This window comes from Mirounga leonina, unplaced genomic scaffold, assembly GCF_011800145.1.
Source record: "Mirounga leonina isolate KUSES-001 unplaced genomic scaffold, KU_Mleo_1.0 Mir_154, whole genome shotgun sequence".
Lineage (NCBI taxonomy): Eukaryota > Metazoa > Chordata > Mammalia > Carnivora > Phocidae > Mirounga > Mirounga leonina.
Window position 1 is genome coordinate 54,398,334 of NW_023270389.1, and position 240,000 is coordinate 54,638,333.

Consider the following 240,000-nt stretch of genomic DNA (forward strand, 5'->3'; position numbering starts at 1 on the left):
AGCTCCACCAGCTAGCTCCACCAGCTAGCTCCACCAGCTAGCTCCACTCGACTCTCTCGACCATCTCCGCGGCCTGGGCCCGCCCCCTCCGCCTGGCGCCAGGCCGCGGAGCACCGATCGGCTCGATGAGCGGGGGCGCTGCTGCGGCGGAGCGGCCGACGCCGGGTCTGCGCCCACTGTCTCCCCCTCCCCGCTTTTTCCTGCGCTTCCCACTCCATCCCCCGCCCTCCCAGCGCTGCCCGCCCCGGAGAGCGGCCCGGAGCTTCCCCGGAGACTCAGGTACTGGCGCCGGCCGTCCCGACGGGAGGGGCTGATGTGAGGAGGAAGGAAACGGAGACGACGCCCCTGTTCCGCCGCCTCCCAACGTCCGCCTTGGGCTGCGGGACCGGCCTGGGGGTGGAGGGGGCCGGGGAGGGACCCCAGACTGGGGAGCCTGGATGCGGGCCGGGAGTCGTGGAGGACGACCAGGACTGGGGTGTGCGGATGTGGGGGGCGGTTGAGGGGGAGAAGAAAGGCAATTGAAGGGTGCTCGCGGGAGACGGAAAGAGAACAGTGGAGGGCGTGGGGCGGGTTTGGGAAGAGTGGGAGGTGGCCTGGGATGTGAGTGGGTATCTTGGGGTAGAAAGGACCAGAGTTAGGAGCATCAGATGTCGGGGGACGTGGCCTGGTGCGACAGATGGGGGGGGGGCGAGTTTAAAGTCACGGGAGAAAGAACGCCAACCCTGCTGCGTTTATAATGACCGGAAGGTGAGGTGAATCATTATAGTTTGACAGTTTTTATGAATAACATCTTCAGGCTGTGCCCATCCAAGTCACGTATTTCCGTGAAACTGCACCTACCAAGACTGGTGATGGAAATGAGGAAGAAAAATCAGAAAGGGAATGGAGGCCGGGAAAAGGGAAACCTCTGCCCAGATTCAAGCTTCTTGTGAAACGAAATACATGGGGGGGTTAGTCTTCTGTGTAAAGCAGAAAAGAAGCCAACACTATTAAACAACAGGTTAGAAGTGTATTACATGTATAGACTTTGAATAGAGAACTTAAACTGCCTCTTCAAAAAATATACACGAGATTGTAAACATATGATGATGAGATAAGCATATGGCGTTGTGACTTTTTTAAATGAATTATATATTGCTGTTCAACTCTCAGTGTTGAAATACATCATGAAAGCTCTCTTATTTACGTATGTACCCACACACAAATCCCCGAATTCATGTGTATTTTTTGCAGGAGAAATTTTAGGTAGAAATATATGTCTCATTTCTGAGTATTCTTTTTTTTTTACTAGTTGTTTGGCACAAATCATCAGTTGCTCTGTGGTTCATCAAGCACAGTTAATCTTGCTTGATGCTTTGCTGATGTCTTTTCTGTTTGTCAGACACTGGTTTCTTGCCTTCAAGAGGCTGATCCTTGGATTATAGGACCTGATGATGGGGTTTGCTCATCATTAAACTTGTAGCTTGACTGTGTATTTCATAAAGATGTAAGTCTGCCTGTTTTTTGCTGTAGGGTATTAAGCAAACACCTTTGTTGGGTTTAAAATATAAATAATAATGTGCGGGTATAATTGAAAAGCCCAGATTTTTCAGTTGCTTCCTTTGTGATCTGTTTTTTTTTCCTGCATGCTATAACATTTCTGCGTGAATGAATTATTCTGAAATCAAAGTACGAGGAATAAAATGGGCCAAATGTACGTGACAGAAATATCGTGGAATAAAGAACTCTAGAGCTGTTACTTAGGTAGCAAGTATTTGGTTTTTGTTACAAGTGGTTAAGTTTCTGGTTTGGAAGCATTTCTTATCAAAGAAAACTATCAATTTGTTTTGATAGGAGGCCCTAAAATATTACTTTTATTTGGTTTATGGAACTGGACTGTGGGCTTGTATATAATATTAGCCAGCAAACTGATGTCTAATTATACTTAAAGATCTTAGAGTTGTTTCTTTTTGTGAAAAGGGGAAGAGGGCTGTTGGGTTGTTACAGAGAAGTGGTCTTTCTAGAACAGAATAGGTTCTGTTAATTTAATATTAAAACTGATCATGGAAAGGGGCGCCTGGGTGGCTCAGTTGGTTAAGCGACTGCCTTCGGCTCAGGTCATGATCCCAGGGTCCTGGGATCGAGTCCCACATCGGGCTGCCGGCTCAGCGGGGAGCCTGCTTCTCCCTCTGACCCTCTCCTCTCTCATGCGGTTTCTCTCTCACTCGCTCTCTAATAAATAAATAAATAAAATCTTTAAAAAAAAAACTGATCGTGGATAGCCATTGATTAACTTGAGCCTGTGTTTCTGCTATTTTAATCAGTAGAATGACTATTAGTTACTTATCTTTACTAAGCCTTAGTTCTTAGCTTCTTAGAGACTACTTTAAAGGAGTGTCATAAAGACTAAAAGAAAATGCATGTAAATCACTGAGCACAGTGCCTACCGCATAGTAAAAGATTCAGTACCTTAGCTATTCTCATTTTTCATCTATCTTCTAATCTAAGATACTGAAAACTCAAATTTGCATGTCAGCTTTTTCTCAAGAAAATTTGAATAAACTGCATACTCAAGCATTTTCCTGGAAAATCACAATGCGTATTAGCATATAAAAAGCTATGAGACGTTCCTGTAGCAATAAAATAAAAACAAAACCAAAAACGTGGCTCTGTTTAACCTACTACTTACTAAACTTGTCCCTTTTCTTGGAGCCTAGTGCTGTGCTTTGGAATAGGATGTTATAACTTCTAGAATATTTTTGCATGTATTACCTGATTTGACCATCTCAACTCCATGCAGAAGCTTAGAAATCACTATTTTATAGATGAAGAAACTGAATCATTGTTTAATCAACTAACTAAAAATGCGAAAACTAGGAGTGTTCTGCTGTCTTCTGATTCCAGGTTAAAATCTTAAAGCATTTAATGTCTCATTTTCTCCTAATTTCCCCCTCCTAAGCAATCTGCTCTTGAATTTTATAAAAACTTCCACTAATTTCCCCCACATGTTCTCTTTTAAAAGTTACATCCATTTTCTTTTTTTTTCTTTTTTTTCTTTTTTAAAGATTTTATTTATTTATTTGACAGAGAGAGACACAGCGAGAGAGGGAACACAAGCAGGGGGAGTGGGAGAGGGAGAAGCAGGCTTCCCGCAGAGCAGGGAGCCCGATGGAGGGCTCGATCCCAGGACTCTGGGATCATGACCTGAGCTGAAGGCAGGCGCTTAATGACAGAGCCACCCAGGCGCCCCAAGTTACATCCATTTTCTCATAGTTTTAACTATTTTTTATGTATTGAGGCCTGGCATGGAGGACAGGATCACCCGGAATGAAGCAAGAGGGAAGGCAGTAAAGTCCGAGAAATGAAGGAAGCTCCTTCATACAAGGCGTTGAACACTATTGAAGTAATTTAGCTTCCACCCCAAAGTCTCAAATCCGATGAAATTTATTTTCTCTTCAAGGTGGTGAATACTTAGTCTGCTGGGAAAGAGAAGAGTACTTCTTGAGTAAAAAGTATGCCTCCCAAGTTCAAGCGCCACCTAAATGATGATGATGTCACTGGTTCTGTGAAAAGTGAAAGGGTGAGTTTAGAATCTTAATTTTTCAAACAGAGTCAAAATATGTGTTCATTCCTTTTGTAAATAATTTGTTTTAGAAAAATCTAAAGTTTATGGCTATATTCTAATTCTGTTTTTTCTTCATAGTAAATATTTTAAAGTATATATTACTCAGATGGGTGACTCAGTTGAATTCTACTTCCACTATTGATCAAATTATACTCACAGTTTTTTCTAGTCGTTCAAAGTGAATTTTATACAAATACACAGCATCTTATTCAGAATTCTGGAACCAAATATGGTTGGAATTCAGAGTTTTTCAGATTTTAAAAAGGTAGTTAAGTGCATATTATATAATAGGCTTTTTGGCCTCTGGATCAGCACCTCTAAGTATATTAGTATTTCTCAGAAATGTCTGATTATGAGGGGCCTGGGTGGCTCAGTCGGTTAAGCGTCCGGCTCTTAATTTCGGCTGAGGTCATGATCTCAGGGTTGTGAGATAGAGCCCCAAGTTGGGCTCTGCTGCTGGCTGTGGAACCTGCTTAAGAGTCTCTCTTTCCCTCTCCCTCGCTAAAATAAAAAGAAAAGAAATACCTGATTACTCTAAGTATATAAGTAAAGTGTATAAATAAATTAGCTAACATCAATTCAGGTCAGGTTTTCCTCCAAATAAGTTTTGGCTCCAAACTTACAAAACTTCTTGGTTTTCAGAATTTCTTAGATTTTTGGAATTGCAGATAAAGGATGTTAGTTCTATAATTGTCTCGGAGTCCAGAGTAGTTTTTATATAACATTCAATTTCTAATTTATCCCAGAACATTCTTTTTTTTTTTTTTTTAAGATTTTATTTATTTATTTTAGAGAGAGAGAGCACAAGTTGGGGGAGAGGCCGATGGAGAAGCAGGCTCCACACTGAACAGGGAGCCCGAAGTGGGGCTTGATCCCAGGACCCTGGGATCATGACCTGAGCTGAAGGCAGACACTTAACTGACTGAGACACCCAGGTGTCCCTATTCCAGAACATTCTATGCAGATATGTATAAATCTAGAAGTTATGCAGAATTTTGGAAGACAACATTTGATAGGAATGTTGTAAATAGATAACTTTTAGAGTAAGTACTCAAGAAATATTTATTGAGGAAAGGAATTAGTGTTTTTCTTTTTTATCCAGCAACCTGAAACCCTCTCTCACTTCCTATCTCATTATTATTCCTTTATTTACTGATGCATTTATTCACCACCTGCTATTGTGCTAAAAACAATCTCTGCCTGTATAGAGCTTATAATCTACTTGACTTCATCTTACACATTCCTTTTTTGTACAGGTTCTGAACTCATATTATTCATTCTTTCCAACAGCTTATGATTTAAAAGTATCTTTTAGTACAATACAGGAAACATTTGTCTTTTCCTTATTCTAACTGTCTCTAGTTTGTTTTTTACTTGAAGGGGGTAGAATCCACCAATAGACTAATTGCTAGGAAGCTTTTTAAAATAAGCTTTATGTATATACTTAAAATTATAAAATATAGTCTTAATCAGTTCCGCTGCTGAGAGGGTAACTGTGGCTCTTTCTCTTTACATTGTTGGTTGATTACTACCACAATTTATTGTAAAAATAGGATATTGAACCAAAATTGAACAAAATTGGCTGCTTAGAGACCTCCTTTTGAATGTTTATCAGATGGTGAAATTTGATAACTGATTCTAATATCTATAAATTACTTTAAAAATTTTTTTTAAGTTTTATTCTACTTTCCTATTCCATTTTTCTTAGTAACAGCTTTATTGAGATATTCACATGCCATACAATTCACTCTTTTAAAGTGTACAATTCAAATGGTTTTTAGTTTATTCACAGAATTGTGCAACTATTACCACAGTCAGTTTTCGGACATTATCATCATTCCAAAAAGAAACCCTGTACCTTTTAGCATTCATCCCCCATTCTTCTCATCCCCTCAACCCTAGACAACCACCAATCTATAGATTTGTCTACTCTGGACATTTTATATAAATGGAATCATACAATATGTTGTCTCTGTAATTGGCTTTTTGGATTTAGATCCTAATGTTTTTGAAGTTCATGCATGTTGTGACATGTATCAGTACTTCATTCCTTTTTATTGCTGAATAATATCCCAGTATATGGATATATCACATTTACCCATTCATCACTTGATGGACATTTGGGGTTTTTTGGAATATTAATGACTTTTTGCATACCACTTCTGGCTGTTGGCTTTTTGGCTATTTGACTATTAAGAATAGTAGTGTTGTTGGGGCTCCTGGGTGGTGGAGTCAGTTAAGTGACTAACTCTTAGTTATGGCTCAGGACATGATTTCAGGGTCATGAGATCAAGCCCTCCTTTTGAGCTCCACACTCACCATGCATGGAGTCCGCTTAAGACTCTTTCCCCCTCTCACTCTGCCCCTCCCCCCTCCCCACGTTTATGCACACACACTCTCTCTCTCTCTCTAAAATAAATAAAATCCTTAAAAAAAAAAAAAAATTAGCCATGCTGGGGTGCCTGGGTGGCTCAGTCAGTTGAACATCCGACTCTTGATTTCAGCTCAGGTCATGATATCAGGGTCGTGAGATCGAGCCCCACATTGGGCTCCACTCTGAGCATGGAGCCTGCCTGAGATTCTCTCTCTTCCTCTCCCTCTACGTGCCCCCCCCCCCCCCCCCCCCCCCCCCCCCCTTCAAATCTTTAAAAAAAAAAAAGAAGAATAGCAGTGCTATGAATATTCACATACAGATTTTTACGTGAACATGTTTTCATTTCTCTTGTGTGAATACTTAGGACTGGAATTGCCAGCTTAGTTATTATGTTCAACCCTTGGAAGAATTGCCAAATTGTTTTCCAAAGTGGTTGCACAATTTTTACATTCCCACCAGCAGGGTATGTGGATTCCACTTTCTCCACATTTCTCCTGCCAGCCAGTTTCTCCTCATCACCAATTTCTCCTCATTAATTTGGTGGTTTAATGCTTTTGTCCTAAAATTCATCTTTGTATTAATATTGCTAACCCTAACATTCTTTTCATTAGAATTTGCTGATGTGTTTTTTTCCATCTCTTTTTTTCATCCTTTGTTTGACATTCATTTTAGGTGAATTTTTTGTAAACAGATTTGGCTGGAATTGTTGGATTCTAATCATGTGTAATTTTTACTTTTAATAGGAGCATTCAAACCATTCACATTTGTTATGATAACTAATATATTTGGGCTTTTTCTGTCTTAGCCAGTCCCTCTGCTGGCCGTGAATGCCCTTCCCCCTGATCTTTGGTTGGCCCTTTGTTATCATTTGGATCGCAGCTTAAATTTCACTTCTTGAGAGTGATTTTCCGTGACAACCTAATCTCATTTAGTCACCCTGTCACTTCCTATCCTGTCAGTGTTTCAGTTCTTGGCATAGCATTTGTCACCATCAGATATTTTTCTATGAGAGTTCAGACCTTGTCTGTCTTGTTCAAAGCTGGTGCTTGCCTAGAACGGTGCCTAGCACATAGAAGATGCGCAAACATGTTTATTAAATGAATATTAAATATATCCTGTTTTCATTTTCTCACTCTGTGATAATGTTATATATTACACATAGATATAGTTTATTAGATTTCATATGTTTTCCCTCTTGCCCTGACTGCTTTGGCAGATTGATTGTTTTTCCTCATCTTCTCCCCAACCCCAGTATCACTAGTTAAAAAATGTCCTTCCTTTCTCCCTCTCCCCTTTTTTTATTAACTTCATATTTTAACAGTTATGTTTAGGGATGCCTGGGTGGCTCAGTCGGTTAAACCTCTGCCTTCAGCTCAAGTCAGATTCCAGGGTCCTGGATCCAGCCACATATTGGGCTCCCTGCTCATCGGGGAGCCTTCTTCTCCCTCTGCCCCTCCGCCGGCTCATTCTCACTCTCTCTCTAAAATAAATAAATTCTTAAAAAACAAACAAACAAAAGTTATGTTTAAATCTTTAAATCTGCATTCTCTGTCAACATACCCAAAACAATGCCCCCTCTGTTGTTTTACTTTCTCATTCTAGCCAGCTTCCCACCTCCGCCACTCCTGTCCCTGGTGAGGTGTGCCTCTCACTCTTCTGCACTTCACCCTTCCACTCCCGCTTCTAGGTTGTATTAGAACAATTTGGGGCCCTTTTAAAGTTTTTCCTTATACCTTTAAAAAAAAAAACAAAAAACAAAAACCCTAACACTGGATATTTTTTTATTTTTTTGGTTTTTTTAAAGATTTTATTTATTTGTTTCACAGAGAGAGACAGCGAAAGAGGGAACACAGCAGGGGGAGTGGGAGAGGGAGAAGCAGGCTTCCCACTGAGCAGGGAGCCCGATGTGGGGCTCGATCGCAGGACCCTGGGTTCCTGACCTGCGCTGAAGGCAGGCGCTTAACGACTGAGCCACCCAGGTGCCCCAACACTGGATATTTATTGTTGCTTTTATACAAAATATAAATGAATAACAACATTAAATAAAAGTAAATGTGTAACATTAAAGGGAATGATAACCAACACTTTCCGGGTAGTGATTGCCTCTTGGGTAGAAGAGGAGGTGAAGATTAGGGAAAGGTCCATCGGAGTCTTCAACGTTAGTATTACGTTTAATTTCTTAAGCCAGACGTTGGCCTTGTACCTTTTCTTTTTCAATAGCTATAAGATATAGTTCACAATCACATTATCATTTATTATTATTGACCACACATTTTATTAGAGTCAATGATTGTATCAATCTCTGTCTTAGAATGTTTCTTCTGATAATAATTGGGTTTTTTTGGCTGGTGAAATTCCTTGAGTAATTTTCTCAGAAAAGGCACATAGGTGGTGTATTTGTTTCCTATTGCTATTGTAACAAATTACCGCAAACTCAAAACAACATAGATTTACCATCTTCTAGTTCTGGTGACCAGAAGTCCAAAGTGGGTCTTCCTGGGCTAAAATCAAGGCTCTGGCAGGATGTGTTCCTTCTGGAGGCTCTAGGGGAGAATAGAGTTTCCTTGCCTTTCCCGGCTTCTAGAGGCTGCCTGTGGTCTTTGGCTCCCGCTCCTTCCATTGTCTTTAAAGCCAGCAGTGTAAGATCTTCTAGCTCCTCCCTTCCCTACTCTTTCCCTCCTTGCCTTCTCTCTCTCCTTTCTCTCTCTTTCCCGCGCTCTCACTCTGGCACTTCTGCCTTCCTCTTTTGAGAACTCTTCTGATGATGTTGGGCCCACATGAATAATCCCTATTGATCTTACCATCTCACAATTTTTAACTTAAACACATCTGCAGAGTCCCTTTAAGCATGCAAGGAGACATTTTCACAGGTTTCAAGAATTAGGATGGGGATATTTTGGGGAGTTATTATTATGCCTACAAGTTATATACTAAAGTTCTTGTATGCTGAAAAGGTCTGGTTGTTGCAAGAGGGTGTGATCATCTTCATATTAAGGAAAATAGTTACATCTTATAAAATAGAAGTATAAAGTTGTTTTTGTTTGGAAGTTCTAATATGTGTAGAGGGTTATTTATGAACTGTGGAGGTGGTAGGTGGACTGTGCCAATCACTAAACCCTTGTGTCCCAGCTCCGAACCTGTCTTCTGTGCTCCTCTCTGATGCTGGAGTTGGCTCTGCAACTACATTTTTCCTTTGCTACCTGGCTCCCTATTAGGTTCTGCCTGTAGAGAGAGATTGGAAAGCAAGAGGAAGAAGGGACTTAACTTCTTCCTGATTGCCTACAGTTCCTTATTCCCACCCTGGCTTCAGCGACCTTTCTACCTTGTAGTCAGTCATAGCATCCTGCTATTATAAGCATTTTCTTTGGAGGGTTGGCATATGTGGCTCTTTTAGCTTACGTGAGGTACAGGTAATCACTCTTCCCTCTGTCTGGAACCTTGGAGTAAAGAAATTTCACCAGGATAGAACTTCCTTCATTACTCCTCCCTGACAGTTTGTAAGCCTTCTGAATCTGAAAACTCAATTCTTTTTTTTTTTTTTTTGACAGAGAAATCTTTTGGAAGATGATTCAGACGAAGAAGAAGACTTTTTTCTGTAAGTTTTTTTTGTTTAACAGCTTTATTGGTGTTGTAGATGTAATTAACATCTAATAAAATGCATATAAAGCATATGAGTTTTGATACATGTACTATACACCTGTGAAATCATCACCAAAATCAAGTAATGAGCCTAACCCTCACTTCAAAAGTTTCCTCATACCCCTTGGGAATCTGTCACTCCCCCAGTCCCCAGGCAACCACTGATCTGCTTTCTATCACTATAGTTTGATTTTTCTCGAATTTTTTAAATAAATGGTATCATACAGTATGCCTTTTTTTTTCTGGCTTCATTCACTTTGCATAATAATTTTGAGATTCACCTACACTATCACATGTACCAGTAGTTCCTTTTTATTTCTGAGAAGTATTCCATTATATGAATGAACTACAATTCATTCATCCATTCACTTATTGATAGATATTTGGGGTGTTTATAGTTTTTGCTATCATGAATAAAGCTACTATAAGCATTTATGTACAAATTTTTGTGTAGACTTAATGCTTTCAGTTCTCTTGGGAAAATACTTAAGAGTTAGTTGAGTGGCTAGTATATTTTTACGGCTGTTTTCCAAAGTGGTGTACCATTTTATATTCCCACCAGCATTGTATAAGAGTTCTAGTTGCTCTAAATCCTCATCAATACTATATATGGTCAGTGTTTTAATTTTAGCCATTCTTACAGATATGTTGTGGTATCTCACTATAGTTTTAATTTGCATTTCCCTAATGACAAATCACGTTAGACATCATTTTTTGTGTGTATTTGCCGTCCTCGTAGCTTCTGATAAAGTACATGTTAAAATCTTTTGCCCAATTCTAAATGTGTCTTCTTACTCAGTTGTTTATGTATTCAAGATACAAGGTCTTTGTCAGATATGTTTTACAGATATTTATTTTCAGTCTGTATCTTAATCTTTTCATTTTCATAGCAGTATCTTTTGAAGATCAAACTGTTGATTTCGATGAAATCAATTTATTACAAATTTTCTTTGTTTTTGCTTGTTTAAGAAATATATGCCAACCCCAAGTTCAATAAGATCTTCTCCTATATTTTCTTCTAGGAGTTTTATAGTTTTGGCTTTTACATTTAGGTCTATAATCTACTTCAAGTAAATTTTTATATATGGTTGAGGTAAGGGTGAAGAATGGATTTTTTTTTTCTTTTTGGCATATGGCTATCTAGTTGTTCCCCCACCATCTAATGAAAAGATTATCCTTTTCCCATTGAATTGCCATGATACTTTGTCAGTTAATTGATCTGATCAATGCTTCACAGTTATGATTAGAAAAGGCTGTGTTCGTACAGGCCTAGATTTGTATTTGCAAAGTCAGGAAGGCAGGCGTATATTATTGCAGGAGTTTCCTCTGGAGATTCATGTAGAGGGGTGTGCCTGAGGAGAAACATTTGCCTCCCTCTTTGTTATAATGTTGCAGAGTTTTTGTAGAGGCTTTTGCTCCCCCAAATAAAAACATGTTATTAAAAGTAATTGACAGCTGTGAAGAAGTGAACAAAAAAGAGCCTGCCAGATAGGAAGCAGATCCATTAACAGAAAATAGTATCACTTTGGCCAAGGTCAGATGAAGTGGAAAGATAATTTCCTACATGTGACAAGATTTCCGAAGAGTCACAAAGCTCATTGCCACGGTGCCAATTATGGTGAAAAGCCTTAGAACTGGAGCAATAGCTGCCTGTCAGAAAGGAACTTAGGGTTGAGCAGGAGACCAGAAGCTTAAATAAGTGATTCCCTCATTGAAAGCTGGATACCCTTGTGAGAAATATTCAGTCTTCAGACCAGCAGTGTACCACTGGAAGTCTGCTTGCAAATAACGTACATCTTTCTGAAGGCCTGACAGCCAGCGTGCACACTTGCTCAAAATGCAGCTTCCACACACTGCGGTTCTGTCTGGGTGTTGAAAGGGAGACAAAACAAATACATTTTTAAAAAAATTAATCAACACCCAAGTTTATAGCAGCATTATTCACAATAATCAAAAGGTGGAGCAACCTAAATGTCCATCAGCAGGTGAATGGATAAACAAAGGGTATATGGATACAGTTGAATATTACTTGGCCTTTATTACTCAGTCTCAAAAAAGAAGGAAATTCTCACACATGTTACAATGTGGATGAACCTCAAAGACGTTATGCTAGATGGAAGAAGCTGATCACAAAAGGATAAATTTTACATGATTCCACTTATATGAAGTACCTAGAGTAGATGAATTCATGGAGACACAAAAGTAGAATGGAGGTTGCCAGAGGCTAGGATGAGGAGGAATGGGGGAGTTAGTGTTTAATTGGTACAGATCCTATTTTTTTCTTTTCTAATTTTTAAAATTTTTTTGTTTTTTATTTTTTAAAGATTTTTATTTATTTGACAGAGAGAGACACAGTGAGAGAGGGAACACAAGCAGGGGGAGTGGGAGACGGAGAAGCAGGCTTCCCGCGGAGCAGGGAGCCCGATGCGGGGCTTGATCCCAGGACCTTGGGATCATGACCTGAGCCGAAGGCAGACACTTAACTACTGAGCCACCCAGGTGCCCCTATTTTTTTTTTTTTTTAAAGTAAGCTCTACACCCAACATGGGGCTCAAACTCACCACCCTGATGAGATCAGGAGTGGCATGCCCTACTGACTGAGCCAGGCACCCAATCCTACTTTTTAAAATTTTTGTGGCTTATGCCTTATTCTCTATCTCAGAGGAATGATAATTACTCAAAACATCCAAAAGTTTTTATTTCCAGAATATTAAAATGATTGAAATGATATAACACTTAACTAATAAATAATTTGAGAAATGTTGGTATTTTCGTAGACTCTTGGATTTCCCTTTAGCTTTGTTGATAAGTTTAAGATGAGTAAGAAAAAAATACTAGTGTTTTGAATGGATTTTTCTCTATATCCATTCCTGATAATCAGCATTTTGTGATAACCTAATTCGAAGGTGAATTTACTTTTAGTGTTCTATAATTTCTCATAAAGCTCTTCCTAGTCACTGGCACTTGAGTTGTTATGGTGTTTCAGAGGTTAGTGATTAGAACAACCTGTGTATAAACAAAGGGTTATATAAACCCTATTTTCTCTGAAAATTTTAACATTCAGAAGAATTAGGTTAGTTGTGGCCAGCACCAAGTACCAGTAAAGTACAGATGTGATTAAATATCATTCGGTTCCAGCAATACCAGTAAAATGTGTTTTTTATAATAAATGACTAATCCATGTTTAGAGTTGCGCTTGATAGTGTGTCTTTTCTATTTTTTTTCTTAATGCTCTCATTATGAATATGTACTTGGTATTTTGTTTTCAGAAGGGGACCATCTGGACCAAGATTTGGACCTAGAAATGATAAAATTAAGCAGTAAGTTCCTGAGATACTCATTTGCTTAAGTGATTATCATATTTCTGTGTGGACCCAGGGTTGGCAATCTGCAGCCTATGAGCCAAATCTGGTTGCTGCCTATTTTTCTGAATAAAGTTTTATTGGAACACAGCCATGCCTATTTGTTTTCTTATCTATGGCTGCTTTCAGACTACAATGGCAGATTTGAGTAGTTGTGACAGAGACCTTATGGCCCAAAAATCTGAAATATCTATATCTATCTGGCCCTTTACAGAAAAAATTTGCTGAGCCTTGATGTAGACTAACTATAACTACTGGATTGTAAAAAACCAAATAATTCTTTTTATTTTCACAAAGCTACCTCTGAATAATGGCTAAGGAAATCCAATTCCTCTGTTGGTTTCTTTTAACTTGATTACTTTATGTCAAATCCATTTATTTAGCATAATCTCAAAGTCCATTGTGGTTTTAAATCTATTGCTTGATTCCCATTTTCAGAATTAATAGGAGTAATATAATAGATTTAGTTTTTTGAAGTACGATTTTTTTATATTCCTCCAGAATTTTTTCATATCTGTAACTTATCCTAATACCTATATTGATCTAAGATTTATAGCTAAGTAATTATCAGTTTAAAGCTTTTTCTGTATATGTTGGTGGTGGTAGGTTGATGGGTAATGCTGTAGTAAATGTATGCAATGTTAGAAGGATCTGAGTCCCCACAATAAGGGGGAAGGAATGGGAGGAGCAGTGAAATAGCCCTGGAAACTGACCGAGTTTTGAAGACTAACTGTGGACTATAACTAAATGACCTGGATTCAGGATCTAAGGAGGGATAGTCATTATCATCTCATATACATTATCATCTCACATTTTCCATGGGTCCAGGAGTTTGGTCACTGCTTAGGTGGGCCCTCTGCATGGGGTCTCACAAGCCAGAAATCAAGGTGTTGTCTGGGTTGGGATCTCACTTGAAGCTCCTGACAAAGCTCAGGTAGTTGTTGCCAGAATTATTTTCCTTGCACATGTAGAACTTATGGTACCTGCTCCTTCAAGGCCAGCAAAAGAGAGTCCCTGCTGCTCCAAGGCTCTGATATGGCCAGTAAAGATACGAGGAGCTACTTAGATTCAGGCAGTTCATTATGTACATAGACCGTAAAAGGAAGAGTAGCCAGTCTCTCTGGGTTCTTGTTCTACACACCAAAAATGATGACTCCAAAACAAAAGGGGCTGCACGGCTACAATAGGAGTTGTAGGATACCCTGTTAAAAAGGAGCCAATTCTGCACTGTAGCTCGGTGGTTTTATAGTCTTCAGATACGGCCTGCAGAAAGCCTCCAAACATCATCAGAACCTGGGAAGTTGTAAGAAATTGTCTTGTGACAGTCTTCAGGGAAATGAGTGGGAGATGGCCTCACAAGCCATTCATCTTTTGTTCTGGGAGGATTAAAAAGCATGCAGGGTCATCAGGATACCATGGCAGAGCTATTTCTCTACACTGAGTCAGAGTGACTTCTGTGTCCACCCACATAGTTCTTGTACCTAAACCATCTGGTAAAGAGGACTCCACTGATGACACGCTTGTTTTTTGTCCTGTCAGTATGCTTTGTTTCCTGCCTGATATCCTTCTGCAGAGTGAGCCTAGTACTGAGTATGGCTTATTGAGTCTTCTGAATATGATTTTCCAGATGAACCCAAGCCATTGCTGGTTGTACAGAATGGGCATTGCAAACAAAGTATCTATGTTAGCAAGTGCCAAGCACATGCACACATGAATATGTTTATGTACATATTTAATTAGTACAATATCTTTGGTAATCACAGAATTTTAGAACAGTAAGGGATTATTGAGTAAGTATAATGGTTCTTACTCTAGAGCTAAAGGCTTGCCAGACTTAGAAGGTGATCAGTCATCAAAACATACATATTCAACCTTGTGGGCACAAACTCATAAATGCGTATTTAACCAGAGCATGACTCCGTGTGTGTGCCCAAAATGGCCCAAGATGGTGGAGCACAACCTACCACACAACTTGCCCATGGACAAATACCTCGCATTAGTTGAGTAACCAAAATTGCTGGCACTGGTGAGTTTCTTTAAGTTGTGCTATCACTACTTAGTTTGTAACATTTTAATACAGGGTATTTCTTAACCTCATGGATCAGCAACATTGTTGCTTTGTTTGAATTTGACTGGCATGTTGACAGCAGATTATTCCCACAAAAAATACTCAACATCACTTTTTATGGAAGATTTTTTTTGGTGAAAGATTTAAAATATCCACATGCCTATGTAAAATGTAGGATTCTCTTTGGAATGTTTTCTTTGCTTTTAAGTTAAATAACAGCTTTATAAATGCAACTCTAGTGAATTACAGGCATTCTCTGTTAGGGGTAGGTAATTTCCTAACTATAGTCTTGGTCCAATCAGTTTAACTTTATAAAAAGGACCCCAAAGAATGTTCCATGATGCAAGAGAGAGAGAGAGAGAGAGAGAGATATGTGGTTGCAAAAATACAGCATAACTTTAAACCTTCTTTTGTCAACACTACCTTAAAAAGCCACAAGATGGGGGTGTTAACTATGAAAATAAATATTTTCTTTGGAGTATTTGTTGCAGAGCAGGATTTTTTTTCTTAAAAGAAGGGCACTGACATTAAGCACATGCTAAGTGTTAAGCATTGTGCTCAGTGTTTAAAAAACACTGTTACATCTAATTCTCACAAGTGAGAGATGAATATTTCCATTTTAAAGGTGAGAAAATAGGAGGCTCAAGGAGGCTTGCAACAGACACTACTATACCATGCGGTTTCCCTGTTGATAATTGGAATAGAGACATTTCAGGAATACAGGTGCTGTCAGGCCCTAAGGATGATTTAAATCAACATTGAAATACAGCTTTTCCTTTCTGTATATCTTTATCTTTTCCTGGATATGTGCTCTCTTGTGTCCTTTCTTCTACCATATGACTCTCCTTCAACCGGAAATGATACAAATCTCCACACCCTCCTTTACAAACTTGTTTTTCCTTTGAGTTCTTAATTTTCTATTTTAGTTAATAGCATTATCTCCTGACACTCAGTTGCTCAAATTACAAATCTCTCTACCCTTTTCCTGCTTCTACCCTTTTCTTGCCTCTACTTAGAGGCAAAAAAATGTATTCTTTAAAGAATAAAGAATTACTTGCTAGTAATCCAGTGCATTTTAAACATTTTTTGAGTTGTAAGAACCATGAGTTCACTTTATTTCTCCTTTTAAATATTTCATTGGAATGGCCATTTTATGAAGTAATTTAACGTAATTTTTGTCTAACAGAACAGAGGAAAACTAAACACTTTAAATTATTAAACATTTCTGTGTTTGTGTACTCAGGGTAACTCCTGAATGAGAGTAGGCAGCTAAGAACTAATTAGATGAATGAACCAATGAAGATTAAGTCTTTATTAAACAGTCTGAAATTTGATTAAAAAAGGCCCTCATCACCTAACATAAAGGAGGAAATTATATTTTCATTTTGAAAAACAGCAACAAATGTTTCCTTTCTGCTCCCTCTTGGGTGCTTCAGAACCTTCCCAGCTGTGCCCATGTCTTAAACCTGTTTGTTTAAGAGAAAACTGATGAGCAGTGAACAGTTAACACCCACGGAGCATCAGCGTACATTTCCATTTTGGAAACTCAGTATTTTCATAAGCTAATCACACACCCAGGCAAACTCCTTTGTTAGCCTTAGTGTATAAACTACAACAAAAGTAGGTTATAGCTGTGTCTATGATGACATGCCTCAGTAGCCTGTGGAAAAGAAAATGAAACTGATTATTTAGAGTCAAGCTATTTGACTAAAATCTGCAGTTACTGAACATTCTGACAGAGATTTGCAGGAACAGGGCTAAATAAACTATCTTTAAGTTAAATATGACTTTTACTTATAGTATCTTTAATTTTCTGAGTGCTCAAGCCCACAAATGGAAGGACTGTGCTACACAGCCTTAACTTAAACATTTTATAGTTGAATACTTGTCTGAAAACTTGCTATTTTCTATCATGGAAGTTTTCTAATGAAAGTTTCAAAAATTATAAAATGTTCAAAGGAAAAAATAATTTTTAAATCTTTCTTTTAAACTAGTGTTCAGAATCAGGTGGATGAAGTTATTGATGTCATGCAAGAAAATATTACAAAGGTAATTGAAAGAGGGGAGAGACTAGATGAACTACAGGACAAATCAGGTACAGATACTTCATATATTTCTCGATACTATTTGTGGGGGTTTTTTTGGTTTTTTTTTTTATTATTTGTGTTTTGATAGTTTATTTCTCCTCCCAATTCTCTAGCCAGAGTTTAGGAATCTTAGCTTAGGAAAATATTTGGTCCTTAAGTTTGTGATTTTAGTATTTTAACCTTAGCTCCCTTTATTTGAATCATCTAATTGCATTAATTATCGGGTTGAAAATGGAAAAATTTTAAATTTATTGTTTAACAGTAAAATTGTTTTTGCCTTATTATGTTCATGTGCACTGTATTTCTTTTCTCATGATCTCAAGAAGGAAAAGTCTAATCACTTTTCAACACTTATGTCAAACTTCATCTGATATTTTTATCTTAGGCTTTCTCTGATAACAGTAACATTTCTTTATTGACAGATGTTAGTCTCTGTACTTGTACAGTTGCTGGCACATGTTAGCTTCTCAAATACTGTTTCAGTGATGAATGGCTAAATACCTCACTCATCCTTGAAAGACTTATCGAACCACAGAACTTACTTAACCACTTTTAAAATTCATTGTTTTATTTCAGACTGTTTCATGGTTTATTTATCCATTGGCCTGTTAATGTTTGAGTTGTTTCAGATTTTTTTCACTATTAAACAGGTTTATAGTGGGCATGCTTGTACATGTCTCGTGTGCGTGTGTGAAAGTTTTTTCTAGGGTATGTAACTAGGAATAAATTGCTATTTAGTAGGGGACAGATATTTTCCGCTTTACTAGATACTGTCAAATTATTCTTCAAAGTGATTAAATCTGCTGATTTATATCCTTACTAGCTATGTATGAGAGTTCCTGCTGTTCCACATCCTCAATAAAACATATTGTCCCAGCAAAAATAAATAAATAAATAAAATTCATTGTTTTACTTCAAAATCAGTCACTTTTTGTATCTTCTAAGAATCTACATTTTCCACGTGTAAATTTTTTTTCCATAGGTGTGTCAAGTATTTGAATTTTTAAAGAGTATTTTCTTACCAGGATTCATAAGTTTACATGAAAGCATTGAGGCCCTGGGAATAATGACCTACAGCCATTTTTTTGCCCCCCTCCCCCAATACAGATTGCCAGAGTTTGTGGGTGGAGGAAAGGGAGGATGTTGTTTTCATGCTTAAAAGGGAATACATTTGCAGAAGTAGAAATTAATATTTTCTTGTCTTTGTGTGACTAGATAAAAGAATCCTGTTATGTCGTTTAATCCTTCTCTCCATCCTCTATGTGATATAGAAAGCTTATCGGATAATGCAACTGCTTTTAGCAACAGATCCAAACAACTTCGAAGGCAAATGTGGTGGCGTGGATGCAAAGTAAGTCAGTCAGAAGACACTGGATAAGTTGCCCAGCATCTCAGGTGGTCTTCAAAGAATAAAGGGCTTCTAGATCTGAAGCCGTGTGAGGACAGGGACTACCACTGCCTTGTTTATTATAGCTTCTGAACCTGGGACATGCTGGGACTCAGCAAATATTTGTTGAATTAATTAATAGCTTTGGGGACAGGAATAACTAAAGGAATCAAGCAATTCCTAAAAGGATGTTTTCATGGATTTCTTCATAGAAAGTATCCCACATTTTATTAGTAATTTAGCTACTTGTACACTTACTACCTTGTAAGAAATATAAATTTTTCATGTAATTTATTATTAGTACCTTTTTGGAGCATCTTATAACATTACATAGAGATATTAAAAAGATGGAGTGGAAGCTAGAGAAAAATATAATTTTCTGTTGGAAGGGAAAAAATAAAAGCAGTTTGTATGTCAGAATCCATTATGAAAAATGAGGCTTAAAAAAAAATCTCACTATCCTTTATTATTCCAGAGAAATGTTTAACAAGGAAAAACATGAGAATCAAAATATACACTAATATATTTTTGCAAAACATTTTATAAAAATGAATTTGCCTCTTGGGCGCCTGGGTGGCTCAGTTGGTTGGGCAACTGCCTTCGGCTCAGGTCATGATCCTGGAGTCCCGGGATCGAGTCCCGCATCGGGCTCCCTGCTCGGCAGGGAGTCTGCTTCTCCCTCTGACCCTCCTCCCTCTCATGCTCTCTGTTTCTCATTCTCTCTCTTGCAAATAAATAAAATCTTTAAAAAAAAAAAAATGAATTTGCCTCTTAAATATGGCTACTAAGCATTAAACAGAAAATGTTTAAGATTTTATAGTGAATTTCATGTCGCACAAGCAATTTCTTTTTCTTCCCAATTCCATGTATCATTTTTGACTTTGTTGAAAATCTTAGACATAAATTCATTGTTTTTAATCTCATTTTCAGGTTTAGTGATAACTTTCTAAACTTGACATTGCCTTATCCTAAGGATTTCTTCCAAGAGTTGCCGTGGTTTTACTTGTTTTTATCTGTTGACCTTTTGAATCATCTTACTTTCAGATACAGAACTGAGGAAAGAAACATGTTTCATTGTTCCCCTTGTCTAGAATTTTAATTTTTGCTTAAATTTTCATTCTTTAAAGAATAAATTTCCCATTTTCTTTAAGTTTTCCATTTTTATAGAAATTCTCTATAGCCTGGTTTGGAAGAACAAAGGGTTATGAGCCACTCACTTCCTTTCCCCATACATACACATGACCCATTCATGTAGCCACAAAAAGATGACCATAATGTGCATTTTGCCTAGCTTTTTTTAGCCATTTCTAAAGATTGTTGTTTTGCATATTCTGGATTTCAGATCAGAGGAACAGTATGCTTTATTTTTTTTAACTGAGTTTTTAAGGAGAAAAATTGAATTATATTTTTAAATTATATTTGAATTATATTTCTAAATAGTCCCTATATCACTGCCACTTTCTGGTTTGACTGTGATGAGTTAGGAAAGGCTAAGGAAAGAGATATAGGGACAGAAAACAGAGGTTGCCAGTGGCTAAGGGTAGGGAGGTGGATACTGACTATAATAGGGCACGAGGGAACTTTTTGGAGTGATGGACATGCCTTATGTTTGACTGATGGTGGTGGTTGACAGCTATACATTTGTCAAAACCCACCAAGATGAACTTTAAAAGGGTGAATTTTATTCTAGTTAAAGTATATTTCAATAAACCTGACTTTAAGTAAATGAACAAAATTATCCAGTAGGTGAGGAGGGAGAATTTCAACATTGTTTTGTTATCATAATTAAAAATTTTAATAGGCACCTGGTGTCCAAATTGTAAAGCTTCCTTGTATTCTCTTGGTCACTTTGTTCTTGTCATAAATGCCACTAAAAATGTTACCAGTAGCTTTAGTTTAGAAACATTAAAGCTACTTCTGGTTGCTATTTCTAATACTCAAGTGTTTATAGTAGATAGGTATTTTTTTTATTAATGAACCATCTTTAATCAATTATCTGTGAAAATGTTTGATGAAAACAGACTTGCATTTGAATTCATCAGGAAAATCAAACCAATTTATAGTTTATGTCTTTTAGGATTAAATGAGGAATGTGACAATTTTATAGAGAGAGATGTGAGCTGAAAATACTAAGCAGCTAAGGACTAATCTTAAGGTTTCTCTTCTCAACTGTGAAGTTGGCAAAGAGTGCTCTTAGGCAAGTTATTTATTAAATGAGGTTATTCACGAAGAATCTAAATTATATTCCTCAAAATGGAGACAGAAATGCCACGAAGAGAGTAAGGAAAAAACTAACTGAATTCTCATATACTTTGAGAGTAAGTGCTATAAAAAACGCTGCCTTATGTGGAGAGAATGAATTGTGTTAGATACCTGTGTTATTCATCATATCCTAACACTTGTGAACAAAGTTGCTAAAATGTCATACTTTTCTTGGTCTCCTATTAGAAATCAGCATGAGAAATCATAGACACAATGTTCAGGCCAATGAGGGCTTTGATTCTTACTGTTTGCTGTGCAGTGCAGCCTTGAACAATAAAATCCAGGCAAAAACCCCTAACTTTGGGAACTCTGATTATTTATAAAAAGATGCAAATAGCCAGCAAGTTCACATGATAAAAAATTGGACAGGCTTTCAAGGGATGAGCCTATTCATTGATGAGTTAGTATCATGTAATAAGTAGCACAACAGATAATCTTGGCTTTATTAACAAGTCAAACATTAATACCTATCTTATGCCTTTTGTGTGTTGTAGATAAAAGCCATCATGGCTTTGATTGCTGTTATCCTTTTGCTAGTGATTATCAGTAAGTATTTACTGGATTAGTAATTTTGGGGGCTATCATTTGTTTTAGAGTTGATTCTGATTTCTCTTTTAACTTATTTTCAGTCGACCTAGTATGAGTAATGTCAGGTTTGAGTAATGACTTCTGACCCAGGTCAGGACCTTTTAACCCACTAGCGTTGTGGATCTCTGAAAATGTTCTTAAATTGTATGAAAAATTATATGTGAATATGCATATGCACATTTTTATTGGGAGAGAGTCTGTATCTTTTATCAGATTCTCAGAGAGTCCTGCCTACTCCCCACCCCCACCGGCAAATACAGGGCTAAGCTATTTGTTCCAGGCCCATCTTCTGTTAACTTCAGGTATGGAAGCTTGTATTTCATAATACTGTGTTTGGAGGACAAGCCCAGATAAATTTTCTCCAGATGATGGTTTTTTGTTTTGTTGTTTTGGTTTGGGATTTGAACTTTATTTCAATCATTAAAGCTTAACTCTTGTCCTTTCTTTTTTTCCATAATGTTCTAATTAAAGTCAGATCATTTTTACTACTTCCTCCTTTCCAAGGCCTCTTTACCTGTGTTTGTAGGGATTTTATGAAGATTTGTAAAGTGTCTCAAAATAACCATTTGAAAAACTCCATGGTGATACCCTCAGAAAAAGGTTGTTACAAAGAAATAGTGTTAATCCTCATTGTTCGTGGATTCTGTGTTTATGACTTCACCTAAAACACTGATGTGTAAACCAGAAATCAGTCCTGGAGGTGCTTCACCGCTCATTGGCAGCTGTGTCCGGAGTGGTGAAAAATCTTGAGTCTCCCAATGTGCATGTTCCCAGCTGATGTCTAACGAGGCCATGCTCTGCCTTTCTAGCTTCAGCTCTCATAAAGTAAACAAGTGTCTTTCTAAGTCTATTTAGTGCCACGTTTCTCACATTTTTGTGCATTTTGTTCATGATTTTACTGTTTAAAGTGGCCCCCAAGCATCATGCTGACATGCTGGCTAGCGTTGCTAAGCTCAAGAAGGCAGTGACAGGCCTTCTGGAAAACACCTGTGTTAGATAAGCTTCATTTAGGCATAAATTACAGTGCTGTTGGCCAGGAGTTCAGTGTTCGTGAATCAACAGCATATATGGAAAGGTTATCTTTGACCAGAAACACAAGGTTATATATTGATTCGTTGACAAAAATGTAGCCAGAGGCTTGCAGGAATTTAGTCCTGTATTTTCCCTGGAACAAGGGTTTATTATTCACTAATTCAGTGTTTGTAGTGACTTTATAGAACATAACTACTGTAGATACCAAGATTCAACCATATATTTATGGTGGATAATTTGGAAAATGTGGAATAAAGCATAAAGAAGAAAATAAAATTCAGCTGTAATCCTACTATACAGAGATAGCCACTGTTAATATAACTATCATATATACTTCAAGTTTTTTCCTATTAAGATATTAAGCATATTTTTCAAAAACTAACATATATACTTTCTAATAAATATGTTTAATAACCTGGGAAAATATGTGTAACATTTAAAAAAATATTGTAGCAGCTGTATGCTATGGTAATATCATAATCTATTTGATCAAAATGCTAATTTAGTGGCACCTGGCTGGCTCAGTCAGTAGAGCATACGACTCTTGGTCTCAGGGTTGCAAGTTCGAGCCCCATGTTGGGTGTGGAAATCACTTAAAAATAAAATCTCTAAAGAAAAAATGCCAATATTAGACATTTAGTTTGTTTTATGATGTTTTTGCTTATCCACTCCCATCTGTTATCTTTCATCTCAGATAAAAGTTCCTTCCTGGAACTCCTGGGTGGCTCAGTTGGTTAAGCATCTGACTCTTGATTGCAGCTCAGGTCATGATCTCAGAGTTGTGAGATTGAGCCCTGCACTGGGCTCTGTGCTCAGTGCTCAGCGGGGAGTCTGCATGAGGTTCTCTCTCCCTCTTCCCCTCCCCGCCCGCCCCGCGTGCACACGTTCTCTCTCTTAAAATAAATAAATAAATAAACCTTAAAAAAATAAAGTAAAAAGTTCGTTCCTCATTACCTATTTCCAAAAGTAGACAGCTACATTTAGGAATATTGTTTTTAACATACCATCTGAATCTGATTTTGATACGTTCCATTTTTCATTTTTCTCTTACAGTTCTTACAGTCTTGAAATACCGTGCTTGATTTGGTGACAGAGATCTTCATTACACAAAATCTGGGACAACAATAATAAAAGATTGCTGCATAATTTAAATGAAACTTATGTATATAACTTTCAAAACTTCTTTTTCAAGAAACTAAGAGGCAAATATCACTTCAAATTGGAGCATTGAGAATGTCCAGTTATCTTCTTCCCTTCTAACAAAAATGTGTTTTTAAAAATTATGTTTAAGGCAAAGATAACCAGCCTCTATTTTGCCATATTCCAAGGATCTAATTTGAAACTAGATACTTGCCAGTTCATTGTTTGTACATGTAATTAAACAGTGATCACAATATTTCATACTGTTATTATAAGGACTTGCATTATTGCATCGACATGGGGGTCAAACTGGGAGTCCAGAAGTCTATGTAGAGTACCAAAACATTATGCTAAAAACATGCATAGTCATTCCATCAATATTTGCAAGATTCTTCTCACATTACAATTGCTTTGCAAGCAATATCCACATGTTTATGGGTGATACAAAAGCTAAATGTTGTAAATTTTGCTGCCTTCAGCTATAACTAAAACATTCCAGTAAACCTATTTTTGACTGTAAAAGGGAATGTGTAGTAATTTTTTGGCATATGGATTATGTCAATGGAAAATTTAAACAATACAAAAGGCATAGTATGGCACCATAAAACTGGAGATAATAAAATTATTGGAGAACATCATTGGAGTGTTTGAAAATGAACAGCATGGTCCATTCTGTTTCCAGTTAGCCTCCAATAAGGAGGGGCCAGACCTAATGTGAGTAAATGAAATCCACAGGTAACTTATTCTCTGATTTCATTGATAGCTTCCCTCTTTAACTTCCAACTAGTCCCTCTGCCAGAAGTGCTCAAAGTAGCAAAATCATCTGCTTAGCATTTGCTACTTTTGCATTCCCTGATTATCCCCTGAGAGATGCATGTTGTACAATCAAGTGTCAAATTAGCCAACAGTGATGAGTATAGAAAGTCAGGAGATAGTCCTGCATCAGTCAGTAACCAAATAGCTAGAGTCACCATTAATCTAAGTCTGTTTTTACAGTAATAAAATGTATTGTTAACGTTAAAATGTGCCAACCTCCTTGTGTTGTCTAAACAAGTCAAAGTGAAAAGACATAGTCCTCAAATGTGTTCGAGGAGGAAGCTTTATAATAAAATGGGAGGTTCTGCAGAAACTTGTGCACATGGATATGTTGACTGTATATACATATAAAACTAAATTTGAAATATGGTTAATAGAAGAACCAGTATTTAGATAGGAAAGAAAAATGATCCTGTATAGGTTTTATTTCTTTGGTCATTTTAATTCAGAATGTATGAAACACAGAATCTGTTTTGTTTTGTTTTGTTTTTAATTCTACAGGATTGGTACTAAGAGGCAAAAATGTTCTGTTTAAATGGAAAGAAATATGAAGGGAGAAAGCACATTAGGAGATAACTCAAGATACCTGCAAGTTACGCTAAATTTTATAGTCTGGTCTTACATACTGTGGGGTATTGTCACTGGTCTCTCTACTCTTCGTAAATGTCAATTAATGTGAATAACATAATAAATGCTAAATTCTTTGACAAAATAGGATGCCCAGGAAAATGAGCATTTTTAGAATCTGAGTAGCTAATACAGTTCAGGAATGGAAATGTTTTAACGGGATGGGCAGAATCAGTCCTAACATACATATATGTATGTCTTTTATTTGGGATTGGCACTAGATTCATCAGTGGTTAATTTTCTATTGGTTGGGGGAGAAATCTGATTTCTCCATAATTGCAGTGAAGATGAAGATTATTTCTCAAAAAGAATCCACGTTTCCAGTGTTTCTTTTAATAAAGTATTCCACTCTTAAATATAAAAAATTATAAAATTATTTTTTTAATTTTAACCATAAAAAATGAAGTATTTATATGACAATGTCATATATATGTCATTCTCTTTGTATTTAAATATATGTGGCTGTCAGAAATACTGGTGGCGGGCATGTCTGTGTTCTGGTGGTGGCTTGATTCACAGTTTATCCTTTTGTCTTTCTTGGTCTTCATTAATCCTGAGACCCTTAAAATGGCTGGCATGTTAATGACTTTACTATGGTAATCTTAGAGACACGAGCCTTCTTACAATCAAAAACAAAAGAAAAATACGTTGTTCAAATTGATGTCAGGCCTACCTTCCTTCCTTCCTTCCCTTAATCATTCTTTTTCTCATTCAGCTCAGATCATCCTACACTTGAAAAATGAAGTTTTACCACTATCAGAACTATCATTATTTAACAGCAATGAAGATCAACAGAAAAATTCAAGTAGCTTTGTAAATACTAGTTGGTACCTAGTGAAATGAGGTCACTATTTTTATAATGCCTGAAACATACCCTTACGATTTATGTTTAATTACTGAAGCCTGTTGCCCTGTAGCAATTTTGTGATTATATCACTGACTGACTCCTTCTGACGATAACCCAGCGTCACCAGTTGAGTGCTCTTTTGACTTCTCCATCCTGACAAAGCTCACTGAAAATTGCACTCCGATTTTATGAACTTGGGGGTTTTTTTGATTCAAAGAAAGCTCAATACTGAAAATGGAACATTATCTAAATGGAGGAGGGATAATTAGTACACGTCAGATAGAGAAATACATGGTGTTTGTGCTCCTGCGGATCACTTACCATACAATCGCTTTGCGCTAGAAGATGAGCATTTCTACAGCAAAATTTGACATCGTTCAATTCTGTGTAGCAAGAATAAAAAGAAATTGAAATTTCTCGTCAGTACAGTCTTCAACATGCTTATTTCCATCAGCTTTGTCACCCACACTTACTCTATCTACACCTGTATGTCTATACACTGATTTCTAGAAAACGTGCAAGAAGTTGTTTTTTCATGTTGAGAAGGGATGCCATTTGAAGAGGTCCTTAATTGTATTGAGTCAGAGTATTACCAAGTCAAGGATAGCTAACTGTTCTTTCATTAGTCTAATTTTGTGTTTTCACAATGGAAATGCGATTGAAGTCAATTTTATTTTTCTGTGAGTGTGGAGTAAGGGCATGAATCGGTCCAAGAGCATTTATACATTTGTTTTAGAATGCATTGTAGTGCTTATATTTGTGCAGGCACTGAGTCCTAAGGAGCTGAAAGATGCCCTGCTTCTCAATCTATCCACTGCTTTTTCCATGTTGTAGACAAACAGAACCATACGTCAGACGGATGTGGGGCTCGGGCTGTCTTTGTAAGTTTGATTTGGTCTTCCTCTGACTTTTTCTGAAAATCGAATAGAGTAAGGGATGGGGACACAAACTCTGAATCTGGCTCGTGTTTTATTATAAGAAACTGCTTGGGGGGCAGGGGGAACGAAAGAAACTGCTTGGAACAGGTCAGTAGGAATTGAAAGCATGACCGACGCAATTAGAGTGGGTAAGTGTAAGCTTGTGAAAGCATAGGTAATACCATATTTGTGTGTCCACAGCGCCCAGCACAATGCTGTGGACCTGGCAGTTTCTAGATCAGTGTGCCCAGGAAACCACAAAGACAAGAGTCCACTTCCATAGTCCTCACCACAGAGAGGACATGATCACATAATATGGCCTTTGGACTTTACCAGGAGATAGTAGTGCTCTTTTAACAATAATTGGGTATAGAAAAATTCTGATTTTATAGTATTCCATCAGGTTCTTCTCACTTGAGGAAGTCTTAAATAATGATTTGATTTGCAAGGCTACAAAGTCAATTGCATATCAGAGATTTTAATAAAATGTTAAAAGTCAAAGTATAAGAAAATTCAATCACTTGACTTATGCTTTGGGTATGTGTTGGTTGAAATTCCACGCTCTTCTATTTAACCATTTTGAAAAGTGCCTTTGCTGTTTTAAGATATATGGTGGAGATAAGCAAATGTAAATGTCGTGTGCCCTGTTCTTTAGCTCCTCTGTTCTTCATAACCATTCTTACCGGTGTTGCAAAGTTTAGAACCTTGTGTTCCTATCAGCTATGTACTTGTAGCCCCTCCATAATAAACAGTAAAATAAATTATTTCATAGAAAACAAAATTAAGCACTTTGGCTTATTCAGTATCTGTTACTTGTTGCCTTCCCTTCAAAGCGTAGCTCACTTAAAGTAACACCTGGCTAATACCCTGATTTAACCTGTCCCAGCTTCCCAACAGAGTACACGGTGGTGGCGGGGGGGGGGGGGGGGGCGGCGAATAAGAGAAAGATAAAGTACTCTATCACCAAAAGCTATGCCCAATGCACAACCCATTGATGGAATCAAGGAGGAAATTCTCTGTAAAATCACTGAGTCTCACCTGTGGAAAAAACAGTGATGGAATACTCGGGCTTTACTTCTCATGTCTGCTTGAAAGAGAGGAAGAAGGACACATTCTCTTAAACTTAGACATTCCAGTGAGAAAACCTGATGTAGCCCTCAGCTGCTTGGTGCTACTTTTAGAAACAACCAGAGTGGTGGTCATAGTCTTCAACCTGCCTCCACCTGCCTACACACTAAATTTCATCTTTCTAATCCTCCAAAAAGGTGTGGCAGGGGGAGGATTTGGGGGGCAGACTGTACCCTGAGATGTAAAGTGCTGTAGTTAGGAATGGAGGTGGGAAGCACCGTGGCAACTGCATTCTGAAAACGATAGTGTTTAATCCAGTCATTGAATGTGTGAGAGAACCAGTCAGGAAGGTCAGATCCGTTCCCGAATCCCACAGACTCGTCACACTTGGCGAATGCCTATTAAATGCTAGAAACTACTGTAGGGCGGGTGAGCAGCAGTCTGCTTTTCAGCTGCAGGTATAGGAAGGGTGCTCACTAGTCGCCACATGTACAACTGAGCAGGGCCAAGCAAGGGCCGTGCACTTACTTACCCTATGTATTGAGTAATGGGTCAGGCCCTCGTCTGAGGACTCTCGACGACGCACTTGGGATCTGTGTAGTAAGGGAAAGAGGATGTCCTCTTGGATTCTCCCCAGCCACACACAAATAGGCTATTGTTTCTACCTTCTTAATAACCCCAACCAGCTCGTCCTCCAACTCACCCCGTGAGCTTCCACCTCATCTCTCTGCAACGGTCTTTGGAAGACTTTGCCAATGTTTGCGGTCTGTAGTTCTTTTTCCCTCATTCCCTTCAACGGGTCAGCTGAGCCTTTGCTCCCACCCTCCACCAAATTTACTCTTGTCAGAGTCGCCATGACCTCTGCATTGCGAGATCCAGGAGTCCACTCAGGCCTCCTCGTCCCACTGTGGCAGCCTTTGATGTGATTGATTGCTCTCTTCTCCTAATCCTCACTTCCTGGGCTTGATGTCTTCCTATCTCCCTAGTTGCTCTTCTTCTCCCCAACTCTTAACCTTGCACTGCTCCAGGAATCTGCTCTGGGTCTGCTCTCCACACACATCCCCCCTGGAAATCTTACCTCATCTTAGACTTTGAAATGGCATTTATGGGCTGACGCCCCAAACTTATGTCTCCCATTTGACTTCTGAATTTAGACTCCTCTAATACTCTACTTGACATCTTCATGATTACTCATTTCGGATTTAGCAGGTCCGAATCAAAATTCCAATCTGCTCCCCCAGACCTACTCCACAAGCATTCCTTCCCATCTCAGTTGATGACAGCTGAATCCTTCCACTTGTTTATGCCAAAAGCCATAGAGTCATACTCCATTTCTCTCACAACCCACATCTAATTGGTCAGGAAATCCTTCTGGTTCGACCTTAAAATACAGCACAAGGGGCACCTGGGTCAGGCTCTGCGCTCAGCAGGGAGCCTGCTAGGGATTTTGTCTTTCCCTCTGCCCCTCCTCTTGCTCTCTCTCTCTCTCCCTAAAATAAATATAAATAAGTCTTTTAAAAAAATACAGCAAGACTCTGGCCAGTTCTCATGTGTCTGCTGTGACCACCTGGTCCTTGGCTTATCATCCTCTCTCACCTGCAATACTGCAACCGCTTTCCAAGTGGTCTCCATGCTTCTACCATTCCCCCTCCCCATAGCTTGTTCTCAACAGATCATGGACAGGATTCTTTCAAAGTGTAATCAGACCACGTCTTTGCTCAAAATTCTCCAATGGCTTTCCATCTTCTTTAGAGTAAAAGCCAAAACCCTTTTGGTGGCATGTAAGTTCTCTCACGATTTATCCCAAGTTCCTTTCTGACCTCTTTGCCTGTCCTTCCCTTGTTCACTGCGCTGCGGGCCTCACCAGCCTCCTCACAGTTCCTCAAACACACTAGGCATGGTCCTGCCTCAGGGTCTTGTGCCTGCTGTGTCCCTGCCTGAAACATCCCTCCTCAGAGAGCTGTGTGAATGATTCCCAGGTTCCAAGTCCTTGCTCGTTCCAACTTTGCAAAGAAGTCTCCTTGAGTCACCATCCAACCCCCCTCTATTCTTCCAGAACAATTAACCCTTCTAACGCTTTGTAGTTTATGGTCTTTCTCCATCCATCCAAATGTAAGCTTCATGAGGAGAGAGGTTTTTGGTCTCATCTGTTCTCCAATGTATCTCATACTACTCACTAGGACGGCAAGCGTCACACTGAGTGCTCAAATAGTTGTTGAATGGATGAGTCAATTATCCTGAAGAAGCAGAGGAAGACCATGATTTTGAAAATGATGTACTACAGGAACTAAATATTTAGAGTACCTCGGCACCCATGAGAAGATGTAAGATATGATCTTCGTAATTCAGAAAGTGAGAAAGAGGGAAAAGGTGAGATGAAAGAAGAATTAAAGGAGTTGTGAAGGCAGGTCAGCCAGAAGGGGAGCAAGTTACAATAAGCAAGGATTGACAAGAAACAAATTGCAACTCAAATACTAAGCGCTTTACTGAAGCAGTAAGTAGAATTAACTAAAGAAAATCAGAGCTATGGAGAAGAGACTCAAGAAGCCCTCACAGAACACAGATGAAAAAGACCAAAAATGTAAATGGAGACAATGGTGGCAGCTCTAGGAGACGGAAACAGCAACCGCTAAGAATGGGACAGTGTTCCTATTCCAATCAATCAATCCAGCAAACTTAAACTTTGAAAAAGTCCAATGGGACAAAGGTTTTGTCTTCTATCTAAGAAAGGACCTATTAAGATACATTGCAGCAGAGTATATAAATCATAAGATTAAAGAGGAAAATCCTGTAAGTATCGAGGCAGAAACATGGGCCACTTACAAGGAACAAAAAAAGTAGGCTTGCCTCAGTATTCTCTAACACTAAATTCTAGAAATTCTAGAACACTAGAAAAACATCTATGGAGTCGAGAGGATTGAACTATGACTCAAGGATTTTATAGCAGTTATCACTGATGCATGAAAACCAAACACACACACACACACACACACACACACCATTAGAAACATGAGGGCCCAGGAAATAAAATATTCTTGTCTCTTTCTTGAAAAAAAAAAAAAATACTGGAAAACCTACATGGTGCAGATAGCTAAGACAAATCAAAATTGAGAGTTAAAAAAAAAATCCGATTATTCCACTCTTCTACTTAAAACCCTTTGATGGACTCTTCATGTCCTTGCGGTAAAAACTAGACTCTTGGTCCCATCAGTTGCTGCCAGGATGGCATACCTCATTTGAGTCTCCACAGGTCACAGCCCACTCAATCCCTTTATTAAAGACTCCTTGATTTATTTTAACAAAGGTGTGGACTGGGCTTAGAGAAGCTATAAGGGGCAGTGCAACACCTGGGTTTGAAGGGATGAGGGAAGGGAGAGGTTACCAAAACTTGGAAGGAGAAAGTCACATGAACAAGGCTATATTGGCTTTTGGTCAAGGGAGGCTCAGCCAGCCTAGCGTGATCTTACAGTGAGGAAGCCTGTTGCATAAATACCCTGACCTTGTTCTTTTTCCATGTGATCTGGTGCTAGGGCTCCCATTTTTTTTAAACCCAATTAGAAAGCAGAGGGCAAGGAATCCCAGTGATATAGTCCATAAGAGTCACCATCTAGACGCAGGGTGGGAAATGCATCTGATGCCCAGATCCCATTCTTCAGCTACCATGAATGTTGGCTATTAATGGCTCAGAGTTGCCCCCTTCTCTGGAGAACTGCACTCAGCCACTGGAAGCCACCTTCCTGGAGGTTATGTTCCACCCCTAACGGTATCCTAGAGCCAGTGACTGACTGATACTGGGGTTCAAAAGGCTGATCCCAATGTCAAGGTGGAACAATTCTATATTGTAATACATGGTTCAGAGGCCACACAGACACACACACAGAGACACACACACACACACACACCCTTAGATCAGCCAAGACCAGACTTTCCCTGAGACCACATCCTTGCTTGGCCATCTCTCCCTTCCTTATCCTGCATCCCTTAGACCCTTAGAGGCTTTCTCCTAAAAAGCACTCCCTCAACAAAACAAGTGGACCCCAATCCCTGGGTCCAGATGTTGCTAAACAACCCAACTAAGATGGTTGGTACTAGGAGTGCTCCTAGAAAACAGATTCTAAGGATAGGATTGTGGAATTAGATCACCATTGATAGGAGGACAACACAGATCTCGTCGCTGGAGGTACCAATATTGACAGTTCCTGGCATGCGGTAGCAGGTACAGTTGCTAAAATGTTCACCTCTCATGAAGGCGGAGGGACATATGTGAAAGAGAATCCGTATGTTTATGCAATATCTCTGGCATTTGAGAGCAACAGAGGACAGAGTAATTATGAGGACTTTGGAATGGAAAGCCGACTGCTGAACAGCATCCATAGCCCTGAACAAGGAAAATGACAGGTGCAGGGCAACCGAGCCTGAATTTAAAGCAAAATGTGAGAATTAGAGGGTCTCTTTGGATGTAGAGACTTTCATTTCCTGAAGCTTGGAAGCAGGAAGAGTTGAAGACCAGGCCCAGGATTTACCCAGAAGAGTGAGATCACTTCACAGAAGGATGAATTAGCCAAAACAAGTCTCCTACACCAGAGTCAGGGTCCTGGTAGGTGAGGAATAGGACCTAGAGATTTGGGATGGGGATATCTGCATAGACGCGCCGGAGAATGTGGGGTCCTCAGATGCCCCAGAACTTTCTGGGCCTGCAGAAGTGGCCTGATGACCTGTGTTGAAAGATAAAGTTCCCTTTCTCCCTTCACTCCTGCTGGCTTGAAAGCTATACAGTAGCCTCAAATGAGGCAAGTGCCTTACAAGACAACGCTGGCCCATCCTGCGATCTGCCCCCACCTCCCTAACCGGGCAATCAATACTCAGAGGGAGATTCACTGGCACTGGTGATGTGAGACAGAGCAGAAGCTGAAGTCCCAAGGGAAACCAATCACCAGATCTTTACCTCAAGCTACAGCACCTCGCACCAGGTGGTTATCCTTTATAAATAAGTCTCTAAAATGTCTACTAAGTCTATTTTCTCCATTTCCTCAGTCAAGAGAGATGGGCAACAGGTGATCAATATCTCTTTGTAAAGAAATACCACAGGCCCAGATTATTTAAAGTCACTGTCCAGCTTCTTTCCCCATCAACGGAGCTGGTTACATGACTTCCAGAACCCAGTACAAGATGAAAATGTGGGGCAACTTGTTCAAGAACAGGAAGAAAGTGACATTAAAGTATTGATACAGGGTGCCTGGGTGGCTCAGTCATTAAGCATCTGCCTTCAGCTCAGGTCATGGTCCCAGGGTCCTGGGATTGAGCCCCACATCAGGCTCCCTGCTTAGTGGGGAGCCTGCTTCTCTCTCTCCCTCTGCCCCCACCCTCCCACTCATTCTCTCTCTCCCTCTCCCTCTCTCTCAAATAATTAAATAAAATATTTAAAAAATAAAGTATTGATATCTAAAGCCTTCTCCTTTAAAAATATTTTTTTAGTTATAAAGCATAATTGGGTCAACATCAATAATCATGGGGAGATGCAAGTCAAAGCCACAATGAGATCCCACCTTACACCCAGTAGGAAGGTGACCCGAAAACACAGAAAACAAGTGTTGGCGAGGATGTGGAGAAACCGCAGCCCTCGCGCACTGTTGGTGAGGCTGCAAAATGCCGCACCTGCTGCACCAAGCAGTGTGGAGATTCCTCAGAAAATCAAAACTAGAACTGTAATTTGATCCAGCAATTCCGCTCGGGATATATACCCAAAAGGATTGAACACAGGGACTCGAACCGATATTTGCGCCCCTATGTCCACGGCAGCAGCATTATTCACAGCATTGTTGCCAGTGAATTGCTGCTCATGAATACACAGAATGCGGTATATACATACAAAACGATGGCATATTCTTCAGCCTGAAAAAGGAAAGCAATCTGGTCATATGTTACAGCATGGCTGAACCTTGGGGACATTATGTTAAGTGAAATGAGCCGGTCACAGCAGCACAGCAATTGTGTGATTCTGTATCTGTGAAGTACCTAGAGTAGTAACATTCACAGAGACAGGAAGTAGAATGGGGGTTGCCAGGGACTGGAAGGAGGAGAGAATGGGAGTGCTGTTTGATGGGTACAGAATTTCAGTTTTGCAAGACAAAAAGAGTTCTGCAGATGGAACGTGGTGATGGTTGCATAACACGGTGAATGCACTTAAAGCCCCTGAACTGTACTCTTAAAAATGGTTGATGGTAAATTTTATGTGTATTTTATCACAATTAATAATAACTTTTATTTATTTTAATTTTTTTTAATTTTTTTTTGGTTTTTTTTTTTTAAAGATTTTATTTATTTATTTGAGAGAGAGAATGAGAGAGAGAGCATGAGAGGGGTGAGGGTCAGAGGGAGAAGCAGACTCCCCGCTGAGCAGGCAGCCCGATGCGGGACTCGATCCCGGGACTCCAGGATCATGACCTGAGCTGAAGGCAGTCGCTTAACCAACTGAGCCACCCAGGCGCCCAAGAATAACTTTTAAAAGCATAGTGTGGGTAATTACTCTAGGTAAAGAAAAATTTAAATTTCTTTTTTTTTTTTCAAAGATTTTATTTATTTATTTGAGAGAGAGAGAATGAGAGAGAGCACATGAGAGGGGGGAGGGTCAGAGGGGAAGCAGACTCCCCGCCGAGCAGGGAGCCCGATGCGGGACTCGATCCAGGGACTCCAGGATCATGACCTGAGCCGAAGGCAGTCGCTTAACCAACTGAGCCACCCAGGCGCCCGAAAAATTTAAATTTCTAATCGTTAGAATAAATCTTACCTTTCATCTTATATTACACAATGCCAGTTTTAAATGCAAATTATAAGAATTTTTTCTTGTGGGTAGAATCACCAGCACTGCACAATTTGTCTTTTTTAACTCATATATGCATATCTGTTTCATTCTTATCAGGACAATGAAAATGCTGCGCAAAACTTTTTAGTTCATTTCTTGAAATGTGTGCCTTCTCCAAACACTGTCTACCTGCTGATGAATAAGGAAGGACTGGAAGGAAAAGGAACTATGAATTGCTGTATCTTCTCATCCCTTCTAGATCATCAGTTTCAGCACAAGTGTATGGCTTATACAGAGAAATAGGAGGAGAGAAGGATGGGCTCTGGTTTCAAGGTCGTTCTTATTTCTTTGAATGCCCTTACCTTCTTCCTGCGTTAGAAGCAAAGTCTGGTTCTAATGGAAAGGGTGGCCTGTTGGGGCTTCCCACCCATGTATCTGTTGGGCCCAGGATACATGGGAGTTTGGGGAAACTCAACGCAAGTGCAAGTTAAGTGTGTCATAGAAGCTGGGTAACAATCATGAATGCTGTATGCAGATGTGTGGCAAGGCACGGGGATAAGAGCATGCTCATGGTCCCATTGGACTTCACTTACAAAACACAAGTTCAAAGATAATTCTTAAAGATTTCAAGAGAGCAGCCGAGCTTTTAACTAAGTGCAGTGCCCTTCTGAGAGCACCCTGTGTGATTGCATGTGTCATAGGCCCATGAAGCTGTCCCTGCTCATCAGCTACTCTCTTCTGGAGCATCTAACATGTTCTCAACATCTATCTTAAAAGATGGGGGCCCGTGAAGTTTAGTAAGATGGAGGGGAATGGGAGGATTATTTTCTAGAGCCCAGCTGCACTACTTCTGCTAATACTGGAACCATGTTACTTTTTTTTTTTTTTTAATTTAAATTCTAGTTAGTTGACATACAGTTCAATATTGGTTTCAGGAGTAGAGTTCAGTGGTTCATCATTTACATATAACACCCGGTGCTCATCATAACAAGTGCCCTCCTTAATGCCCATCCCTCATCTAGCCCATCCACCACCCACCTCCCTCCATCAGCCCTTAGTCTGTTCTCTATAGTTAAGAGTCTCATATTTGTTTCCCTCTCTTTTTACTTTTCCACCTCCTGTACGTTCCCCCGTTTTGTTTCCTAAATTCTACATATGAGTAAAATCATATAGCATGTCTTTGACTTACTTCGCTTATCATGATATATTTTAGCTCCAACCACATCGTGCAGATGGCAAGATTTCATTCTTTTTGATGGCTGAGTAGTATTCTATTATGTACATATACCACATCTTCTTTATCCATTCATCACTCGGGCATTTGGGCTCTCTCGATAGTTTGGCTATTCTTGATAATGCGGCTACCTTTTTTTTTTTTTTTTTTTTTTTAATGTCTGTGCCTATTACTGACTTCAGTCTCTGCTCATTATCTTTTATATCCTTAAAAAAAAACCCAAAACCTTTTTAAAAGACCTTTCTCTGGCCCATGAGTTCCTTGCTGCTGACAGTTTCTCATTTCTCAACCTTCTGTTTCCCTTCTAAATTGATTAATAGTCTTTTTTTAAAAAAGATTTTATTTATTCATTTGACAGAGAGAGAGACACAGCGAGAGAGGGGACACAAGCAGGGGGAGTGGGAAGGGAGAAGCAGGCTTCCCGCTGAGCAGGGAGCCCGATGCGGGGCTCGATCCCAGCACCCTGGGATCATGACCTGAGCCGAAGGCAGACGCTTAACGACTGAGCCACCCAGGCGCCCCTGATTAATAAATAGTCTTTGATTGGATTCAACCCTGTATCCTAGCCCAGACCTGACAGAGCAAGTGTTTCACATTTGTTGCATTGATGAAGGATCTTATTTAATTCCTGTGTAAAGGAATTAAGCCTTAGAGATCACTGTAACAAGGAAAACCACTATTTTGATGAAAAACCCATCAAATCTTTTGGGTCCCACCTGGCTGCGCCTCTCTCCAGCTACCTGCTTTCCTGTTCACAGGCTCTGACCCCATGCGCGGTGAGAGCTGAGGGCAACCGATTCCACCCATTTCCAAGCCTGGAAAGCATAGCATGTGCTCTGCCTTCACCATCTCCTCTGTAAAGTGCTCTCTAAAGTTGGCCTGGAAGTTACTTTAAAAATAAATAAAATAAACCAGTGCCTCACAACTGGGAGTGATTTGGGGTAACCCCCTTCCAGACATTTGTCAATATCTGGACACATTTTGATTTGTCATAGGTTGGGGGTTGCAACAGGTGTCTAGCTGGGAAAGGTCAGGGATGCTGCTAACTGTTCTAAAATACACAAAAGAGCCCCCCACTTCAAAGAATTATCTGGGTCAAAATGTCAAGAGTGCTGAGGTTGATAAGCCCTGAGATAAGTTAATTTTTTATAGGGTTTGGAAACCATGCACCAGTAAGATAAACTTAGGTTGCCACTGACTCTTTTATATCAAAATTATACAATTTTTAAAAATCATTAATTTCCACACCTTGCTGCAACACCAGAACTGTTTCAAAGCATTTTAAAAAATAAGTCAAAGTATATTTCCATAAAATGAAGAGCAAAATGTACATCTTTTAGCATTATATAAAATACAATTTTCTTTTTTTGGGATTTTATTTATTTGACAGAGAGAGACACAGTGAGAGAGGGAACACAAGCAGGGGGGGTGGGAGAGGGAGAAGCAGGCTTCTCACGGAGCAGGGAGCCAGATGCTGCTCCATCCCAGGACCCTGGGATCATGACCTGAGCCGAAGGCAGACGCTCAACGACTGAGCTACCCAGGTGCCCCTACAATACAATTTTCTTAACAAGAAAATGTTACTAGCTCAGCAGACAATGGTTTCTTTCTTTTTTTTTTTTTTTTTTTTGAGTAATCTCTACACCCAACACGGGGCTTGAACTCAAGACCCTGAGATCAAGAGTCGAATGCTCTTCTGACTGAGCCAGCCCGGTGCCCTGAACAATGGCTTCTTTTATAAGAAAACTGGAGAACTCATAGTTTTGCAACTTTTTGCCTTTAACCGTCAATCTTGCTGGCAAGCACTAAACGGAACCTGTTTACTATCCGTTAAGGTAAAACTCATTTCTCATCTGAACTTTTCTTCAGCGGAGGGGCTCCTTCTGCATTGCAACCACGGATTTGAGAAAACAGTTTTTAAACCCTCTTCTTCAAACCAGTGTCCACCAACAATAGCAGGAAAGCCAGCCATGCTCTGCATTTTCTTTTATTTCTGGTGTTTAACTTCATATTCTTCTATCTAATTTAGTCAGTGGAACATTTTTCTTATTCTGTATCTTATGTAGTGTCAGTTTTTCCTGGCTTTCCTAAAAAGCTTATGTTTTCCCCCAAAGTTTATATTATCCTGCTTTTCCCAAAAGCTTGTGTTGTCTTCTACAACATGTTTCTATATGCACAGCTTAAGTCCCACGTGTCGATGGCTTTCACACTTGAACTTTCTCCAGGTCCCCAGGCGGCTCCGGGCTTCGCCAAATTGGCTTCGTACGTATTATACGTGCCTAACGTGGCCGGGAGAAGTACGAGCGCCTGGAACAAAATCCAGGCATTTCGAACCTCATCATTTCTTTGTAACGTCCCTATTCCTTTTATTTAACAACTCCTCCTCCTCTTCCTGCACCCTGACTTCCACACTAAATCAGCTTTCAAGACAGGGTTCCTTCTAGAGCCACAAAGTCTTGTTTATCCTAAAAACTTGGCCATCGGGTTTTTAAATTCTGAACAGTATGCCCTACTTAAGGGGGAAGGTGAGGGGGGAGAGAAAATAGCTTTCCCAGAAGTATGCAGCTAAAATATTTACCAATCTACTCTTACAATCTGGAGTGATTTCTCCCTTCCTTATTTTATTATGAGTAAGACTGGCCCCAGGCCATTGTTCCTGATGACTTCCAAAAGCAGCCCGCTCCTGTTTTTGAAAACAGGTTGTCTCTTGCTAAAGGCTCTCATCCTCTACCTCATCCTCATCTCCCTCCTATGTCCATTCACTGGCAGTTCATATTATTTCTGAGAGGGGATTATGATCAGATACTTGTACTGTGTTAATTGGAAAGTACAAGTCAGCTCTAAAGAGACTGGTGATTTCCTTTTTGGCATTCTGCTTGCGATTGTAGTCGATATTCCCAAGTAAATATTGGATCCTTGTATTTGGCAGTGGCCCCCCCAATTGTAAACTTGCTCCAGATGTGACTGAAATAATCAGGATGATTTAAGAACAAAAAGAATAAATATGAACATAATTTTCCCACTTTCCCCGGAACCGTTTGGCTAAATAAAAAGTAAATATTTGGAGTAAGACTAGAAATATATCTGCCAAGGTAGGAGTTAGGCTCTTTTCTTTCATGAAACTCAAGCATTAAATATCACCATTTAACTATTGTTTTTCCCATTCTTCCATAAAGATTTTTTAAAACTTCTTCCACTTAGAGTTTGGATATCAAACCCCTAATCAGAGCTTCTGTTGGTCCTAATTCCATCTGCCTTCACAGCAGCTATATTCTTCATTTAATCATCTTGCTATTAATTCTAATTCTCTAATAAAAGACCCTTTTGGGGGGGGGGGTTCCATCCTGACATTCCTTAAGGCCAGCTCCCTTCTCAAGACTTTTCCAAAATGAAGATATGAGAACAGAGAACACTCAAGAACTTACTGCCGTGTAACAGTCTCTTTTCTATCAAGAAAAAACTGCTAAAGAGTCACATTTTTGGCCACAACCGACTGAGCCACCCAGGTGCCCCTAAGAGGGATTAATTTCTAAATCGCTTCTCACGTTGGGGGTTTCTGGACCACTTAGGTAATATCAGTTCAACCCTCAAATCTGTAAGGTGCAAGACAGTTTCAATTTCTCAGGAGACTTCTCAGGAGACAAACTTAAGCTTCCTTTCCATTTCCTTGCACTGGTGAATGTTTCGGGTTTTTTCCCTCTTATTCTTTTGCTGTTAGGTGATACATTTCTGTTGTTTCAGCTATCCAGGTTGTGGTGCTTTGTTATAGCAGCCCTAGTAAACTCACACATTACTGTTCATCCAAAATTTAAAACAACCCAAGTGTCTGCCAACTGGTAAAAGGATAAACATATTATGGTACATCCATACTATAGAATACTACTCAGTAATAAAGAGAAGTGAAGCACTGATTTATGCAACAACATGGATGGTTTCAAAAGCATTTATGCTAATTGATAGAAGCCAGAAACAAAAGGCTGCATGTTATATATTTTCATTTATATGACATTCCAGGATAGGCAAAACTATAGAGACAGAATCGAATCAGTGGATGCCAAGTGAGAGGGGGGATGGACTAACCACAAAAAGGCATAAGGGAACTTTTTGGGGCAAAGGAAATATTCTGTATTTTTTTTTTAAAGTTTTATTTATTTATTTGACAGAGAGAGATAGCAAGAGCAGGAACACAGGCAGGGGGAGTGGGAGAGGGAGAAGCAAGGCTCCCCGCCGAGCAGGGAGCCCGTTGTAGGGCTCAACGCGGGGCCCCGATGCGGGGCTCAATCCCAGGACTCTGGGATCATGACCTGAGTGGAAGGCTGATGCTTAACGACTGAGCCACCCAGGTGCCCCAGAAATATTCTGTATTTTGATTAAAGTGGTGGATACATGACTGTATCACACATATAAAAAGGGTGAATTTAACTGTATGTAAATGATACTTGAATAAACCTGACTTTTTTTTTTTAAGATTTTATTTATTTATTTGACAGAGAGACACAGCGAGAAAGGGAACACAAGCAGGGGGAGTGGGAGAGGGAGAAGCAGGCTTCCCTCCAAGCAGGGAGCCTGATGCGGGGCTGGATCCCAGCACCCTGGGATCATGACCTGAGCTGAAGGCAGATGCTTAACGACTGAGCCACCCAGGCGCCCCAAAATTACTAGTTTAAAAGCAATCCTCATCACTACACATTTTTGAGAGTTGTCCTCTTCATGACATGTACTTTGCTGTAGTAGATTTCAGGCAACCTCCACATGTCTCATTAAATGAGAAAAACAGCCTCCATCTATTTAAGCTGGTTTCCTGCAATTAGTAGATGAAAGCATTCCTAACTGAAGGGCCAGCTGTGGTGAAGGGCAAATGAGCATATATGGGACTGTGTTTTGGAAAATGGGAACCAACATAAACATTTCAGGTGACATTTGCTGGTCAGTTAAAGACAAAATTAATAACATGCTGTCTTTCCTACTTGTGATCTTTTTCTCTCTCTCCAAACTTCTCATTCATCAAGACTTTAACATTTCCTAGTCTCTTTCAACATTTTTTTAATTGCTTACTACTGATTATCTTCAGAAAATGTTTATGATCAAAGCAAAACATTGTGCACATTGCAATTTTTTTGAAAAGAAATACAAAAGATCGGTTGCTTTATTCGGTCAGATGAACGTTGTCAACAGTACCATGCCTGCGTCATTAAAAGTGGGACTAAGAGGGGACGCTTGGGTGGCTCAGTCGTTAAGCGTCTGCCTTCGGCTCAGGTCATGATCCCGGGGTCCTGGGATCAAGCCCCGCATCGGGCTCCCTGCTCGGCGGGAAGCCTGCTTCTCCCTCTCCTACTCCCCCTGCTTGTGTTCCCTCTCTCGCTGTCTCTCTCAGTTGAAATAAATAAAATCTTAAAAAAAAAAAAAAAGTGGGACTAAGAGTTCCACTGTCAAAAGTAAAGGTAGAATTGCCAGGATGGTCTCAATCACCGTCGCTGAGTCAAGCCTCTTTAGAAGGGCGGGGCCCCCGGCAGTTCTCAAGAACATCATTTTCTGAGCTAGGAATTCTCATTTCAGTTCACTAGATGAGAAGAGTTGGAAACAAGTCTTGAGAATGATTTGAGGCTGCAGAGCCCCACATTCATCATAATTCATGACAGCGTGTTTAAAGAGAAAAGACGAAGACTTTGAGCAAGTCAGTAGCCACGGAGGCTCTGGTTTCTCACTTTTCTAAAGGGGAGATCTATCTCCCTCCTCGAGGGATACATAAGCATCGGAGTTAATGTAAATAAAGGACCTGGCATTTACTAGGTGCTTGTTAAACAGAAGCTTGGCTTCCACACCAGCAAAGACATCTACTTTTGCATTCCAGAGCTCAGCAGTGCAGAACTCCTTTATTTATATCATCCGCACTGGGTGAAATTGGACAAAGCCTTGCTTTTCTCATCTGTAAAATATCATGCTAATAACAGTACCTACTTTAAAAGTGTGTTATGAAAGATTAGTAATATAATCCTCGTAAAGTGCTTAGCGTGGCTCCTGGCACATGGATATGCTTAATAAATGTCAGCTCCTATCATTGTTAATACTTACACTTCTGCTCTGTTGGCTCTTTCCCTCTAGAATATAAACACATTAGGTTTTTCCATCTTAAAAAAAGTAATAGACTTTAGATATTACCTTTTATTTATTTTGCCCGTTTCTTTCTTTCTTTCTTTTTTTTTTCTCTGTTCATATCCTCCACTTTGCCTTTAACTGCATACACATAGGCTGGGTCAATGCCTAAGGAGTCAATAATGCCCACCTGACCACGGCTCAGGGTGATCCTTGATGGGGGGGAGGGGAGGTGTTGGCGAAGGATCCACTTCTAAGCTTGCTCATGTTCCTATCAGCAAGAGGCCCATTTCCTCACCAGGTAGACCTCTCCACGGAGCTGCTCACAACATGGCTTTCCCCCAGGTCAGCAATCCAAGTGAGGGAGAAAAGCCTGAGAATCCCATGAAGAAAGCCACAGTCTTTTTTTTTTTTCTAAAGATTTTATTTATTTATTTGAGAGAGAGAGTGAGAGAGAGAGAGAGCACAAGATGGGGGAGCGGGAGAGGGAGAAGCAGGCTCCCTGCCGAGCAGGGAGCCCGATGCGGGACTCGATCCAGGGACTCGATCCAGGGACTCCAGGATCATGACCTGAGCCGAAGGCAGTCGCTTAACCAACTGAGCCACCCAGGCGCCCAAAAGCCACAGTCTTTTAACACCTAATCTCAGACATCACATGTCATCGCTTCTGCCAATGTTATTGGTCATACAGACCAGCTCTGATACAATGTGGGAGGAGACATAAGGGTGTGAAGACTGGGAAGCAGGATCTTTAACAGCCATTTCTTTGAAAGTTTGTATTTATTTATTTGAGAGAGAGAGACAGAGAGTGTGAGAGAGACAGAGCACAAGCAGGGGAGAAGGGCAGAGGGAGAGGGAGAAGCAGGCTCCCCGCTGAGCAGAGAGTCTGACTTGGGGCTCAATCCAGGATTCCAGGATCATGACCCCTGAACTGAAGGCAGATGCTTAACTGACTGGGCCACCCAGGCGTCCCTGAACAGCCATTTTGAAGGCCAGCTACCACAGATAAGCTCTCCAAGTGACTGTGTATATTGTGAGAAAGGTAGGGATCAGTGGAAGGAGCAGTGGGACACCCACAGGTATGGGGCAGAAGGAAGAAAAGAACCCAGCTAAGGTGGAGGAACAATCAGAGGGGCACAGGAGACCCCCAAATGTCAGTATTGCTGCAACAAGAGTGAAGCAAGATTCCAGAAAGAGTACAGAATCAACACAAAACGCTGCAATGATATAAACTGTAAAAAAAGGCGGGGGGGGGGGGCACCTGGGTGGCTCAGTTGGTTAAGAATCTGCTTTCGACTCAGGTCATGATCCCGGGGTCCTGGGATCGAGCCCACCTTGGGCTCCCTGCTCAGCGGGGAGTCTGCTTCTCCCTCTCCCTCTGCCTGTCACTCCCCCTGCTCATGCTCTCTCTCTCATGCTCTCGCTCTCAAATAAATAAATAAAATCTTAAAAAAATAAACCATAGAGCAGTTATATTTAACTTGGGCTGCATTATATTCTTGGCTTTCATTTATTTGTTTTTGTTTTTAGGATATTCACCTTTTTATTCAGTCTTGCTGGTGCAAATAGTAAAATCGTTCTGACTTCCCTGACCACAGGCTAGCTAGATTTTGTGGAAAAGTTGCTGGGAGATTGAGAGTCTCTTAGGGGGCTCGCTGGACCTGAACTATATCCACAGATAATCTTCCAGGCACACAATTTCCCAGCAGGATGCTCAGGGGCCCCTGACATAAGGTCATCTCCTGATTTTCCATAGTTGATGTTTTCCTGCTTTCACATAGGGCAAAAAGCCACAGAGAAGATAGTTCTTTCTTTTGAGACAGTTTTCCGCCCTGAGCTTTGGTTATAACGTACCAGAGCTGGGATTTTGGACAGGACACACTGTTCTCACTTAAAGCCAGATTGGTTCAGTGAGGTTCAGTGAATGCTGTGCCTCCTCCCTGGTGCTCTCTCACCACTTGATTTTGCTGGTGGGAGAGCGCAGTTCCATCTTTTAAAATAAAATATATTGTAATGCTTTCTTAATTAAAAACCTTTTGAGTCATGCTTACTGCAATCTGTTACATGGATTTAACTGATCATCAGGAAAGAGATTTTCTGTTCTCTGTGGAATAAAAGAATTCAGAAAGGAAATGAATGGATGAAAATGTTCCAGTAATGAAATCCCTCTCTTTAACAATACATGTCACACTGACGTATTACCCACAGGTACGTTTACTTAACTTCAGTAAAATAAAGAACTAACCAGCCCCTCAGGAAGCCCAGGCTCTGAGGAAGAGGTGGGTTCACATCCCAGCTCCCACACTCACTGACTGGTCTTTCTTTGAGACTCAGAAACTGAATTTCCTCCTGAGTAATGTGGGGAAATACTAAGCACCTAGTAGGGCAGGGGAAAGGACTCTACATGTGAAACAGCTACCGTACCATCGGGGCACCATAAATAGTGGCTCTTTTTTTTTTTTTTAAGATTTTATTTATTTATTAGAGAGAGAGAGACACAGCGAGAGAGGGAACACAAGCAGGGGGGGTGGGAGAGAGAGAAGCAGGCTTCCCCCCCCCCCGAGCAGGGAGCCTGATGCGGGAATTGATCCCAGGACCCTGGGATCATGACCTGAGCCGAAGGCAGACGCTTAACAACTGAGCCACCCAGGCGCCCCTCAGGAACATTTTAAATCTGAAGAGACTGGGGCATGGCTAGTGACCCACAGAGTGAACAGACCGTGTGGAGGTATCAGGTCCCATCCTCTTTTTGCTAAAATACACTGACCCCTAAGAGAGCAGAAATATAAGGAATAAGCAAAAGGTACAATGGGAAGAAGCGGAGTAAAATTTTAAGATAAGTTATTTAATAATCACTCAAAACAAGTTCAGGCTGATTATTAATCTTCCACTCTTAGACCAAACACAATAAAATGGGAATATTTTAACAACCTTTCATCGTTTTCTATGGAAAATCTGCTTTTCTGTGAATTCTTCATTGATATAATTCTGAAAGTAAAGTCTATACTAAGTATCTGCCAGGAAATATCATTATGAACTTAATAGAGGGCTAAATTTTTACAAATCTGATGTCATCTCGATGAGGTGGGGGTGGGATGCCGGGTGGGGATACCGCAGACAGCTCCGCAAGCACTTCATTTCCTCCTCTGTAAAATGGGGTTAATGGTACCAGTCTCTGAGGATGGTCATAAGTTTCAAAATAAAAATAAGTTGGTAAATGTAAAAACAGGTTTAGGTATGAGGGACTATCCAAAAAGATGAAACAACATTGATCTATTTGGGAATTTCCTCAAAAGCCAAAAGTTTGGGTTTGTATGTTTTTACACACAAAGCTCAGCCCACAATGGGCTCTGGTTTAGGCTTATTGTCCAATGCGTCGCTCTGGTGGCAGGAAACTTTCCGAGACCCTCACTGCCCCTCCACTGCATACTGACCTTTTTAAAATTAGCAATTGATCAGAATAACCTTGACTTCACACCAAAGATCACAAGTGGATTATGCTCCATCAGTAATTATAACTTTTTAGCTTCTGAGAAGCTATTATGAACATCGAAACATTTCACAGATTCCCCATGTGAATAGCTGCTGGGTGTGTAATATGAATTGATGGACAAAATACCCACTGACGCTTAGATCTCTGGGCAATTCGGTCCCAGGCGCTAACTCCTAGCCACCCAGACTCCACGTCTCTATTCTTCCCATTGTCCTCCAGTATAGTCTTTGAGTGCGTTTTATTTATTTTTTTATTTTTTAAAGATTTTATTTATTTATTTGACAGAGAGACATAGTGAGAGAGGGAACACAAGCTGGGGGAGTGGGAGAGGGAGAAGCAGGTTTCCCGCTGAGCAGGGAGCCTGATGTGGGGCTCGATCCCAGGACCCTGGGATCATGACCTGAGTGGAAGGCAGACGTTTAATGACTGAGCCACCCAACTTTGAGTGCGTTTTAAAAAGAAGTATGTTTTTCTTCTTTGATGCAAGCCATGAGAAGCATTGTCCCATAGAAAAATGTAAATAACACATAGGGTCCCCCCCAAAAAACCCATAAATGTCCATTTTGCCTATGCTGTTGCTGTATGGCTACTGTGTCTATGATTTTTTTCCTATGTGAGCATAAGAAGGGAAGCCCAAGTCATGTGGAAGTTGTCTCCATCTTCCCCTTAGCCTTCTGAACCCTACAACCTTTACCAACAATCTTCGCAATATCTTCTCGTGCCCAGCACCGTGCCAGGCACACAGAACACCCTCAAATACTTATTGAATGAATTTCCCACAATTTTTACCACCATGGTAAGAAACACTGCCTAAACATGGTGAGGAAGAGATCACTTTGGGCGCTGAGCTAGAGTTGCTCATTATTTCTTGCCAGCCCACATCTTCTAAGAGAATCTTGGTCTGTAGGTTTTTCTAAATAGCGCCCTCACCCCCGCCCCCAAAACACATAACTGAATGGATTAAGGTTGAGTTTCTTTTTTTTTCTTTTCTTTTCTTTTTTTTCTTTTGAGCCGAAGGCAGTCGCTTAACCAACTGAGCCACCCAGGCGCCCTAAGGTTGAGTTTCTATCCCAAGAAGAGAACTGCAATTGGCTACTGACTGGTGTGGTTGGCTTGAAAGAAGGAGCTCAGCCACCAAATCTCTCTCGAGAATGTGGTCTGGGAAAGAGACAGAGTCCAGAAGCAGGGCTGTCATGCTGGGGGGTAGGCGCGGGCCTGGGGTGACCATAAGGGGCCAGATGAAAGCTGAAGTTGGCGGGAAGACACTGGTAAAGTGGAGAACGGAGTTGACACATCAAGAAGGAGAGCTGCCATGAGTGAGATTTTGCAGCTTCTGAGAAGCAGGGAGAGCAACGGCCTTGATCATTTTTTAAAAGGCCTGTTTCAGTCTCAGTTTAGGAGAATACTTAACCATATTCAGCTTCCTCTCCCCAGTGCCCACCCTTTTATTTAAGATTTTTTTTTTAAGATTTATTTATTTATTTGAGAGAGAGAGAGAGCATGTGAGCGAGGCAGGAGAGACAGAGGGAGAGAATCCCAAGCAAACTCCTTGCTGAGCATGGAACCCAATGAGAGGCTCCATCCCACGACCCCGAGATCATGACCTGAGCTGAAATCAGGAGTTGGATGTTTAACTGACTGAGCCACCCAGGCGTCCTTTTAAGATCTTATTTTTAAATAATCTCTACACCCAACGTGGGGCTCGAACCTACAACCCCAGGATCGAGAGTCTCATGTTCCACAGACTGAGCCAGCCAGGTGCCCTCCCACCATTTTTCCTTTTTCTTTTTTCCTTGAGGAAACACGAAAGAGAATCTGTACCTTGAAACTAAGGAGAATTTCTTTGCTCAACCTAAGGAATATTTGTGTCAGCAGCCCTCACACCAGCCTCTGAATGAGTCTCGGATTGCCTTCAGGGTTAGTCCGGGACTCTCCGCAATATCCCAGTTACACTGTTCATCCTGTCTGCTCTGGTCCCACCCAGGAGAGGACACATAATCCCACTCCACTCGACATCCCCACATACGCTGAGACGAATCTAGCCTTCAAGCTGCTAGTCAATGGATTGTGTGGAAGAGAAACATCTGAGGAGCCTTTGTAAAATTCGTTCTTGAGGCTTCCCTGAAACAGTAGTAAATGTAGAAATGGGATGAAATGGGGAGGCAGAGAGCATTCGGGTCCTGGTCTGTGTACCAGCCACATGACCTGGCACAAGTCAGTTAATCCCTCTGATCCCCAGTCTCTCCATTTGTAAAGGAGGGATTACCAACTTTGCCTGGTTTACCTCAGGGTTATTTCGAGAGAGTTAAATGAACTGAGGTTTATGAAAGTGCCCTGTGAGCTCTTTGGCCCTCATTCAGATGTATGTCTTTGGCAGTGTGATTAAGAATCGGAAAGAAGGTGTGTCAGCTCTAGGAAAGTTTCCAGGCTGTGTCTGCTCTTATTATAGTAACTAACATTGTTCCTGACAGAAGTACGAGATACCATAAGGTAAGTCCATCAGGGAGGAGTTAAAAAAACAAAAAAACCCACAACTGCCTCATGGCACTTGTCGAAGTGAAAATTCTAGGAGAGCAAATAATGATGGAAAATAAACTTTCCCTTGCCCTTTTTTTTTTTTTTAAGTAGGCTGTATGCCCAGTGTGGGAGTCCAAAGCAGGGCTTAAACTCATGACCCTGAGATCAAGACTTGAGCTGAGATCAAGAGTTGGACACTTAACCAACCGAGCCACCCACGCACCCCACTTGCTTTTAATTACAGGAAAAAATTATGAATCAGGAAAACAGCTCAAAAGACATTTTCAGATTAATAATTAAATATCTGGTCCTTAGGGAGGGATTTTTATGTGAACTTGAAAGATAAATGAGAAAAAGTGTGATCTGTTCAGGTCCCAAAGTGGATCATTATTTTCAAAAACACCAACAACAAGCAGCATCACTGTGTGGGGGCGAGTTCAGGAAGGACAGGCTAGCAGAAGACATAGAAATAACAGCAAAACCCAAATTCTTAAGAAACTCTCAAGAGACAGTTAATTTTGATCATTTTAAGAATAAAATAAATATGGAATACATCAATTTAAAGATGGGTAACAATTTTGTAAAGTCAGGCATACAAGGATACAGTGTCCCAGCTCCTGATAGGTTAGAAATCACTGTCCCCCCAACCCTAGCTCTTCCAGCACGATCCGTGACAAGTCCCCATGACCCAGGCCCGATGCTCTTTCTCAAACGGAGCTTTTCTTTGGTCTTTTGAATGAATCTCACTTTTTCTCTCTGTGCTTCCTTTTATTTTATTTATTTATTTACTTATTGGAGACATCATCACTTTTATTCAGATTTTTGAGAGCACTAGAAAAGTAGGTTAACACCTATCTTCTCGAGATAAGAGACCTAAGATTTCCAAGAGCCTTCAAATACGATACTCCTCCTCCAAGTATAGGGATCTGTGCTTCCTTTTATAGCTCCAGCCCCCTGCCCCATGATCACTAATACCCTGTGGAAATCCTACCTATCAATAGCTGGAAGAAAATCAGCTCAGTACGCAGTATAATAAGGCTTCATGGAATGTCCATGGACTAGCGGTAGAATATGTATGACAAAAATTGCCAACAATATCCTTGTGATGATTTAAGTGTAGTTTCACTTTAATTGGATGCTAGCATGACGTTTGCAGCTCTCAGGACTCCGTGGAGAGGGCTGTCACTACATCCATTCCTCCCCTCTAAAAGCCTTCCTCTTGGGGTACAACATGCTTCTGGGCACGGGTCCTGCCCTTGGAAGTCTCTCTCCTCACAGGAAGAAGATGCCCCGGTGCTCAGGACCAGCTTCCACCCGGACAACCCCGGACAACCCCAGGGGCCAGCTCTAGATGAAGAGAGCGTGCAGGGCTCTCTGGCTTAAGACCCGCCCCCCACCCCTTCCCTTCGGTTTGGGCGGAGTGGGGGCTTGGGGGGAGGAGCAACAAAGGAAATAGGCGTGGTTAATCTGATGCATGCCTTGTCATTGGACAGAGCCTGAACATCAGAACCCAAGGCAGACCCAGAGACATGTCTACAGCCCCAGTGCCTCAGCCATTGTCAACATGTTATCTCATTAGGTCCCATTACAAATGCCATCTCCCCTGCGAAGCCTTTCCTGTTCACGAGGAAATCTCCCCCGCCCTGGGCTTCTCCAGCACTGAGGTTCCCGGAATAGCCTTACCTGTAGCTACAGCTTGACCACTTCTTCAGGATGGGGTCTGTTTCTGACACACTTGGGTAGGCTTCACAGCCCTTAACACATAGTAGGTGCTTAATAATGAATCTTCTGAATGATGGGCCAGCAAGGACACGGATGAAAGGGTCAGCGTGGAGAACGGTGCCATGAGCTCCCAGTTCAGACTGCTTCTTCTCCGCGCCCCTTTCCTCATCCTCATCTCCATGCTCTTAAGTTACCATCTTAATTCACCATGCTTTGCAGTAAGCCTCCTGATCTGTAGTGAAATAAAGATATACATGGGACGATCCCATCTGAGACTATGTGTGTGCATTTGGGGGAAGGGAGTGTGCCCCCAGCAAAGTTTCCTCTCCAGCTGGGAGAGCCCTGCTCCCCCACCCCCAGACCCCAGACACCAGGGAGGTGCCCAGAGTGTCCTGAGCAGTCTCCACTATGGTGCCACTGGCTGTTTTCCTTCCTTAGGGCCCTTTTGCTTTCTCCTTCTGCTTGAATTATGTATCTATCCAGGCATCTACTGAAAATTTATTGAGCACTTATATCTGCCAGTCACCGGGGACAAAATGGTGAGCAAAGCGATCACAGCCCTACCTTCATGGGGGTTACATTTTGTCATGGAAGAACTGCAGGAGAAAATCAGTAGCCAGCCAGCTTACGCCCAATACTGAATGAACAGAAACACAACCTTGAATGGACTTGAACAAGGGACGCTCCTTACTAATGCCGCTCCCTAGCGCCCCCTGCTGCCTCCATCTTGCACAGGAGGCCCTGGGCCCGCACCTTCCACGCCGGCTCCCGCAACAGGCACAAGTCTGCACTTGGCTGACACACCCCATGAGCGTCTTCTTGGCTGCCAGCGGCATCTGGCTGGAGACTCCCCGGCTCCAGGCTCCGGGCTCCAGAAAGGAAATGGCCATGGCACACAGTCTAAGAGCGAATCTGGAGTGGACAGTGTTTCCTCAGAGGGAAAGGGGGCTCCTTGTCCAGGCAAATCCCCGGAGGTGGGGACCGCGGGGAGTAGGGCGCCGGCCTGAGAGGGCGGTGCCAGGCAGGGAGGTGAAGAGTGTGAGGAAGCACACCAGATGTTTATTGCTGTTCATGGGGCTGCGAGTTCGCTGTGTCTTCAGTGAGCCCTTTGCTTTTAGGAGAGTAGTTCTATTCGATGAAAGGATGCAGTTTCATAACATCAGCTGTAAAAAGCAAAGGGTGTGCATGAGTTTTCCCTCACCGAAGGCCTTCATTTAATGGGAAAATAGGAAGCGAGCTCATTTCCTAGAATGTCAGTTCCTGGAGGAAGTGACTGGAGTCTTTCATGTATTCTGGGCACTCGGCGGGACTTGGTTTATGCAAGAAGGTGGAAAACCTCAGCATCAGAAGACCTCAGTTTTCTTTCTGGTTCTGTGACCCTGGGAGCGTCCTCTCCTTCTCTGGGCCTGCAAGTGTCCTTGTGGCTTTAGCCCCCCCTCCATCCCCCCCTGGAAGGCTTTGAGAGGGAGCCGGGAGGCAGCAGGCAGAGCTCAAGCCTCTGGGGCGCAGTGGGTGGTGATGCGGAGTGGGGGGGTCAGCGAAGGAAGGCAAGGTGTGGGAGCTCCCTCAGTCCTCATCCCGTCAGGCTCCCGGGGGAGAAGGGATGGCGAGCCACAAGGATTGAAGGGAGCTCCATGAACCCAACAGCCACGTTTTCTCCACCCCGCCCCCCCCCCCCCCCCCCCCCCAGCCTTTGCCGGCAGCCACAACGTTGGGAATGACTGGTGGGTAGCTTTCGCCCGGCGTACAAACCCTGGGTTGGACCAAGTGAAAACGCCAGGGATTGTTCAGCCCTTCACCCCCCACTGGCACCCACGGGGCGGGGGGTGGGGGGCTCAACAGCAGGGGCTCTGCCACAGAAGGCCTGCAGCTCAGGGGAGATGGACCGAGAGGGATGGAGCGTGGGCGAGGAAGACGAAGGTGCGCACAGCCCGAGGAACTGAGCGGAATTTCAGATGGGAGCTCCTGGGTTATCCGAGGCAGTGCGGGCCCCCCACCCCGCCAAAGGAACTCAGTCCAGGGGAAGTCAGAACGCCGGACCTGAGTCCTGTATTCTTCCCTGACAAGCAGGGTAACCCTGAGCAAACTGAAGGCAGGAAAATTACTTCCGTTTCTCTTTATCCAGAACTCCTTTCCTTTGTGGAGCCCGCAGCACAGGAACAATCTGAGCTAGTCCCTTTAACAGAAAAAAAACGTTCCTGAGAGTGAAGCCAAACAGATTTGAACCAGTTCTTGCTGACTAGAAGATATTTAACAAAATCATCTTGATAATGTTTATCTGATTTAGGAACTGAGAATAGGACCCTTCAGTCAGCAGGAAACAAACACCCGTTTGTAAATGTCTCAAGTTCAAGTCTAACTTTAGAACCAAATAAGAATAGAATCTTTTAAGCAAAATGTATTTTCCCAAACAGGAGATGAGTCCGCCGGGGCACATCTGAAAATATTTACTTCGCAGATATTGAAGTTGTTTTTGGTATCAGACAATATAAATCGCTCAAATGCAAACAGTATTTTAAAAGTTACTGGTGAGGCTATTACATACATTCCGATTTGCACAGACCTTCTCTTGGCATATTTGGTGTTTTTCTTCATTTGTTATTTGTTTGTTTGCTCTCTTTTTACATTTATTCATGTAAAGCAGGGATTGTTAAACGAGGCTCCAGAAAGCCCGTCAATTTGGATAGGGAAAAAAAAAAGCATCTTTATTTTCAGCATCTTCTAACTAAATTTTAGGTTTAACATTTCATTCTATATGAAAATAGCCATAAATCCAAAGCTGTATTAGCAGGCCCTGTGACTTTGTCGCTACCAATAGAAATCACAGACATTTTATGTTACATTATGGTTGGTGCAGATACCATGCAATAAATAGCATTTCCGCTCAGACTACTTGGAAATTAGGCATCCCTCCCCATTTTTAAAGTATTTGAAGATCTTGTTTTTAAAGTGTTAATGAAAATGGGGCACCTGGCTGGCTCAGTGGTAGAGCACGTGACTCTTGACCTCAGGGTCATGAGTTCAAGCCCCATGTTGTGTGGAGCCTACTTTAATAAATAAGTTGATTTAAAGTGTTAATGAAGAAGGACATGTATAGTTCAAATTTTAAAAGTATTTTGATAATAGTATTTCAATATCATGTGCTTCCTTTGCAGTCCTATATATTTTCTACATTTAAAAACACCTTCCTGAGAAGGGTTCCACAGATTTCATCCATGATGATGAAGGCGCTTTTGCTCACACGCGCACACACACACACACACACTCACACACATGGTAAGAACTAGCCTCGAGGCTGTCACTGACAAGGGTGCCTGATATGCTGGGACTGGAATTACAAAGTCCTCCCAAATACAAACCCACACTTGTTTTAAAGCTGGGGGCAAGGGAAGAATTCTGCTTCCAACTGCTTCTACAGGATTGCTGTTCCCTGAAACCTGGTGGCATGCTGCCACTGTATTCTGGCTGGCTGCTATTTGTCTGTCACTGCCACAGGGACAGAGGGACTATGTCTTAAGAATGTCTGCATCCCCGGTTTCTAGCACAGTCCACGATACAGAAGCAGGTCTCGATAGAGTTTGCAGAGTAAATGGAAATATAAACTAGAAATGAATCCTTGTTGAAATAGACATGCATGTGATCATGTTGGGTGAAGTGGGCCCTGTGTGAACGTGTGTGCACAAAATAGGGTGGGGATATAGGGAATATTGTAGGGATATGGGATGCATAAAGTGAGACATTCTTTTTGAAAAGAAATTCCAAACAGACTTCTGGAATGTCATATTCTAAGATGTTTTCTGGCCGTGTAAAAACAATTCCCCTGTGCGTGGCCCCGCCCAGCCTCACGTGACCACCTCTTGCTCCCCCCACTCAGGGGTGGCTCCCCAGTGTATATAAAGCTCTGTGCAGCCAAGGCATGAGCCAGCAGGGCCACCCATCTGGACGCCTCACAGGGTGGGAGAGCTTTCCCAGGGAAGGCTTGCCCAGTCCCTGCACTGAGGGCCTCTGTACCCATCACTGCAGTAGCAGGCCCAAGATGCCAGTTGCCCAGCTGCTACTTCTGGCCTGTCTTGTATGGGGTTTGGAGGCCAGGAGGGCCCAGCTCCAGAAGGCCAATGACCCGAGCGGCAGATGCCAGTATACCTTCAGTGTGGCCAGCCCCAGTGAGTCCAGCTGCCCCGAGCAGAGCCAGGCCACGTCAGCCATCCAGGCCCTGCAGAGAGACAGCAGTGCCCAGCGGGCAGACCTGGAGTCCACCAAAGCCCGGCTCAGCTCCCTGGAGGGCATCCTCCACCAGCTGGCCTTGGGCCAGGCTGCCGGGCCCTCACAGACGCACGAGGGGCTGCAGAGGGAGCTGGGCACCCTGAGAAGGGAGCGGGAACAGCTGGAGACCAAAGCCAGGGAGCTGGAGGTGGCCTACAACAACCTCCTCCGCGACAAGTCAGCTCTGGAAGAAGAGAAGAGGCGACTGGAGGAAGAGAATGCGGATCTGGCCCAGAGGCTGGAAAGCAGAAGCCAGGAGGCAGCGAGGCTGAGAAAGGGCCAGTGTCCCCAGGCCCACAGCTCCTCTCAGGACGTGCCACCAGGCTCCAGGGAAGGTAAGAACGTGGGGTGAAGGGGCCCCCGAGTCCAGAAGGTGACATGACTCATAGTGACCTGTTATGGGCGGCCCGGGCTTGCCTTTCCTCTCTCCCCGAGACTGTCCATCTAGCACGAGACAGACGACTGAAGGAGGGCAAAGCAACCACTCTCACATATTACTAGTCATTTAGCTCCTGAGAGTTCCATTTGGGCTGGTGGTTCCGAGTTCTTGTGCCTCCCATGATGGCTCCCCCAGTCATAGCAAAGTGCGAAATATAAGGACCAGGTGAGATGTATGTGTATATGATTAGTAGAAAGTTGCCAACTATCCTGCCTAGAAAACTCCTCTTTTGTGAATCTTTGGAAATTGTGATTCCTACCTTTTGTTGTTAAAATGACCTCTATTTATGAGATAACAATAGATTTATGAAACCATGATAGATGGTAGGTTGGTTTTTTTTTTAATGTGCTGTCTTGGCAAAGTAAAGAGGTGGCAACCCCTTTGTCGGGTTCCTCACTATGTTGTTTGGGAAGTTTTCTTACTCTTTGCCCAATCGGAGAACCTCTGCTTTCAAGTCCCCAGGCCACTCCTTGAGGTGGCTCTTTCTAACTGAGACTCTCTTCCATTCATCCTGGTCTCTGCTCGAAGGTGAGTCCGTGCATGCACACTGTGACAGGGGCCACTCTCTCTCCATTATTCGGGAGGATGGTATTTGTGTCACTTTTTGTGAAATTGTGCTCCCAAATATTCCCTGTTTCATAATTAGTTTTCTGATCAGGAAGAAACAAGTGAGCAAATCTGAACGCAGGACAGTTAGCCCAGACTCTTCAGAGACGTCAACATCATGAAAGAAAGACAAGGGGGTAGGGCTTGTTCTAGATTGTAGAAGGCTAAGGAGAAGTGGCGGCCAAATGCAGTGCCTGGCTTTGGATTGGGTCTTACATCCAGGGGAGAAGAGCCACAGGGACAGGTTTGGAATCATTGAGGAAATTTGAAGATAGACCACCTCTTAGGTCCTATTATTGATTAATGCTTAGTTTCTTGGCTGAGAGATGATATCGTGGTTATGAAGCATATCCTTCTTCTAAGGAGACACAGACTCAAGTACTAGGGGGTAAGTTGTCAGAATGGCTGCAATTTACTTTCAAATGGTTCAACAAAGACTATAAATGTATCAAGAGTGACAGAAACAAAGGAAAAACAAACGTGGCAAAATATTAACAAATGGTGAACTCAGTGATGAGCACATGGTGGGGGGGTGCTTTATTATATGATTCTTTCAGCTTTTCAAATGGTTTGGAAATCTTCAAAATAAAATGATTATTTTTTTAAAAGGGCTTTCTAGGGACACCTGGGTGGCTCAAATGGTTAAGCAACCGGCTCTTGACCTCAGCTCAAGTCTTGATCTTAGGGTCATGAGTTCAAGCTCCACGTAGGGCTCTGTGCTGGGTGTGGAGCCTACTTTAAAAAAAAAAAAGGCTTTCTACCTGAGAGGCAAAGTCTGCATGTAAATGAGACTGAAAAAACCCAAGAGTCCATGCCAGGGTATGACCTTGGACAAGTCACTTAACCTCTGCACCTTGGTTTCTTATCTGTTACGTGGTAATGAAAATTCCTCCTCTGAGTGATTTTTGTGGGGTTCAAATGAAATAACTCTTAAGTGTAAAGGATTTTTAAAAATCCTGTATTTCTATAGTTGGAAGAGACTCGATTCTAAATTTTACAACAAAGAAAAATAAGGTCTGAAGACACCAAGGGCCCCGGGAGGCACAATGATCGGTGGTGGCACGAAGATTTGTTGAACCTGAGTCTCTGAGCACAGATAAAAGAATCAGTATTAATAGAAACACAAGCATTACTTATTTCAGACTGTTAAGTGATGGAGTCATATTCTCAACAAAAACCTGTGTGTGTGTGTGTATGTGTGTGTGTGTGAAAACAGAGGCAACGTTTTGGTTTTTTTATTGTCCTGTGGTCATTTAACAAGACTTAGGGAATTTATTAGATGTGTTTTCTAATTTTACATTTCTTTTTCTTCTTTCTAGCTGCTCTACTTTTGAAATAAGGACAACAGCCCCTTAGAGTGAACTCCAAGCTTGGAAAGTCTTTTTAGCAATTTTTTTTTTCCATGAGGAGGAATTACATTAGCCCAGGAATGTAGAGCTGCAGAGCCTCTGAGCCACTGGCTCGTTTTGTGCAGATGTGGAAACTGAGGCCCAGAGCTGGTCTGTGGCCACCTAGTCAGCTAGTGGCAGAGCCAGAACCGAATTCTAATTCAGTCCCTCCCACCTGAGGTCCAGTGGCCCTTCAGGACCTTGAAGTGACCTCTAGTTTATAGAACCTAAAGATAAAAGAAAGTCTACCTTTAGTTTACTATTATTATTATTATTATTAAAGATTTTATTTTAAATAATCTCTACACCCAACGTGGGGCTCGAACTCACAACCCTGAGATCAAGAGTCATGTGCTCCACCAGCTGAGCCAGCCAGGTGCTCCAGGAAGGTTACATTTAAACATCAGGGAAAGAAACATTTGGAACAAAAGATGGGCTTCAAGGTCCTAGATCTGAGGGTAAAGGGCTTTCTGGGCGACTGGAATTTAAGTGTGGGTGTGCTTCATGTAGGGGCAGCAAGAGCTGGGGGGCTGGGAGTGGAGGGAAGGGCTTAGTGAAGCTGCCTCCAGCCGAGGGAGGCCAAAGAAGGTGGACTTTTTCTCACTCTGCCTGTCATTCAAACTGTCACCACCGCTGTCTTTATCATGTAATTGTTACCTAGAAAAAGGTCTCCTTAGAAACACAGAAATTACTTGTTGATGTGTGTGTGTGTGTACACGTGAGAGAATTAAGATAGTATATATATAATTTTGTAGTAATCGCTTTGTAGCAAAATGTCTGGAAACCTATTAAGCCCATGGGGCACCTGGGTGGCTCAGTCGTTAAGCGTCTGCCTTCAGCTCAGGTCATGATCCCAGGGTCCTGGGATCGAGCCCCACATCGGGCTCCCTGCTCAGCGGGAAGCCTGCTTCTCCATCTCCCACTCCCCCTGCTTGTGTTCCCTCTCTTGCTGTCTCTCTCTGTCAAATAAATAAATAAAATCTTAAAAAAAAAAAAAAAAGCCTATTAAGCCCAAAGTAGAAAAATACAGATTACCAGATGATCTATCAGAGTTGGTTATCAGTGTCACAAGAGAAGCCCCTCTTTCCCTTTATCTGACCTTTACTTCAGATTAGTCCTCCTAGAGAACAGAGCCTGGGATGGGGGCTTGTGTGCAGTGGTATATGTGGGCAGGGAGTAGAAGCCAGGTTAGGGGAGAGTGAGTCAGGGAAGGAAGGGGAGCCAATAAGGAGTGGGGGGGCATTCTCCAGTGGAGCCCCACAGTGGGTGGTGGAGGCTTGAGCCCACCACGCCCTTCTGGGGAGCTGTGTAAAATGCAGCGGAGGAAGGAAGCATTCATCCGTGCATCCGATACTCTGCTGGCCCAGGATCATCACGCCAGAGGGTTTATCCCACTTCCAGTTTGCACAGATGTGGGCACCAGCTGGCTCTTGCAGAGAGCGAGAGAAGCCGGAGCAGGGCAGCTGAGGCAGGGTCCTCGCAGGGGACATTGGCACAAGGCAGGTGGCCACACAATGACTGGGGAAAGGTGGGCAGGATATGAAGGAAGAGCTCCAGAGGTGTTCAGTGCAAGTGCTGCAGATAATAATCTCTTGTGAGGGTTGCTATGCAGATTAGAAGTGCCGGCACAGGGTGGGCATGCAGTAAGTGGATCATAACTCTGAAGGGTTTCTTTTGCTTGAGCTGCGCTACTGTTTTAAAACATCATTTAATGATTAAAACATCAACACGTACATAACATTTTTGTAACACACATATTGATCTGAGAGACAGTACCTGGAGCAACACCCAGGACGTTAGTCTGCTAGCTAATCTTCACTTTCCTGGGGAGCTCTCTAGAATGTGTCTGCAAAGCAGAGGTAAGGGAGATAGGGCAGAGCATGCAGAAAATTTCCAAAATTTTGTAAGAGACATGAACTTTTCAACCACAGAAGGACTGAGTTTTAATAGAAACAAATAAAAGCTCTAAAAATATTTAGCTATTGGGTACAATACAGTCCGTAATATTTTCATAACCTCTTTTTGTTTTCACACCACAGAGTGAAATATGAGTGATTTTTAAACATTCCAGAGAAATTTTAATTTTGACACATTTTTATTGAGGACGTTTCATGTATAGTTTGAGCTAAGAATACTGAGGCGAGTAACTTGGCCGAAGTCACACACCTGGTACAGGGCTGGCCCGACCTGGAAAGCTATGACTTGGGGCCCGATCCAGGCTCGTTCACACAACTGCTTCCCAGCCTTGGGGCTGTGTGCATCCTCTCCCACAGGCTTCTGTCCTCATGCCTCTGACCATTGCCAGGTGCTCCTGGCCCGCACAACCAAGAAGCAGCCAGCGGACTTGTCATCCACCCATCCCATCTGCCAACTGAGAAAGGGCCGTGCAGTGATTCCGAAAGCCATTCCCTGACAGTATGTTTCACCGTGGTTCTTGTTTACTCCAAAGACGGCACATGAGGTGTGCTTCCAGTAACCGCGAAGAAAGGCGGTGGGGGTGAGGCAGGGAGAGGGAGAGGAAGAGGGAGAGGCAGAGGCAGAGAGGAAGAGACCGGGAGAGGGAGGAAGAAAAGGAGCCCTGTGCAGAGCCGCGAGGGCCTCGGTGGCCCCAGGCAAGGAACTCTGCACCAGCCAGGCACCTGGTCCCTCTCCTTTGGCGGCCGGTCCCCGGGGGGGGGGGGGGGGGGGGGGTGCACGACCTGGGAGCTGTGTGCGCACGCGCAGCAGTGCGCCGGAATCCGAGCTCCGCTCCAGGAGTGGGTCACCCCCCAAAGTTCTGAGGCGCAAGTTGGAGGCTGTTAGGAAGCCTCAGGTAGCCGTCTGCACCCAGTCAGGAGACAGAATCCACACGGCAAGTTAAGTCTTGTAAGTTATATATTAAAAATATAAAGAATGGAGTACGATGAAAGAGCAACTATGAGATATAACTCCACACGGCACCCCAGGGCCGAGGGAAGGTCCCAGAGGAAGGACAAACTTGGAAGGGCGTCAGGCCTCACTGAGGAAGGGGAGGTGCAGCCCAGCGGAGAGCGGAGAAGCTGGAGAGCTTCTCCAGGCTGGAGCTGGAACGGCCACCTCCCGAGGGCGACCGGTAGCCTGCGGCGTGGACACAGTGGAGGCAGGGACAGGCTGCGCGAGGGGGGCCTGCAGGGGAGGCCGGCTGAGCACGGGGTCCCTGTGCAGGGACTCTGGGGTCCGTGTTGACAGGGCTGTGGAAAGGTTATGGCCAGGCTGTGGCTGCAAGGTCACAGAGGAACCACGTCTTGGACCCGTGGCTGGGGCAGGGCTCCACCCGATGTCCTCGCGCTCACACTGCCAACCCAGTCCCCGGGGGCTACTGCCGCGAACCGTCCTCCCACAGTGTCCCTCCAGCGCCCTCTACCGAGAAAGCTTGACATCGTGCCCACTTTACAGGAGAAATCCTTGTTTTTCGGAAAGCATCTAGAGAAGGTTGCATTTGGCACCAAGGGGCAATTAATTTATAACTGACAAACTTCCCCCACCACAGGTTGGAAAGTTTTGCAACTGCCGTGGCCTTGGCAGACTTGGCTCAGGTCCTAGTCCCACCACTAACTAACTGTGTGACCTTAGGCAAGTTACTTAACTTCTCTGAGCCTGTTTCCTCTTTGGCAAAATGAAGATAATATCGTCCACGTCAGGACTGTTATGTGGAATAGAGGTGATACGCACGGGACCTGAATCATAGGAGGCACTAATAATTAAATTAGTGGCAGACTGCAATCCTAAAGCCTTTTTCTATTTCTTTAAAAGTTGTGAAGATATCAGATCACATAAATAGTTTCTATGAAACTGCTTTGAAATGTGGAAAGAGCCATAAGTACCTGCTAATCGTGTCTTTTAACAAAGGATCTGTTTTCAGTACTTCAATATTTTAGTGATCTTCAGGGAAGTCACCCCGGAAAATGCTGGTCTGGGTTTGTTTTCCCCACTTTCTTTATCCCCTCTGTGGCTAAAGTGGGCATTTTTCTTAATTTTCTTCTCATTGATTTGCAGGTGTGTACCCTGACTTTTCTCAGTATATATCTATTTCTCAGTAAGTCACTAAGCTCCATAATCATCCTAGCCACAGTCACAGAATAAAATAATGTGCATCAGGTGCACAGAAGAAGGAGCTGGTACAGGGGAGGCCCTTGTATGGCAACTGTGGGTCCTGGAGCTGAAGGGCAGGGAACTGGGCTGGGGCAAGGGAATCCTCTAGAAGTTTTGTAGAAATGCCACTGCAGTATTTCTCACCTCACATTGCCTAAAACTTGCTCCAATATCCTGAGAATTAATTGAAACAATTAAAGCAGTTTGAATTATTCGGAGGAAAGGTACCAAGGAAAAGAAACAGCTCACCTCCGGGAGTTTGCTCAATGACCTGCTTTTGAGAACTTGCCCTGCCAGGTGTTGCCGCGCATTTGAGCCTCTGCTCAGTGTGGGAGCCTGGGCAGGCAAGGCAGGGGTGGGTTGCTCCTGATAGCCAGGGGTCGAGGCTCTGTCGTTATGTTTTAGGCCTAAGACAAGGCGTGGAGACGGGAGAGGCAGACGGAGAAGGTGAAGGCCTGCACTCCAGGAAGCAGGGATGGTTACAAACAGCTCTGCTCGCCCCTTGTAGGGGAAGGGGGTCCCTCACTCTTACCTTTTTCTGGCAGCACGGAAGAGCAGGGAACCTCGGGCACCCCGCCTCTGCCATGCCGAACACCAGTCAGCACCAATTCCTGGGAGAGGAGGACGGTGGTCGTGAGTGTCCTCAGTTGGTCTAGGGAACCTCCATCTGACCTAGTGAATCAGCCTCTGCCCTGGGTACCTACCCTCTTAGGTCGAGGCAATCTTCTGAGTGAAGAGCGGAGGAGTCTTCTCGCCTCCACAGATTTTCAGGCAGACAGAAGGAGATTCAGGGAACCAAATGAATTTCCTAGGACCCTCCAGGAGCCATTTGAATTGTCCAAGGGGTCCTTATTCCCAAAGCAGCCTAGAATGAACCCACGTTACTCCTCAGTGAGAGGACTTTGCCAGAACATGAACTCCTCAAGGGGACCATGGACCGACTGTAATTATTCACCGTGTATGTCCACACCTTGCACAACTTTGCACTGGTAGGTGTTCCAGAGGGGCTGGCTATTTAGATGGGTGGACAGCTCCCCAAGGCTGGGGAGACTGAAGATGTGCCATGTCCCTGGAGGTATTCCTGATCGCCCCTGGAGTTTGGGGCTCACATCTAGAACGTCCTCAGTTGGTTACATATTTTGGCTTAAGGGTCTTAACTGCTCATGCAGCCCACTCGGGACTGAGGGACATCCCAGGGTGGGAGGACGCACCCCCTCCAGGCCTGTCACTCCTGGGGAGACCAGTTAACACCGGGCAGAGAGCTCTGCAGCGGGCAGCCCCACACAAGCCTGAGAGCTTCTTAGCTGGATAGGAAATGTTCTCTACCTCCTTCTAGTACTGTGCATTGAAGCTAAATACCAGCAACTATAAGAGGTACCTGAGTCCAGACATGTGAAAATGTGAAAAAATGTGTGTGGCTTAAAATTGATGACATGTGTGTAGCCGGAGGGGTTCAGTGTTCCATTGTCAGCTTCTGTGCCTGCGAGGTTAAATTTAGCAAAGTGAAGCAAACACGTGATAGGAGACAGAACGTCTTCCTCACCTTCTCGGCTGTGCAGGAGCCCAGCCCCAGGCACTGACTGCCCTCGGGGACCGTGACACAGGAATCCTGAGTGGGGAGCCAGGTCACTCAAGGGGCAGAGAGCTGACTGAGATGGCCAGCAAGAGAAAAGGCCAATGTTTCAAGCATATCTTTTTGTTCTGAGACTTTGACGTCTGGGCCTCGCAGGGTTAGCTGATTCCTGGAGATCCTGTATGACTCACCTGCCAGCACGCCTTTCGCATGCACACCCACCGACCCATAGCGCACGCCCCGCCCGGCCTCCACGCCCACGCCCCGCCTCCACGCCCCGCCCCACTTCCACGTCCCGCCTCCGTGGGCTCTGGCTCTCACACTCAAGGCCACTGTCCACCTGCCCGCATCACCTCAGAGCCGGGGACCAACTAGGGACAGCCCCATGCCCCAGAGCCTGCTGAAATTATTCACATTAGCCAATCCTAAGCCTGCTTACCCGGCCTCACCCATTCCTTCCCACAGGAAAAACAATAAAGGTTCTTGCCCATGTTTCCCCTCCTGCCTGAGTGACCCTGGTGCTGCCCCATGTGGCCCCTATGGCGTGGGTGTCCTTGGGAGTAGTGAGTATAACAGACTATCTTCTCATTAGCTGTCAACTCCTGATCTGTTGGCCTCATCATACCTGAATCATAAACCTACATTTTAAAACAGCTAAGCCTGTTCCTCGTGGCTTTTGCTTTTTCCTTGTATTCAAGGACTCTTGTATAAGCCTAATCCTAAACCCAAGTAGCGAAGTGTGACAAAGTGTGGTAACTTCATGTCTAACCGGTGTCCTCCACACCCCTTCCCTCAACGTGCGCAACCCCCACCCTAGCCCGCGAATTCTTGTAGGAATTCCGCACACTCTGTCCTTGTCCAAAACTGGTCTCAGAAAGGAATCGGACAGAGTATTTCAGTTGAGCATGTAAAGCTGAATACGTTGCCTCTCACAGGAACATTTGCGTCATGACAGGGGAAAGAACCTTATGTCATGCAGGGAATCGTTAATTGTTGAATTTCGGGCATCCCGAAGATGGTGAAGACCTTCTCAATATCCCTGAATCACACCTCACCTGCTCATAAATTAGGGAATTATTTTAATTTTGTACAAGTTTATTTTATTTTGAATACCCTATTCTGTGCAAGGCACATCGCTATGCAATTTATTACTTGTGAGCTTTTTGTTATGGGAATTTTTCAAACATTCACAAAAGCAGAGAGAACAAGAACCCCAGTGTATCCATCACCAAGTTCCAACAGTTGTCCGCCAAATCCGATCTTGTTTTATCTCTACCTTAATGCTACATATTTATTATCTTTTTAAAAAATCTTCTTTTAAAGTTTTATTTGTTTAGGTTATCTCTACACCCATCTACACCCAACATGGGGCTTGAACTCACGACCCCAAGATCAAGAGTCACATGCTCTTCTGACTGAGCCAGCCAGACCCCTACATATTTATTGTCTTAAAACAAATCCCAAACCATCATATCTTTGGAAGTCTATTTAAATACCATCCTCAGCATAGTCCTTGGGCCATTTTTCTTCATACTACAAGTTTGTCTCTTTCTTTTAATATAGTTTCTAAATGGAATGTGGAGACCATGAACTTCCAGGAACTGAAGTCAGAGTTAACTGAGGTTCCTGCTTCCCGAATCCTGAAGGAGAGTCCATCTGGCCATCCCGAGAATGAGGAGGGAGACCCTGGTATGAAGTTAAATTTCTTCCCTTTTGTACACACATGGTCTTTATCTGTGACTGTTCTGTGTTCAGAGTTGGTCAGCCCGCTTTGCAGGGAGGGCGGACCACTGATCAGCCTTGGCAGCGAGGCAGGGAAGGGGGAGAAGAAGAGCCCCTCTCTGCTCCCTTTCCAGAGCACGCGGGCAGGATGTCGGCCTTTCCTAGCAAAGCCCTGTATCTCACTCACCACCCACTTGGGGATGGTGGGCTCAGCTGGGCTGCACTGGGGGAAGAGGAGAGATGGGTTTATTTCACCCACTTGATTGCCACATAGAAATTCATTACATTTTTTAGTAGATCCTTCATATCTTTCTTTATCTTAGGGCCGGATGGATGCACCATCTCAGCAGATAGCACATACTCAGAAAAGGTATCTTTTCTGAACTTGGGTACTGAGGAGAAGTACAGGTGCCCCTCTCCAAAGTGTTCCCTGAAAGCCAGACTTAAGGCAGGCTGTGGTTTTCAGAAACTGTGACTATCCATGTTATTAACAATTATTCCCAGCTGAAGATCATGCATGCAATGGGGACGTTTTGAAGTCTTCAAAAAACAATTCCCTGAGACATGAGCAGCAAAGACTCCTCACCTTCTACAAGGAAAGTGAAGAAAAAAAAAAAAAAGCACAGAAATCTGTTGTGTTTATTTCAGCTAAATCTAAATTTTCAACCATCTCTTCATTACATTTTAAAAATTATGTTCGGGTTTTATTGTATTAAAATGGTGCCTTTATGTGGCCCGTCAGTTTGGGCTTGAAGAACTTTGTTTTGCAGAGTTTCTTATAATGACTAGATTTTTGTTTCATTTTTATTTTTTAAAAGATTTTATTTATTTATTTGAGAGAGAGAGGGAGAGCACGCACAAGAAGGGGAGGGGAGGAAGGGGCAGAAGGAGAAGGAGAAGCAGACTCCCTGCTGAGGAAGGAGCCCAACTCGGGGCTCGATCCCAGAGTCCTGAGATCATGACCTGAGCGGAAGGCAGACACCCAACCGACTGAGCCACCCAGGTGCCCCTGTTTCATTTAAAAAAATGAAGTACATCAGACATGAAAGTCATAAAAAGTAGCATAATGGACCCCTGTGAGTTCCTGCCTGGCTTCAGTCAAATATTAGAAATACAGTTCGAAGCCCTCTGTGCAGCCTTCCTCTTTACAACTGATACTGAAAAGGGGAAGTTCAATTCATAGGACATTTTGATCACATACTACTTCCTGGGCATTTACTCTCTACCAAGTACATAACATGTATAATTCCATTTAACATTTACAACATCCCTACTACCCCAAAACACCATCCCCTCTGCCAATGACCAAGCCGAGGTCGAGGGGCTGAGGGACCTGAACGTCACCGAGTCAGCGGAGGGCAGAGCCTGACCTTAACCCCGGACGCTCCGGCTCTGCCACGCGGCCACGGGGCGGAAAGACGGTGGAAAGCGTTCTGGGTTATGCGTGTCTTTACTTCCCCCAGGATGCGGAGAACTGGTTTGGGTAGGAGAGCCGCTCGCCCTGAGGAGAGCTGAAACGATCGCGGGCAAGTACGGCGTGTGGATGAGGGACCCGGAGCCCGCCTACCCGCACACCCCGGAGACCACCTGGAGAATCGACACGGTGGGCACGGACATCCGGCGGGTGTTCGAGTACGACCGCGTCCCGCAGTTCCTGCAGGGCTACCCGTCCAAGGTGCACGTGCTGCCGCGGCCGCTGGAGAGCACGGGCGCCGTGGTCTACCGGGGCAGCCTCTACTTCCAGGGCGCCGAGTCCAGAACGCTGGTGCGCTACGAGCTGACCACCGAGGCCGTGAAGGCTGAGAAGGAGCTGCCGGCGGCCGGCTACCACGGGCAGTTCCCCTATGCGTGGGGCGGCTACACGGACATCGACCTGGCTGTGGACGAGACGGGCCTCTGGGTCATCTACAGCACGCAGGGCGCCAAAGGCGCCATCGTCCTCTCCAGACTGAACCCAGAGAGTCTGGCCCTGGAACAGACCTGGGAGACGAACATCCGGAAGCAGTCGGTGGCCAACGCCTTCCTCATCTGCGGCCGCCTGTACACCGTCAGCAGCTACTCGTCGCCGGATGCCACGGTCAACTTCGCCTACGACACGGCCACGGGGCGCAGCAAGGCCCTGAGCGTCCCCTTCAAGAACCGCTACAAATACAGCAGCATGGTGGACTACAACCCCCTGGAGAAGAAGCTCTTCGCCTGGGACAACTTCAACATGGTCACCTACGACGTCAGGCTCTCCAAGATGTGAAAAGCCTCCGGCATCAGGGAAGGCGGCCGGACCCGATGGTTAGGGCTCCTGGGGGCAGAGCCCGCCCGCCCAAGCCCCTGCAGCTCTTCTCTGCATTCTCAGCTTTCATTATTCACCCAGAAGAATGTGCGTGGGCCCCAGGTCTGCGGGTGTGGGACTAGCAGTCGGGGGGACGGGGGGGTTAGACGGTGTCCCAGTCGATGGGCTCGTCCTCCGTCAGCTCTTAAAGGGCTGTGTAAACGAAAGAGTGCAAGTTCTGTGGTGAGTTGGGGCCAAAGTTATAAGGCATAGTAGTCTCTTCATGGAAACCACAAGGCTTTTTATAAAAGGCCCTCACTGGCTAAAAATGTGTGGAGAAGAGCTCGGGCGAAACAGCTTGCCCCACATGGCACCCAGGGTCGTCCCCGCATGCTGGGGACATGGTTACCCCACACCACAGTTAGAAGAAGAGGAGCAGCTCCTGTGGCCACCGTCTGTATGGTGGGCTTCTAATGCTTTACGTAGCGTCCAGTGGGGCATGGCCTTTGCCCTGTGAAATAAAGCCATCTGACATACTGTCCTCCTTGAACTTTGTGGGCTACTTTGCTTACGAGAAGAGTATTGATTCCGGCCATCAGATAATTCCTTTTGGTTGGGAGCTGTGATTGCAGGACGCTAACAGTGTGGGGTGTGTGTGTGTGTGTGTGTGTGTGTGTGTGTGTGTGTGTGACTGAGAGGCCTGTGCCCAGTTTTGCGGTGCTGCCCAGGACGACCCCAGGCCAAGAGTGGAACCCACCCCTCCGCATCCCCAACTCCTGGTGCTCTTGGTTCTTCCCAAACCATCTTATCTTTCCCCAACTCACCCTCTCTTCACCCTGGCTGCGTGTTGGTTCTTTCTGGTTGTCCTGGGCTTGAGTTCCATAAACAACAACCCCAGGTGAGCAGACCTGACCCCATTGGTTTTTAGTAACTGGACTTGCTATCTTGAGGTGCCACCGTTCCTAGCAGGAGAACACTTTGTCTTGCCAATTCAGCTTGGACTCTGTCCCATTAGCATGTTTTCAGTCCGTTCAGGTTTCTCCTCTTCCCCGGGCTCCTCCAGGTGACATCTGTGCTCGAGAGAAGCCAGGGCCCTCGGGCGAGGAGAGACAGATGTCCAGGCCTGAGATTCTTCCCACACCTGGTTTCAGTTACCAGTGCAGCCTCCAGCATTTGCTGCTGACACGCTCGTCTCCGCGTCCGGTTCCGGCTCGGGTGACTTCTGCGTCCTGGAGGCCAGCTCCAGCAGGCTGCTGCTTTTCCCTAGCCTGGTCTGTGTGCCCTCAGGAGCTCGCGTACACCACAGGAAACTCGGGGTGCTCAGGCCCTCTCTGCTAGATCGGTCTCGGGCCCCTTCCACTCCTCTGCTGGTGCGGGGGCCACTTCCCTTAGAACCTCACCACCTACACAGGGTTCACCTGGAAGCAAGAACAAGTAGCTTCTGCCTTCTCATGCCCCAAACCTTTTGCGACACAAAGGCCTGACAAGAATTCTCTAGAATCTAAGCTCTCTTTTTCTCTTCTTTTTCCTGGCTTCCCCCAGACTTCATGCAGACCGGAGGGAGGCCACAGTCGAGCCCTTTTCCTGTTTTCTTCTCAAACCTTGTTCACAGGACCAGGGCTCAGTCTTTTGATTTCCAAGAGAACCAGCACTTCAACCTCAAACCCTTGACTTTAAAGACAAATCTCTGTATCATGAGTTCTAAAAAGTGTACTTTGGAAAGCAAAACCCAGAACATAACGTTTCTTCCCCCCTGAGAGTCAATCCTCATAGAAGCTATGTGCGCCAAGCGTGAGCCTGAAGAGGCTGAGATGTCTCTCCACAGGCGTATTCGTCTGCTCAGGCCACCGTAACAAAGGGCATGGATGGGGTGGCTAAAACAACAGAAATTCATTCTCTCGCAGTTCTGAAGGTTACAAGTCTGAGATCGAGGTGTCAGCAGGGTTGTGTCTTCTGAGGCCTCCCTTCTTGGCTTGTAGAGGGCTGCCTTCTCCCTGAGTCTCCACACGGTCCTCCTTCTGTGTGCGTCTGTGCCCTAATTTCCTCTTTTTTAAGAACAGCAGTCAAATTGGAATAGGGCCTACCCCCAGTGACACAATTTTACTGCGATTACCTCTTTAAAGGTCTTATCTCCAAAGACGGTCACCTTCTGAGGTACTAGAGGTTAAAACTTCGACATACGAATCTGGGTTGGTGGGGGGGGACACCATTCAGTCCGTACCAGCTGGATATCACCGTTGCACCCCACTGATAGCAGGCTTTTAAAGACTAGAAGCCCCAGAAGTAGGAATGCATGCGCTCATTCACCCTTCTGAGCACCTGTAGCTGTCAGGTGTTCGAATGAGAAGTGGAAGATGAGGAGATAGCTTTGGGTGAGGAGGCAGGCCGTCACAGCTCATAAGAGGGTGAGGTGAATCCTCACACAGACCAGCCCATGGCTCCTTTTCTTTCCCTCTGTCAGCTTCTGCCTCTGGCTTTGGGATGGAAGAAGAGAGTGAACGAAGGAGGGAAGAAGGAAATCTTTCTGTACTTAGCTTCTAGGATATTAGACTCCCCCTACATCACTGATTGCTCCTTTTGGTTTCTCTAGCTGGTTCCTCTTTTCAGCCCGTATTAGTCAGGGTTCTCCAGAGAAACAGAACCAGTAAGAGATGTAGATATAGATATAAAAAGAGTTTTAGTAAGAGGAACTGGCTCATGCCAATTGTAGAAGCTGAGAAGTCCCACGATCTGCCTTCTGGAAGCTGGAGACCCAGTAGTCTGATGGTGTAATTCAGTCCGAGTCCAAGGGCTTGAGAACTGGGGGGAGCTGTTGGCATAAACCCCAGTGTAGGGGCAGGGAAGACAGATGTCCCTGCTCAAGCAGGCAAGCAGGAGGCAGAGGGGGTGAACTCCTCCTTCCTCCAGCTTTTGGCTCTATTTAGGCCCTACGTGGGTTGAACGATGCCCACCCACACTGGGAAAGGCAGTCTACTTTACTGAGTCCACAGATTCAAAGGCTAATTTCATCTAGAGACACCCTCACATCACACCCACAAACAGTGTCTCATCCAGGCACCCCTGGGGCCAGTCAATTTGACACACAAAACTCACGATCACATCACTTCAACCTCTTTTTTTTTAAAGATTTTATTTATTTATTTGAGAGAGAGAAAAAAAGAGAGGATGAGCAGGAGGAAGGGCAGAGGGAGGAGCAGACAACCTGCTGAGCAGGGAGCCCAATGTGGGGCTCGATCCCAGGACCCTGGGATCATGACCTGAGCTGAAGGCAGATGCTTAACCGACTGAGCCACCCAGGCGTCCCTAGCCTCAACCTCTTAAGGTTAAAGTGCTTCGGGGCTCAACAGTCTCCTCCTTACCTGCTCATTCTTCTGGTCTCACCTAGCATCATGGCTCTGAATGCCGCATCTATGTTGATAACCCCCAAATTTATACCTCCAGCCCACACCTTACTCCTAAACTCCAGATTCATATATTTATTTGCACACTTGACCTTTCCGCTTAAATGTCTCTTAGGCGGGGGCACCTGACTGGCTCTGTTAGTGGAATGTGCAACTCTTGATCTCATGGTTGTGAGTTTGAGCTCCACATTGGGTGTAGAGATTACTTAAAAATAAAATCTTAAGGGCGCCTGGGTGGCTCAGTTGGTTGGGCGACTGCCTTCGGCTCAGGTCATGATCCTGGAGTCCCGGGATCGAGTCCCACATCGGGCTCCCTGCTCAGCGGGGGTCTGCTTCTCCCTCTGACCCTCTTCCCTCTCGTGCTCTCTGTCTCTCATTCTCTCTCTCTCAAATAAATAAAATCTTAAAAAAATAAAAAAATAAAAATAAAAATAAAATCTTAAAAAAATGTCTATGAGGCATATCCAATCAGCAAAACTAGAATTTCTGAGTTTCTCTACCTCACCCTGGTCATACCTGCCAAATCTGCTCTTCTTGGAGCTGGTAGAAACTCCATTCCCCTAGTTGCTTAGGCCAAAATTGGAGTCATCCTTCACTCCTTGCTCTCAAACCCCACATCCAATCCATCAGAGACTCTTGTTGGTTCCATCTTCGAGTACATCTGTGCAGAATCTAACCACATTTCTCACCTCGCCAACGGCTCTTTGCTCAGATTCCCGTTGTCTTTTTCTGGATTGCTACACGGCCTCTCAAGTGCTTCTGCTCCTTGCCCCCAGACAGCCTATTCACCATCGCGGCCAGAATGGCCCTCTTTAAAATACAAGCCAGAATGTGCCTCTCTGCTCCAGAAAACCCCGCATGGCCTCCCATCTCAAAGTCAGAGTCCTTACAAAGTCCCCCATGATGTTTCCCCCATCCCTGTGACTTCAACTTTTACTCATGTCCCCGACTCCCTCCACTCCAGCCGGGCCACACGGGCCTGCTCACCCTCCTCTGAATGCTCCAGGCACACTCTGGTCTCGCGCCCTTTGCACTGGCTCTTCCCTCTGCCCAGATGTCCACACACCTAACTTCCTCTTCAGTCTTTACTCAACTGTCACCTTCCTAGGAGGCTGACCCATACCACCCTATTTAAAATTGCAGCTGACGTGCTGTTTTGTTGGCGACTTCCAACCTTCCTGACCCTGTCTGATTATTTCAGAATTTCCTTTCCATTACATTTATCGTCTCCTGACATATGGTATAATCCACTGATTTTAAATTGTCTATACTTTTCATCACACTTCCCTCTCTGGAATGTTGTGGAAAGTCATTGAGAAGACATGACTGCCAGTTGACGTGTGAGCTGGATGCTGGCAACTGGAGGCTCCTTACCCCTTCCCCGTCCTTGGATGTGGGTTCCCCTTGCCTTTCCTGCCCCTAGAGGCTGAGAGAGTCTTCTCTATTACAAGAGCTATGTTTTTTAACAACTATGTAACTTTTGTATACATAAAATTTCATGGGAAAAACTGTCAAATAAGAAGTGATGCTAAACTCTCTCTAAGCTATAGTTGTATGAAATTTCTAAAATCCGATATGTCCTGGTATAATGATACCAGTATTATTTTAAAATGTACCTCACCTGCACCGTTCACGTGACTGAACCCAGTTAAGGGCTCCTTATCAACTTTTAGGATGTGGTGGGTGGGTGCGGAGATTCACTCATCTTGCTGCCGCCCAAGACAAGGCTTGTATGGAAGTTCCCTTGCTTATTAAACCTGGGACCTACCAACGGGGAGTGGCTGTTTCCTCCTTCAGTCTCTCCCTGCCTTCTGAGTGCAGGGGCCCATTTCAGATCACACCCAGGAAGCTCCCGAGGGATTCATGAGCCAACACGTGGCGAGCCAGCCCGGAGACAGAGGACACGGGGCCCTGGGAATGAGGCATCTGCAGGGGAGATCCCCGGTTGCCACTGGCCTCTGTATGTGTGTGTGTGGGGGGGGGGGTTGCGGGGCCTGGTTTGTCTATGCTTGTGGACTGCGATGTGAGTACGGGGACACCCCCCAAAACGCGGCTGCTATAAGGGGCTTATTTGAGAAAGCACGCATCGCTCACTGCAGCAAAGCCCAGAAACAAACGGTGGCTCGGTGGGCTGGCCTCTCCTGTGGGTAGTTCGGAGGGTGACTGATGCCCAACTAGAGGCTGAGCTTGAGTTAGGAAGTTGGAAGAGCTGAGGTTAGAGAAGAGCGTGGGAGTGTCCCCTGCTCTGCTGGCTTTGGGGCTCACAGACAGATCGGGGAGCAGGAGAATAAGTTAGAGGCCTTAGCAGATCGCTCTGCAAAGCTAACAGCTGGGCACTTGAGACAAAGCCTGGTTAGGACATGAGGAGGTGGGATCTCTGGGAAAGTGATGAGAATGAAGAGGAAACGGACAAAATGCCCCATGCTTTCTGACCCCTAAAACAAAGGAAAATTTTAAACAGCCATTCCCCCCAAGGTCCTAGGAGAAAACTTGCATTCTTTCTCTGCCCCTTGTGGTTGTAAATCTTGTCATGTCTTTGAAATGCACAGCCCCCAGGAAATAACCAAAACATGGCCCAGAGACTGGAGGAAAAAAAAAGGAGGGAGTAGAGGCTTAATAGAATGCAGACTCCCTTGCCCCAAATCTAGCCCGCGAGCTCCATAGATCACAAGTGTCAGTGAAGAGCCGTGTGAGTGGGTACCTGACTCCTGGTTGGAGTTTTGGAACAAAAGCTGAATGGATACAGAAAGTTATGGAAGGTTTGTGGGAAAGGAATATTCAGAAAGGAATTTTATGTGTCATCAAGCTAAGACTGCAATGGATTTATGCACTTTTTCTTTTAAACGGAAAGTTTTAATATCCAACAAACACTGGTGAAAAAATAGAATTTGTTTTTCTATTAAGAGGAAGAAGTTTTCTTAGATTATTGGGTTTTTTTGTAATAAGAAATTGTAAGGTTTTTCTTTACCTTTAATGTCATCTGCCTAGAAAACAGAGATTCTGTCTTGTCTTTATCAGGTCTTTGATTACTTAAGAAACAGAGTCTTCTCTATTACAAGAGCTATGTTTTTTTAAAACTATGTAACTTTTTGTATACATAAAATTTCATGGGAAAAACTGTCAAATAAGAAGTGATGCTAAACTCTCTCTAAGCTATAGTTGTATGAAATTTCTGGTAGAATGATATCAGTATTATTTGAAAATGTGCGTCACACAAATGACCAAATTTCCTTATCAACTACATGATACTGATTTTTTTCCTTGTCGACTACATGATACTGAACTCTCATCAGATCTTTAACCATGGCCATTTTAAAAGTCTTTTGGCATTTGCAGACAGTTACTATTTTACTCTGATGCTTTGGGCGGGTGGGTACTATTCCTGTTAAAGTGCTTCATCCTCAAGGAAATTCAATAAAAAGTACTTTGACGGGTTTCTGATAACTAAGATCGATTTGCCTCACGTGGGAGGGAGAAAATAAGCCTTTCACAGGCTCTCCCAAGCCCACCTGCACAGCCTGAGACTGTCCCTGTTGTCCTTCCCCAAAGTAAAGTAGACCCATTACATTGATGATGTAATGCTGACCTGTGAAGTTTGGCCTCTGCTGGGGGGACACTCTGCAGGCTTTGCTGGGACATCTGTTTTGTGTTGTTGTTGTTATTTTGGTATTCTCTACACCTAACATGGGGCTCAAACTCATGACCCCAAGATCAAGAGTCACATGCTCTAACAACTGAGTCTGCTGGAGCATCTGTGGGGAAGGGGATGGGCAGTGAACCCACAGAAAATCCAAGGCCCAGCCATAAGGTTTCGGGAGTCGTCTGGTCAGATAAGACTCGGGTTGTCCCACACGCTGTGATCCATGAGGTACACGCTTATCCGATAGCTAAGAATGTGAAAGAGGTGCACATCTTTGTAGGGATTTTGGAGTCTGGAGGGCTTTTATTCCCGACCTGGCACAGAGCCTCTGACCCTTACACTGTCTGGTCAAGAAAGGGCACATGTGGGCAGGGGTCAGAGCAACAAGCCGCCTTTGAGAAAGCAAAACTATGAGTGAAGCAGATCAAAGCTCTGGGCGTCTCCCAAGCAGGGCTGCCACTGAGTTAGATGTGTCTGGGACTCCAGAAGGTATGGGCTGGGCACTGTGGCAGAAAGAACACCCAAGGAGAGAGCACCCCTGGGATATGGGTCTCAGCTACGAAAGGGGCCAGAAGCCAGCATACCCGAGTAGAGAACCAGCTTCTAGCAGGTGCACACAGCGCTCCTCCGGGTAGAGCCTCTCACACAGCAGCCCGAGGGCTGAGCTCAGAGCCCACAGCCTGGCTAGTGATCCCTCATGAGCCCTGGCCGCTAACCCTTTGCACTGATGACCCTGACAATAGGAAGCCAAGGGATGGATGATCATGAGTAAGGCTTTATGGGGTCAGGATATGCAGCAACACATCTGGCATCTGGGGGCATCTGCAAGAGCTTGAGGCAGTCCTCACTGTCTTCCATGTCCAGGCTCATGAGGCGCTGACCCCCCAGGCAGCTCGGAAGCTGATGCCCTAGCTTGGTAAGAGCCCTAACTACTGGCTCTTCAGTAGATATGGCGGGTTGGGCGCACAGAACAAGTGGCACTGCAGTGCCCAAGGTAGAGGGTGGATTGGCAAGAATGCTGGCTTGCCCTTGAAGTACAGTGACATAGTCAATGCAGTGACCGCATGTCCGTGTGTTCTTGACGATGCCCAAGGTAACCACCAAAGGAGTCTGGGGCCATCCACCAGAGTTCCCAGCCCACGAGAGATTGGCAAGTTGGTCCTGTTGGGCCATCCTTCTGAGCAAGGGCTCTTAATATGTCTGGGTTTGTGGACCCTGCGTGTGGCCTTGCACCAGCTTGCCCCTGTCGCCATGCAAACCAAACTGCAAGCATTAGGGGGGAAGAAAAACGACTGTGGATAGACGCCCTCATCAGCGAGACAGCCATCAGGGGCCACGTTTCAAAAATCACGACATGCTAGACTGGGCAATAGAACGTGACGTTGAACAGAGGTTCCGTCTCCCCTATAACGCACAAGCAGCAGGGCTGGTAGAAAGAAAGCACGGAATATTAAAGGGGCAGATCAAGTTAGTAACAATGGTGGGGAGGACTAAAGTTCTGTCCCAGTCTTGCACACACTTGAATGATCAACCATAGGGCCTGTAGCCCAGATGCTAGCCCGGGGAGGCACCCGCCGCTGTAAAGGTACGGAAGTCATGGGAGGTGGCCAGTACCCCGACTCTCACCAGGTGTGACTGCACTGTGTGCTGAGAACACCAAGCCCCATCACGTCCGGGAAAGGAGTTACCTGCTGAAATGGGATATCCCGCTGGGATGGATGAGTTACTTGGTACTGCTGGGTGATGGGGAAGTACCTGATCTCCACTGGGATCTGTGGTCAAGACCTGTTGAAATGCACCACTGAGGGCGCTGGGTGGCCCAGTCATTAAGCATCTGCCTTCGGCTCAGGTCATGATTCTGGAGTCCTGGGACCGAGTCCCGCATGGGGCTCCTTGCTTAGTGGGGAGACTGCTTCTCCGTCTGTCTGCCACTCCCCCTGCTTATGCTCTCTCTCTCTCTCTCTGACAGATAAATAAATAAAATCTTAAAAAGAATAAATTGCTAGAAAAAAAATATGGACTAAAAAAAAAAATATTGACTGTCTACTGTGTGAGCCAAGCACTGCTCTAGGGTCTTAACACTGAACAAAACCATCAATTCCTGACCCCACGGAATGTATTTGTTGGTTCGAAACCACCTAGGGAGCTTCCCAGGCGAAATCTGAAGCCAGCCCACTCATGCAGAAGGCAGGGAAAAGAGGAGGAAGGCTGCGCACTCCAGGCTGGTAGGTGGCAGATTTGCAAGCACAGGGGACTCACACGCAGGCTTGTCTTGGGTGGCAGCAGGATGAGTGAATCCTTGTACTACTTGCCACATCACAAAAGTTTATAGAGAGGCCTTCACCAGGCTCAGGCGCGTCTGCCGTGCAGGTGTTTTTTTTTTTTTAATTTTATTTTATTATGTTAATCACCATACATCATTAGTTTTTGATGTAGTGTTCCATGATTCATTGTTTGCGTATAACACCCAGTGCTCCATGCAGAACGTGCCCTCTCTAATACCCATCACCAGGCTAACCCATCCCCGCACTTTCCTCCCCTCTAGAACCCTCAGTTTGTTTTTCAGAGTCCATCGTCTCTCGTGGTTCATCTCCCCCTCCGATTTCTTCCCCTTCATTCTTCCCCTCCTGCTATCTTCTTCTTCTTTTTTTTTTTTTTTAACATATAATGTATTATTTGTTTCAGAGGTACAGGTCTGTGATTCATCAGTCTTACACAATTCACACGCTCCCATAGCACATACCCTCCCCAGTGTCCATCACCCAGCGTGCAGGTGTTTTCAATACCACCTCCCGGTGTCAAGGCTACGCCCGGGAGCAGCCTCTGGGAGCGGGAAAGGCAAGCACGAGCCACGTTCCAAGCACAAGGAAGGGAAGGGAGGAGCCTCTGACTGCACCAGGTCGGGCTCCCAGGCAACCCGCGGTCACCTCTTGTGGATGAGCTTCCCCAGCCCCCACCCCTCTTACCGTCTCACCAGCCCCCCTCTTCCGTGACGGGCCCTGAGCGGTCAGCAGAGGTTTCACGGGCGCGCTGCCGCCGGACACTGGAGCAGATTCCCCAGCCACGGCTCGGGCGCACGCAAGAGAAATCACTGATTCGGAAGATGATTCCCAAAAGCAGTGACACGTTTTTCTACAAGAGCCACTGATCTGAATTGCTGATTTACAAGCTGGAGGTCGGATCGTTCAGGGTGGTCCTTGGTGTCACGTGATTTAATAAAGCTGGCACATTAGCAGACTCATCGGATACACACACACAACGTTGTATTTGGATAACGTAGAGTCCTTTCAGTATTCAGTAAGGACAGGCTTGGTCGGCTAGTATTTAAGACTTGCTGGGTGAACTTATTTTTTTTCTTAAAGATTTTATTTATTGGAGAGAGAAAGAGCACAAGCAGGGGGAGTGGCAGAGGGAGAAGCAGACTCCCTGCTGAGCAAGGAGCCTGATGCGGGACTTGATCCCAGGACCCCAGGATCATGTGAGTTCAAGCCCCGTATTGGGAGGTGTAGAGATTACTTAAAAATAAAATCTTAAAAAAAAAAAAAAGAACTGGAAATAAAATACCACAAGGGTTAGTCTTTCTCACTTTTGCCCTCCTGGATTCTATTCTTAACTGGCTGTTTGACCTCAGACAAGTCACTTAACCTCTCTGTTCCAGCATTGTCTCATAGAACTTTCTATAATGTTAGTCATGTTCTCTATCTGCAACATCCATTACGGTGGCCACTAGCCCAATAAGCTATTTGAAATGTGGCCACTGCAACTGAGGAACTGAATTTTATTTAATTTTAATGAATTTAAATGTAAGTAGCCACATGTGGCTAGTGGCTATCTTACTGAGCAGTGTAGGTTTGTTTCATCATCGGATGGAGGAGGTGGTCATGAGTATATGGAGCACCCAGCTGGCGAAGACAGGCACTCCACGCATGCTCCCCTCACCCCTGCTCTGCACGAAGCTGACCTGATCAAAGGCACAGTCAGGTAGGGGGACCAGAGTGCATTTTTAAGGGCAGGTTTGGAGAGAGGACACCCATAAGGACCTTATGAAGTGGATGAAATAAAAGCTAGCATTCAGGATATTTCCCATATGTGGATTTGAATGATCACATTTTTTTTTTTAAGATTTTATTTATTTGAGAGAGAGAATGAGAGACAGAGAGCATGAGAGGGAGGAGGGTCAGAGGGAGAAGCAGGCTCCCCGCCGAGCAGGGAGCCTGATGCGGGACTCGATCCCGGGACTCCAGGATCATGACCTGAGCCGAAGGCAGTCGCTTAACCAACTGAGCCACCCAGGCGCCCCTGATCACATTTTTTTTAAAAGAATTTTATTTTTAAAGATTTTATTTTATTTGACAGAGAGAGCGCACAAGCAGGGAGAGCAGGAGAAGCAGACTCCCTGCTGAGCAGTGAGCCTGATGCAGGGCTTGATCCCAGGACCCTGAGATCATGACCTGAGCCTAATGATCACATTTTTGATGCTTTCCAACTGCTCAGAAGAGCCTCGGAAATCCTTAGAGGTGCTTTGGGATGGGTGCAGAGTCTTGCACATGGGATCTGAGCAATAGACTTCTCTCTCACTCTGCACTTGGCTGCCTTTCAGGTTGGGTTTCTTCTGCTACAGAGTTTGAAATTCATTTAAATCTCCTAGAAGCACACCTTGGAAATACTGTCCATGCATGTGAACCACAATCAGCCTGGCACCAGCAGATAGGATGCAGCTCAGTTAAACTAGTGCACAAACCCGTAAAACTGTAGTGTCCCAGGCTGAGTTCTGAAAACCCAAATATCTCATGGTTCTCTGGAGCTCAAATCTTTAAAGTCACAGATTTCTGCACTTTTGACTCATCCAGATTTAATAACAAACATTGAAGCCTCATCTTTTTTTTTGAATTCAAATACAATTGCCTATGTTCTATTGAATGACACAAATTAAAGATCAAATGTGGACGTATTTCAGAGACTTGACTTGAAAAACCAAAGACTGCTCTAAGTGCATTAGTGAGGCATAAACACCACTCAGCAGTGATCATGAGAGAAGAAAAATAGGAAAGAAAGAACAAAGATGTTCCAAGACTGTCTTCAAAGACACCCCCAACTTCGCCGGAGTGCTGTAAAAGCCCCCTTAGACTCTGTAGTCCTCCACGGGTGAAGGAGGAGGGGCAGGGGGTTCTGCAGGGCCGGCCACGCTAGCAGGGACTTGCTCCAAATCCAGAGTGGAGGGCATCTCCCTGGCTTCATCAGTTTTCTTGGTAAATCTCTCTTCTCTGGGAGGAAAGGCACAGTGAATGTTTTTTAAATACACATAGAATTCTTTAAAAAAAAAAAAGAAAAAAGAAACCCTCAGATCCCAGCACCTAAAGAGAACCACTCAACACGTTGAAGGACATCCTTCCTGACTCCTCCACCCAGGCTTACAGAGCTATCAGCTGGCAAAATGGAGACGGACTCTGTTCATGCTTCAATTGTCAGCTCTTCTCAGAGCTCAGCTGTCTCCTCCCCTGGCCCCGTGGGTCCAGCCCTACCAGTCTGCACCCTGTAATTTCAGCTGAGCGCAGGCTCTCTCTCTCTCAAGGTTTCGTTTGCATTTCAGCTATTCTGGTCAGCCTTTTTTTTTTTTTTTTTTTTTAATATTTTATTTACTTATTTGGGGTTTGGAAGGGCAGAGGATGAAGAGAGGGAGAATCTGAAGCAGACTCCCCACTGAGCACAGAGCCCAATGCGGGGCTTGACCTCATGACCCGGAGATCATGACCTGAGCCGAAACTAGGAGTCAGTCGTTCAACCGACAGAGCCATGCAGACACCCCTGGCCAGTTCAGCCTTAAGTTCACTTTGCCTCTCCTTTCTGCCTAACTTACCCCTGCGCCCCCCCCCCCCAAGGCTGCAGGCTATCCTACCCTTCTCTGGGGTCTGCCAGGGTGTTCCCATCCTCCTCAGGACTGGCCTGTCAAGCGCTTAAAGAGTCAGGAACGTGGAGCTAGAAACTTCAGACCTGCAGATTCACAGCCACACCTGATGATAAGCTTCTCAGCTGAGGAGGAGATAGAAGGGGATTTCCCCGGGTCACGTGGCTAGTAAAAGGAATCCAGGCTCCGCTCTCCTGACCATGAGTTCACCACTGCATCTCCCAGTCAGAGCTGACCCCTAATTTTGCTGAAAGGATAGGAGGTGCTGGGGAGGGGGGTTAGGGGAGGCTTCAGAGTTGTGGAATCTCTTCCTTCTTCAGCAGATGCTGCTGCAGAGTGACCATGACCCCCAGAGACAAGGCCCACTCTCACGAGATCAACCAGGGGTGTCAAATCTGCCATGTACTCCTGTCCGTGAAAGTTTGCAACATCCCGTATCTAGATAAGACATTGTGCCTAAGGTGTGTTATCAATTCGCCGATGTCGTACATCCCCCCAAACTCTAAGGTCAAGAAGCATTGTGAGTAATACTGGATGGAGGTCCATATTTCAAGTCCATTTTTATTTTTTGGCCAACTACGTATCAGTTTTAATAAAGTCATTATTCTTATGTTCATACTGTACCTGACAAAGAACTCAAACGAAAAGTGTCAGCTCTGCCAATTTTTGTTGCTTACTCACTCTTGGCATTATTAGAATGATTTCAAGCCAGGTTTCTTGGCAGAAATTTTGTTAGGCTTCCTGTCTCTTTTGAGGGTTCCATTCATTGAGACTAGATAACATAACTTGTAAATCCACTTAACCAACACAAGAAGTAAATTGCAACATATTGGCATTTGCTGCGAGTGGAGTGAAGAAGCACCCCCCCTCGCTTCCTCCAGCTTGTAGCTCCCATCCCCCCACAGGAAAGCCTCGGACTTGACCCCTGACCACCTGACACACAGCAAGTGAGCTGCCACTAACTGGACATCAATTTCAGTAGAGCTCGGTTTTCATAGAAATTGGGAGTCCTAATCTTTTCTTTCTGCACCTTTATATAGCAGAGGTCTTGGGCACCCGACTAGATCTGGGGATCTAGACCAGAGAGAGGACGGGGCACTCCACAGGGGCCATCATGGGCTCGTCAGAGTTAGCAAATCAAAACACAAGGTGCCCGGTGAAATTTGAATTTCAGATAAACAACAACTGATTTTTTACTCTAAGCATATCGCAAATATTGCGCAGACATCCTTAGGCCAAAAAACGTTTCTGTTGTTATTTAAAATTCAAATTGCACCAGGCCCCCTATATTTTATCCACTAACCCTACCATCAAGAGAGGGTGTCAGGCAGGGGGCGGTTCAGAGCGGCTGCAAAGCTTCTCCTCAGGACCAGACCGGCTGCGGGCATCTCTTCCAAAGAGCCCCTGTACTGGGCTCCAGGGCTGCAGGGTTGAGGGGGAGGGAAATGCCTGCCTGCAGGGAGCTTACGGCCTAGTTGGGAATGAGAGTCCAGGCTGTCCCCAAACTTTGCAAAGTCATGCATTTTTATACCGGGAGGGTGCATCACCACTTCTGTCCAATGACCAAAGCGATCCCCAACCCCCGATGAAGAGCCACTGATCTGAAATTCATCCCAGCACCCTTCTCATTGTCTGTTGGAAGACCACATGAATCTATTTCCCAAGGTGGGTGACAAAGAGGTTTTTCACCCATAAAATCTGCCTTGAAGCAACAGACGAACACGTGTGAGCACGTTTATGCAGACCAGTGTTTCCTGCAGTTTCAGGCATCTGGTGGGGATCGGCCGCTCCATCCCCCCACCCTGCGCCCTAAGTGCGCCAGAGAGCTCTCAAGTACCTGGTGGCCATGGTGACTCTGCGCCTGGTCACCTCGGAGGCCAGGTCTCCGTAGGGCAGGTTATTGCCATTGACCGTGGGGCTCTTCTGAGCCATAGGCTTGCACTCAGAGGACTCAAGGAATTTGGGTTCACGGCAACTATGAATCTAAAATACAAGCGCCAGTAAACGGACTTCAGGGGGCAGACGTGGGTCCGGCACAGCACGTCCGCTGTCCCGTTCTCAGTGGGGCCTCCCTACAGCCCCAGTCCCAGCCCACACTCCCCCGGCCCACCGGTCAAAAGACAGATAGTTCTTCAAAATCAAGGGCAGTTACCCTGACCCCCCCAGGGTAAAAGCTCAGGACATGGAGGCCCAGAGAGGTGCCGGCTCTCTCCCCATGTCGCACAGCTGGGCCCTGTCCGGTACTGCTTCCCCCCTAACAGGTGCTCCTCCCATGGAGCCCTCCCCGCCCCAGGGCCATTTGGCATCTCTGACACGTGTGGGGCTTTCTTCCCAGAGCGCTTACCTTCTAAAGAGCAGGAAACTATATGCTGGCTAATTGAACGTAATAATAATAAAAATAAATTAATTAAAAAAAAACGAACAGGAAAGGGCCATGCGCCAAGCTGGGGCTGACAGATGTGCACGTGGGAGACACTGGGGGCTTGATGCTGACAACAAAGGTTATAGCAGCCACCCAGTCAGGGCCGGCTACCCTGGGGTGCCCTTTTCCGTTACCTTCTTGGAGAACCACAGTAACTGCAAAGGAGGCTCTGGGACCCCCACTGAAGGAACGGGGAAACTGAGCCATGGAGGAATGGGGTAGCTTCCCCAGGGGCCCAGAGCTGGAATCTGAACCTTGGCCTGCCTGGCTTCAAAGACTCCACTGCGGAGCCAAGCGACCCTCCAGTTCGGCCCCGGTGACCGGACGTCGCTAAGGAAGAGGTGAGGCGTCTCCGACCCTGGACCCCCAGCACACTCTCAAGGTGACCCTGTGGCACGAATGACGAGCGCCTGAGCTCCCCAGCCTGATCTTCTGGCTGGAAAAGTTTGTTCTTAGGAGGATGCCCGACGGATTTACCTTTCGATCCCCGCTCAGCTCAGTTTGGGGCCCCTTCCACACTTGAGCTCATGGTCTCGGAAAGAAATGCCCCCGTTATAGACTCTGGATCCACATGTCAGCTATGCCACCTCCTCAGAGGAGGAAAAGACCAAAAATGCCACCACCGTCAGCTCCCGCTTCTTCTTTTATCCCCGTGGCGTCAGGCTCTCTCGGGAGCTGGCGTTAATGGGATTGATTTGCCCCTTGGAAGCTCGCAGCTGACACAAATTTTCCCTGCAGACGTGACCTCGATGAGGAATCCCCTCAGATGTGGGGAGAAGATGGGTCTTGAGTGCAGAGCCGGGAAGGGCAACGAGGAAGCCCCCGCCTTAGACGCTGGTAAGTGTGCCATCTAATGGCCACGGTTCCAAAAGCGAAGAATTCCCGGGCACCCCTCCTCCCAGCACCGTCCTTGCTCCTGACTTCCTGATGATTCACAGCACGTCTGCGGAGAGGGCAGGTGCTTCGGCTTTGGAACGGAAGGCACTGATTTCAAGACTCTCGCTTTTGAGCTGAGTGATCCTGGGTAAGTGATTTAATGTCTGTGAGCCTCGGTTTTCTTACCTGTAAAAGGGAAGTAACTTACACTCTTTCTCCTAGGGCAGTAGTGACGGGTGAGAAAATATTTGCAAAAATCCCTCATTTTTACCTTTTTTTTTTTCCATTTTAAAATGTTTAAATATCTGCCCCAGGATATATATAAATGAATAAATATATTTAGCTCCAGGATGAATATGAATCTGTGCGTATACATAGATTGCCCCTCATATAATGCCAGGAATGTAAGCCTTTTCCTCACAAACATACTTTTTGAAAGCGGGAGCTCCACTTTTCCCCTTCCCTCCTATCCCAGGGCCTGGCAGAGCATTGAGATCCTAGTGGGAGCCCAGCAATGATTTACCCTGAGTCAGAATCTGCGACAGCACTGTGTTCCCATCTGTTTCCTTCGGCCATATGACTACCCACGTCTCTAAACTGTGTAGGGTTTTCAAAGTGTAAACAAATGTGTGCATGGTGTTTGAATATGGCAGAAGCAATTATTGCACACCGACTCCAGAACGGACACAGTGACCATACCGATTTCTTTTTTTTTTTTTTTTTAAGATTTTATTGATTTATTCATGAGAGAGAGAGAGAGAGGCAGAGGGAGAAGCAGGCTCCCAAGGAGCAGGGAGCCCGATGCGGGACTCGATCCCAGGACCCTGGGATCATGACCTGAGCCGAAGGCAGACGCTTAACGACTGAGCCACCCAGGTGCCCACCATACCGATTTCTTAACACGGTCTGTTTTGTGTGTGTTTGTTGCTGTTTTGACACAGCGGCTTTGGGGAACAACATTTCAGCTTTACATAGGAACGCGCGGGAAGTCTGAGGTGGTTCAGATACATCTAAAGCAATTTACACAATACAAATCCCGTCTCTGCCTCCTACGCTCAGTATCCTTTATGATGGTCCACACTTACCTAAGACACGTTTCTGAATCCCGACACCCAAACTCGAAGTTTCCAGTCCAGATGGGTAAGAAGCAGTTTGGCAGGAAGAGGGTCTTTCTTCACACTGACCACGACAGAACCCTACTGGAAGGGGTTTGCTGCTTGCAAAGCCTGGCGTCAAAGTTTATAAACTTAATAACCAGGTTGGTCCACTCACAAAACACATGGGTGGGTAAGATAAAATGAGAACATATATTCTCTAGAAACAACAAATATACAACTACCAACATGATTATTAATTCGAAATTGGGGCAGCGAACCTTCTGCTAGGCTCTCTTGGTAGCTCTCCACGTGGCAGAAGATGGACGCGAATCGACTCGGAAGAACAGGATGGGGGACTGTTCTGGGCCTCACGGGAAGATGTGACCTGGAAAGTCTAGGGACTCCATTCCTTCGCCATCCCTACGACAACAGAAGCATATTGCTCCAGCCCTCTACCGTGACTATGACTCAGTCATGATTGCCGCGAACCTTACAAACCCGGGGTAGGATGTTTGTAGATCGTAGGAGAAGCAGCACTGACTAACGTGACATCTGAGTCCCCACTGGGTGCTCAGCTCCCTGGCCCACTCCTAAATCTTTGCACTTGCTTGGCTGAGTGCCGACCCGAGGCCCACTTACCCCCTGCAGCTGTGGGTGGCTAGAGAGAAACAGCCTGGTGACTAATCTCACTTTAGAGTCGTGACTGCAAACTTCAAGTGGGAGCTCATCCAGGCCTAGGAACCTCTCATCTCAAACCTCAAACACTTCTTCCCAATCCTCATTCAGCGTGGAAAACTGAAGCAGTGGTAAGAACCCGCGAAGCACATCTCCCCATATTCTTTGCCTCCTCTCCCGCACCTACAGGTGAGCTGTTGGCCCTCTGAACCTTTTTCCGAAGCTACCCTTGCACTTGGGCACCAGACCCGATCCTCTCTCACCCACTCAAGGTCTCTCCTCCCCTCCTGAACATCAACTTTCCCTCTCCGTTCCCACCAGTATACAGACATGTTATTTCTCCCATCTTAAAATCCCCTCTTGAACCCACTGTTTCCCACGACAAAACAAATAAGCAAAAATCTCTTGGAAAAGAGTTGTCTATATCCGCTGTCTCCAATTCCTTTCCTTCATGCTCCATCAAACCCACTCCAGTGGCATTGGAAACCATAGATCCCTTCCTCCTTCTTGAGACATTTTCTATCCTTGACTTTCCAGGACACCATGCTTCCCCTGCTCCAAGCTCACTGGTTACACCCTCAGTTCCTTTTGCTTGTTTCTTCTCCTAGACTCTTACCATTAGAGCATCCTAGGCTCAGTCCTTCAATCTCTTCTGTTCTCTATGCCCATTTCCCTGTTAATCTCATTTAGTTGCATCATTTAAGTACCATCCATAGGATGAGGACATCTGTCTGCTTTTTTTTTTTTAAGATTTTATTTATTTTTTTGACAGAGACAGCGAGAGCAGGAACTCAAGCAGGGGGAGTGGGAGAGGGAGAAGCAGGCTCCCTGCAGAGCAGAGAGCCCGATGTGGGACTCGATCCCAGGACCCTGGGATCATGACCTGAGCCGAAGGCAGCCACTTAACGACTGAGCCACCCAGGTGCCCAACATTCGTCTGTTTCTATGATCCAGATCTGTCCCCTGGACTCCAGACTAATACATTAACTGCCTACTTGGCACCTCCATTTAACTAATAGCCATTTACGTGTGACATGTCCAAGATTGAACTCTAATCAACTCCTTCAAACGTGTTCCACCATTTGTCTTCCCCATTTCTTTTAATGGCAGCCCCATCCTTTCGGCTGCTTGAGCCTCAAACCTAGAAGTCATCTTTGCCTGCTCCCATGATGGCTCTGGGAAGTTGGGAGTAAGGGATGGCCCATATTAAATAAAGTAGAAATTCTAAAACAGATGGAAGAAGGGAACAAAAGGATTAGAGACATGGGCATTCTAGACTGGATATACTGTATAAGGGCAGAAAACTCACCAGTGGAGTATGCTCTGTGGGTGAGCCTGAAGGATACTCACTTTACCAAAGGCACAAAGTAAGTACTGTACAAAAGGGTTCCAGCATCATTGGGAAGCTCAGAGGTGGCTGTCCTCTGGAGGCCAGGGCTGACAGTGTGAGATGCGATGATTGGAATTGGCCTCACAGAGCAGCGAGCAGAATAGGTAATCAAATAAGAGGTCAGCTAGTTATGCGCCATGCTCAGAAACAGGTGGATAAAATTACCATAGTGAGCAGCAAAATCTGAGCGGCAGCTGGGTGGTTTGATCCCCACAGAACTATAGAGGTGGTTAATAGAACACAGCCTTCCCAGGAATGGTGAACAGTCAACAAGTATCGCTCGGTTTCTACAAGCAAATCAATGGTGGATACTTCTACAAGCAATGATCAATGGCAGCCACCTCAATAAAAAGTCACCATCTCTTTGTTCAGTTTCTGGACCTGGAACCCCACCGACTAAAAGAAATCAAGGGGGGGAGAGACCCTGTAAAACCATGGTAATGACTGCCAAGAGGGACCCAGGGTCATTTACTCAAAGAGCCATACACTGGGGACACACACTTTGAAGAACTCTGGACACAGGATTCAGCTTGATGCTGATATTGGAAGTGTCAGCATGGTCCCTCTGTTAGATCTGGGGGCAAGAGAGGGTCCTGGTCCAGGTCTGACTCAGGGAGTCCACGGGGCCCACGACTTGCCCAGGCGTTCCATCCATATGTTTTGAGTATGCGACTGGAATGGACACACTTGCAGGCTGGCAGTGTTCTAACATGGGGCCTGAGGCAAGAGCCGTCACCGTGGGAAATGCTAAGTCGCCTCCTCCCAGCCACCAGAGTAAATACCTTGTGGCAAGGTGGGAACAGCCCTGACTGATGCTTTCCTTAGAAACCTGAAGGGTTTGGGGGTAGGGGTTCCTTGAACGTCCCCATTTCATTTGCCCCTCTGGCCTCTACAAAAACCCCACTGAAGACCACGGCAGACTCAGCAGAGTTGTAGCCCCACATAATGGCGGCCGCCATGTCCAAAGGAATGTTTGTTAGAGCAGATTGATGTGGACCGACCCCATCAGGGAAGTTTTTAGGGATCCAGAGGTCTGGGGCATGCTGCTGCATTCCCTCCAAATTAAAGGACAGGATACTGTGCCTCCCACCTCTTGCCACTCTTCTTAGTGGAGCACAATGACCAGGAGGCCTCTTTGGATTCTGAAGCAGCATATTCCGGACTTAGGAATATTCTCAACCTACCGACTGAGCGACACGTTAGTGTGCCAGCTCTGAGCAGGTTCTGGAGCAGGTGCAACCAGTGGGGCAAGTGGGCTCACAGCCACGTGGGCAACCCTAACTAGAAGGCCTGATGGTATTAAAGGTATCGGTGGGGAAACGAGCTGCTTGCTGTGCGCCGAGCTCCAGCAGCAGAATTACAAAGCAAGACCGTCTACAGTGGAGTTTTTTACAAGGTTCCTGGGAGAAGCCGAGCCCCTGGCCTTGGGATATGAAGTGACAACACGGCCAGAGCTGCCTGGCTTGAGCGGTTCTGTCAGCCCTTCAAAGTCCTGAGCTGTGACACACCCAGAACTGTGCCGACGTAGGGCCTGAGGGACAAGCAGGTGGCCCAGGGCCCCACAGCTTCCACGAACATCACACCGGAACCTCTCCCTAAGCTGCCCCTCCGTGTGTGTGAAGGGTCCCTGACGGTCAGTTTAGAGAGAAGGAGAAAAACTCGGGTTGGTTCTGTCGTTTCGGTAGGTGGGTCCGAGCCCCGATTGCATAGCTGTTTCTCTGCAGCCAGGGTGGCCCCAGACGACAGCGATGAGGGGAAACGGTCCCAACAGGCGCTTTTGGGCAACACATCTGGTCGGGGGGGGGGGGGGAGAAGTGGCCCCAAACGAGAATATAAACGGTAAGAGGCGTGGCTGGTTGGTCAGGAGCTTGGAAATAACATGACTGGAAAACCATCCCACACGTGGGTGACTGGAATATACACATTCTGAATATGGCTTTGCCTTTTCTGCCTGGACCTCAGCTGGTATTGGCGGAAAGCTTAGGGAGTGTGTTTCCACCCTGGTGGTATCCTGCGTGTCTTGGGACCAAAGAAGCTACATGACATCAGAAGAGACGTGCAGTGGGCATGTAACCAGGGAGCGCGCTGTGTCTTCTCTTAGAAGCTGCCAGCCTGCGGAGGAGCCAGGTTGGAGAGAATACTCTGTGAAGAGGGTGTGGCAGGAAGCTTCTAGGACTCCCTGATGATCCGGCCTCCTGCCATTCACGACCTTGTGTCATCTCCGCCCCTGAGCGTGCACTTATTGACTGGCTCCTAAGAAAGAGAATAGGGCAGAAGTGATAGCTGTTTCTTCCACGACAAAGTTACAGAAGAATGTGATTTCTGTCTTGGGTGCTTCCTCACTGCCGGTTGGACTGATCGAAGCCAGTGGCCGTAACGTGAGGCCGCCCCGTGGGGAGGCCCAGTGATGAGGGGACAGACGCCTACCAACAACCAAGAGTGATCTTGGAAGGGGATGGTCTCACCATGAACCCTAAAATGAGGCTGCAGCCTGTCAAGAGCTTTACGGCACTCACAAAAGACCTCGAGCCAGAGGTACCTAGCTGACCTGCACCTGCATTCCTGACCCACAGAAACAGACAGTATTTGTCATTTGAGCTACTAAGTTTTGGGATAATTTGTTACACAGCATTGGGTAACAGCATGGATGGATTGCCCTTTTAGAGACCAAGGGTGGAGTTGAGTTTACCATCACTCCCAAGGACCCACTTGGAGAATTTGGGTTTTTCATCCCTGCAACTCTGGGCCCTGTGGGTTTAGAAATTCTTGCTCTGAGAAGAGGAATACATCCACTAGCGACACAGGAACATACCCATTAAAGTTTTTTTTTTTTTTTTTTTTTTAGATTTATTTATTTATTTAGAGAGCAGGAGCAAGGGGGAGAGGGAGAGAGAGAGCATCTCAGGCAGACTTTGTGCTGAGTGAGGAGCCTGACACAGGGCTTGATCTCACGACCCTGAGACCATGACCTGAGCAGAAATCAAGAGTCGGACAACCGACTCAGTCCCCCAGGTGCCCCAGGAACATACCCATTATATAGCTTACAGTTCCTTTGGGGTCACTTGGCAAGGAACAAGTAAGGAGGGAAACTACTGTTTGGCAGAGATACTGGACTCTAGTCATGAGGACATTGGACCACGGAAGAATATGCCTGACTCTCAGACACACGTAGCTGGCCTGTTGTAGAAAGACCTGGTGGACACGGGCTCAGCCTCCCTCAGTGATTAGGACCTGGTTAAGCCATCCTGACTAGCAGAGGTGCGAGGTGACAGAGTAATCTAGAATGAGAAGAGAAGATGTCTCTTGGCCTAGAGACCAGCTGCAACGGCTGGGTCTATGTTTTGCACACTAACCTTCTTCCAGGAAGAAACCAGCCAGAGTCTGAAGCTCTTCCCAGCGCTGCTTGTCTGGGACCCGTATGTGTGAACGGTGAGAGGCTGGCCCACACTGATGCTGTGACCCTCTCTCTCCTGGACGGAGGCGCTCCAATCCCCAGCTACTGACAGTGTGGGCTCAAGCTAAGTCCCTTGCCCAGAATTGCCCTCAGCTGAAGAGAATGCCCCCCCCCCCCCCCCCCCTGCAAATGACGCGCTCCCTCCTCCCCAGCTCAGGGCAATAATCAGACAACGTGAAGGTATTAGCCTGGCCCTCTTGTCTCAAGGACACAGAAAGAATGTCCTGTTTCCGGAGCATCTCACAGATCTCCACAGCCTTTGTTGCGACAGCATCTCCGTTCAATTCCTCCTGCTGCCCAATCCTCCTTTTCACTCCCTCGCAAATGGTGACCCCAGGGGCAGGCCCCAATAAACACCTACGGCACCTAAAACATGGTAGCAGCTGAACAAGCCAACAGTTACCCGTTTGGGTGCTGTGCTGCCCCTAACCCATGGGCACAACCCGTAGGTATCAAGAACTATGAGAAACGTGGCTTTGGAACGGCAGAGACCATCCAGGGCTGAGCTCGGGCCTGTGCAGGCCGCCTTCGAACGGGAAGAGAGTTCAAGCCATCGAATTGGAAAAGATGTCAATGGCCTTCAACGGTTTCTTTTTGGTAGAGAACCACTTTTTGGGGGGTGCAATCCTATGTGGGACCAGGGTACGTCAGATGCAAGTGGAGAGGGAGTTTAAAGTCCTCTCCACCAGTGTGGCTTCTCTCCCCGTGGATACGTCTGAGGAACCAAGGATTCCCTCCGTATAATCCGAAGTGGGAAAGAGAAACCCTGACCTTACCCCATGTTTACAGAAGCTATTTGGCTCTAGGAAATTCTAGCTTTCCGAAGAACACAGGCACTAGATTAAGCTGCATAGGTTTAACAAGGCAATAAAGTTCTCACTTTTTTTCTTGCAACCAATCAAACACCCGGCATTCTATTTAAACCTATCTTATTTCACTTACTTCACTTCCTATGAGGAAGACAGAATCATTTCCATTTTAGAGCTGGGCAAACCGAGACAGAGAGTTGTGACTTTTCTTAGTAACTTCGAGTCCAGTGCTGCTCACAGCCTCTGCCACAAGCTTTGACAATCAGACTGCCTGGACCAGATCATGGCTCCCTTACTGTGTGTCGTTGTACAAGTTATCTATGTCTCATTCTTCTTCTTCTAAGATTTTTATTCGAGTGAAAGAGAAAGAAAGCGAGTGAGGGGAGGGTCAGAGGGAGAAGCAGACTCCCCGATGAGCAGGGAGCCCGAGGCGGGGCTCGATCCCGGGACCCCAGGATCATGACCTGAGCCGAAGGCAGACCCTTAACTGACTGAGTCACCCAGGTGCCCCTATGCCTCATTCTTCTAATGCCCAAGTGAGACTGAAAATACCTCCTACAAGGATGTTGGGAGGACTCAGTTGCTCCATGTCGATTCAAACAGTGCTGGGCACACTGGCACCTTCTGAATGTTTGCTATTTTTACGCAGATGTGGCAGGAGGACTAAGAAGCTAGTTTGGGACATGTGGGACCAGAGATATTACCCTTTGTTACCACTGCTTTTTTCCTGTGACCTCTGGCCAAAGCATACTTGCGAAAAGCCTTTGTATTCGAGGAATGGATGGGAACCCAAGGAGTAGGGGCATAGTCTGGTGCTAATGGCCAGGCTGTCCCGTCGACACCTAAACGACCAGGGAAGGAGGTACCACTCCCATCTTTTTCACTCTCTCTGGCTCTCTAAACAGAGTTCCTCAGGATGGTGGAATCATGCTTTTTGGGGACCTAGTGAGGATGATGCCTACCACCTGTCAGGTGCTGCACCAATGCTTCTGGAATAAAAAGTACCATGTACTTTCCCCATGGGTAAGAATGGGGCTGCCTCACGTGGGAGGCCTACCTGGCCACTCTGTGCTTCCTGATTACATCCCGAAGTACCTTTGGGACCAAGGTTAAAAAATTCAAGTACCTGAACGGCCCTGATTCAGCTACGGTGGTGGGGGTGGTGCGTGAGCGACAAGGTGGGTAAAGTTGACGAGTTACTCCATTTTTCCCTGTGAGCCTTTAAGCTGGATATAAAGTCTGGTAACTTAGCTATTTAAGAGGAAAATTTGTAACATCCTTTTCTATCCCAGATTATAGAAATCCGATACCCAGTCAACCCGCCCCCCCATCGTGGGTAGCCCTAGCAGCTTCTGTGGGGAGCATACCTTTACTCTTGGTGTGAGACTCTTTTCAGCTTCTCATACTGAACAGTTTGATGACAGCTCCCCCTTGGCACTGATTAACATTCTTTATGTTAATACTTATATTTTGTACAAGCCATTGAATCCCTTAGTCAAACAAATATTGAAAACTGCCTCAGTTGAAGTGTGTATACTTCCAGCTTGAAAACCACGGCCCTAAGTCAGTACCCCAGGTATCCTTCCACACAGAACGGCGTGAACTTAACGGACATCGAACACTTTCCCTCTTGGCAAATCTAAATCCGGAAGGCCAGAATCCATCTGTCCCTCCTTTCTGCTCCTCTACATGATCCCTGGACCTGAGACTGACTCATCTGGAAGCATAGGCCTGCTTAATGAAATTTCCCTGCTCTAATTCTCCACTGAACACTAATGCATTTGGGGGCTCCCTTTACATTAACGATGTTGACTTTTTTTTTTGCTCAGAAACCTAGAAGATGAAACTTTACAATCCCACTACTTATTAGCTGGTGTGTCAAGAAATGGTGAGAAACAAGCCAGATAAGCACTGTCTAAAGGCCTTTAGATCTTAATCAGGGGCGCCTGGATGGCTCAGTCGTTAAGCGTCTGCCTTCAGCTCAGGTCATGATCCCAGGGTCCTGGGATCAAGCCCCCGCATCCGGCTCCCTGCTCCGTGGGAAGCCTGCTTCTCCCTCTCCCATTCTCCCTGCTTGTGTTCCGTCTCTGTCAAATAAATAAAATCTTAAAAAAAAAAAAGGACCTTAATCATATTTAGAAACGTCGGCAGCGTAGACAGATGGAGGGGAAAGGGAAGATGGCTCAAGGCATCCAGAAAACAGGTCAGGATATTAGTGATGGAAGTCTGACCGACCTCAGGCCACCGCCTGCATCTCTGCCTCCTCCACCAGACTATGTTGAGCTAAGGAACGGACTTCTGTATTCCTAGCAACTGATACGTAACTGATGCTTGACCCCCTGCCTAATGTTACCAGAATCTCATCTCTTGCTTAAACTCTCCAGTTCAGGTAAAATTTTCTTCTTCTATGGTATCTTATTCCTCTGTTGAGGGAAATGTGTTTTTAAAAATAATTCTTACATTGGAATATGGAGTACGTTAGCAAGTCTTAAGCAAACTTTAACCACTTGCTAGATTTCATACTGATGCCCACAGCTAGTAGGCTGTTAAGTCCGTTATTATTGATTTCTACCAATTTCACTCTAAAGAATTATTGTCAAATTAGGTGTGGGGGAAAATTGGAAAACTGAGGGAAAGTATCTGTAAAAATTCAAAGGAACTCTGTATTTACCCTACGTAGAAGACTCTAGCAGGCATCTCAAGGAAAATGGCATATACTTCATCAAAAGATTGAATGGAAAATCAACGTACACCTAAAATCAAGGAATTAAGGCATTCATAATTTTCTATTTCCCAGTCCAGAAAGATCTGAGTCAGGGCTTCTTTTATTTTTCAGGGTTTTATTTTTAAGTAATTTCTACACCCAATGTGGGGCTTGAACTCACAACTCTGAGATCAAGACTCACATGCTCTATCGACTGAGCCAGCCAGGCGCCCCAGATCTGAGGGCTTCCACTTAAGAATCCACGTGACACCAGGTCACAGAAGCTTCATTTCTGTGGTGGGGTGAACATGACCTGCCAACCCATCATACCCCAAGAAAGGCTGAAAATCAATAGCACTCTTGGCTTGAAATATGTTGCCACTGTCTTCTGGATTATTTCAGGAAAACCATATAGAGCACCATAACTTTGGGCACCAACAGCAGGCTCAGGCCTACACCTGAGGGTGTGAATGAAGACCAGTACACAGGAGGAGGAAAAGGGCTGAGCAAATGATTCCCTTCAGCAACGTGCAAATGCCAAGATGGCCAGTGTGACGTTAAGACATCACTGTCCAGTTCTTTTCTAGCTCATTTCATACAAAGGTCTTATGGCTGAAATTTATTAATCACCTAAAAATACAATCAAATTGAGATGTTTTCCACAAACAGGTCAACTGTGGCTAACTGTAGATTACAGGTAGAAAAGAGATTGGAAAGGGCACGTGGAAATACTGAAGATGCCAATGAGCTATGAGATCAGCTGGGCACCTGTGGGCAGGTGCACCGGACACACTGAAGTCCTGATGGGCCTCTCAGGTTTTTTCCGCTAGGGCATATTCTGATTCTATCTTCTTCTACATCTTGCCTCCAGCCAAGAGTATGTTGGAACTTTACTTCTGTAATTTGTATTGTGAAAATAAGCAAATTAAATGCCTTTTCAAATTATCCTCATTCCCCAGCCTGCTTCCCCCAATTATTCTTCCATCATAAAGTACAATTTATTAACTAAGGACAGAAGCACCATCTTCTCTCTTACCAGAACAGTTCAAGGGGCAGAGAAATGTTCAAAGAGTTAGTTGACTAAAGCTACTGCCGCCAACTAACTGCAACATCTTTTGGGTTATCTAGTTGCATGCCAGAAAAGCCAGAGGTAAGAACTGTAGGACCAAACTGTGGAGAAGCATTGACATAAATACCTTACTTTCACTGGATACTTCTTTTTTAAGGGGTGGTGGTGGTGGGAGACCCACTGTATGATCCTACCTAGCAAAGGGCCTAAGGTGTTCATGGTTTCGAGTTAACACAACCCACTGAACAGCACATACATGGTGGCTTGCAAATGCAGAGTGCGAACTATGTAGTTGGTTGCTCTGAAGTCCTAACGTTTAGAAGGACTGAACTTAAGGATTAGAATATGAAAAACAGAGGCAACAGAAGTGACTTAGCAAGAAGGCAAATATGTGAAGTGGTGACTGCAGCTCTTCTGGTACAGGTCTGTGATCCTAGCCTTATCCACCACACCAATGTAGAGCCTATTTTGAGAAAAAAGCCTTAAACCTGAAAAGCTTGGCCATCTAGGTATGGCTTACAGTACCTGAGTGCTCTAAATGTTTAAGACTCCTAGCATCCGTGGGTAAGGAAGGGACACAGGTCATCAGCGACTGAATTACTAGTTTTCCTAAAGCTGGGTCTGGAAGCCTTGGGTTCTGGATATGGGATTTTAGGCAACTAAAATCCCTCAGCACTTCACGTTACAAAATGAGTAAATAATACAGCAAATCCCTTACAGGCTGCTTGTGTAGGTGATAATCTATGAATGTGCTAGGAAAAATACAAAAAATACAAAATTTAAGTACTGAGATCTCTTTTGGGCCCTTCAATTTCTGCCCTGAAGAACGATGAAACTATTTTCTACTTTCAGCACTTGGCATTATCCAGAAAGACTTCTCTCCTCCTCCTCAACAGACTTGCTCTCAAAAAGAGTACAGCTACCCTGAGAACAGAGGCCCTATTATCCTCCATGACAACATTTACTTTGACTGAATGAACTATATTATAGTTCTTAAAAGTCAGAATCGAGTCTTTGGATGATAATCTTTTCCTTAGAGCCTAATGTACTCTTGATCACTATTTTTGGTACATGACAGACCTTCTTGCTTCAGATTTTAGGAATGGATTAGAAGTTCCAAGATTCATTATTTAGAGAATACTTTATTAGTTTCTGTAATCAAACCCATGTAGATAAGACCTTACATATTTAATACAGTGCGTTACCCCTGTACAAATGGAAAAAATTATGTTTAACATTTCTAGACCAATATGGCTGTTAATTTCTGTACAATGCCAACCCAACACGGTACAACTGGGATACTTTTTCCAAAGTTGACAGCACAGCTAAAGTTTCCAAAAATTCAAATTATTTATATATATATGTATATGTATGTATATATATATATATATTTATTTATATAAAAAGACCAATAGCAGTATGTTATGCATCAATAGCAGCAACAGCTTTTCCAGGTTCTGCAGTCATCTGAACAAAATTATAGAGACATCCAGCACACTCCATTAATAAAAAAGGGGGGGGGAGGTAAAAAAACAAAACCCCAGAAAACAGCAAAGTTCTGTTACTGTTGTGGTACCTGGCACCATTTTTTTATTAGCTTCTCAATCATCATCTGGAAAGAAAACATTCTAGAATAACGTCATTAAAAACAGCTCTGATAAAGCACGGTCACTATTACGTATCATAAAGCAGGTACAAGATATTTTACATTCACAGAGGTATGATACAGTACTGTCCTACATCTATAATACTAGAGGATACAATTAAAAAGGCATTATTTGAGACTTGATTCTACTTTTCCAGCAGAGGGCCCAAAGGATGGTATGACACAGCTCTGGTAAAGAAATGCACCTTCTTCGATAGAATTTCCTCCATTAAGGGCATAGTTTTAGGTATTCACTGCTCTTGATGAACGTCAGTTAAAAACCGTTGAAAACAAACAAAACCCCATTGGATTCATACAAAGATGACGAGTGGAGGCAAGCCAGACTCAACCTAACTAGTATTTTACCCAATCTGTCATGTTTGAAGACATGACAACTCCGTGGAAGAAAGGAGATGCCAAGTAGCACTTCAAAGCTTCGGGCCACAACCAAAACACAGCATCATTTCAAACAGAAGTAGTAGCCAAACCCTGCCCGTTTGGACATGTCCAAGGATGTGGACAGCATGTTTCATCACCTGCTCACTTATCCAGGAAAAAGGGGAGGTCAGTGACTGTACTTTGATTGTGTTCAACTCAATCACAATGTTACAAAAATAGCAAGCTGCCATAATAAAAAATAAGGCTCCTCTATCCAGCACCAGTTATCTTCAGTTCTTGACCACCAAGCCCACAAATGCTACAATCACATCCAAAGAACGTAAGGGAGCAAAGAAACCACACCTGATGTATTAGCTGGAATCACCACTGTTCAGGCTCAGCTATTCCTCGGCGGGGTTATTTTCCTCGTATTTCTGGTGTTTCATCTAACCATAAGGATTTCAGTTCTAAATGATATGCACTCAAGGAATGTGTGCACATATTTGTATACAAATTCTGACTGAAGATGCACGGCCATCAACAGAGTGCGCATTGTACAGTAGGTGCCAGCTGGCGAAGCCTCATTTTACTGGTGCAGCGGCTGTGTGTCAGTGTAAACTGCTCCTGTGTCCCCTGCGCACCTCCCAGCTCTGGACAAGATAACGTCACAGACCATTTTACCCCTTTGGCTGCTGGCATTATCTGACCTCATTCTCCCTCGTGCCCCTCTCCCCTCCCCCAACCCCCTGCAATAAACCACAGCCCTTTAAGATTTTGTTTCTTCCGTTTTGATCGCCTGAGGTTTGATTGGTCCAGTTCTAACAGGTTTGGAGACTATGGTGGGTGCGGGGGGTGGCTTTTCTTCTACTTTTTCCTGACAGACACCAGGAGGGTCGGTCAGTGTTTCAGGAGGTTTACTTGAATCACTGTCCACTTTCGGGGCTTTGCCTCCTATCTGTTTGCTCTGTTGTTGTTCAGAGAAGAACCGCTGCGTGGACTGAAGAACCTCTGCTCTCTGCTTTGCCTTAAAAAATGAGAAACAACGACTGAGAACGTTGCAGCATTAGCAAAGCCTGTCCGTCCATCTCCGTTTACTCTTCACCAACCACAAATCCGTTTGCCCCACGTGTTTGGCCCAAACCAAAAGTACCTCAATGATCTTTCAGCTTTTAATGGACAGATTTCTTCCTATCTTGGCAAATATTCCATGTGATTTTTTTTAAACATCTGAAAACAACAGGACCACCTCCCACCACATTTTCAAAGTTTGCCCTCTTATAAAATAATAAGACAGAAATTGCTGTTGGTCTGTAACTTTTCCGGAACAAAACTTACTGATATCAAATTCTATTTAGGGAGACTGCTTGCAAATTTGAAGACATATATGTAACACTTAAAACTTCTAGTTATCAATATGTGGTCTACAATAAAACGAAAAGGAAGCACTTATATTGTGGCATTACCAACACCTAGGACCAAATGTCTTGTGGCTGAGTCCTCTTCCCACAGCTCTCTTCTGCAGGGGAAGAGCATCAGAAATTAGTAACTACAACTTCACTTGATCACTAAGTTCTGATAGCTCCTACCACATTCTGAGCTGGTAAAATAATTTCCTACTTTTATTGACTATGTGCCCCAAAGAATATACTTACGTCAATCTGTAAATTATACCACTGTAACGTACACAATTAAAACTTAAGTTTCTGTACCTCTCGCATATAACAAGGAGCCCTTCATGTTCTACAGGAAACCTATACTATATAAAGATCTAAAGCAATTTCAAGAAATTTTTACCCTCCCCAACCCCATTATAAGCTCTAATGTCATTTCCAACATGGGAAGGTATGCAAATCAAGTTCCAAGGAGACAGAACAACTGGAAACCATGGCCAAATAGTTTCCAAAGATTCCTACACATTTTTTAATAGTTATGAACAGATGGAAATCCTAGGCACACAGCCTTAATAAAAGTAGATCACACTTAAGAGTTTCACTGCAGAGTAGTCTTTAAATTTGATTACTCAGAATGAGAAATGAGGGATAGCAATGTAGAAAGAAACTAGCTAGTCAACCAAATTTTCTAGTATAATGATCATAAACATTGTTTCCAGAGTAAAGCATTACTATGCATACTGCCTTGTTTAAAGGCAGCAAGCTTTTCTTTGTTCTAGCGTGAATGTGTGCGTATATACACATATACATAGTGACAAAATAGGCAAAATTACTAAGACCTCTAAAGGCAAGTTGAAGTAAATACAGAATCAATGGATTCAGCTGGCCGTACAGGCAGACAGGTCAGGTTTATGCTATAAAAACTGTCCCCACACAGACTCCTAAAGGCACTCTTCTGCATCAGCAAACCTCATGTTTATCAGTGCCTTTTATTATGAAGGATCCCAAAGTGCTTTTTTCAGTTCTTCATCTACAACTGCACGATCTGTTGTGGAATACAGCCAACTCAGTGGCAGGCAAAAAAAAAAAAAAAAAAAAGTATGGAAACAGTTTGAGAAAAAAACTGTACTTGCAGGACTCACGAAGGAAGGAAAATCAAGATAGGTAAAATCTCTTCTTACCCACTCTGAATTTTCACATAACCATGATTGATATCTTAAGTCTAGGGAGGGGGGAGAGATAAAAAAGAAAACAAAGGAAAAAACAAGGAAGAAAATGGGGAAGGCTATAATAATCCAAATTACTTTTTTGCTCTTCCAAGAAATGTAGCAGCTAAACTCAGATCTCCCTCAAATATTCATTTTATAAGCAATTCATTTTGCCAGAGTTTAAAATGTTAACTTGTTTGCTAACTATAGTTGCAAAAAAAAGAAAACTAAAAAAACTAAAAAAAAAAAAAAAAAAAAAATTAAAAAATTTTAAAAAAAGTGGGGGGAATAGGGGAAACAAAAAAGAAATAATAATAATAAAAAAAGGAATGAATAAAAGTAGTTAGCTTGGTTAAATCAGCTAAGACAATGAATGCCTGGGTTTGTGGTTATGGGTCCAGAGGCATCTTAAGACATGGTTCAGAGACAGATTCTTGCTCTGTTGGCTGTTAACACTGTACTAACCTTCATGTCTTGTTCAGCCTTCAACGCAGCCTGGGCCTGATTACCTCTGACTCCAGATAGTGATCCACAAGGACCCCTGGCTACATGTGGCAAACGAGCATGGCTCATGAGGCCTGTGGTCAGCGGAGGAGGCATCTGACTGGCCAGTGCCATTGGCGGCCTCTGAACAGGCGCTGGGAAGGTGTTAGTATGTGGGGCTCTTACCAATGGAGGGACCAGGTTAGGCTGAGAGAGAATCTGAGTGAAAAAAACAAAACATACAACATTGAACTGTTAAAAAAAAAATTCTGCCAACTAGACCAGGTTGGCTTATCTTAGAGTAAATCTGTGCCCATTCTGCCAAGTGAAAGGAAGTGTAGGGATCTGTGCCATTCTATTACAGGGACCAAGAACAAATAGGCCATGCTTGGAGAATCTAACAGAAAAATTAGGCAAAGCATGCTATGGCACTGTAGTTGGTTCTAACATTTCAGCTACAAATTCTGAAGGGGAGGTAGAAAAGCTATTAATTAGGATAATCTTTTTAAAAAGATATAATTGCAGAAAAGGCACACACTTATACCAAACATAATCTGAAGATAAATAAAAATAACATCAATTCAACAAACACGTGTTTTCTCAGGAACCAATTCTCATTTGTGAGAGTTATGATCAATTTTAGTTAGTCTTTCCATTCGATCAGCGAAGGGAAGAGAAGCCAATATTTTTACACATATATTAGAACATCTTTTGGAAATTTTAACTCAACTACACATAGTTCTCTTAAAAAACAAAAAACAAAAAAACCAACAACGACGACGACGACGACGACGACGACACAACAAAAAAACCTTTAAACCTAGAAAACTTTAAGCACTGGGACCCTTCTCTGAAAAGTCCACTTCTTCAAAAAAGATAAAAGAAACAGGACTGAAATGACCAGAGCTGTGTGGGGATTCTTGATTATTTCTCTTGTCTGCTTTAGAACTCTATGGTTACTACCTTAATCTCACTAAAAATTGCGGAGAATATATAGGAATGTCATAAATGTACTGTTAAATAAGAAACTGTTTCTCATTAAAAACTATGTTTCTAAACTAGTTAGATGGCAAGATTATGAAATCAGATAATTAGCCAGATTAGCAATCATTTCCAAGTAAATAATACTCATTTCTCACTCGCATCTGCCCACCTGGGGTGCAAACTGTGTAGGAAATGGTTGTGTCATTCTCACAGTGGCAGGGGCTGACTGGAACTGCTTCTGATAGACAATGCTGTTCATTTTGCTGGACTGGCTGTTCGGACTTGTGGAAGTAGCCCTTGGAAAAAAGCCATCACTGGTCAGTACAGTAGTGCCAAATAAATAATGCGGTTAGACTTTTAGAGACATTGCTCTTGGTAGATTCTTCGTATGTGGTAGCTGATGAAAAGTTACCAAGGTGAATTACCAAACATGATGGTAGTGGAGAGACACTGGAGGGGCAGAGGTGAGAAAGAATACTAGCTAGATTTGCCCTGTATTTAAAAAAAAATTCTTAAAAATATGGTATAACATACACATTCTTAATTTAATAGCTTCACATTTTAGATAAAACTATCAGAAGGTCTTGTGCTTACCACAGGCCTGGTGACATAGTAAGTATCTAACAAACAAATTATGTTTAGTTATTTGGAAATTCAAATGCCCATTTTACCGGAAGGGACTAGATGTTGGTGTGGTGCTTCTACCACTGATTGGAGGTGTGCCTGGTTTTATATCAATGCCACTTCCAAAGGCTTTCAGTTCCATTTCAGACATCTGAGAAAAAACAGAATAGACTTAGCATTTCTGGAATTCCATAAGCTAAAGAGGCAAAGAATCTTATTTATTTATTTATTTATTTGACAGAGACATACAGCAAGAGAGGGAACACAAGCAGGGGGAGTGGGAGAGGGAGAAGCAGGCTTCCCACAGAGCAGGGAGCCCGATGCGGGGCTCGATCCCAGCACGCTGGGATCATGACCTGAGCCGAAAGCAGACGCTTAACGACTGAGCCACCCAGGCGCCCCAAGGCAAAGAATCTTAGTACAAAAATCCTGTAATTAAGTTTCAAATAACATGGAATTATCAAGGCCATATTTGTGGGTGAAAAGTCTTAAGATTGTGTAAACCCAATTCTTCCAAAAATTTTGTGAATTCGTCATTATCAGGTAAAAACCAGAGGAAGTCAAACACATTAGTAGATTTAAAAAGTAAAAAAAAAAAAAGTACACTGGGGCTTGCGGTGCCTGGCTGGCTCAGTTGGTGGAGTGTGCAACTCTTGATCTTGGGGTTTTAAGTTCAAGCCCCACACTGGGTGTAGAGATTACTTTAAAAATAATAATAAAAAAAAAAATCTTAAAAAAAAAAAAGCGTATCAGGGTTTCAGATTTACTAGAGGGTGGTAAAAACTGATGCATTTTTTTTTTAATAGATACACAGATGCATATATCTAAACATATAGCCTTAAATTCTCAAAGAAACTGTGCAAATTTCTCCTCACTTACTTTTCCTGTGGTTGCAATCATGCTATGCTGTGTTCCAGCAGGGATTAATCCTCTGAAAGGCTGGCTTACTTGTGCAGGACGACTTAGGCTCTGGGCCTGGGCTTGTGGAGTGGTATGCTGTAATGGGGGCTGAAGAGTCTGAGGCAGAGCAATTAAAGGCTGCCCTGTAGATCCAAAATTAGGTAATGAAAGCTGGGATGCTGGTAAAGGTACTGTAACCTAGAAAATAAGCAAAAAGAAATTACGGCAATTTATTTATACCTGTCATCTGTATATCCCTATAACTATCTATACAACTCTTCAAAACCTTTTGAGTAACAGTTTAAACAGAATACTTCGATCTATTAATATATTTCACATATTATCTTTTGCTTAGTAACTACCTCCATTCTTTTATTACAGGTGCAACAATAAAACAGATTAGTAGTACAGACACTATATATCATTATGAAGATCTTTGAATGAATCCATGGTATGTGTCTAATAAACACATAATACAATGAAGTCATGGGATACAATTTAAGAAATAGTGTTGTTGCAATTTCCCAAACAGACATTTCTATACTGTTTTCGGGTCTGACTAAAATGAGCTTTGACAAGAAGAAAAATAACCTTTCAGTTTTCATACAAACAGTATTTAATTTGAATGTCAATACGGTAATAAATACATTTATGAATTTTCACCCCTAAAGTAGCCACCAAAATTACTTATAAGAAAATGACTAATGGTTTGCCTCTCTCCTTCAGTCCTCCACAAACTTTTAAACAGTAGATTGATGACATTGCTAGATCGTGCATGTCTGTCATTTACACTCTGTCATACTCTGCCACAGTGTTCTAAGTATTATATTAACCAGTGTGATGGTCTTTAGAGTCCTCCTTCCCCCCAGCATAGATGGGTAAAGCACTTCTCACGCTTACACGTAACTGTATATCCTGGACAATGGTTTTTGAACTTTTATATTCATGGAATCCTTTATTAAAATAAATGATTACATGGAAACCAATTTAAAACAAAGAGCCAAAAAGCAGAAATGACTGGAGTGGGGCTGAGGAGAGGGGTGTTGTGGGACTGAGCAGGTTCCACCACCAGTGGACCCCATGGAATTCCTAGGACACCTCAGAGAAAAGTCTGAAAACCACTGTCCCATCTCCCCATCTTGGTTCTATTTAAACTGCCAAGCAACAACAAACGCAGTAAATGTAATAATAATAATAATAATAATAATAATAATAATAATAATAATAATAATGAAGAAAATTGAGGAAATTTACCATGCCATAGTTTACCTGCTGGAGAGCACTTGGTGACTGGGCAGTGTTATAAAAATTTGTCTGACCAGGCTGTTGTACTTGTCCAGAATAAAGATTTGAAGCCTGGGTAAGATTTGCTCTAGCCTAGAAAAAATTGTGTAAGAAAACAGCATTAAGATGGAAAATTTTCCAATTCAGACATCAAGGGTGTGGCTTCAAAACAATCTCTAAGAATTTTAGTATTAGATAAAAAGACCTTCATTTTTTCACTACGTCTTTTAACATTTTTTCTTTAAAAACTGTTTTCTTAAATAATCTGCTGCACAGGAAGACGATGATAGTGAATGATTCTAGCCTCTGTGCTCCTGTCTTACCTGGAGGAGATGTGTATCAATTAGTTGGGAACCTCCTAGTCCTGATGCCTGACCCAGCTGATGTTCATACAATATAGGAATAGGCTGCGTATTTGAAGTTTGTTGAAAGGCAAGACCTGACTGTGCCTTTGCAAGTTCCTGGTGTTGGACAGCTGGAAAGTTGTGGATGGCGGTACCAGAAAGAACCACAGATGGCTGGGACAGACTGCTTTGCATAAAGGCTGGCTGAGATCTACACAGGCATTAAAGAGAAAAGACTTGTGTTAGTAGTCAATTCTATTTTGGAATCTGGAAATCCCAGGAATGAGTATCCCAAATGACTAAGTACTCTAATAAGCACAATTAAGAAAAGAGAAAGAATGCAGACTGTGTCTAAGGTACTTGTTTCATGATTTAGAGCTCCATACACAACAAAGTTCTAGGGAAAGGCTTGCTCTTCCTGAGGAACTAACAAGATTTTCTCCTCTTGAACAACAAGAAGAATTCTCTTTTTCATGTGTTCACTAGCAAGCTCAGAACCAAATCTGTTTTTCTCTTTGTTTATTTATTTATTAAAGATTTTATTTATTTATTTGAGAGAGAGAGAATGAGAGAGAGCACATGAGAGGGGGGAGGGTCAGAGGGAGAAGCAGACTCCCTGCCGAGCAGGGAGCCCGATGCGGGACTCGATCCAGGGACTCCAGGATTATGACCTGAGCCGAAGGCAGTCGCTTAACCAACTGAGCCACCCAGGCGCCCCTGTTTTTCTCTTTGGTATTAACATTTTATTCATATTTACAGCACCAATAGCTGACTTTTATTATTTGTATTTCATTACTCCATTTATACATATACGTGTGTGTGTGTGTGTGTGTGTGTGTGTTTAAAAAAAGATTTTATTTGAGAGAGAAAGAGCTCAAGTGAGTGGGGAGAAGGGGAAAGGGAGAGGGAAAGAATCGCAAGCAGACTCTGCTGAGGGCGGAGTCTAATGCAGGGCTCGATCTCACCACCCTGAAATCATGACCTGAGCCGAAACCAAGGGTCAGACTCTTAACCAACTGAGCCACCCAGGCACCCATATATTTCTTATAAGAAATCTCAAGACCTCTACAGAATGAAGCAGAGTAGTAGTTCACCATCAGGGTTACCCACAAAGTTTCTGTTTGTTTTTACTGAGGTATAATGGAGATTTAACACTGTATTAGTTTCAGGTTCAATATTTGTATGTATTATGAAATGATCATCAAGTAAGTCTAGTTAACATCTGTCACTATATATAGTTACAAAAAAAATTTTTTTTTTTGGTGAGGAGAACTTTTCTCAAGATCTACTTTCTCAGCAAATTTCCGTTTTTGTTTTTTTTGAGAGAGGGAGAGAGAGAATCCCAAGCAGGCTCCACGCCTAGCATGGAGCCCGAACGCAGGGCTTGATCTCACCACCCTGTGTTCATGACCAGAGCTGAGATTAAGAGTCAGATGCTTAACTGACTAAACCACCCAGGTACCCCTCAGCAACTTTCAAATCACAACACAGTATTATGGTCAAAGGGTATAAACTACTAGTTATAAAATAAGTCATGGGGATGTAATGTACAGCATGGTGACTATAGTTAATACTGTGGCATATTTAAATGGTTTTTTAAAAAACCACAATGCTGGAATCTAACTTCAGACTACCCTCTTACTTCTGGAATGGGGTCCTTCAAGCTATACTTTTAAAAATGCTAAGATAAAGAGTAAGTAACTATATCAAAGTACTGGATTAAAGATAATATTATCAATAAATAACATCATTATGCTTTGTTAAAATTGACTTTTGTGGCAGAAACAAAAGCCATTAAGCAGGAGTGCTAGAATAGGGTCACAAGCAGTCTTTATGCCTATGTGTCAAATATAAATTGGGAAAACATAAGCATAACTGTTATAAACTACCCAGTCCTGGGGTGCCTGGGTGGCACAGTCGATTAAGCATCCACAACTCTTGGATTCAGCTCAGGTTGTGATCTTGGTGTTCTGAGATACAGAGCCCTGCATCAATCAGGCTCTGCGCTCAGTGTGGACTCTTTCTCCTCTGCCCCTCCCCCGGCATGCTCTCTCTCTAAAATAATCTAAAAAAGAAAAGAAAAGAAAAGAAAAGACAAACCCCACAACTACCCCGTCCTGGCAGAAATTAATTCAGGGATTCTGTATTAATAAACACTATGCTGATGAGGCTGAGAGCAAGAACAGCAGAATGACATGGCAGGGATACAAACAATTGCTTTTAAAGTCTAAACCTGTGCCTTCCAATACACTTGTCATTAGTCACAACTACATATACAGCTTACATTATTTTTCTATGGAACAGGCCCGGTCTTAAGAAGTAGATCTTCCAAGGCAATCATTAAAATGGGGATTACAAATACAAAATGTCAGTGCACTGCTACTCCACCTCCCATGGCTATGGAAGACATTACTAATTAATCACCGAGCTCTTTTTTTTTGCACAGCTGGAAAGTAGGCCCAAACTTTCCAACAATGTTGCAAGTAGCTAATACCAATTAAAAGATTTCCTTAATCACAAAGCTAACTTACAATGACTCTTTCAAAAACCAGTTTCTTCTCTACTTGTCATCACTATCCCCACTGCCTTTGTTCCCTGCCTAGCGCTCTCCACCCCCGCTCCTGCCTCCTATATGCTATTCTCTGCCAAGGCCCCACACACACCCCAAGTCAGGCGCGGATTTACAGCTGCTGTGGCAAGGTGGCATGCGGCCTTTTAGGTCCCTTAACAACTATTTCCTCTGATTTCCCATTGTTCTGGGATTGTTGTTATCCTTGTCTTCAAGAATATTTAAGGTCTCACTTTGTTCAATAAAGTCTTGACTGAAACCACCAGAAGCTAAGTTTCAGGACCTACAATCAACATGCTTAATCATTTAAAGGCATTTTGTAAAAGGGTCATCCTAGCTTCTGGGGGAAAAGGAGGAGCAGTAGGGATATGGCAAGATGGCTCGGCAGTTACAAAAGCACGTACCTATATGGCTGAAGTGAAGAAGTGAATAACTCTTGAGCCTGGGACGCAGCAGGCCCAGCACCCAGACTCAGCTGGGCTTGGTGCTGTCCTTGTAGCGGCGCATAAATGGGGATTGGGATCTGCTGAACCGAAGTTGGCTGCAATGCAATAAAAAACACATGAACACCACATACACAAATCACGATATTTGGGAAAATAAAAATCTGAGATATGAAAAGAATAAAAGATATATATCTATATATAGATACAGATATGTATCAGCTCCCTTTTGAAACAAAACCAAATGGAAGCATCTAAATTTTCCTTTCAATACATTATTTACTCTACATTGTTAGCCATTAAGCTTTGGAAAATTTGGGAAAGTTTGAAAATTTTGCCAGTACACATCAAGGTAATCATGGACTGTCCCATGTTGTCGATAGAAGATTTTAACTTCTAAGAGCCTTTATTTGTAGCCTAAGATATCTATTACACCATTAGCATGCCAAGAAACAAATACATAATGGAAGAAGTCTGTGGTATTTACCTGAGAGAGACCTGGTTGGAAGCCTTGTTGTTGAGCCAAGGATGGTGGAGCCAAGCGTGCATGTTGGGTATTGAATAAATGACTTGTGTCCATATAGAAAGCAGGGATTTGAGCTATATAGACCAGACCATCAGGGAAAACAAGCAGTTTTAAGTGTCTAAGCTTCAGAATTTTCCAAATAGTAACTAAAAACCAAGTTTTGTAGCAGATTTCAAATTAAGTGAGCCCACTGAAAACTAATACAGCCAAGGAAAAACTAGAAATATGAAGACAGAAAACTTCTAGCAGACAGTATATACAAATTAAAACAAAATTCTAGTACAGTTGACCCCTGAACATGGGTCTGAACTGCGTATTTTTTTTTCAAAAAATTCAGTGCAGTATTGTAAACGTAATTTTCTCATGATTTTCTTAGCAACATTTTCTTTTCTCTAGCTTACTTTATTGTAAGAATGCAGGGTATAATACAGATAACATACAAAATATGTGTTAATGAACTGTTTATGTTATCACTAAGGCTTCTGGTCAAAGGTAAGATATTTGTAGTTAAATCTGGAGGAGTGAAAAGTTTTATGTGGATTTCTGACTGTGTAGGGTGTCGGCACCCCTAACCCTTGCATTGTTCAAGGGTCAATTGTACTTGTGAGGGTATGGAAAAACAGACACTCATACACTGCCAGTGGGGTATTAACTAGTGAAATTGGACAGGATCTACTCAAAGTGAAAATGAACCTACCGGTTTACCAGCAAATCTATTCTAATTTTATATCTAGTTACTAGAATTTAATAAAATATTTCAAAGGAACTGGTATTTAATAACTGAAAGAATCTGGTTTATATTCTTAACAGATTTCTATGTATTATATAAATTATTTTGTGATCTGCTCTTTTTATATAATAGTATGTTTTGGAGAACTTCCCATATTATTTTTGTCACCATTATAAAAAATACTGCAATGAATGAACACTCTCATATATATGTCTCTCATTAATAGCTAAGTTTATCTATATAAGATTCCTATGAAAATTGTTACTACAGTTAAGTATGTACATGTAAAATATTCCAATCCTTTTCTAAAAGAATTATGTCAATTTATATACTAACCAGTAATGCACTTTAAGAAATTATTAATAATACCTTTGACCCTTATAGAAACTGGGTATTATCAATCTTTCTAATATTTCCCACAGAAAGGCAAGAAATAGCCTCATTGTTCTTTTATTTTGAATTTAAATCATTAGTGAATTAGAATATTTTTCAAATATTTACTACTTAAGATTAACATTGTGATATTTAGTAGGGTAAGTTACCCCAATATCCAACATATAATTTTTTTCTTCTTTGCCAATCTTAGGTTTATTCTTCCCTATGAATTTTATTATTGATTTGTCAAGTTTCGGGTAATAAAGTTTTATAACTTGACTGGAATAACATGAAATGTGTAAGTTATTCTGCAAATTATTAGACACGAATCTAATATATATATAACATACGTGTAAGAAAGAACTGCCAAGAGCCCCCCCAGAATACTTATCAAAGAGACAGAACATTAAATTCTATGATGAATTGAGCGAACCAAATGGAAGCCTTGAGCGAACAAAAGTACACCTGTAAACAATTCTTCTGACTCCCTTACGTGCCCATCCCCCCCTCCCCAAAAGCTCTTACCTGCTGCCGACTGGGACACATAGACCTGTGGGCTCTGCTGCTGCTGCTGGGCAATAAGGGAAGGCACGCAGCTTAACTGTGAGAAATGACCCGCCGAGGGCAGGCTGCTCGTCTGTAACTGCTGGGGTTTCACTTTACAAATGTTAGGAGGATCTGATGTGCTTGTAGATTTTGTACTCAAAGAAGAGGTAGTGTATGTACCAGCTCCTATATGTGGGAGAGGGGAAAAGGCAGCATTTCGTAAAGTGCCACAGTGGTTCACTGTAAAAACAACTCAAGTGCCAGCTGGACACTGGAAAATTCATGTTTATGCCCTGCACATGCTCAAGTAACAATCACCAAATATAAACAAGACTATAAAATCTGGAGAAATATAGTACAATAGATAAATGCAAAGAGAATAAAGTTAAAAGATAAAACAAAATAAGGTGGCCAAGAGCCTATAAGATTGTTAGTTTAGCCTCAAGCTAATAGTTTTTTAATCATCACAAAGAAAAGGATGGTCAAGAGCTTCATTCATTTATGAACAGGCATAAATATAACAACACAGAAGGATAAAATGCTGCACCTTAGGAATAACTAAGAATGTAGGGGTGCCTGGCTGGCTCCGTTGGAACAGCACCCACTCTTGATCTCAGGGTCAAAAGTTCAAGACCCACATTGGATGTAGATTAATAAATAAACTTAAAAAGAAAATGTAAATGCACCTGGAGAGATCACAACTGCTCCTAAAAAGTCATGTGAACAAAAGGTCAGATTTTTCTTCTTTCCAGCAAAATACCTTACAGGCAAATACCTTACAGGTAATCTTAAGACCTTCATTCATTTATGAATAAATAAATAAATGAATACATATTTATTTAAAGATTTTATTTATTTATTTGACAGAGAGAGACAGCAAGAGAGAGAACACAAGCAGCGGGAGTAGGAGAGAAAGAAGCAAACTTCCCACAGAGCAGAGAGTGATGCGGGGCTCGATCCCAGGACTCTGGGATCATGACCCGAGCCGAAGGCAGATGCTCAACAGCTGAGCCACCCAGGCGCCCCTCATTTATGAATAAATATTTAAACATTTACTAAGGTCAGGCATAAACATAAGAACACCTAAGTGCTATACCTTAATAATCATTAAGGTGAAAGGGGCCTTTACAGATCACAATTGCTCCTTAACAGCCATATAAACTTAAGGTTATACTTAGTCCTGACTCTCCTTGTATATATACCAGCAAAAAAACAGGTATATAATAATACCTTAAAAAGAAAATAAATTAATAATAAGTAGAATTATAAAACTTAAGATCTTGAAGGGTCAATTAGTTCTGCTGATCAGTGAGTGTTGATGACTGTAATACTGGAGTGAATGACAATATTGGTATCTGATTAAAAAGTGAGTGCAGTCATCATTATTTTCAGACTTCAAATGACGTTTGATCTAAGAGAGGACCCAAGATCAAGGTACCTTTGTTCTTCCACTTGAGTCTCTACCAGTAGAATGACTGGGCAAGAAATATAAAAATTTATCCTAATTGAGGAGAGTGTGGGGAAACCAGACCTGGAAGAAAGGAGTACACTTGACCCTGGAACAATGCAGGTTTAAACTGTGTGTGGGTCCACTTATACGCAGACTTTTTTTCAATTAAATACAGTACAGTACTGTAAATGTATCTTCTAATTTTAATAACATTCTTTCTCTAGCTTACTTTATTGTAAGAATACAGTTGTATGTTAATTGGCTATTTATGTTATCAGTAAGGCTTCCAGTCAATAGTAGGCTCTTAGTAGTTAATTTGGGGGGAGTGATATTTGGGTTTCTGACTGCATGTGTTGGTCGGCAAGTGTCAGGGCCTCTACCCCCTGCGTTAAGGGTCAACTGTGACGGGAAGGGAACCCTCCCAGTCCCTTTATTTCCTAATCTCTCCACCATACTGTATTCCTGGTTGCTTTATAGCCCCAACCCCTACCCACCCAAATGACTGGGGTTCCAGCTAGTAAGCATAATGAAGATGTCTTACAAATGGATGGTAGGGAATGCACTAAATGGTCTTAAAGACTTTAGGGAAGAGAAATAGAACATGCTCTTTGATTTGAATCTGTTTGTCTTAATACATACTTTTGATTCCATATAACATCAAAATAACTGTAGTACATCCCAAAGACCAATTCTTTCAGTACAGAATGCCAGAATAGTGAATAAAAACAAAACGAAACAAAACAACCCCCCCCCCCCCCCAAAAAAAAAAAAACCCAGGAGAGCATCACTAAATGAGAACCAGTCAAAGAAAGTAAATTCCGTGCTGGATATATCTTGTATCTTTTGGAAAGCAGCTTTTGCTTCTTTGGAAACATTAGATAATACCAGGAAAGCCTGGAAGGAAATTTCTGTTTTCAACAGAAGAAATATGGTTATACATATGGTAAAAGGGTGTACTTTCCTGGAGTCAAGCATTTCAGAAATTATTCAACTGTAAAGCCCCCAAATGAAATACAGTTTAATGAAAGGATTACGTGCTAGTGAAAAATTTAAGGAAGAAAAGCACTTTCTAACTTGGGATGTTGATGGACTCTCCTTATAAAACAAGCAAAACAACCCCCTCTCCCCGCTGGGCCAAAAAAACCAATATATATCACCTACTCAAATAGCAAACTGGAAATTCTCTACCCCTAACTCTTCACCAGAAAATACATGTCATCCCAAAAGATTCAGGCCAACAGCTCCTTCAAATTAGATACAGACCACAAAAATTTACCACCTGTGTGATTCTGTATTATTTCTGAGTTGGACTAATTAGCTGTATATGAGTTAAAAAATAAAAATCAAAAGATGAATTTTATAGAAAAATGTAGGGGAACAAGATAAACACCTTTTCACCAATTACTTATTAATGCCTATAATGGGGGCAGGGGAGCATGACACAGAGGGCATGGGGGTGGGCAGAGGTCCAGCAAGCAAAGTGTTTTAGTAAACCATCAATGACTGTCAAACTAAAATTGGAAGAGGGGGGAGGGTGTAAGAATGGCAAGAAGAGTTTACAAAATAGCTGATAATTAGATCTTGTACAGTCTTACAGATTTTATAAATAATAAATTTGGGGGGATAGTAAACAGGAAAAGATCATAAGAAATTTTAAATAATTAAGACATTTAAAGGAAAGGTACAAAAACCTTCTACCTGATAGTGATGTTGTGGGAGTGACTGAAGCAACAGGAATCTGAGGCATGGATGCACTTGAGAATGAACTGTAATTGGCAGTGCTTGGCCCACCGGCACTACTGCTGACTCCACTTGCAATTGGAGGTGCTGTGGAAGTTACTGGAGATCCCTTCTCCCTTACAGTTGGAGAATTCTCCCAGGCCTTGCGTGCAGACTCCATCTACAATACAATGGACATTTTTTAAAAGCAAAAAACCCAAAAAACAAAAAACACTATGCTAACACAGAATATATATATACGCAAACATATGTGTGTGTATATTTTTAAATCCCAAATATAATCTTTCAAAAAACTGCAAAAATGAGAGATTTAAGACCCCTAAGGCTTTCAAACCTTTCCCTTTCCCTTTATCTTTCTTTACTCTAATTGGGAGACAGTGGGCTGTAATTATGTCTCTAAAGAGAGCTTGTTGACAGCTTTGGCAAAGAAGTCAGCAAAATATGAAGTCACGCTTCTGTACCATGTAAATGAGTCCCTATCCCACTGGTGAATAAGGAAACAGAAATACCATGATCCTTAAGGACTGACCTAAGGCTCTGATTCCAGTCAGAAAGGCACTAAAGGCCCTCCATAAATACCCATTCCTTCCATTCTTTCTCTGTAAGGCAGCGGGTTCTCAATGGCAGATGACAGGTACCTTTTGTTTGACTGTTTTATGTTCAGTGTCTTAAAAGGCAAAGTAACCAACCAGATAGGTTTTAGGCTTGGGTGCAGTGAAAATATGTCTTGTTTTACATCTAGACCTCATCAAGCATTTCAGATACTGACTGCTGCCATTTGTATTTGTGGCTATAGGTTTTAGCTGTAGTCTCCTAGTTTCTTAAAATGTAGAAACAGATTGGGGTGCCTGGGTAACTCAGTCAGTTAAGCATCCAACTCTAGTTTTTGGCTCAAGTCATGATCTCAGGGCTGGGGGACTGAGCCCTCAGTCGGGCTCTGCGTTGGAAATTCTCCCTCTCCCTCTGCTCCTCACCCTGCCTGTGTGCCCCTCCTTCTAAAATTAATAGAATCTTTTTCAAAAATGTAGAAACACATCTTATTTTATCTGTCTAGACCAGTGCTATTCAACATATAAATGCAAGTCATATGTATAATTTTAAATTTTCTAATAGCCACATTTAAAAAAATAAATAATACTAATTTTGATGACATATTTTATTCAACCCAGTGTATCTACAATATAATTAAAACCTATAATCAACACAAAAATTGACATGTTTTAACTTTTTATTTTATTTTTTTTTAAAGATTTTATTTATTTATTTGACAGAGAGAGAGAGCACAGGTAGGCAGAACAGCGGGCAGAGGGAGAGGGAGAAGCAAACTCCCCGCCGAGCAAGGAGCCCGATATGGGGCTCGATCCCAGGACCCTGGGATCATGACCTGAGCTGAAGGCAGACGCTTAATGACTGAGCCACCCAGGCGCCCCGTTTAACTTTTTAAATATTAACATTTCAGATCCAGTGTATTTTATTTTACACTTACAGCACATACTACAAGTTGGATTAGCCGCATTCAAGTGCTTAATAACGACACGTGGCTAGTGGATCCTAAACTGAGGGCACAGATGTAGGTCCTCAACAGGAAGGAAACAGATACATAGATTGTGAAGTTTTTACTACTAGTCAAATACTGGGCTGAGGAAAAATCAAACAAACAAAAAACTCCACAAGGTAATCTATAAAATTGAGCTACCAAAAAATCAAGTAACAATTATTAATACCATAGTTAGGAAGCTGTCGGCCCTTGAAGTACCAACTTTAAAATTTTTAACCTTATTTTAATTGTAAGAATGATAAATCGTTACATATCTTCCCTGTTTTCTTGTTAAAACACATGTTACTTATAATTAACTTTTTCTTAGATGACTAATATCATCACTGTAATACCAAAACATGGGACACTTTGCTTGAGTCTTCTCACAATCACCTTGATAGTTTCAAATGTGTTTTATTTTAAAACAAAAGTCTTGAGAAGTAAAAATAAATAAATAAATAATTTAAAAAATTAGGAAGTTAGACAAAATGTAATCTGTACTGAGATTTTATGGTTTAGAGCAATTTTATAGAGCACATAATGCCTTTTATACTAGTTTTGTCTTGCTGGAACACATAAATTATAGCTAATCAAACTTGTAAAATATACGGGCCACACACATGTGGCTTCATTTCATTTCTTCAGCAACAAGGAGATTTAGATTTTATTTTTGGAAATTCAAGGAAACAAATACAATTATTTAATTATACTAATTTTCCCCTTGACAAATATGCTGTCAATAAAATCCATGTAATAAAACTCTTCTATACTTTATACATTACCCAAATAGAAATGTCAGAAGTAGTAGAAGTAAAAGAAACCAAAGAAAGTGTTAAGCTAATGAAATTTAATTTACATTATTTCTTCTTGGAATATTAAAAACTTTAAGTGAAAGGCAAGGTTGAATGAGTTCTCTGAAGAATTAACAACTGGCCTGAAGAATAATTTATGATCTTATATTTGCTTATGTGAAACTAGACTAGCCTTGACTAGCATGTAGTCAAACCACACAAAAGACACAGAAACAGACTGAGATAGTCATTCCAGTGGGAAAATTATAAAGGCTGAGCAGGAACTGGCAGTAAAGAGTAAGGACTGGGCAACGATGGGGGCTGACATAAAGCAGAAGTGGTTGTCTCATAAAATTTTACTCTTAAACTTCTAGAAATGAACACTGGCCAACATGGTTCCCCCTCTCATGAAGACCATCAAAGATTCCCTGTCAACCAATACAGCAGCATTAGGAAGTCCTGCTATAGAGGTTAAATACTTGCCCAGATTATAAAACTGAACACCAAAAATGGGATAAATATATGCACTTTAAAAACATCTTCACTTAATTTCATGTCCCTTTTTTAACCACTGACTAATCTGGAGATGAACAACTGACTTAAAATTCTCTCAAATAACTGTACAAAAAGCATTAGTAACATAGCTCAGTATTATAAACACAATAGGAGATAAAAAAAAATAAAGGCTTATTTTTTGATATTAAAGAAAGTCTATAATCTCTTTTGCCCTCTTATTAAAAAATTATCCAACAAAAATCAAATCAAAATCACATGTATTAATCAATTACCTCTTCATAAAATATTCTAATTGTTACAGTGCATTCATTCACTTCACACAGTTTATAGGAAAGACAGAAAATTAGCAGTCTTACCATTACGGGAACGTAGGATATAAAAAAACAAAACAAAACCAAAAAAACATGCAACACACCAAGCCAGTTGGTTTTATACACAACTAATATACTCAAAAATCAAGGTCTCTAAGAGGAATTCAGTATAAACATGAAATATAAATGCTTTCCTGTGTTTTAAAGACAAAATTCACAAGCATAATAGGCCTCCTTTAAAGTGGTATTAGAAGTTAATAAAATTTTAAGGTATAATTTGACATAACTCTATTTCCTCAGCTTAGTATTGTTGCTTACCATACAAAATGAATAAAAATATCAAAAGAGTATTTTTAACTTATGTACCCTAGCATGCATCATCAAGGATCTTTAGAGAAGGATGTTGTACATACCTTGAAGGTGAGGCTGAAAGTAGTGGGAGGAGCTGAAGTTAGGCTGGAGCTCTGTTGTATAGTCTCCCTCTTAGGGAGGGGGAGGGTGTTGGGCAAGGGCACCTGAAAAGGTAGGCAACACATATCATAATCTAAGTCTGCTACAAAAGTCCCATTACAGATAATGCTAATGTACTCTTCTTAGGGTATTTATTTTTCATCAGAGACAAAAGGAATATTTGATTATTTAGAGATACATTGTGTCTGCATTAATTGATAATTCTGGACATCTTAGAGAAATACTACCTGCTTTTTTAATGCACATAATTACAGAAAAAGAATCTGTCCCAAATATAAGGTATATACTTGAAGGCAGTGCCTCATGTATTTTAATGTGTACAACAGTCACCTGGGGATGTTATTAAAGTGCAGATTCTAGTCAGTTGGTTTGGGGTAAGGCCTGAAATTCTGCACTTCAAATGCAGTGATGCTGCTGGTCAGTGGACCATACATTGTGTAGCAAAGCTCTTAATTTCCACCTTTAAGGGATCCACAGATTCTATGAAAAGCATTTAAAATGATACTGTAAATATTAAGAAATTAACCTCTTTCCTGCAATATAGTCAACATTCTTTTTTTTTAAGATTATTTATTTGACAGAGAGAGACACTGTGAGAGAGGGAACACAAGCAGGGGGAGTGGGAGAAGGAGGAGGAGGCTTCCCGCAGAGCAGGGAGCCTGACTCGGGGCTCGATCCCAGCACCCTGGGATCATGACCCGAACCTAAGGCAGACGCTTAATGACTGAGCCACCCAGGCGCCCCTATAGTCAACATTCTTACAACTAGACTCAAGAATAAAAGTAAAATCGGGAGGAAAGTACGGAATATCACCACCACCCTCTTACATTAAACAAATTGCTTCGCTATAGTTATAACATGACTATGGCAAATATTTTTAGAAATGTGAAGATATTAGAAACTCACTAACCATATCTCTTTTTTCCTTTAAGTCTGTGAATCTTGAAATTTTATTAGGTACTACTGTATGACTGATTTTAATGGTTCATTTATTCAGATAAAATGACTGAGATACTTGGAGGTTTTAAGATAATCACTTTGTGGTACTATGGAGTATCTAACAGAGATTGATAATACTATGCACTACTTAATGGAGATGACTTTAAATATAAATCTTTAAAATAGCTGTGCTAGGAATAATCAAAAATACCACCTGCATTTAAATCTTTAAGACACTCAAGATTCAAAATGACTGTCATGTTAGGTAACACTAAGCAATAAATAACCAGCTAAAAAATCCTTAAAAAGTAGATTAAGCTTTGATAAAGGGAGTAAGTCTTATCAAGAATAATTTTTTCAAAAGATAAAAGTTCTATGCATAAAATGGAACCCTCAACCACACTAAGGAGAAAGGAACATTTTAAAAGGTCCTAAAATTTTTCCCATGCAGGACAGTTGTTTTTATGACACATTAGACAAGTTCGGAATCACCACCACACTCGGCAGAAAACGCAATACTGTGAAATCATTCCAAACTGATGACCATTTGTAATGCTCCCTGACCCAAAATGGATGTTTCTGTTTTCAAACATGCTCTGGATAACACAGCTAAAAATCAAATGTAGACTATTTGCTTAGATACAAGACTGGGTCTCTCCCCTTCAGTTGTCCTGCATGCACGAGTCATATTACATTTTAATTAGATCACACAGAAACCATTAAAACACTCAATATGGATATTTCCAGTGACATTTAAGTGTTCTGAGAATAATCTTTCCTTCCTTACTCGTATTTCAGAAATCGCATTTTTAGAGGGTGATTTGGCAGAAAGCATTATATACTTTCTTGAAAAAGTGACATCTAAGAAATTCTCTCTATTTTTTAAATGAGAAAAGACACAATTTAAGTAAAATTAAATTTTATTGAGACATTATTATTTGGTAATCGACATAGTGCCACTGACAGGGAGTCTTTCTGTCCTTCCCAAATTTCCCATTACTTCCTACAGGAAGTTAAATAAATGTAAGACTTCCTCCAAAAGGCCAGGGGAAAAGGATCTGGCACATCAAGTGAAGTTCTACTACATCGGAAAGCTGGAGAAATCATATTAATTGGCTCCTACAAAGCTCTCCTGCCACAAAGAGAAAATGTGTGACACAGTCGCTTCTTTCTCTTTTCCTCAAGGTCTACAGCCCGACTATCGAAGTTGGATTAAATGATCCCTAATGCATCTTACCTCTCTACAATTCTGTATTTGATGCTAGAGAGAAGAATAGACAGCATAGGAAAAATACTGTAAGGCATACAATTTTTATTCTTAAAATGCCAGAGTTAAAGCCCTTTGTGAGAAACCTTAATCTGTGAAGGAGATTTGAAAAGAATGAGCTTTGCTCATTATAGAGAGCTATATTTAAAAAAGAGAGCAGCTGACCAAATTTCTACCACACCTGCCCTCCAAAACAAGGGTCATACATGTGACTTCTAAAATGCTTTTCTACAGGGGGTTAGCTAACTTGTCTGGGTTTACAATTTTTTTGCCTGTCAGTCAATGAACTAGGCAAAATGATGAACTGTACTGCCTTAACGTAATTCTGAATTATAACATAGCTGTTCTGGAAAACTACAGCCTAAAAATTTACATGACTTACTATCACTTTTTAACACGGCATTTAAGAGTTTCTGAAGTACTTACATATACATTATAGCTCAAACTTCACTACAGGATTGTTGCTAAGGTACAGCAAAAAAAAAAAAAAAAAAAAAAAATTTTTTTAAAGTTTAAAAAGAAACCCCTGAATTCTTGGTAACACCCTGATAGTCTTTTTGTTTTGAGTGAGCTTTCACTGCACTGTAAAAAGGTTTCATTTAAGAACAAAATTACCAACCAAATAAATTACTGAACTTGCAGAATGTAGAAGGGAAGAACAAAAATTCTTACCGAAACCAGGTTAACAGGATTAATACTTATGAAACTGAGCCTAAGTTTTGACTATTTTTGCTAATTATTAGTGCTCCAAAATGCAAATTCACTACAATCCTTTCCCAGACAAGAATTAAACACTGGTCACACACTATGTATTAGATAACAATAGTCAGGTTCCTAACCACACTTTCCACATTTGAGGTTGATTACTTACATTATTAACCAAAGTATCCTCCATCTTTGCATTATTAGTAGCCACAGTGTTAGGCAGAGAAGAAGAAGGTGTAGTATAGTCTGTTACAGACTCCTGTGGAGGAGTAATAGAAAAAAATACATTGTAAACTAAATTAATAACTCACTTTCTAATGGCAACCTAACAGTTGTAAAGTTGTTTTGGAGGAAAGCAGGAGAGGAGAGCAGATCTTAAGACTCAAGTCACTCAAATCTTAAAGACCAATACTGTGATAAAACAAACGTGGACTCACCACGGAAGTGGTAACATTTCAACTATTGCCAGGTCCTGTACATTTTCAAAAAATGTATTGCTACATTATATGTCAACTATAATTCAATTAAAAAATTGTTAATAATTTAAATGCATGCACAATACTAGGAAGTTGCCGACAGTACTATTTATTTCTGTGGGTTACTAAAAGAACTCTGTGTGGTTCTCATAATCTATAGCTTACTTTCAATTACTGATTATGTCAAGATCTTAGTTGTTGCAATTAGTTTTTAGGATAAACTTGTTTATCATCATGAATCTCTTCTTTAAATATGGTAGAGGTGGATCATGAGTTTTTTATTTACATATATTGATTGTATAGCAATTAAAAGAGAAAAATATACAAATAACATGAAAGTTCCCACTTACCTTTCTTCCCAATATGTACCAGAGTGAACACACAAAGTGGCAGATATAAATTCTGCTATTCCCACAAATGTGAGTCCATATAAGTCACTCAGTGTTTCTTTGTATCTTGCCTTAATGATTACTTTTAAAGATATGCACCTTTCATTCAACGTGGTCCCTAAATTCAAGTTAGTTATTTCCTCTAGTGCTCAACCAATGAAACAATGATCTATTCCAACCCTGGAAGAAAACTGCCTATACTGGAGTTACTAAAAATTTAATTTGACTTAGTTCCTTACTTCAAAATCTTACTAGTGGGCAAGATAAGGCACCACTCTAACTCCATTAACAAAATAAAAATCTAGAGCAATCCTTTCAAAGCCTGTAAAACCAGCAAAAAGCATTCTAATCTTATGTACTCATTTTTCACTTCAAACTACTCAACAGTCTAGAATTAAGAGATTTCCACATAAAGAAATAACTTACTGTAAGGAATTTCTTTAGATCACAAATGCATACGATGAAATAAAATATTCCCTGTAGAAATAGTAACCCAGATGGTTTACAGAATTATATGCCTCAAGCCAAAATAAAAGAAGAAAAAGAACAGAAAAAAACAAATATCGTTGCTGTTTTCCCCACTCATTTTCGACATGGTTTGCATCACCACCGCATGTTGCCTACCTTCACGTTAGCGCCGTATTCTGTGGACGACACTGAAATCATCGCTCCTATTTCAGTAGATATTTCCGCAACTGCTTTGGTTTCCTTTGTTGTTACAGGATCTGTACTTCTGACTGTAGAGGGGCTTGGTTTCTCTTGTCCTTCTGGCTCCACCTGTTGGGCATCTTTTACTTTTCTATTTTTTAATGAACGTTCTTTTCCAATAGGACCTGGTTTATGTTCTTTATTTTCTACTGGACTCAAATCTGGAAGCTAAAAATTCAATGTTTATGACAAAAAGGTATCATGATCAAAGACATTCACTGAAAACTAATTCAATTTCACAACCATTACTAGTTTCTCCCATTAAAGTGTTAGTGGCTTTCATACAGGTCTATCTGGAATATGAATTATAATTTACCTTCTGGGCTTTGATAGGGCCTGCCCGTGGCTGCTTCTGCCGTTGTTCTTTAGGTTCAGGTATCTTGTCAGTTTTTTCCGAAAGTACAGGCACAATTTCATTTTCATTCCCATTTGAAGCTGGAGCACCAAACTGGATTGTGTCAATTCCAATTTCAACTCCACTTTCTTGACCATTCTTTGTTCCCTAGGAAGAGAATATTTTAAAACTTGCTTATCCAAGCAAACAGAGGTCAAATATGACTGAATGATGTATGTAGTAGCACATATTTCAAAAGTACAACAGAAGGAAGTCTGAAGAGATCTATGTATTAACTGACATTGATCATGTTTTGAGAAACTTTCCTTTAGCCACTACCGATCTGTATTAAAAAGGAATAAAATGAAAACTAAGACTTAAGTTTTTATTTGTTTATTTTTAAAGATTTATTTATTTGAGAGAGACAGACCACGCGTGCATGAAAATAAGAGTGCGAGGAGCAGCCAAGGGAGAGGGAGAAGGAGAGACACTGACTGAGCTGAGCATGGAGCCCAGAGAGGAGCTTGATCCCAGGACCCTGAGATCACGACCTGAGCCGAAATCAATAATCAGACGCTCAACTGACTGAGCCACCAAGGCCCCCAAGACAAAAGTTTTTAAAGTCCTGGCTTTAAGTGTCACGAGTTTTACTGTGAGCAAATCATAGCCTCAAGTTATGTGCTCCTTTAAAACAAATGTAAAAGCAACAAACACACAAAGATAGCACCAGCAACAAATAAACAGATGAATGAATGAGGGAAAGAAAGATAGCAACACCAGTGTCACCCACTTTTAAAAAGTATGCTTGAAAATAAAATGAAACAATGTCCATGAAAATACTCTGTGATTGGTAATAAAGTGCACACACCTTAGAATCCAATTAAACTGTTAATTCATGTGGAATCTTCTTTGTGCTAGGCACTGATCCAGAGAGACTCTAAGAATCTAACTTGCAGAAGTTGCATTAGAGTGAATGGAGAAAATGAACAACTAGAAAATCAGATGGGGGACATGCAAAAATCAAAATATGGTTAAGCCACTTTAGACTGGCAGACAGAAAAAGGTCCTGAGGAGGTCACACTGAAACTCAATGTAAAAGACAAAATCACCGGGAAGTGTTTCTGGCAGAGCAAACACCTAGTGTAAAGGTTAAGAATTAAAAAAAAAAAAAAAAAAAAAAGGCTAGTGAGGCTGGAACATGGCAGGTATTAGGAGCAGTAGTAGAAGACGAACAAGTAGAAAGCTAGACAACACAAGGTTTTATAAGCCAGAGATGTTTATAACAATTACTTAACATTTCCAGAAATAAATAGACAAAACTTGGGACAAAGTTCAACTTCAGGCTTTGGTCTTATAATTAAATCATTACTTCATATCAGTTTCAGCATCCCTGAACTCTGTATCAATTACTGTGTAAGGTTACTGTTACATTTATCAGTGTAACAATGTCAACATTATGAACAGGGCATGTCATTCAGATTTATTTATTTTTATTTTTTTAAGATTTTATTTATTCATTTGACAGAGAGGGACACAGTGAGAGAGGGAACACATGCAGGAGGAATGGGAGAAGGAGACGCAGGCCTCCCGTGGAGCAGGGAGCCTGATGCGGGGCTCGATCCTAGGACCCTGGGATCATGACCTGAGCCGAAGGCAGACACTTAACGACTGAGCCACCCAGGCGCCCCCAGATTTATTTTTAATATCTGAACATTCTCTTTCAAATACAGGCAAACATTTTTTTTTTAATTTTTTTTTTTTTTTAAGATTTTATTTATTTATTTGACAGAGAGAGACACAGCGAGAGAGGGAACACAAGCAGGGGGAGTGGGAGAGGGAGAGCAGGCTTCCCGCAGAGCAGGGGGCCCGATGTGGGCCTCGATCCCAGGACCCTGGGATCATGACCTGAGCTGAAGGCAGTCGCTTAACCAACTGAGCCACCCAGGCGCCCTACAGGCAAACATTATTGATGTAACTTAGAATAAAAATCTCTATTTGCTTTAGTCAATGCTGAAATTCTATGGTTAGTTCAGTATAAATGTAGTTAGTATTAGAAAAGTGAAACAGTACAGTAATTAATCAGTGAAATCTATTGACTGTGTACAGAAACAATAAGTTATAAATAGTTCAATGAAATTAAAAAATAAATGGACAGTTAAGAGAACTATTAGAGAATGTTAGTTTTAGGAAGAATATCATATCCTTTGAAACAAAAAATATGTACAAAATATATATAATACAAGGAAGGATAATAAAGCTTAGATCATATTATCAATCTTTGTGAGACTACTCAGTGTATCTAACATTCATAGCATTGAACAAAATAATCATTAAGAACTGTACTTCACTAGAGTAATTCAGGAAGTCCCATTAAGGAATACTTTCCATCCTTTGAAATAAATTAAAAGTGAAATGTAACTTTGCTAGCTCAAAAGTTCACTATGAGGCAGTATTCCAAAATCATGTGCAATGAACATCCACCAAAAAAATCACGTTTTATCCAGAAAACATAAAGAACACAAAGAGGATGAAGAAAGATGTGTGTGAAAAAAATGAGATACTACCAAAGTATCTTCCTCTTCCAACTGGCTGAAGGCAGATGTAAGCATTCTTTCAGTATTGCAAACCTGTAGTAGAACGTGCGCAAGAGAAATCTTGCAGCTCAGAGTGCTGAGAAATCATTATTCCTGTACTGAATGTCAATTTAAAAACTGGGACCAGACATTCTAATAAACTCATTAAATCCAGTGCACCCACCCAAAACAAAAGAAACAAACTTTCCACTTTGTCCTTCATATTAGCATGAAATACCTATGTAAGAAATGCTATGATTAATCCTAATGTCAACACCAACACACAGAAGAAAAATGATTAAATCGAGGATCCTAACTACTGAATGCAGTGATTCCATATTTCACTTGAGATCTCTGTAGAACTTTTATTTTTATTTTTTTAAAGATTTTATTTATTTATTTGACAGAGTGAGACAGCGAGAGAGGGAACACAAGCAGGGGGAGTGGGAGAGGGAGAAGCAGGCTTCCTGCCAAGCAGGGAGCCCGATGCAGGGCTCGATTCCAGGACCCTGGGATCATGACCTGAGCCGAAGACAGACGCTTAACGACTGAGCCACCCAGGCACCCTCTGTAGAACTTTTAAAACAGATGAGAAATCTTCTCCAGACCTAAGTCAAAAAGCTGCAGTGAGTGTTGGGGCAGCAGAAAGACTTCTATAAAGAAGTCTTTAAATTTTTAAAAAATTGTACCTTTATTATCTATTGTCACGTCTCTGCTCCCCCTTTAGAGCAAAACTTACTCTAAGTTCTCTAAATGCACCTTTCCTCCCACCTTCTCTTAAATTCACTCTAACCAAGCTTTTGTACCTACTGCCCCACTGACACTGTTCTTGTCAAAATCACCAGTGACCACCATGTCATTCGCTCCAATTCTCAGGCCTAACTTATTTGACCACCCAGCAGCATCGGACACACTTAATTTATCCCTCCTCCTTTCAACTCACCTTTCACTGAGATTTGAGGACACTTTTCCATCCCCCACATCCCCTGAGAGGGAAAGCCTTAGGACTTAGCTTCTGATTCTCTTCTCTTTTCTAACCACTCTCAGAACTCATTCTCCCTTGGTGGTCTCATTCAACTCATTCATTTTAAGCACCATCTAATTAATGGCTGTGAAATTCAAGTCTCCAAACTAGATTATCTCCTGTGAACTACAGACTCTTCCATCTCACAACCTACCCAACAGCTCCACTTAGATGTGTAACGGACACCCTAAATCTAACATGCCCCAAACCAAACTCTATATTTTCCCCCAATGCGGATCCCATGTTATAGCTTCCAATCACAATTGAGGCAACTCTATTCCTCTTGTTGCTCAAGTCAAAAACTTTGGAGGTAAATCTCATTCTTTCTCACATACTATGTTTAATCCTTCAGTATTTGTCAGCGATATCTTCAAATCTTCAAGTAGAAACCAACCATTCTTTATCATCATTAATGCCATTTCTTCTTTTTTTTTTTTAAAGATTTTATTTATTTATTTGACAGAGAGATAGACAGAAGAGCACAAGCAGAGGGAGTGGCAGAGGGAGAGGGAGAAGCAGGCTCTGCACGAGCAGGGAACCCGATGTTCAATGAGTAAGTGAAAAACTGCTGACTTAAGTTGAAGCAGGCTCTGCACGAGCAGGGAACCCGATGTGGGACTTGATCCCAGGACCCTGAGATCATGACCTGAGCCGAAGGCAGACGCTTAACCATCTGAGCCACCCAGGCGCCCATTAATGCCATTTCTCTGGTCTAAGTTACCATCATTTGATTATTATGACAGCATCCTAACTTCTACTCTCTGCCCTCCACAGACTAGTCTTAACTACTCAAAATAATCTTCTGAGAAAAAGTCAGGTCCTGTTAATTCTTTTGCTCAACACTATCTATTGTCTCCCTACATCTCCCCAAGGCCCAGTAGGGTCTGTCCTCTGTTATCTTTCTAGCTTCATCTGTTCTCTCTCCATCCCTTAACTTCACTACAGCCATGCAGACCTCCCTGATCTTCCTCAAACACACCAGCCATGCCCCTCTCTTGGGGCTTTTGTATTTGCTATTTTCTGAACCAAGAATTCACTTTTCCTCAGAAATTTCAATAGCATGCTCTCTTATCACCTCTAAGTCTTTAACTCAAACGTCACCTAAGGGGCACATCTTGGCCAACCTCTTTTAAATTGTCTCCAGATCCCTTGAGAAATTTCTTACGCACCTTCCCTACTTTGCTTTTCTCCTTAGCACTGATCACCATTTAACATACATCTGGTATATATTACTGGTCCACTATCTATCCACCACATACTATCTGGTATGTATTAGTGCTCCCCCCCCCCCCACCATTTACAATGGAAGCCCCCTGACTGCAGGGCTTTTTGTCCATTTGTATCACACTCTCTCCCTGTTTTGTAAGCCCATGGGTTAGAAAACTGCCTGGTATATCACACTCAAGAAATTTTTGTTCAATGAGTAAGTGAAAAACTGCTGACTTAAGTTGTCATTTACCAATACTGCACATTGAGAAATTATGTTGAACTTCCTGTAAACTCTGCTTCTAAGTAATTATATTGCCTAATTATTTAGGCTAAAAACATGGTATAAAGTCGAAAAACTAGTAACTGCACTTATATTCTCTGTATCATAAGCACTTTTATTGAGACTTGATTTAAAAAATGTTAACCTTATTATGTCTAAAGGTGAGAAGCAGCCTATAAATGTAGAGATCCAACAGCAGTATCACTTGGGAACTTGTTAAAAATGTACTCTGCCCTCAATCAGACCTAATGAGACAGAAACTCTGGGCACGAGTCTCAGCAATCTATTTTAATAAGCCGCCCAAAGTGATTGTGATGCACACTCAAGTTTGGGAAACTATGTTAAGGAAACTGCTACACTAACCCTGCTAAGGCCATTATTAAGTCTATTCCTACCTCTGATGAAGTAGCTGATCCAAACGATGTTAGGGGCTTATTCCACGCACTGACTGAAGGTGGCTGTGGTGGACTAATGGGACCTACTGAAAAGAAGAAGTCATGGGAAATGCAACCATTAAAATTCAGAGGATAATGATCCCTAATTATCTTTTCTTTTAATGGCAGCTAGACAATAAAACAAAGATTTTCACAATACAGGGAGAGATTTCAGCATACCAAAATAAATATAAGCTCCCCCCCAAACATTGTGTATTTTTTTAATCAACACAAAATCATGCCCGTAAAATATGCCATTAAAATCATAACACAAGAAACAGAGGTTTTAAGGAAGCTAAGAAAAAAATTACTATTACTGCTTCTTACTAAGAAAAAGGAAGTGGTTAGGAAAAAACATACAGAGTATACAAATAAAATTCAAAACAAACCCCAACATTCTCATGCCAGACCCCATCCTTCACATCTCTGTTGAACTTACATTTCTTTGAAATGTCATTCAGCACAGGCGGTGGGGCCACCTTGTTATCCCATAATTCAGCTGTAAGTGTGCCATGTGACTGTGAGGTCTGGATGGACTTTCCTGTGGCTACATAATCTGTGCCATTAGGTGTCTGAGCTGAAGGTAGTCTAATTGAAGGTGGTGGCTGCTTTGAAGACTGTGTTGTAGTTTGTAGCGGACTCTGGACTGGTTTATGAGCCTGTCCCTGAGTCTGGGATGGTGCACTGGGGGCTGGAGCGGGGACTGGGACTAGTGCTGGGGCTGAAGCCGGAGCAGGGACTAGGGTAGTGGCTGGGGCTGGGGCAGCTGGGGCTGAGGCGGGGGCTACTGGGGCTGAGGTGGCTGGGGCTGGAGTTGAAGCTGAAGCTGGGGCTAGGGCTGAAGCAAGGATGGGAATTGAGGCTGAGGCAAGGATGGGGACAGAGCCTGGGGATGAAGCTGAGGCAAGGATGGGGGTTGGAGCTGGAGCTGAAGACGAAGAGACTGAGGCTGCAGCTGAGGTGGAGGGTAGAACTGGAGCTGAGGCTGAGGCTGGGAGTGGAGCTGAGGCTGAGGTTAGGACTGGAGCTGGGGCTGAGGCTGGAACTGGGGCTGGGGTTGAGGCTGGACCTGGAACCGAGGCTGGAGCTGGAGCTGGAGCTGGAGCCTGTGCTTGCTGGGTCCCTGTAGCCTGTTTTTTGGCAAACCGTGGAGGAAGCTTAGAAGTCTGACTTCTTCCTTTCTCATTTGCATTCTTTTTGTTCCAGACCTAAAAAATTGGTAGGAACCATTTTTGTCAATAATGTAACTGAAAGTACAGTTCATGAACACAGTCTCTGACAAGATCTACTAATTTAGCTCCTTTACTTTTCAAAATAGGCACTCAATAGAGCAAAAACATCAAGGCTGCTAAGGAGATTTTAAATTATGAAAAGCAAAGATGCTAAGGGGGAAAAAAGACTGTATGTATTATACGTTCTTGATAAATGGTTCCACAGTCACTCTTCCATAATTCTAAAATTCAAAAAATTAAGGAATTTTTCAATGAATTCATTTGGCAGCAAAATCTGACCCAAAAAGCTATTTACCAACTTCACTCATGTTTACCACAGAAACATTAATCTGTGGGTGTTGCTGGGGTGTTATGCTATACAGGATTTAAGCACTATTTTTACCTTCCAAAATAAATGAATAGACAAATGAATCAATGAATGACTTCTAAAAATATCTAGTCCCAAGGTCTATATTCGATTGAACTTAATATTACCCCTCACGTAAGATTTTTACAGTGTTTCTTTGTTTTGAGGCTTCTCCATTCAAGCTTGTTATCACTATGATCAATGTGTCTTACTTATTTTTATCCTGTGTCCGCATTTAGCAAAATGGGTGTTTGGGTTGATTTAAATGGAATAACTAATCTTGATTCATTTTGTGTGTTTAAATGAACTAATTTAGATTATAATCAAAACCTTTATAGGTGAAGAATCTGCAATTTATTAGATCATGGAGGTTGTATTCATTAGATTTCCAAGATAACTTAAAATTAACTCTACCTCTGCCATGAAGTAAGATGGGATAAATAAGATGACCAGTACTGAAACATGAAATCTTCTTGATTTAAAGTAAAGATGGTCTACTCTCAGGCACACAGTGAGCTACTACAGTGACTATGTTCTATTTAAAATTTACCTCAATTCTGGGTAAAAAGTTTAAAATTGTGAAAATCAAGTCATTCTGAACACTTGAATGCAGCCTTGACATTATAGATAGATAGAAATCTTAACCACTTGTTAATACATTTGGGCAACAAATAACTAGCAACAAACTAAAACCTGTATGATTTGTTCTTCCTTCTTTCGACGTTCTTCATCCTGTAAACGTTTTTGTTGTTTTTTGGAAACCACCTCAGTAAAACCGTCATCATTCAAATTTGACTGGGGGTCTTCAACTACTGTTACTTCAGGATGGTCGTCAATTATAACAACACCTATGGGTATGGGAAAAGATTTAAAACGATATATATTTTTTCAATTGAAAAGGTAAATAGAAATGTTTAGTCCAGTAATGATTAAAAAAAGGAAAAAAAAGACAAGACAAAAATCTAGTTCTTCTAACTCGCAGTATAACCCAATTCCCATACCACACAATGGCCATTTATTAGTAAGATTTGAAAAGAACGCACAGACATATAAAAAGATTTCATAAACAAGCTTAAAGTCTTTTGACTTTTTTTTTTTTTAAAGATTTTATTTATTTATTTGACAGAGAGAGAGACAGCGAGAGAGGGAACACAAGCAGGGGGAGTGGGAGAGGGAGAAGCAGGCTCCCCACAGAGTGGGGAGCCCGATGCGGGACTCGATCCCAGGACCCTGGGATCATGACTTGAGCTGAAGGCAGTCGCTTAACCAACTGAGCCACCCAGGCGCCCGTCTTTTGACTTTTTGAAGTGCTCTGAATGATATACATCTTTTTTTTCTTCATTAATATAGCAGTGATGTCTTGTAAAACAGTATCAAAAAACAAAACAAAACACCACTCAGTATCACCCTACTATCTTAGTCAAATTCCTTAACCTCTACTTTCCCAGCCTCAGATCTGTATTGTGCTATAAAGATCTACACAGCACTTTACTTCATTTGCATCTAACCATTCTAAGAGGTGGATATTACTATTGTTTTCCCTTTTTAAGGATGAAATAAACTCTGAGAAGCCGATATGCTAAAGGTGAGCTGGTGAATGGCCAAGCCGGTCTTCTGACTCTAAATGACTATTCTATGTAGATCATTTGTCTATAATATGTAGTTGTTAAAAAAAAAAAAGAAAGAAATATATGTGAAAGTTCTATGTGAACATAAAGTGGCATAGATGTACATACGTCATAATAACCTAGCTGATGAATAACTCAAGATGTATCTTCAACTCACTGTCCAACTAACAATTACTCAGGCTATCTTCTTAAAATCATACATCCCAATGTGAGTGTAAGAAATCTAGATCCCTTAAATTTAATATTTAAAAGCAGAACTAAAATAGTTCAGGCAATGCAACTTGTGGTTGCAGGTATAATGTTTCCAAAATAAATATAAGAAAAGGGTGAGGCAATTCAGATAAATTATTTTAATTTTGCAAATAATGTATGTTTTAATGGGGGGACACACAATAAAAATAGTTATTTGCTTGGGAATGATACATATACATATAACTCAGGATGGTGATAACTTGCGAGGGATGGCAAGAGAGTATTATTAGGGAGTGGTTCATAGGGAATCCACCCGAAAACAATTCTCTTTGAATAGCTAAAAATGTGCATTTATGTAAACAATGACAGGAAAACAAATCATAAATACTACAATTGGCTTCCACTCCTTTTTAAAAAAGATTTTATTTATTTATGAGAGAGAGAGAGAGCACGTGTGTGTGCGAGCAGGGGGAGGGAGAGGGAGAGAGACATTGTGCTGTACGGAGCCCCATGAGAGGTTTAATCTCAGGACCCTGAGATCATGATCTGAGCCAAAATCAAGAGTCAGATGCTTAACTGACTGAGCCACCCAGGCACTCCCGGCTTCCACTCTTTAAAAACCTATTACTGTTATTCTGTTTTTTTTCTTTTTAAAAAATACTTATTTAATTGACCTCTACACCCAATGTGAAGCTCAAACTAAGAACTCCAAGAGTTGCACGCTCCACCAACTGAGCTAGCCAGGTGCTCCGTGTTATTGTTTTTCTAACAAAAGCCTGATCGGTTCTGATTTATCTATGATAGTTCTGCATATGTCTTAAGGAGCAATGCTCATTTCAGTGAAAGGTCAAACATTTCAATGGATGCCATGTACTCCATTACTTCACAGTGGTAAAGAAACCTCTTCATATTTCTAAGTTCATCTCAGTCTTCCACTTTGACTAAAAAGTGTGTGTGTATAAAGCTTTTCTTCATAGCCATGCCATCACCCATTATTCCAATCTGTTTGCCAAAGAGCTTCTTTAGAATGTTTTGAAGTTAGTTTACCCAACTACATGCAACATTTATAGAAATTTGAATGATACTTTCTGTTCGTTTTTAATACTCTGTTCTTAACCTGGTGCTTTGTAACATTTTGGGCTAAAGAGAAATTACTTAACGAGTATTAGGAAAACAACTTAAAGATGAGTAACTCTTAATGAGTTTTTAAAATGTATAGCTCGGTTTCCACTGTCAACTCAGAATTGTAATGGAGTTCTTACCTTTTTATGTCTTAATCCAATAATGTAGTACTTTGGGAATTTTCTATCCCAAAAGTTCTTTTGAAGAAAGAAAACTGGTAAACTGTTATTTGGAAAGACAAATCTGCCATGTTTTGTGGACTTTTTGTAATCTTCATTTGCTATTTTAGGAATGCGGGGTTTAGACTCTCCTTTCTTTATGGACCACCATTAAGGCTGGCATCCAAGCTTCCTATGGGTCTACTCTGTTCTCTAAATCAGGGCTTTCCAATTTCAGCACTATCAGCATTTTGAGGTGCCCATCCTGTGCACTCTAGGATGTTCAGCAGCATCCCTGGCCTATACCTACATACGTCAGTAGCACCCAGCCCCACGTTGTGACAATCAAAACTGTCTCCAGAGATTGCCCAATGTTCCCTGGGGTACAAAATCACTCTTGTTGAGAACCACTGCTCTACATAATCTAATTAAAAATTCTTAAACATGCAATTAAGCTAAGATTATTTCTTTCCCATGTGAATCCTAAAATGGTATTCCAGAACAATAGTTCTCAACTATTTGTGTGCATCAGAATCACCTGGACAATTTTGTTAAAACACAGACTGCTCCAAGGGTTTCTGATTCAGTAGGTCTGAGGTAGGGGCCAAGATTCTGAATTTCTTACAAATTTCTAGGTGATACTGATGGTCTGGGGACAACATGCTGAGAATGACTGGTCTAGAAATAATAATGGCAAGGTCCTGGGCCCAAATCAAGTTTTGTATATTTAAATAACCCTTAACAAGATGAGAATTCTCATCTTTATTTTTTAATACTGGAATAGTAGTACCTAACCTAACTTTCCCATTAATATGATCTGGCCTTAGTAAATCTCAATTTTACACAGTATTTCCAGCTTAAGTCTATCTGAATGAATGGCAAACAGTGCATTTTTACATGTGTAAGTGCCTTCTCATAGATATTCCTTATTAACTTCTTCAACAAATATTTTCTTATCGCATGTGTTATCCTTAACATTTCATATCCTATTACTTCATGGCTTACTGAAAGTATTTATCCAGAGCAACACTGTCTCCCACTCTATTATGCTCTACTTACCATATCTTAGATACCAATTTTATCAAAGGTGTAAGTCTAAGGTTAACATTTCTTTCATAGAAGATAACGCATACATACAGATATACCTAAGCATCCTCATTTAGTCTTCTATGCTTTCCTACACCTGTTTGGCAAGGTGGAGTAGTTAATTTTCTCCCATTTTATGAAGAATAGTGAAACCCTGTAGATTATCTTTAACAAGAACTTTATCAAGCATTCAGGGCTGGGCTAAAAGTTGGTGTTATTTTAGTTCACTGTATCAGTTAGTGATTCATAATCAGCCTCTATCTAGACCTTGCAGGTCCAATTCCTTCCCTCTTTAATGACTTATTAAAATATCGACTCAAATGTAACATAATATATACATAAAAGGAATATAAGACATACTTGCATAATTGTTGAGATCGAACTGTGATAGTGCATCTACTTTTTCTTTGGGTTTTTTAGGGCCTGATTTGGGGTCTTCTCTTTTTTTCCCTGTGGAATCTTTGGTGTTCTTTTGTCCCGTACCATTAGGTGTTCCTTCCTGGTGGTGTGCAGAGCCGCCATTGACAGGATCAACAACAGCTGTGCCTGCAGACTGGTCATCAAATGGCCTACAAAACAGTAATTCAAGTTACTACTACCTCCACATAACGGAACCAAAGAAAAATTACTGGCAATTTCTGAAGTTTAATCTAAGAAGAAATAGCAGTGGGATAGAAGACTCTAAAACCAATAAGCTTTAGGGACTTCTGTTGAGTATAACTTCACTAAAACTGAGTTTCCCAATAAAGGAGGTGGACTCTCTTTCCAGGAATTAAATTCCAAAATTCCAATTGTGCCCTGGAGGTTCTTACTGTGTCTGTCTATCATGGTATAAATAAGCTAATCAACATGGTTTAGGGCAGAAAATTCCTGTGATCCAAGCTAGTCCAAAGTATTTGTTACTGGATCTTTTCCATAACAGAGCAGCATATGTAAAATTTAAAAAGCATTCTGTTTACACTATGTGTATCAATCAGATACATAAATGTAAACATACAAAAAACCACTTTTAATATGGAAATAATTCACTTCACAAACCAATGTATTTCCAGAGTTTTTGTTTCCTATCAAATTTTATTCTTGGATTTTTTTAATTTATGAAAATATACCATGGAAAATGCGTTTACAAATTCATGTTCATCTTAGCCAATAGTATCACTTGAGATAAAGGCTTACCAAGTGCTTGACACAAAGCATGAGCTCAAACATTTAAAGAATAAAATCATTTCTTCTAAATGGGACTCTTTCAAAAGACTCATTTTAATTACAACCAATAATTGCTATTTCTGCAGGTTCAAAGTTGTCATCTACATGGCACAAGTCTTGCTAAGTTGTTGAGATCTACATTACATAAAAACCAGATCAAGATTTCCCTTGAGTGTTACTACTCAAAACTCTAATAGTTCAGTTACAGTCAATAACTACATTGTAACTACACATGCTATCCTAATTCTTTTGGCCTTTGGAAGAGAGGTTCAAATTCTGTGTTAACAAGGTACTAAGGAAACACAACTGGTCACATTATTTCCCTAAATTTTTTTCTAAGTTATCAGAAAGCAAAAATATTTTTGTTGATGGGTGTGGTAACCTGAAATGCTAAGTACACTGTAACTAACCAATGCAGATTAATATATTATCCGAATAAATTATCAGCTCAGGCTGCAAACCCGGGAATTTGATCAAAAACCAGGGCACATCATAATAATAGCTGTTTACTATATACCAGATATGTTATGTAGTTCACAGATATATCCATAATCTTCACCAGTTTTTAGAAGTACGATTATTTTCTCCCCATTTTACTGGTGAGGAAGCGGCAGTAAGTACCAGAACCTATTAAAAACTAGGCAAATAAATGAATGAAAGAATGAATGAACAAAACTAGGCATACTGCTACTTTAATTTTTCCTAATATAAAGGAATTAATAATTTACCATAAACAACATTTTAATATTTAAAAGAACAGACCAAACTTAGTACAGTTTCGAAAAATTGTTTTAAAATAAATCCAACGGTATTTATGTTACTGGTGGCCTTGGTGGCAGTTCTGGGCCTCTACCCAGCTGGATCATTTCCTGTAGTTTGCAACTCACGAGGAAGATATAATTTATTCTTAAGGTTCAACATTCACTTCCTAGCAACCAGTACAGAGTGATAAAGCATATGGTTAAAAAGTATTCATTTAAGTCCCAGAGGACACCTATGAGCACCAGAGTTTTGCAAAGAGAAACCAAAAAAGAAAGGAGGGCTGCTCATCATTAATAAGATGACTTTCAAAAAAAAAAAAAAAAAGACTTACCAAAAGGAAGACACTGTGACACTGTACAGGTCCCTCCCTAGATGTACAGATACACATTTCTAGAAAAATGTAATTTAGGAGGCAAAGACTCCTGAGACCCATTAACCTCTCTTGTTCAAGCACCCTTAACTTTGAGAACAGACAAAAAAATTTAGGGGAAAACAATGTCTGGGTCCCCTATCTAGACTGGCTCCTTTGCTCAGTTCAACTTCCAGGTACGAATGCAATTGTATTGAAAATAAAGTACTCACCCTCGCTTCCCACTTTTTGATGGTAGACCACTTCTCCTTTCATTTCTAGGACCTGAGAAATTCCTTCCGGATTTGGGTGGACCACTGTTGCCACGCCGATTCTGGCGATCTACGCCAGGCCTCTGGCTAGAAAAACTTCTCTTTGCTATTTCCCTTTTTGGAGGTAAAACATTCTCTCCGGCCTTTGTAACCGCTTGTGCATTCAAATCAGCATTTTTCTTTTCATCTCTCTCACGTCTCTCGTTGAAATCACTGCTTTCAGAAGCTGTTTCCCATTCTTCATTTGCCTGATCTGAAGAGTTCTGATTAGATAAGTCTGGCGTCTTATTCCCAGAAATATCCCCAGAAGGGTTAACTGGTTCTTGAACCACATTATTAACGGTGCCATTTGTGGGCACTGCCACCTCGTTGGTTTTGGAAGCAGCCTCCCTCTCTCTGAGACGTCTAAATCGAGGAGGCTTATCTTGCCTCGGTGGTCGGGTAGGACGTTGTCGTCGGGGCCTCTCTCTAGCTGGGTCAAATTTTCGCTCAAATTTTGGAGGTCGTTTATCTGCTGGTATAGGAATAAACTGCTCATGTCTTCTTGGTGGCTCTCCATCGTCTGGCTTAGGAGCTTCTGCTTGCCTTGGGTTCCACTGATTGTCCCTATAGGCAGGTCTTCGTAAGGTGGAAGGGCGCGACGGTCGGCCTCCAGGATCCCTTCCACCACGTCTGAATGTTCCCCCTCTGCCTCGCCGTGTAGGCTCTCCTTTAGGAAGGAAGCCTGGTTTAGATTTATCATCATCCCTCACATAAGGTTTTTCTAGAGGTCTATTATCTATTCGGATGTGATTTTCAGGCTTGAAAGAAGACTGAGGCTTTATAGGTTTTTTGTTTTCAGACCGTTCCTCTCTTTTGGGAAGTTTACCTTTGCTTAAACTATCCTTATCACTTGCACTTTCATGAATTTCACTGTCTGTGTCAGTCTCTGAACCTCGCTGTCGTCTTCTTTTGGGAACAACTTCAAAATCAGAGCTCTCACTTCGTGTTTCACTTTCTTCTCGCTGTCGAAGAGGTCCTGAGGACACATGCTCTGTCCGTGGCTTATTGTCTCTATATTGAGGATAGTCTCGAGTATGCCCTCTCCCACCCCGGCCACGCCCTCCATAAGAACCTCTATAGCTTCGGCCTCTGGAATAGTATTCACCCCGGCCTCGACCTCTGTATCCTTGATCTGGAAACCAATCTCTATCTCTAGCTTCTTTCCAATAGGTCCGAGGGGGTAAAGTGGACTCTTTTTTAACTCCTGGTCTTGAATCTGGTCGAGGCCTCTCTAAAACAAGATCTTTGCTACTGAGTTTCTCAGGTTGTTTTTCTTCTTTCACTGCTGGTACTGTGACAGTTTGCTGGTTTACAGTTTTAGCCATAGGCTCTACCTCAACACTACTTACAGGTTCCAAGGGCTTCTCAGCATCTTGAGGTGGCTTTTGAACCACAGTTGAAGTTTCCGTTGAAGGTAATTTCTCCAGTTCTGGTTGAGGTGGTGGTGGGACTGACTGTGGCTGAACTGGTGCTGCAGGTGGTGGGACTGGAGCAAGAGGATCTTTCTTTTCTGTCTTTTCAGGTTTTACAACTTTTTCGGTGACCTTTTCTCCCTTTTCCCCTTCCTTCTCCTTCCGCTGCTCTCGCTCCTCTTTCATATCCCTAAGTATAGGTTTTTTAATGGGACCTGATCTTCTCACAGGCCTATCATTACCTTCTTCTCTTCTGTTGGAGCTTGGCCTTGGGCCCCAACGAGTTTCCGATTTAGATTTATACAGTTTTTCAGGTTTTGGTCCCTCAGAAGATCGTATAAAGCCATCCTTCTTTGGTTTTTCCTCTGTCCTTTCTACTGGTTCCTTTGAATCAATGCATCTGCTGGTTACTTTAGGAATGCCTGCAGATGGGTCATTTCTTTGCTCCTCTGATTTTTGAGTATGGTTAGATCCATGGGAAACACTTCTTTTCCGAGCAGGCTGACTTTCTCCAGCTGACATCCGCTCTTCTTGAGGAGTGGATACAGTTTTTTGATCAGGTACATCAAAACAAGCAGACTGATTGTTTGTGTCAGTATGGTGAGGTCTAATGTCTTCCACAGATCTGCTTAAAAACTTCTGTACTTCTGTCTCACTTGATTCTCTGACAAAGTCTGCTTTTGGATGAACCTCTAATTGACTGTGTTCTACAGGATAAGCAGCAGTAATCTGTTCCTGATCCACTGGGGCTTCAGGCCTAAAAAAAATGAGAATTCAGAAGCATAACTACCAAGACAAACTCTTTCTCACAAGTGTACAGCAAAATAATCCCTTTAATTATAAACCACAAATGGATCCTAATCATAAAAACCATTTAAAAAGGATCCTAATCTTTATGTCTCCTTAAAAAGTTTAGTGCAGCAATATTCATAATAGCTGAGAGGTGGAAACAACCCTCAGTGTCCACTGACAGATGGATGAAGAAAATGTGGTATATACATAAATAGAATGTCCTTTTAGACATTAAAAAGAAGAAAATACTGTTATATGCTACCAGATGGATGAGAACATTATACTACGTGAAATGAATAATCACAGGACAAATACTGTAGGAATCCACTTATATGTATAATGTAATCGAACTCATCCAAGCATAAAGTAGAATGGTGATTGCCAGAGACTAGCAGCAATGGGGAAATTATTTGCTACTCAGTGGGTATAAACTTTCAGTTATACAAGATGAAAAATTTCTAGAAATGTATTGTAAAACACCATGCTTGTAGTTAACAATACTGTACCGAACACTCAAAATTTCGTTGACAGTAGATGCCACGTTATGTTTTTTTCCCTACAATTACAAACAAATGAAATTCATTCCTTAAGATAAAAGGAAGTTTAGGCCATGCTGATGTGAATTTTTAATCCATCAAGACTAATAATTCCCACCCATAATCAAAGAGTACACTAGAGTAGATCTATCTTCCCCGATGAATCAGGATTACAAAATACACTCCTTAAAAAGGGCAGAAGTTCTAAGTTTATGGTTATAAATTACTACAGATCACCAATTTTCTACGACTTCGAATTATCTCTGTAAATTAGTATTTGCCTTTATCTTGGCATTAGAAGACTTCCACGAGGTACTGATAATCAAATGTCTACCATTTTTCATTAGTGGAAAAATTATATCAATGCTTTAAGCTAGACTACATGTCAAATAGTAGAAGCCTGCTAATTTTACATATAACACTGAATTTCAGTATTTAATTCAGTGTACAGAACTAGGTGACAAAATGCTCTATCAATACAGGAATGAGATAAAAAGAAAGCATGTCCAAAAATGAAATGACATAAACTAAATGGAAGGAAATCAGATTTGTCACTCAGTCCTAAATCAGAATGATCTTCAGGGACACTATAGTTTTCATTTTACCACAATATTCAATTTGTATTCATAATTTTTATAATTACCTTGCATCCTCAGGTTCTTCTGTTGCCTTGGGAGTAGTGGCCTGCTGAGGCTCTGTATGGGGATAGGGATCTGACCCCCACATTACACGAGGTTCAGAGAGGGAAATTGCATGATCTCTTGTAGATCGTGCTATATGCTCAAATGACTCAGAACTGTTTGGCGATCCTTCCATCTGTTCTCTTCTCATTAATGGCTTAGGAGGAATCATTCCTATACAAAAGGTCAGAAAAAGATGGGAAAAACAATCACGATACACATAAAGAATCTGGGTTATTAATTAGTATTTGGAATTCTACACTTGAGCTAAAGAAATACTTTTTGCCAAGTGAGGAACTCAAGAAATGATTAATGAAATTTATACAAGTTTTTCTGTGAATACAATTTTTACTGTTGCTATTAAATAGATTTAAGAGGGGGCGCCTGGGTGGCTCAGTCAGTTAAGCGTCTGCCTTTGGCTCTAGTCATGATCCCAGATCAAGCCCCACACCAAGCTCCATGCTCAGCAGGGAGCCTGCTTCTCCCTCTTCCCCTCTCCCTGCTTGTGCTCTCTCTCTCAAATAAATAAAATCTTAAAAAAAAAAATAGATTTAAGAATTAAGGAAGCAAACAAAGCACACCACAACAGCAGCCTATTTTTGTTTTTTTAATTTTTATTTTTTTAAGATTTTATTCATTTATTTGAGAGACACAGCGAGAGAGGGAACACAAGCAGGGGGAGTGGGAGAGGGAAAAGCAAGCTCCCTGCTCCACAGGGAGCCCGATGCGGGGCTCGATCAAAGGACCCTGGGATCATGACCTGAGCCGAAGGCAGATGCTTAACGACTGAGCCACCCAGGCACCCCAGCAGCCTATTTTTAAAGGAAAAAAAATACAATGCCTATAAAAATCAGTAACATGTATGATGCCTCTATGCATGTTAAGAACATAATGAGGATTACACCAATAGTGATAGATTTCCAGAGAAAATATTTCCTACAGATAATTCCATTAATGTAGTTTAGTTGATCCATGCTATTAATTATGCCTCTTAAATTTTTTTTTTTAAAAGATTTTATTTATTTATTTGAGAGAGAGAATGAGATAGAGAGAGAGAGAGCATGAGAGGGGGGAGGGTCAGAGGGAGAAGCAGACTCCCCGCCGAGCAGGGAGCCTGATGCGGGACCTGATCCCGGGACTCCAGGATCATGACCTGAGCCGCTTAACCAACTGAGCCACCCAGGCGCCCCATGCCTCTTAAATTTTAAAACTGCAGTATAAATTTTAAAATTAAGACATGATTCTTGGTATTTTTAACACCCCTAAATTTTCCTCTATACCACTTTGTTAATGAATTATCTGGATTTATTGTGATTCCATACAACACTGCTAATTCAATTGTTTTCAGCTAACCTATGTGAAAACGCCAAGTATTGGCAGAGAAAATTGAAAAGCTGGAATATAGAATACATGGACAAAATTTAAATGCTTAAACACTTAAAAAAATGAAAACTATTTAGCAGATAACAGAAAATATTTTCAGACTAAAAATTTTAAATATTTACAAAACAGAAAAAAACTAGTTTTGGTATTGTTACATGTATGATACAGTGTTTGGCATTTAACTACTCTGTGTTGAAAGTTACAGAATTTTTTGGATTAAAAATCTACGCACTCTGGGGGCACCTAGGTGGCTCAGTCAGTTAAGCGTCTGACCCTTAATTTCGGCTCAGGTCATGATTTCAGGATTGTGAGACTGAGCCCCGAATTGGGCCCCCTGCTCAGTGGGGCGTCTGCTTGAGATTCTCTCTCCCTCACCCTCTGTCCCTCCACAAGCCTGCGTGTGCACTCTCTCTCTCGAATAGATAAATCTTTTAAATAAAAATCATCTAGGCACCCTGGGGTACCTGGGTGGCACAGTCGGTTAAGCGTCTGACTCTTGGTCTTGATCTCAGGGTCGTGAGACTGAGCCCCATGTCAGACTCTGTGCTGAGAAACCTGCTTGAGATGCTCTCTACCTCTCCCTCTGCCCCTCCCATTCATGTGTGCTCACTCGCTGTCTAAAATAAATAAAATCTTTAAAAATAAAAAATCCAGGGGCACCTGGGTGGCTCAGTCAGTTAAGCATCCAACTTCAGCTCAGGTCATGATCTCAGGGTCCTAGGATGGAGCCCTGCGTTGGGCTGCCCACTGAGTGGGGAGTCTGCTTGTCTTTCTCCCTCTCCCTCTAACCCTGCTCCCCACTTGTGCACACACACTCTCTCTCTCTCTCAAATAAATAAATAAAATCTTAAAAAAAATTATCTAGGCACCCTACGTAAGTTCTTACTAGATGATACATCTTAAAGGAATTCAGAGTGAAAATGGGAGGCAGGTGGTTGTACAACGGCAGTGAGCCATGACACAACATCAGTTCCAACTCACCAGGATGAATGGGTGGAATATCCATAGCAGGTCTACCGGACATCATTCGGGGATCCATGTACGACTGCATCATGAGCCACCTTGGATCAAAACCCATAGAAGCCAAGTGCTGAGGGTGAGGCTGCATGGGCTGGTAGAGAGGTCTGTGCGGTGGAGGAGGGACGGCACTGCCGGACGGCTGCGACGGCACCGTCTGTGGAAGCACGCCTTGCTGCTGCTGCTGCTGCCACTGCTGCTGCTTCATCTGCTCCTGGAAAAGCAGGACCCCACACCCTGAGCTTTTTGTTCCACGTGATAAATTAGTATCACTCATATAAGAACAGGCTTTTCTGAATCCTTCAGGGAAAAGAATTCCAAAGATATTGAACAGTGAGAGATGGTAAGTGAAAAGAACAAAAAATAAGTCATGACATTTCGCCTTAAGAAATTACTCACTCATTAATTATACTGCAGAAATAATACCCTAGAAAGGAAGACGGTGTCTACAAACGAGGCAGAGGGGAAAAAATGACAGAGAAGTTTATGGTAAAACCCATTATCAACACCCTTTAATTAAAAAGGAAAAGAATTTCAGGGAAAATTTTTGTGCTTTGTGTATTTTAGGTTTCATGTCAAACTACCTCTCAGAAGACTGAACAAGAAACCTTGTCGATCACACATACATGATAAAATGTTTTACTGTTACCTGCTGTCGCTGAAATCGAGGTGGTAAAGACTTCTGAAACTGTTTAAAATAACCAGATAATACAGCAGGCCGAGGCTGAGCCCCCGATTCTGGCTCTGTTTCATGTGCCACTTGAGTGGTCTCTTTTTCACTGCGACTGCTGTCTTGTCTGGTGAAAACTGCATCATCCTCTGTCAAAGAAAGGGTGAAAAATAGTGATATTCATTGATGACACTTACCAAATACATGATGTGTGCACTGGCAGGAAATTATTAGATTGATATATAAATAAGGTTAATGAGGAAGAAAGTATCCATAACACTCCAAAAAACTGTTCTGTACTCTAATACTGGTAGCCATCAATGAGGTTAATATTAAAGTAACAAAACCTTAGATTTCCTCAAAGCCAGGTTCTTAAGCTAGAGATCACAGGTCCAAATACTTTACCAAGCAAAAATTTGTATTTGATACCTTATGATAATAAAACACTTCAAATACTACCCTATTTCCCATTGTTTCAATAACTATTAATCCTGTCAGTATTTACCTGTGGTTCACTAGGATTTATGTGAAAACACAAATGGCCTAAACGTAAAATATAACATTAATAGTTTGCTTTTTGATCAACAGATTACTATCTATAAAGAAAACTAATGAATCAAAGTCTGACAACAGTGATCATCAGCTATCATCAAACATATAAATTATTCTATGTAAAGAGTATCAAGAATGATACCAAAAAGAACTATATACTTATTTACTAACAATTTTTCATCCTGAAGAAAACCACAGCCATATTTGTTCTAGAAAATGTCATTTGTCACAATTACCAAGCCAAACTTCTTATAAATTCTTTTCATCTTAAAGATTTTATTTATTTATTTGACAGAGAGACACAGCTAGAGAGGGGACACAAGCAGAGGGAGTGGGAGAGGGAGAAGCAGGCCTCCCGTGGATGATGAACTGTGGTTAATATCAGTCAATTGATCTCTTAGCACAGTACCAGCTATGCACCCCCCCTCACATTTTTTTTTAAAGATTTATTTATCTAGATAGACAGCATGCATACACGCACAAGACTGGCAGGTGGGGCAGAGGGAGAGAATCCTCACGGAGATTCCCTGCTGAGCACAGAGCCATGAGATCATGACCTGAGCTGAAACCAAGAGTTGGACACCTAACCAACTGAGCCACCCAGGCACACACCCCGTCCCTCTCACATTTAAACCCACACTGGAGCAAGCAGAAGAAAGAATTCGCAAACCTGAAGATAGGACAATGGAAATTATTATGTCTGAGGAACAGAACAAAAAATAAACAGAGCTTAAGGCACCTATAGGACAAGATCAACAGACCAAACATACACACTGAGAAGGAGTCTAGAAGCAGGAGAGAGACAAAGGGGCAGAGAGAATATGTGAAGAAATAATGGCCAAAAACGTCTCAAATTTGATGAAAGCATGAATATAACTTCTAAGAAGCTCTCCCAATTCTAAGAGTCCCAAATTGAGATACATTATAATCAAACTTTAAAAAGACAAAGAGTGAATCTTGAAAGCAGCAGGATAGCACTAAGGAGTTTCAAGAAGTCAGTCACATAAATGGGATTCTTAATAAAACTATCAGATTTCTCATCAGAAACATTGGAGGCTAGAAGGCATCTCAAAGTATTAAAAGAAAAAAAAACCTATCAACCAAGAATCCTATATCTTGCGAAACTGTTCTTCAAAAATGAGGGAGAAATTAAAATATTCCCAGATAAAAGCTATGGAAGAGTTCATTACCACTAGACCTGCCCTCCAACAAATGCTCAAGGGAGTCCTGTAGGGTAAAATGAAAGGTGAGCACACAGTAAATCAAAACTGCATGACAAAATAACGATCTCAATAAAGGCAAATACATGGGCAATTATAAAAGGCAGTAGTATGTGTAACTGTTTGTCCATGTGATTTATGAAATGAATACTTTTTTTTTTACATAAAGCAATTAGTCTAAAAGCTAACAACATTATATTTTGGCTTGTAACTCCACACTGTTTTCCACATAATTTAAGAAACTACTGCACTGGGCACCTAGGTGGCTCAGTTGGTTAGGTGATTGCCTTCGGCTCAGGTCATGATCCTGGAGTCCCGGGATCAAATCCGGTGTCGGGCTCCCTGCTCAGCGGGCAGTCTGCTTCTCCCTCTGACCCTCCCCCTCTCGTGCTCTCTCTCTCTCTCTCTCATTCTCTCTCAAATAGATAAAATCTAAAATAATAAAGAATTTTAAAAAAAGAAACTAATGCATTTAAAATAATTATTAGTTTGTTTCTGGGGATACAAAGTTAAAGATGTAATTCTGTGACAACAACCAAAAGGAATACAAATGGAAGTGATAAAGGAAAAGGAAAAGGAATGAATCTTTGTATATTATTAAAGTTAAACTGGTATAAATTTAGTGTTAAAACTTTTGTATGTTTATATAATCCCCATGGTAAAAACAAAGAAGGTAGCTACAGAATATAGCAAAAGGAAATGAGAAAGGAATTTAAATGTTCCAATACCAAAAAAATCAACTAAACACAAAAGACAGTAATGCAGGAAATGAGGGGCAAAAACGGATATAAAGCATATAAAACCCAAATACCAAAATGTGAGAAATAAGTCCCTTCTAATCAATACTTACTTTAAATGGATTTAACTGGAAACACATGATCCAACTATATGTTACCTCTAAGAAACTTACTTAAGATCCAGAGACACAAACAGACTGAAAATGAAAAGATGAACACAGATATTCCATAGCAATAGTAACCGAGAGAGCAAGGTGGCTATGCTAATACCAGACAAGACTGGCTTTGAATTGAAAGTTTTACAAGACAAAGGACATTATATACTAATAAAAGGTTCAATGCAGCAAGATATAGCTATTATAAATACTTACACATATTTAATATATGTGTCTAATAACAGACCATCAAAATATATAAAGCAAAATACTGAGAGAGTTGAAGGGACAGACTGTTGTACATTTATAGTTGGACACTTACTCTGAATAATGGATAGAATAGCCAGACAGAAGGTAAGTGAGGAAACAAAGGACTAAATACAATAAACCAACTAGATCTAACAGACCTACAGAACACTCCATCCAACAATAGCCATCACATTCATCTCATATGCACGTAGGACATTTTCTAAGACAGACTGTATGTTAGGTCACAATATCAACAGTCAATTGATTTAAAATGATAAATCTCATATGAAGTATTTTCTCTGACCACAGTGGGATGAAGTTAAAAATCAAAAAGAGAAGTGAAACAGAAAAATTCACAAATCCATGGAAATTAAATACTCTTAATCAACTAGGGTATCAAAGAATAAATGGCAAGGGAAATTAGAAAATACTTGAGAACAATGAAAACAAAAACATAATAACATACCAAAATTTATAGGATGCAGCAAAAGTGGTGCAAAGGGGGCAAATTTATAACTAAATTTTTGTGTGTGTGTGTTACAATGTAAGGGAAAAGAATAAGAACAAAGTAAACCCAAGGTTACCAGAAGAAAGGTAATAAAGATCAACACAGATATCCACAAAATAGAGAATAGAAAAATAGAAAAAAATTAATGCAGCTAAAAGGGGATTCTTTGAGGGCGCCTGGGTGGTTCAGTTGTTAGGAGTCTGCCTTCGGCTTGGGTCATGATCCCAGAGTCCTGGGATCAAGCCCTGCATCGGGATCCGTGCTCGGCGGGAAGCCTGCTTCTCCCTCTCCCTCTGCCCTTGCTTGTGTTCCCTCTCTCACTGTGTCTCTCTGTCAAATAAATAAATAAATAAAGGGGATTCTTTGAAAAGATCAACAAAATTGACAAACCTTTAACTAGGCAGGTCAACTAAGAAAAAAGAGAGAAGACTCACAGTACTAAAATCAGAATAGAAATTGGGACATTACTACCAATTCTACAGAAATAAAAAGGATTATGAGAGTATTATGAATAACTATATACCAACAAATAGGATAAGCAAGATGAAATGAAGAAATTCCTACAAACATAAACTTTCTAGTAAGTTTTTAAATCCAGATGTGTGAGTCCTCCAGCTTTGTTACTTTATTTCAAGATGGTTTTAGCTATTCTGGGTCCCTTGAGATTTAGGGTTTTCTACACATAAGATCATATCATCGGCTCACATTACCTGCATCTCTAGTACACTAATAATGAATGATCTGAAAAGGAAATTATGAAAACAATTCCATTTACAACAGCATCAAAAAGAACAAAATGCTTAAGAATTTTTTTTAGGTTTTTATTTAAGTAATCTCTACACCCAACATGTCACTTGAACTCATAAAATCAAGAGCTGCACACTCCCCCGACTGAACCAACCAGGTACCCCTAAAATGCTTAAGAATTAACCAAGGAGGTGAAAGCTTTCTACAATGAAAACTACAAAATATTGCTGAAATAAATTAAAGAAGACATAAATAAATGGAAACACATCCCATGCTCACTGACTGCAAGACTTAATACTGATAACATTAATACTACTAAAAGCAACCTATAGTTATGCAATCCCTAGCAAAATCTCAATGGTGTTATTTACAGAAATAGAAATACACATCCTAAAATTCACATGTACTCGCAGGGGGACCCAGAATAGCCAAAACCATCATGAAAAAAAGTAACAAAGATGGAGGACTCACATATCCGGATTTAAAAGCATACAACAAAGCTGCAGTAATAAAAACAGTAAGACACTAACATAAAGTCAGACAGGGCAATGGAATAGAATCAAGACCCCAAAATAAACCATCACATACATGGCTGAATGATTTCAGAAGAGGCTGCTAAGATCATTCAATGGGGGAAAGAACAGTCTTTCCAACAATGATATTGGGAAAACTGAATATCCACATGCAAAAGAATGAAGCTGGACCCTTACCTAACACAATGTACAAAACTTAACTCAAAATAGGTCAAAGATGTAAATGTAAGACATAAACCTATAAAACTCTTAAAAGAAAACAGAACAAAAGCTTCATTATATTAGATTTGGCCATGACACCAAAGGCAGAAGCAACAAAAAATAGATGGATTTCATGAAAATTTTAAAGTTTTGTGCATGAAAAGAATATCCTGAGTGAAAAGGCAACCTATCTAAAGAGAGGCAGATCATATATCTGGTAAGGGATTAACATCTAGAATGTACAGCCAACTCCTAAAACTCAACAACAATCTGATTAAAAAACGGACAAAGGTCTTGGGCGTTTCTCCAAAGATTCACAAATGGCCAATAAACACATGAAAAGATAATACTCAACATCATTAATCACTGGCAAAGTGCACATCAAAACTACAGTGAGCTACCACCTCACACTTATTAGGAAGCCTACTATCAAAAAAACCCTCAGAAAATAACAGATGTTGGTGAGGATGTGGAGAAATTAGAACCCTTGTGCATTGTTCATGGGAATGTAAAATGGTACAGCTGCTGTGAAAAACAGTATGGTGGTTCCTCAAAAAAATCAAAAATAGAATTACCATATGATGCAGCAATTCCATTTCTGAGTATGCAATCAAAAGAAATGAATATTTGTACACTCACATTCACAGCAGCATTATTCAAAATAGGTAAAATATGGAATCAATCCAAGTGCCCATGAACAGATAAAGATAAGCAAAATGTGGTTTTAGATATAGATTATTAGCCTTAAAAAGGAAGAAAATTCTGCAATATGCTACAATATGGAAGAATCTTGGAAGATAATATACTAAGTGAAATAAGCCAGTCACAAAAAGACAAATACTGTATGAGGCACTGAGAACAGTCAAAATCAGAGACAGAATTAGAACAGTGGTTGCCAGGGGCTGAGGAGAGGGGAGAATAGGGAACTATTGTTTAATAGGTCGAGTTTCAGTTTTACAAGATGGAAAGAGTTCTGGAGATGGATGGTGGTGGTAATTGCACAACATTATAAATGTATTTAATACCATTAAACTGTATACTAAAAATGGTTAAGATGCTAAATTTTATGTTACCTATATTTCACCGTAATAAAAAAATTACAGAAAAAAGCGTATTAAAGTATCCAATAAAATTCAGCTTCTATTTAAAAAAAAAACTCAATTGGAATGCCTGGGTAGCTCAGCTGGTTAAGCATCTGACTCCTGAGTTTGGCTCAGGTCACGATCTCAGGGTCCTGGGATCCAGCACCGAGTTGGGCTCTGCTTGAGATTCTCTCGCCCTCTGCCCCTCCCCCTGCTAACAAATGTGCGCACCCACGCGCTCTCTCTCTAAATAAATAAAATCAATCTTTAAAAACAAACAAACAAACCACCTCAATCATTTTTATCTGGATTACATACATACATATATTAAAAATACACAAACATCCACACCAGAAGTACTATGAAGCCTCTTAAATAAGAACAAACAAGACTCTCATACCTTTATTACAGTTGGTTTCACTTTCTGGTTTTTCTACCATAGGCTCTAAAGTAGGTTCTTTGTGTTCAATTTTTTCCTCCACTTTTTCCCTTTCTTTCTTCTCCAACTCACATTCCTTTTCCTGTTCCTTTATCTTTTGCAGTTCTTTTTCCTTTTCCTGCTGTCGTTCTAGTTCTTTCTCTTTTTCTTGCTTTCTTTCCTTTTCCAGTTCTCTCTGTTTTTCCTGCTCTCTCTCCAGTTCTTTCTCCTTCTCCTGTTGCCTCTCCCTTTCTTTTTCCCTCTCCTTCTCTCGCTCCCGTTCTTGTTCTCTTTCAAGTTCTTTCTCACGCTCCCGTTCTTTTTCTCGCTCCCTTTCTCTAACCTCCTCTGGAGAGGGTTGTTTGTCCACAATGCCAAGCTTTTCATCCAATCGTTTCAGTTTCTCTGCACATGCTGCCTTCCTTTGTTCTTCCATTCTTCGCTCTTCCTCTTCACGCCGTTTCCGAGCGCGTTCCACTGCTGCAGAAAGTTCTGACTGCTGTCTTCTTCTTTGCTTCCATATTTCATCTTCATCTGGTACTTGCTGCTTCGGGGGGAAAGGGCCTGGTCTTCCAGGTACTGCCTGCCGGTCTGGAGGAGGATGCTGAAACATTATGATAAATTATCAGGTGAATATGACAAATCTATTTCCACACTTGTTCTTAGCCAAATCATAGACATGAAGAGGGAAGGAAAAACTCCACAAAATGTCACAAATGTTTCTGATAAAATGTCATAAATGTTTCTGATACATATTAAAATACAAACAAGTACCAACATGGGGAAAATACTAAATTTAGATAATTCCCCAAACTAAGACCAGAACAATTAATCTAGGCCATGTACCTATTTATTGTGGCAGACATTACCACACATACAGAAATTTGTTGAATGAAATTAGAAGCTGTCACAACATGAATTTCAAAATCTAAATTTAGACATGAAGGAAATTTAGAATGTGAGTGCTTTTTGGAGCTGCAACTCTCAGAGATGGAATGCCTAAAGAAGGAGAAAAGTCCATAAAGATGCAGAACAGTGTCATGTGAGCCCTGAGAAGACAAAGGTGCAGTTACAGGGAAAAAACAGCCAGCCAGAGCTGCTAAGTGAAGAAGTTGGAGACACTACTACTGCCGACACTTCCAAGGAGGAGAAATTCCTAGAAATCAGCCTGTATAGACAGAGTTCTCGAGCTGTGAACTGGAAGATCCAGAAATGCATGCTTAGAACCCACAGTGGAATGTGGGATATCACTTGAGAGACTGAGTTTTAATGACCTACTTTTTAATTGATATGTTCTAAAACAACTACAATCACTGCCAGCAACTATGCAAAACAAGCAGAATAAAGAGAGCACCTGAAGGGCTGAAATGTTAAGGAACTAAAAAGAACTTTTAAAAAATACTGATTTTAATAGCTAGTAGGGTGAAGAAATCTCAAAAGCCATATAACCAGGGCGCCTGGGTGGCTCAGTCGTTAAGCGTCTGCCTTCGGCTCAGGTCATGATCCCAGGGTCCTGGGATCGAGTCCCACATCGGGCTCTCTGCTCGGCGGGAAGCCTGCTTCTCCCTCTCCCACTCCCCCTGCTTGTATTCCCTCTCGCTGTCTCTCTCTCTCTCTCTGTCAAATAAATAAATAAAATCTTAAAAAAAAAAAAAAGCCATAAAACCAGTCAGAATCCTTACAAATGAGAAAATAATGGTATGATGAAAACACCGGACTAAATATAAAAAGTACATATATATGATCCAGACTCTACCATTTACTAATGGTGCTGTCTTGGCAAACCACTTTAACTGCCAGCACCCCTAACCACCACTGGTCTGCTTCTGGCAATAGAGAGTAGTTTTACCTTTCCTAGTTTCATATATATGGATACATCAAGTTATATTTTCTTTTGTATCTGGCTTCTTGTGCTCAGGATAATAGTTTGGAGGTGGCCATCCGTCATTTGTTCCATTCTATTGCTGCACAGTAGTATTCCATCATAGGCACATCGTTTCACTTGTGGATGGACATGTGGACTGCTGCTAGTTTTTTAACCATGAATAAACAGTTACGGACATTCATGCCTAAGTCTTTGTGTAAATGCATGTGTTTTCATTTCTCTTGGATAAATACTTAGGAGTGGAACTGCCGAGTCATGTGGTAAGTGTATTTTTCACTTTATTAAGACACTGCCAAACTGTTTTCCAAAGTGGTTACAAGGTTTTACAGCCCCACCAGTAATTTATGAGGGTGCTAGCTGCTTTATACCCCCACCATATTTGGTGTCACCAGCCCTTTAAATTTTGGATGTGTAACAAAATCTCACTGTGGTTTGAACTTGCATTTCCCTGGTGTTTAAGATACTGAACATCTTTTCTTGTGCTTACTGGCCATTTATATATCTCATTCTGTGAAGTGAATGTTCAAATCATTTTGTTGGACTATTTGTCTTATTATTAGTTATAAGGGTCTTTTGTTTGTTCCTTTTTTTTTCTCTAAGATTTTATTTATTCATTCATGAGAACAAAGAGAAAGGCAGAGCAGGCCCAAGGCGAGACTCAATCCCAGGACTTTGGGGATCACAACCTGAGCCGAAGGCAGACGCTTAACCGACTAAGCCACCCAAGCACCCCTGTTTGTACTTCTTTTAAAAAATGTATTCCAGGGACGCCTGGGTGGGTCAGTTAAGTGTCTGCCTTCGGCCCAGGTGATGATACCAGGGTCCTGGGATCGAGCCCCGCATGGGGCTCCTTGCTCAGCAGGGAGTCTTGCTTCTCCCTCAGCCTGCTGCTCCCCCTGCTTGTGCTCTCTCTCTCTCTGACAAATAAATAAATAAAATCTTTAAAAATAAATAAATTCTTTCTTAAAAAAAATATATATATATATATTCTGGTACATGTTCTGGTCAGATTAGTAGTATTTTTTGTGTACATATTTTTTCATTGCCTCAGAGATGTTTTTAAAACTCCAACTGACAGATTTTTTTTTCTAATTCATGCCTTTTGTGAATTATCCAAGACCATCTTTGTTGACCCAAGTTTAAAGATTTTTTCCTCCACTTTCTTCCACATGTTTAGTTTTAGCCTGTATGTATATAAAAATACCATAAAGACCATTCAGTAGTTAAAAGGAAAACGACTGGTGGAGATGGTGGTGATGGTTGTGGTGTGTATGCCCGTCACAGTAGGGCGATTAGGGAAGGCCTCTAAAGTGGTAACACCTGAGCAAAGAATTCGATTAGAAGAAGGATCTCTGGAAAATATTCCTCTAGTTAGAGGAAACAGCAAATAAAATGTTTTATTTGTGGCAATAAAGCTTGTGTGGCAAGAACAAAGAGAAAACTAGATAAAATGAGGAGAGTAGACAGAGACCTTAAAGACCACTGGAAGGACCTGAATAGGACAAGACTGATCTACTATAGGAGAATTTAGGATGGAGGTGGCAGGTAAGCGGAGGAAGAGTGGGAAATAAGACCTATTAGGAACCTACTGTGATAGTTGAAGTGAAATATAACGGGTGGTAGGCAATTACTCGGTATAGGAATATATTCCGAAGGTAGGGGTGACATAATTTGCCGAGAGATTAGGGTGGATGTATGATAAAAAAGAGGGAAGAGTTATGAGTGACTTCTAGGTTTTACCCTGAGCAAATGGGTAAATGATAATGCCATTACATAAGACGGGAAGACAAGGGAAGCAGCAGGGCCACGTGTGTCACATGTATATGGGGGGGGATATTGTTATGGTTTGGACATATCTATCAGAAATCCAAGTGGAGATGCTTATGATCACTAAATACATGACTTTTGAAGCTAGGGTAGAACTTTAAGGGCTAAAGATAATATATATTTAAGTACCATAAGCACATTTATGAGATCTTCCAGGAACAGGATACAGTCAGAAAAAGGAATAAGAACACAACCCTTAACCCTCCAACACCCAGGGGCACCTGGGTGGCTTAGTCAGTTAAGTGTCTGACTCTTGATTTCGGCTCAGGTCATGATCTCAGGGTTGTGGGATCAAGTCCCGTGTTGGGCTCCACATTCAGTGGGGAGTCTGCTCGGGATTCTCTTGTTCCCTCTCTCTCTGCCCCTCCCCCTTCCTGTGTGTGTGTGTGTGCGCGCGCGCTCCCCCCCCCCCATAAAGGCCCACAAAAAACACAAATTGAAGAAAGAGAACACAATAAGTGTGATGTCTTAAAAGTAAAAAAAATAAGTCTTTTAGGAAGGATGGAAAGATTAGCTATGTCAACTGCTACTGAAATTAAGTAAAATGAAGACAATAGAACTGAATTTGGCAAGATGGAAACCATTACTGATCTTCATAATAATAGTTTCAAAGGCATAGTGGTGATGTTTGTGTAACATAAAGGGTTAATGAGAGAGAAAGTGAAGACAGTAAGTGCAAATAGCTCACTAAAACAATTTTGCCATGAAGGAGAACAGAGAAATAGGGTGGAAACTATAGGGGGATGGAGGGTAGTGAGAGTTAAAGAAGGGTTGATTTTTAAAAAAGTTTAAGATGGGAGATAATATTACCGATAAGTGATAGAAGATGGGAGCAAGGGAACAGTAAGAAGGGTTGCCCTTAGCAGCAAGGATAGGAAGAAGTCAGAATAAGGGCACTGAAATGGGAAAAACAGTTGCTTCTCATTTTCTTAGTGAAATTAGGAGCATGCCTATCAACTGAGAATGAAGAGGAGCAGAAAAAAGAGAAAGATATGCAAAGAACTAACAAGGTAATATCCCTAGTTGTTTCATAAAAGTTATAAGAAACATATAGAAATCTTTCCATTAAAGAAATAAAATCAAGTAATACATACAGACCACAAAGAAGCATTTAAGATTTACCTGCTGTGCAAGCAATTTTGGAGGTGGTGGCAGGTGTGAAGATGGTCCACGTTCCTATAATAAAGATAAGGACTATTACAAAATAACCAGATAAAAGATATCTACTGGAAATATTTCTGAACATAAATTTTTTTCAGTGGCACTACAAGATTGCAAACAGTAAACCATCTTCATCCTTTTCTCTTTTTTAATAAAGTGGCACTACAAGATTGCAAACAGTAAACCATCTTCATCCTTTCCTCTTTTTTAATAAAAGCTCACTACATAACATTATATTCTATAAAATCACTCTGCCATTTTAATAAGATTAGAATCTCAAATGGACTTTGCAAAAAGTAGAATTTTAGTGTATAAATTCTGAAATTCTACCACAGGTAATTTGGCAGTGGAGAAGTACGCCTTTAATTTTGAAATTTTATTTGCATAAGCCCTATTCTTTTTCTGCATTTTTTCCTAATGGCAAACTAAATGTATGACATTTACCTAAAGAAATGAAACATCTAAAACTTATTGGAATCAAATACAATACATACTTGCTACACTTAACAACACTATTCACTTGCTAATACAATGTCACACACACACACACACACAAAAATCAAGACATTAAGATATGGTATATGATATTCCTCTATTCTTTCATGGGAAAGGATTATCACTCCCCATGTTAAGCCAGTAAATTTAAGTCACATGAAACATGAATTTTATTAAAAAAAACAAACAAACAAACTTGGGCACCTGGGTGGCTCAGTCGTTAAGCATCTGCCTTCAGCTCAGGTCATGAACCCAGGGTCCTGGGATCGAGTCCCACACTGGGCTCCCTGCTCGGCAGGAAGCCTGCTTCTCCCTCTCCCACTCCCCCTGCTTGTGTTCCTGCTCTCGCTATCTCTGTCAAATAAAAATCTTTAAAAAATAAATAAATAAAATAAAAATAAAAAAACTTGAAAAATCCTTTTTCAGAGTTCACAAATTTATTCTCCAATGACTAACCAATGCCGTAAGAGTAAAATTCAAACTTCCTTGTATATCATACATTTAACAACTGGTTGTTATGCAGCTCTCTTAACTCCTCTCCTATATCAAACTACTGGAGACCTCTAGAATGTGCCATGCTTTCTTGTGCTTCTCTACTCTGAACATGTTCCCACTGCTTGAAATTTCTCTCTTCCCTTGTTTACTGGCTAATTCCCACTTCAAGTACCAAGTCTTTTGCAAAACCTTTTCCAGAGAATGCTCTAAGAACTCATTATGTGCGCACTGTCACACCATTTATCACACTGTCTCACAAATGATATTTGATGTCTTTTCATTTTACAGAGACTGTTAGCTACCTACCTTTTATCTCCTTGAAGGAACCAGTTCCTCCATCTGTTTTGTATGAATTCAACAAATACATGCTGAGTACACTATGAGTCAAGTGGACTCTCTGGATGACAGCCCTTTTTAATTCCCAGCTTGCAATGCAGTTTCTTGGAAGTAGGATCAAGTGTATCTGTTTACCTACATTATTTCCTTTAACAATGTTCTTCAAAATGACTCACACTTAATAGATTTCTCTACTCCTTATGTATGATTTCCCTACTCAGCGTACTAATTCACATATGAATACTGACTAGAATTTACAAAGAACTCAGTAAACCATAAAGCACTTAGCAATGTTTGGAAAAAGTTTAAACCTCCACTTTAATAGGACCAAACAGTTACAAGCAGAAAAAAGGTGAATGCTCAGCGGGGGGTCTGCTTCTCCCTCTGACCCTCTTCCCTCTCGTGCTCTCTGTCTCTCATTCTCTCTCAAAAAAAAAAAAAAAAAAAAAAAAAAGGTGAAACTTTAGTTTCTACTTATTAATTTTAGCTACTGTATCGACAGCTCCTGTTAATAATGCAATAAAATTATGGTTTAGATGTACAACTATTCAAGACAAAAGATACAGTTTCCTTTTCCTAATTCTTCTTTCAATTTTATGATTACAAGATTAATTCAACCAAAGTACAGGTAATGACAGTGATCTCCTTAAGTCCAACAAACCTGATTAAATGGAGGTCCCTTCCCATAGGGACCTTTTGATACTGATGGCTGGGCAGGTATCTGAGAAGTTGACTTCGTGTTGCAAGCTTCATCTGCTTCTTTTCGGTTTTCAGTGTTTTCAGAAGCTTTTGAACCTTGATCCTCACTAAGCAATCAAAATCCAGGTGAAATAAGAAAGTAAAGTGGACAGACTACACCATAAGTAAAAGCATTTTGTCTATAAAGATTATTTCTATATGGTTTTAGTGGGCGGAGTGGGAATATATCAAGGAATGAGATGGTCTTGTGACCTAGTGGTGCTTTCATTCATTCATTCATTCATTCATTCATTCATTCAGTAAATATATGCCATATGTCTATAATGTGTTAGGACCTAGGTTTGGCTAAGTTACCATCACAAGGTATAAAGTGCAGTAGAGTAGTTGTCAAATATGGACACTCACACTTGACATACAACTTCACAAAGGAATATATCCCAACCATTTTGATTGACCCCCACCCAAAAAGTCTCATCTAAATGCAACCAGTAATATTATAATTAATACCTGTATTCTAATTTATTCTGACTTAATGAAAAAACAGAAGTCAAACTATAGTATTTTTTAAAATCACAAGTGCCAGGCATCTCATAACTGATCACGAAACAGCAGTAAACTACAATGCCATGGCTAGAAAACTCTACCAATTCTACCAAAACTTCTAGCAACTAATTGCATGTGCATGTAAGCTCCTTGTATTTTAAGAGCCCAATTTTTATGGTATATAACCCATATATTCCTGACTCTGATGTCCCTGTATTAGAGATGAAAAGCTCCCATTTTTCAAACTTTAATGCTGCTTGCTGAAGTTTAAAAAAGCAGCTATAGTAATTCAAGTAATTTTTCTCCAATTTTGTAAATATTAATCAGTTCAAGCAAGTAACAAGTCCCTGATACTGTCTTTCAAAATATCACCAATTAGGGGCACCTGGGTGGCTCAGTCATTAAGTGTCTGCCTTCAGCACAGGTCATGATCCCAGGGTCCTGGAATTGAGCCCTGCATCGGGCTCCCTGCTCAGCGGGAAGCCTGCTTCTCCCTCTCCCGCTCCCCCTGCTTGTGTTCCCTCTCTCGCTGTGTCTCTCTCCGATAAAGAAGATCTTTAAAAAAAAAATATCACCAATTAGATGGCCAGGATCTAAACATCTTTTTTAAAATATGTATTTTCTTTAGAAGCATCAAACTTTAATTCCTTGACTAGCTGTACTTTAAAATTTGCCTTATTAATCAACTTCCCACTCAGTAAGTTCTTGGGAGTAGAATGTAGAAATTCTATAAAAAAAGGAACAAATGACTATTAATGAAATCTCTCTGCATAAATGGATAATGTTATATCAATGAATTCATAGTATTACTCGTGGAAGTTGTTCCAATAGCTTACCTGCTGTTTTCTTTAGGACTACTACTTCCTTGCTCATCATCATCACTGAAATTCAGCTGTTCTGTATAATCTACTTCCATCTGAGCACCTAGTAAATTAAGGAAAATTCAGACTGACTGTTTAAAAACATCTAAAAACTAAAAACAATTAATTTTGCCTCTTACCTGCCCAACCTTCATCAGCTTCAGCATCTAGGTTATCAAATTTATCAAGCTCCTTTAGTTCTGAAGCACTAAGGATGGAGGGGCGTTCAGGCTCAGAGGCCCATGAAGGAGGTGGACCCCTTCCTCGAAGGCTTCTAATGAACAAGAGGTTATGAGGGGAAAAGATACAAAGTTTTAATGATTCGAAATTACATAAATATTAAAAGATTGGAATTTAGTTCATTTCAATGATGTACAAAATATTTTGCACCTGACATGTATGAAGAAATTCTAATGTTAATACATAAGTTCAGGACAATATATAATTCTGTTACAAGTATTTAGTATCAGAAAATGGGTTTAATTGCCAAAAATTTAAAATAAAATAAGTATGTTAAAGAATAATATGGCTAAGACTAATACTAATATCAAAATGAAGAATGTTAAGAAAAATCATTGAGGAGAATGCTCGAGTCTCACATTAAGCAAAAAAAAAGAAAAGAAAATGGGGAGTCATTAATCATTAACATCATGGAAGGAAGAAGGGATAAACAACTGTAATGCCATGATTTTCAATTTTCAGAATCTTACATCAATTTAAAGTTTTAGAAGAATAAAGTATTGTTCTATCTTATCAAAGTCAATTATTTGTTCATGGCAACTGTACTTTGAGGTCAAAATAATGAATCAATCATTACAATCCATTCAACCTCCAGAAAATCTTAATGAGCATATGTGCCTTCGTGCCTTGGCAACTTTTATCATTTAATAGTCTTACTTGTTTGTTTCAGATAAAGAAGGTGGAAACCTCATGGGACCATGAAGAGGAGGATAAGCCATCCTCGGATACTGCTGAAACATCTGAATGAAGAAAACAAAATTGATAAATTTTGCAACCAAGTTATATATATATATATAAAAGATCACCCTAACTAAACCTGAGGTAATTTATAGAAAGAAAGATTATAATAAACCATTCTATGAATAATTAGTTGTATCAGCTGGTATAAATCATCATTCACCCTCAATAACAAGCCATCTGTTAAGACTAATGCGTCTAGCAAGACTTTACAAATACGGATAACAACTAGGACACATCCTAGGAAGAACTTCTGCTATCCCCTTAACAAAACCACATGATTATGTACCAACATGAAAAACCTAAAAAGACAACATGCATGCACCCCAGAGACCTGCAAAGCCCTAAGTTCAAATACCTGAAAGGAAATAATGTGACACTTCATCATAATGCAGATTAATTGAAGGCAGATTTGTTGGTAAAAAGAAATTCAGTTTATTTTAAAGATTTTAGTTTATTTATTTGACAGAGAGTGAGAAAGCAAGACAGGGAACACAAACGGGGAGTGGGAGAAGCAGGCTTCCCGCTGAGCAGGGAGCCAGATGCAGGGCTCAATCCCAGGACCCTGGGATCATGACCTGAGCCGAAGGCAGACGCCTAACGACTGAACCACCCAGGTGCCCCAAGAAATTCAGTTTAGATAAAAGTATGGTCCATAATCCAGGGGAGTGAGGAAGATAGTGGGCATGGGAGATTTCCCAGGGGTTGGAAATAGGTGGATTCTGATTCAAGCTAATATACAGATCATTATCATAAACTGAGGTACAAGGATGTTGCTCTCTATGGGAACTCGGATTTGAGAAGTGAAGTTTAGGAGAAGTTAAAGATAGGGTATGAAGACAACGCCGCCGAGAGAAGGGAACAGATGTCAAAAGATGTGCTTATAGCTATTTGCTTATAACCAGGTCAAAATACAAGAAGGAAAAAAGAAAAGAAAAGAAAGAAAAAGAAGGAAAGAGGGAGAAAAAAGAAAGGAGAGAGGGTGGGAGTGAGTGAGAAAGGAAGGAAGGCAGGCCAAGAAAGAAAGACTGTATTACCTTAAACACTTAATTTATATCCTGAAATAGATCAACTTTTCTTTAAAAACAACAACAACAACAACAAACCTGTTAGGTAAAGAAATTACTCTGTACTTGAAGAAAGGCTATGTTTATATGATCATTCCATCTAAAGATGCATTTCTAAGTAGGGTCAGAGCAAGTTAATTTTAAGTTAAGCAGTAGCTGAAGTTCAGATGGAGAAGGTTTTAGCCTGGCGAATGCTGAGAATTTTTGGTTTCATCATCCTGTACTGAAAGTTAGCAAAAACACAGTTGGAGGCAAATGTTCATGGGTAAAGTTTCATTAGATCCCTCTTCTGCTGATTAGTCAGGCATAGAGATTAATTTGATATATTAAATGCTTAAAATTTAGGAATTTGCCACAAAAATAATTGTAGAAACAATCTTTAAATTCTCAATATATACTGATGGTTTTAAAAACATTTCTGTTTTTGTTAGTTAGTGGAACTATAAAATGATTGATGAAACTGGGAAAAAGCCTGCTTGGTCTCCCCTTTTAAAACTTTCCCTTCTACCATCCCAACCTCCAGGCCTGAAAATTCAGGGGTCTTTGGAAGAACAATTTGGAAACTATTAGGAGACAAGTAGTTTGGTGTAAATAATTTACAGGTTAGCATATAAGACTGATTTTTATCATGCTCCCAAATTAAAAAAATATATATATATATATTTTTAAAAGATTTTATTTATTTATTTGAGAGAGAGAGAATGAGAGACAGAGAGCATGAGAGGGAGGAGGGTCAGAGGGAGAAGCAGACTCCCCGCTGAGCAGGGAGCCCGATGCGGGACTCAATCCCGGAACTCCAGGATCATGACCTGAGCCGAAGGCAGTCGCTTAACCAACTGAGCCACCCAGGCGCCCCCCAAAATATATATATTTTTTAATCATTTATTTCCCTCCTCTCCCCTAGAATAATTAAATGATACAAAGAAATAGAAAATATGAAAAAATATGGATATTTAGAGCCTGAATACTTAGGAATTAAGTCATAATAAAAACAAATATAAGAGGGGCGCCTGGGTGGCTCAGTCGGTAAGCGTCTACCTTCGGCTCAGGTCATGATCCCAGGGTTCTGGGATCAAGCCCCACATCGGGCTCCCTGCTTGGCGGGAAGCCTGCTTCTCCCTCTCCTACTCCCCCTGCTTGTGTTCCCTCTCTCGCTGTGTCTGTCAAATAAATAAATAAAATCTTAAAAAAAAAAAAAAAAAAAAAATATATATATATATATATATATAAGAACCAGACCCTTACTCTGAGATTAATGGTCTCCTGAAAAATGTTAATTTATTTACTTGGGCACATGTAGTTTACCATATCATTTCACAGGAGGCTGAGAGCAAACAAACGTTTGAGGGCACCAAATTTACCTATTAATTTATATAAATATATGGGTCACAAATATATATTAAATAAAACTACAAAAATAGAATCAGCAAACTCCAGACTATGAAATACTCCACAGGATAACAAATAAATAACAAGCTCCCCCCCCCCCCAAAAAAGAGAGAGCGAGAGAGATGGAGGGAAAGAAGTAACCAAAGGCAACAGGATTCCTAAAAAAATATCAATCTCAAAGAATAGATGTTATCTGGATCCTAATCATGAGATAACCAGAGAAATCAGGATACTGACTTGATGTTTTTAAAAACTCTTTTTAGGGGCGCCTGGGTGGCACAGTCCGTTGCACGTCTGACTCTTGGTTTCGCTCAGGTTGTGATCTCAGGGTCATGAGATCGAGCCCATGTCAGGCTCTGCACTCAGGGCAGAGTCTGCTTAAGACCCCCTCCTCCTCTCTCTGTCCAACCCATAAATAAATAAATCTTTAAAAAAAAAGTGTTTTTTTAGATAAAAAACCAAAACTTTCCTTTTAGGTATGATAATGCCATGGTGGATTTTTCTCCTAGTTTTATGTTTTAAAATACAACCTAAAATATATATGGATGAAATGATGTATCTAGGATGTTGCTTCAGTAATTGGAGGTGGTGGGAAATAGCTGAACCAAGACTGACCCCAAGTTGATAACTACTGAAGATGGGTGGTAGATATGGAAGAAGGGGGGGGGTGGTTCACTGTACTATTTTTCTGCTTTTGCATATGTTCAAAATATTCCATAATGAGAAATTGAAAAGAATGTAAAAGGTATGTTTACCAATAAAAACTTTAGAGCTAAAGCACATATTAACTTTTTTTGTGCCATGAACAACCCCCCTTGGCAGTCTGGTCAATCCTATGAAATCTCTTCTCATAGAAATGTTTTAAATCCATAATCTAGGGGCGCCTGGGTGGCTCAGTTGTTAAGCGTCTGCCTTCGGCTCAGGTCATGATCACAGGGTCCTGGGATCGAGCCCCGCATCGGGCTCCCTGCTCTGCGGGAAGCCTGCTTCTCCCTCTCCCACTCCCCCTGCTTGTGTTCCCTCTCTCACTGTGTCTCTCTCTGTCAAATAAATAAATAAAATCTTTAAAAAAAAAAAAAATCACTTAAAATCCATAATCTAAAACAGAGTACTACAAAAGAAAACAATTATGCTAAAATTTTGTTAACACAATATTTAAAAAACAAATTTATGATATGGTGATGTATGTGCTTTCATTAAATAACAAGTGGGGCTACCCATGGGTCTAATAACTACTTTGAAGTATTACTGAGTATATTTTGCCATATCCACAATATGATAGGAAATGAAAATAAATATGATCCCTATTAATGATAAAAACTAGGGTACTCCTGATACTTCTGTGATTTCCTGCATCCATAATCAAGGAAAATGCTAATTTTTAGTTAGATGTTAATGCAAATAAAGACCTAAACTTTTCCCCATTCTAATTCTCTCCATGGAACCCAGAGCAAAAACCTCTTATTTAACAACTTGCCTCTTTAACAATACTTACATAAGGAGGCATCATAGCTCTGTACTGGGAAGCAAGAGCTGGCTGCTGTCCATTCAGTTTAGCCTGTGGAGGACCACAAGCTATCCTCTTTTCCACCACTTTGAGGATATCATTTTGTTCTGATGTTCCAGCTGTGCTTTCATCCTGGCCAGAGAGCTTTTCATCTTGGTCAGATGTCAAAGGTGATCCAGCAGACTTACCACCATCTCTCCAACAAGCAACATCTGGTATGGAGAGAGATAAGAAATTCAATTAAAACAAAGAAACAGGGCGCCTGGGTGGCTCAGTTGGTTAAGCAACTGCCTTCGGCTCAGGTCATGGTCCCGGAGTCCTGGGATCGAGTCCCACATCGGGCTCCCGGCTCAGCGGGGAGCCTGCTTCTCCCTCTGACCCTCTCCCCTCTCATGCTGTTTCTCTCTCTCTCTCTCAAATAAATAAATAAATAAATAAAATCTTTAAAAAAAAAACAAAAAAACCCCAAAGAAACAGCACCACAGAATTCAGAATTGAAATTAAAAAGGGGGAGGGGCATAAGAAAAAAGCTGAAAATGGAATACAGTGAAATCAAACTAGGCACATTTCAAAAATCAATAGAGTAACAAAACACAGTGAAGGAGTAGTGAAAATCTAATCTATGTCCTACTGCTTTCAAAGTGTTTAGGCTATCAAGAACAGTGGCTTCCAAAGCAGAGATGTACCACAGAGGGTACCACCAAAAGCAAAGACTGGGGTTGGGGAAGAAAGTATTAGAACTCTATCGAGGGGTGGCTCAATCATTAAGCGTCTGCTTTTGGCTCAGGTCGTGATCCCAGGGTCCTGGGACTGAGCCCTGTGTCGGGCTCCCTGCTCCGCGGGAAGCCTGCTTCTCCCTCTCCCACTCCCCCTGCTTGTGTTCCCTCTTTTGTTGTCTCTCTGTGTCAAATAAACAAAAAATAAAATCTTAAAAAAAAGAAAGAACTTTTCTATTGAGCTTTACCATTATTTGATATAGAGATTACAGTCACTGTTATACCTGGAGATGTCCTGAGGGAAGAGGGTTGGGAGTCCTGTGGTGACAGTAATGCCCTCATCTGTTTTCAGGCTATTATGGCTAGTTACATGTGCCCAAGGGGGCAAATTTAGTGACTATATTATCTGGTAAAACTACACTCAGTAAAATAGGTAAATGATTTTACAAGGATATCTCTTTGGAAGGTAGCCTCTAAGATGACCCAAAATGGGTATCTATCTCCTGGTATTCACACCCTGTACCAGGATTGGTTTGTGTCACCTACAGAATAAAGCAGCAGTGATGCTGTGTCTCCTATGGGGTTAAGTTATAAAAGACTGAGCTTCCATCCTGAGTGGGAGTAGTCCTGTCACTCTTTATCTGGGGAAGCAATCTTGTGAGCAGCCCACACATAAAAGAGCTACCACGAGTGAGCTTGGAACAGTAGCCCCGTCAAGTCAGCATTAGATGACATACTGCAAGGTTGCTGAGAGAGTTCCTGTGCCACAACTCCTAGCTAAGCAGCTCAAAGATTCCTGACCCTTGGATACTGTGTGAAATCATTAAGTCTAGTTCAGCTGTTGTTTTAAGCTGCCAAATTTGTTATGCAGGAACAGATAACTGGTGAAAATCAACTGAACAAGAAAATAATAGAGGGGTGCCTGGCTGGTTCAGTGGGTACAGCATGGAACTCCTGATCTCAGGGTTTTAAGTTCAAGCCCCATGTTGAGTGTAGAAATTACTTAAAATTAAAAATAAAAAAAACTTAAAAAAATAAAGAAAATACAGCTGACAATCTATTTCTAATATAAATACATCAACTACGTAACAATTAAAAATAAAAATAACAAAAGATGATTTGCCCAGACCAGACAAGAAATGAGCCATAAGAAGTATGAAATGTATTAGGTTATCAGAAATACAGATTTGTAACCATCACCGAAAAGAGAAATCTCCCATGTATACAGGATCCTTTCAGATATTTGGTAATGACAATAGGAAACTAATATAATTAATAAATAAGACACTTAATCTCAAGGATTTTATATTTCTATTTTTAGCTTTTCCTTTATGTCCATAATACAAGTATTTCTTACTATCCAAATTTATTTGGTTCTTTGGTGTGAGTTCAGAAAGCACAGGATCACTGAATGTTAATAGAGTAGCAGATAAATGGATATGATTTACAAATAAATATTTGCATATTAGAGGGGTTGGTTCAAAATTTTTACTACTGTAAAAATGACCAATATTAATGTGCAAAGAACTCACCCAGGCATCTTGTTAAAATGCAGATTTCTAATTTAGTGGGTTGGGTGTGAGGCCCAAGATGTACATTTCCAACATGTTCTTAAGTTATACCAATGCTGTGCATGTGAAAACCACACCGGAATGACAGCAGTTACTCTGTCTTTTCAAAGGAGGTAAGTCACACATACAATAATATTGGGCAGGTTATATTACAAAATAAAATACAAATATAATTTCATTCACTATTTCTATGAAATAAAAAGTATTCTTACTTGGTGGGCGTAAACTGGGTCCAGGTCCATAATTGTCATCACTCGTTTCTTTTTCTTTTTTTTCCTGATCCCCAGCTGCCTGCAGGCTGGGAAATTCTTGCTGAAAATGACTATTCACCTGGATTCCTACAGATTTTTTTTAAAACATTAAATGTAATTTTTATACTGAAGATAATGAAAAAACCCTCCCACGATAGAGGACTCTGCTTTTCTCTGATAAATTATTCCATATATATATATATATAATTATATATACTATATAGTTTATATATATATATTTATTCCACTGTTCATATCCATAAAACTTTAACATTTATTTAGAATTAGAATCCCTTGGAAAGTTAATGAACAGCCATGCGGAGATAAAAATCTAAGAAAGGAATCTGCCAGACACTGTTCAGGACTCATTAAAGATGATAAGGAAAATGAGGAGAATTTTACTCCTGTTTTTCTTTTACAATAACTCCTTACATTTTTCAAAAAGTCAAACTTCTTTGCTAATAACTCTAAGAATCAAATAATATTATTGAAACAATACATGAATCAACACTGCAAGTATCACAATGATGCTAAAATGCCTTCACTAAATTTATCACTGAGATACTGATTGCACCTCACTAGTCACCCATTCACCCATCTACCTACCTACTTGCCTATTTATTTATATACCTCTATAAATTAAAAGATCTGATTTTATTAACTTGAGGGTGTAGATAGGGCCTAGATTTTCTATACAATGTTTTATAGATCTTTCCTGTTTTGCAAGTGGAAAATTTAAATTTTGCTGGGGAGTCCATCATTCCTGGGGGGGGGGGGGAGAGTATTACAGCTACCATGCTTTACGGCTACTGTCCAGCTCTTCTCTACCATGGAAATCCTGAGTAGCACATGTTTGAAATAGAAGAGGTTAGGGAACACAGATGGTGATGAATATATAGCTTCTAGCTATTTACACAGTATCTGGGTACTTTTATGCCCCAAAAAGCAGAACGTACAAAGTTTTTTCTGGTCATGTAGGGTGAAGATAAAAACAATGTGGGAGAGTATCTTAAAGACTCCTTTTTAAATCTCTATCATTGGCTCATACATGGGTCTTGGCACTGAAACTTAACTACCCCAACAGTTGAAAGAAAGACCCTTTTTTAGAACCTGAGTATATCCTTGACAACGTTCTCTGCCCCTGTCAAAATCCACCCCTTATCTCCTGCATGGCTGTTCAGTAACTATCAAACCTAGCCAGTTTCCCCAGCCTATGTCCACTTACCATCTCCTTGCCCACCTTGCTTGTTACTGGCCCAAGATTTGGGAGCAGGTGCTACTTCTGGGGGAGCTGCAACCCCAGGTTTTGGCTGTGCTGGTGGAACTTCTGGTGTTCTTAAAAAAAATATGAATCCATTATTTCAGATATTGTATGTTCAAAAAAATAAAAATGAATATTGTAGTTAAGGTAAATTTGTGTATAACTGTTTTGGCTCCATATTTACTCATAGATGCATCTCCCACAAATGCTTTTCCTCTGCAACATTCCTTTAAATAAAGTATAGCTATTTTCATCCCCTTTCATTTCTTCCTTTTAATAACCCAAGGAGAAGATAGCTTTACTCGTTTTTCATTTTGTAAAAAAGAAAAAAAGAAAAACTCATTATTGAGTATAGCTACCAAAATCTATTTTAAAGAAGTAAACATTTATATATAATTAGAAATAACATTATAGGCATACATACTGTCTGGACTGGTGGACTTAGCCAGGGCTAAGGCTAAGCAAACTCTCCATCTGGCAGTCAACAGGTTCACCACTGTACTTATTACTGTTACTCAAAGAGGTAACAGCAACTTGCCTGATACCTCCCCATGAGTAAAAGGTGTTTTGTTTTTTTGGAGGGGTGGGGTTGGGGGGGAGGGGCAGAGAGAGAATCCTAAGCAGGCTCCACGCCCAGTGCAGAGCCCAATGCAGGGCTTGATCTCACAACCCTGAGATCATGATTTGAGCCAAAGTCAAGAGTTGGACACTTAAATGACTGAGCCACCCAGGTGCCCGAGTAAAAGGTGTTTTAAAAGAATCTACAGTTTTAGTCAATCTTTGTAATGAGTTAATGCTTGAAAATGAAAAAGTAGTAGTTAAGAGACTTAAGAGAGGCAATATATTTCTGATACACTCAGACCTTGTAACTGGCTTGCTACTTTTGTAGTAATTCTACAACAACTGAGAAACAGAGAACAATGTCTTTAACAAGTTTTATCCAAGTAAAGTCAAATTTACTATATAAAGCTCCCCAAATAGGAGTACAGAAATCTGTTAACAGATACAGGCAAAAAGCATCAAGTACCCAATTACTTGTATTATTTTTCTAAATTACCACTACTTCACTTGGTCATTCAAGAAATTAAGAGCTTAGCATAATCCCTGAAATACTGAATGCTAAATATATGCTGAATGATTAAAACGGACATTATTAATTCTATTGTAGCCTGCTTGCTAATTCTTTATTCATTTAAATAGTATTACTTGAGCACTTAAAATGTGCATCAGGTATAGTTTCAGTGAACCAGGCAGACAGAAATTCTTAGCATCATGGAAATTATTTAATAGAATCAACTCTTAATTATATTAGAAAGTGAATGCCTGATATGGTGGGGGTTTGAGGGAGTCTGACACAGTACATACGAAAAGTTGTGATTAGCAATTCTGTCATCTGTTCTACCTTGACACATGGAAATACTGCCACTAAACCTACTCACACACACACAAAAAATTCATCAAAAGGTGACTATGTAAATGACTTCAAATGGCTTGAGATACCTAACATACAGAGTTCAACGTCTAGCACACAGAACAAACTCAAACAGAAGTTCCCTACAGGGTGCCTGGCTGGCTCAGTCACGGCAGCATGCAACTCTTGATCTCGAGGTTGTGGGTTTGAGCCCCACGCTGGGTGTGGAGATTACTTAAAAATAAAATCTTAAGGGCGTCTGGGTGGCTCAGTTGGTTAAGCGACTGCCTTCGGCTCAGGTCATGATCCTGGAGTCCCGGGATCGAGTCCCGCATCGGGCTCCCTGCTCGGCAGGGAGCCTGCTTCTCCCTCTGACCCTCCCCCCTCTCATGTACTCTCTCTCATTCTCGCTCTCTCAAATGAATAAATAAATCTTAAAAAAAAAAAAAATTTTTAAAAATAAAATCTTAAAAAAAAAGAATTTCCCTACAAAGAAATAGTTTCATTTTTTAGTTGACTTTGACTCACTTTTCTTCTTCATGCTGCTCTTGTTTGGATGCCCATCCTGTGCCATCTTTAGGTACAATGTTCACATTAGGGTCATTGCCTTTGTTTTCTGCTTTGAGACTCGGGAGGTTAGCAGGTGGAGGCATACGCCGTGAAATACCAACTTTTCCAAGACTCTGTAATCCATGTCGAGCTGCAACTAAAGATCAATAACATCAACTTTCTTTGAATATCTATTTTATTGCTCAATTTATTCTTAAAACAATATAGAAAGACAACAGGTGTTAATGGAATCTTGAACTATTATTTCTTTTATCTTAAAATAAGAATTTTTAAACTAAGCCACACACCTGCAACAATAATCCAATACAGAAATTATATTAAACTATCATGCCATTGAAAAGATGATTTAAACATTCTAACAACCCTATATACTATATACCCTATATACTATGAAAGGAAACCCAGGCGATAAGTGGTTTTGTAATCTTTTCAAGAAATCTATTTTAAACTCAAAATTTAGTATATTAGAGAATAAATGTGCTAACTTTACATTCATAATGAACACTGCTAATATACCATACATGGTCCAGGTTTCACCTCTCACTATAAATACTGGGCCCAAGGTATCAAAAAACAAAACAAAACATCCCAGGACTCTCTTCCATAACTAGAAGCAGTAGTAAGTACCCACCACTGTATATTCCTATGCCTACCAATCTCATTGACCAAATCTCCCTTTGGAGCCACACAGTTCTACTTTCTGCTGACAACAAACAGGAAAAAAGAGACCTATTTCAAAACATTTATAAATTTTTAGGGCTCCTGGGTGGCTCAGTTGGTTAAGCATCTGCCTCCATGCCTTCATCTCGGGTCACGATCCTGGAGTCCCCAGATGGAGCCCCACGGGCTCTGTGCTCAGCAGGGAGCCTGCTCCTCCCTCTCCTCTGCCCCTCCCTGCTCATGCTCCTGCTAGCTCTCTCTCTCTCAAATAAATAAAATCCTTTTAAAAAAATTATAAGCTTTCTACTGTAAGACATTTAATTCATCCCCCGAAAAATGAGTACACACATAAAAAGCCCAATGTACATAGGGTTGCATAAATAATGGGTTTATCCTAGCTCCTAACAGCAATAGCTCCAGAGTACCAATCATAGCAAAACAAAACCATGAAAATCATAAAAATATGCCACTTGATTTTACTCACCTGTGGTTTTCTGAGTTTCTAAAGATTTACCCTTGTAAGTATTAAATAAACTGAGTGTTGCATACTTTTTCCCATCCTTTGCTTTTGTGCTCTGGCCTGACTTCTCCGACATTTCGGTGGAAACTCATCGAGTCCAAAACCTCCTGTCACACCCCTTCAAACCTTTAAGACACACATAAGAAAGAAAAATGAGGAAAATTTTAGCTTACTTTAAAGAAACTCTCAGTAGGGGTGCCTGCATGACTCTTTTGGTTAAGTGTCTGCCTTTGGCTCAGGTCATGATCCCAGGGTCCTGGGACTGAGTTCCACGTCAGGATCCCTGCTCAGTAGAGAGTCTGCCTCTCCCTCTCCCTTTACCCGTCCCCCCTGCTCGTGCTCTCTCTCTCAAATAAATAAAATCTTAAAAAAAAAAAAAAACAAAAAACCTCTCAGTAAATTCAAATGTCCCCAAAAATTCTGAAAAATAAAAACAGTGAGGAATGAAATCCATCTTCAATAACTTGTATAGATAATAATGTCATACTTGTTTAATACTGTCAAATTTGAAGAACCAACACACAACAAAATGAATCAAACTAAACTGCCCTGCATTCAGTGAACATATTAGTTACTTACGGTTTGTAACTGCTTAACTGTATCGTAGAGAATAAGAATTTTAATCCAGAGGCGCCTGGCTGGCTCAGTCAGTACAGCATGCTACTCCTGATCTGCTCAAAATTGTGTGTTCAAGCCCCACATTGCCTGTGGAGTCTACTTAAAAAAAAAAAAAGGAATTTTAACCCATACTGAAATGAATGGGTCAAATACAGTAAATCTATGGAGGCTGTCTATTTAACAAATACTATTCAATTTAATAGGCTTGAGATGACAGGCATCAATCAGTTTCTGCATATGGAATGCAAATATGATAGGATGATTAACATCATTCTTCCATTAATTATATGCTTCTGTTTTCAGGCAGTATATGCTTTCATATGCTTATAAGCCACTCCTGTTTTTATGTTTTACAGTACCTACTACACCAGGAAAAAATATAAATCAAATACACATAATTGTAATATAAATGAGTCAAATGATAATTCCATCAAAAGAAAAGGACAGGGGCGCCTCGGTGGCTCAGTCAGTTGAGCAGCTGCCTTCGGCTCGGGTCATGATCCCAGGGTCCTGGGATCAAGCCCCATGTCAGGCTCCCTGCTCAGTGGAGAGCCTGCTTCTCCCTCTCCCTCTGCCTGCCTCTCTGCCTACTTGTGCTCTTGTGAATAAATAAAATCTTAAAAAAAAAAAAAAAAGACAAGGACAAACTATCCCTTAACATACCTAACCGAATTGCTATAAAAGAATATGCATTCTTAAAAACAAAGAATTTGTAGCCATAAACAATAAGACTAGAGAAATCAGAAAGGCCAATTCCACTATAAGGTTTTGCCAGTTAGTGTGAGCACTTTTAGTTTAAAATACAACTTATACTAGCAATTAAAAATATGAAATCTTTAGGAATACATCTGACAAAAAATGTGTAAGATTAGTATATTAAAAACCACAGAACATTAAAGAAGACCTAGATACATGATGCTATGCCCTGTGCATGGGTCAAAAGACCCAATATGTAAGACTGTGATTCCTTGCCAAACTGATCTATAGATTCAAATCAATTCCAAACAAAATCACAGAAGGAATTTCTGGGGGAGAGGGTGGTAGAATTTTCAAGCTGATTCTAAAATTTATTTAAAAATAGACAGGACCGGGGCACCTGGGTGGTTCAGTTGGTTAAGCCACTGCCTTCGGCTCAGGTCGTGATCCTGGAGTCCCGGGATCGAGTCCCGCATCGGGCTCCCTGCTCAGCGGGGAGCCTGCTTCGCCCTCTGACCCTCCCCCCTCTCATGCTCTCTCTCTCTATCTCATTCTCTCTCTCAAATCAATAAAAATAAAATCTTTAAAAAATAAAAAAATAAAAAATAAAAAAATAGACAGGACCTAGAATAACCAAAAGAACTTTAAAAAGAATAAAGTTCGGGATGCCTGGGTGGCTCAGTTGGTTAACTGTCTGCCTTTGGCTCAGGTCATGATCCCAGGGTCTTGGGATCGGGGATGGAGTGCGGAGTCAGACTCCCTGCTCAGGAGGGAGCCTGATTCTCTCTCCTCCCCGCCCCCTGGTCTCTCTCACGATTTCTGTTGCTATCTCTGTCTTTCTCTGTCAAATAAAATCTTTAAAAAATTAAATTAAGGGGCGCCTGGGCGGCTCAGTCGTTAAGCGTCTGCCTTTGGCTCAGGTCATGATCGTAGGGTCCTGGGATCGAGCCCCACATCGGGCTCCCTGCTCGGCGGGAAGCCTGCTTCTCCCTCTCCCACTCCCCCTGCTTGTGTTTCCCTCTCTCGCTATGTCTCTCTCTGTCAAATAAATAAATAAAATCTTAAAAAAAAATTAAATTAAAAAGAATAAAGATGAAGGACCAATGTCACCTGATTTCATGATCTGTTAGGCAGCCATGAACACCGTGTGGTACTGGCCTAAAAAAGACTGATCAATGAAAGAGAATATAGAAATACAAATATATACAGGGATCTGATTTTTACAAATGCAAAGAAAATTCAGTGAATAAGGGACAGTTTTCTTAACAAATGGTGCTGAAGCAATTAGGCATATATAACATAAAAAAATGAATTCTGATTCCTAACTTCTACCATATACAAAACAACTCAAAATGGACCATAGCAAAGGATACAAACCTGAAGTTAGAAGATGTGTATGTTCTGGAGATCTAATGCACATCATTATGATTACAGTCAAAATACTGTATTATATACATCAAAGATGATAAGAGACAAGATCTTAATTAAGTGTTCTCACTACACACAAAAAATAACTGATGTGATGGGAGTATTGGCTAATGTTACAGCAGTAATCATTCTGCAATATGTAAGTGCATGAAATCAACATGTACACCTCAAACTTACACAATGCTATACGTTAGTCATATCTCAATTTTGTTTTAAAAAGGAGCATAGACAAAATGTAAAAACCTAAATTATAAAACTTCTAAAGAAAACAAAGGAGAAAATCTTTGCAACCTTGGGTTAAATAAAGAATTCTTTGACAGAACACTAGAATCTGCTCTCAGGGGTCTTACTTTCTAATGTGGAGATTCAAAATATAGGTAAATAGGATTATTTCAGATAGTGACATATGCTACGAATGAAACTAAACAGGACAATATGAGAAAGTAATAAAGTGTAATTATTTTAGATTAGTTGATCACTAAAGGCCTCTCTGAGGGAAAGGCTTCTGATTTGGATCTAATGGGGAAGGAGTCAGCTTCAAGGCTGAAGAAAAAGCAAATGCAAAGGCCCTAAAGTCGGGGCGCCTGGGTGGCTCAGTCGTTAAGCGTCTGCCTTTGGCTCAGGTCATGATCCCAGGGTCCTGGGATAGAGCCCCGCATGGGGCTCCCTGCTCGGTGGGAAGCCTGCTTCTCCCTCTCCCACTCCCCCTGCTTGTGTTCCCTCTCTCGCTGTGTCTCTCTCTGTCATATAAATAAATAAAATCTTAAAAAAAAAAAAAAAGGCCCCCAAGTCCTGACACGCTTATCATGTTCAAAAACATAAAAGCTAGTGAAGTCGAAGTTAGTAAGAAAGGGAGAGTTGAAAGGGAAAGAAAAGGTTGGATGAGAAGGACTATTAGAATTTTAAATTTTATCTTTAAAGCAATGTGATTCTGAGCATTCATTTTGAGCAGAGACATGACTTTGGTTTTTAAAAACAACCTGGCTACAATGTCGAGAATGGATTGTAGGGGGCCAAAGGTGGAGCATGGAAACATCATAGACTACAAAAGCCTAGGCACAACATGATGTAGCTATGGCTGAAAAATGGAGACTAGGTAGAGGAGGCCAGGAGAGAGGAAGCAAGGACAATTTTGGTCTTGAGCTTGAAAAGCAAGACATGAAGTAAGGTGGGGAAGACTAGATTTAGGGAAGATGGGGCAGAAGGTGAGGCAAGAGTTCTGTCTTAAACATGTTTAGTTTGAAATCTTTATAAAAACAAGCAGAGATTTATACAGAAAGATGCTCAAGATAAAAAGTATATATGATTTTTAAACAAATAATATGTTAAGTATTAAAAAATAAAATATATATGCCAAGTATGAAAGTCTACAAAACCATATCACAAATTATCAGCAGCAGCTATACACCTGATTGTAAGGAATTTTGACTCTTTGTTATACATACTGCAATATCTAAACAGTAAATGCACTTTGCTTTTGTAACAGAAAACAAGAAAAAATTGCAAATGTTTTTAAGAGCAATGACTTGAAATGAAAAAAAATTAGTTTCAAGACCAGTAGATGAAAAAATGCATATAATTAAGTAAAAAGAATTTAAAAATCTATCCTCAATGGTGTAACACATAACTAAAATATGGAAGAATAATAACAAAGACTATAGGTAAACAAAAAGTAGTTGATAAGTGTGCGTTTGTCTGACTTCTTGTGGTTTATGTAAATAAAAATGGGAGAAAGTAACAAAAAGATGCATATAACTACTGTGTGTTAAGTGAATATTCACTGAGCATAACACAACTGTCATTAATGCTCCTTACACCATCAAAGGTACTTGTAAGTATGGTAACATCTCTTCCTTTTGAGCACTGGCATAAGAACCTAACTCACATCCATAAGATTCCAAGGGATAACATACCTTGTGTGTGTTTGTCCTTGGATACTAAAACCTTAAATAATGAAACCAATGTCCTCTTAAAGCCTGCTGGAGGATTTAGTAAATTCTCTGAAATACAATTTCACAAAGCAATCCTCTACATGTTACATAGAAACAATACGACTGATATTGCCTCCTCACTGCTACAATGACAAATATTCATTCAACAAGATACAACAAACGTGTTGAGAATAAGCTGCCAAACCCTGTCTTAGATGTTAAGATCTATCATGGAAAGATAGATGGGGCCCCTGCCTTCATGGAAGTTTTAACAATAAGTAAATAAAAATACAAGAATAAAAAAACTCAGCTGGGTAAAGGGATAGCAAAGAGGGGAAAGAGACTGGATACAATGGTAAAGGTCTGAAAGATCTCTCTGAAAAGATGACACAAGGGAAGAAAAATCAATCAGTAGTTCTCAACAACAGGCTGCAGACTTATCCCGGAAGGTTTTTAAAGATACTATAGTCCCTGTGCCAGACCAATTAAATCAGAATTTCTCAGAATGGGTCTGGCTCCTCGGGTGTCTCTTAAGTATAGGCATTACCTCATTATTGCGCTTTGCAGATACGGTGTTTTTTACAAATGGAAGGTCTGGGGCAACCCTGCATCAAATGAGCGAATCTGTCAGCACTATTTTTCCCCACAGCATTTGCTTACTTCATGTCTGTATCACATTTTGGTAATTCTCATATTTTGAACTTTTTCATTATTATTATATTTGTTATGGTGATCTGTGATCAGTGATCTCTGAGGTTACTATTATCCTTGTTTTGGGGCACCACAAACTAAGACAATGAACTTAACTGATAAATGTTGGGTGTGCTCTGACCACCCACCAACCAGCTGTTCCCCGAAACACAATATTGAAATTAGGCCAATTAATAACCCTACAATGGTCTGTAAGTGTTAAAGTGAAAGGAAAATTCTCATGTCTCTCACTTTAAATTAAAAGCTAGAAATGATTAAGTTCAGTGAGAAAGGGATAGGCCAAAAGCTAGGCCCCTGGCACCAAAGTTAGCCAAGTTGTAAATTCGAAAGTTCTTTTTTTTTTTTTTTTAAGATTTTATTTATTTATTTATTTGACAGAGAGAGACACAGTGAGAGAGGGAACACAAGCAGGGGGAGTAGGACAGGGAGAAGCAGGCCTCCCGCTGAGCAGGGAGCCTAATGCGGGACTCAATCCCAGAACCCAGGGATCACGACCTGAGCCAAAGGCAGACGCTTAACAACTGAGTCACCCAGACGCCCCGAAAGAAAAGTTCTTAAAGAAAATCAAAAGTGCTACTCCAGTGGACACAAGAATGAAAGTGCAACACCTTTACCATCGATAGGGAGAAAGTTTCAGTGATCCCAATCAAACAGAAGATCAAACAGCCACATTCCCTTAGGCCAAAACCCAATCCTGAGTGAGGCCCTAACTCTATTCAATTCTATGAAGGCTGAGAGAGGTGAGGAATTTCAAGAGAAACTTGAAACTGGAAGAGGTTGGTTAATGAGGTTAAAGGAGAGAAGCCACTTTATAACATACAAATGCAAGCTAAAGCAAGTGCTGATGTAGAAGCTGCAAAAATAATCCAGTCAGTAACCATCAACATGGAGGCAGAATCTTACACTGCAAAAAGATTACAACTCTGAAAGCTAAGATGATGGCTAGCATTTTTAGCAATAAAGTAAATTTTAATTAAGGCATATACATTGCTGGGGCACCTGGGTGGCTCAGGCAGTTAAGCATCTGACTCTTGGTTTCAGCTCAGGTCATGATCTCAGGGTCCTGGGATCAAGCCCCATGCTGGGCTCCAAGCTCAGGGTGGACTCTGCTTGAGATTCTCTCTCTCCCTCCCTGTCTGCCACTCCTGCTCATGCTGTCTCTCTCTCTCTTTAAAATAATTAAGTAAAATATTAAAAAATAAAAAGATATATATAAAAGATATTTAAAAACATAATGCTATTGCACAATTAATACACTACAATATAGCACAAACATACTTTTCATATGCATTGGGAAACCAAAAAAATTTCATTTCATTCCCTTTACTGAAATATTTGCTTTATTACACTGGTTTGGAACTGAACCCTCAATATCCCCAAGATATGCAACTATAACCACAGTTGAGAAGCACTGGGGGAGAAAAACCCAAGTTTGATCTGGGATAAAAGGGTTCAGGTGTAAAGGTCATGGGGAGAGGAAGGAGAGGAAGTCAGAGTAGGCAGAAGTCTAGTAGGCTAGGCTAAGGAGTAATGCCCAGTTTATTTACTGAAGAAAATTAATTAAAAAAAATCTCAGTTGCTGAATAAAGGTATGGCTGCATTCTGCAGATCCACATCTTAAGTAACAAAATGGTACAACTTACACAATTAGTAATTTAAAAATCCTTTAAACAGTAAGCTCAACAGGGGCATTTCTTTTCAACTTGTCAGATTCTGATTTCAAAAAATGTACTGGCACAGTCACAGAAGAACAAAGGATCTCTATCCTCTATTTGTATCATTTTTAATTTTAAAAAGCTTTTTGGGGGTGCATGGGTTGCTCAGTCAGTTAAGCATCTGCCTTCTGCTCAGGTCATGATCCCAGGGTGCCTGGATCCAGGGAGCCTGCTTCTCCCTCTCCCGCTCCCCCTGCTGTGCTCTCTCTCTCTCTGTCAAATAAATAAAATATTAAAAAAAAAAAAAAAAAAAAAAAGCTTGGGGCGCCTGGGTGGTTCAGTCGGTTAAGCATCTGCCTTCTGCTCAGGTCATGATCCCAGGGTCCTGGGATCGAGCCCCGCATTGGGCTCTCTGCTCAGCAGGGAGCCTGCTTTTCCCTCTGCCTGCTGGTGCTCTCTTTCTCTGTCAAATAAATAAATAAAATCTTTCTTTTCTTTTCTTTTTTTTAAAAGCTTTTTGTTATTTGCATGCTATTAAGAATATATATTTTTTTACATTACTGTCCTACTTACTATGTACCTAAAAATCTGAATCATTAGGGTCTGAGGGTCAGTCTACAAAAAGAGCCTACTGAATAATAAATACACCCCCTTTAAGGGAAGAGAAAGTAATCATATTTCTGTGACCCTGAGCAATGACAGTAAGAAACTAGTATTTTTCGTTGAAATTTGATATACCAAAACATGAGCATCTGCGTTTTCCAGATTTGAACAATGAATATATATTACCTTGTAACAATTTTTTTTGGGGGGGGAGGATGTTAAGATGAAAGAAGAAATCAAGAAGGAAAAAAGCCAGTATTTTAAAAACAAACAATTTCCAAAAGGTCTAAGGGAAATTTGGAAGACAGCGGTTTGTCATAATATAAATACCAACCTTTCAAAATGAAAGGATGACACTCAACAGTGGTTACAAAAGGATGGTTTTCATAAAGGACAGCTATCATAGGTTAAAAATTTGTTTAAAATCTGTAAAGGGTTTCCACAAAAAGACAAGATAAACTACGATCTCTAAAATTCCTTCAGTCTCAAAAATTATAAGATTCTATGGTTTCTCACCATTACAAAAGTATTTAAAAATACTCAATATGAAAAACATTATTTTTAGTGATATTTAAAATCTAGCATTTCTGAAAAAAAAGAACACACTTTCACAAATTGCCAATCTGCTCAATTCAATTAAATGACAATTATCTTTCTGGCCACCGTGGGCTTCTAAGTACCCAAGCTCTGTTTACCTTTCTTTCCTCATTAACCTTATGTGAGAATTTAGTTCCTCTGGAAAATGAAATACAATGTCCCACTGATTTAAATAGTTAACATTAAAAAGAACCTGCAACCAGATGAGCATACTATATGCACTCAACAAATGTTTTACTGAACAAATAAAAAATCTCTAGTAAGTAATAAGTAATAGTTAAGTATCAATACGAATATAAAAAGCAAACAGATTCTGTGTAAACCATATTCTCTGGTTTCTGCGACTCTCTGACAGCTCTTTTTTTCTATCCCTCTACATAAATGTTAACATGCTTTTGCCATCTCTCTTTACCAGCTCCCTCTATGTGCTTTCTTCCTTGGCCATCTCATCTATTGTTCACTGCTTCACTAAGGATAATTCCCAAAACTTTCCTTCAAACTACAATCTTTAGACATACATTTTTAATTGTCTATAGTACAAAATGTTTCCACTTAAATTTCTAGACAGAACTACAAACTCAAAATGTTTGATTCCCCTATTCATTCATACAAATGTTTATCCAGCGCCTACCACATTATCAGGCACTCCTAGGAACAAATGAAAAAGACATGTTGTCCTCATCAACTGAGTGGAGATAACAGGAAATGTGAGAAGGTTGGAAAAGGTTCGCAAAGAACTGGCAGGAAAGACAGACAACTAGGTAAACGAGGCATTGACAATCAGTGCTGACACCCCAGTAGAAGCTGGAAACCAGTGATATAAAGTATTCCCAAGGCTGGCCAGTTTGAAGACTCTCATTAATGTCCAGCAGCACATTCAGGAGTGGGGAGTGGTGGGAAGCACACAGCAGCTGGAATGATAAGGAATTAGAGCTGTGCCATATATGTGTAAAGAAAAGCAAGGCAGAAGATACTGCCAGGAAAATGGTTAGAATGACATTTCATGGAAGTCTAAGCCACAGAGTAAAGCAGGAGAAGGTGGAAGAGAATAAGGAAGACAGCAGAAGGAACTGCCAATTTTAATATGATTGTATAAAAGCTCCACCTACAGTAATTATTAAATGCTTATTGAGTCAAGCTTACTATGGATTGCTTTGTTCATTTAATAAAAACAACAGAGGGGCACGGGCACCTTGGTGGCTCAGTCGGTTAAGCGTCTGCCTTAGGCTCAGGTCATGATCTCAGGGTCCTGGGATGGAGCCCCACATTGCATTGAGCTCCCTGCTCAGCGAGGAGTCTGCTTCTCCCTCTCCTCCCCACTCGTGCTGTCGCTGTTTCTCTCCCTGCTTGTGTTCTCTCACTCTCGCTCTCTCTCAAACAAATTTAAAAAAATCTTTAAAAAAATAAAAAATAAAATAAAAACAGGAGAAAATGTACTGAGTAAGAAAATTGGAGGCACAGGAGCTTGTGATTTGAACTTAAGGTTTCAGGTGATGAGAGGGGTTTAGAACATCAGACATTAAAAGTCAAGCACACATTGTATATGTGATTGAGTGTGCATGCGTACACATACCCACAGAGAGTGATAAATATGGTAAACTGCTAACAATCAGGGAATAGGGATGAAGCAATACAAGAATTTTTCATACTATTCTTATAATTTTTCTATGAGATTAAGATTATTCCAAAAGAAAAAGTTTAAAATGGGCGCCTAGCTGGTGCATGTGACTCTTGGTCTTGGGGTCATGAGTTTGAGACCTGCACTGGGCGTGGAGCCTACTTAAAATAAAAATTAAAAAAAAGTTAAAAACAAAAAGCTCACCTGCTTTCCCAAACACGTTCTTCTCCCCAACTTCACCATAACCACCTTTCCTGACCTCTAGATTTTTAAAAAATTTATTTATTTAAGTAATCTCTATAGCCAACGTGGGGCTCGAACTCATGACCCCTAAGATCGAGAGTTGCATGCTCTTCCGACTGGAGCCAGCCAGGCACCCCTCTCTGACCTCTAGATTTAAAACCTTGAATAATCTTCCATATTTATGTCTCCCACTTCTAACATGAAGAGGGATGTAAGTTCTATACGCTCTAGTATAGTGATGTCTCTTGAAGCCATTAAAAAAAAATCTGAACTCTATAATGTAAAACTATCAGGTTGGGAAAAAGAGCTCAAAGCCCAAGTCACCAAAATTTACCAATGAAGAAACAACTTTAGACAAGTAAAAATAGCTTGCCCCAAACTCATATAGCCATGAAGAGATAGGGCCAAGATTAAATCCAGACTTGATGGCAAAGCCAGTGCCCAGATAACCTCACCACAGGAAAATCAGAATTTAATTTTCATTATAAAAGAGGTAAACATCAAATCTTTAAAATGTAATAATACGTGATTTTAGGCTGAGAGTCTAAGATTCAAGTTTTTATTTTCAAAACTCACTGTATTACAATACAGAGTAAAATATCAAGAATAAAAAATTATAGTAACAAAATACAGTAAAAATGTATTCCATCTGTTGTAGAAATATGATAATGTAAAAAGTCTTAAGACTCAATGCATTAAAGACTAAAAAAAAAGGGGGGGGGTAGCTATGTAAGAATTGTTTCCCCTCTCAAAATTCATATGTTGAAGTCCTAACTCCCAACTTGACAGATGGTATTTGGAGATAGGTCCTTTGGGAGATAATTAGGTTTAGCTGAGGTAATGAGCATGGGGCCTCATAATGGGATTAGTGCTCTTTTAAAGAGAAGACACCACAGCTCTCTCCCAACCACATGAAGACACACAGCTAGAAAGCAGCCATGTGCAAGCCAGGAAGACCTCACCAGAACCTGATTATGTGGGCACCCTGATCTTGGTTTTCCAGCCTCCAGAGCTGTGATAAATTCATCTTAAGCCACCTAGTCTATGGTATTTTCCTTTTTTTTTTTCTTAAGATTTTATTGATTTATTTGAGAGAGAGAGAGAGAGAGAGAGAGAGAGAGAATGAGCCAGGGTGAGGGGCAGAGGGAAAAGCAGACTCCCTGCTGAGCAGGGAGCCCACTCATGACCTGAGCCCCATGACATGAGCCGAAGTCAGACACTCAACCAACTGAGCCACCCAGGTGCCCCTATGGTATTTTCTCATGGCAGCTGGAGTTGGTAAGGATGGGGAGACTGATGAATTAACTTCAGAAAACATTTAGTCTATCAAATTTGAAACTAAATTTTCCATTTAAAATGAAAAGGTCTTGCTTTGGGTAAGAGACTGAACTGGTCAACTTCTAAGTTCATTTCGATCTCCAATTGTTATAATCAGTAATTCTAAAGTTAGGGTGACATCAAATATTTTTTAAGATCACATTTGCTGCTGTAATAGAAAAGCTAAGAATACCACCATATGTTGAGTGCCTCTACTTCAAATAGCACTACAGCAAAAGCATTAAAAATTGTCATTTTTAAAAACAAAGTGTAATATAAATAAATCTGTTGGAATTCTAATCAGAATGGAAGAAGGGCTCAGGCTGTTCTTAGAAACTGAAACATGTGAATTAAGTTTCTGGGGCAGAATGCCTTAACAATCAGAAAAGATATGTAGTTATCAAACCTTCTGTACCATAAATTACTGTTCTAGCAAAGTAACAAATCTGTGTGTCTACCATTTACTAGATGAGGTGAATGCCACATTATTCTTTTTGACAACTTATAGTTTTTCTCTATCTGTTCCATTTTCCTGACCTCCAGAAGTTAATTCTATACCTCTTATGTTGTGCTTCTTTACTTAAGATCTACATATATGATCTGCTTCCTAGTTACCAGAAATACTGAATAAGCTACAATATTCATCTTTAAAATACATTGGATAGGGACGCCTGGGTGGCGCAGTTGGTTAAGCCTCTGATTCTTGGTTTCAGCTCAGGTTGTAATCTCTAGGGTGGCTGAGATGGAGCCCTGTGTTGGGCTCCGCACTCAGCCCAGGGTCTACCTGAAATTCTCTCTCGCTCTGCCCCTTCTGCTCGTGCGTGCATGCTTGCTCACTCTCTCTACCTCTCTGAAATAAACAAATCTTTAAAATAAAATACACTGGATAAAGTCAATGTGTACTTGCCCAACTACTTAAACCATTTTAGTAAAAAGTACTAAGCTTTGTTCCTTGGTGACCACTTCTCCAGTCTCCCAACTGTTTTTGGTTTTGTTCTAAATTATCCTTAATATATCTCCTTAGGAGTCTTTGAGAGCATCCACTGGCCTCCACAGGGCCTTTGTGCAAATAGAAAAAACATACCCTTCCGGGAAGATACACGTAATCCTCTGGGTGAGGTGCTGATGCATTGGGAAAAAGGGGGGAAATGAAGGCACAATTACCCCTGGGAGGCCTAGCCAGAGCATAGGACTCTCTGCAAGCAGAGCATGGAGTAGGTTTCAGTCCTTGTTGCCTCCTTCACCCCCACACATATGTGCAATACACAAACTGTACAATTATACACAGCAGCCCTACACTTTCAGATTATTCATTAGTAAAGAGGAAAGGATGATCAAGTATTAACTTCTCTAGCCACCCATACACCAACCACACGTGCATCCATCTCTTACTTTGTAAACTCAAGATATATTTGGAGGGGATCTTCAAACATCATAGAGAACCACCCTCACCTTTAACTTTCTACTTTTCATAGTTCTCTTTTCTGTATTAAATATGGTCAAGGCTCCTGTCAATACCAAAGAATATAAAATTCTAAACATACATGGAAACATTTAATGTGATCTTTGCAACAATCCTCTGAGATAGGGGAAGTGGGTATTTTCCTTATTTCACAGATGAATAAACAGGTTTCCCCTGCTATCAGAAAGCAAAGTATTCCTCTGAAACCTTTTGTAAGCTGAAATGCTACAGCAAAGAAACAATTACCATTAATTTATATGGAAAACTTTTTGTGTTGTTCCCAGACCTGAGAAATAACCTCTTAGGCTTTTCTGACACCTTAGGACACGTCTTGCTAACAAATTCACAAAACAGATGATGATAAAGCACAAACTAGATGCTGAGTGTAGTTCCAGGGGAAGGAGCTTGGTGGCACCACTCTTGATGCTCAGGGTGCGCCCTGCCTCTATAATGGCTGACTGCTATTTCCGCTTTTTGCCTTTTTCCGTAAAAACAAAAATCATCTTCAGAATTTTCAGTTAGAAAAAGCAAGTAATAATGTATGTCTTTCATAAAAGCAAAGTGGGGTAGTGACAACCTTCAAAAAGCATCTAAAATTTGAAGAAGTCATGTCACTTGCCCCCAAAGTTAACAGCAGGCACAAAGGACAAAACTTAGGTGATAAAAGGTTTAAACCTAGGTTTTTACACTCATAGTCCAGAGCTCATACTGAGTATTCAAGTCACCTAAAAGTCAAGAAGTCTCACTACTTATTCCTCCCTGCTTAACCCTCCACCCTTATTACCTAAATTCTTTTAGGGTCACCAAGGATCTCTCAGCCAAATCCAAAGGCCACTTCTCTTAGATCTTTCTGAACTCCGCTACATTCATCTGTAATAATCCTATTTTTTAGATTATTCTCTTCCATCCTGATTTCTGTAGTGACTTCCTTCTTCACTTATTCATTGTTGCTCTCCTTCTCTTGCTATAGATTGTCTAAGATATCCTGCTAAATTTCTGTCTAAACAAATACCTTCACTTTGCAGTTTATCATGGAAATGGTTGCCCCTAGTATGTAGTTAAGGCTCTAAATTATAGCTCATCTCCTGTAATGCTGCCATTGCCTGCGATGAATCTATTCCATTCTAGGCTTCCATCACTTCTGGCCTTCATCAATTCCAATTGTTGCCTGATCCTATCCAGCATTCATTTCTTATAGCATTTATGTCCTAAAGCGTGAAATACAAAAGACTACTGATGACATATTAGATGATTTTAAGTGGTCCATAGAAGCATATTTAAAATTATGTTTATTCTGAAACACACTGAGGAAAAAAAAACATAACACCAAATAATTTTGTATGTTTTCTTTGAAATTCACTTAATTAAAAGACGGTAAGTTATTAAAGAAAAATATTAAGACAGGTGATTTGAAGATGTAAAAAGTCATGACTTGTCCTAAGTTTGGGCAATACTGGCCACTGGGAAGTCCATGTAGGGTGGAACTTAAGCACTACAGTTAGGCTCTGGGTCAATGATTCGAATCCCATATACTAGCTAAGTAAGTCTAGAAGAATTACTTAAACCTCTTTAAATTCCAGTTTTCTAGCTGTGTAACAGGGATAAAATAATCCACCACCCAGGCGTACTGTATAGATTGAAAAAGATAATCCACAAAACTTTCTTAGCTCAGTACCTGGCATGGAAAGTGCTCAACAAATATTAATAATTGCAATTATTCATGACCTCTCTTGGCCATCATGCCTTCACTTGTAATCAACTAGACACATGATCTATACTATGGACAATTTTCATTTATGGATTTTCTGCCCCAAACTTCCCTTATCTGCTTTTATGTCTTTATTTTTATCTTCTGGTATAAATCCAAACATCACATGATAACTTTAAACATTAATCTTTAAAACTGTAAGCATCTTGGCAGTGGGAACCAAAAGCCATATTCCTCTGATTCACTAGGCCTTATGAAATTAAAAGAATCTTTAATGTTTGTTGAATAAATCTAAAAATCAGAAAGGAAAATCTGCTGCAAATAAATCTCACAATGGATAGTACATAAACACAAACTGTTTGAAAGCATCTGATACTATTCTAATGTGTAAATAAGGGGGCTGGGGGGATGACAAGGTATGCCTTTGCTCCACTAAGATATCTGTCAGTTTAATCTTAGTTGTGGGTCTCTTCTTCTGTTTCCCACTCTCATACATTCAATAATAAAATCTAGGTATATGCCAACCACTGTATAAGGTGGCGAAGACCTGGAAACAATTTAGTAAAAGAAAACAGACTAGTATCGGAACACAGGTAAGAAGAAAATTACTAGATAATATGCTAAGTACGTAATACCCAAGTGTTTTTTATGCTCTGTATGCTTCACAAATGCTGACTACACCCCATCCTCCTCTAACGTAGAGCACCTGGCAGCACCACACAGGGCTGACAACATTACATCACATTAACAGTAATAACTTAACTGCTACCTTGTTTTCAGGTATATGCTAACCATATAAAAGTTTTTGTCTACCAACCAGACCACTGCTGAAATTCACTAATAGGCCTTGTTTCATGTGATTTGCCAGCAAACATGCACACACACAGGCCCTAAAACATGACTGGCATTCTGTTAATCTACAGCAAAATGACTACAAATATAACTGGCAAAAACATCAGTTTATACTTAGCCTTTCTGGGGATTGGGAAAAATATATAATAGGAAACGTACTGAAGTTACCCTCTCTAGAGAATTCTTTTACCACAAAATGTCCTCACTGATGCATCAAAGGTTTTATTATTGAGAAATTTAAAATGTTATGACTCAGAAAACTAACATTAATTCTCAAGCTTCTAAGCAACAGTTAACGCTAACAATGATGAAGATAAGCTATCACTGTGTTACCTTTTCATAAGTTATAAATCTCACTTTACTGAAAGTGTATTAGTCATAACTCAGTGAGACACAACTCTTGGATCTCCTTCACTGTAAGAATTAGGGTTCTGTACCAATTTGTTTTTATCAATTTTATCAATATCATTTTATCAGTAATCAATCCTTGTCTTACACAAATATGGCATAAACAGCATCTGAAACAGAAGTTACTCAACTGGCTTACAAGCCGAAGCAGTGTTTGGATGGAGGGCAAGAGGAAACCACTTGCAGGGAGGGGAAAATAATATAATCTTCAAAGACATTTTACCAATAAAGGTGGTGGGGTGGCGTAAGGGTAGCGGGGAGATGGGCTGGAATGAGTCAGAACTTCTGTATTTTCAGCTGTGCTCAACACACTGAGCCCAGGGTTACTGACTGTAGAGCATGAACAAATCTTTAAGAAACAAAATCTAGTGTGTGGTGTAAAAAGAGAAAAACCCAAAGAATATATACTCTTCTCTAAGAATAAACAGATTACTCACTGCTTGGGAGAGTACTTTCTTCTACCAATATTCTGCCAATTCACTGTTAGTTGGCCTTTTACTATGTACTAAGAACAGTAATAAGCCCTTCACACACATTATCTTTATTAATACTAAAGCAACCTTGGAGGGAAGTACTATTATCATCATCACCTCCATTTTATAGATGAGGAAATATTTTATCAATAATAGAGGCCAGATCTCAAAATTTTAAAATTGTATGCTGTACTATACATTTAAGAGTTTTAACCAACTGGCCTTTAAATAGAAAAAGACAGAAAAACTAGCTTCTATCCTATCCCCAAAGTAGTTATAACTATTTTTTTACACCTTGCAACACTTTCACCATTGTAAGCAACAATGTTTCTATACTGAAATCAAAGGAAAGAAAAAACTAGGTTAACAATGCTGCATCTTTAGTTACTACAGTTCCTAAAATTACAAGGAACAGGAAGGCAGTTTGACGGCCCAGAGCATCCTTTGGATTTAGACAGTTTGGGCTTGAATCTCTACAGCAGTGACCTTGGTCAAATTAGTATCGTAGATTTCATTTCCTCATCTGTAAAATGGGATGATGATAACAACACCACCTCCCTCAAGGAAAGATCATATATGTAAAGGGCTTATTACTATGCTCAGTACAATTAAAACATCAACTAATGGTGGAGGGAAAACAGCCACATATATATGCTCACCAAACCAAAATATAAAAGTAAAAAGCCTAGATTCTCACAAGTCCATTATTGAAAAGAAGAAAATTACTATTTGACTACATGCTCAAGATAAAATCCAAATTCAACCTATTCCTAATTTTTTAGGGGATCAATGCATTTGAGGTGGGCCAGAAACGATGCTGCAGTGCATCTGTGACACACACCTAAAAATGGCTCCAGTCAGAGCAGCATCTTAATCACCAACAGAGGAGGTTAAATCTACTTTTAACAAATGCTGGAGTTAGACTTGGTGGGCGCTTAAGTATCATTCTATCGTTTTTATTTGCAGGAAGGAGTAAGTTATCAGGCACTTAATCAAGAATCGTGATTCTTCTGGTGCATTCCAAATGAAAATCTTACAGCACAGCCGCCTACCGTACAATTAATTCCAAGTACCCTAGCAAGGCATGAATCTATGAACCCAGGCTGAAGATCGGCCAATGCAGAAGTCTGGGTAGCAAACATCAGGCATGTTGGAAACCTCAAAAACAAACAAACAAAAAAACCCACACCAAACCTCAAACCAAGTCAAAACAAATATGCATCCCTTTAAAGGAACCAGACGCATTCCTCTCGGGCAAAAGAACAATTTATCAGTGTCCCCATTGGTCCCCATGCCCTTTTCTTCAAGTCCCAAAGCGGGGCCTTTACCGTAACACCAATAATATTAACGCTATCTCAAAGACAGAGAGCTGCAGAGTGGGATTCACTACGCAGGTTAAGGGATGGCGAGGCCTAGGGTATGAAATGACTACCAAACCCTCCTCTGGAGTTGGGGCAGCACGTCCCTAGCGGAAGTAGGGTTGGTCCAGATTCCCCCCAAGAGCCTCCCACGGAGCCAGGTCTTTAACCCGGTCTCTCTCAGACACTGCTCACTGCAAATTCCACCCTCACTACATACGGAAAGAAGTAGGCAGCCAAGGCCCTAGATGAAGCCCTTGAGTTGTCTGGGGGACGCATCCCACACATTAGAAAAAAAGACCGCGCGCCGCCTATCCCAAGGATGGAAACTCCCTTCTTGAGCCGGCAAGGCGAGTAATCCCCCCCGCAGGGCCTGAGCTTGGACTGGGTGGGAGAAAGAGACCGACGGGTCCGGAACTCCCGCTGGAGACCACATGGGGCGGGTATGACTCCGGTTTCCCGCTCCCCGACCAGGAGGCCGAGACTTCCCCCAGACACAGACATCATGGGAACCAAAAAAAAGAGGGGGGTGGCTAGACCCAAGGCCGCCTCCAAGCGGCTTCCCAGTATCTGCCAGCCAGGGTCGGGGTGCGCTTCCACGCCCCAGGCCGCCCCACGCCAGCCCTCCCCGATGGGGCCCGCTTTGATCACAGCCCCTACGCCCTCGCTTTCCTTACCGGCCAGGGCGAGTGTCAAGCGGAGTGTCTGCGCACTTCGAGAGTCTCCGCCGGGCTCTGATCGAGGGAAGGGGAAGGGGAGTTTGGGGGTAGGGGGTGGCTGGAAGAGCCACCGGACTGGGAAAGCCGAAGCTGCGGATGGACGAACCGCCAAAGCACTTTCGCTGCTTCCCGAGAGGGAGAGAGCGAGCGAGAAAAAGAAGCAAGATGGCGGCTAGCCAGCCCCTACGTACTACGTCATGCCGCGGCGTACGTATGGCAAATCTCCGCAAGACCGCCCTCCGGCGCAGAGACGGCCAGATCACGTGTGGCCTCCGTGGCGGCCCAACCCCGGCGGCAGGCGACGGTGCCTCCTGCTGGAAGGAGGGAGTTCCTGCAGTCGAAATTCCCGCTGCCCGGTAAAGACTTTGCCTGAGCTCTCTCTAGGAACTTTGAGGAGAAGGCGGCGACTGTAGGTTGATATGCCTCAGGAAAGTGAGCACTCTTGCATGTGGTGGATGGGTGTGTGAATTGGTTCAACCAACAGTTTGGCACTATGTAGCAACATTACACTATGCATAATCTTTAACCTTGTTATTTGACGGTATCTTGATATTTTCCAGAAATGTGAATACGATATTCATAATGCCAAAACCTGTCCGTTGGTTAAGGTAGATAAATGCATTATGATACATCCACATAATGGACTATTCTGAACCCATTAAATTCAGATTAATACTTAATGATCAGGGAAATGCTTATGCCATAATGTGCTTATGCCATAACTATGCTATAAAAACACCCACATATGTGCATATTCATAGGAAAGACTAAAAAAATGTACTCTGCATGTTAATAATGGTAATGTTAACAACAGTTTTCTTAGGGGCGCCTGGATGGCTCAGTCGTTAAGCGTCTGCCTTCCGCTCAGGTCACGATCCCAGGGTCCTGGGATCCCACCCTCACATTGGGCTCCAGCCCCACATAGGGCGCCTGGGGCTCCCTGCTCTGCGGGAGGCCTGCTTCTCCCTCTCCCACTCCCCCTGCTTGGGTTCCCTCTCTCGCTGTGTCTCTCTGTCAAATGAGTAAATAAAATCTTAAAAAGCAAACAAACAATAGTTTTCTTAGGACAATCAGATTTTAAAAATATTTTATGCATGGGGGCGCCTGGGTGGCTCAGTTGGTTAAGCCACTGCCTTCGGCTCAGGTCGTGATCCTGGAGTCCCAGGATCGAGTCCCGCATCGGGCTCCCTGCTCAGCAGGGAGTCTGCTTCTCTCTCTGACCCTCCCCCATCTCATGTTCTCTGTCTCTCATTCTCTCTCTCGCAAATACATAAAATCTTAAAAAAAAAAAAAAATTGTATGCATGCCTTCTATAATTTCCTGATTTTATAATCAGAAATCACTTTTAAGGTGTAATGAAGTTTGTGAGTCATAAAATTGTTATGACACACAAATGATGTGTGCATACATACAGTATATATACTGTATGTGTGTAACTATATGTGGTATTTGTTTAGGTTTCATAAAGAATTACATATTCTTTAGGTTTTATTTATTTATTTTTAAAGATTTTATTTATTTATTTACTTGACAGAGAGAGGGAGAGAGAGAGCACAAGCAGGGGGAGTGGGAGAAGCAGGCAGAGGGAGAGGGAGAAGCAGGTTCTACTAGGGGCTCCACTTCCTGGGGCTCCACTCCCTGCGGCTCCACTGGGGGAGGCTCCCCTGGCAGGGGGCCTCCAGTGGGGGCTCTATCCCAGGACCTTGGGATCATGACCTGAGCCAAAGGCAGATGCTTAACCGACTGAGCCAACCAGGTGCCCCTAAAATATTTAAAAAATTACAAAAATTATTCTTCCATAAAAAAATAATATCTACTCAAATTTGTGTTATTTACTTGCCAGATATGTACTGAGCACCTTCTGTCTGTGCTAGGTAATGGGAATATAAAGGTGCTGAACAATTAAGACTTTGGTCTAGTGATACAGATCCAATAATAGGTTTGGATATGTGCAATGAAGGAAACAAACAGGATATCAAGATAAAAAATAACCAGGGAGAAGAGCAGGAGGAATTTACTTTAGAAAATGTGGTCACTGAGTACCTTTCTGAGAAGGGGCCATTTAAACTGGGACCTAAATGATAACAATAAGCAGTAATGCGAAGAGAGCTGGAAAGTGCTCTGGACCAAGTGAACTGCAGTTGCAAATGCCCTGATCTGGGAAAGAGATTGGAATGTTGTAGGAACTAGGGGAGGAGTATGCCTGGAACTTAGTTAAAAGAGAGAGTGACACAACTTGATGCTAGAAGGAAAGATGAGGGCTGGATTCAGAGGGGCCTTAGAAGCGAGATTAGGGAGTTCAGAATGTCATCTAGGTGCAGTGAAAAGTTTTTGGAAGATTTTAAGATGAGGAACCACATGATCTGATGTTTTACATTTTAACAATCCTGGAAGTGGGGCGCCTAGGTGGCTCAGTAGTTAGGCGTCTGCCTTCGGCTCAGGTCATGGTCCCAGAGTCCTGGGATCGAGCCCCACATCGGGCTCCCTGCTTGGCGGGAAGCCTGCTTCTCCCTCTCCCACTCCCCCTGCTTGTGTTCCTCCTCTCGCTATCTCTCTCTGTCAAATAAATAAATAAAATCTTAAAAAAAAAAAAAAAGATTATTGGGAGTGAAGAGTGTGAAAAATAGATTGTGGGGAGGCAAGAAAGGAAACCAGCAGCCCTGCTAGGCAGTGATGAAGTAATTACAGTGGTGAAGAATGATAGTGGCCTGGACTAAAATGGAAGCATGGAGATGGAGAGAAGTAGACAGGTTTGGCATGTATTTTGGAGCTAAAATACACTTGCTTGTGGGACATGATGGCTTCTAAATGTGGGGGAAGAAGAAAATCAATGACAACAGATTTATGGCTTGAGCAACAGGGTGAATGACAGCAACGTTTATAGAGATTATGGTGTTGGAAGAGGGAAGGAAAATCATTTGGTTGGTGGAGCAATATTAAAAAGAAAAATTGGGGAAAATTAAATTTTGGACATGTTAAATTTGAGATGTTCATGTAATGTCTAACTGTAGATCAAGTATGCAGTTGACATGCATGTCTAGAGCTCAGAGGAGAAGTCAGAGTTGGAGAAAGAGATTTGAGTCTCATAGATATGGGTTTCAGACTTATACACACACATTCCATAGACATGTGTTTAAAGTGGTAGAAGCAGATGAGATCATTTAGGGAGAGGAAAAGAAGAAAAAAAATGGCCAGTCCTAACAACAGCAATATGTAAAGGTTAGGTGGGAGTGGAGAACATAGCAAAGAACAAAGAAGCCAGAGAACTGGGAAGCCTGAAGATGATGATGATGTCACAGAAGGCAAGAGAGGAGAGAATTACAAGATGGCATGAGCACTCAGATATGTTAAATGCTGCTGAGAGGTCAAGTCATATGAAGAAGGAGCCAAAAGTGTCCATTGTGTTTGGCAACATGGAGGTTACTAGTATCTTTTACAAGAAGTTTGGTGGAGTAACGAGGTCAGAAAGTCATATGATGGTGAGTTGAAAAGGAAATAGATGTTGAGAAAGTGGAGATGATGGATAGTCAGTTATTTCCAGAACTTGAATTTTGCCAAGACAGAAAAACAAGGTAGCTGGAAGGAATGTGGAGTAAAGAGAGACATTTTTAAATATTGGAGACAGTAGATGATGTTTGTATGATGATGGGAATAATCCAGAAGGAGGTGAGGAACAATTATGTAGAAGAGAGAGGGAACCCTAAGGAAGGGAGGTCCCTGAGAAGGTGTGAAGGTGTGGATTCAGGGCACTGATGGAGGATTTACCTTTGAAAGGGAAAGTGGGTGCAGCTGTAGGGAGTATTGATGATTCGATGTTGGAAACAAAAGGGAAGTCCCATTGATGGCTTCTGTTTTCTCAGTGAAGTAGGGAGCAAGGAAATCTGCTGAGGGGGCTTGGCTTGTGGGAGTTTGAGGGGAAGATTCAAAAGTAAGAGAGTGAAAAATTAAGCCTAGTGTGAGGAACAGAGTAGGATTGGCATGCTCTGCTGAGAGCACTTTTGATGTTTGTGATGTTGGATGTAAAATATGTCATTCAGTTTATTTATATGATTTCTCCAGCAGCGTAGAGCATTTTGGTACAGCTATGAAGGAGATAGATACATTCATCCATGCTGGGATTTACCAGGCAAGTATAATGTAGGGAAGTGAGGGTATCTATAAGTAAGGGACTGAAATGATGATAATATTGAGTTTGAGCATATGGTAGATGTGTGGTAAATGGAAACTTGTGTCCACTTTATGAATTACATATGGTATATTTTAAATTCAAGGATTCCCTGCCATCTCTCCTGGTCTGAGCTGTATTTCCCACCAATCTGGTCAAGGATTGTCACTGCAGCAATGTTAGAATAAATAAAATAATAAACAGAGGTAAGTTCACAAGCACACACCAACCTCACCCCCCCCCCTCCATTGGTATCAATGGTCTTTTGAAATGGAAAAGCTTGGCTGATATAGGGTCATTGCCAGGGGAAAGCCTACTGACTGTCCCCAAGAGGACAGGGAAGCCTTACCTTGGTGAATTTTTCCCAACCCTCTAGGATCTGGCCTAGAATGTTTTAGCCTCAGAAGTACCTTTCTTTGGCAACATAAAACAGCTCCAGCAATCAGATGAATTTATATTAGCCAAGGTCATGAGAATGATATATATAACCAGAATATTAATTTATTAATTTTCAATTTATATACCTGAAGACTCAAGACTGCAAAGCCAGTGTATTTACTACATAGACAAACTTACTGAAGGCTGCTTGCTGAGCACAGATTCAGAACGAGTAGAGTTATGTGTATAGGTTGTTCTTGATTCATCTATCTCCATGACAGGATGATGTTGTCCCAAAGATAGAAATACTCAATTTCCAATGGTTGCAACTTTCTACATTGATCTCCAATACAGTAGGGACATCCTGCCATGCTATTGATTTGAGCTGCTTTCTCCTTGACAGCACTCGGATGGGCACTGAAGTGCTCCTGTATGCTCCTTTCTCTGTTTCCATGGCTACCCAAACCTCTTAGCAAAATTGTTTCAATAAAAATCAAGTTACAGTCAGGTCAGGCCAGTTTGTGTTTTAAAGGTGACTTTGCTTACTTTGGTCTTATCCATTGCGTGTAATCTTAAAGTTTAGCTCTCAGAGAGCAGTCTTATTTCCCTTATTTCCAGTATCTTGGGGAAAATCAGACTGAAATCTCTAGGTATTGGTCCAATGTCCAGAGCCAAATAATATTCTTTTAAAATTTACTTTGTTTTGTATTATTCGCACCTCTCCTAACACCCCTTCAGCATAGGCAAATTTGTCATAATGGAAATGTTCTCATGACATAGTGAATGAAAGCTTGTCATTCAATTTCCAGTTCTGCTTTTTCTAAAAATTAATTTTAGGGTTACATTATCAAATTGCCAATTGGTGAAATACAACCAGGCAAACTGTTTCTTACTGAAAACAAATTGATACTCCAAAGAATATGACCTATTTTCTTTGTGATTGCCTAGTCTTATTTGCTAATGGTTTTTTGTTTTGTTTTGTTTTGAGAGAGAGAGAGTGCACATGTGCATGAGTGGAGGGGTGGGGGTGGGGCAAAGGGAGAGGGAGAGAGAGAATCTTAAGCTTGCTCCACACTGAGCACAAAGCCTGACGTGGAGCTCAATTTCACAACCCTGAGACCATGACCTGATCCAAAATCAAGAGTCGGATGCTTAACTGACTGAGCCACCCAGGCGCCCCTTGTTTGGCTTTAAGTTTCTACCCTTCTCATTAGGACTGATTCTATAAACCTAGGGGCACTGAAGATTTATGAGATATTAGGTAAAAGATAAAAGAATCAATGGCCATATCATGCTTTATTAGTAGTAGTGTATCTTTTTAAAAAATTTTTTTTATTAACATATAATGTATTATTTGTTTCAGGGGTACAGGTCTGTGATTCATCAGTCTTATACAATTTGCAGCGCTCACCATAGTACCTACCCTCCCCAATGTCCATCAAGTAGTAGTGGTTTTTTTTTTTTTTAAGATTTTATTTATTTGATAGAGAGAGACACAGCGAGAGAGGGAATACAAGGCGGGGGGAGTGGGAGGGGGAGAAGCAAGCCTCCCACGGAGCAGGGAGCCCGATGTGGGGCTGGATCCCAGGACCCCGGGATCATGACCTGAACTGAAGGCAGATGCTTAACTACTGAGCCACCCAGGCGCACCAGTAGTAGTGTTTCTTAAAGGTTTATGTGCACAGGACAATTTTGGTCTCTTTTCATCAATAGTCCAGCAAATCATATTTAGTAAAACTGTGAAACATTATAAGCCTGATGTAATGAAAATCATAATACCCAAATACTGTATGAAAATGTAATCTAATTTTCTTAACTTCAACAGATATTGAACTTTGCTAATAAAGAAAAATATTGCCAGTGCCTCAAAAAAATTACCTTTTGTCAAGTTGTAAGAGGTTACATACTACATACATGTAAGAGGTTACATGCATACACTTATATGTCACATATAAAATATTACATTATATAAAGTGGAATAAATATCTTTGTTCTTATCAGTCTATTATGAACTGGCTCAGCAAATCTTTCTTATAATGGAATAAAAAGTACAATCTGGTTAAAAGTGTTACTCGTTTATCACAAGTCCTATGTTAGTGAAATCTGAATTAACTGGGATTTGCTGTCCACCCAAAATTTCTCCAGATTTTTCTTAGCTAAGCGAAGTAACTAAATTCTTGGAGCAGTGGACCCAAGTCAAGAGGGTATAGTGTTGTTGATGAACAGAGAACGATATTTGGGAGCATGGGGAAGCAGGGAGGGAAGAGATAGGAGATAGGAGAAAACAGTAGAACACAGATTTGCCAGGCTCACGGCTTTGCCTTAGGCTGAAATTTCACCAGAGTCAGGAAGTGAGTAATGATAAAGGGCAAGAATCTAGAGACCAAAGGGAAAGAGGGTGGGTCTAGGGAATGCAGAGCAGAAAAGGTTAAAAAGGAAACTAGCCAGGGGGTAATTGAAGGTACTGAATAGGGGATGTCTTAACTTGTTAGCCCAGAAAATAGAAACCTGACATATTCCTGATGGATATACAGTGCTCAATAATTACCTCTAAGATTGTAACACTGGGTGTTGCCTGTAGCATTTCTCAAAGTATAAGGCACTTTTTTCCCCCTCCCTGACCAATTGTATATACAATGTATAAATGGAACCACCCCAGTTTCATTTTTTATTTCATCTTTTATTGCTCCATAGTAATTAAGAGAAGTAAGGTTGATAGTACATTTCTTTGTTAGCACTGGGACTAGGTATTTGTTTTATTTTTAACTGAAGTATAGTTCACATACAATATTATATTAGTTTCGGGTGTACAACAAAGTGATTTGGCATTTATATCCATTACAAAATGCTCACCTTGATAAGTGTAGTTACTCCCTGTTACCATATAAAGTTAATACAATATTATTTTCTATATTCTATATACTGTCCTTTTCATCCCTGTGATTTACTTATTTTATAACTGGAAGTTTATACCTCTTAATCCCCTTCATGTATTTTACCCATCCCCCTACCATCAGTTTTTTTCTATTTATGAGTCTGTTTCTGGTTGTCTGTTTTGTTGATTCCACATATAAGTGAAACGTGGTATTTGTCTTTCTGTGTCTGCCTTATTTCACTTAGCATAGTGCCCTCTAGGTCCATCCATGTCATCAGGAATGGCAAGGTTTTGTTCTTTCTTATGGCCAAGTAGTATTCCATTATTTATATATGTATGTATACACATGCACACACATACACCCCCCCCATCATCTTTATCCATTCATCTATCCGTGAGCACTTAGATTGCTTCCATATCTTGGCTATTGTAAGTAATTCTGTAATTTTAGACTTCCTATAGAAAAGAGAATTTCATGTGTTACAAAGTATCAGCAGCCCATGCCTAGTTCAGGTTTTGTTTCTTTGCATTATCCATTCTTCTTTCTGCTGGGTTTAATTAAACAGTTATTTCAGAATTTCTTTGATTTGCTGAGCGTCTCAGAGGATTGCTTCACATGGGAATTCATAGTACAATACTCCAGGGATTGGCCATTGTTAACCTTATAGGGCACAGTCTTAATAGGAAGAAAAGAGAAAAGGGATAGTGATTGAACGAATTGAGAAAAAGCTTCTCAAAGTATTTAGCAGCCTGGGTAAATTGCAGTGAAATAAACCTCTCTTCATTTCAATATTCAATATTACCTATATGAAATTTTTAATTGGAAAGTCTTAATTATTGCAATGATTAATAAAATTGTGCTACCTTTTAGGCTACATGTAACCAGGCCACTTGTCCAACTTTGAGAATGCTGGTAGGGTGGGTGATCAGTCATCCCAGTTTGCATGAGACTGTCGTGGTTTTAGTACTGAAGATCCCATGGCCCCAGAAACCTCTCAGTCTGGGGCAAAATAGGTCAGTTGGCTGCCCTCTGCTGACTACAAGGAAGTGGAGGCATGGATCTTGGTTCCAAGCTACTTCCACATTCAACTCTGCTTTGGGTCCCTATTATCTGCCTGAGAAGATATCCTTGCCGGAGACCACTAACAGGAAAGGAGCCTTGTCTGATGCCACAGAAGATTCTTTTAATCCTCGGGGTTAGCCAAGCTGCAGACAACTAAGAAGTTAGTCCCGAAGAGCCCCCTGGGATCAACTGGACACATCATTGTTGTGGTGCTCACCTGGTTGTCATTGCTGCATTAACTCCTTCTATCCTGTTCCAGCTGCCAATTATCAAATGCTTACTGGGGGCCAGCAGGGTGCTAAGTCCTTCACACACATCATTTTACATGGCAAACTGCCATACAGATTATAAAACTGAGGTTCCAAGATGTTAAATGGCTTGCTTTGAGAACTCACCATGCCAATCGGTATAGAGCTTGTTGCTGTTTGGACTGCGGTATAACTTCAAACAAATTTGATGCCTTCATCCACTCTGCAGTCTCCAGGTTGCCTGGAAAACTTACCTGTACACTCTCTCTGACCTTTCGTTCAAGGTCTGTATCTCTTCATCACTTGCTCTATGACCTGGAGGTATGGTGACTGATGCTGTTGATGAGACCAGGCTCTTTCTCTGTCCACAGAGCATTGTACCCCATGACCTGTGCTGGTGGAATCTCCCTCTTTTCAGTGACAGAAGGTGATTTCAAGTGATTCTTTAAGAACAACAAAAAGAATAAGCATGAACAAATACTATCCATTGGTAAGAGAGCAATAACAAAAGCAAGAAATCCTGTTGCTTGAAATCATTAAGTAATAGATCATTAGTAATTTGGTCTATCTGATACAATTTAAAACACTAAACTAGATTACTGATTTAGAGAGTGAGTTAATTCCTTAGTCACTGTTCTTAAAATTCCAGTTGAATTGACAATTCAGCAATGCATTAATTATTTATCCAATTTTAATGAGTGTTATGAAATGAGATAATGGGAAAGCATTTAACTTACATAGAACCGTGCAAATATAAATTCTAATTATTACTGTGGCATTTTGAACTTTACCTAAGGCCAAAGGATAAGAAAAAATTTTGGTCTCAAGATTATTATTATTATTTATTCAGCACCCAAACTTGCAAAAGGTAAGTTTTTTCCAGGAACAGTGGAGAAAAATGTCTTTAATGAAGAACAGCTGTTGCATCTTCTCTAGCAGTGTGAGTTTTAAGCTGATCATGGTACTAGCTGAGGGTTTCATGGCTTTAGTAGGAAGAAGAGCACTGTTAACAAATCATAACTATTATCATCTTGTATTAGAAAAAAATTTTCTGGGGCACCTGGGTGGCTCAGGCAGGTAAGCATCTGCCTTCAGCTCAGGTCATGATCCCAGGGTCCTGGGGTCAAGCCCCGCACCGGGCTCCCTGCTCTGCAAGGAGCCTGCTTCTCCCTCTCCCTCTGCCTGCCGCTCCCCTTGCTTGTGCTTGCTCTCTCTCTCTCAAATAAATAAATAAAATATTAAAAAAAAAAGAAAAAAGAAAAAAGTTTTCTCAAATCACCTAAGAAGCAATTTGGCTTTAAAGAATTGGCATAAATCTTAGAAGTAAGCATTGCATAGAAATTTTAAGATTTTATTCTTAAGTAATCTCTACACCAACTCATAACCCCGAGATCCAGACTCACATGCTCTACCCACTGAGCCAGCCAGGTGCCTCTGCATAGAAATTCATTAGGTCACAGAAGTGACCTAATGACAGGGAGGAGTCACCTTATTCAAGTGGATCACAGAAAATAAATGGAATGGGAATTCTTAATGTATTACTCAAATTGCATATTTGCTATTTGTAAGCATCATGTCATATATTATAAATCTGTATTATTTGCTTTTATTTTTAATATGGAACATTTAACTTAATGTATGCTATGCTTGATTTACTTTTTTCCTTCAACAAATACTCATTAAGAACTTATATCAGCTATTGTGCCAGTCACGGAGGACATAAAAATGAGCAAGACATTCTAAACTCCTGTTCTCAGGGAACTTATAGTCAAGTGAGATGGGAGGAATAAGGTAAAAAAAAAAAAAAATTATACGCAATTATGACTAAAGGTGGTAAATGCTCTGACAAGGCAATTAAAACGTACCAGGTGAGTCCAAAGGAAAAGCCACCAACCCAGATTTGCAGAGAAGGGTGATCAGGGAAGATGAACCCAAACATATTACAGGAATTAGCTACATGCTTGTGTATGTGTGTGTTATGAGTGAGTTAGTGTGTGTCTGTGGTGGGAAAAGTATGGTAGCATGTGGTAGGACAATGTTTGGGGCGAGAGGGGAAGTTGGCTTACATATAGGGAAGGGTGAAGAATGTTCCAGGCAGAGGGAATATCAAATGGAAAGACCCCCAAAGCCAAAGGGAACATGGCATGTTTGAGGATTTTAAAGTATCTCAGCAGCTCTGTTTAGAAAGTAAAAGAAGTAGGAGCAAAAAAGCAAACTTGCGGGCGCCTGGGTGGCTCAGTTGTTAAGCATCTGCCTTTGGCTCAGGTCGTGATCCCGGGGTCCTGGGATCGAGCCCCACATCGGGCTCCCTGCTCAGCGGGAAGCCTGCTTCTCCCTCTCCCTCTCCCCCTGCTTGTGCTCTCTCTCTCACTGTGTCTCTCTGTCAAATAAATAAATAAAATCTTAAAAAAAAAAAAAAGCAAACTTGCAGAGGTAAGCCGAAACCAGTATGCAAAGAGTAATGAGTTTGGATTTTATCCCAGAGGCAAGAGGAGCCTTTGAATGGGTTTAAACTGGGATGTTATGTAATGTAGGTAAAATCTGTAGTCTTTATTGACATCACACATGAAATACAGCTTAATGTATATTATTCCTTAGTTATTCCCCCCCAATAATTATTTTTGTTAAAGATTTTATTTATTTTAGAGAGAGAGACAGAGACAGAGTGTGAGTGGGTTGGGGAGCAGAGAGAGGAGAAAATCTCAAGCAGACTCCTTGCTAAGTGCAGAGCCCGACATGGGGCTGGATCCTATGACCCTCCATGACCCTGAGATCATGACCTGTGCTGAAATCAAGAGTTGGTTGTTTAACTGATTGAGCCACCCAGGCGCGCCCCACCCCCAACAATGATTAATTCAGCATGTAGGGTGTAGCAGGTAGTGTGCTAGTTGCTGGGGATCCAAAAGGCTAATGGTTGAAACATTTATTAGCCAAAATGTAGAGAATGATTTACCTGGGCCCAGGAGCATCTGTTTTAGAAGGCTGTAATGGTAATCCAAGGACTACTCATAGAAGGGTTTGAATCCAGCAGTATGGAGGAGGGAAGGTAAGGCAGAGGCCATTTCCTCAGGTTGTTTTTATTTCCATAGAAACCTCATCATTATCATCTTAAGAAATTGGGGAATTATTCTCCCAACGGTGTGATTTTAGAAGGCAAGCCCTCTAAAACCCCTTTGTATGCACCAAATTCAGAATTTTATTAAGTCTAGTATAGTATTTGCAGCTGGTGCCTTCATAATCTGTAAAGGTGTTAGCAATCTGAGAAATAAGTGTCCTGTGTCCCAGGGAGAGGGCTATCAGCTGTGGAGGACCCTGAGCTATGCTGCCCAGACCTCCCTTCGGAAAAGAATGACTTATTTTACCAGCTCCTGGGAGTGCTGGCTGCCCTCAGATATGAGCCCTCTTTGGGGATTGCCTCTTCTAAAGAAAGCTGCCTTGCCCAAGGTTCCTCCTCCTTCCAGAGGCATCCACCTTCTGATGTCTGATTGGTGTGAGGGCGTAGACGTCTGGCTCTTTCATTTTCATCTTATCGGAGGAACAATTCTGAAGGGACATCTCAGTTCCAGAACTCCACATAGGGTATGTTGAGACTTCCTTGGGACTGTATGTAGATCAACTTCTCAGTCTGTCTAATTCTACTTCCTTCTCTCTGTTCGATTGGTATTGATCCGCAAAGCAGTCTAGTTAAAATTCTGCCTACTAATTTCTATTCTCCAGGGAATGCAACCTGCTCTACTCAGCTTGTTCAAGCCAGAAATCTGGAAAATCCCCTAGATCCTTTTCTCTTCTTTATCCCCAAACACCCTCCATATCCAATCACCAAATCTTTATATCTCTCCATTCCAGTTGCAACCATCATAATTCAATTCACCCCCATCTGTTATGCAAGTAAACTATTTCAGTAGTTGCTAATTTGTTTTCCTATCCTTACCTTTGTCTGGGTCAAAGTGACTTACTTTTAAAATAATACAATATGCTGGATTGATTGATTGATTTATATTAAAGATTTTGGGGGTTTTTGAGAGAGAGGGAGAAGCAGACTGCCGGCTGAGCAGGAACCACCCCCCAGGGGCTGATACGAGGACCTCGGGATCATGACCTGAGCTGAAGGCGATGCTTAAGGGACTGAGCCACCCAGACCCCCTTCTGCTGGATATATTTAAAGTGTTCAAGTTGAAGTGGCACCGGCGGCGGTCACTAGCTCAGGTTCCGGGGCTGCAGCCCGCGCGCATGGTGGACTCCTGTGCACCCGCGCCTCCGCGCCTCCGCCAGCATGCTAGTGCTGGTGATGAACACCAATGTTCCCAGCACCTCCGCGCCGGCCGGGCTCCCTTCCGAAGTGACTCGGCAGCTGGTGCAGGCCACTGACAAGCCGGCCTGGGACATCGTGGGTCCCTGGCCAGCTCGTGGCCTTCAGGGCTGGAGGGAGAAGCGCGCTCCGCACTCTGCTCCGCATGGGCAAGATCTGTGCGCAGAACGGCTCCTACAGCTGCCGTGCGGCGTCCTGGCCGGTCGCGGGCACTGCAGCCTGGGTAGGATCTGCACCAACTCCTGAGACACCAACGTGGTCAGCGTGGGCGGGCACGGCTCCACCTTCGCCTCACGGCTCCGACGCCCGGACCCGAACGCACCAGACCCTGCCGCCCCGCACTATTGGGCCCGCTCTGCCCCCTGGAGACCCCCACTGGGGGTCGGGGGAAGTAAAGGGTTTGGAGGCTGAGGAAAAACAAATGTGTACAGGTAAATAAATTTTGACCTATGTGTATACCTGTGAAACTATTACCAACAACCAAGATAATAAACATATCCACCGCTAATTTTATTATTTTTTAAATTACAAAAGCTGTGCAAGCTAGTTGGAAATGCGTAGAGAAGCAGTAAGAAAGTGGAAACAGAAATTCTCTTTACCCTCCCTTGGGGTAATCTGTTAAAATTTGAATCCTAACAAGTTTTTTTCCTTGTCTTAAATGCCTTTAATTGCTTCAATTGCCTTTATTATTTATTTATTTATTCATTCATTCATTCATTTATTTTATTTTATTTTATTTTTTTAAAGATTTTATTTATTTATTCATGAGAGACAGAGAGAGAGGCAGAGGGAGAAGCAGGCTCCCAAGGAGCAGGGAGCCCGATGCGGGACTCGATCCCAGGACCCCGAGATCATGACCTGAGCCGTAGGCAGACGCTTAACCATCTGAGCCACCCAGGCGCCCTCATTCATTTATTTTTGTATTCAAAGTCTGTTTATTGGAATAGCCTTGCTTTTCCTCTTGTAGGCTGGTTGAGGACGGTGGAGCAGCCCACATGCAAAACCACTGTTGGTGCTTGGCTGAAGACGGTGGTGACTTTGTAGCAACCTGGCCAAGTCATTTCTGAGAAGTAGGAGCTGGGGCTCTGCACCAGGCGCTTCCTCGTGTGCTTCCCCTTTCGGGGCGGGTGGAGGAGGTCCTTCCTGTGGGGCATGTTCTCAAGGGGATGTGGAAACTGCTGGAAAGGCAATTGCCTTTGAATAAAGACAAAAATCTTTACCTGAAGGCTTGGTCTGATCCCCCACCCACCTTTCCAGCTTCCTCTGGCAGGCTTCATAGAAAAAACTCCTGAGGGATTGTTAAGATTACAGATTCTTGGGGTGCCTGGCTGGCTCAGTCAGTAGAACATGCAACTCTTGCTTTCAAAGTTATGAGTTCAAGCCCCATGTTGGGCATGGAGCCAACTTAGAAAAAACCAAACAGATTCTTGTGTCTCACTTATTGGAGTTTCTGATAAAGATCTGGGATTTTGGGGCACCTGGGTGGCTCAGTTGGTTAAGCGGCTGCCTTCGGCTCAGGTCATGATCCCGGGGTCCTGGGATCCAGCCCTGCATCAGGCTCCCTGCTTGGTGGAGAGCCTGCTTCTCCTTCTCCCTCTGCCTGCCTCTCTGCCTACTTGTGCTCTCTCTCTGTCAAATAAATAAATAAAATCTTAAAAAAAAAAAAAATCTGGGATTTTCCTGGGGACTTGTGTTTTAAAAAACTCTTCACATTATACTGATGAGAAAGTTCTGGGAAAGCAAACATACTGAAGGCACTCTCTCTATTCACAAATAAGATTGGGTGAGGGGTGCTGGGTGGCTCAGTTGGTTAAGCATCTTCCTTCCGCTCAGGTCATGATCCTGGGGTTTGGGGATCGAGCCTCACATCGGGCTCCCTGCTCAGCGGGGAGTCTGCTTGTCCCTCTCCCTCTGCCCCTCACCCCTGCTTGTGCTCTCTTGCTCTGCTCTCTCTCGAATAAATAAAATCTTAAAAGCAAGCAAGCAAACAAGCAAAAAACCCACAGAAGATTGGGTGAGGGACATAGTTAACAAGGAAAACTTAACCAAGTTGCATTGTTACCAATCTATCATAGCTGCTAACTCAAGAAATGAACAGGTGAAAAAAAAAAAATGGTGGCGCCTGGGTGGCTTAGTAGGTTGAGCGTCTGCCTTCGGCTCAGGTCATGATCCCAGGGTCCTGGGATCGAGCCCCACATTGGGCTCCCTGCTCCATGGGAAGCCTGCTTCTCCTTCTCCCACTCCCCCTGCTTGTGTTCCCTCTCTCTCTGTGTCTCTCTCTGTCAAATAAATAAACAAAATCTTAAAAAAAAAAAAAAAAAGAAATGATCAGGTGAGCCCTGGCATGCTTCGGGACCAACTGCTCCATCCCCCAAAATCGTGAGGGGACTGGACAAATCGAAAGCATAGCTGCTGTCTGCGTTTACCAACACTGTTGCTGAACAAACTCGGATAAACTCATCACAAGGGAAGCCAGTAGCTCAAGAGATGAGGGTTTGGAAAAGAGAATGGAAGAAATTCATTTCAGGTGCCGGCAGCAGGGGGAGGTTGCAAGGCTCAAGCCTCAATAACTGCGGGCAAGATGGACATCTAGAGTTTGACAGAGAGAGGTTCCAGGGGTATGTGTAAGAGAGCAGGGCAGAGAACATGTCATAGGTGGGGGTCAGTGTCAGGGAAGGGGATGTGTGGGGTGTGGTCTACTAGACATTCCGTTGCTATCATGGCTTTTCTAGTCTGGCGGTTGGAATGTTCTTTTCCTTGCAAAACATCTTCATCAATGCCTCAAGAAAGTGCGATAAGAAATAAGCACAATGGGTTTTAGTTAGAGCATGAGTTAAGCAGTCTAGTCTATTTCTGGTTTTAACTGTTCGGGCCTATACTTGAGCAAGACAGCTCACTGACAGTGTTTCAGGATTTCTTTTCCTTTAGTGCCCACGGTTGTGCCGCTTTAAAGAATGAAGAGGTAGACCAGACAGAGTGGTGGGTAGCAAAGCAAAGTAAATTGAGTGATAGTACAAAGCTCCCAAGGGGGAGGGGACCTGAGAGGGTTGCCATTGGAGTTTCTAAGTCTAGGGGCTCTTTTGCGGAACTATCTTAAGCAGCCAGGGTGTGCTAAGGCATGCCAATCAGGGCTTTGATCATGCATCTGTCTACCTGTTAGGTTAATGTTTACATGCTGATGGTCTTGTTTAAGCTGCAAAACAGGATGTTAGTGCTGTTTTGTCTTAGCTGGTCCTGATTCCATGTTTTCTCAATGGGGACCCTGGCCTGACAACATAACTATCTAACTAACTCCTAACAACAACTTCAATTTTTTTTGTTGGTTTGATTTTGGCTCTGGGTAAAATGAATTTATTTGCCCATACCATCCCTCCTGCAATATAGCTGAAGTCTTCATGGAAAGGGTCAAGTGACATTGTTTTATTCATGTTACCATTGTTGGGAGTGAAGATGTGCTGGTAGAAGAATATGTGGGCTGATACAATGTGCCAGTATACAAGCTGGTAGGTAATTAGAAGCATACATGATAAAATAAACTCTACTTAGGTCTAGTAAATTCCAGGCCTGGAAAAGATGAAATAGAATTGTCTGAAGAAGGATGACATCCTTACCAAGCAGGCTATCTATCCAGAAGAATCAGTACTTCACTGATGTGTAGATATATTGATCAGTGCCCCTCTATTAATATCTAGAAAATGCCCCCATTACCAAAAATGTACCGATAGTCACCCATACTGTGGCCTGTCCTCTGGCTCCCCTCAAAGTTGGGAATGGGAGTGAAGTAGGGGTGCTGGATGTCTTCACCCACACAAAGACAAATTCAGCATGAACCGTGAATAGGAGTGTATAGATTTGGGACAGTAGAAAATGTGCTGAGTGCAGAGCAAAGGAAAAAGAAAAAGCATTTCTCCTACCTGTAAGAAAAAGCATTTCTCCTACTCAGTTCCAGGATGTGGATGGATACTACCTTTTTTTTTCTTTTTAAGATTTTATTTATTTGACAGAGAAAGACACAGTGAGAGAGGGAACACAAGCAGGGGGAGTGGGAGAGGGAAAGCAGGCTTCCCGCGGAGCAGGGAGCCCGATGTGGGGCTCGATCCCAGGACCCTGGGATCATGACGTGAGCCGAAGGCAGACGCCACCCAGGCACCCCGAATACATATCTATTGCATTTTACATATTGGGAATTAATAGTTGTTATATTAGAAAAGTTTGGTTCCAACATTTAAACCAATCAAATAATACTGAGTACCTGTTGTGTATGGAAGGTCCTTTCTAAACATTCCAACAGAAGAAAAACACTGGTGCTTTGACTCTAAGTTTACTCAGAGCCAAACATCTTACAAGCTATCTCAAAATCCCTGTTATTAGTGTCTGCCTTGAGCATGGAGGTATTAAGAAGAGAACCATAGGCCCAAGGTGGAGTCACCTGCCCTCAGGACAGCAAACCAAGACTTAATTGCAGTTTCAAACTCTCCAGGGGTGGAATTTAAGACAATCAACCTGGAATTTTTATGGCCAACACCACCGAGGTAACCTCTCCATCCTTCACCCCCCAAACAAAGGAAGATGAGGTGATCTGCATGATAAGACCCCTGTGCTTCCCCTTAAGGGAAGATGAACTGGCCTGAACGGATATTTTTGTTTTGCTAATAATGTTTTGCCCCACCTTCTTTCCTATAAAAACCTTCTTTCCGTACAACACTTTGGAGCTCTTCACTAGTTGCTGGGTGAGATGCTACCCATGCTTGAACTGCTTAGCAAAACCAATTTGGTCTTGGAATTTACTTGCTGAATTTTATTTTTTTAAGAGTGTAATGTGGCCTGTCACCTAATTGCCATTTATTTATTTTTTGTGTGTGATTTTTGCATTTTTAGCAGCAAGTCTTTTGAGGGTGTTTTGTACCACCTCTGTGTGGCAGATGACTGAGTCATAAGATAGACTATTAACATAGGACTTTCTAAGTGACTAAGTAAGCACTGCATCCAAGGTCATGGACATAGGCTCTGACAATCACCCTACTTTAGCTTGAAATTTATCTCCTAAATTTAAAATTTTCCATAATTGACCTAAAAATGCTTTTTTTCCCCCCCTGAAAAAAAGTATGATTAAATAAATTAAATTGATGTTGAATTAAAATACCGGGAAGAAATGGATAACTAAAAATAACAGGATATGATTAATGGTTTTGATTCATAGCCTATTTTTATCCTCTTCTGGAATCTGAGTATCCAGATTTGTATTTGCAGAGCAATACAAGAAAAGATGAGACTGGAATCTTAAGTTTTGAAGTTCTCTTCTTTTGAATCAACTTTATTGAAAGACTATCACTTGAGAATTTGATCTTAATAAGTTAATACTCTCAGAGTTCTTTCTCTTGGACTAGATGTTAGCCTCTGTAAGAATTCATTGTTAATTTTACAGGGTGTGATAATGTTATTATGGTTATGTTGTTAAAAATCCTCATCTCAGGACACCTGGGTGGTTCAGTTGGTTAAGTGTCTGCCTTCGGCTTGGGTCATGATCCCAGGGGCCTGGGATCGAGTCCCAAATTGGGCTCCTTGCTCAGTGGGGAGACTGCTTCTCCTTCTCCCTCTGTTGCTTGCCTGCTTTTGCTATGTCTCTCAAATAAATAAAGTCTTCAGAAAAAAATCCTTATCCCTTAGAGATATATATAGAATATGTGTAGGTAAAATGATATAACGCCTTGGTTTCACTTTAAAAATATTCCAGCCAAGGCGTGCCTGGATGGCTCAGTTGCTAGAACAAGCCCCATGTTGGGCGTGGAGCTTACTTAAAAAAACCTTAAAAATATTCCAGCCACACAAAACAAAGCAAAAAGAAGATGGGGAAATACACAGGTAATAAGAATGGCAGAAACTGTACCCCAATGTTTATAGCAGCAATGTCCACAATAGTCAAAATATGGAAAGAGCCCAGATGTCCATCAACAGATGAATGAAAAAAGAAGATGTATATTTATATACACAATGGAACACTACTCAGCCATCAAAAAAAGTGAAATCTTGCCATTTGCAATGACGTGGATGAAATTAGAGAGTATTATGCTAATAGAAATAAGTCAGTCAGAGAAAGACAATTATGATCTCCCTCATATGTGGAATTTAAGAAACAAAACAAGGGGGACGCTTGGGTGGCTCGGTTGGTTGAGTGTCTGCCTTTGGCTCAGGTCATGATCCCAGGGTCCTGGGATCGAGTCCCACATAGGGCTCCTTGCTCAGCAGAGAGCCTGCTTCTCCCTCTGCCTGCCCATCCCCCTTGTGCTCTTTCTCTCTCTCTCTGACAAATAAATAAAATCTTTAAAAAAAAAAGAAAACAGGGACACCTTGGTGGCTCAGTCAGTTGGGCATCTGCTGTCAGCTTGGGTCATAATCCCTGGGTCCTGGGATGGAGCCCCACATTGGGCTCCTTGCTCAGTGGGGAGCCTGCTTTTCCCTCTGCCTCTGCCTACTTGAGCTCTCTGTCTCTGTGTCAAATAAATAAACAAAATCTTTAACAAAACAAAACGAAACAGGGGATCATAGGGGAAGGGAGGGAAAAATAAAACAAGATGAAATCAGAGAGGGGACAAGCCATAAGAGACTCTTAACCATAGGGAACAAACTAAGGGTTGCTGGAGGGGAGAAGGGTGGGGGGATGGGGTAACTGGGTGATGGACATTAAGGAGGGCGCACGATGTAATGAGCACTAGGTATTATATAAGACTGATGAATCACTGAATTCTACCTCTGAAACTGATGATACACTATATGTTAATTAGTTGAATTTAAATCATTAAAAAATTTCATAATAAAAATTAAAAACAAAGAAAGAAAAAAAAGAATGGCAGAATGTTCCTCACACCTGTCAAAATGGTTAAAATCAACAACACAAGAAACAACAGGTGTTGACAACAATGTGGAGAAAAAGGAACTCTCATGCACTGTTGGTGGGAATTCAAATTGGTGCAGCCACACTGGAAAACAGTATAGAGGTTCCTCAAAAAGTTAAAAATAGAACTACCCTACAGTCTAGCAATTGCACTACTGGGTATTTACCCAAAGAATACAAAACCACATATTCAAAGAGATACATGCACCCCTATGTTTATAGCAGCATTATTTTATTTTATTTTATTTTTTAAAGATTTTATTTATTCATGAGAGACAGAGAGAGAGAGAGAGAGGCAGAGGGAGAAGCAGGCTCCCAAGGAGCAGGAAGCCCGATGCAGAACTCGATCCCAGGACCCTGAGATCATGACCTGAGCCAAAGGCAGATGCTTAACCATCTGAGCCACCCAGGCGCCCTATAGCAGCATTATTTACAATAGGCAAGATAGGGAAGAAGCCCAAGTATCCATTTATAGATGAATGGATAAAGAAGAAGTTATATATATAAAACTTTATATATATATTTATATAAAATAGAATATATAATGGATTATTACTCAGCCATAAAAAATGAAATCTTGCCATTTGCAAGGACATGGATGGAACTAGAGAGGATAATGCTAAGTGAAATAAGTCAGTCAGAGAAAGACAAATACCATATGATTTCACTCATATGTGGAATTTAAGAAACAAGAAATGAACAAAGGGAAAAAAAAGACAAACCAAGAAATAGACTCTTAATTATAGAGAATAAACTGATGGTTACCAGAGGGGAGGTGGGTGGAGGGATAGGTTAAATAGGTGATGGGGATTAAGGAGTGCACTTGCAGAGATGAGCACCAGGTGTTGTATGGAGTTGTTGAATCAGTGTACTGTACACCTGAAAATAAGACTGTATGTTAACTAACTGGAGTTAAAATTAAAAACTTAAAAAGAATGGCAGAATGCTGATAGTTGTGTAAAGCAGGTGATAGATATATGGGGGTTCATTATGATCTTTCCATGCATTAAAAAAAAATTCCCCAATAATAAGTTCTTAAAAAGGTTTTTCTCAGTAACACACTCTACATTCTATTTTTGTTTTGCTTTCTTTTAGCAATCTTTTTCTTTTTGGCAAAACTACCACATCCAGAATGTAAACACAATGAGAATGGCCCTTCCCATTCTTTGTTCAGAAATAAGTTTAGCACCCATTTAATGAATAACCTACGCTTGGTGCAGTTGCTACTTGAGGCAAAGGGATTTGAAAGGAACACATGATCTGGTCACTGGAAGAAAGTCACATTTCTGATCTTCAGTTTCCTTATTGGAAAATGAGCAAACAAAACTGGACGATTTTAGTAATCCCCTTCCAGTTTTATGTGTCTTTGAGTCTGGCTTCTTGAGAATAAGAACTGTAATGATCTTTTGATTGAGATGGCATAAAACAATTAGACTTTAAATACATATACACTTAATAATAGGTGACTTCGGACCAGATGTCTGTTCCTTCTTGTGATAATAGGATGTTCTTCATGGCATTCCCTTCCCTGTCAGCTATCCCTTACTTTCTCTCCTGGTGTTGGTTTCTTTCCAAGAATAATCTGGGATTTTTAGGCAAATAGTTGTATGGAAGAACTTACCCTTCTAAAATTTATGATATTCTACGATAACATATTTTTTTTTAAAAAGATTTTATTTATTTGACAGAGAGAGAGATAGCGAGAGCAGGAACACAAGCAGGGGGAGTGGGAGAGGGAGAAGCAGGCTTCCTGCTGAGCAGGGAGCCCAATGAGGGACTCGATCCCAGGACCCTGGGATCATGACCTGAGCTGAAGGCAGACGCTTAACGACTGAGCCACCCAGGTGCCCCTATACGATAACATATTAATAAACATTTTTGGTAATTTAACTCAGCCTAGGTTTTTTTTTTAAATGAGAGTTAATGCATTTTCAGATTTAATGTGGTAATTTTCCTTAGCTATAAGGAAACACACTTAACAGGACAAGCCAAGTGCGATTTGGTACTCAGTTATTAGGACACTGGGAAGACTTAAAATTTCAATTTTGACATACCATAAAAAGAGCAAATACCAGGTGGTTCTGAAGAAATGAATTTAAAGTAAATGTGTCTATTTAAAAAATGTGTTTTGCAGAAGCATGAGAAAAATGTGTTTACAGAGTTGAATGTTGCTGTGGAGAATTCAGAAGTTAAATATACATATATATATTTATAAATATATATATATTTATAACAGAAAAAGATAAACGACTTCCCACAAAACCATCTTTTCTTTGAAGCTTTTTGCACTAAATCAGAACTGTTATATCTTTGTATTCTTTGGTTGATTTTTGTTGGCATTGTTAATTACATATGACAAATACTTTTTTTTAAGATTTTATTTATTTATCTGACAGAGAGAGAGAACACAAGCAGGGGGAGTGGGAGAGGACGAAGCAGGTTTCCCGCTGAGCGGGAAGTCTGATGTGGAGCTCAATCCCAGGACCCTGGGATCATGACCTGAGCTGAAGGCAGATGCTTAACAACTGAGCCACCCAGGCCTCCCAAGTACTTTTTTTTTTTTTAAGTGGGCTTCACATCCAGCATGGAGCCCAACACAGTGCTTGAATTCATGACCCTGAGATCAAAACCTGAGCTGAGATCAAGAGTCAGATGCTTAACGGACTGAGCCACCCAGGCACCACTGTAACAAATACTGTCCAAATAGTATTTTACTGAAGGAGGCTTAGAGATATATTTTGCAGCCAATGCAAATCTCGTTTCGCAATCTCTTCTTGGGAACTGGGAGTATACACGGCAACTATATGCCTTAGTTAACTTTTTTATTGGCAAGGAGGTGAGGCTAGGTTTACAGGAACAAACATAGGTAACTTGGTAACTTGCACTTTTCTTTGTCTGACAAATGAAAGAAAATGCCTGTTTTTTACCCCCAACCCCTTCCGTCATTCTTCCTCCCTTTCTTCCACAAACATGTATTGAGCTCTTTCTATGTATGAATTTTTAGGGATTTAGGGAAGTGGGGATGGGGATGTGGAAGAGGGGAGAATGTCATCAAGAAAGTCATGAATTCTAGGACAGAACCATGTACCCTGCCTTACCAAGCCATGGCTCAGAGCTCTGATTCTCTCCTAAGCTCTGGAATTGCATTTCCAATTTTTAATTTGATTTTTTTCTAGCTATCATTTGCTAACAATTACTGTTGGGTCATGCATTCTTTCTTTAAACTGTCTTAAGAAACCCTTATAAGACAGATACTCTGCCCACTTTGCAATAAGGAGATACAGATTTATTTAGTTACTTTTAAAGATTTTATTTATTTATTTGACATAAGGAGAGATAGCAAGAGCAGGAACACAAGCAGGGGGAGTGGGAGAGGGAGAAGCAGGCTTCCCGCCTGAGCTGCGGGGCTCCATCCCAGGACCCTGGGATCACGACCTGAGCCAAAGGCAGATGCTTAACGACTGAGCCACCCAGGCGCCCCGGAGATACAGATTTAGATCAGTTAAGACGCTGAGCCAGGATTCAAATCAAGTCTGTTTGATGGCACACACCTATGCTTTTTTAGCACCTCAACACTCTGTAGTAGCAGGATCTTAATACCAAATGTCTATAGAAAAATTGAGGGTCTAGTGCAGACTGTGGGGGCCCTCAGAAGCTTGTGCTACATGAAGTGTTGGGAGCTGGTGATCAGCTCTACCAGCTGAAGCCAGGCCATTGGTATTACAGTGGTTCTGATCTTTAGAAAGTAGCTGAATACAGATTTTTATTTATTTTTTAAAAAATATTTTATTTATTTATTTGCCAGAAAGAGAGAGAGAGAGAGCACAAGCAGGGGGAGTGGCAGGCAGGGACAGAGGGAGAAGCAGGCTTCCTGCGGAGCAAGGAGCCCGATGTGGGGCTCCATCCCAGGACCCTGGGATCACAACCCGAGCCGAAGGAGATGCTTAACTGACTGAGCCACCCAGGTGCCCCTTATTTATTTTTAAAGATTTTATTTATTCATTAGAGAGAGTGAGTGCATGAGGCAGGGGAGGGGCAGAGGGAGAAACAGACTCCCCACTGAGCAGGGAGCCTGATGAAGGGCTAGATCCCAGGATCCTGGGATCACAACTTGAGCCAAAGGCAGATGCCCAATAGACTGAACCACCCAGGCACCCCTGAATATAGGCTTTTAAATGAAAGTTCCCAGTTATTAAATGATGTTATTTAATTATGCACACATTTTTTAAAAATATGAGGGCCAAACAAAGCATATCTACAAGCACCTCAACCTTAACACCTCTGCAACTTCTTTTCCCTTCAAACCTGTTCGTATTCCTGCCCATATCGCCGTAGGGGCATCTCTTGCCACAGAATGTGTGGGGTTCAAAACTGACGGTGTTTCTCCTTTCTCCCTTTCATCCCACATTCCCAACCCCAGAATTATCTCTCAAATCTGATACTCCTCTTTGCCCACCCTCCCCCCAGCTACTGTCTTCTGTCAAGTTCTTATTTCTATCTGCACTATAGCACTACCTCTTACCTGGTATCCTTACTTCCAAGCTTTCTCCTCTGCAAAACTGCTGGTTAAGTTAAAAAAAAAAAAATTGCCCCCAAATCAATGGAGAGAAAAGGATGTACTGTTAAAAAGATAAGTTGGGGAAAATTGGCTCACTATATGGAGAAAATTAAAACTGGATCTCCACCTAACACCACATGGGAGTGTGGATTCTGGATGGGTTAAATACATGTAGGAGAATATCTTTGTGATTTTGGTTCAGGGAGGACTTCTTTTTTTTTTTAAGAAGTGGCCATTTGATTTTTTTTTTAAATTTTTATTATTTATTTATTTGAGAGAGAGAGTGAGAGAGAGAGAGAGCACAAGAGGGGGGAGCGGGAGAGGGAGAAGCAGACTCCCTGTTGAGCAGGGAGCCCGATGCGGGACTCGATCCCGGGACTCCAGGATCATGACCTGAACCGAAGGCAGTCGCCCAACCAACTGAGCCACCCAGGCGCCCTCAGGGAGGACTTCTTAAACAAAATAAAGCAAAAGCCTCAACTGTAGGAAAAAAAATTGACAAATGTGATTATATCAAAACTGAGTATTTCTGTAAATGATGTTAACAGATGAAATAATAAGAAAAGGTATTTGTAATATGTAAACCAACCTAAGGGTTAATATATAGAATACTTAAAGATACTTCTGCAAAAGACAGCAAACCCAATGGGGAAAAAATGGACTAAAGATTAAAAATATGGTCCAAAGAAGTTTCTAGAGGAGGAAACCTGAAGAACTAATAAGCATATGAAGAGAAGCTCCTCACTGGTGATCAAAGAAATGCAGATAAAAACAGCAATGAGATGTCAGTTTATACCAATGAGACTAGCACATATTAGAAAGTGTAGGTGGGGGCGAGGGAATTCAGTTACCCTCCTGCATTACTGGTGAAAATATAAAGTAGTGCAGCTGTTTAGGACGGCAACCTGGCACAATTTAACCAAATTAAGTATATGCATGCCCTGTGAATAGTAATTCTGCTCCTGAGTATATATTCCAAAGGAATTGTTATACAGATGTGTAATGAGACACATAGAGATGTTTAGTGAAATGGTTTTTTTTTTTTTTTTGGTCATATGGTAGTGAGGAGTTGTGTCAGCTGGGTGTTCATCAGTGGGAGAGTGGATAGTAAAATGTTATGGATGTATACTCAAAAGTATAATATAGCAATTGCAATAAACAGATTATATATACACATTGCCATATGGATACATTTTAAAATCATAATGTTTAGTAAAAAAAGAAGTAAAAGAGAATGAGTTATGTGACACACTACCATTTATGTTAATTAAAAATACAGACATACTTCTATATGATAAAGGGTTAGTATCCAAAATATATAAAGAACTTATGCAACTCAACGCCAATAACCCCACAAATAATCTAATTAAAAATGGGCAGAAGAGGGGCTCCTGGGTGGCTCAGTCATTAAGCATCTGCCTTTGGCTCAGGTCATGATCCTGGGGTCCTGGGATGGAGCCCCACATCAGGCTCCCTGCTCTGCAGGAAGCTTGCTTCTCCTTCTCCCACTCCCCCTGCTTGTGTTCCCTCTCTTGCTGTCTCTCTCTCTGTCAAATAAATAAAATCTTTAAAAAAAAATGGGCAGAAGAGGGGTGCCTGGGTGGCTCAGTCAGTTAAGCATCTGACTCTTGATTTCAGCTCAGGTCATGATCTCAGGGTTGTGAGATTGAGCCCTGGGTCAGGTTCTGCAGTGAGTGTGGAGCCTGCTGAAGATTCTCTCTCCCTCTCCCTCTGCTCCTCTCTCTCTCTAATTAAAAAAATGTGGGTAGAAGACATGAACAGACATTTCTCTAAAGAAGACCTACAGATGGCCAAAGACACATGAAAAGATGCTCAACACCATTCATCAGGAAAATGCAAATCAAAACCACAATGAGATAGCACCTCACACCTGTCAGAATGGCTAAAATAAAAAACACAAGAAATAACAAATGTTGTCAAGGATGTAGAGAAAAGGGAACCCTCATACACCGTTGATGAGAATGTCAGTTGGTACAGCCACTGTGGAAAAGAGTATGGAAGTTCCTCAAAAAATTAAAAATAAAAATACCATGTGATTCAGTAATTCTGCTATTGGGGTATTTACCCAAAGAAAACAAAAATGTTAACTTGAAAAGACGTATGCAGCCCTATGTTCATTGCAGCATTATTTATAATAGTTAAATTATGGAAGCAGCCCAAGTGTCCATTGATAGATGAATGGATAAAGAAGATGTGGTATGTACATACAATGGAATATCACTCAGCCATAAAAAAAAAAAAATGAAATCTTGCCATTTGCAACATGGCTAGATCTAGAAAGTATAATGTTAAGTGAAATAAGTCAGTCAGAGAAAGACAAATACTATATGATTTCACTCATGTGGAATTTAAGAAACAAAACAAATAAAGAAAAAAGAGACAAACCAAAACACAGATTCTTTTTTCTTTTTTTTTTTTTTAAAGATTTTTATTTATTTATTTATTTGACAGAGACAGAGACAGCGAGAGCAGGAACACAAGCAGGGGGAGTGGGAGAGGGAGAAGCAGGCTTCCCGCCGAGCCGGGAGCCCGATGTGGGACTCGATCCCAGGACCCTGGGATCATGACCTGAGCCGAAGGCAGTCGCTTAACCAACTGAGCCACCCAGGCGCCCTTTTCTTTTTTTTTTTTTTTTTAAGATTTTATTTATTTGACACAGAGAGACACAGCAAGAGAGGGAACACAAGCAGGGGGAGTGTGAGAGGGAGAAGCAGGCTTCCCGCTGAGCAGGGAGCCCAATGCGGGGCTCGATCCCAGAACTCTGGGATCATGACCTGAGCCGAAGGCAGATGCTTAACGACTGAGCCACCCAGGCGCCCCCAAAACACAGATTCTTAACTATAGAGAACAGACCGATGGTTACCAGAGGGGAAGTGGGTAGGGGGATGGGGAAATAGGTGAAGGGGCTTAAGAGCATACTTATCACAATGAGCACTGAATAATGTATAGAATTGTTGACTCACTATATTTTACACCTGAAACTAAATAACACTGTATGTTAACTATACCATAATTAATAAAAAAAGACATGCACATTTTGTAAGAAAACACACAAACAGGAACATAAATACAAAGATGAAAATATTGAATGTTATGGCACCTGGGTGGCTCAGTCGGTTAAGCGTCTGCCTTTGGCTCAGGTCATGATCTCAGGGTCCTGGGATGGAGCCCAGCATTGGGCTCCCTGCTGAGCAGGGAGTCTGGTTCTCCCTCTCCCTCTGCTCCTCCCCCCTGCTCATGCTCTCTCTCTCTCTCAAATAAATAAAGTAAAATAAAAATCTTTTTTTTTTAAAGATTTTATTTATTTATTCATGATAGACAGAGAGAGAGAGAGAGAGAAACAGAGGGAGAAGCAGGCTCCCAAGGAGCAGGGAGCCTGATGCGGGACTCGATCCCAGGACCCTGGGATCATGACCTGAGCCAAAGGCAGATGCTTAACCATCTGAGCCACCCAGGCACCCAGTAAAATAAAAATCTTAAAAAAAAAAAGAAAAGAAAATATCATTAAATGTTAAATGATTGCATATAGTAGGAGTTAAGGGGATTGAGAGAGAATATGAGGATAAAAAGAGATAAAGAAGAAAGTTTTGTCTAGACAAAAAAATGATAATAGGCCATGCATGACCTGTCAAGTATGATTAACTCATCCTTAGGCATTTGAGGTCCAATAAAAATCATACCCCCAGCACAGAACACACACAAACACACTTTCCTCTTGGTACTGCCAAAGTTAACTTTCCTCCATTGACTGTCACCTATAATTAAAATGTCAAATTTCATAATAATCTATCCCTAAGGTAGTCCGTCTTCCACCTGTCCCTGAAATTCTTGTCATTCCTGAACATACCTTTCCTATTGTTTCCGCCTTGAGTTTTGACTCTTGTATTGTGATAATTTGTTTACATGTGTATTTTCTCATTAGTTTGTGAGCTTCTGAAGTTCCCAAGGGCATATAAATTGTTTTTAAAGATTTTATTTATTTATTTGCCAGAGAGAGAGAGAGAGAGAGAGGGAGAGTACAAGCAGGGGGAGTGGCAGACAGAGGGAGAAGCAGGCTCCCCGCTGAGTAAGGAGCCTGATGTGGGACTCGATCCCAGGACCCTGGGATCATGACCTGAGCCGAAGTCAGGCACTTAACTATCTGAGCCACCCAGATGCCCCCCCAAGGGCATATAAATTAAATACCATATGGATTTTATTTTTGTTTCTTTGTTTTTAAGGTTTTATTTTTAAGTAATCTCTATACCCAGTGTGGGGCTTGAACTTACAACTCCAAGATCAAGAGTCACATGCTCTACCAACTGAGCCAGCCAGGGGCCCCAATACTATGTGGTTTTAATCATCAGGAAAATTATAGCTTGTCAGATGATACATCTATTATCCACATAGACAAGCATTTATTGAATGGTTTCTAAATGTTTGTTGAATTAAGTGATTACTCAGTGAATTATCAAATCCAGGTACAACCTGGATCCAGTCAAATCCCCAATGTCTTCTTGAATTGAGTCTTGCTATGGAGAAATCTGAGGCCATCCTGACTTTTTTCTCCCATATAAATTATTTAATCTTTTCAGTCCAATAACTTTATTAGGATATGCCTTTTTGGATGAGTTTTTTCTGGTGCTTAGTAAGTCATTCCGATATGTACACTCATGTCCTCATTTGTTTCAGGAAAGTTTTCTTGAATATCTTGCACTATTTATTATTGCATTATTTTGATTTTCTTCAAGGATTTCAATAATGCGAATGTTGACACTCCTTGTTTTCTAGATAATGCTCTTTCCTTTAAAATCTTTATTTCACTCTTCTTATTTTTATACTCTAGGACTCTTTTTTTTTTTTAAAGATTTTATTTATTTATTTGAGAGAGAGAGAGAGAGCACAAGAGGGGGGAGCAGGAGAGGGAGAAGCAGACTCCCTGCTGAGCAGGTAGCCCGATGCGGGACTATACTCTAGGACTCTTACGGTATTTTTCTTCTGGGTCTGTTCCCCCTGTGTTTTCCTTCTTTTTCATCCTCATCTCTCTTGGGTTTACTTTTTCCCTGTACTTCTTTCATTTTACATTTTATCTCCTAAGATTATCTCATCGTCTCTTCCCAGAAGTCTTGTATTTCTGCTTGGAGTGTGTCTTCCAGAGTTGCAATTACTTCATTGACATTTCTTAAACTCCTGGTGAAAATTTTAGTTATATCTGTTTCTTTTAATTTTAATTTTACAGATTTCTTTATTTATTTGAGAGAGAGTTGGAGGGAGGGGCAGAGGGATAGAATCTTCAAGCAGACTCCTGCTGAGTGTGGAGCCTGACACGGGGCTCGATCCCATGACCCATGAGATCATGACCTGAGCCAAAACCAAGAGTTGGACACTGAACTGACTGAGCCTCTTTAATTTTAGTTTTTAAATTTGAGTATGGTGGATGCACAATGTTACATTAGTTTCAGGTGAAGAACCTAGTTATTTGACATCTCTATATGTTATGCTATGCCCACCACTTTCGCTTGTTTCTTTATAGCTTTTCTTTTTTTCTTGGTCAGTGTGATTTGTTCATTGTTAAGTTTGTAATTGTTTTCACATTTAAAAAAAGTACATTTGTATCAATGCTGTGCTAGATCCTTTTAAAAAATTTATTATCTGTTTATTTATTTTTATTAGATTCAGAGGTAGAATTTAGTGATTCATCAGTTGCATATAATACCCAGTGCTCATTACATCAAGTGCCGTCCTTAATGCCCATCACCCAATTATCCCTTCCCTGCACCAACCTCCCCTCCAGCAACCCTCACTTTCTTCGCTATGGTTAAGAGTCTCTTTCGGTTTGCCTCCCTCACAATTTTCATCTTATTTTATTTTTCCTTCCCTTCGTCTATATTCATCTGTTTTTTTCTTAAATTCCACATATGAATGAAATCGTATGGCATTTTCTTTGTCTGATTTATTTCACCTAGCATAATACCTTCTAGTTCCATCCATGTCATTGCAAATGGCAAGATTTCATTCTTTTTGATGGCTGAGTAATATTCCATTGTATGCACATAACTACATCTTCTTTATCTATTCATCTGTCAATGGACATCTGGGCTCTTTCCATAGTTTGGCTCTTGTGGACATTGCTGCTATAAACATTTGGGTGCATGTGCACCTTCAAATCACTATGTTTGTACCCTTTGGATAAATACCTAGTAGTGCAATTGCTGGGTTGTAGGGTATCTCTATTTTTAACTTTTTGAGGAACCTCCATACTATTTTCCAGATTGGCTGCCCCAGTTTGCATTCCCACCAACAGTGTAAGAGGGTTCCCCTTTCTCTCCCATCCTTGCCAACATCTGTTGTTTCCTGAGTTGTTAATTTTAGCCATTCTGACCCCTGTGAAGTGGCATCTTACTGTGGTTTTGTTTTGTATTTCCCTGATGCAGAGTGATGTTGAGCATTTTTTCATGTGTTTCTTGGTTATTTGTATGTCTTCTTTGGAGAAATGTCTGTTTATGTCTTCTGCCTCTTTCTTCCTCTCTTTTTCTTTCTTTCTTTTTTATAAAGACTTTATTTATTTATTTGAGAGAGAGAGAGAGAGAGGGAGAGCACAAGGGGTGGTGGGAGAGCAGAGGGAGAGGGAGAAGCAGACTCCCCACTAAGCAAGGAGCCCGACACTGGGCTGGATCCCAAGACCCTGAGATCATGACCTGAGCTGAGGGTAGACGCTTAATGGACTGAGCCACCCAGGCACCCCTTTCTGCCCATTTCTTGACTGGATTTTTTTGTTTTTTTGGGTGTTGAGTTTGATAAGGTCTTTATAGATTTTGGATACCTGCCCTTTATCTGATAAGACATTTGCAAATATCTTCTTCCATTCCATAGGTTGCCTTTTAGTTTTGTTGACTGTTTCCTTTGCTGTGCAGAAGCTTTTTATCTTGATGAAGTCCCAAAAGTTCATTTTTGCTTTTGTTTCCCTTGCCTTTGGAGACGTGTCTAGCAAGAAGTTGCTATGGTCAAGGTCAAAGAGGTCGCTGCCTGTGTTCTCTTCTAGGATTTTGATGTTCCTATCTCACATTTAGGTCTTTCATCCATTTTGAAGTTATTTTTGTGTATGGTGTAAGAAAGTGGTCCAGTTTCATTATTTTGCATGTGGCTGTCCAATTTTCTTAACACCATTTGTTGAAGAGACTGTCTTTTTTCCATTAGATATTCTTTCCTGCTTTGTCAAAGATTAGTTGACCATAGACCTGAGGTTCCATTTCTGGGTTCTCTATTATGTTCCATTGATCTATGTGTCTGTTTTTGTGCCAGTACCATACTGTCTGGATGATAGCAGCTTTGTAAGACAGCTTGAAGTCCAGAATTGTGATGCCTCCTGCTTTGGTTTTCTTTTTCAACATTACTTTGGCTATTCAGGGTCTTTTCTGGTTCCATACAAATTTTAGGATTATTTGTTCCAGCTCTGTGAAAAATGTTACTGGTATTTTGATAGGGATTGCAATGAATGTGTAGTTTGCTCTAGGTAGCACAGACGTTTTAACAGTATTTTTTCTTCCAATCCATGAGCATGGAATGTTTTTCCATTTCTTTGTATCTTCCTCAATTTCTTTTATAAGTGTTCTATAGTTTTCTGAGTACAGATCCTTTATCTTTTTGGTTAGGTTTATTCCTAGGTATCTTATGGGTTTTGGTGCAATTGTAAATGGGATTGATTCCTTGATTTCTCTTTCTTCTGCCTCATTGTTTGTGTTTAGAAATGCAATTGACTTCTGTGCATTGATTTAATATCTTGCGACTTTGCTGAATTCCTGTATCAGTTCTAACAATTTTTTTGCTGGAATCTTTTGGGTTTTCTAATAGGGTATCATGTTGTCTGTGAAGAATGAAAATTTGACTTCTTTCTACCAGTTTGGATGCCTTTTATTTCTTTTTGTTGTCTGGTTGCTGAGGCTAGGACTTCTAGTACTATCTTGAACAACAGTGGTGAGAATGGACATCCCTGTTGTGTTCCTGACCTTAGGGGAAAAGCTCTCAGTTTTTTGCTGTTGAGGATATTCGCTCTGGTTTTTTCGTATATGGCTTTTATGATATTGAGGTATGTTCCTTCTGTCCCTACACTGCAGAGAGTTTTTATCAAGAAAGGATGCTCTATTTTGTCAAATGCCTTTTCTACATCTATTGACAGGATCATAAGGTCCTTATCCTTTCTTTTATTAATGCGATGTATCACACTGATTGATTTGCAGATATTGAACCACCCCTGCAGCCCAGGAATAAATCTCATTTGATCATGGTGAATAATACTTTTAATGTACATTCAGAGTACTCTCCCACTGCCCCTGCTTGTGTTCCCTCTCTTGCTGTGTCTCTCTCTGTCAAATAAATGAAATCTTAAAAAAAAGCACATTCAGAGTAATTATTGAAAGATATAAGTTTAGTGCCAGGTCTCGGTGGACAGATTTGCTGCCAGCCTTATGTTTCTATCCTTGTAGGTTAAAGACCTCTTGTTCTGAGCTGCTTTCAGGATTTTCTCTTTATATCTGAAATTTGCAAGTTTCACTATTATATGTCAAGGTGCTGACCTATTTTTATTGATTTTGAGGGAGGTTCTCTGTGCCTCCTGGATTTGAAAGCCTGTTTCCTTCCCCAGATTAGGGAAATTCTTAGCAATAATTTGTTCAAGTAAACCTTCTGCCCTGGCCCCCCTTTCATCTTCTGAGACCCCTATTGTATGGATATTATTTTGCTTTATGGGATCACTGATTTCTTGAAATCTCCCTTGGTGATCCAGTAGTTGTCTTTCTTCTTTTCAGCTTCCTTATTTTCCATCATTTTGACTTCTATATCACTGACTCTCTTCTGCCTTCTTTATCCTTGCTGTTTAGAGCCTCCATTTTTTTTTTTAGAGTTTCCATTTTTGACTGCATCTCAGTAATAGCATTTTAAATTTCAGCCTGGTTAGATTTTAGTTCTTTTATTTCTCCAGAAAGGGAGTCTCTAGTGTCTTCTATGCTTTTTTAGAGCCTAGTTAGTATCTTTATAATTGTTGTTTTAAATTCTAGTTCAGATATCTTACTTGTATCCATATTGATTAAATCCCTGGCAGTGAGTACTGCCTCCTGTTCTTTCTTTTGTGGTGAAGTTCTCCATCTCGTCATTATGTCCAGAAAAGAAAAGAAGAAAGAGAGCGAAAAGACAACAATACCAACAACAACAACAACAGAAAAGAATAACAAAAACAAACCAGAAGAAAACAGAAACAAAAGAAGAAAAAAAATCAAACCAGAAACAAAACAGAACAAAACAAAATATGAGGTCCTGACTATATTTTGGTCTGCTTGTTAAAAGAAACTAGATCCCAAAATAGGAAAGGAAGAAGAACTTATAGATATACAAAAATAAAGTAAAATAAAATAAAATACAATGAATGGAAACCAAAAATTAAAAAAATATATAACATATATATATATATAAATACAAATTAAAAAAGAATGGAAAAAAATAAGAAAACAGCTGAAAAAAAAGAAAACAAAGATTAAAGAATTAAAAAAAAGAAAAACAACCCAACCACAAATGCTATATACTCTCTCCCCTAGAGCTGAAGTTGCAGTAAACTTGGTGCTAGCCAGTTGTTCCTGCTGGTCTCGGGGAGGGGTGTGTTGTGCTGATGCTCAGGTCCCTCTGTACTTGTAGAAATGTGCCTCCCTTGCCAGGGGGCTGAGCTCAGTGCAAGTGGCTCCAGATTGCACTATGTGGTTAAAATGGCCTAATTCAACTTCTGGGCTGATTGTACCTATGGAAAATCCTTGTTTGGCTCTGTTTTCAAGAATGCCAAGCTTAGCTCAGCACTTCCCCTGTGCATCTGCTGATGCTCATATTTTGGACTGGGGGTAACCCAAACCATGTTAGAGTAATTGTTGGCTCCTGGTTTTAACATTATAATTAAGAAACTTGTAAAGGTTTCCAAGAGCTATTGGCTGGTCTAAACTCACCTCTTGTGCATGTCTTAGATTTGCATCAAGGGAATAATGTGAGTACCTTGAGGGATAACCTTGGTCATGGGAATATCTTTAAGGCTGTTTGTTAGTGAACTGTTGTTCAGATGCCATAAAACAATGATATAGTGACTCAGGTAAAAGAGTTTAGGATTTTATTGCCAGCAAAGAGACACTCAGGTGGCTTTCTAGGGGGAGAAAAACATTTTGTGGGGCACCCGGCTGGCTCAGTCGGAAGACTATGCCACTCTTGATCTGGGGGTTGTGAATTTGAGCCCCACATTAAGTGTAGAGATTACTTAAATAAAGAAACTTTTTTTAAAAAAGATTTTATTTATTTATTTGACAGAGAGAGAGCACAAGCAGGGGGAGTGGCAGGCAGAGGGAGAGAGAGAAGCAGACTCCCCGCTGAGCAGGGAGCCCAATGCGGGGCTTGATCCCAGGACCCTGAGCTGAAGGCAGATGCCCAACCGGCTGAGCCACCCAGGAGCCCTTTAAATAAATAAACTTAAAAAAAAAAATCCATTTTGTTGGCTGTAAGCACATTTTTATTCATTCAGCAAATATTTATTGAACTCCTATTATGTTCTAGGTGCAGCAGATAAAGCAGAGGAAAAGATTAAAAAAAAAGTTCCTGAGGTTACTGAGCTTTCATTCTGTTGTGGGAAATAGATGATAAACAAGTGAACAAATATCAAGATCTTTTCAGACAGCAGAGAACACAGTACCAAGTAGACCTAATTAAACAATAGTCATTGATGAAATGTATTGCAAGAATCCTTTAGATGTTGAGGCCCAGTGGTGTATTTCAGCTACGATTTGTCTATAAAAATATATTTTACAAACAAATCTTCCTGACTTGGAACTATTTTGCAAAGATTTTCCTCTTTTTTAAAGACTGAGAAAACGTGAAGATTCCTGGGTAAAGAGACCTAACAGTATCAGTTAACAATATGGTTAAGTACAAACTGGCCAGTGCAGATTCTAGGTGCCGTGGCATTTCAAGGAAGAACCGAGGGTTTCCATGGTTTTGGGGTCTGACAGTTTGGAAGCTTTTGTATCTTGAAACAGATTTCAAACTTCACCCACAATTTCTTAAATTGGCTTATCCACTTGTTCACTTTTTTCGGTGTTCCATCCCTTAGCAGAGGGAGTGGGAGGTGAGAGGAGGAGGAGGTTATTATGTGCTGCTCCCTGTGGGCTGCTTGTGTATAAAAATGGCTCCCCGAGACGGCCAGGAGGGTGCTTGTTGTGTCTAACTGGGATGACAGCGGTTGAGGGTGTTGTTGTAGTTGTTGTCGTTGTAGTTGTTAAGGAAAATATAGAAAGATCCCAAGGGCATGTGGGTGGGTCAGTCAGTTAACCGGCCAACTCTTGATTTTGGCTCAGGTCATGATCTCAGGGTCCGGGATTGTGACCTGAGCCGAAGGCAGACGCCCAATGACTGAGCCACCCAGGCACCCAAGCTTACTCCCTTTCTAATCACATTGGGGCAAATAAATTTGTCTGCCAAATATTAACTTGAAGGGGCATGAGGAAACATGTAGAAAATAGGAACCTACATCCAAATTTTTACACAATTAGCAAACAGACTTGATGTTATGTCATTCCAGTTTATGTCAGACAAAAAGAATTGCATTTTCCTTATGAAAGAATTTACAAATAAGAAAAAAAAACATACCTAACATTTAGTCAAGTACTGTCTGGGGGATGTGTCATTATCTGTTTATATAATGAACTCCCAAATGGATATGGGAAATAACTACACACAAATTTTCTATCCCTGCTGGACTGAAGCAATGAGCCTGGAAACTTTTTAAAAGAAGGTTTGGCTTTTGAATAATCAGTGCCTCACAGACTTGTTTATATGGGCTGCCCCCCCGCCCCCCCCCCCCCACTGTAGGGAGATAGGAAAAGCTGTTAACAGCAGAGATGATTTAAGTCTCAGTAAAATTTTTATTTTTAATTTTTTTTAAGTTTTTTTTTTTTTTTTTGAGAGTGAGTGTGCAGGTGTGCTAGCGATGGGGGAGAGGCAGAGGGACAGGGAGAGAGAGAGAGCATCTTAAGCAGGCCCCACGCCCAGCACAGAGCCTGATGCGGGGCTCAATCTCACAACCCTGAAATCATGACCCGAGTGGAAATCAGGAGTCTGACACTTAACTGAAAATCAAGAGTCCCACGCTTAACTGACTGAGCCACCCTGGCACCTCAAGATTTCATTTTTAAGTAACCTCTACACCCAGTGTGGGGCTCAGACTTACAACTCCGAGATGAAGAATAACATGCTCTACGGACTAAGCCAGCCAGGTGCCCCTCAGTAGAATTCTTAAAAATCAAAAGAGAAAAAGCTTTCTTTACATTAAAATTTATTAATTATGTTGATACTTAAAAATCAAGCCTAAAATGTTCACTTTCAACATTGCTTTTAAAATACGATTTAAGTGGTGCCTGGGTGGCTCAATTGGTTAAGCATCTGACTCTTGATTTCGGCTCAGGTCATGATCTCAGGGTTGTGAGTTTGAGCCCCACATCGGGCTCCATGCTGGGCTTGGAACCTGCTTAGGATTCTCTCTCTACCTCTCCCTCTGCCCCTCCCCCAGCTTGTGCAAGTGCACACCTGCTCTCTCTCTCTCTAAAAAAAAGAGTAGAATATGATTTAAAACAAAATGCTTCACATAGTTTTCCTTTTCACTTACATGTAAGCATTGATGGACACTGAACCAATCAAAATTGACTTTTGTTTGTTTAGTTGATAACATTAAATTTCTTTAGGATAATATTTTCATGTCCTTCTTTTCTTCCCTTAGCACATTGCTTGAATATGTGACCATTTTTCTTTTTACATTGCATATATTTTTAATTGCAAGGTACTATTAACCAAATTAGAGATGTCTTGAGGTAAATAGTAAATTATATTTACCTAAGAAATACATTGCCACTGAGGATATTATAATAAAAGTTGACAGTCTATGAAACAGGCCTCTGAGGCTTCTCTCATATATTATTTAGAAGATTTTCTTCTGAAAGAGTTGAAAAAGCTTTTAAGAATGAGGATCATCTTAAAATGAGTTATTATTGGGGTCAAGTCTATATCATTAGTACACTAGAAAATAAGTTCATACTAGCAAGAGTATAATGACTCTGGAAATCTCATACTATTGATGGTATTATTAGTTAATAGAAATATCCTGGAAATCTTCTGAATAATATTGGTGAACGTAAAATGTACATAGTAATGATTTAATCCACAGGTTTACTACTTTTCCCTTACTCTTCCTTCCCCCCCTTCTCTTCGTTCTTCCTCTTCCTCTGTTTGTCTTTTCAACTCCACAGAGTTGAAAGTCATTTAGTCATTCAGCCAGCATATTCTTTTTCAGTGCCTATTTCAGGCACTATTCTAGGTTTTGGGAATATAGCAGTGAATGAAATATACAAAATTCCCTTTTTGGAAAAATCTGATGGATGTAGGACATGCAAGATAACATCGCCCACATTGGGACAAACCATCATCTTATATCTCCTGATATCATGCTCTGAGGACATACCACTAGGGTAGGATTCCTGCCAAAAACGCATAATCTGAATCTGATCATGAGGAAATAGACAAACACAAATGGAGAGACATCTGCAAAGTAACTGGGTTGAACTCTTAAAAAATGTCAAGGTAAAGAGTGACCACCCCCACCACCAACGAAAGACTGAGGAGCTCTTCCAGATTACTAAATGCAGTGCATAATCCTGGACTGGGCTCTGGATTAGGGAAAAAGAACTATAAAAAACACTACTGGGACAATTGATGTTATTTGAATATGGACTGTGAATTAGATAACAGTATTGTATAATTGTTTAATTTTGAGTTTTGGGTAATTATACCTATTACAATTAGGTATGCTATATATAGAAAAAATATATAGACGGGCGCCTGGGTGGCTCAGATGGTTAAGTGTCTGCCTTCGGCTCAGGTCATGATCTCAGGGTCCTGGGATCGAGTCCCACATCGGGTTCCCTGCTCAGTGCAGAGCCTGCTTCTCCCTCTCCCTCTGCCACTCCCTCTGCTTGTGCTCTTTTGTCTATCTCTCTGTCAAATAAATAAATAAAAAAAATCTTTAAAAAAAAAAAGAAAAAATATATAGAACACATGATATATATCTAAATATATATGTATATATTCATCATGTTTTTTCTACATATCGTATATATATAAAAATATATCTTGTGTTCTTTTTTTTTTTTTAAAGATTTTATTTATTTATTTGACAGAGAGAGACAGTGAGAGAGGGAACACCAGCAGGGGGAGTGGGAGAGGGAGAAGCAGGCTTTCCGCCGAGCAGGGAGCCAGTTGCGGGGCTCGATCCCAGGACCCCGGCATCATGACCTGAGCTGAAGGCAGACGCTTAATGAGTGAGCCACCCAGGCGCACCTATATATTCTTTATATACACAGAAGACCATTTATATAGACATACATGACAGAGATGGAGAGTGACGGCAAGAGAGACATAAAGCCCCTGCAGGCAAAGGGATAAAATGTAAACAACAACTGATGAATTTAGGTAAAAAATATATGGGAATTTCTTCATCTGTTCTTGCAACTTTTCTATAAATTTAAATTGCATCAAAATAAAGCATTAAACATTTTTTTCCTGGTGGAACTTACCTTTGCCTGTTAGTGGCTGGGTGAGGCGTGGTATTTCAGATATATAGTAACAAATCAGTAAAAAATACATTATGTTAAGTGGTGATAAGTTCTCCAGGGAAAAGTAAAGCAGGGAAGAGGCATAGGGAGTGCCTGTGGGAAAGCTGCAATTTGTGTTTCATTTAAAAGATTTCACTTTTTAGAGCATTTTTGGGTTTACTGAAAAACTGAGCAGGAAGTACAGAGTTCCCATATAAATCCTCTCCTCCCAACAGATTCCCCTGTTACTCACATCTTGGGTTAGTGTGATACATTTGTTACAATTGATGAGCCGATATTAACACATTATTATTAACTGAAGTCCATAGGGTGCATTAGGGTTTACTCTTTGTATTGTACAATTTTATGGGTTTTGCCAAATGCATAATGTCATCTATCTACCGCTATGGTATTATATAGAATAGTTTTATTGCCTTAAGTTCCTGTTCTCTACCTATTCATCTCTCCTTATCCTTGAATCCCTGGCTATCATAGATCATTCTATCTCTGCAGTTTTGCCCTTTCCAGAATGTCATATAGTTGGAATTATACCACATGTAGCCTTTTCAGATAGCTTCTTTCACTTAGAAATATGCATTTAAGTTTCCTCCATGTCTTCTTGTGGCTTGACAGCTCCTTTCTTTTTATCACTGAGTACTATTCCATTGTACAGATGTACCCCAGTTTGTTTATCCATTCACTTATTGAGGAATAACTTGGCTGCTTCCAATTTTTGGCAATTGTGAATAAAGCTGCTAAAAATATACACGTGCAGGTTTTTGTGTGGACAAAAGTTTCCAATTCATTTGAGTAAATAACAGTGCAGTTGCTGGTATTGTAAGTCTGTGCTTAGTTTTACAGGAAAACTGTCAAACTACCTTCTGCAGTGGCGGTACCATTTTAATGAGCACAGGAGTTTTAACCTGCTGCGTTTCTGACCTGGGCCAGTTCACCCCTCCTTAGGCAACTTGATGGTCCCCTGACTCCTGGGAGGTCACTATGTTGATGCCCAACTTAGTGCAAACACCCAGTTGGCATAGGGCACTGCAGTCCAGAACTTCTGGGCTCAAGTGATCCTCCTGCCTCAGCCTCCAAAGTAGCTGGGGCTACAGGCGTGAGCCACTGCCCCCAGTGCTCCTGGCTGGACCATTTTGCATTCCTGCCAGCAGTAGATGGGAGTTCCTATTGCTTCACATCCTCACCAGCATTTGGTGTCGTCAGTTATTATTATTATTATTAGATGTGTAGTAGTATCTCATTTGTTTTAATTTGCATTTTCTTAATGACATATGATGTTGAGCATCTTTTCTTGTGCTTATTTGCCATCTGTATATCTTCTTTGGAAAGTTGTCTGTTGAGCTCTTTTGCCCACTTTGTTCAGATCTTTTGTCTGAGGGGTTGCCGTTTTAAATAGTGTGGTCAGAGGTCTCACTGAGACTTCTGAATGAAGATCTGAAAGAGTGAGGGAGCAAGCTGTTTGGAACGCTAGGGAAAGAGCATTCTCGGAAGAAGAATAAATACCTGCAAAGGCCTTGAATGAAGGGTGTACGTGGTATCTGCTAGGTTAGCAAGAGGTCTGTGTGGCATGAGGGAGTGGCCAAAGGGAGAGATGAGCAGGTAAGACCAGAGAAGCAAGGGGGTACAACTCAAGTGGCTTGTGGATCATTAGGCCTTTGCTTTCTCCTGAGTGAGACAGGAACCAGAGGATCTTAAGCAGAAATTGATGTAATCTGACTTCTGTTTAATAGGCTCATTCTGGTTGCTGTGTCAAAAGCAGACCAAAGGCAGGAAGACATAAAAACAAAAGAGACTGGTGAGGAGGCTGGTGGCAAGATCAGGGAAGAGGTGACGGTGACCAAGCACGTGGTGGTATTGATAGAAAGGATGAGAAGTGATTCAATTCTGCATATATTGGGAAGATACGGAATTTACTAATGGATTGGATGTGGGGGTGTGAGAGAAAGAAAGAAACTGAGCATAGTCTGTTCAAAGGTAAGCAGAGTTTGCAGCCAATGAAGCCAACTGTGCTCTTTCCCCATATGGGGGCCTGGTGTGCCATGGCTGCAAACAGTAGCTTCCTTGGTAGTGTATGAAGCCTGTTGCTTATAGGGCTTGCCCTAGGGGACCTTGGAGACAGAGCTTTCCAGTGTACATTCATGTCTGACCTCATGCTATCCCCAGTCTAGGCTCCGGACAGATATGTAAGGTGCCTTTGGAAAGCCACAGGGCACAGTGGCCAGAGTCCACATTGGCCAAGTCCTCATGTCCATCTGTGCCAAGCTTCAGAAAAGGGAACATGTAACTGAGGTCCTATATAGGGCCAAGTTTAAATTCCCTGGCTGCCAGAAGGTCCACATCTCCAAGAAGTGGGGCTTTGCTAAGTTTAATGGGGACAAATTTGAAAACATGGTGGCTGAAAAGTGACTCATCCCAGAGGACTATGGGTTCAAATACACCCCTAATCGCGGCCCCCTGGACAAATGGCAGGCCCCATACTCATGAGAACCTTGGGGCTGTCCCCTCCTTATTCATGCCCACTGATGAAGCCTACTTCCTGTCAACAATAACAAAGATAAACTGAGGTATATTAAAATTTTAGGAATTTATTTGAGCAAACATTGATTTGAATGAATCAGGCAGTGCCAAACCAGAAGCAGTTAGGAGCGCTCTACTGGCAGGAACTAGGGGCAAGTTTTTCATAGAGAAACAAAGCAAGGAAGTTATTTCATTGGCTGTCACTTAAGGGATGCAATATTTGGGAAAGCCTAGTTGGCTGTTTGTGATTGGTTGTTCTTCTTGACCTTGAGGCATTTGCAGGATTGACTCTGGTTTAGGTGTCAGTTTGCTTATGTAGGCTACCAAGGCATGGGAACCACCCTCAGTCTAGTGACCCTCTTGTTTGGTGACTCTAAGAGTTCTGCATTTCTTTTGTTTGTTTCTCCCTAAGCAACTGAAGAAGAGCATTGATTATGCTCTGTCATCCTAGGTGGGCACAAGGCCCTTTTTTCTCTCTTTTTTCCTGATCCTCATTCTCATTTCTTCCATATCCCTCCCAGGCATCCACCAGTATGCTTGAGACTTATATATTATTTAGAGCATTTTAAATTTACACTGGTTCCGTGCGATCGATTTTATTTTGTTTCTCACACTTTTTCCACTTGACACTATGTCTTAAGAGCTAACCACATAGCTGAATGTATTCCTGCTGCATTAATTCCGGCTGCTGCTTAGTTTCCCACTGAATGCATGCATTACACCTGATGGAGTTATATCGTTGACCACCACCCCCAGGTTGCTTCCAACTCCCTGCCACTGCAAACAATTGTGGGATGCACACCCTCAAACAGATTCTAGTAAAGACCTGTGTGCAAGAATCTCTGGAGTATATTCCCAGGAGTGTGATTGCTGGGACATATTTAGCTGCCTAACGACTGGTTGCCTTGGTTTACCATTGCAGACCAATAGCCTTTGAGGGAACCCTTCCTTCATATTCTTACCAATTCTTTTTTTTTTTTTTAAGATTTATTTATTTTAAAGATTTTTTTTTTAAATTTTATTTATTTGACATAGAGACAGAGAGAGAGGGAACACAAGCAGGGGGAGTAGAAGAGGGAGAAGCAGGCTTCCAGCTGAGCAGGGAGCCCGATGTGGGGCTTGATCCCAGGACGCTGGGATCATGACCTGAGCTGAAGGCAGACGCTTAACCGCCTGAGCCACCCAGGTGCCCCCTTATTTATTTATTTTAGAGAAAGAGAGAGAACAAGCAAGCACAGGGAGGGGCAGAGGGAGAGAAAGAGAGAGAAACTTTAGCAGACTCTGCACTGAACACAGAGCCTGACAGAGGGGCTTGATCTCACCACCCTGAGATCATGACCTGAGCCAAAACCAAGAGTCAGATGCTTAACTGACTGCACCACCCAGGGGCCCCCATATTCTTACTAATTCTTGATATTAAACTTTAAAATTTTTATAATGTGGTATCTCATTGTTATTTTAACTGCATTATTTGATTACTAGAGAGTTCGAGCTTGTTTTCATGGACTTGTTAGGCATTTATATTCCTCCTTCTGTAATTTGCCTATTCTAATTCTTTGTTTTTTTTTTTTTTTTAGATTTATTTATTTATTTGAGAGAGAGAGTGAGCACAAGCAGGGGGAGGGGCAGAGGGAGGGATAGAGGGAGAAGCAGACTCCCCACTGAGCAGGGAGCCCAACTCGGGGCTTGATCCCAGGACCCTGAGATCATGACCTGAGCTGAAGGCAGATGCCTAAACGACTGAGCCACCTAGGCGCCCCTATTCTAATTCTTTGTCCAGTTTTCTATTGGATTTCCTGCCTCTTGTTGATACACAGAAGTTCTCTCTATATTCTATTTTTTAAATTCTTTCTTAAAAGATGTTATTTATTTATTTATTTGAGAGATAGAGTATCTGAAACAGACTCTACACTGAGCACAGAACCCAATGTGGGGCTTGATCCCACAACTGTGAGATCATGACCTGAGCTGAAGCCAAGAGTCGGATGCTTAACTGATTGAGCCACCGAGGTGACCCTCTCTCTCTATTCTACGTATGAACTCCTTGAGTTTTGGAGGTGGCAAATATATTCTTCTAGGCTGTCACTTGCCTGTTAACTTTTTCTATGGTGTCCTGCTTTGAAAAGAAACCCAGTTTTTCTATACTGAAATCTACACATTTCTTCACTGATGGTTTGTGGTTTTGAGACTTTCCTTACTAACTCCTCCAATTCAAGGTCACAGAGATATTCTTCTACACTTTCCTTATCTTTATTGGTTTCCATTTCAGATTAAAGTATCTAATCTATTACAGTTCACGTTTCTATGTGGTATGAGGTTGGACTCCAATTGGCTTCTTCTCCATGGACTAAGACAGTTCTCCCAGCATCAATTCCTGAATAATCTACCTTTTCTTCATTGTTGGAGATGCACCTCTATGGTATATGAAGTTTCTATGTACATGTGGGTGTGTTTCTGGATCCCTATTTTGTTCCACTGATCTGTCTATTCCTGTGCCGGCATTAAGTGATTTTCATTACTGTGGCTTTATGATATGTGTTAATATCTGGTAAGAGAAGTCCTCCATCTTTGCTTTTCTTTTTCAAAATTGCCTTAGTTGTGTCTTAGTTATTCTTTGTATTTTTTAGACTCAGTTTGTCACATTCGTCTCAAAATCGTGCTGGAATTTTGACTGAAAATGTATGCTAGGTACGTGTTATTTTTAGAAGAACCTATAGGGGCGCCTGGGTGGCTCAATCAGCTAAGCGTCTGACTCTTGGTTTCAGATCAGGTCATGATCTCAAGAGTTGTGAGATCGAGCCCCGCATGCTTGAAGATTCTCTCCCTCTGTCCCTACCCCCACTCATGCGCCGCACTCTCTCTCTCTAAAATAAATAATAAGTAAATCCTAAAGGGAAAAAAAAAGAACCTATAGATTTCTACTGGTAAGCTATTCCATATGAACATAGTATTCTATGTTTTCTGGCTCTCTTTAATGCTTTATTAAGGTTTTTAAGATGATTTTTAGGACTCTTGAGTACGGAAATAATGACAGATATATTTAAAGATACATTTACAAGAGTATCGTGAATATTTAGAAACTATGTGTTCAATAATAAAGGAATGGTTAAAAATTTGCAAATACTTTGAAGTATGCGTTAACAGAACATTGCCTTAAAAAAAACCATACTTTGGGGTGCCTGGGTGGCTCAGTTGGTTAAGTGTCTGACTTAGCTCAGGTCATGATCCTGGGGTTCTGGGATCGAGCCCTACATCAGGCTCCCTGTTCGGCAGGGAGCCTGCTTTTCCCTCTTCCTCTGCCCCTCCCCACTGCTTGTGCTCCCCCCACCTTAAATAAATAAATAAAATCTTAAAAAAAACCCCAAAAAACAAAACAAAAAATACTTTCAAAGAATCTTTAATGACATGAGAAAATATTCTTGCTATAATATTGTATCATTAGTTAATGAGATTACAGAGACTTCAATTCTCTTTATTATGTATTTTTGGGTATATTCCAAGTTCTCTAAAATGAACATGCTTGATTTTTGTGATAACTGTGTTTTTCTTTTAAAAAGTTGGTGGAGACAAATAAGGTTTGCATTTGCCATCTGACTATTCAGGAACATTGGGAAAATGGTTTCTGACTCATCTGATGAGCTCATCAGGCAAGAAACGATAATGCATATGAAAATTTTCTAGTTTGACTGCCTGCCTGCCCCATCTGCTGGCACTCCTCACAGTTTGTTAGGCTACCTGACTCCCTCAGCTAAGCATGAATCAATGTAATTTCACACATTGGCTTTTTCATGTAACAAATATTTAATAATCTGCTGCTGTGTGCAAAGTGCTCTATTAGAGCCGTTGAAGACCAAGGGTCAAGTTAAAAATCCTCAGTCCCGAAGGGGCTCAGCATGGCATATTCAGACCCCAAGGGCTGCCTGGCTGTCAGGCCCGCCTCTGTGCTAACTCTCAAGTCTTCTCGGCTCCACGCGTTCCAGACTTTTTTCACCTTCCTCATGCTGTTCCCTCATTTGGAATTGCTTTCCTTCCTCGTCCACCTAAAAAATGCGACCTCACACATCTGTGAGGACTTTTCTGACCCTCCCACTTTCTCTGACGTTCTGCCAGCACTTCTGATGTGGCTCACACTTGGCATATTTTTTGCACATTCTTGTCTTTTTAGTCATTTTTCTAAAAAAAGGCTGACTGAGAGAAATGAAAGGTTCAAGAAGTAGTGGACTGTCCTCTGGGATCAGAAATAATGGTGCTTGAAAGATGGGCGTCCACAGTCAGAGGATGAGTTATTTTAGTTCACTGAATCAATGGAACAATTCCAGATGGTAATTGCATCCTGGTATGATCTCAAGAATGGGTAGCTGAATGAAATGGAATTAGCCATCACTGAGTTATCAAGACACTAGGACACTCCAATGTTAGAAGGGTTATCCACTATGGATGTTGAAGACTTCCAAGATGATGCCCATTTACCAAGTAGTCTAAGAATGTGAGCATGCAACGTAAGCAGATGTCAGAGATAGAATAACTCTCAAAAGTGGAGCGATACTTCAAGGACAGGGAAGGCCTGGAAGTGCTCTTGGGAATGAGGAAGAGATTAATCTTGCCCACCCCCCTTTAGGTACATCAGCTGCGAAAATGGCTAACCCTCACAACTAGGCTGCAGTGGTCTTAGACCAGAACCAGGCCTTCATTATGACTAAGGGATTTAGATAACGTTCCATGAATAAGGGATGCAAAGAAGCTACAAGGTATGGGAGGGAAAGAAACAGTAGAGTAATATGGGGATGAGGGTTTGGGGGGAATCTATTTTGGTTACTGGCCAATTTATTCAACATTGTGATTGATGCCTAGCATGATTGCACAGCTATAGAGTTGTTCCCTGTAACTCTGTGTTGCGTGGTCCCTGAGTCTCAAGCACAGAGATGAGGTCTGGATGCTGAGTCTGGGACATTTAAAGCTTTAGATGGTCAGTTGTGCACCTTATCTCTTAGAAACGTTAGGCTGATGTGAGCTGAAGCTTGGTAAATGAAGAATTTCATAGGGAAGAATTTCCTCACTCATCCATTTGACAAACCGAATAAATATGTTCCAGGCAATATGAGATACTTAGGGCACAGAGATGAATAAGAAAGGATCATTATCTTTGTGTCTGTGAAAAGTTTAGTGTAAGAGTGTGATGAGTGGACACAATGGAGTATTGTGGAGGGTTGCACGGGAGCGCACGGAGGGGCACATGCCCTGTTGGAGAAGATCAAGGAAAGCTTCTTGATTGAGGTCTTCACCGAGACTCAAGAGATGATTTGGATTTAGGCCAAGCTGGGCAGAGTGGAGGTGCTGGGAGCAGAGGGAGAAAAATGGGGGACAGTAAGCAAAACAAAAGCACACAGGCCAAGAGGCTTAGAATAAGGGGCCTGTGTGTAAGGAGCTGAGAATTTGGGGGTGAAATGGCTGATGGCTGGAGGAAGCATTTGCAGATGAGTCAGGTGCCCTGTAAGCCAAGTCTGGTCTTTTCTGTGAGGGTTCTGGTGTCATCAAGGATTTTTAAGTCAGGGAATGACATGATGAAATCATCATTTTAAAAAGTTCATTTGGTGGTGGTGTGGAGCATGAACTGGAACTTTCCTTTCTAATCACTCACAATAATTGGCACTGTAATCATAGCACTTCCTGTGGCCTGCTTTATATTAAGATATTTGTGTAACCTGTCTTCTCTACTATTTTATGAGCTCCCAGTGCCAGGGAGCCTATTTTATTCAAAGGCATAATATTCCATCCCATCACTTAGCATGTTCTTGGATCTACTAGTTTCTCAGTGAGTGTTCATGTGAAGATTAATATACTCTCTTGTAGACAATTATCTTTCATATTTTATCCTTGTTTCCTTCTTCCCCTGTCCTTATTAATGCCCCACACTCAGAAACCAACGTGGTCTGTTCTAGATAGGGGACCCAAAATCAAGTTAGATAATTTGGCAAAGATGTTTTTCTTTAATTTTGAATTTATGTATATAAAAAGTCTGCAAAAAGTAAGATACATTTAGTGTATATTATTGCCTTCATCAAAAGGAAATTATATAAAACTGGACTGCTTTGGAAAGCCCAAGATGGACGGTGTCTATGCTTTTATCCATCAGGCACTTGGAGAGAATGTAATGAAGTCATCCGTTTTGCTTGCAGGACAACAGTGGCTGGACATCAGGAAGAGGGAAGTAAGTGGGTTCTCTGGAGCTGAGCTGCTAAGACTCCTGAGAATAGTTCTGAGAAAGGGCTTAGCCTCTGCCTGAAAAATGGAGGCAAGGCGAGCACCCTGACAGGTAGCAGCAGCAGTGGAAACAACCGATGATATGAGGTGGAGAGAAAGGAAGGAGAGGGAAGATCTACTTGAGTAGGGCTACTGGCTCGCAGCCAGGCTCCCATGAAGTGGTGATGGCGGGGAGGGGCGCAGGGTATGCAAGGGAATCTAAAGACTGAGGCCATTTGGGGCGCCTGGGTGGCTCAGGCGGTTAAGCGTCTGCCTTCGGCTCGGGTCATGATCCCAGGGTGCTGGGATCGAGCCCCGCGTCCGGCTCCCTGCTCAGTGGAGAGCCTGCTTCTCCTTCTCCCTCTGCCTGCCATTCCCCCGACTTGTGAGCTCTCTCTCTCTCTCTGAAAAATGAATGAATAAAATCTTAAAAAAAAAAAAAAAGGGATTGAGGCCATTTGTAGTGACTGGGAAGGAGCAGGACAGGCTCAGGTGGTGGGGCATAGGATGGGAGATATCACCATCCCCTAAATGAGATTTCAGGAGAGAGCAGAGGGCTTGGACAAGGTAGGAAGTTCCCAGGGTGTGGGAGAAAGGATGCAGAGTGGCGTGGGGGGTTGGTGAGGCATAGGGCTGGTAGGAACAGCAGAAACCCCATCTTCACTTTATCCATGGGTTCTTGTGGCCCAGGGGTAATTACATCGTGACACAGAAACTAGAAGAACAGAAGGGAATTTGGTTATTGTTATATTTGTATCTAATTTGTATCTAGAATTCCATCATGGCTGATAGCATAAGAGGAAGCTTGTGCTCACTCTCCTGTATGAGAGAGCTGAGGTTTACTTCTAGCTTCTGGAATGGAGGTTTTAATACTAACAATAGCCAACATTTACTGAGCTGTTACTGTATGCCAGGTGTCACATGTAATTATCCCAACAACTTTCAAGTAGATACATCCTTTTACAGATGAGAAACTGAGGTCCAGAAAGATTTATTAACAGCTTGGAATGGTTGAGTCAAGACTTCAACCCTGACCTATGGGTGTCTGAACATGGCTCCTAAAGGCTGGGTTCTGTTGTGCCTTTTGTGCTCACATAGTCAGGAGTGGTCTCTGTCCTGTCCTGCTCGGTGTGGGCTTTGTTGTGTGCAAGGTGCTCTGACTTGAGACACAGGTTTTCGCTGGCTTCTCGAGGTGGGAAAGGAGAAGGCCTGGGATGCACTCAGCAGAGGTTCTGACTCGCATTGTCCTGAGGGGATCCCGTACCTCTGGGGACGGGAAATGGGCAGGGAGAGAAAATGGGAGGGTTTTGAGAGGAAACAATGAGAAAATCCCAGGTTGTAACTGTTCTCCCTGTAAGTGGTGTTCCAATAAACCCATCTAACTGTAGGGAACCCCTATCTTCATCTTGTCAAACTACCCCCGAACACACACACTCATTGCAAAATATTGATTGATGGCATTGTGTGAAATGGGAAGGCATGGAAGGGTTTTAAGCAGGAGAGTTTAAATTTTTATGTTTAAAAATAATCACTCTGGAAAAAAAAAATCACTCTCTCAGGCTGAGAGAAAAGCAACTCAAGATTTCTTAGAACCAACTCCTTTCCCATTCTCTGTGATCCAGGGTAAGGTGAGAGAGGAAGAACAAGTTCAATACCTCCTTCCTTCTACTGTCCCTTTGTTCAAGTTCCAAGATTTCCCAGAAAGCTTCTCTCCTTGCTCATTTCATCACCTTACCTGTCTCATTCTGGAATCTCAGCCGACTTTACCTTTACTGTGCACCCGCCCTATGGCCCTTAGGAACTTAACAGAAGGCTCAATGCAACAGTAAGCCATGCACTTGTATGGATGTGTCATTAGGTAAATATCTTATATCAGTGGTTTTAATAAAGTTTTAATAATCAGTGGTTTTAATATCCTAATCAGTCGAAGCATCTTGGTGCATAGTGCTTCAGTGGAGACAAGAAGGGGGATTTTCCCATAGGTTGTTGGGAGAAGATTTTTTTTTTTTTTTGAGATGTTTCTTTATCTTATTGATGACTCCTCAGAATAAACATAGCAAGAATAGGGGCGCCTGGGTGGCTCAGTGGTTAAGTGTCTGCCTTCAGCTCAGGTCATGATCCCAGGGTCCTGGGATCGAGCCCCGCATGGGGCTCCCTGCTCGGCGGGGAGCCTGCTTCTCCCTCTCCCACTCCGTCTGCTTGTGTTCCCTCTCTCTCTATGTCTCTCTCTGTCAAATAAATAAATACAATCTTAAAAAAAAAACATAGCAAGGATAGAAGCTAATGCACATGTGTACTCTTTATCTCATGCCTTTCACTATTCCAAGCACATGGATCAGTTATTCCTCAGTGCATCCTTCTGAAGTAGGTGCTATTACTGCCCCATTTTATTTTTATTTATTTTTTATTTTTTTAATTTTTTTAAAGATTTTATTTATTTATTTGAGACAGAGAGAATGAGAGACAGAGAGCATGAGAGGGAGGAGGGTCAGAGGGAGAAGCAGACTCCCTGCCGAGCAGGGAGCCTGATGCGGGACTCGATCCCGGGACTCCAGGATCATGACCTGAGCTGAAGGCAGTCGCTTAACCAACTGAGCCACCCAGGCGCCCTTACTGCCCCATTTTAAAGGTAAAGAAATGGAGGCATAACATCTAAATTAAATAACTTGCCCAAGATCCTTGGATAATAAATACTCTTGACCACTATGTCATGCAAAGAATGTGCCAATGTCAAGCAAGTTTTAGATATATATAATATTATATTACTTAATATAATAGAAATACACTTTAATATATAAAATACTATATATACTTAAATATAGTAGTAAAACCACATAACATATGATCTCTTTCTTAACAGATTTTTAGTGTACAATACAGTATTGTTGGCTATAGGCATAATGTATATCAGATCTTTAGAGTCTATTCATCCTGCATAATTGAAATTCTATATGGGTTGACTAGCAACTTCCCATTTCCCCCAGTCTTGCCCTGACAACCACAATTCTATTATTTGTTTCCATGAGTTTGACTATTTGAAATTCCCTCTTATAAGTGAAATCCTGCAGTATTTGTCCTCCTGTGGCTGGCTTATTTCACTTAGCATAATGTCCTCAAAGTTCATTCATGTTGTTGTGTATTGTAGGATTCCCTTCCTTTTTAAGGCTGAATAGGATTTCATTGTATGTATTACCACGTTTTATTTTATTTATTTATTTTTTTAAGATCATTTATTTATTTATTTATTTATTTTTTAACAGAGAGAGAGACAGTAAGAGAGGGCACACAAGCAGGGAGAGTGGGAAAGGGAGAAGCAGGCTTCCCGCCGAGAAGGGAGCCCGATGTGGGACTCGATCCCAGGACCCTGGGATCATGACCTGAGCCAAAGGCAGACGCTTAACGACTGAGCCACCCAGGCGCCCTGTATGTACCACATTTTAAAAATCCACTTATTGGGGTGCCTTGATGGCACAGTCAGTTGAGTGACTGATGCTTGGTTTCAGCTCAGGTCATGAACTCAGGCAAGGTTGAGAGATTGGCCCCGCCTTCGGCTTTGCACTCAGCACCGAGTCTGCTCAAGATTCTCTCTCCTCTACCCCACCCCTCCCCCACTCTCAAAATAAAGATTTTCTTTATTTATTTTGAGAGAGGGAGCATGAGTGGAGGGGAGGGGCAGAGGGAGAGGGTTCTGAGCAGGGAGCTGGACCTGGGCTCGATCCCAGGACCCCTAGATCACGATCTGAGCCAAAGGCAGACACTTAACTAACTGAGCCACCCAGGCTCCCCAATAAATAAATCTTAAAAAAAGAAATTTAGGGGGGCACCTGGATGGCTCAGTTGTTAAGCATCTGCCTTCGGCTCAGGTCATGATCCCAGAGTCCTGGGATCGAGCCCTACATCGGGCTCCCTCTCCCACTCCCCCTGCTTGTGTTCCCTCTCTTGCTGTGTCTCTCTCTGTCAAATAAATAAATAAAACCTTAAAAAAAAAAGAAATCTACTTAACTGCTGATGGACATTTAAGTTGTTTTTAGTTTGGCAATTGTAAATAGTGCTGCATTGGACCCCAGGATGCCAATAGCTCTTCGAGATATGAAGAAGTGTATGAAAAAGTGCTCAACATCACTGCTAATGCAAATCAAAACCACAATAAAAAAGAACCACAATGAAATATCATCTCACACCCATTAGGATGGCTATTACCAGAAAACCTCCAAAGACCAGTGTTGGTAAGGCTGTGGAGACACTGGAACCCTGTACGTTACTGGAGGGAACGCAAAATGTGCAGCCAATGTGGAAAAAAGTGTGGAGGGTCTTCAAAAAATTAAAAATAGGACTACCATATGATCTAGCAATCCCACTTGTGCGTGTTTGTTCAAGCAAGGTATTTTCAGGTGAGTTTAATGTTGTCCAAGTCTGTAGAGCTTTAACCACCTGGGTGGAGTTATTTCAGCTTTGCTCACCCCACTTCCTTTTCAAGGAAAACTGCATGAACACAGCAGAGGACTCAGAAATTCTTGAGTCACATCATAAGTATGGACCACGCTGAAGTAAAACATTGTGTTAAAATACTGGAGGGGGGCACCTGGGTGGCTCAGTCGTTAAGCGTCTGCCTTCGGCTCAGGTCGTGATCCCAGGGTCCTGGGATCGAGCCCCACATCGGGCTCCCTGCTAGGTGGGAGGCCTGCTTCTCCCTCTCCCTTTCCCCGTGCTTGTGTTCCCTCTCTCACTGTGTCTCTCTCTGTCAAATAAATAAATAAAATCTTAAAAAAAAAAATACTGGAGGAACCTGAAAGTTATGTAGATGTTTTAGGAGAAATTAATGTTCTGGAAAGACACTGGCTGGTGTCCAAACATAGTCTTATCACCTACGGGTGTGTCCCTGGCCCTTATTATCATAATTATTTCCTGTTTCACTTTGTTCTCACTCACCTGAGGTGAGTCATTCTGATAACTCAGAAATTTTCCATTACTGCCAGAAGGCTCGAGTCAGGGATGGGAGGAACTGAACTCTGAAACAGACTTCAAAAGGAAACCTGCTGCTGAAACTTCAAACTTTGTTCCAAGGAGAAAGTCAGTAATGAAATCCTCTGAAAATAATCCAGTGCTACACTGTCTCAGGAATCCCACCGGATCGGGATTCTCTCCCACCAAGCCCACACCAGAGTTTGTTAGGTGCGGTGACCATTACAGTGCTGATTATGGTGTGAAAGGTCTCAACACAGTCCACTCAAACTTTCTGCTCACTGTTGCAGTGGTGTGATAGAGTTGGACTGATGCTACTCGTACAAATCAACAATTTGAACCTGTTGCTAGAACTTTAGAGCTGGGGTGGAAGGGGTCTCACAGGTCATCTGGGTAAACTGAATGTTTCCGTCAGCTCAGGCTGCTATAACAAATTACCTTAGTCGGGGTGATGTAGGCAATAAACATTTATTTCTCACAGTTCTGGAGGCTGGTGAGTCTAAAGTGCTGGGCAGTGATCTGGTAAGGACCCTCTTCCTGGTTTGCGGATGGCCCTTTTTTTGTGACCTAATGACCCAATTGCTTCCCAAAGCCTCCATTTCCAAATAGCATTACTTGGAGATTAGAGTGTCAACACATGAATTTCGGGAGTGACAAAAACATTCAGTCCACGTCAGCGATGGTAGATTTATTATTTTTTTTTAATTTTAGAAGTGGAGTCCTGTTTTTAACTAATACTTTAAAGCTTTTTTTTTTTTTTTAATTTATTTATTTGACAGAGAAAAAGACAGTGGGAGACAGAGAGAGAGGGAACACAAGCAGGGGGAGTGGGAGAGGGAGAAGCAGGCTTCCCGTTGAGCAGGGAGCCCAATGCGGAGCTCGATCCCATCATGACCTGAGCCAAAGGCAGATGCTTAATGACTGAGCCACCCAGGCACCCCTAAGTAAGACTTTAAATGGACTCCTAATATACAAAGCTCACAATTTAATTTGCCTGCCTTGCCTACTCTCTCCTGAGTGGCCTGCAGAAGCACACATATCAAACACAGTGTGAGGACCTCTGATCTAGTTTAAAACTCTCATCGTACAAATGAGAGGACTGAGACTCAGGGAAGAGCCCCGACATGTCTAAAGTCATTCATTGTGTTAGTGGCAAAGCTGTGGCCATGCATGTGACTGCTTAGGAAATGGAAATTCCATTTTTCCAGTTATCTTGGTCAAACATATTGTCATCACCCTTTATTCTTCTCTTACATCAACAACGGCTTTCAAAATATATCCAGAATCAGACCATCTTTGCCTCGACTGTGCTGACTTTGAGCCTAGTTGCCATCATCTTTCTTCCGCAATAGCATTGCAACTCACCACTCTGCTTCCATCTATTCTTGATCCCACCTGCCCCCTGCCTTCTGGCTTCGCTCAGCAGACCAACCAAATCAGTCCTTTTAAAAACACTGCATTTAATGGAATCTGAGATGCCACCAAGTTAAGATGCATCATTATCGCGCCTCACTGCCCCGCGAGGCCACCGCAACCACAGCCCGCCCGCCTCCCGGCTTTGGTAGTGCCCCCTCTCGCCCCCACTGCAGAGAAACTGCTCCTTCGGGACACCTCAGGAAGAAGTACCGTTTAACTGCTTCCCAGAATGCCGAGGACTCATTTTTAGCTTTGTGTTTGCTTTTTGGCGGGAGCGGAGCTAAGGAGCTGCCCTGCTCACCTGCACCGTGCTGCGGGCCTCACCGGGCAGCCAGACATTTTGTTGTGTTCTGTTGAAGGTGCCATTTTAAATGTTATTTTTATTACTTTTTTTGTAGGTGAACTTAAGCTCTGTAACTTACATCTGGAATGTTAGGATCGGCATGGCCAGCGGACCGCCGAGCTGCCTGTGGGGTTGGCCCCTGGTGTTTTCAGGTAATTTTCATATTAAAAAAAAACAAAGAAAAAAAAACTCATAAAAAGAAAAAACAAACAAACAAACAAACAAAAAGATGCATCATTATCTTACATGTCATTGAGAAAGAAACGTTTCCAGGCATATAATGATATAATGCTCTCCATCACTTACAAGTTTTGCTTTTTCCTTTGTACTTCACTCTAGAAAAACTACCCTGCCCTCTTAAGGCTGGGTTAGGTGCTCCACCTACAGACTCACAACTT

At 41.4% G+C, this 240,000-nt stretch overlaps 4 protein-coding genes and 1 non-coding gene across 22 annotated transcripts; 3 read left to right on the forward strand and 2 right to left on the reverse strand.

The window, feature by feature from the left end:
- Positions 1–57: 57 nt before the first annotated feature.
- VAMP4 (vesicle associated membrane protein 4) lies at positions 58–27,531 on the forward strand. 3 transcript variants are annotated; one of them, XM_035010803.1, is made up of 8 exons: positions 58–279; positions 3,440–3,559; positions 9,527–9,573; positions 12,887–12,937; positions 17,042–17,142; positions 18,406–18,485; positions 21,278–21,329; positions 23,457–27,531. In XM_035010803.1, exons 2-8 carry the CDS (start codon positions 3,494–3,496, stop codon positions 23,483–23,485), a joined length of 426 nt encoding a protein of 141 aa, XP_034866694.1. In that variant the 5' UTR covers positions 58–279; positions 3,440–3,493; the 3' UTR covers positions 23,486–27,531. The 3 variants fall into 3 exon arrangements, with proteins under 3 accessions (XP_034866694.1, XP_034866696.1, XP_034866695.1); XM_035010805.1 differs by lacking the exon at positions 58–279 and adding an exon at positions 600–747; XM_035010804.1 differs by lacking the exon at positions 58–279 and adding an exon at positions 775–1,000.
- A 26,031-nt stretch (positions 27,532–53,562) lies between these two features.
- MYOC (myocilin) lies at positions 53,563–66,593 on the forward strand. The gene is made up of 3 exons (XM_035010807.1): positions 53,563–54,277; positions 63,622–63,747; positions 65,244–66,593. Exons 1-3 carry the CDS (start codon positions 53,596–53,598, stop codon positions 66,026–66,028), a joined length of 1,593 nt encoding a protein of 530 aa, XP_034866698.1. The 5' UTR covers positions 53,563–53,595; the 3' UTR covers positions 66,029–66,593.
- Positions 66,594–77,997: 11,404 nt separating this feature from the next.
- MYOCOS (myocilin opposite strand) lies at positions 77,998–82,027 on the reverse strand. Its single transcript, XM_035009558.1, has 3 exons — positions 81,892–82,027; positions 80,830–80,975; positions 77,998–78,351 (listed from the first exon to the last, which is right to left on the reverse strand). Exons 2-3 carry the CDS (start codon positions 80,922–80,924, stop codon positions 78,210–78,212), a joined length of 237 nt encoding a protein of 78 aa, XP_034865449.1. The 5' UTR covers positions 80,925–80,975; positions 81,892–82,027; the 3' UTR covers positions 77,998–78,209.
- Positions 82,028–94,610: 12,583 nt separating this feature from the next.
- On the reverse strand, positions 94,611–185,139 carry PRRC2C (proline rich coiled-coil 2C). 16 transcript variants are annotated; one of them, XM_035010810.1, is made up of 36 exons: positions 184,917–185,139; positions 167,141–167,275; positions 166,526–166,687; positions 165,340–165,517; positions 163,365–163,474; positions 162,101–162,226; positions 159,590–159,813; positions 155,558–155,640; positions 154,801–154,934; positions 154,637–154,724; positions 153,220–153,364; positions 151,194–151,247; positions 146,342–146,963; positions 139,937–140,106; positions 139,252–139,501; positions 136,851–137,061; positions 133,387–135,636; positions 131,197–131,405; positions 127,344–127,498; positions 125,512–126,280; positions 125,034–125,119; positions 119,535–119,720; positions 119,135–119,386; positions 117,812–117,904; positions 114,677–114,778; positions 111,067–111,268; positions 107,898–108,104; positions 106,229–106,341; positions 105,703–105,839; positions 102,709–102,940; positions 102,356–102,478; positions 101,081–101,299; positions 100,249–100,352; positions 99,747–99,873; positions 98,576–98,812; positions 94,611–96,535 (listed from the first exon to the last, which is right to left on the reverse strand). In XM_035010810.1, the coding sequence occupies exons 3-36, from the start codon at positions 166,635–166,637 to the stop codon at positions 96,278–96,280; spliced, it is 8,568 nt and encodes a 2,855-aa protein (XP_034866701.1). In that variant the 5' UTR covers positions 166,638–166,687; positions 167,141–167,275; positions 184,917–185,139; the 3' UTR covers positions 94,611–96,277. The 16 variants fall into 16 exon arrangements, with proteins under 16 accessions (XP_034866701.1, XP_034866702.1, XP_034866708.1 ...); XM_035010811.1 differs by having other exon boundaries at positions 167,141–167,278; XM_035010817.1 differs by lacking the exon at positions 184,917–185,139 and adding an exon at positions 96,975–97,027 and having other exon boundaries at positions 167,141–167,691.
- Positions 185,140–226,109: 40,970 nt separating this feature from the next.
- LOC118014602 lies at positions 226,110–226,245 on the forward strand. Its single transcript, XR_004680313.1, has one exon. It is a non-coding gene; the product is annotated as a small nucleolar RNA SNORA70 (small nucleolar RNA).
- Positions 226,246–240,000: the final 13,755 nt, after the last annotated feature.

Coding starts and splice junctions, on each gene's coding strand:
- MYOC (XM_035010807.1), top strand. CDS start 53,596: ATGAGCCAGCAGGGCCACCCATCTGGACGCCTCACAGGGTGGGAGAGC. Junction 54,278..63,621: donor GCCACCAGGCTCCAGGGAAG/GTAAGAACGTGG, acceptor CTTTTAATATAG/TTTCTAAATGGAATGTGGAG. Junction 63,748..65,243: donor GAATGAGGAGGGAGACCCTG/GTATGAAGTTAA, acceptor TACTTCCCCCAG/GATGCGGAGAACTGGTTTGG.
- PRRC2C (XM_035010809.1), bottom strand. CDS start 166,637: ATGTCGGAGAAGTCAGGCCAGAGCACAAAAGCAAAGGATGGGAAAAAG. Junction 146,964..151,193: donor CAAAATTGCTTGCACAGCAG/GTAAATCTTAAA, acceptor ATAATGTTTCAG/CATCCTCCTCCAGACCGGCA. Junction 106,342..107,897: donor TGTGTCCCAGTCGGCAGCAG/GTAAGAGCTTTT, acceptor TGGTCTATATAG/CTCAAATCCCTGCTTTCTAT.
- MYOCOS (XM_035009558.1), bottom strand. CDS start 80,924: ATGGCTCAGAAGAGCCCCACGGTCAATGGCAATAACCTGCCCTACGGA. Junction 78,352..80,829: donor AGAGTCACCATGGCCACCAG/GTACTTGAGAGC, acceptor CTTTCCTCCCAG/AGAAGAGAGATTTACCAAGA.
- VAMP4 (XM_035010803.1), top strand. CDS start 3,494: ATGCCTCCCAAGTTCAAGCGCCACCTAAATGATGATGATGTCACTGGT. Junction 12,938..17,041: donor AGAAATGATAAAATTAAGCA/GTAAGTTCCTGA, acceptor CTTTTAAACTAG/TGTTCAGAATCAGGTGGATG. Junction 17,143..18,405: donor TGAACTACAGGACAAATCAG/GTACAGATACTT, acceptor TATGTGATATAG/AAAGCTTATCGGATAATGCA.